Source organism: Mustela nigripes, chromosome 16 (assembly GCF_022355385.1).
Source record: "Mustela nigripes isolate SB6536 chromosome 16, MUSNIG.SB6536, whole genome shotgun sequence".
Lineage (NCBI taxonomy): Eukaryota > Metazoa > Chordata > Mammalia > Carnivora > Mustelidae > Mustela > Mustela nigripes.
This window is the reverse complement of record NC_081572.1, coordinates 24,663,516-24,945,269: the sequence shown is the minus strand read 5'-3', so window position 1 is coordinate 24,945,269 and position 281,754 is coordinate 24,663,516. Positions and strand designations below refer to the sequence as shown.

The 281,754-nt window shown below is 51.9% G+C and overlaps 6 protein-coding genes and 2 long non-coding RNA genes across 11 annotated transcripts; 6 read left to right on the top strand and 2 right to left on the bottom strand.

The window, feature by feature from the left end:
* Window positions 1-20,003: 20,003 nt before the first annotated feature.
* On the top strand, window positions 20,004-25,256 carry DLX3 (distal-less homeobox 3). The gene is made up of 3 exons (XM_059378639.1): window positions 20,004-20,594; window positions 21,683-21,873; window positions 23,454-25,256. The coding sequence occupies exons 1-3, from the start codon at window positions 20,270-20,272 to the stop codon at window positions 23,799-23,801; spliced, it is 864 nt and encodes a 287-aa protein (XP_059234622.1). The 5' UTR covers window positions 20,004-20,269; the 3' UTR covers window positions 23,802-25,256.
* A 13,545-nt stretch (window positions 25,257-38,801) lies between these two features.
* On the bottom strand, window positions 38,802-44,635 carry DLX4 (distal-less homeobox 4). Its single transcript, XM_059378505.1, has 3 exons — window positions 44,097-44,635; window positions 40,445-40,641; window positions 38,802-40,027 (listed from the first exon to the last, which is right to left on the bottom strand). The coding sequence occupies exons 1-3, from the start codon at window positions 44,350-44,352 to the stop codon at window positions 39,785-39,787; spliced, it is 696 nt and encodes a 231-aa protein (XP_059234488.1). The 5' UTR covers window positions 44,353-44,635; the 3' UTR covers window positions 38,802-39,784.
* Window positions 44,636-147,824: 103,189 nt separating this feature from the next.
* TAC4 (tachykinin precursor 4) lies at window positions 147,825-155,551 on the top strand. 2 transcript variants are annotated; one of them, XM_059380063.1, is made up of 5 exons: window positions 147,825-148,135; window positions 150,957-151,041; window positions 152,907-152,939; window positions 153,865-153,936; window positions 155,177-155,551. In XM_059380063.1, the coding sequence occupies exons 1-5, from the start codon at window positions 148,019-148,021 to the stop codon at window positions 155,206-155,208; spliced, it is 339 nt and encodes a 112-aa protein (XP_059236046.1). In that variant the 5' UTR covers window positions 147,825-148,018; the 3' UTR covers window positions 155,209-155,551. The 2 variants fall into 2 exon arrangements, with proteins under 2 accessions (XP_059236046.1, XP_059236045.1); XM_059380062.1 differs by having other exon boundaries at window positions 155,165-155,551.
* Window positions 155,552-162,758: 7,207 nt separating this feature from the next.
* KAT7 (lysine acetyltransferase 7) lies at window positions 162,759-197,080 on the bottom strand. Of its 2 annotated transcripts, XM_059380060.1 has the most exons (15): window positions 196,879-197,080; window positions 194,279-194,426; window positions 191,580-191,756; window positions 188,488-188,727; window positions 183,832-183,914; window positions 180,688-180,774; window positions 179,144-179,242; window positions 176,198-176,308; window positions 174,352-174,543; window positions 171,563-171,652; window positions 171,203-171,343; window positions 170,020-170,113; window positions 166,955-167,101; window positions 166,219-166,325; window positions 162,759-165,183 (listed from the first exon to the last, which is right to left on the bottom strand). In XM_059380060.1, the coding sequence occupies exons 1-15, from the start codon at window positions 196,891-196,893 to the stop codon at window positions 165,082-165,084; spliced, it is 1,833 nt and encodes a 610-aa protein (XP_059236043.1). In that variant the 5' UTR covers window positions 196,894-197,080; the 3' UTR covers window positions 162,759-165,081. The 2 variants fall into 2 exon arrangements, with proteins under 2 accessions (XP_059236043.1, XP_059236044.1); XM_059380061.1 differs by lacking the exon at window positions 180,688-180,774.
* Window positions 197,081-197,147: 67 nt separating this feature from the next.
* Window positions 197,148-214,782, top strand: LOC132003982 (uncharacterized). Its single transcript, XR_009400384.1, has 3 exons — window positions 197,148-197,711; window positions 198,408-198,493; window positions 214,395-214,782. It is a non-coding gene; the product is annotated as an uncharacterized LOC132003982 (long non-coding RNA).
* A 3,107-nt stretch (window positions 214,783-217,889) lies between these two features.
* Window positions 217,890-262,614, top strand: FAM117A (family with sequence similarity 117 member A). 2 transcript variants are annotated; one of them, XM_059379983.1, is made up of 8 exons: window positions 217,890-218,109; window positions 244,668-244,837; window positions 252,570-252,665; window positions 254,723-254,833; window positions 255,290-255,424; window positions 256,574-256,775; window positions 258,141-258,291; window positions 261,374-262,614. In XM_059379983.1, exons 1-8 carry the CDS (start codon window positions 217,914-217,916, stop codon window positions 261,672-261,674), a joined length of 1,362 nt encoding a protein of 453 aa, XP_059235966.1. In that variant the 5' UTR covers window positions 217,890-217,913; the 3' UTR covers window positions 261,675-262,614. The 2 variants fall into 2 exon arrangements, with proteins under 2 accessions (XP_059235966.1, XP_059235967.1); XM_059379984.1 differs by lacking the exon at window positions 244,668-244,837 and having other exon boundaries at window positions 217,903-218,109.
* LOC132004281 (uncharacterized) lies at window positions 229,162-230,978 on the top strand. The gene is made up of 3 exons (XR_009400473.1): window positions 229,162-229,243; window positions 229,548-229,717; window positions 230,753-230,978. It is a non-coding gene; the product is annotated as an uncharacterized LOC132004281 (long non-coding RNA).
* A 2,541-nt stretch (window positions 262,615-265,155) lies between the features above and the next one.
* On the top strand, window positions 265,156-271,674 carry SLC35B1 (solute carrier family 35 member B1). The gene is made up of 9 exons (XM_059379985.1): window positions 265,156-265,407; window positions 266,045-266,148; window positions 266,709-266,839; window positions 267,114-267,144; window positions 267,721-267,878; window positions 269,018-269,144; window positions 269,897-270,003; window positions 270,156-270,309; window positions 271,418-271,674. The coding sequence occupies exons 1-9, from the start codon at window positions 265,193-265,195 to the stop codon at window positions 271,468-271,470; spliced, it is 1,080 nt and encodes a 359-aa protein (XP_059235968.1). The 5' UTR covers window positions 265,156-265,192; the 3' UTR covers window positions 271,471-271,674.
* Window positions 271,675-281,754: the final 10,080 nt, after the last annotated feature.

Sequence of the window (281,754 nt, the reverse complement as noted above, 5' to 3'; positions counted from 1 at the left end):
CCCCTGGACACAAGCCCAGAACCACCTGCAAGTGTGGGGCGGGCCCCAGGAAAGTGAAGACCCAGGTCGTGGGCAGTGGACAGGGGCTGGCCCTGTGCAGCTCCCCACCTCTGGGCCAGGATGAAGGGCTGCCCTGCCCCACTCCTAGGGCCCTTCTGGACCCTTGTCTCTACTCCCCCTTCACCTCCATCACCCTACTTTCACCCTCTTGTCCTGGCTCCCTCTGTGTCTCAGTCTCCCCAGTCCTCATCTGTCATCCTTCTGCAAACACAGGCTAGGACAGGAACCCAAATGCAGCCCACCCAAAAGGCTGGCGGGGAGGAGCGGGGCTGGGCCTGGAAAAGTGGTTGTGGATTCTCCCAAAGTGTGGAGAGCCTAGACCCCTGGCCTTCTCTGTGTCTGCCTGTCCCCGCCAGTGCCTGGGAGGTTTGGGGCAACAGCGCAGGAACAAACAGCATCTCTCCCCCTCACGGTCTGCTTTAAGTAGCTAAGTCTGAACTTCGGCCAAGTCTCTCCTGCCCAAGTAAACACCTGCTCCCCTTTCCCGCAAACACCCCAACCCCCGAAGACAATGGGAGGAGCTGCCACCTGCCCCAGGGGGAGCCCCCATCTGTTCATGGTTGGTGCTGGGAGGGACGCTTCGGTCCCATGGGGTCCAGCTCACCAATAAAGGACAAGCCCTCTGGCTCACCATGGCCTTTTCTTGCCCAGACCTGGGCTTCCCTGGCTGGAACTGGTCACGGGAATAGGCCAGTCCTTGTACACCTTTGGGGGTTCCCAGCCAGGGCAGCAAGAGCAGGTCTGCCCTAGACTTGGGGTGTTTGGTGGGAAATGTGGCTGTCCCAGCAGCCGTGAGCACTCCTTCCCAGCACGCAGGTTCCCTCTTCTCTCTTTCCTTTCCCCTCAACATCTGGAAGGTGCTCTGGCTTCTCCCAGGCTCCAGGGCACCCTCCCTCAAGAAGTCCTCCAGGTGGAGCCGACCCCTCCCCGGCTGACTCAGAAAGTGCTGGTGAGCCCCTGCTCTGTGCCAACCTGGAGGAGGCCCGGCCTGGCTGCACAGATGTCCACAAGTTATGTGGGGAGACAGACGGAGCAGGTGTCCCACTCAGGTGGGGGGGTGGTGTGCTCTACCTTTTGGGAGGTTGGGGGATGGGGACGAGACTAGGGAAAGCCTCTCTGATGAAGACATCTAGGAGGGCTTGCTGGAGAAGGTGGCGTTTGGAGATGGGCCTTGATGAGGAGGGTCTTATTCCTTTTGGGGGCTCCATCCACCCCTGCTGCCCCCTTACCCCCACACTGAACTAGATAGCGCCTCCTTGACCACAGGAGCAGAGCCTGCGCCCTGTCTTCCCGCCAACTCACCCAGGGTGCCGCCTCTTTCCTACAGCCCCCCCACCTCCCAAGGACACCCACCCCCATGGCTTCCCAGCTGGGCACTTTGGGCCTGGGATGGAGCCTCATTTGCACCACAGAGGTAGTGAGGCATCCCCTCTGCTGGTTTTCCTGCTGATCAGCTGGGGTCATGCTGAGGATGGTTCCCTGCAGGCTGGTTCCCTGCAGGCGAGATCTCCTCCAAGGTGCCTCCCCACAGACAAGACCCTGAATGGAAGCAGCATAAACAAGGGCTGCCGAGGACTGGGAGCTCAGAGTCCTTCCACTCAGACACTTGGAGGGCGGGTTCGGAGGGGCGGTCTCTCCTTCATGCTTCCCAGTGTCACTGTGGTGAATCTCAGTGGCCTCCTCCAGCCGTCTTGGCCTTTGGCTACTGACTTCCTCCACATGTCCTGTCCGCCTAAGAGGGGCTGGCCTTCTGCAGTCCTGCACCCAAGCAGGAAGCGGCTAGGGGGAAATTCGTGGAGCAGAGGGCCCTATGCCGCACGTTTCTCCCCTGTTTGCCTCACATGAAACCTCAGGGTCGATCGCCCGGGTTCATGAGCTCTCTAGGCTTCCAGACTCAGTCTGCCCCTCTCATGTAAAAATCCATGTTGGGATTTCAAGCTTCAGCCCTCACCCTGAGGGGCCTAGGGTGTCCCCTCTCCCTCCGATTTCCACCGATTGCCAGATTCTGTGTGTCCTCTCTGCCCCTCTCCCGTGGGCTGTTGGCTCTGCCCTTGGTCAGGCCTTCCCTCTTTAATTCCTCCCTAAATACTGCTCACCAGTGGAGAGGGAGGGTGTCATTTCTGAAAGGTGGAGGTGACAAAGGAGGGAGGTGGCCTACGTTTCCACCCACAACTGACTATCGGACACCACTGGTGTCCAAGCACGCAGCTGCCCCTCCTCCCACAGCCATGCTCCATCTCACCCTGGTTGCCTATTGTTTTGTGATCTTGTTGGTTCTCTGTCCTCTGCTGTGTCCGTCTCTGTCTCCTCCTACCCATGCTGCCCAAGATTCATCTGTATTGCTTCTTCCAGTTGAAGTTTGTTCCTTCATATTGTATCGTATGCTGTCATATGAAGAGACCACCCATTGTTGATCTAGTCTACTGCCAACGGACATCTGGGTGTGTTTTAGTTCAGGGCTCCTGGCATCCTTGTGTGTATCATTTGGAACATAATGTATGCTTTTCATGTTGGACACATGCCCAGAAGTGGAAATGCTAGACCATAGGAGCAGAATATGTTCAGCTTTAATTGATGCTGTCATAAGATTTTCCAAAGCAGTTCTGCCAACTTACTCTCCCTCAGTCGGGTATGAAAGTGCTATATGCTTCATAGTCCTGCCATATTCCGTTGGTCTTTTCATTTTAGCTCATTGTGACTTTTACATTTTCCTACTGACATGATGTCACACCTTCCCTTAGGTTCACAGGCCATTTGAAAAGCCTTATTTGTGAAGTGCCTGTTCAAGTCACTCGCCCATTTTCCATTGGGTTCTTCATCTTACTTTTATTGATCTGTAAGAGTTCTTTATATATTCTGGATACAATCCCTATGTGTTGCAAATATACTCTACAACTCTGTAGCTTTTTTGGTCACTTTCTTAATAGTGACTTTTGATAAACAGAAGTCCTTCATTTTAATGGAGAATACTTTATCAAGTTTTTTTCCATTATGGTTAGTGAATTTTGTGTCCTATTTAAGAAAACTTGGCCTACCCCTAAAATGTCTGAAGACATTTTAATGTTTTCTTCTAGTTGTTTTACTTTTCTGTATTTAAGTGTTTTTTTTTTTTTAAAGACTTTATTCATTTATTTGACAGAGATAGAGATCACAAGTAGGCAGAGAGGCAGAGAGAGGGGGAAGCAGGCTCTCCACCGAGCAGAGAGCCCAATGCAGGGCTTGATCCCAGGACCCTGAGATCACAACCTGAGTCAAAGGCAGAGGCTTAACCCACTGAGCCACCCAGGTGCCCCAGGATCAAAATATCTTTTATAGATTTTTTCCATATGAATATCTAGTCAACCCAGCACCATTTATTGAGAACACCATGCTTTTCTCTGTATAGTGAAGCAGCAATATCTGTATCAAAAATCAAGTGGCCATTTTTATGTGGATCTGTTTCAGGGCTCTCTATCTTTGTTCTACTGGTCTATTCTTTCACTAATACCACATTGTCTTAATATCTGGTGCCAGAAGTCATCCAACTTTTCTCTTCTTCAAGAGTGTCTTGGGGCACCTGGATGGCTCAGTTGGTTAAGCATCCAACATATATATACATATATATATATACATATATATATGTATATATATGTGTGTGTACATATGTATATTCATTATATATATATATATATATATATATATATATATATATATATAATGAGATCATGACCTGAGCCAAAGGCAGAGGCCTAACCCACTGACCAACCCAGGCGCCCCAAGCATCCAACTCTTGATTTCAGCTCGGGTCATAATCTCAGGGTTGTGAGATCAATCCCTTTGTCTGGCTCCAGACTGGTGTGGAGCCTGCTGCAGATTCTCCCTCTCCCTCTGACCCTTCCCCTCCCTTCTCTTAAAAAAAAAAAAAAAAAAAGACTCTTAGCTATTCTTGGTCTTTTGTATTTCCATATAAATTTTAGAATCAACTTGTTGATAGAAACTCACACACATTTCTGCTAAGATTTTGATTGGGATTGCATTGAATCTATAGATTGACTTGTGAAGAATTAATACTTTTATAATATTGAATCTTCCAATCCACGAACACTGTATACCCTTCTGTTAATGTAGATATTTTACAGTATTTTTCAATGATGTTTTATGATTTTCTGTATATTGAGTGATATTTTACTCTTCTGGTTAGGTTTATTTCTCAGGGTCTCTGCTCAGCAGGGAGCCTGCTTCCCCCTCTCTCTCTGCCTACCTCTCTGCCTACTTGAGATATCTGACAAATAAATAAATAAAATCTTTAAAAAAAAGAAATTTCATATCTTTATGATGTGTAAATGATTTTCTTTTGAATTCCTTTATCTAATTGTGCACTGATAGTACCTTGAAAGATATTTGATTTCTTATACTGAACTTATAGCCAGTGACCTTGCTAAATTCACATATTTATTCCAATAGTTTGTATATTTTTTTTATTTTTCTGTGTGTGCCATTATGTTATCTAAATATTGGTAGTTTTATTTTTTCCTTTACAATTCTCATAACTCCTTTCTCTTGACATGTTGCCCTGTCTGGGTCTTTTAAGTATCATGCTGTACAGAAGTGGGGATAGGAAGATCCTTGTCTGGTTTCTGATCTCAGCAGAGATCAGAATATTCCAATATTCCAATATTTCGCCATTAAGCTTGATGCTGGCTGTGTGTGTTTGGAGATACTCTACATAGTAATACACTTTTGGACATTCTTCTGATAAGAGAATGGTCTACGGGCTTGGGTAGGGAACACTTCATGGGAGGGGAGCCCCTGGGAGTAGCCTGCTCAGCACTCAAAAAAGAAAAAAGGGTTGTCTCCAAAGGGAAGCACCTCCATCATGACTCCCCTTCAGGTCCTCCATTTAACCTTCAGCCTAGGTCGCCGGGTGTTCCCCTTTGGTTCTGGAACATGAGATGACCAGTCCACTCCCATCATTTCTCAGGTAATTAAAGCTCAGAGTATGGTGGTGACTAGTCTCAGATCACGCAATAAGTTACCGGCAGACCCAGCATTAGAACTCAGGTTTGCTGGATTCCAGCCCCACTTCAACTACCACTCTGGTCAGAAGTTGGGAGGTGGCCAGAAGTCAGGGGAATGTGCATATGTTCTAGGAATAGAAAAACTTTGTCCAAGTACTGGACCCATACGGACAGATGCTGTGTAAAGAAGGTGGGCAGGCAGCAAGAGAGGGAGGGAGCCTGGGCTGGAGGTGGGAGGCCATGGAGGAATTGGCTCTCACTTCTGGTCCTGTGCAGTTTGGAAAGAGGCTTCGTGGAAAGAGGCTGGTGTAGAATACCTGCACTCATGCAGTAGGATGAGCCCATGACCAGAGAGGGCAAGTCCCAGACTCAGGATGCACAGGGAAGTGGGGCCGAGCTGGGGCTGGACCAAACCCTGAGGCCGGATTGCCTAGAACAGGGACAAAGGCCCTGCAGAGAACCCTAGCTTGGTCCCCCCACATTCTACTGCAAATTCCTGAGATGACAGGGCTGAGAGAGGGAAGAGAAAATGGAGGGAGAGGAAGAACAGAACAGATCAGAAGAGGATGAGGAGATAGACACAGAGACCAAGACACAAGGGGCTGGGAGGCACCTGAGCCCTGGGTGGGGGGAGAAACTGGCGTACCCCAAGACCTGGGATATTGGAGTCCAGCAGCATTCTCCTCTTCTGGCCACCCGTCCTCCACCCCCCCCCCCCCCCCACGAGGAATGTTCAGAATGTGATGAGCTGATAAGACTGGGACTCCCACTCCACCTGGCACAGGATACAGCGGCGGGGGGGGGGGGGGGGGCCCCCCCCCCCCCCCCCCCTTATCAGAGGGGATTTTCTTCTTGGGGATGAGGTGGGGAAGTTTTCAATGGACATGATCCTCATGGAGGCACTTGGTGGAAGGTCTGAGGAAGGGGCGTCTCTCAGGCAGGGCCAACGGGCTGGATGCCAGAGCCATGGGCATGGCCAGATGCTTTTCAGCTGAGCTGCACAGTGAGTCAGAAGGCACGGGGACTGGGCTGAAGGAGGGGGTTCCCAGTTGTCAGGGAAGTTGGGGCAGGACAAGAGGGGAGAAGGAAATAAGGCACAACAGTGGCTGGCGCTCTTCCAGAGGACTGGGCTCCCTGGCTAATGGCCATCTGGGGACCCTGTCCGAAAAGTGATCCTGGTAGGTGCTACCCCATCCCTGCTGGGTCTGGAGTCCCAGTGTATAAGGAGCAGCCTGGGGCTCCTGAGGTCCTCAAGGAAGCAGGTGCACGGTGGGGGGGGGGGGGGGCTCTGATTCAATTTAGGGCAGTTACTCTCAGGTGTGTTCTTAGCCTCCAAGCTCACCCCTGACAACCCTAGCTTTCTGTGGACTGTGGGGCCTCCCTCTGGCAGAAGGGGTACAGTGACCTCAAGACACCCAGGCCGTGGGCCTGCTCCAGTGCCCACTTCCTGCTCTCTGCATGGACACTTAGGAGAAAAGCTGCCTGAACGGAGCAAAGGGAAGGGAGGGACAGGGGAGGGGAGCAACTGGTGGTTTGAGGTTGGGCTTGAGATGGAGAAAACCTCAGCCCCAGGGACCAGTGTGTGGCTGCACCTGAGACCCGTTGTGGGAGACCTGAGATCGGGGTGGGAGGCAATCCAAACCTCGCTCAGGGCCTGTTGCCCGTTGGCTCTTGCTGAATGAGAACAGAGGGCAACGGGCACGATTCCACGAGGCTTCAGTGGGAACAGACCTCAGCAGCAGGCCTCCCCCACAGACATCTAACCCCAGCTACGGACCCTCATCTGGGCATTTGACCTGCCGCTGGGTAGGGAGGCCTTAGGCAGATGCCTTGAACACAGTCTTAGTCTTGGCCACTTGCTTCCTCCCCACACTTAGCACAATGCCTGCTGGCACATAGAAGGAGTCCAAAGTGCTTGGGGAATACAAATCATGAATGAATAAATGATGGATAAATAAACTTATCAACCAACTTGAGTGCCCAGCAGCCAGAGTCCTCAGCATTTAGAAATGGACAAGCCTGCCACCTGGTGGCGACTGTGCTAACTGCAGGCCGAGGTCAGGCCCAGCGCCCTCGTTCAATGGCAGAAGCCTGGATTGTAACACTTTCCTTGCACTTCCCCAGGTTTGGTTTTCAGCTATAATCGGGCAGTTTTCTCTTGTTTTTAAAACCTCCAGGCTGCCTGGGTGGCTCAGTCGGCTCAGGTCATGATCTTGGGGTCCTGGAATGGAACCCCACATCAGGCTCCCAGCTCAGCAAGGAGCTTACTTCTCCCTCTCCCTCTGCACCAACCCCCCACTCTCTCTCTCAAATAAATAAATAAAATCTTCCCAAAAAATAACTAACTAAATAAAACTTCCAAGGAAAGAAATTCCTCCCTGACCTTTGTTCCTTAGAAAATTCTACTTATGGCTGACCTTCATGTTTTCCTCTTTTCCCTTTTGTCCTCAAGGCAGAGAAAGAATCAGAGGGCTCCTCTCCCCCCACCCAGACTGGAAGGCCAGCCTGAGGCAGGGTGGCCCATCTCATTTTGTAAATACAGTGTTATATTTGCGTATCCTCTGTGGCTTTCTTGTTTGTAATGGAGAACACAGTGCTGAAACACAGAAGCTGAAATACTTTCTACCTGGTCCTTTCCAAGTCTGCCAACCTCTGTGGGAGCCGCCCTGCTGATTCACTCATGGAGCAATTGCTAAGCACCTACTACGTGCCAGTCCCGGGATAAATTCTGGCTGGAGTCACTGAGGTAAGGAACATGGCGGCTGCTCCCTGGACACTCACAGTCTACAAGGAGAAACCGGCCAGCAAAGAGACCACCTGCCTAAGCAGAGGCTTTACCACAGGCTGTCGAACGGCTGTCAAGTCCCACAGTGGCCACACAGTCAAATGCACCCCTGAAAGGAAGACTAAATGAATAAGGGGTTGGAAAGCACGGAAGAGCAACGTATAGGGCTCTCGGCTGAGGGCTGAGGCCACATAGAGGGCTTCTCTTTGGACTGATCTCCCAGGACAAGAAGGAGTGAGCCACCTGGAGAAGTGAGCCACCTGGTGAAGGTGACAGGTGCTGAGCACCGAGGGACAGGCTGGGGGAGGTCTGGAGCAGAAGGCCTACTGTACCATCAGGGAGGCGTCCTGAGGTTGGGCAGTGGGATGAAGAGAGACGGGACATTGAGAGATATCTGGGAAGCAGGATCAAAAACATGTAAGGGAGGGAGTCCTGGGTGGCTCAGTCAATTAAGCTGCGTTTGGCTCAGGTCATGATCCTGGGCTCTGGGGATGGAGTCCCGAATCCGTCTCCTTGCTCAGCAGGGAGCCTGCTTCTCCCTCTGCCTGCTGCTTCCCCCGCTTGTGCTCTCTCTCTCTCTCTCTGACAAATAAACAAATAAAATCTTTAAACAAAAACAACAAACAGACACGTGGGGGTAGACTGATGGTGACAGGTGAGAGCAGAGTAAATTGAGTGACCGACCGATGGTCCCTGAGAAAGGGAGCAGTGGAGGAGGAGAATGCTTAGTGTTTAGGGATAAAGATGGGAGGTTCCATTTCCAAAAGAGTTTGAGCTGTCTGTGAGATGTCCAACTCAGACCATCCGGAAGGCAGCAGGAGACCCAGCCCTGCACCCAGGGGGACCTGTGCTGGAACTGTCGTCAAAAGCCATAGGATCGGAAGAGATCATGCCAGGCACAAGTGAGCCAAGGGCTGAGAATAGAGCCAAGAACAGGATCCCGGGGCATCCGTGACGTGCCCGGCTGGGTGCAAGGTGTAGGGGACAGAGCGGGAATCAGGGGTGGCTCCTGTCCTTGAGAACTCACTGTCCAATCAGTAAGAGAGACACAGTGACAGATCATCTCAACATAATATAGTAAGTGATAAAAAGGATGCATGTTTGTTTGGCTTCGGGGAGCTGGCCCAAAGCGATTTAGGAGAAAGCACTTTGGCTGGCCACCAACAGGGTAATGGATAGCTAAAGATGCTTTTGCCTGCACGGCATCTCTCCCCTCTTCTGGGAAGAGTCCCAGGTTTCCCTTTGCCACTTCTCTATCCCCTAGCTGTCTTTGAGGGAGCTGGCTTCCTACAGGCTCCCTCCCGCTCTGGGAAAAGCTGATAACCCAGGCTCCTTTGGACACAGTAAGGGGGTCAGGGACAGGCGTGTGAACTCAGGGCACCCACTGAGACCCAATCCCAAGACTGTGTCTGGAGAAGCTCTTTCCTGGCTAGGATTTTTAGCTGAAGAAGCCTGGGCAGGGGGAACCCCATAGAAAGCAGATGGAGAGAGAGATGAGTAGACCTCATTTGAGCTCTGTGAAGCTCCGGGCTTCCAGAAGGCAGTGAGGGCCCTCAACCACAGTGATTAGCTTTTTAGAGGGCCAATCTTTCTAGAAAAATGCAGCCATACCAGAAAAAAAAAAAGAAAACTTGATAATATTTTATCTAAGCATGTTTTATGTCTTTAACATAAAAGTATGGAGTTATTTGAAATTATGTTTTTTTATTATTTTCTTTCCTGGTCCATAGATGCTGTTATTTATTTATTTATTTATTTAAATTTATTTATTTGACACAGAGAGAGAGATCACAAGTAGACAGAAAGGCAGGCAGAGAGAGAGGGAAGCAGGTTCCCCGCTGAGCAGAGAGCCTGATGCGGGTGGGTCTCTATTCCAGGACCCTGGGATCATGACCTGAGCCGAAGGCAGAGGCTTTAACCCACTAAGCCACCCAGGCACCCCAATGCTGTTATTTAAATGAAATAATACGACTAGTTAAAAGAGGCAATTAGCGCCAAATGATAATAGGACCAATTAAATAATATGTGTGAGAAAAATATAACAATATTTTTAGGACATCTCTTTTTATCTGATATAGGAAAATTTATTTGAACTCTTTAAGAACCCTTTGCTAGACATTTAAATTCTGTGAGCTATATGATTGTGTATTCTTTTTAAAAAAAATTTAGGTTTATTCATTTATTTAAGTTAATCTCTGTGCCAAATGTGGGGCTCGAACTTACAACCCTGAGATCAAGAGACTTTTAACTGAGCCAGCCAGGCATCCCTGATGGCCTATTCTCAAGATTCAGAAGTTTAAGACTTTAAAAAGGAGAACATACATGTGATAGGACAAATGGAGCAGATACTGTTCATATTTGGTAATAATAATAACAACAATAATAATACAACAATGGCATGTTTCTGTCTGACCCGTGACATGGTAGGATAATGTGATTCTTGGTTTTCTATTCCAATAATACTTCTTTGAACTTCCGGCACCTTTTTTCATGACAGTCTCCTTTCCTTTTATATATAGTGTTGAAACTTCACAGAGTCAAATGTCAAAGTCACTTGGACCCACAGCTCTGTGCTTAACAAGCCCACAATATAGGATTCCTTGTGTCCCTCCAGTGTGATAACTTCCAACTAAATCTGTCCTCAACAAAAACATATGGGCATGGAACACTTAGGATTCTACTTACTCGCAACAGTGGGATTTTAGACTTGTGGGAATATATTACAGCTCCTCAAAAATGCCCAGCTACTTTGCATCTACAATCCTGCATCTACAATCTTGTAGATCCACTGTTTATCAACTGGTCCTTTGTGTCTATGAGTTAATCATATAGACTAGCCATGACTAAAATGTCCATCATTTTTTAAAAGATTTTATTTATTTATTTGACAGACAGAAACAGCGAGAGCAGGAGCACAAGCAGGGGGAGTGGGAAAGGGAGAAGCAGGCTCCCTGCTGAGCAGGGAGCCTGATGAGGGCTCGATCCAGGATCCTCGGGTCATGACCTGAGCTGAAGGCAGATGCTTAACGACTGAGCCATCCAGATGCCCTGATTGACTTCTTTCTTAGGAAAAAAAATTTTTTTTGGTCTTTTTTTTTTTTCCAGCATAACAGTATTCATTATTTTTGCACCACACCTAGTGCTCCATGCAAGGAAAAATGGTTTTAAAACACAGAGGTGATCTGGGGACACTTGGGTAGGTCAGTCAGTTAAAGCGTCTGTCTTGATTTGGGCTCAGATCATGATCCCAGGATTGTGAGTTTGAGTCCTCTCTTGGGGCTCACAAACAGTGGGAAGTCTGCTTGAGGTTCTTTCCTTCTGTCCCTACCCCTCTCAAATTATAGGTAAATCTTTAATAAAACCCATGGAGGTGATCTGTAGTGTGAAATCCAAGTTGGATTCTGTGACGGTTAATTTTATGTGGGCTGAATTGGGTCAAGGGCGCCCAGGTGTTTGGAGAAACACTATTCTGGTGTGTCCAAGTGGGAGTTTATGAATGAGATTAACATTTGAATCAGTAGACTGAGTAAAGATTACTCTCCCCATCATCGTGGTTGGCAAACGGGGTGGCGGGGGTGTGGAGGGAGGTCCTCACATCCAATCTGTTTAAGTCCTGCATGGGATAAAAGGCTGATTGGAGAGAAGACACTCTCTCTTCTGGCTATCTTCATGTTGGGACACCGGTCTTTGCCTGCCTTTACACTGGAACTTACACCATCCATCGTCCCAGGTCTCGGGCCTTGGAACTCAGGCTGAAACCTCTCAGTCAGCTCTCAAGGGTCTGCAGCTTGCTAATTAGAGATCTTGAAATTCCATCTTCCATAACTACATGAGCCAATTCCTTAAACAGTTAGATGATAGATAGATAGATAGATAGATAGATGGATAGACAGATGGATAGATGGATGGTTATCATTTTGGGTCTTTTCTCTGGAGAACCCAGACTAACGTCGATTTCAAATAAGTTAGTTTCTATTAAAAAAAATTAAGAAAGTCTTGTGTTTTGTTTTTTTTTGTTTGTTTGTTTGTTTTTGTTTTTGAGTTCTGAAGCACTCCTATTTCCTAAATGTGAGTCTTTTTTTTTTTTTAAACTATATGAGTTTTAGCATAGCCTGTACATGATATGGAACAATTCCAAGGCAGTCAGTTGATCCTTCTGTAGGTTCTCCATGGCCTGTCCAAGGATCATCAAACAGTTTTGGAGAAATAGCATATAGATTTCCATTTTTCTCTGATTCATTTCATTTTTTAATAGATTTCATTTATTTATTTGAGAGAGAGCCACCAGAGCAAGAGAGAGCATGAGAGGGGAGAAGGTCAGAGGGAGAAGCAGACTTCCCATGGAGCTGGGAGCCCGATGTGGGACTCAATCCCAGGACTTCGGGATCATGACCTGAGCTGAAGGCAGTCACTTAACCAACTGAGTCACCAGGTAACCGTTTCATTTATTAAAAGATTTTATGGGGGTGCCTGGGTGGCTCAGTGGGTTAAGCCACTGCCTTTGGCTCAGGTCATGATCTCAGGGTCCTGGGATCGAGCCCCACATCGGGCTCTCTGCTCAGTGGGGAGCCTGCTTCCCCCTCTCTCTCTGCCTGCCTCTCTGCCTACTTGTGATCTCTCTCTGTGTCAAATAAAATAAATAAATAAATAAATAAATAAATTTAAAAAATAAAATAAAATGAAAGATTTTATGTATTTGAGAGACAGAGAGAGAGATGGGGGGAGGGGCAAAGGGAGAGGGAGAAGCCGACGCCCCGCTGAACGTGAAGCCCGCCCCAGACCCAATCCCAAGACCCTGAGGTCATGACCTGAGCCAAAATCAAACGCTTAACCAACTGAGCCACCTCCTTTCAACTTAACCAACTGGCGCCCCTCCTTTCTTCATTTTCGTCTTTCATATGCTTCCAAATTAGAGAAGGACATTTCTCTTCTCTCACTCTTTAAGAATGACTTCACAGGTCAACATTCTGACATCTGTGCCGTGGACAGCAACCCTGACAGTCATCTTGTAGGCAGGTGTCTAAGGAGAATCTCCTTCTACGTGTATAACATCAGTAATCTCATTGTGCTTCTGCACATTTCAAAGAAACTGAAACATGACTAAAAATATCTGTTATGGGGGTGCCTGGGTGGCTCAGTTGGTTAAACATCTGCCTTTGGATTGGGTCATGATCCCAGTGTCCTGGGATCGAGCCCCAGTTAGGCCTCCCTGCTCAGCAGAAGCCTGCTTCTCCCTTTCCCTTTGCCTGCTGCTCTGCCTGCTTGTGCTCCCCCCCCCGCACTTCTCTGTCAAAATAATTAATTAATTAATTAATTTAAAAGTCTTTAAAATAGCTAAAGTCTTTTCCATTTACTTCTGACTCCAAACTGCAAACGTACCTCCATCCCAGAGGGGTTAAAAGTCAGACTGCTGGGGCGCCTGGGTGGCTCAGTGGGTTAAAGCCTCTGCCTTTGACTCAGGTCATGATCTCAGGGTCCTGGGATGGAGCCCTGTGTCAGCCTCTCTGCTCAGCAAAGAGCCTGCTTCCTTAAAAAAAAAAAAAAAAAAAAAAAGGCAGACTTCCTGGGTCCAAATCTTGAACATGCCAATTACTTAGCCTCTCTGTGCCTCAGTTTCCCCCCTGTCAAAAGGTAGAAAGGAGAGTGGCCACCTTATAAAGTAGTGGGGCAGGAACTCGGGTGTAGAAGGCTTGAGCAGTGCCCGTCACGGTCAGTGCTGCATGAAAACCAGCTGTGAGTCTCCCCCCTTGGGTGGGGCTCCAGATCCTTCCCTCCCACGTACTCAAGGATGGATCTTTTGATGAACCCCTCTCTGCTGGCTGCTGTAATTGACATCTAAACAAGCTTGCTTCCATTTAAAACACACACACACACACGCACACACGCACACACGCACCCCTTTCCTAATGTGCCAAATACCCTCCAGCGACCGCGCTTTCCGCTCCCTCCTGCCTTTCCTCGGCAAGCGTTGCCTGCACTTGTTCTCTCCATCTCCGCCCCTCCTACTGCCCCTCAACCAGCTGTAAACAACCTTCCCACTTCCCCTCCACCGAACCCGCTCTTCCTGGTGTTACTGACTGCCCCCCTTGAAATGTCACCCAAAGGGCACATCTCCGTCCTCATCCTGCCTGAACCGCACGTCCCCAGCAGGATTTGACCTTGCTGACCACTCCCTCCTCCTTGAAACACTCAGCAGCGACAGCAGCACCCGCAGACACACCCGGGGCCACCCAGACACTGCCCTCTGCACTGCCTGACACCAACCTGGCCACTCTCTCCCAGGTGTCGCCCTAGAACTCTCTTTGGCTCTCTTCTGTCCCTCCCTTCCAGAACCATCTCATCCATCAAACCCCCAACTTGCATCTCCCATCCCAGACTCTGATTTTTGACCCATAGAGCCAACTACCTGCTGGACAGCTCCCGTAAAGCCGGTCACACTCAGCATGGTCAGAACTGAGCTGACTGAGCCTAACCCACTTGGGACAATGATTAGGCAGAATCTTCTTCTTCTTCGTTTTTAAGATTTTATTTCTTTGAGAGAGAGAGAGAGAAAGAGAGAAGGAGGGCCAGGGGAGAGACAGAAGGAGAGGGGTAGAAAAAAATCTCAAGCAGACTCCTCACTGAGTACAGAGCTTGATGTGGGGCTCAACCCCGAACCCGGAGATCATGACCTGAGCTGAAATCAAGAGCTGGACACCCAACCAACTGAGCCACCCAAGGGCCCCAGCAATATCTTCTTTTTTTAAAAAAAATGTTTTTTTTAAGATGTTACTTATTTGTTGGAGAGAGAGACAAGAGAGGAGCAGGAGATGCAGGACTCGATCCCAGGACTCTGGGATCATGACCTGAGCTGAAAGCAGACGCTTAACTGACTGAGCCACCCAGGCGCCCCCCGCCCCCTGGAGTATCTTTAAAAGCCAAACATACATCCTGTGGCCCCACAAGTCCACCGTTAGGTACCCAACAGCAGTGCCCAACAGCAGTGCACGCCAAAAGGCATGTACAAGAATGTCCGTAGCGCTGCTCATGATGGTCCCAAACAGGAAACTACTCAAATGCCCACAGACAGCAGCACAGATAAATAAATGGCGGTATATTCCCATGATAGAAACAGCGAAAATGAATGATCTACAATATATCCAATAATATCAAACTCACACAAACATAATCTTGAACAAAAGAAGTCAGACATAAAAGAGTATACGCTGTATACTTCCATTTATTTCGAAGTTCAAAATCTTGCAAAACTGACCTTTAATAGTAGGAGCTGAGACTTTAGCCTTGGGGTGTCATAACCAGAAGGAAACCTGAGGGGGCCTCTGAGGGCTGGTACCATCGCTTCCCACCCTGGCTGTCAGTTACATGGCTGTGTTTGGGCCACACAAATTCGTTATTTATGATTTATGCACTTTTCTGCAAAAAGGTTTAAAAGAGCAAAACTAAACTAAAAGGGCTGCTCGTCAAGCAGTCCCTCTTCTTTGTGTTCTCTCTTCCTCTCTCACTGAGAATGGTCTCAAACTTTCCACTTAGTTGCCACTAGTCCCGACTGTCCCCTCTCCTGGTCACTCACCTCCAGTCCATTTCCAAGCACTACTATTCCTCCTCCTCGAGGTCTCTCAAACCCATCTGCTTCTCTCCATCCTCACTGCCTCCTCCTTACCCTGGACCCAATAGCTCTCTTGCTAAGGCTCCTTCAGTAGCCTCCAGGCTGTCCCCCCAGGTTCTGTTCTTGTCAGCTCTGATTCATCCCCACACAGCAACCAGAGAGACCCTTCTAGAACCAACACCCAGTCATGTCTCTCCCCTGATTAAAATCTTCCAGTGGTTCCCTGTCGCCACTAGATAAAGCCCATTCTTTCGCTCTGGGGTTCTAAGATCTCTGTGCTCTGGGTCTCCAGCTTTCCCTTTAGCCAATCCTTCCCCTACACTGTGCCCCAGGCAGTCCCATGAGGCTTTGCAAAGACTTTTTCCAGAACTCCCTTCTTCCCCTTATCCTTGCTTTTTCTGGCTGAATCTCACACAACCTTCAGGTCTCAGTCCAGATATCTTCCTGCCTCCATGTCACCGTGTCACAGCAGAGCGTGCCACACCTGTCCCAGTACATGTCACATGATAGCAAAACTGGCTGCTTTTGTGTCCACTCCTCCTGTTGACCTTGGACTTCATGGAGAGGGTATTGTGTCTGTCTTGTTCATCACTCTGTCCCCAGCACCAAGAACAGTAGAGGGTCAGGAGGGATTTATTGGGTAGATGAAGGACTCCAGGAGACATCCAGACAGCCCAGGGCTGGAGGTCTGGGGTATATGTCCAAGGAGGTTGGTGAGATGGTGAAGGCGAGCTCCCCCTTGAATGACAAGAGTTCGAGAATTTAGAATCAGAGTTTGAAGGGAACTTAGAGACCATCTAATAGTCCACTTTTTAAAAATATTTATTTATTTATTGCAGAAAGAGAGAGTGCAGGGTCGGGGGGAAGGACAGAAGGACAGGAAGAGAGGAAGCGGACTCCCCTCTGAGTGAGGAGCTGGACATGGGGTTCAATCTCACGACCCCAGGATCATGACCTGAGCCGAAATCAAGAGTTGGGCCCTCAACCAACTGAACCACCTAGGTGCCCCGTAATAATCGACTTTCTGATTTACAAATGACAAACTTAAGAGAAAGACCCACTGGCTGGACAAGGATGGGTGCAGGGGAGGGAGATGGCAGCTGCAGAGTAAGGCAAGGTGGTGATGAGAAATGAATATCTAGGGGCACTTGGGTGGCTCAGTCGTTAAGCGTCTGCCTTTGGCTCAGTTTAGGATCCCAGGTTCCTGGGATCAGGTCCCACAGGGAGCTCGCTTCTCCCTCTGCCTCTCTGACTCTCGTGAATAAATAAAAAAAATATTTAAAAACAAAAAAGGAAAAGTGAATATTTAGTGCGGATAGGGCTCCTAAAATCAGTGAAGACCATATTCTTTCTGAGTATGATGGTGGGGCTTTTGCACGAAACTCCCTTCCTGGGTCTCCCTGGTGGAGCTGGACTCTGGCCTCCTAATATCGACCACTAGATGGCGTCCGCTCCCTAGGCAAAGGAGAGAGCAAGGGCTGGACCGCTTCTCCCTCTGCCTCCAGCCTTCCTCCTGTGTTCCTCCCCTGGGATCCAGTGCCTCCTGAGCCCAGCTGCTGTGGCCGTGCCCAGAGAGCAAGATACCTGGGTTCCAAGAAGCAGCTTGCTTCAACAGTCTACCGTTTCTCGTGCCCAGGGAGAGGGTGGGCGATGGACCACAGCTCCCCTGTCCCGCCAGCCTCGAAGAGGCTCCCAACAGACCACCCAGCAGCATCCCAGCACCAGCGGCGGAACTCTGGCCCGGCTGACACCTGCTCATCATGCTGGCCCAGAGCAGATGCACTGGGCAGCACTGATCCCACTACATCCTCCCACTGCCTTGCCAACTCCGAGCCTGCAGGGTCCTGGGCGAAGGCAGGTGGCCCCAGTCCCAGTGACCTGACAGGGCCCCTCTGAGGTCACACATGGTCCTATCTGGGAAGCTGCTGCTACTTCTACCCTGGAGGGAGGTAGCCTGACACCAGGGCCGGCTCCACGCCTTCCCTTTCTGTCATTCTGCAAGCACACTCAGACAAAATGATTCAGTCCCTCTCCAGGAGTAGAGAATCTCAGTTATTCATTCAACAAACATCTATTGAGGACTGAGGTTGTGTGTGTCAGGACCTGCTCTAGGTATCTGGGAGGTGATAGTGAACAGCAAGATACAGTCCCTAGAGTCTTGGAGCATAAAGTGCAACAGAGAACCAGATGCTAATCCCACCGTACCCAACCTTGTTGAATTGCTCACTGAAGTCTTCACTGTGCGGTCTTGTCCATTTCTTTCAGACTCTCCGAGCCGAATGTAGCACAGAAACTAGCCTAATGTAATCCACATTTGCAAGATTCCAGGATTCCGGACTCCCAGTCCAGTGCTCACTCACTGAACTTGGGAGCTGCAGGTTGGGGTGGGGGAGGAGAGAAAGGAGCGAAGCCTCTTCAAGGACCTCATAAAGAAGGCAGACTAACTCCCTGCCATCTGCCAATCACCTGGCCCTCCTTGTCTTGGTAGAATGAATGAAGGCATGAGAAGGGGGATTGCCATAGGCTGTCTCTTTTCTGGGGGGAGCTGGGTGCTCCAGAGCAGGCCCTGACCTCTTCCCCCGCTCCCATCCTGGGAGGGGAGCCGGCCGGGCCAGTGCCCTCGCTGCCCCCAACGCCTCGGGCTTTCTAGGCGCCCTCTTGGCAACAGAACAGAGGGCATCCTGAGCGGGTGGCAACTCGCCCCGCCACGGGCTCAGAGCGGCGGGCGATAGGCGCTAGGGGGACGCGGAGATAGACAGACAGATAGGGCTCCCCTCGCCCGGCCCCCGCCCCCACCTTTCCCACGCTGCGGCCTCCCCGGAGCAGCTCAGATCTGGCGGGCCCTCCGGGCCCTCCAGCCCCTCGGCCCGAGGACCGGGGCCCTCTGCCTCCGCCAGCTGCAGCTCCCAAAGCCCTGGGAGCTCCTGGCAGCCTGCCCACGGAGTCTAAGTTTGGACAGGGGCACAGAGCCCCCTGCACACTTATCTGCCAGGCGGGGGAGTCTGCGAGGGAAACCCGTACCCCCGGGCCCGGCGAGACGATGCGAGGCTGCCGAGTCCAGAAATAACCACAAGGTGGCGCACTGGCACTGCGTGTCCTTGGTGGCCTTAGCCCAGCCGTGCCCCTCAAGGGGACAGGGAAGAATTGACAGGGCTGCCCCGTGTGAAGGTCGTACGCGGCCGGGAACTGAGATTTGGGGGACCTTCCCCTCCCCCCAAAAGAAGGCGGAGAGCAGAATAGGGGGTGGAATAGAGAAATATTGTAGGCTTGGGAACAACTTGGATGACTTTGCAGGCCAGATAGGACTTAAGAGGCGCCCGCCGGCAGGAAGGGGAGCCTCTTCAAGGCCCTCTCCGAGGGACAGGACTCAGTGGCGCATCATGGGTTGGAGCTACTGGAGACTGGGAAGGCGCTAAGAGTTTTGTATACATCTGCATACAACTATGCATGCACACCCAGAAACCCCCTCCCACAGCCCTCCACTCACACGGCTTATACTCTCCCCTATGCCCACTCCTGCATGCACACACACACACACACACACACACACACTCCTACACTTTTGTGCATGTCTGTATACTGTGGACCACGTGAAACCCTTACACCACAGGCACCAAGTCCACCCGTCCCATATACCTGATCTCTAAAAATGCCTGAATTCCTTTAGTGTTGTCCCCAGTGCCCAGAACAGGCCCCCCAGACTTACCAAGACACACAGAAAGCCAGCCCGTGTCCCACCCAGCCTCATGGGGACTCAGGTCCCCTGCTCCCTCCAGCAAGCTCAGGCAGTCTCTGAAACAGCATCGCCCAACAGGTTACGCCCCTCCACCCTCTGGATAAACCCCTAAATCCACACCCACTTGCTCCCCCACTCCAGCCGCACCCCCCAACCTCTCCAACAGGACCCTCACGGTCCCATTATGACATTCACGGTCCTGTGGCACTTTGTCCTGATGGGCCCCTTTCTCTGGAAAGGCATTCAAGGTTACATTTTATGACTGCATCGCTGTAAATAAATCAATATCCTATAGTCAAACATTTTCTTCAACTGAAAGTGTCTGTTCCTTTTCTTCTGATTGTAAAAGAAATTTAAAGTATTTTCATGAGCCCTGGGTCTTTCTCATTCTGGGCACATCTGTCCGCCTGTTATTTGCATAGTGTCACACACACACCACCTTGGACCACCTCCCTCTACAAACGCCCAATGGGCAAATTCCCCTGCTTCTCCATCGCACCTAAGCCCACCTCCCAGCCGCAGCCAGGGAGACAGACAGACTGGCAAATCCCGGGGGCGCCCGGCAGAGACACCCGCCCCCTACGCCTTCCTGCAGAGACGCTGGAGGGGTTATCTGAACTGGGGGTGGGAGCCACGGGAGGAGTAACAAGGGGTGTGTGTGTGTGTGTGTGTGTGTGTGTGTGTTTTGGGTAACAACAAAGAATGGGGGAGAGAGAAGAGAAAGAGAGAGAGAGAACGAAAGAGCGCAAGAGCATGTTTTGCCTCGAAGGCAAGACTTGCAGCCAATCAGAGCGCAGGAGCCTCCCTCCGCGACTCCACTATTGAGTCTATAACCGGCTGGCCGGGCGGAGCTGGCAGCATTTGACTGTGGCTTGGGACGCGACGGGAGGCGCGCAGCGACCGCCGGAAGGCCGGCGATGGTCTAGGCGCCCCTCGGCCTCCCCTCCCCCGAGAACCCGCGGGGCCCCCCCCCCCCCCCCCCCCCGGACGCACACCCCCGCCTCGTCTCCTGTGCCTCCTCCGCGCTCCTGCCCGCTCCGGCTCGGCGGCCCAGGCCGGCCCCCGGACCCGCGGCGCCCGCCAGGATGAGTGGCTCCTTCGATCGCAAGCTCAGCAGCATCCTGACCGACATCTCCAGCTCGCTGAGCTGCCATGCGGGCTCCAAGGACTCGCCCACCCTGCCCGAGTCTTCTGTCACCGATTTGGGCTACTACAGCGCTCCCCAGCACGACTACTACTCGGGCCAGCCCTACGGCCAGACCGTGAACCCCTACACCTACCACCACCAGTTCAATCTCAACGGGCTTGCGGGCACGGGCGCTTACTCGCCAAAGTCGGAATATACCTATGGAGCCTCCTACCGGCAATACGGGGCGTACCGGGAGCAGCCGCTGCCCGCCCAGGATCCAGGTGAGAGCCTGGAGGGTTCCCCTAGGGAGAGAAAGACGGGGAATTGAACCCCAGATCTAGGGACGCGTTGAGGGGATTAAAAAAATAAAAGTGCTGTCTAAAGTTAGGCAGGGTGGGTTAAGTGACCCCAGAGGGGTCAGACAACCTTTCAGTCGCAAGGCTGTGCGCCGGGGTCTCGGTGAGGATGGGGCCAGCTAGAGGAGAGAGGAGAAGAGGGGTGTCAGGGGACTTCTGAATCGAGTTGCTTTCGCCGGCACATCAACTCTTCCAACGGGTGGCAAGGCTTGGGGTTAGGCAACCGGGACTGGAAACTCCAGGGACCCTCTGGAAATGGGCCGGGGATAGGGGGTGAATGGTAAGGGCAACTTGGAGAAAGGCACACACACACACACACACACACACACACACACACACGGAAGCAGAGACTGAGAAGTGGAAAAGTGAAAAAAAGAGAAGGGGTGGAGAAGGAGCGAAAGAGAAATGTGGAGAGACAAAGTGAGAGAAAGGAACCCAAGAAAGGCCAAGAAAGAAAGAGAAGGAAGGAGAAAGGAAGGAAGGAAGAGGGAGTTTGTATTATGCTTGCAACTTTTCTGAGAATCTAAAACGATTCCAAGATTTAATAAAAAAAAAAAAGTTTAGAAAAGAAAAAGGAAGGAAGGGAGAGAGGAGGGAAAGAGCGAGAGAGGTGACGGAGGGCAAGGTGGGGCGGGAAGGGGGCGGCCGGCAGGAGGGTGGCGAGCAGACGCGAGGCTGGGAGGCGAGCCGGGCAGGCGTCGGACCGAAGCCTCGGCTGTCCTCGCCCGGGTGGCCGGCGCCGGGGACGGCGCTCTGGGGCCCGGGCGCGGAGCTGCGGGCTGGGGGCGCGCGTCGTGGGCGGCCGCCGGGTCCGGGTCTCCGCCTTCAACCCCCGGTCCGGCTCGGTCGCCGCAACACCCTGCCCGGGCGCGGGCGGCGGAGCGCGCAGGCGGGCGGCCCGCAGCGAGTCGCTGGGCGGGAGCCTGGGACTGCCCGCGGGGGCGCGAAGGGCGCAGGGGGCGCAGGCCCAGGCTGAGCCGCCCCCCCCCCCCCGCCCCGTGCGTTGCCCGCAGTATCCGTGAAGGAGGAGCCGGAAGCCGAGGTGCGCATGGTGAACGGGAAGCCCAAGAAGGTCCGAAAGCCGCGCACGATCTACTCCAGCTACCAGCTGGCCGCCCTGCAGCGCCGCTTCCAGAAGGCCCAGTATCTGGCGCTGCCCGAGCGCGCCGAGCTGGCCGCGCAACTGGGCCTCACGCAGACACAGGTCAGTGAGGGGCCGGCGACGGCCGCTGGGGCTTGGTGGGGCCGCGCGGGACCCGGGGGCTCCCCAGGCGCCGACAAACTGGCTGGCCTTTGAGATCGCCGGCAGGCCCTTGAAACCCTCGCTCGTAGAGCGAAGGCCACCCCTCCCCCATGCCGAGCCACAACTGCTGTCGGAAGTTTCTGCATTAAAACGTGTACAGGCGTGCATTATTTGTGAACCTGTGCAACTGTGTCTGTCTGCCACAAGGAGAGGTATCCTCCCCTTGCTCCAGACGCCCTGGCTCCCACGCTTCTCCGCAGGGCTTGTCCCTCACTTAACAGGAGTTCACCTCCCGTCTGGGCCCCCCCTCCGGGCCAGCAGGCCAGGCGTGTGTGGGTAGCAGCGTACATACACGTGTGTATGCGTGTACATTTGCACACATGCCAATGGGCCAGTGTACATGTGGGAAGGGTCGCAACAGGAGTGTGACCTTTCAAGGGTCATTGTGTTTATAGATGGAGGGACACGTGTACATGGCTGTATCCACAGCTGTGCACACTGGCGAGCATGTGTACAGAAATGTTCGCTTCTACTCAAACACCACATTAGTGCTTGACCCAAATGCTTCACCCCTTCCTCTGCACCAAGCCAAGGAGGGAGATACCCCACCAAAGGGGGATGAGAACTCAAAGGTGAGCTCCACCCCTCCCCCCAGCCTGTTCCTAGAGCCCCCCAGCAGGCTGGCCCTGCTCAGGGGGGAGTGGCTGTTGGATGCCTGGATCCCTACAGGTGTTGACAGGCGGACCTGGGTGGCTGCGTGGGGCCCTGTCCGCTGGGAATCTGGGTCACCCCGTGAGGAGCTGATTCATTGTTTGTATCAGTCATGGGGTGGGGAACAGCAGGGGGAGGGGGAGATACCCCAAGGGAAATGTGGGGAATCATGGCTCACCTGCTCCTGAGTCCCCAGGTCACCCCCGTGAGCCAGTCCCAGAGTGCCCATGGGTGCTCATGTTCACAGGGCATTTACCTGGGTGCCTCTGAGCCTGTGTGTGTCTTTATAAGCTGGTGTGTGAGTGCGATGCTGTGAATGGGTGCATTCCTGCACATGGAGATGCTTACGTGGGTGTGTGTTTGTCTCTGTAGGTCTGTGCACCTCTGCCCATGGGTTTCTTATGTGAACAAATGCCACGAACTGCCCGTTCCCCACCCCACTGGCTGCCTTTTGTTGATTGCTTACCACACAGGCGGTCCTAAATTCTTTATCCATCCGAATTTATTTGAGCCTCGTGATGACCCTATGAAGTAGGGGCTTTCAGCATCCCCATTTTGCAGATGGGAGAAGTTAAGTAGCTTGCCCAAGGTCACGCACTAGAGCGGACTTTGGACCCAGGGAGTGGAATGTTCCTCTCCACGTTCTAGCCCAGATAGAATAAAGATGCTGGCCCTGGGTTGAAACCCTTGGGTTTTGCCTGGACCTTGTGTGTAAAATGGGGTGGGCTGAACTTGGGCTTGCTCTCTCTAGGCTGGGTCCTCTTGGGGTTTTTGCTGAGCATCCTGAAAGGCTAACTTGCTCCCCCTTTTCTGCATGCCCTCCCACGCAGGTGAAGATTTGGTTCCAGAACCGCCGCTCCAAATTTAAGAAGCTCTACAAGAACGGGGAGGTGCCCCTGGAGCACAGCCCCAACAACAGTGATTCCATGGCCTGCAACTCACCACCGTCCCCCGCCCTCTGGGACACCTCCTCCCACTCCACTCCGGCCCCTGCCCGAAGCCAGCTGCCCCCACCGCTCCCATACAGTGCCTCCCCAAGCTATCTGGACGACCCCACCAACTCCTGGTACCATGCACAAAACCTGAGTGGACCCCATTTACAGCAGCAGCCGCCTCAGCCGGCCGCCCTGCATCACGCCTCCCCTGGGCCCCCGCCCAACCCTGGGGCTGTGTACTGAGCACCCACCTGGCCTGAACCTCCCATGAAGGACCCCGGACCAGGCAGAAGGCACCTCTGTCCTAGCCGACACTCAGGAATCATCGAGGAGCACTGGGGAAAAGGCACCCCTTGCCCCCTTTCCTTGCCCCTTCCTCCAGGGACCCGAGAGCTTCCAGATGAAATTTGCATGGACCACGGATGTCCCCTGAACCTCCCTCCCCCTGCCTGGGCACTGGGGTTCCCCTCCAGATATTGGGGCACTCCACTCCAGCTGGGACAGCCGTTCCCCTTCTGCTCCAGGAGCCTGGATTGGCTTTCAATGGCCCATTGCCTTCCAGCTTCTAAAACTTAGTGCTCGTTCCACAGACTGGAGACCTTGGGGACCAGGGAGACCACGGAGCGTTTGCAGCTCAGGCCCGGGCCGGGGCACCAGGCACCAAGGATCCCAGGACCTGCTAGGCCTGGTCCCTCCTAAGCCACCTGTGGCTCCCCACTTCCTGAGCATCCCCTCTGTCAAAAAGACATTGGACATCGTGACCAGGACTCAGAGTGGGGATGTCAGGAAGCTCCCAGCCTGCTCTTCTAGCCCTCATTTCAGATTTGAGGGTTAAACCAAAGAAATCCCCCCAAGTGAGGGAATCGTTTAATATCTGTGGCTTTAGAGGGAAGAACTCAAGGAACCATCTCTGTCTTCTCTCCTCCTCTGGTCGGAGAGGAGCGGTGGGTCTCAGGGGTCTTTCCTAAGGACCCATTTCTTCCGTGTACAGGACTTTGCACAACTTTGGTTTTAAAAGCTGTTGAAAATTAGGAAAACAAAGGGCATTGTTACCAGATAGGACCAGTCTCCCCTGCATGGGCACCTCAGCTCTGCCCCACTCCCACCCACCTCTTCCTCTCTCTCCTGCAGTAAGTTGGCAGTTTGGGCGCCAAACCCCAAATCTCCAAGGAAGCATGCCAGGCAAGACAAACCCCAAACCATCCCCTTTCCAGTGACTTTGGAAACAGATTGCTCCCGCAGATGGAGAATGGCGGGTGAGGTGCACGGGGAAAGAGGGGAGGGCGACAGCTCCGTGCCTTTAGGGGTTAGGGGGTGGCCATCTGAAGGGCTGGTAGCGCCGCCCCTCCTTGGCCCGGACGTCCTGCCAGAGCCAACCTTCCTCCACCCTGATGTAGTCAAACATCGAAGAAAAGGGGAGGTGATAGACTAGCTATATATATAGTAATTTTTTTTTTTTTTAAGAGCAACAGAGAGAAACAGCCTCCTCCCTACTGTGGTTTCCTATTTATGTGGCCTTTTCCTCCTGGACATACCTGCCTATGCGTTGTGAGCAGAGAGAAACAGGGATGTGGGCTCCGGCAGGATCTGGGTTTGGTGGGAGGTGCGGGAGCGAGGTAGATCTCAGAGTCCCACCCGAGCCGGGCAGGAACGAAGCCAACTCCCACTCCCTCCCAGCCTTCTCATTTCTGCTTTCTTACTGGATCCATCTTTATATATAACGTTAATAAAAAAGAAGAAAATAACCGCTGAGCTCTTTGAACTGGAGGCTGGAGGCAGACAGCTCTCGGGGAGGGCCTGGGAGTTGGGGAAGGTGTTGGACACAGAGAGGCCTCTGAGCTTCCAGGGGCTCCTGGGGAACTCTGCGTCCTGAGGATCCACTGCTGGGACTCTGGTCTCAAGGGCTGGGCTGGGCCTGGCCCCTGGTTGCAGGTGCTCCTGACCCTGTGGCTGCCCCCGACTGGGGCAGGTCGGGGTGGGTGGGAGGCTCCCGGCTGTGGCCTCCCTGACTCCACTCTGCTTGGCCGCTTGGCGTTCCCTGCCAGCCAGCTGCCTTCCGCCACGGCCGCCGCCAGGTCACCTCAGGGCTGCTCTTTGATCTTGGGCTCACACGCAGACATGCTTGCACACGTGTGTAAACCCCCTGCCTCCACGCCCAGGCACTCCCCGGTCCCTCACTCTCTGGTCTGTCCCTTCCAGCTTGGGGTGAGGGTGAGGCCTCAGGCAGGGGGAGCACCACCATGCCCCCAGCCCATGCCGGGGATCCGAGCGGACTGAGGGAAGCAAACACATCGAGTGGGCTCTGTGTTTCCCTTCTCAGGCTTGCGCCCTGACTCTGAGCCTTCTTGCTACTGCCCCCCAGACCTCGGGGAGGGGGGACAGCACGGCTCCCTCCCCACCCCTTCTGGCTGCTCACCTCTGACACTGGAGACAGGGACCCGGACGAGCTGGAATGAGGGGAAGGGTGTGAGGGACACGTGCTGGTGCAGCTGGGAGACTGCGTGAAGGCGCACACACACCTGTGAGCTGCCTTTCCCCCTGAGACATGTGGACCGAGACGCGCGGTGACATCTCTCTCTTCCCTCACACCTACATGAACTCCCACTTGAGACACACACACACACACACACACACACACACACACACACACGCCTCTGAGACCCCCTTAGCGTCACACAAACGTACAAAGCCATAACGCTACCAGAGACAGAGGTGCCCAACACACAGGTGCACACACATGTATCCCTCCCGTGGCCTCGGGGTTATACACGGGGACGTGCCCACGCACACAGCAAGACGGAGGCAGCTCCCCGTGCTGGCAGAAGTCTTGGGTTGAGAATCAGCAACACCACCCAGCAGCCGGGGTGACCCAGCTCGGCCTGAAACCTCCCTGTGAGGCCCTCAGTTTCCTCATCTGTCTAATGGGGACAACAAGCCCCGCCCTGCTGGCCTGGGGAGGGGGTGCTGTAGGGAGGCACCAAGCCCAAGTCTGAAGGAAGGGTCCCAGGACCAGGGTAGACCAGCAATCCTGGGCACCTGTGCCTGGGTGGGTTCTCAGGGGCTGGGCTCTAGAACGGTGGGGAGCCCCCGCCCAGCACCCCTCTCCCTCTCAGAAGGCCGGCCTTCCCTCCCCCCAGGCCTGAGGGAGGCGGAAGGGAGGAGGGCCTTCCGCCCACGGACGCCAGCCGGGCTGGCAAGGGTTAAGTGGCAGCTGCCAGGCGGGGCTGCGCTGAGCAGTTTGGTTTGAGGGCTGCGTGCAGGCGGGAGCGGTGAGGCGGCAGCCGGGCAGACTTGCTGGAGACACTGCATTTTATTAGGGCTGGGCTGCCAGCAAAGGGAGGGAGAGGGAAAAAAAGGGCAGAAAGAGAGAGGAAGGAAGGAGGCGGCTGGGCAGGCAGGCTGGCGGGGGGGCTGCTGCGGGAGGGAAGGATGTTGTAAGCTCCCTAATTCCTCCCTGCTCATCCCCGCTCTGTCAGGCTGGATTAACCGCCCCGGTGACCTCCCGCGGGGGGTCAGCCCCACCCCGACCTCCCCTTCCTCCTCTCCTCACCTCCAGGCCACGCAGCTCGCCCTTCTCCCTGGCCCTGGGCAGGGGGCGCACAAAAAGGACTTGGGGGGGGGGGCTGGCAGGGTGCCAGGGGGGGCCCACTTGAGCCCATCTTTTGCCAGGTGCTTCTTGATAAACTTTGGGAAGCGGGCGGGGAGGGGTGTGCTAGGGAACCCCAGTCTGCCCTGGGGGTCGCTGTTCTCCAAACTTCAGTAACAGCTGACAATCGCCACGGTCCTACTCTGTGCCAGGTATGGCATGGGACCCTCACGACAGGTGGGGAGGTGGGTGACGTAGTATCCATTCTTCAGATGGGGAGATTGAGGCTCAGAGAGGTTCAGTCTCTGTCCAGGTCCCATAACTAACATGTGGCGATGCTGGGATTTGCACCCAGGTCTGTCCGGAGATTGGGTGCTCTTAATGGGCTTTTCTGCGGCTCAGTTTACTAAGGCACCCCAGGGCAGAGCATCGGAGCTTGCCGCTGCCACCGGGCTGCTCCACCCACCCCAGTCAGCCAGCCCTCCTCCCGGGGCTCATCCCTGGAGGAGAAGTGGAGCGGGGAGGGGCTGGTCGGATGAGAAGCTTAATGGTGTGGTCAGGAATGTGGTGCTGGAGTCAGCCGACCTGAACTGAATCTGGCCTCCACCACTTCAGGGGCTGTGTGATCTTGGACAAGTCACTTTAACCTTCTAAGCCTCAGTTTTCCCATCTGTAATGTGGGGATAATGCTACCTGCCTAGTACGGTTGTTGAGAGGATTAAATAGGATAATGTGAGTAAAATGCCTAACAAGGTACCCAGCACTCAGGGAGTCCGGCTCAGTTAATGACAGTTGCGGTTGACAATGGTGGATGGTGAGGGTGGTGATGATGGTGACAGGGCGGGGAGAAGGGGCTGACTCTCCACCTGGATTCATGCCCCCTTCCGCCTTTCCGTACCCTCAATTCATACCCAAGCCGCAGGCTGCCCTTAATGCAGCCATCTCGAAGAGCAGTCAGTGCTCTCCCAAAAGCAGTAAATCAGCCAGTATTTACTGAGTGTCCGCTCCATGCCAGGGGGTTCCTGGAGCCGGCACAGCAGGTGCCCGGAGTCTAGGGAAGGGAGGCACATACCTGTACCAGGTGCTCCAGACCAGAAGCGGGGCTGGCTGTGGAAAGGCCCCCAGCTGGGCAGACCGGACCCAGTCCGGGAGGACGGCCGGGGCTGTCCAGGAAAGGGCAGGGGCAGTGGGTGGGGAAGGAGTCCTGCGAAGGCTCCGTGGAAAAGGCGACATTTGACTTATGCCCTGAAAGAAGGATGACAGCATGGCAGGCAGAGCTGGGGTCTGGAAATCTACTCCCTCGAGCACCAGCTACAGAATAACTCCCCTTGCAAGACTCAGGATGGAGAGGAAGGAGGCTCATGGGAGAGCTCCTGACTGGCCAGAGGGCTGCTGAAGGAAGGGGCGGCTGGGATCCAGAAGGTCCCTAAGTCCTTCTAGAGACACTGGGCTCAAAGAAGGGCAGGGTCTGGTGGTTCCCAGCCCCCAGATGGACTGGCAGCGGCCCTGACACCGTGAACTTGCGGAAAGGAAGTTCCTTGCCCCCCTTCGGAGAAGAGACAGCCCCAGATTTTCTCTACTCCTGTTGCTGCGGAGGCCCCTCCCTGCATGGGGTCCTGGACAGGGGATCCTCGAGTTCTCACCCCCCACACACACTCAGCCTGCATACACCATTCGCCTTGGCAACACACCATCACTACCACTTGCTCCCCAGTCTAAGGGCGCCCCCAGACCTTGGTGCCCAGGGGGATTCTGGGCAGCTGAGATAGGACCCCTGGTGTGCAACCTCCCAGCCCCTAGATGAGGGCTCCGGTTGGCCAAGGCAGACTGCCTGAGTTGCATCAACCTCAACGGGAGCCCAGAGGGGATGGAAGAAGAGGGGAGGGGAGGGGAAGCAGAGGGGAGAACAGAGAGGTGAGGGGAATGGAGGGGGGAGGAGAAGGGGGAGCCTGCTGCCAGCACCCTGGCCTCTGTTTTTCTAGCTTTAATTGCAGCGTTAATCACCTTAATAAGCTGTTTACCAGCCACCCAGCAGCCTGAGACTGGGAGACGTAGCAGCCAGAAAGTGCTTGGAGATGAGTTTCCCGGCAGCCCTGGGGAAGGGGAGGCAGTGCTGACTGGTGGACCCTGGGGGTGTGTGGGGGGGGGGGGGTGGGGCAGGGGGGGCAGGTGGGGGCTGGTGGAGAAGGCTGGGGCCAGGGAGTCCAGAAGGCCAGCCTGCAGCTCTTTGAAGAGGCCCAGCCCCCTCCCACAGAAGCCCTGGAGTCAGCTCCTCCAGCCAAACTTCTCTTGTCACCCACCCTGGGTCCCCAGCATCCCCCCACTTTCTCCTTTGTCACTCGCTTCTGCTAGTCAAAACCGACAGGGTGACTTCCCGGGCTCCAGTTCCCAGTTCTGTGGCATCTTCTATGCATCTTGCCATCTTGACTGTCTTGTCCCCAGCTCACAGCATGGAGCATGGACCCCATGAATATCTTGTCCACTCTGGGCTGGAGGACAAGTGGACGTCTTTATACCAAGGTCTCTGGGGGCCCCAGGGGGTGAGGGCAGGGACTGGGGCATGGTGGGATGGCAACATGATGGGGATGGGACGTGCCACCCCCACTGGCGCCCAGCACAGGCTGCCCAGTGAGCACAGGCCCAGGGTGCCTGAATGAGTAAGGAAGTGGACAGAGCTCTCGGGCCCCTCACACAAACCCTCTCGGCCTCGGCTCCTGCTCCCAGCAGATGAGGGGGCGTCTGAGGGGGGATGATACCTGCTCCTGTCTTTCAGCTCTTGGGGGTTCAAGAGGAGGAAAGCCCAAAACCCAATCGCCGCTCTGAGCTAGCACGGAGGCTGACAGTGATGGTACCCTCCCTGTGCATCATCTTATCTAATTGTTGGGGAGCAGCCTCAGAGAGACCAAGTGACTTGCCCAAGGTCACATAGCAAATGCGGAACAGTGCTACAGTGGGCCGTTGGGGGCTCCCCTGCCCGTAAGCCGGCCACAGCTGGGCAGGCACCACTAAGTGGGCTCTGAAACCCTGGCCTGCAGACTGCAGAAGCAAGAATGTTCTCTGGATGACAAGTGGGTCAGACCTAATGATCTGAGCAACCACCTCCCAGGGGCTGTGATGGGTTCAGTCCACTGGCTGGTGAATTCTGGAGGCTCCTGCTGGGAGGGGGGGTGGGGGGAGTATGAGACTGGCCTGTTGGGCCCCTTGGAGTCCTGAAAAGCTCAGAGGCCCTGGAAGCACTTGGGAAGGCTCTGGTGGCTGCTTTGCCCAAGGTTGGTGGTCCGAGAGAGGAGGGGCTTAAGGGCACAAGGCAGCCAGGATAAGCACCTTTGGAGGAGGCTGACCTGAGGAGGGGACCCTCAGGGTGGGGGATGAAGGGGTGAAGCCCAGAGGCTCAAACTTCTTGGTTGTCTCCTGGGGCAAATTGGAGCAGGATTGGAGATGTCTGCTGAGTAAGCAGGGCATGGAGACTCCACACCCTAGAAGATTAGCTGGTATGGAGCAGGGGGTGTCCCCCGACCCCAGGCAGTTCACCTTGAACCTGGCAAAAGGCAGCAGAGTGCCCTTCCCTGTGCACTGAGAGTGCCTGGCCACGTCATGCAATGCGTGTGGCACTGTCCCACACCCACCCCTGGGGCCAGGCAGGCCTGCCCTGAGCTCAGGAATCTCCCATGGGGAGGTAGGGGGAGAGACATACCCTTGGCTAAGGGAGGGTAGGGAGGAAGAGGCCAGAGGGAGGAGGAGACTGGTGGGTTTAAGGAAGGAAAGCAAAGAGAAAATTGCTTCCAAGCACAGACTCAGATCCTCCCAAGATGTGGGCAGAGAAGATGCTGAGTACGTTCTGTATCCTCACCCTATGCCGGGAGCTTTCACGGGCATTGTCTCATTTGATCTTCTCAACTGTGTGGAAAAGTTAATGCACTTTTTATTCCATTTCACAGGTGAGATCACTGAGGCTCAGAGAAGTTCTGTTGCTTCCCCTAAAGTCCCCCGATGAATGTGAAACAGAGTTCAGCCTTCTGAATCCCTGGTCTGTGAGCCTCTTACCACCCCATGGACTCCAAGAGTGAAATGGAAAGAAGGAGTGTAGGGGGCCAGGCTGGACCTTTCCCCTTGTTCTCAGACTTGCCCTGTGCCCTTAGAGACACCAGGATTGTCATTCTGTAGGCTAGGACACACATGTCCAAACAGGCACATGTATGCACACTCCTGAGCTCACGCCCTGGTTTTGGACACTTACTAGCTGTGTAACCTCAGGGAAGTCACTTGCCCTCTCTGAGCCTCCCTTTCCCTCCTCTATAAAATGGAGCTAATCATACCTATCTTGCAGGGCTGCTGAGGAAATGAAAAAATACATATGAAGGGCTTAGCATGTAGCTCAACAAACTTTCTATTAGTTTTCAATGAAACCAGCCCTCCTCAGTTGGCCTAGGGAGTTCTAGGCACCCTCAGTAGGCCCAAAGCTGATCCCTCCTCCTCTGAGTGGGGCAGAGCTCTCATACTGGGAATTTCTCCTCCTACTGGAAAATCGCTTTCTTGATTCCAGTCTAAGTCTGCCATGCTTCAGATGTGATGGAAGGATGGCCACCAAGGGCAGACCCATATGCTGGGCCTTGGTGCCAACAGAAGCTAAGAGGGCAGAGGTTAATACTTTTTGGTTACTAATCAGCTAAAGAGCTGCTCTCCCCAACTATATGCTTAGAGTACTGTGTTATTTTGTATTTGCATTCTCATAGGAATATTTCCCCTTATTTATTGCTAGAAAACCGCTACTGATATCCTCTGTACATCTTGTATCTAGCCACTATACCAAAATGTTCTTAATTCTGTCTTTTTTCCCTCCTAGAGTCTCTTGAGTTTTCCAGGTATACAATCAAATATCAGTAAAAAGGAATGGTTTTACCTGAGCTTCTTAGCTTGGTAGAAGGAATGCTGGGGTTATAGGAGGGGTAAGCTCTCCTGAAAGCCGAAGCCAGGAGCCTCACATGCCTCTGCCTTAGCTCTGAGCCAGGCAGCTCCTGGATGGTCTTGCCTCCTCACTTGGGTTTCCTAGAGGGCTGGGGACTGGGATTCTAGCACAATCAGACATCATCACCCTGCCAGCCTCCTGTGGAACTTCCTGCCCTCTTCTCAAAGCAGCTTTGAAATGCAGCCCACCGCTCGCATTTCTGGGGTTTCTGGGTTTCTGGGGATGACAACTGGACTGGGGTTCCGCTCACAGGTGGAGATCAACAGAAGCATTAGAGTTCTGGGGCAAGATCTCTTCTGGGCAGAGAAGGTTTTTCTGGTCAGAGATAGTGATGATAATTAATCCTTGCTGAATCCTTACTTTATTATCATATAATACCTTTTGTGTTTTCACTCTTGTAGTCCGCACCAGGACTCTGTGAAGACCGTGCTGTCATTATCTTAATTCACCGGTTGAAGAAGGTGAGGCACAGAGAGGTTAGGAAACTGGCCCAAGGTCACAGAGTGGGATTGGAACTCAGCCCTTGGTTCTTTATTATTTTGTGTTCCTGGAGCCAGAAGTGTCCTCTTCACCATTGCGGGGTAAGCTGGTGAGTCAGAGGAGAATTTAGGTGAGTGGGGGAAGAGGGACACTTTTGCCACCAAATTGGTATGGCCAAGGTGAAAGACCTAAGTCCCCATATCCCCTGGCACGCTTGGTATATTTCACAACATACCAAGGAGACACTCTCCGGGTCTCCATGACCTTCTGAGATAGTTTGATCCTTATCCCCACTGCATCAGTGAGGAAAGGAAGACCCAGGAAGGTAAAGTGACTGGCCCAAAGCCTTGGAGCTATGGGTCTACATTCCAGAGACTCCATGAAGTCTCCCCAGAGGAGGCAAATTTTACTTTTCAAGGAGCCAGGAGGACTAAGTCTTTCTGTGCAGATGGGGCTGCCAAGGGGCTGGGAGTGGGAAGACCCCAAAGTCATCCCCCAAAGGATGAGTCCCAGGGCAGATTCAGTCTTTGGAAAGGGAGGTAGGAAGACTTGAGGAGATCACAAGGGTTGGGCGAAGCCTGCCTTGGTGGACCCAGCTGATCCCCCTGGGCTTGGGGAATGTGACAGGAGCCCAGCAGGGGCATGTCAGGAGGCTCCTGTGGTCTGGCTTCCCCCAGGATCTGTTGGAGCAAAGAATTCCCGGTGGCTCCGGGGCTGGGAGGAGGAGTCGGCAACAGGCCCCGGCTTGCAGAGACAGAGAAAGCAACTGCTGGGTCCAGCCCTAGAGGAGTGGCCTGGTGGCTGGTGGTGCAGCAGCGGGTAGGCTGGGCAGTGGGCGAGGAGGGACCTGGGCAAGAGTCATGTGCCCTCATCAGCAGGCAGCCCTCCACCCGAAAAACAATGCGTGCACCAGGGTTGAGAGAGGGGTGGTCAAGCAGAGCAAGGAACCACTGAGTGGGAGAGCCCCCAGTCTGAGAGCAGAGGCCAGTGCCCTGTTGTCTGGCAACCCAGTTTGAGGGCAGAGTACGAGTCCTGAAGGGTCAGGCAAAACAGGACAGAGCAAGTGATCATGGGGTGGGCTTCTAGGCTGAGGGGATTCCTGAGCAGAGGGGGGAAGAATGATCCCCCCCAGGGAGCCCCATGATTTCTGTTGGATAATTCGATGCCCTGCTCCCAGCCTCATGACTTGGGCTGGATGTTCTTCATCGGCTTGAAGCAGGGGGATGAGAAAGTGGGGGCCGCAGACCAGAGGGGAATTCCTCATGCAGGCCAAAGGATCTTTCTTCCATCTGACCCCAAGTTCAACTGGACTCTAAAAGGGATGGTTCAGATGAAGCTGAGAGGAATATGTTCCACATATATTCCATAAAGAGTGGCACCCTCCCCTGGAAATGAAGTCATCTCTCCATTTTTGGGCCAGAGAAGCAGAAGGTCTGGCACTATGAGGCATTGAATCAGAATCCTTGATGTTTGGAGGAAGCTGGGGCCAACTCCTCTCCCTTCCTGGGCTGGCCAGACATATCCCCCAGGATGCCAATGGGGCTGAGTACGTTAGAGTCATCAAGCTACAGGGTTGGAAAGAGCTGTTGAATGCACCTATTCTGACGAGGGAGGCAAAGCCCTGTACTCAGGAGCCTCCAGTCTGATGGGAGACAGGCTCTGCCTTACACAGCTCCAGACCGGAGTGGAAAGTGGTGGTGGAGACATTTCTACCACTACACACACACACATACATGCACACACACGCGCGCACGCACACACACACACACACACACACATGATTTGGCAGGAGAATTGATCTGAGCCTCAGAGAGGGTTTGTAACTTGCCCAAGGTCACAGCAAGTAGTGGCAGAGCAGCACAGGTCCCCTTCCTCCCTCCCGGCTGCTGGGGTTGCCCTCAGGGCTGGGAATAGGGGTGGGGGAATCTGTGGGGATCTCAGAGAGGACAATGTTTGGGTTCCTGGGCCTTGGCTGGAATCGATGCACACACGATGGCCTCATCTGGGAGTTATGGAATGTGGCAGGGAGGGCTAGCACAGGCTCTCTTGCTGCAGCTCAGGGAGAGAAGGAGGCAAGGCTTCAGGGAACAAAGAAAATAAAGTCATAATAAAATTACTGGGTTTCTGTGGCCATTCAGTCTCCCTCCCCAGCTGCTCACTAGGGAAATCCTCCCTGAAAATAGGAGACAGAGAGCTAGGACAAAGGACCAGAGTGAGAGGTGGGTGGGGGAAGAGAGAGAGAGAGAGAGCTGGAGAGAGAGCCGTCTGCACTCCACACACACACACACACATACACACAGGGAAGCTAGTCTATGCGTTTCTGGGTATGTTTCTATTTCTCACTATCTGCCTGTGTTTAAGTCCCCGTGCCTCCTCCCAGCTCAGCCCTGTGTGTTGTCCTTCTCTCTATGAGTGTATAAACTTGCGAGTGCATGTGTCCGCCTACAATCGTGGTGAGGCCTCGTGTGCACACACTCACGTGTCTGTGTGCGGCTCTGCCAACCACGTGTGCACCGCCGCGTGGCTGCCTGCCTGTGTGCGCACCTTCTTTGGTGGAAATGTGGGTGCACTTGTGGAGTCCCTGTGCCAAAGTCTGTCTGGCTCTGTGCCTTGCCCAAGGCTCTGGTATCTTGAGGATGGGAGCGGAAAGGTCTTTGATTCCCCCTTCTGAACCCATCTGAGCTGGCCAGGAAAGGGGGAGAGGCAGCCCTTTACCCTCTCTAGGCTTTTTCATCTTGGAAGGGGAGAGACAGTAGTCACCAGGGCGCTCAATGGCTCCAGGGAGAAGGGGTGTGGCAAGGGCTAGGGGAGAGAGAAATCAGAGCTGGAGGCCTTCCTCTTCACCCCTCCTCAGGATGGGAGAAATAAGGGAAGAAATGGCAGAGAAGGGAGGACATGAGAGAGAAATACTTTGGGTGTCAGAGAATTTTTCTTTTCCACCATTACTGCAAAAAACGTTACTCATCGCCTAGAACCGGAACTCCCGAGTAAAAGGGGACCCTAGTCCCTTGAAAACCAGCTGTCTGTGGGCAGGGTTCACAGGGGGCTTCCCAGAAGCCTGAAGCCACACTCACCCAATCTTCCTCAGCTTCTCACTCCTCCTGGCTACCTGGCTACCTCTAGTCCGCCCAGACCGTCCCCTCAGAGACCACAGGAGTCTCGGCATGGAAAGATTTACCCACGTGACTGGGGGTGGGAAACACCAGCGGGGATGCTTTTCTGAAGGTAGAGGCTTCTGTGATCCTGAGGACTGAGAGCTGAGAGATTTGCCTCCCACCCCCCACCCCACCCCACCCCTGCCACCACAACAATGGAAAGAATCGGAGGGGAGGCTCCAACAGAACTCCATCAGGGGAGGAGGGAGAATGGGTGCATCATCACCGCCTTGGAACGGGAGAAGTTGAAGAAGTCGGCGGCGGTGTAGCCTCCTCTGGCCTTTCCCCTCTCTACCCACATCCCTTACACTTTCTGCGGAAGTCCTGCATCTCCGAGACCCCGTCTACACAGGCCTCAGCTACCCCGGATAACATTCCATTGACTCTGGATCCAATCCCAGAGGCAAGTTCGGGCACCCAGACTCAGAGGAGGCTTGGAGCTGAGTAATCAGCTACAAGGGCTATGCAGACAATTTGTCGGGGAACCACCCGCTCCCCACCCCCACCTCGCACAGCAGATTTGGGGATGGGGGAGGGGGGGTCTGTCACTCCGTGTCTTCCCCCCAGCCCCCTCCCACCACCGCCTTCTCCCACTTCCCACCTGCAAGTAATTTGGCCAATGGGAGGGCGGTTAAGATTGCAATGTGGAGTCCCTCTAGATCTGCGACCGTTTGGTGGAAAGGGGCTGCCTCCTTCGCCCCCAGACCCTGTGCACTCTCTTCCTCTTCACGGCAGCAAATTACTTGTAATTATCTCACATTGGAAACCTTCAGGAGCTGCTCCCAAAATTGCTTTAATTAAATTAATTGAATCTCATTTTGTCGGGGGAGAGAATGGGGGGCCTGTCTTAAAATAGCATATGGGGAGAGGGGAGGGAAGCCCCAAGTCGGCTTCTCCTGTGGCTGAGACCTTGTAGGTGAGAGAGTGGGCCCTGACCTCCGGGTTCCCATTCTCCAGTCTTAGCTGATTTTAGATGCCCTTCCACATTTAGGACCTTGCCTGTGCCCTGCTTTCCAACGGTGGTGACAGGGAATGCGAGTGGGTCTCCAGGTTCCAGCCCCATTCTTCCTCCCAACCGTGGGGAGGCAGAGAGGGAGGTGAGAGGCGAATGAATGGTGGTGGCGGTAAGAACTCACCCTGGCCATGACCCCTCCTCCCTGATAATCACCCAGCAGCCATAAATGCCATTTGTGAAGCGCGTACCATGTTCCAGGCACAGTGTCAAGCGTGTTACAAGTACTATCTCACTTCACCATCACAGCTACACAGCGGAGCTGATCCTATTAGCATTCCCATCCTGGGGGGGGGGGGGAACACCAGGCTCAGAGAGAGGTTAAGTAACTTGATGAAAGTCACACAGCAGAGCTGGACACTTTGGAGGCTCAAACTGCCATTCTTAACCACTCGAGTTTGTCCTGGCTCCTTTATGGACCCGATTTTCCGAGAGAGGAGTCTTCACGGGGAACCCTAGGTTCCCCTTCTACAGCTCCGATGGCCTGAGGTTGGTGAATGGGGCACATTCCCCCCACCTGGGGTTTCAAGCCCATCTTCACCCAGGAGCCCAGGGAGTTGGACCAGCTCCCAAGTGGAAAGGACTCCCGCCGTTTCCCCTGGAAAGGTCAGGTGGATGGGGTATGGAAGGGGGGCAGCTGGCCTCTGGCTGGGAGGGTAATTACACTCCTTCTGCTACTTAACTTTACAACCTGGGCTGTTGTTTTAACGATGCGACTCGTGTTGGGCTGTCCAATTAATCTCGCCTTTGGAGGCTTTCCGAGATGGGGCGGTAGATCTTATCTTGGGTCTGTGGAAAGAGGAGTGTAACCTGCAGTGGGAGGAACAGCCTCCCTGAGGGCCTGTGGCCTCTGAGAAGACCCAGGGGAGGGACCTGGGGCTGGGCCCTGAGAGCCTGTGGAGCTGCAGGCTAGGGGCAGGGGAAGACCCAGAGGAAGAGGGGGTGTTTCAGCTCTTGGCACCCCCATTCCTCAGGGCTCTGATCTTGGCTTTGGCCTACTCCATGCCTTTTGCCAACTGCAGGATAACCCTCCGGGTGTGTTGCGGCAAGTGGGGGTGGCCACTGACCCAGAAGGGGCCTAGGAGGGGCTGACAGCAGGCTACCTGGGGTGGGGGTTCCACTGACTTTGTACCTCTTCTACTCTACAGAGACCCCAGCCTGGGCCTCTCTTGGGCCAGGGGGTTTGGCTCAAAGTGCCTGGGTGGGATTTTCCAACTAAGGCAGCCCCTCCAGTTCTCAGTGCTTGGGAACAGGTTTAGGCAGTAAAAGGGAAGATGACTCGGGAACTTTTTGCCTGGAATTGGAGGCCCCTCCCCCAATCCCTTGGGCCAAAGCTGGGCTGGATTCCCTGAATTGTTCGAAGCCCTGTTCCTGGGCCTCTCTGTCACTGGGTGCTGTGTGTGATGGGGTGTGGAGGCCATGAATGCATGGCTGGGTCCAGGCTGAATTGAAGCCCCTGACTATACTGCACTACTTCCTCTAACCCGGCCCTTACCGCACGAGGGGCTGGCCATCCGTCTGGCTCCCCAGTATGCCTCAGTCACCCGGGGATCTCCAGGATCTAACACAGAGCAGCAGCTTCACTTTGTTGGATGGAGGAGAAGTCCAGGTCCTTCTGGGATTTTCTCCTCCTCCCCCTTCCCCTAGGTGGGCTGGGACCTCTCTAGCCCAAGGAGCACACTGGGAGGACGGGACTGGCTCAGTGGGCATGTCACCTTGCCAGGTGAGCAGGGACAGGAAGATGGGGCATGGGGACTCCTGGCCCTGGCTCCCTCCAGATCTGGACAAGGCCAGAATTTACAGGTGAGGACCATTCAGACCTGGGTCATTTGCAGTACTGACATCTTCCAGTTTCACACGGGAGTGTATGAAAATGGTCATTAGAACATTCCAGAGCTACAGCAGCAGAGCTAGTTAGTGGCAGAGGTAAAACTTGCATCCAGTCCTCTAGTTCAGTGCTGGAAGAATCCGGCAGGAGATGAAGATGAACAACCAACACTCACCGCTAGAAGTTGGGAAACAGACTCACAACCAGGGCCCAGGCTTTTGCACAGATTTAATCTCCAAAAGCTCCCGGTATGGAGGACGCTAGATGGGTCATAAACAGAAGCAGTTCCTTTGGACAGAGAGCTGTGAGATGAACTGCCAGCCCACCCTCCCTATTTGGAGGTGTCTCTTCTTATACGCATCCAGAGAGTCTGTTCGCCCCACCCATGTTCTCCAAAGTGTTACCCTGTGGGTTTCCAAGAAGGTATGCTTGTGGGGTTGTTAGATATTAAAGATGGGAAAGGAGGGGCTAGACTTATAATAAATAAGGATAATTGGATGTGTTATCCACTGCAACTGAACAGACATGGGAAGAAGAAGTCTTTTTTAGAAGTGGATGAGTTACCCATAGGTCCACAAATTCCACATTTTTGGCATCTCTTCTACCTCACCTTGGTGAGGTACCACTTGGGTGGTACTACCTTGGTAAGGTAGTGTATCAGTCATGGGGCTAATGGGCCAACCATCGGGAAAAATCGATGGGGTGGGGCACCCGATGGTGCTCATTGTGAAGAATTGGGATGCCCACTTCATTTCCGCTTTTGCTCATAACAGGGTTGGGTGAGACCCAAGGCACACAGAGAGGAAAAAATACTCAAGTGTTTCTTGGTTTCGTCTCCAGGCTGTGGCAGACTGCAGTCCAGGGAAGGGGTGGGAAGACTAGGGGTCCTGGAAGGAGTCTGAGCTTCAGCCAGCGACTTTCCCTCCAGAGCCTCTGATCAGCAGGAGGGCATGTGTCCAGTTCATAGTCGTGGTTGGGGGGCGGTGGGTTAAGACCAAAGTCCTGATTAGGCTGTTTAGGTTACAGGGCAAGGGAGACTGGACTCCGCCCCATGCTTGTTCTCCTCTAATTCCTTGTCCACTTGAGAAAACCCATCTGGAGCTGGTTTCCTCTGAGACCAGAAGGGGCACAGGTGGGCTGGGTCCTGGGCTTTGTGGAGGATGGGGTGGGGGTGGGGCCAGACCCACCCTTCCCTGGACTCACATCATCTGAGATGGAGCCAGGACATCTGGGGAGTGATGCTGATACCAGGCTCCAAAGTTGTTGCCATAGCCACCGGTGGGCAGGGCCCCGGCCTTGGGCAGATCCCAGAGGGATGGGAGGGGTGGGGAGCAGGGAGACAAGGAGGGGGGTCTCCCAGGGAAGTCCGCTTCCTGTCCTCCAGAGTTCTGCTTCAGGAGCTTTTTGTATTTGGAGCGTTTGTTCTGAAACCAGATCTTTACCTTTGGAGAGAAGAAGGGAAAGAGGGAAGATGAAGAGGGGTGTGCGTGTGGGAGGCGGTGAGCCAGGGAAAGGGACTCACCCGCACCGCAGTCCTGGGAGCAGGGCAGAGGCTGGGGACGTGATGCAGTCCTCCAGAGTCCCCAAGTCGCCCAAGGTCCCGCCCCTGAGCTAGTATCCAGTTCTCCCCGTCTGGGCGCCTTCCTCTACCTGCATCCACCCCTCCTCCCCAAACACACCTTTAACCCCCCCCCCCCCACACACACACACACGAAACTGAGGGCCAGCTCTTAACGCATGCTGGAGACCCACAACCACAGGTCTGGGGGACTCCTGGGGCATCCCCCTGGGGAGGGTGGTGGGTTCCCAGAGAACACATCTGGGGAAGGCTAGCTGCAGAAAGGACGGGACGGCCTCACCTGGGTCTGGGTGAGGCCGAGCTGCGCGGCCAGCTGGGCCCTCTCGGGCAGCGCCAGGTACTGCGTGTGCTGGAAACGCTGGTTCAGGTGCTGCAGCTGCAGACTCGAGTAGATGGTCCTCGGCTTGCGGAGCTTCTTGGTCGGGGCTTGCGGGCGCTGCTCCGAGGGCTCCGGGGACAGCGGCGGCTTCTCCGAGTCTGTGGGGGAAGCACAAGGCGGTGCGTGCCGGGAGGTGAGAGGGTCGGACGCGCAGCTCCAGGAGCTCATTTGCATCTCGTTTGCATGTAGGCCTCGGACGGGCCAGAAACGCAGGTGCCGGACTCCGCCCACCTCTTCCTTCCGCTCCACGCCCCCTTCCGACCCACGCCCCCTGTGCGCCAGGTGGAACAAGAAACGGTCCTTGCCCTCAGGGAGCTCCCACTCTTACGGGTTCTGTGACCCCAGGAAGAGAGCTCCAAGGGTCGGAGCGAGGGTACAGGTGGCGCTAGGGGCCAGAGGTCAGAGTTCAAGAGGGTGCGGTGGCGCCAGCTTGGGGCGGGGCGGGGCCCGAAAGGCTCGGTTGGGGGCTGGGCTGAGGCCTATCGCTGACGCGGGCAGGTCATTCCAGGCGGAGGGAAAGCCAGGGAAATGCTCAGAGGCCCGAGACCTGTTTGTGTGGCAACCTCCCTGCTGCCAGAGGAGAGATGGGTCAGAGGGCCCGACCAAGCGGGCTTGAAAGCCAGGATGCGCACGCGCCCCCCTCCTCAGCATGGGAGTATGGAGAGGTCTCCCAGGGTTTACCATCCCCTGTTGCAAGGCACGGGCCCTCTCCCGAGGTGCAACCTGCAGGCGTGACCCGCTCTCTCCTCCCCCATGGGCGGCAGGCTGGGACAGACGGCTTTCTGGGACCCTAGAAGCCCGGTGGGACTGAGGCGACCCCTCCTGCGCCCCATCACACTCACAGAGGGGTTCACGGCTCTCGAGGATGGGGACCGGGATTCGGAGAGCGCGCAGCGCCTGTCGGCGCCGGCCCTTGCGGGCGCTCCAGTATCGTGCTGCCGCGCTGCCGGGATGCCCCGCGAGGTCTGGTCACCTCCTGCCCCTAGGCCCAGTCACTCCAGGAACCTCCGCGGAGTAACAGTGGCCCTAGAATACAGGGGTTGCGGGGCGAGGGGTCCTCCTCTTCCCGTTCGAGCGGCCCCAACCTGCGCCAATCTGTGGGGACAATCCGGGACCATTCCATTAGGGTGATAGGACTGGGAGGACAAAGTGGCCGAAATGCCCCCGGGCTTAGGGCCACGTTTGCAGTTTTCCACGCAGGTCTAATGGGCCACCCCAGCCGAGAGAGCTCGTGACTCCGGTGCCCAGAGGCAGCTGGTGTCCGCCCGCGACCCGCACTCTCACCGCGCCCCTCCCTCCAGTCGTGCTCCCCCAGACGTGTAGTTCCTCGCCTCGGACCGGCCTCGGTGACCGGTTGCCTTCACCTCCCCCGCATCCCTACCCCGTGGCCCTAGGCGCTGCAGGCTTCTCAGATCCACCCCCCTCGACCTCCGCCTCGGCCAATTCCCAGAAAAACCGTTGGGTTTCCGCTCCCGCCTGCGCCTGTCCGGCCTCCCCTGCTTCGACCCATAGGCTCGCAGCCCCAGGCTGGCTGCCCAGCGACCGATCCCCCCACGCCTCTCTGGCTGCGGGGAGCGCGCGGCTCGGGCGGGGACGCAGCGCCTGGGAGGCAGCCCGGCTACTGAACTCCTCCAGCCCTCGGCTCCCTCGCTCTCCCGGCGGGCGCCCGTTCAATTTCCTTCCCCGACAGCTGCCCTTCTCCACACCAGCGGCGGCAAGTCGCGACTGGGATCTGCCCTGGTGGCGATCTTGGAGCCCAAAGGCCTCCCTGGAGGCCCCGGCGCCGCCGGGGAATGCTCCCCCGGGGTGGTGGCAGGGCTCTCTTGGAGCCAAATCTCTCCGTGAAGCAGGGGTGGGCATGGAGTGGGGGGCAAAAGGGGGACTCAAGCCCTCTCTCACACTCCAATCATTCACACTAGATCGGGCAAATCCACCAGCTTTGGGAGGAAAAAATGCAACCATCTAGACTAAGCACATGTATGGTTTTCGTTGGATCCGGGGAAATTCTGTAAAGGAACTCTCCACTCTCTCATCCTTAGAGGTGGCAGAGGGAAGGCTAGGCATGCAGAGGACAGGAAGGAAAATACTAACCCTATAAACAATTATCTGAAGGACAAGGCTATCTAATTCTCAGCCCCACTACACACACATACACACAAATGTGCCATGTACTAAAGGGAAGACTCTGAGGGATTCGTTTGTAGAAACTAGATAATTTGTATTAAAAAAAAAAACAAACAAACCCAAAACCAAACAAACACACAAACCTCCTCTCCCAACTGCTTCTCCTCTAACAGAGGACAAGACCCAGCGGCCTGGGAGAGGCAGCCCAGTTGGCACAGAAGGCAATTAACTTTGGGGGCTCTGAGGAAATTCCCTAAAATCCTCTTTTCTGGCCTCATGCATCGAAAGTCAATTTGCAAGGGCCAAGTGCAAATTGGCTTTCTTTGGGCCTCAGTTTGGCCATGGAGGAGGCTGAGCTCCCAAATCTTTAGGGTCGCTTCTGGCTCTGATGTTTTCTGAGCTCCTGTGTTGGAGTAACGGAGAGAGATATCTTGGCCAAGGACGACTCCCATCCAGTGGGTGTGCGTCCTTGGAGGAGACTGTGCTAAAGACAATCGTGGGGGCAATTAGGTGGGAGCAGGAGGACAGGGGACCTGAGCTCTAATTCGGAGCTAGTACAAGTGGCTACGTATAGGGTTACAAGCATTCCGGCCATACCAGGCCCAGGACCAGGAAGACAGGCTAACTCCTTGGCCTTTTTGAGGCCTCCCAGTAAGCAGTTTCTCAGGGGTTCCATGTTGCTCCAGACAACAGGAACTGGGGCCTAATCCGTCCCCCACAACGACAAGGACATCCGTGGAGATGTCCCAGAGGGCCCGCTCCTTCAGCAAGAAGGCTGAGGGGACCAGGGTCTACAGCTAGAGACTGCCCCACACACCTGTAGTTACATTCTTAAAACAATGAGTGGTGGGGTCCCGTCCCCCATTCCACCAGGCCAGCTTCCAGTCTCTGTCCGGCACATTCAGGCACCCGCCAAGGGAGGGGGGAGGGGCCCGAATCAGCCCCCAGTTCCACTGCCCTCCCGCTGCGGCCTGACTTCCATTTGTCTGGTTCTGGCTTGAGGGCTGCTTTCTGAGACCAGACAAACGCGGAGAGACTACTGGGGTAGGGAAGGAGTGCACGACGGAAAGAATCCTGGGGCAGGGGCTAGGCACCCACACCCACATCTGGATTGTTTCAGTTTTCCGTTACACGTAGGTACACACAACCCCGCTGCTCCAGGGGGTGGGGTAGGGAGCCCAGCCGCCCGGCTTCACACGACTGCAAATCGAAACCAGGTCGGTCTGGAAAAGGAGACCTAGATCAGCTCGCCCCCGCCCCTCCCCCCGTCTCCCGCCCCATCCCTTCGCCCTCCCCCCAACCCCCAGATCCCCTGGAATCTGAGTAAGGTCTGAATCCCGCTAGTTGCGCCCAACCAGGCGAGGGCGAAGTTTAGGGACGCACGGGATCAGGACCCCAGAGTGGGAAGAGCCGCGGCGGCCAGACTTACCTGCTTTCGGCTCCTGCTCAGAGGGCACCACCGGTAGCTGGCAGGGCAGGTAGGTGTCTCCCGGGGTCGCCTGCGCAGTGTAGGAGTAGGACAGGAGGTGGCCATAAGGCCCAGAGTAGGGCAAATCGGAGGCGACTGCTGTTGCGGGGGACAGGCCAAGCGGGTAGGTAGCCACTACCGATGGGACAGGGGCAATGTCCGGGAAGATGGCTTTGGAGGCGTCCCGGCCAGGGAGGGGGCAGGGCAAAGAGGTCATTGCGGCCGGGGCCGGGGCCGAAGGGCCTAGGCCATGGCCCGGCACGTAGTCCGCTCCCTCTGCCAACTCTTTTTTTTCTGAGCCTCGGGCGTTGGGACCGGCTGAGCCCCCAGCCAGTCTCCCGCACACTTAGGATTCCCGGGAAAGTGTCTCTCTGCGCCTCTTCCAGCGGAGAGCGCGAGCCTGGGAAAGGGGTTCCGAAGGGGTGCCCCCCATGGCTTTTCCCCTCCCCCCTAAATCCATGGGGCCCCCCTAGTCTAGTTCTTGGGTTCGGTTCCCGGGACCCGACGGGGGCACCGCCCACTTAGACGCCGCGGATTGGCCGCCGCACGCGGTGACCTCACGGAGGCTGGCGCCGGGGCCCGCCCCCGGGGCAGCCCGCGGTAGAGAAATTCAGAACCGAGAGATCACAGGGGCGGTGCGCACGCTCCAGGCCCAGCTACCTCGGGGTCTTCTCGGTGAGGTGTGCCGGGGTGTCACGGCGACTGGGGCAGTCTGGGAACCTCGGTTTCAATGGCAGAAACGCTAGGGAGCTGGCGGAGCTGGGACGGCCCAGGGCGAACGGAGCAGGGTCGTGGCGGAGGCCCGGCGGCTGCGGGGACTCCGGGCACCGGCAGCCGCGCTCTCCAGCTCTCCGGGATCTGCATCGCCGCTGATCCCGCTGCCGCCCACCCGCAAGGGACTCGAGACCAGACCGCCAGCGCAGGCAGCTTATTCAGCTCGTCGGAATGCGTCGCTGCCGAGCGGCAGCAGTTTGTTGGTAAACAGACGCCGGGTCGGGGAAGGTACCGCCCCGCGGCCAGCCTGCCCCGCACGCGCGCGGCGCACACGCCCCCGCGGGGCGCCCTGGGCCTGACACGCGGCGACCGCCGCGACTGCGCCTCGCCGCACCCCCACCCCCGTCCCGGTTTCCGCTTCCGGCAAGGGCCCCCGTGCGCTTGCGACACCGAGGCTCCCGCCGGCCCCCAAGGCCGCTGGAGGGACCCGCCGTCCCCGCTTTGCCCGCGCGGCACCCCGCCTTTCCTGGCGCCGTGTAAGGCTGAAGTCTTGCAGAAACCGGGGCAAAATCCGCCGAGTAGGAGGCGAGTCCGGTTTGATGACTCTTCCGAGGGTGCAGGAAACACGGCGGGCCTGTCTTGGTGGCCGCGTTTTCCAGTTTGTGCAGGACCTGCCTCTAAACTTTAATACCCGAGACCTTAATGGGCAGGTGTCCACGTACTCAAGTTACCTGCAGCCACAGGTACACAACTACACACAGGCTCCATTCAGATACAACATACATACAAACACAGTCCTCTACACTGATGTTCACATTAGCATCCCTCCACAACTGAGAGGTTCATTCACGGATCTGCAAGTACGGAGTGTAGGCTCAGATTGCAAAGCACATCTGTTTTGGGGATATATATATATATATATATATATATATATATATATCCAAAGATAAATAGCACTATCCCTGAAAAAAACACCATACTTGTCTCTTAAGCAGACCCAACTCTATAACAAGTCTAATCGCCCATGTACACACTCAAAAATGCAGGAAATCCAAGCAAATAAGCATTTAGGCATATGTATCCACCCTTCGCGAGTAATAGCCATGCACACACCTCTAAGTAGATTCATGGGAGTAAGAGAGACAGTTACACCCCCAAACTCACCAGTCCCCACAGATTCTCCATCATACCCACCAACATGCCTTTTCTCCTTTGAGTAAGCAGCTCTGTGGGGGTGTAGTCACGTTTGTATACACACATTTGCTCCCATTATCAGGGCTCTGAGGGAAGGCAGCCGTCTTAGAATTGGAGGGTAGGAGAAGACCAAGATCAGACAAAGGGGGAGGATGAGAAGAGAAGCCATTGGAAGGTGGCTTCCAAGGTCAAGATCAGAGAGAGAGATCAAGGGGTGGGGGTGCCAGGGAGGTTGAGCCCCCCAGTTAGTGTCCCAAGGGGGAAGATGAGTGAGTTGGCTTCAAACTGGACTGTCCTCTGGAATGGAGATGAGTTTTTGCAAGAAAGCACTTGACTCTGAGCTCTTGCCCTTGAAGCCTTGACGCTTCAGGAGAAGGGAAGACTCCTCCTTTGGGTGTCTGGAGAACCTAGTGCCCCTAGTCCCTCTCATCCAACAGGGTGTTGTTGGGAGGGGGGAGGGTTTGCTCAGTTGGAAACTGCTACTTTCATGTAGGTCCACTTTCCCCCTTTCTTACCCAACTCCAGCCCTGCCACGATCATGTCAGCTTAGAGCTATGAACGTACAAGGGTATATCCTTCCAAACCTTTCTATCTACCACCATCACTTTCTTTTGAAAGGAGGCAGCCACACAACAGTTTCAAGGACAGCCTCTCAGGGCACAAAGAAGGAAGAGGATGGTTTCTTGGGTGGAGTTGGCTGTCAGAGAAGGTTACACAAAGGAGATATTTTTTATTATTTTTTAAAGATTTTATTTATTTATTTGAGAGAGAAACCAAAGAGAGAGAGTGTGCATGTGTGCGCATGCCCCTGCGTTCAAGTGGGGGGAGGGGCAGAGGGAAAGGGAGAAGCAGACTCCCTGCTGAGTGGGGAGCCTGATGCAGGCCATCCCAGGACCTGGGGATCCTGACCCCAACCAAAGTCAGCTGCTTAACCAACTGAGCTCCCCAGGCACCCCACAAAGGACATACTTTTGAGGTGGAACCGAAAGAATGGGAGGAAGGACACTTTGTCTCTCTGTCATGTACCCAGAGTCCCTTCTGTGCTGGACCTAGCTAAAAAAAAAAAAAAAAAAAAAAAAGGCAAGGATGGGTTTTCTGGCAGGCCTCTTTAGGAGTTGACTTTGGGCATCCTCCAAAGCCGGGAGACCCACAATGACAGCCTCTCCTAAACTCCCAGGGGCTTCACTGAACTAAGGCAGGATCCTCATTCCTGTGCAGGGGTAGGAAACACCCTACACCCCTTTGGAACTTACAAAACACAGCATTCAAGTCCTGGGCATCTTCACAAAGAACCCACAGGGTACGTACCACTATGATCCTCAGTTTACAAATGAGGAACTATGTCCTTCCGTCTGCACCTCCCTCTTCAGGGCTCCTTTCTTCCACAGGCCAGAGGGGATGGGTCTGGGGCACTTGGCTGAGAAATGCTTTTGTCTCCTCAAAAGCAGACTCTTCAAGGACAGGTCCCATCCAAGCTGTATCACAGCCCACCAGCCCCCAGCTGAGGGTCTAGGGCGAGACAGGAAAGGCAGAAGGGGCCGCGTTGGGACTAGGAAGGGCTGTATTTGAGAAGGCTGTGTTTGAGAAGAGGGAAGAGGAGGGGAGGACCGGCATGGGAAGTCTGAGGCCTGGGTTGCCATCCCAGCTCACAAAATGGAGGGCAGTGATAGCCTGGGTTGGTCATTGCCCGTCTCTGAGCCACATTGTATCCAGAAAGGATGACAGGAGGGTGCTGCATTGAACACATCCAAGCCTTTGTTGTCTGCTTAAGAATGAACTGCAAAAACAGAAACCCCCAAACACAATAAAATCAAGAAGAAGGGGGAGGAGGAAGGCAGGCTGGCAAAACAAAACAGACTCTCCTGCCACTACCAATACCTCTCAGCCTCTGGCTTGTCACAATAGCCAGAAGCGGCCCTCCCAGTTCTTTCTAACGCAGATCCTCTCCGTTAGCAAAAGGGGCCAGCCTGGAGATCAGGGGCGCGGGAGTGAGGCTACAGGAAAGGACAGCAGGGCCCAGAATGAGGGACACTGTGCCACTGGGGTCTCTAGAGGCAGCCAAGTGTCGGAGACGACCTGATGGGATCTGGGCCGTTTGCGGTGGTTTGCAGGCTCTTTGTGGGTCTCCAGGAAAGCGCAATCCCAACGGATCCGTAAATACCCTTGGCGGTGGGATGTATGCCTTACTTGAGGGACTCTCCCCTGAAGCGGGAAACTCCATCCTAACCAGTGCCTCTCTGGGGCAGTTCATATTGGACGACTGAAACACATGGTGGGGGCTGGGGGCTCTTGATACAGTCCCTGCAGTTGTACCCAGCGTGCTTCTGCCACGCTAGCCGGGCACTGGGGTTTAACCCGGTGCAGATTCCACAGGGCACCTGTATGGACCCTACTCAGGGGAGCAGAGATTCCATTGGACCCCAGTCCTCGGCCCTGGGCGACCAGTGCGGGATTATCCGCGCCCTCCGCTATGCACCCCACCCACTATCTCAAAAACGAAATCTTCGTTAGGTCTCCTCTACTCTCAGCCGAATTTAGGTGCGATTTGGCGGGGCTTTCATAGTAACCTGGTTTGTGAAAACTTTGTGAACAATTTGGTTTGGTGGGGTGTGTGGGGTGGGTGGGTGAGGATTTCGTCCCCCTGCTGGGCGCGGTGGTAAAGCCCCCCACCTTTGGCAAGTCCCGGGGGAAGGCACCGTTGGTAGAAGCCTTCGTGCCTCGCCACACACTCCGATTTTACTTGTCTCACATTTCTTTAAAGGTGATTACTTAAAAATTATTTTAATTATTTTTAATTTTTATTGATTTTATTTTTTAAATAATCTCTACACCCACGGCAGGGTTCGAACTCACAATCTCTGAGATAGACCGTCGCAGGCTCCGTGGACTAAGCCAGCTAGGTGTCTCTTGTCTGGAAATTTTGAATGATTGTTTCTCTTCTTTCGGATTGATCAACTAATGAGCGCTGGCGCAAGCGGGACTGCCGACTGCCGGCTGAGGTCACCGCCCACCGGCCACACACTTGGGTTTGCGCTTCTCATCCGCACGCTCCCCGAAGAACTTTCTTTCTATGATTGACCTTCCCCCCACTATCATTTTCCAGATAACTTTGGAGAAGCTCTCAGCGGGAGGGGAAGGATGAGATCTCAGCGTCTGCCTTTTGAGATGAGATCAGAACAGTGCTCGGCAGGCGGGACCCACGAGTCATTCCGCTCGGTCTCTAGCCAGACTCTCCCCGAGTCGTCTTTGCTTTTCTTTCCAATGCCAGCCTCCGCCCCCAAAAAAGTCTTGTATTTGGGATTGACCCGGACGTTTAAATGACCAGCACGTATATATGAAGTCACCAAACATAATAAAAACAAAACTATGACCACTCTTGGACATACCACAATCCCCAACACCTCCCCCAAAAGAAAAGAAAAGAGATTAGCAAAAGATGGGGCGGTCTGGAAGGTGCGTTGGAGGCGCCGCCCTGCGCGTCCCCTCCAACCGCCCCAAGGCTGGAGCTGGGCGCTTGCAAGGGAGCAGGACGTGGCGCGGTGGGGGACGCGGGGGTGGCGGCCGGAGCGCGGGGTTCCGGCCCGCTGTCCCAGCGCCAGACGCGACGGGCCTGGGCGAGGACCCCGCGCCCTGAGCCGGGCAGACGGACGGCGGTACTAAGCGCCAGATGTCGAGGATCGCGAAAAGCCCGCGGGAGGCCCCGAGGCCAACCCGGCTGCTACGAATTCCCCGCGCTCGGAACGAAGGCAGCTCGGCCGAGTGCTGCAGAGTTTCCCAGACCTGGGCCCGGAAACTAGGGCGCTCCGCCGAGGTCGCCTTCGCTCCATCCCGGCGGAAGGTGGCGGTAGGACGGGGCGGGAGTGGGGAAGTGGCAAACCAGCCCACAGAAACCCAGCGGCGGTGTGCACCGGAACCCACAACGTAGCTCGGAACTCAGGCGCGCGCCGCAAGCACACGCAACGCCAGCAGCCGCAGCCCCACTCCCTAGGCAACCACACCACACCTGCCGCATATACACAACCGTAGCACACCGACACAAAACACCCAGCACACACCCGCCGCACAGGTACACACACACCCTACACTCTCCGGCGACTCCCTCTGTTCTATGGAAGGTCTGTAGGGATGGGTTGCTGGTTTCACTTTCTCACTCCCTGCCAGGCTTTGGAGGTCCAGACTGTTTCTCGTTCATAAGAAAAGGGTAGGTCGGGTCCCTGAATCGTCAGGGACTCTGAAGTCAAGGAGAAGGGGACAGCCTTCTCTCTGCTGGGCTGGGCCTGAGAAAGTGAGGGCGCGATGGCCGCGTGGGGACTGCAGGGCCACCTGCACCCCCATACCTACCCCCAAATGAGAAAAATAATCACAAGTACCAAAAAAAAAAAAAAATCCCCCACTTTCCCTCCGTGAACCACTGCTCCCAGCTGCAGGTGTCAGACCTGGTGTCCTGGCAGGGTAGGCAGGGGGAGGGTAATGGGGGAGGGTGAGAGGGACCTGGGTCCCACCCCCACTCTTCTCCTGTCTTCCAAACCCTCCCCCACCGGACTCAGCTGTGAAAGGTGGAGGCACCAAGCCAGCAGGGGGGGAAGGGGGAGAGGGGAGGAGACTCTCAAGCTCTAGAGGAGAGAAGCCCTCCTCAGCCCAAATTCTGGGGGCATGTGCCCCAGAACTAGTAGGGAGGGGGAAGCTCAGCTCTACACCCCAACTACCAGCCAACCTGATGGGGCGCTGGGGGCCTCAGTTTCTGTCCACCGGAAACCTGCACGGAGGAGGGCCAGATCGTGATTCTCCGGCTCTCATAAACACAGGAGGATCCCGATGGAGGCACTCTTCCTGGAAACAACTCTGAAGAAGCTTCTGGAGCCTTTGGAGGATAAGGGGAGCAACAGCGATTTGAGGGCCTGTGTCTTGGGTCAACACAACAATAATGGGAACATAGATAACACTTGCTAAGTGTGTTCTGTGTTCCCGGCACTGTGCGAAGCTCTCACATGCATCATTCCACTCATCAATCACACTTACGACATAAGTATCCACATTATCTCCACTTTACAGAAAAGGAAACTGAGGCACAGAAAGATTGAGTAACTTGCCTAAAAGTGAGAATTGGAATGCTGGCCAGCTTGTCCTCTTACCTGCTGTGTAGTTGTCTTACCCGGCTAGTGCCACTCAGCAAGGGCAGGGGAAAGGGCTGAGGGGGCAGGAAGGACCCCAGGGAGAGGAATGCCCTCCCCGGAAGGGTGGTAGGAGGAGTAATAATATTTACGATGGTTAATATTTATTGTGGGCTCGTATGCAGTGCCTCCCATGTGCATTTCCTCATTGAAATCTTCAGAAAACCCTGTGAGGGGGTCCTGTTATTTTCCCCCATCTTCCAGATGGGGAGACTGAGGCACAGAAAAGGTGTGTGCCGGGTCTAAACCCATCTGGTTGGAAGGGAAAAATGGGAGGAAGGAGCTAAGACAGAGTCAGGAGATTCTGCACTGTGGAGAGCCTCAGACACCAATCAGGAGCTTAGAATGGGGCTGTGGGCAGTGGGGAGGACCAGGGTGGGGCTTCCTGGGAAGGGGAGAGTCAGGAAGCAGAGAGCTCAGTTAGGAGGTTGTTGGTGGAAAGGAGGGCAAGTGTCAGAGCATGGCTCAAGGAGAAACTCTCCTGGTGATTGTAGCACAAGAGAACAGAGGCAAAAATGACTCTGAAGTTCCCAGGCTGGGTGTTTGGTCCAGAGATTGAGGCATTTGATGGGCGGATGGACCATGCACCAAAATTCCAGGTTTGGATGCTCCAGCAGGCAACCAGCCACTTTGGTTTCCCTTCTTGCCCCTGCACAGGTGTCTTTCCCCAGGGCCCTGGCCGAGTGCACAGGTGAAACTTGCATATATGCAGATGTATGCAAATGAAAACAACACAGGCTGGGCCAGGCGCCAAAAGCCAGGGGAGGGGGAGAGCCGCCCTCTCCCTGACTCACCTGCTGACATGCCGCCTGGAATGCCACCTCCCCAGCTGGGCTTCCTCCAACTCGGGGAACTTGCTCCTGGAATCACCCCGCAGCTCAGACCCAGATCACAAGCCCGAAGGACCTGGGGGAACTGAGGCTGGGGACTTTCTAAATCAGAGTAAGGCTTTATTCTGAGCTCTGCTCAAAAAACTGTGTGCAAATGGGGCAGGAAGCATACCCCGGTAATATGGCATGTATAAGTATACGGGGCACGTGACATGCCTAAAAACATTTTCACAGATATGATTTCATTGGGGGCTCATAGTAACTTGCGACGTGGGCGGTTTATTAGCCCCATTTTGCAGATAAAGACACGCATGAAGTGCTTCGCCAGGAAAAGCCTGCCTAGTACAGAGCTGGATTTCCAGTCCAGGCCCTCTAACTTAGTCAGCACTCTTTGCTCTATCCTATGGTTTGGTGCTGGGCTGAGGGGAAGGGAAGCTAATTCTCAAGTCTGGGACTCCATTTAGGGAACTGCTGCCCCCTGAACTGTCTAGATATTCATGGTCCAGCTGCCTCTAAGTCTTTTGGCCTTTAAGAACTTCAGCGAATAGGGAGCGCATGTCTCCAGACCTGCGGCCATACCCCTCTTATCTGGCAGGACCATGCAGCCCTACTTCCAGCATGTTAAGCCTCCCTGTGGGTCAGTACTCTCTTTCTAAGTACCTATTAGGCACAGGATCCATGCAGGGCCCTTTGGAGAATCAGCCTAGGTCCCACCCAACAGTGAATTTAGCAACTTAAGTGTACAAAATTGTGGAAAAATTGTATAGGGGCACCTGGGTGGCTCAGTCAGTTAAGCGTCTGCCTTCAGCTCAGGTCTTGGTGCCGGGGTCCTGGAATCGAGTCCTGCATTGGACTCCCTGCTCAGCGGGGAGTCTGCTTCTCCCTCTTCCTCCGTCCCTCCCCTCCGGTGTCCAGCACAAGACCAGGTGTAGAACACATGCTCAGGGCACAGGCAGTGAATGAATGAATGAGGGAATGAATGAAAATGAGTGGAATGGCATACCTGTGTTTGCCCTTATGAGAAATCCCAGGGGTGGGTGGGGGGCTTATAGGAGGCCATAGGGTGACATTCAGGAGGTTAAGTGTTACCAAAGGGCCTCTTCCCCCTCCCTGCCCTCCCACTGCCCCTCAGTGGGTTGTACCATCTCTTACATCCTGGCCCTCGCCACCGCCCAGCCAGATGCTATGGGAAGCACAGGAGCTGGGCAGCCAAGCAGGTCTAAATTCTAACCCCACCTCCACACCTTCCTGACTCGGGCAGATAAAACTTCCCTGTGCCTCAGTTTCCTCATCCCTGAAAATGGACATCCAGAGAAGCCCATTTTCACAGGACTGTGAAGATTTAGTGAATTACTGTAAGTGGTTGACACGTAGTACGTGTTTTAATTTGTTTGCTTCCCAGCGCCCGGCTAGGTCAGTCGGTACAGCAGGAGACTCTTAATTTGTTTGCTCTCCTTCTTGCTTTGGGATCCTTTGACTCAGCCACAAGGAATATGCTTGTCCCCATCACTTCATCTCCCTGGAGGGTACCACAGCCAATCTGATGAAAAAGCTGTGATTCCCAGAGGAATTGGGGGCGGCTGGAGGTGTCACTCCCAGGACAGAAATCTGCAGGGCAGACAACTCGCCTGCCTCACGCCCTGAATACGGAGGAGTTCGGGGAAGCCTTCATTCTCCAGCTAATCCTGAAGCCACCCTCGGCTCTTCTTAAATCCAGGGATGCTGGTGAGGGTCTGCCCCCATCGGCAGCACGTGGAACACTTTCACGCTGGGGATCTCAGCTAATCCTCACCACCCGGTCAGGTGGGGCAAGTATTACTGTCCCCATTTCACAGATGAAGAAACCAATGCTTGGAGCAGCTCAGCGCCTTGCCCAACATTGCACAACCTGTAAGGGGCTGAGCTGGGATGGGAGCCCCAGCTTCCTGACTCTGAGGTTCTCTGGGTTTTTCCAGAGCAGCCCAGCTGTCTCTGAATGGGCGAAGGAGGAGACAGAGACAGAGCTGTTAGCAACTCACTGTTGCATGGCCTGGCGGGGCTTCTGGCCAGGTGTGGGAAGTAGGTCCGAGTGAAACCCCGATCTCTGCAGGGGAGTGCTACAATGACAGGAGTTGAGACCAGGAGAAAATGAGGGCAGCGGAGAATTGCAAGAGCGTGAAGGGATTCAGACTCGAACGAGTCTGATTGATTGGTTGAATATTGAGGCCAGAATCAGGAGAACCAAATGTAAGTTAGAGCAAGGTAGACTTAGGGGCAATATAAGGAAGACATTTTTAATAATTAGAGCTTTCCAAAAGGGGCACACCCTCCGCCTCTGTCTTAGGCACCATTCCTTTTACCCTGTACAGAGTGCGTATTTCATATCCCGCCTCCTCGGTTGGAATAAGGTGATCTACGGGGGCAGGTCCGCTTTTTCTGGAGCTCTGCTAACTCCACTGGGCATGGACGGCTGGCCCTCACTAAGTGTTTGAGAGTCTCAATCGCTGGAGGTATTCATGCAGAAGTGCAGGGACGCTCAGAGATGGGGCCGAGACACTGGGCTCAGTCGGGGACAGATGGCAATCTGCCACCAGGACAGGTGGCTTCGAGTTTCAGAGCCTCATTCTTCTCATCTGTAAAATGGAGTTAATAATACCTACCACATAAAATTGTTGTGAGAATCCAGTGGCGTGCTACGTGTGACTAGCAGAGTGTCCAGCACATGGAAAGCTCATAATGTGGCTTTTTTATGATGTATGTGGTTGAGGGGCCCTGTCATGGCCTAGAGATGGGGGTAGGTGCCCACTAATGTCCCTTCAATTCTGACAGCCAGTGATCCTATTCCATAAGCATCAGGAAAGGAGCTAAGCAGAAACCAGGAAGCAGACTGACTCAGTGGAGGAAACTGGTCAAAATAAGCAGAATTCCTATTCAGAGTCCCCAGGGACTTGAGATCATCCCTCGGACTCTTGCTACCTTGCCCTCCCTGCCCCTGTCTTAGGCGAGTCCCAAGATCTAGACTTGGGGCCCAATGAGTAGAGAGCCTGGACATCATTAGCCCTGAAAAGAATACCAAGAGTCCCCAGCAGTATGTCCCACCCTAGAAGTCTACTCTCAGCCAAGGACAGGGCCAAAATTTCTGATTTGGCCATTACCTGCCCTAACCACAACCCCTTCACCGGCCCAAGCCTCTAAACCAGCCAGATGACGTGGCACCTCCTGGAGGGTCGTGGTGGCTCTTGAGTGCCAGGCACCCAGGCTTGGAGGAGCCCTCGGGAGCCTCTGGGGCAGCCCTGGGCTCCCTTTCAAAGTTGTCATCCTTCTTGCAGCTGGATGGCCCCTCAGAGGTCCCCGGAGCCATGGGGTCTCCAATTCTGGGCTGAAGAAGATCTGGAGTGGGCCTGGAAATCTGCATATATAAGCACCCCCTGTGAGAAACTGATTTAACCCAGCTGGGGGAAGCTGAGCCTGAGACAGGAGGGGACTGGCCCAAGATGACATGTCATAACTGGATGGGAGCCCGGCTCTCTGGACCCTGGTACAGGATGTTTTCCAACCCAGCTCTGTGTCAGGACTCACTCCCCCAGAGACTTAGAGGGGAAGCCCACATGGTCGTCTTTCTGAGTATCCCCCAGGGGCCCCCTACAGAAGGTGTGTCAATTATGAGAGACCTAGTCATCCTCCTAGAAATGGCCGCTGCCCAAATGAAATGGAAGCATCTTGAACTTGCTGGGGCCCCCCGTGATGTCAAGGTGTGAGAGCAAGTCAGTGTTTGGGGCTAGATCCATGGCGGGGGGGGGGGCGTCACAATCACACTGGCAGAAAATTGTGGTCTGATATGAGAAGACCCTCCCTATCCACCAGCACCTAGCGCAGCCGCTGGCATGTGGGGCCGAAGGACGGCATGTTCACTAAATGGACAGTGATCCATGTTGAATGAATTCTGTCAGCTCTGAGGCTGCGTCTCAGGGGCAGGAGGTGTAGGGACTCAGCAAAGCCTGGAAAACGCCAAACGGGGGGTTGCTCCGAACAGATGGTGGCCAGGGAAAGGGCAGCCAGGAATGTGGAGAGGGTTAAGCTGGCGGCCCTGAACTAGATTCGTCCCCATGGCAGCCCCGGGCTGGTTCCCAGCAGGTCTCAGCCCCAGAGGCTCTGGGAATGGACCAGGTCTCCATGATGGTGTGTGTCCCGTGGGCTGTGGCCGCTGTGACTGCTAGCACGTGACTAGTGGGTAACCGAGATTGCGTGTGGCTGGGGTGTGGCCCCGGGCCGTGGGTGGGCACTGTGCGGTGGGGGGCCGTGCGTGCCCATCAGTGCGGCGGTGTGTGAGTGTGACCTTGTGAAGAGAACTGGGCGCTGGCTGTGTGATGCCCTGTGGGGCTCTTGGGGATGGGTTTGGAGAGCAGCCGTGCGTTGGGTGTGTGCCTGTGGCTGTCTGCGTGGCTGCAAGTTGCTCCGCGGGACCCGTGTGCACCTCTGGGTGGAGATGGTCGTGGTGGGCGTGTGTGCTTGTGTGGGACCCCGTGGTGTTGTCTCCGGGCGTGTGGTTGTGCGCAGGGATGAGCGCCACTGCCTCTGGCCCTTGTGGTGGTGTGTGTTGTATGTGCAGCTAGGAGAGGCGCCCTCAGCGGCGTGTGTCGCTGTGTGTCCCTCAGGGACTCGGCTGTGTCACCGTGTGTGACTGTGACTGTGTGTGAGCCAGCATGCCGTTCAAACCACCTTTCTTGGGTGGCTTTGATGTGGTCGAGCTTCCAGGGGCCATAAGGACGCCTGCCTCACTTGCAAGGACTTCAAAAGATGGCTGTCCTCTCTGCCCAGCAGGGGAAAAACCCATTTCCCCCTCACTCTTCCCCTCTCCTCCCTCTGCCTGGAGGACAGGCCTGTTTGTTTTCCTATTTTTACTGCTTCGGATGAGTTCATGGCCGCAACTGACTCACCACTCTTTCCGAGAGACTTGGGGAAGGAAACAGGGGTTGCTTGGTTGGGGCCTCTGCCCACGAGCCCTGGGGGCTTTCAGAGCAGGGCCAAGGAAGACATCTGGGTCCACTGCAGGCTGTGTGAGCACCTCAAGCCATTCACCCTCCTTGAGCTTGGAAGGTCAAAGAGCCTTCTATAGAGGTCATTGTCCGGTCCCTGCCGCCTATCCCAAAAGAGAAGGCTTCTCTCCTTCCCTAAGAGCTCTCCCCTCCCTTGAAGTGAATAGGTCAGTTGGAAAGCAGGCCGGGGCTTTGGGGGTACGTGTGACATCTCCCCCAGACCGTGTCCCCGCAGGTAATTCACAGGGCAGCAAGGATGCCCTGAGTCAGCAACACTGTTTGGGCGCCCCCTATAGGCGGAGGCCGCAGCGGCTGAAGGAGAAGGCTAGCTCCAGGACAGAGACCTGTGTGGTTTGGTTAGGAGAGACACAGTGGCGTTGGGGGGAGGGGGGGATATGCCCCAGTCTTCTGGGGGAGACTCCCATGCACAGGCTCTGAGACAAAGAACAAGGAGAGAATCCAAGCGATCATTCCCTGGGCTAGGAGAAGAGTCATGTTCTCAGTCTGAAGAGGGATCGGAGAAGGCTTCTGGAAAGGGCTGCAGGGACTCGGGGCAAGCCGGGAGGGAGTGCATCCTGGAGGGTGGACAATTGGGAGGGTCTGGGGATGGAGCAAATATGGGAGGCAAGGGGAGGTGGGAAGCTCGAGATGGCGGCGTCCTCACATGGGTTGATAGGAAGAGCTTGGGCTAGACTCTGTCCACATGGCAGAGGGACTCTAACTAAACAGTCTGGGGACAGGCAATCCCGTCTGGTGTGGACCCCGCATCCTTCCAATGGCAGCCAGCATACAGCTACCCGCATCTGGTCGTCCAGGAGGGAGCTCTGAGGCTGGGGATCATCCCTTTCCGCTGCCCTTAGCCTGGCAAGCCAACACCCCAACCGCTCTCCCAGCCTACTTGCCCGAACCGTAGGCCCCCACCTCCACTCTGCAGATGCCCCTGCCAGACTCTTACCATAACTGAGGCCATGAAAACTTTCTTCACTGCTGCCCTCCTCACCCACTGCCTTGGAGGCTCCTTCCCACTCCTGGAACTGGCTAACTCACCAGAGCCCACTCCTCTACCCCCAGGGGCCCTGGGGCAAAACTCCTCCACTTCAAATTTAGGGGTGTTTGGGCCACCCTCCTGGAGGAATTGAGAAGAGCCTCAGACAAAGGAGTCAGGACGCCAGGCTCTGGAGAAAACACTGGGTAAGGCATTTAGCCTCAGTTTCTCCATCTGCAAAATGGGCCTGGTGATGCCTGCCCTGCTGGGTTCCCAGGGCGGGTGGGGAAGGCTCCAGTGAGCTCATGGGTGTGAGGCCCTGGTGAGCCATAAATAGTCCCGTGTCTGTGGGAGGGAGGGAGGGAAGCTGTTATTCCAGCTGGGCCTGGCTGCCTGCACCGAGGGCTTGGTCAGCGGGGGGCTGGGGATGTGTGAGGGTCTCTGTGCCAAGTGCTGACAACCAGAGGATTCAAGACTGGCACCCTAATGAGAGCTGGGGGCAGGGGGGCCTCTGCGGAGGCCACACCAAGGACAAGTGCTGGGGCGACAGCTACAGGGTCTGTGATATGAGGACTTTGGGCCGGTCACTTGGACAAGTGACCCTGAAGAAAATGCTTCTGGGAAGATGGGTGAGAAACCTGAGGTCACCGGTGACATCACTCTCAGCCTCTCTTGACATCCCTGCCTCTGTAAGGAGGGGCCATCTTCTCTGCCCCTCTGTCCCTGAGCCCCGGGGAACAGGAGGCTAAGCATGTTAGCTGCTGTGGACTCAGGGGATTAGCTGTGGCACTTTCTGGTAAGAAACATTCTGGAGCTGTAACCACTTCCCCAGAAGGGTCATGTTGAATCTTTCCCTAGCCCACCAGAGAGATGGTTCCAGACCCTTCTCCCTCCTCTTTAAATTGGAGGAGGCCCTCTGCCTCCTCCAATCCATCTGCCCACTCTCTCCCTCAGCATCCTTGCTCAGCCTTCTCTGAGCGTTTGAGCAGGGTACTACCCTTCTGGAAAGCAGCTCTTCCAGGACATTCCCCCTCATCTTCAGATCAACTCCTGTCCCTGCCAGTTTCTAGCCAAGTGACCTTGGTCAAATCATTAAACCTCTTTGAGCCCCAGTCTTACTATCTATGAAATGGGGCTAATACTATCTCCCAGGGTAGCAAGAATGAAGTTATAACACATAAAGCATCAAGCTTAGCTCCTGCCCCCTGACGAGAGTCTCAACAAATTCACCCTTCCCAGAATCCACCCCTCAATGCCTCAGTTGACCATATACTGACTTCCTCTACTTATGGCTTTGTAACAAATCAAAAGACAGATATTTACGGAGTCCTCCTTTCCTCTGTGTTTAGCAGTGGAATGTCTGACCACTCTGACAGTGTGGCTTTCATGCCAGCCTAAGTCAAAAGCAGGGTTTGGTGAGACAGAGAATGGTCAGGGCAGGAGCGGTTCAGGGGGCCTTCCTGGAGAAGGAGGCCTTGCAAGGCAAGTATGATAGGCAGAGGAGACAAGAAAGGCAATGTGGACCAAGGGCACAGCAGAGGGTTGACCATGATGTGCTCACTGGGGACACAGTAGAGAGAGAATGTATGGGAAATCTCAGGAGTAAAGACTGGATCGAGATGCTCAGACCAGCCATGGAGATCCTTGAGTGCCAAGTAGAGGCATTTCCACCAGACACTGCAGGAAATAGGGAGCTACAGCAGGTTCTTGAGCAAGAGAATGGAGTTTGAAAGGGAAGGGATGGGCCACCCATTGATTAAGCACTAACTGTGGTCCAGATTTTTGCCAGGTGCTTATTACGTGTTCCCACTCAACCTCCAAGAAACCCAGTAAGATATGCACTGTCTCCATTTTATGGGTGGGGGAACAGACACTTGGAGAAGGGAAGTGACTTCCCCAAGATCATGGAACTGAGGAGAGAATGAGACAACCGAAGTCCGCTGAAGTCCAGAGCCCCTGAACTTGCCAGCACAACCCAGTTTCTGCCAGGGCATGGGGGTCAGAATCTGGCAGATCCCCCATCTTCTCCCCACCCTCCCCAACCCCTTGGTGGAGTTTGCTTCTGGGGCCCGGAGTGTCTGGGGCCAGTGGCGGTGAAGCTGCCTCAGTGGGTTGATGGAGAAAACAACACTTGTGGTGATCAGTCTACAGTCACTACCTGAGGAGAGGTCTGAAGGGCAGGGGTGAGTGAAGAGGGCACAGCAGCGACACTAGGTCTGTGAGCCTTGCTTGTCCAGGAAGGAGGAAGGATGAGGCATCAGGTTTGGGACGTGCTAAGGCCTGACACCATGGGTCAAGCAGAAAGGGCCATGGCTACAAGCTCAGCGAACAGGACTGAACTCTAAGCACTCTGCCTGTCCCTTCCAGACTGAAGACACCCAGAGAACGTGGCCTATGGGACCTCCTTCCTTAGCCTCTCCACTGGCCCTTAGAGTGGAGCCTGGGGGAAAGATGCTGACTGGAAGCCTCCCTTACCATCTCCCACGGTCATCCTACCTCAGCCCACAGCATGCCCGCTGAGGCCTGGGAGCCAAAGGACCAGCTCCCTTGTCTTTGTTTGTACCGACCCCACCAGCCCTTGGGCTCTCTGCGGTCTCTCTCCTTCCTCAGACCGCTCACCGCGATTCAAAAGGTATCTCTTAAGCACCCACCATGCCAGGCCTGTGCTGGGCCCCAGGGATATAGCTGTGTTCTCGGAGAGCTTACATTCTTGTAGGGGAGACAGACAATAACCAAGGAATGAAAAAGAAACTCATTTTGGGTAGTGACAGTGCCGTGAGGAAGAATAAGGCAGCGTTGTAGGGATGGAGAGGAACAATTTTAGATCAGGTCATTTCGAGCACCTCTAAGAAGAGACATCTTGAGCTCTGAATGACTAAAACAAGGAAAAGTATAGGAAAGAGCATTCTAGTCGGAAGAAAGTGTAAGTGCAATGGCCCTGGGGTAGGAGCTGACCTGGCATATGTGAGAAATAGCAAGAAGGTTGGTTAGCCTCGGATGCAATGAGCGAGGGGGAAAGTAGGAGATGATGAGGCATGAGGGGTAGGCAGAGTCCAGATGGTGTAGGGCCTGTAGAGTTTCTAGATTATTTTGAGTGAGGTGTGAGGCCCTTGGGGCCAGGGTGGTTGAGGCAGGGGATAGACATGTTCTGATTTATATTTATCAAGATCCCTCTAGCTGAGAGGCTGAGGGCTAATTAGTCCATCATCTCTCATCCTTCCCCTCCAGGATTTTGAGGCCCTGCAGCCCCACAGCCTCTCCTGCACAAAGGACGTGAGCTTCAGGAAACTTCTACAGAAGTTGCCTTCATTTATTGTCTCATAATAAGAAGGTCCTAGGGATAACTTGAGAGCCCCCTAAGGAAGTGATTATCATAGAACAGCCTTGTTTGCCTCGTGGGGTTCCTTTCCTTCTCAGCCTAGTGCGGAGTACCTGTGGGTCAGGGGCTCCTGACCAGGGCCCACAACACCTAGACAGAAATTTCAGATCCGGAGACACTGACTGAGGACAGAAGGGATGAGGAGGCAAAGGCAACGGCTCACCAGGTGACCTTTGCCCTCTACTGATCCTTCAAGTCCTTTCAGAGCTCCTGGGTGCCCAAGTGAGGTGGAGGGGGCGGCCTCTGTCTGGGTGGGGCCTGAGGAACGTGGTGGACCTCCTGGGGGCTGACCCTGGGGATGGACGCCCAGCAGCACTGGGAAGGGCCTGAGTCAGATCCGGAGAGCAGCACGGGGCGGCCTGGCTGAGGTCACAGTCTGGTGGCTGGAGGTGGCCTCCCGACCCGAGTCCTCCACCCCCAGCTGGTGTGGGTCCAGAGGGCCCTCTGACATGCGCCAGGCGCCTTCCTGGCCTCGCTGGGGCACTCCTGGGACGCGAGGCACTCAGAGCCAACACCAGGCTGCGGCCAGGCTCCAGTCTCCACCCTCCCTGTGGGCCCAGATGGACAGAGGCGTGACCCCGTTCCCGCTGAACCCCCAGACTCAGGAAGGGACACGCCCCTGCCCTTGAGGGGCCCCCAGTCTCCAAGAAGACCAAGACACACTGAAAGACCACAAAGATGGAGATCAAAAGGAAGTCAGAGTCGGTCAGTCTCCAACTGAATCAAAGCGGGTGTGGAAAATGGTGGTGACGGGAGGGAGCAGGAGAGGAATGGCCCCCAAGGAGGGCAGTGGGAATGAGGCCGGCCCAGGGTCCAAGACCCTTTGTCCACACCGGGTTCCTCTGCCCGGATTGTCCCCCTCCCGTGGGCCACTGTGGGTCAGGGGATTGGGGGCGCCATAGGCTTTGGCAACCCCTCCTGCGCCCTTGGAGAGAAGCACTGTGCCCTAGCAGTCTGGGGCAGGCACTGTCCCGCAGATCAGCTCGCCCCTGGCTCCTGCCTCTGGAAGTTCCGTCTCTGACCCCCTTGTACCCACAGTGCACCGAGGCAGGGAGTTGTGCAAGGGTCAGGAGGCAGGGCGGCAGGCTGGCTGGGGAGGGGAGATTCCTGTCTCCAGCCCCGACCCCCTGAGGCCTTCCCTCCCCAGCCCTGGCTTGTGTGTGCAGCAAGCGCCCTCCTCCGAGGTTGTTGTCAGCGGTCAGAGCTTGTTTGGTCTGTGGCTTCTCACCCCAGAGCCTCCTCCCCCTTACCTTCCGCCCAAGAAGAGCAGCCAGAGGCCTAAGACAGGAGGCAAGCCAGGGGCTGGAGCCAAGCTAGGCCAAGGCTGAGGCTCCAAGCCTGACAAGAGCATCAAGTGCCTCGGGGACAGAGTCTCACACTGGGGGTTTCCTGCCTGAGGTGTGGCATCAGTGAGCCACCAGCAGGAAGGACAGGACAGAGCCCTGGACTCAGAAACACAGCAAGGTGGTCTCTGGAGCGAAGGCCGTGAAAATCTAAGGGCCCTGGGGAGAGATGTAGGCAAGTGGTTTTCTGAAAGTCCCGGCCATCTCCAGGTGGCACTGGCTGCCTGGGTAAGGAGTGAGCTGCCCACTGGGGAGGCATTCAAGTCGAGGCTACAGAAGTTAATCACACTCTCACTGAATACTCACTGAGTGCCTTCTGTAGGTGGCCCAATCCAGGCAGTAAGTGGGGAGGCAGGTGCCGAACCACATGATAGTTTAAAGTCCCTTCCAGCCCAGAGATCCAAGAGGGCATCAATCTGGGCGGGGTTCTGGGAGGAGGCGACAAAAAGAAAGGGCTTTTCTAAGGGGCCGGATTGGCCAGGAGTCTGCCTAAGCCTGGGGCCAGCTGCAGCTAGACACCAGTCCCCGCCCCAGGAGGTGAAGGGGCTTAGGCCTTGGGGGTGCAGGGTGGGGAAGGGGAGCCAGACAGCTCCTTAGAAAGTGGCAGGCAGGTGAGCGGGTCTCCCCAGTGATAATTAAGGAACAAAGGTGCCGAGCAGCAGGGAGCCTGCGCAGGCCTCTGGGGCAGGCTGGCTAATGGGAGCCTGGAGGAGAGGTAATAACAAGCAGAGAAGGAGCAGACAGCCCGGCGTCGCTACGCCCACAAGCCGCCCCCTCGCCCTCCTGCGCCAGAACAATAACCCAGCGCCCAGCTGGGGGTGAAAACATATGGATAATGCGCTGGCCGGTGAGCTGTTCTGGCACTGCTGGGAGGTTGCAGGGATGTGGATCTGGGGGGCAAGGGGGCCTGATGAGCCTGGGAATGGCAGGAGGGGGTCAGGGCGAGGGCAGGGATGGGGGCAGAGAACTTAGGCAGGTGCACTTACCTGGGATCCCGAAGATGTATGGGTACCTGGGAGGAGATGCTTGAAGGGAACACTGTCACCCACAACTGTCTTCTGGTGACTCACCTCTCCAGATTGTGGAGGTGGCCACTGAGGCAGGAGAGCTGGTCCCAGAGTCAGAAAGCCTGGGTTCTGCTTCAGCTTTGGATCGTACTGTGACCCTGGGCCAGGTTCCTGGGTCCTGGGCTTTCCCATCTGTTGAAACTGGAACAGTAGCCTTTTTTTTTTTTTTTTAAGGAAAAAATTTTTTATTAAGCTTTTATTTATTTGTTTGACAGAGAGAGAGAGATTGTACGAGAGCACATCTGGGGGAGCAGCAGGCAGAGGAAGAAGGAGAAATTGGCCCGCTGAGCGGGGATCCTGACGCGGGGCTTGATACCAGGACTCTGGGATCATGACCTGAGCTGAAAGCAGACACTTAACGACTGAGCCACCCAGGTGCCCCAGGAACTGTAGTCTGTACAGTGCAGGGCTGTAGGACAGATCTATGGGTGGCCGTGCAGGAAATCCCCCAGCCCGTAGCAATCCTCAAGAGGGGTATCCCCAGCCCGAATGGAAATCAGATTTTCATCTGGAGCCACACGCCAGATACGTCCTCTAGCAGAGCCTGTGTGAGACAAATTTACTCATAAGACTAGACATCCCGACCCCTTCCCTTTACCCGTATATACCCACACACATGCCTCTGTGTCACACCTGTGACAGCAGAATTCCTGAACTTCCCTTCCCACAGATTCCCATAAGGGCATGCACATCTTTAACTCCCCAGTTATACCCCAAACAGAGGTGCGTGAAGCCACCCCAACGCTGACACCAGTACAGCGTGCATTCTTGGCACAATACATAAAAAGAAGGTGCCGAACGACATATTAATTGACCCTTGAACAGCACCGGGGATTAAGGGCACCCATCCACCCACCCCGCCCCCCGACTTCGTAAAAAAATCTGTGTATAACTTTTGACTCCCCCAGGACTTAACTACTGATACCCTACTGTTGACCAGAGGTTTTACTGATAACATAAACAGTTAATACACATTTTGTATGCCGTATGTGTTATACACTCTAGTCATATAATAAAGTAAGCTACAGAAAAGAAAATGTTATTAAAAGAAAAAAAATGTTATTAAGAAAATAATAGGTGGGGGGGGGGGGCGCCTGAGTGGCTCAGTGGGTTAAAGCCTCTGCCTTCTGCTCAGGTCATGATCCCAGGGTCCTGGGATCGAGCCCTGCATCGGGCTCTCTGCTCAGCAGTGAGCCTGCTTCCACCTCTCTCTCTGCCTGCCTCTCTGCCTACTTGTGATCTCTGTCTGTTAAATAAATAAATAAAATCTTTTGAAAAAAAAAAAAAAAGAAAGAATGAAAAGAAAATAATAGAGGGTCGCCTGGGTGGCTCAGTCAGTTAAGGGTCTGCCTTCAGCTCAGGTAATGATCCCAGGGTCCTGGGATTGAGTCCCACATTGGACTCTGCTCAGTGGGGAGTCTGCATCTCTCTCCCCCTCTGTGTTTTCTCTCTCTCTTTCAAATAAATAAATAAAATCTTCAAAAAAAAAAAAGAAGAGAAAAATCTATGGTACTGTACTATATTTAAAAATCTGTGTATAAGCGGACTGATGCAGTTCAAACCTGTGTCATTAGGGGCCAACTGTATACTCGTGTGTACCGTGTGTGCACATACATCCACATATACCTGTGCTTGTGACTAAACATAGGAAACAGGACTGAAGGATCGTTGAGGCTTGTCCTTGCTCTGATACTGGAGGCCAATCAGCACCCTCACAACTGATGGTTGTCCAGTCATTGGAGATTTCTGCTCACACACACTTCGTACATGTGTTCACATGCACAGACACCCACCGGGGCGTTTGGCTGGTGTAGTCATTGGTCTCCTGCGCTCCACATCCCTCCTTATTCCAATCCAGTCCAGCACAGAGCTGCTGTCTGATTCATCTTCCTGAGCCCCAGCTTTCCATGTATCTCTCTGCTGCTCCAACACCCTCCATGGCTCCCCATTGCCCTCTAAGGAAGTCCAAAGCACTTTCGGCTCTGCCATTCCTCCTTCCAGTTCTTCAGGGGCTTCCCCAACTTCACGGGACCCCAGTAACCCTACATGGCATCAGTCAGCAAAGCCTCTTCACAAGTGGCCATCAAGCTTCCTTTGAGGTCCCCGTGAGGAGCTCCCTGCCTTCTGAGCTAGCCCATTTCACTTCATGACGGAGAGGCTGTAGTTATTTGGGCTTACTCGGGTGGAGACAAGCCAGGCTGGTTCCACTTCTGCTGCCTGCTGGAAGTTTTCTGTAACTTGTGGCTCCGTGGCTTAATCTTTGTGTCCTTTCAGTGGCACGCACCCGCGGGCGCCTCCGCATCTGGGTGGGCGCGGGCCGGTCCCTGTGCATTCTGGGGACTCACAGAGACAGCGGGTTCTGACACAGGGGGCTGTCAGAGATGCTTTTGGGAGGCCCCACTGTTCCCACTCTTTGCCACGAAGCATAGGGACTCAAGTGATCCCACCTCCCTAGTTCTGCTCCCCTCTCCCTCCAAGGTCTGCGGTCCCCTCTTTACTCTCCTGGAGCCCCCAGGCTGTCACAGCCCCAGTTCATTTTCTCTACTCCCCCCCCCCCCCCCCCCCCCGCGCCATTATTTTTCTTACAGCCCATGCCCTTCCACAGGGCATATCACTTGCTTACTTCTTTTAATTATTTTCTGTTTCCCTTTTCTGGGAGGGATCTGTTCATGTGCAGATCCTCAGTGCCCAACATAGTACCAGGCACACAGGGCTCATCACCTGTAGAATGGCTGGCAGGCACTGGTTTCCCCTCTGTCACCTCCACTGGACAGGGAGCCCCATGACGGTGGAGTTCGTGCCTGGCCCTGTCTGCCTGGGTCCCAGTCTGGTGTGGGGCATACAAGGGGAGCTCAAGTCCATGTCTGCTGGTTGAATGAACAGAGGCCACTGCAGAGTTTTTGCCGTCCACAGCATGTGGGCACGGCTAAGGGCAGGATGAGCCACAGGGCAGAAGCAAAGAGGAGGAAACCCAGCTCCCTCTCTGGCGGGTCCATGCGTACACCTGGCTCCCAACAGGTGCTCTGGTTCACAAGTTGCAGCCTTAGGACCTGGGCAGGACATGGGCAAGGGGCATGGCAGGATTCTCAAGTGTTCCAAGAGAAGCAGGAAGAGCCAGGGGCCGTGGCTCAGGGCTACTAGAGATAGGGTGGAAATGCTTGGCTTTATGCCCTTCCCACAGCCTGCGGCGTCAGCCCCTTCCTGACACTTTCTGACCTCAGTTTTCCCAGCTGAAAAGTGGAACAGATAACAGGGCTGGCTTATAAGCAGACTGACACACACAGAGCAAGCACCCAAGTGTTCTCTTCATCGCTGTGAGGCATGACCATGATGATGATGAAAAAAATTAATAGGGAGAAACCCTTTCCAGTCCTGGGGGTTGTCTCAGACTCCCGTTCTGGCCTTTGGGTGGAGGAAGCAGGAGACCCAGAGAGGAGATAGCCAGGTCAGCGGGGGGCAAGGCCCAGGGAGGCCATGCTCTCCAACCGGTGGGAGAAAGGGGAAACTGAGGCAGAATCAGCTCCTAGTTCCTTTGCCGCACTGCGTTGTGGTAGGGTACAGAAGGTGGCAGCGTCAGAAGCCCTCCCACCAGGCCTGTTACCTTGCTGGGGCCTGGGAATGTGTCCTCATTGGTGTGGCCTCCATTGGCTCAGGGCAGAGAATGTCCTTGTCCTGAAGGTGTCAGGGTTAGTGGAAGAGCAGCCCTGACATGGAGTCCAGAGACTCCGACCCCAGTCTGGGCTCTGCCTGTCACTCACCTTGTGGCAAGTCACCCCCACCCATATCTGAGCCTCAGTTTTCCTCTTCTGCCCAACGGGAGGATGGGATGAGCCATTGTCTAATGCCTCCCCAACAGACAGGCTGTGGTTCTCTAGGGAAATGAGGTAATGCACATCAGCACGTGTCTGGCACGTAGTAAGTTCTCAATTAACACTGGGGCTCCCACACGCTTGAAGCTGTTCTCTGAAAGGACAGAAGGCAGGGATCCCCTCATACACCACCTGCCCCCCCCCATTTCTGCAATCAAGGGAGCCAGAGATGATGATGAAAATACCTGTGGGGTTCTTTGGTTGACCTCTGCCTCCTTCCAGCCATCCTGGCTACCACCACCACCACCTACTCTGGCTACCTCCAGGCATCTCGCCTCCCCTGTCCCTCTGGCTCCCCATGGCAGTGGGGTGACCGGCAGGGAGGCCGGTGGGGTTTCCCACCAACTTCTTCATAGACAGTATTTGGCTCTCTAGCATCTCTTCAGGTGGTTTAGACCTGGGCAGAGACCAAGGCTGCAGCTAGTTTGTTCTAGAATTTTTCATTTCTTTAGGGCCCAGGTTCTACAGACTTTGGAGATATCAAAACCTCAGTGGTCCTGGTGCTGAGGGTCAGAACTGAGCTCTGGTCACCGCAGATGGCATCTGTCACCTTCCACTGAAACCCCTACCTCCTCTCTCAGCTCTTATCCCTCCCTGCCCACAGGTGGGTCCGGGTCCATGAGGAGGCAGCCTGCGAGCCCCACCCCAGAAAGAACTGCTTCACCAGGCACCTTCCAAACAGTGGGGAACCCAGAAGGACACCTGTGTGCCAGCTGGGGCCAGGGGAGAGTACATGTGGGCTCAGACTGGAAGTATGAGTTGGTATTTTCCCACTGAAACAATGGCAAGGTAAGGAGAGGTCACCCCAGACACCAGGCAGGCACGGAACGTTCTCCCAGGAACTCCCACATCCGGGCCGCCTGAAGACATCGGGAGACAAGACTAGAGAAGTCGGCAGCGGCTGGGCCATGGAGGCCTTTGTGGGTCAAGCTGCTGAGTCCAACAGGAAGAGGGGAGCAATGAAGCCTGCCACCCCTAAAATGTGTGGGGATGAGGGGACAGTGCAGGCCCACAAACCAAGACGCCAAACTGCTAAGTACGATATGTTCTTTTTGCCTTCCTCGACCTTTGTAACAGCAAATTTAAACGTGGGTGTAAAGCCGTGGTTTTTATACGGCTGGATATTTATGGGACTAACATATTCTAGTGTAACTATCACAACTGAAAGGCAAAATACAAATTATACTTAATGAACATCAAAATAATACATTAAAATTATTGAAGTAAACCCACACTTTAATGAAAAATTTTGTAACTATGATGAAACATGATGAGATACGTTTATAAAATAAGATGCTTCCATAATTCCAACATTCAGTGCCTATCATACTGCCAATATAAAGAGTCGCTATTGGGGAGCCTTGGTGGCTCAGTGGGTTAAGCCTCTGCCTTTGGCTCAGGTCATGATCTCAGGGTCCTGGGATTGAGCCCCACATCGGGCTCTCTGCTCAGTTGGGAGCCTGCTTCCCCCTCTCCCTCTGCCTGCCTCTCTGCCTGCTTGTGATCTCTCTCTGTCAAATAAAGAAATAAAATCTTTAAAAATATATTTAAAAAGAAAGATTCAAATTTCTACCAAATTTCTCATATATTACATCTAGATCTACGTGTATACGAATTAAGAGTTGCATGGACTGTTTAGTAGGATAAAATGTTCCTCACCTACAGTGTGCGCGTCTATGTCAAATATTACGCTCCTTTGTGGGCATTTCTGGAATTCAAAGAGAATTAAGAACATGGACTCTAGACACTACTAGGATATTTTATCCTATAAGAATCCATTGCAATTTTCTTGAATGTTTTACAGAAATAACCCTCTGCGGGCACGCCATCCAGAAGGAAGGATTCAGCAAGTATATCTATTTTTTATTTCGCCCAAGCACTGGTGCAGTGTCCATCTCTGTTGCAGGTAGAGGCACCCTCTGAGGACATAACAGACAGAGTTGCTTTTTGTTTCAAGAGCTTAGAGCAGGAAGCGTTTCCCCATTTGGGCCTGATCAGTGTTCATTGCGGGATCCTGGGTTGTGCCATGCAGCGTGTGCGGCCAGATACTGCCCGACCTAGGCCTATAAGGGGTTCCTTCCCACATGCAACATCAGTGCCGTGTTTCTGCTTGGGGGCTCCTGGAGCAGGGGCCCTCTTGCTGGCTCTCAGGGCAGTAGTAGCATGCAGAGCCCCTAGTTGGAATCTCATGTTAGCAAGACGGCTGTGGAAGCTTCAGGGGACAGAATTAGAGGGCAGTGAGGAGTCTGGGGGGCTTTGAGGTGGGCACTGTTGGGGTGATTTCTGGATGAGAAAAGATGGAAGTGTGGACAGAAGAGAACCTTCTGGAACCTTCTAGAACCTTCTCTCCAAGGCTGGGTGGGAGGGGGGGCATAGACAAATAATCAGACAGCAGAAGGAAGGATAGTTCAGAATCAAGGACAAAAGGGGATCAGGATCCGCCCAGGCCTGAGCTACCTGACATACCCAAGCAGTTAGCGAGTGGCTGACTGGCCAGGGGCCAAGACTGGTGACCCTCCCGAGGGAGGACAGTACTAGAGGGGTCAAGACTTTGGGTGGGGGTACCGCTGAGGCTGAATGTAAGGTGGAGGACAGGCTGGGGCTGGGGAGGAGCAGCCGGCCCCAGAAGAAGCCATCCACAGGCAGGGCCTGCTTGGTTTGGGGCCCAGGGCCTAGAGGCATCAGGCTGGACAAGATGACCTCATAGGGAACCCTTCCAACCCCAGGCTCCTTGCCCTGATCCCAAGGGCTAAAACTCCGTCCGCGTCCTCCACACTCCATGTCTACACCTGGCAGCCCTCGCAGATGGTTATCTCCCCTTCCCCCACCCCACGCCTCCACCCGCCCGCCTGTCCGGCTGCCAACAGCCCCACTCCCGGCCTTTCATCTCGTGCCACAGCAGCCGGCCGCGACGCTGGAGTCCCCCGCCCCCCGAGCTGTCCAGCTCCAAGGCTTCTCCTGGGCTTGGGCCCCATGGGGCTATAAGCTGGGTCCCCCGGGGCCTGTGCTTCCTGCAGCAGCCCCTACACAGGGGGGCCTGGGGACACACTTCCCCTGGCACTGAAGCCAGAGCACACCTCTCCCACCCCACCCCTGTCTTTCCACCTTCCCTCCACCATTCCTCACCCCCAAGAGTCCTCCTGGCTCTGGATCCCTCTTCTCGCCCTGTTCTCTCTGGCTGGAGGGCCCCAGACAGCCAGGAAGAGGCCAGGAGACCACACGAGAAGGCTCCACGATCGGAGGGACAGACATTGGGAATGACAGGCACCCTTTTCCCCATAAGAATTTTCTTCTCTGCCTGGGATTGGCGGAGGCAGGGGGATGGCTGAACTGACCAGCTTCTTAGGCGGAGGGGTGGCCGCTATAGGCATCAGCCCCTTCCAGCCCCTTCTAGCCCCAGCCCTCTGCCCAAGGCCCCAGGACATGAGGGCAGGAGTGTGGGGGTGAGGCCAACTGGCAGAGGTAGGGAGGAGGGACGAGATAAGTTCTCTGTGATACTGGTGGGTGGCAGCAGCCCTCTGGGAGGCCGGGAGGGAAGCCGAAGATCCTTTGATGGGGGCAGGTAGGCTGGAGCAAGAACCCCAATTTGCCCTCTAGGGCTTGCTGTGGACGGAGATACAGAGGAGACAGAAAAGGTTGGAAGAGAGCCTCCTCCTCTGGCCTGGGGTGAGTTGAGGCTAAGTCATATCCTGGCCGTCCTCCTGCCTCCCGCAGAAAAGAACAGAAATCACACCTGACAGAGGGGGACAGAGGCTTTGTCCAGAAACCACATCCCACCCCCAGGCTTGGGCACCCTGTGTGTATAGACCGGTGTATAGAACTCGTGCCAGGCCCACCGGTCTATGGTCATCCGGCCATGGTCATCCAGGAGCCAAGCCAGGATATGGGGGTGCCTCCTGCCGGGCTGGAGGGCTCCTGAAGGCAGAGACAACTGCGTCTGCCAAGCCACGGGACTGGGGGCTGCTGCCCACTGCCCATGACATTGGGGTGACTTTCCTGAAGCCCCCGTTCACAGCCTCATTACAGAACATCCCCCACCCCGGGCATCCCAGGAGCTGCTCAGGGGGGAGCAGGATGTGGGGAGCACTGTCATCATCCCCCCAACTCTTTGCAGGAACCGGGGAGAGCAGCGAGGGCAGCCGGGGAGAGGGGAGGCCAGAACCAAGACAAGGGCAGCGGACGTGCTCACTGCCCGAGCTCAAGACCCACTGTTTGGGGAAAAGGGGGCCAGGAAGAACATGTTTGTGCATAGAGGGAGGCAGAAGAATTACCCCCGGGGAGGGAAGCGTCTGGTGGGCGGGGGAAAGAGGGCGGTCCATATTATGCTGTTTACTTGCCTACACTATTGAGACCCATTCATGCAAGAACATCTTCCTTCACCTACGACTTGTGGAATTAAAAGACACAATAAATAGTGAGATTCAAATAAAAGGTTGGGTTTAGTTTATGAAAATGTACCAATGTTTGTTTCTTAGCTAGTACAGAGCTACCCCAGTGATACAGGCTGTTAACAACGGGTGAAACTGGGTGGAGAGGTTCCATCTTTGCAACTTTTCTGCCCATCTAAAGTTATTGCAAAATAAAAAATGATGTTTAAAAATATAGTAAAAGCACCCCCCCCCCCAAGAAAGGACTGCCACTGGGAAGGTTCATTTGCTACCCTGCCACACTGGGTGCCGACACTGACCTGATCGGGAGGCTGGGGGAGCAGGCCGACAGCAGGAGAGGGTGCTGGGCTCCTTTTACTGAGCACAGCTGGTTGGGGGCCTCAGTGCTGGACCAGAGGGCATCAGGGAGGTCTGTCTTGGTGGGTCAAGGGACTTCCAACAAGTGGTTAATGGAAAGCCAGCCAGCCAGGCAATCCAACATGGCGTGATGAGGTCTGGCGGGCAAAACGCCGGATCCGAACCCAGACTCAGGGGGAGGTAACACCTCATCATTTTCATCTTACTGAAAAGTAAGTAGGAGACGGATGGCAGGGGAGAAGGGATGAAAGTTTTCTAGAGGGAAGACCTGCCCGTAGCTGGTCCTTCGGCTGGAGTGTGGGGTGGAGGGTATGGCAGCTTGGGGCCACGACCAGAGCCTGGAGCTTGGAGTCCAGACTCCATGCTCATGGTGTTTTGGGGCACGTCGCTTACACTCTTCGGGCCTCAGTTTCCTCATCCATAAAATGGAAATTATCGTCTCATCTGCCCTGCCTGCCTCCCAGAGCTGTTGTTAGCGTCATCTGAGAACCGTACCGTGGATGGGCCTGCTGTGGAACATGATGGCCCTGGGAAAGTGGGCCCCGAGTCTGCAGGGAATGGGGGGGGGCACACCATAGGCAGCGATGGCCGTGCACTGCCCCGGATGCAGACCTTGGAGGATCTCCCCGTGGCAGGGCCCTCCCTGGTAGCCAGTGTCTTCCCAGAACTGCCCACCCCCCAACGGAGCCAAGTCCCCAGGAGATAGGCCCGAGTCCCCCACGGTGGGTGGGGGCAGGCAGGGGGGCCTGGGAGAGCAGGCTGCCAGGGCTGGGAAGATGCTGGGGTGGGGATGGAGGTATCTGTGAGGGCCCAAGCCCAGGGGGGAAAAAATTCTTGCTGGAGCTGTATAATTAAAATCCTATTAAGCGGCGCCTGGCAGTCTCCTATCAACCCCAGCAAGGCTCCACGCAGAACCCTCTCACAGCTGCGGCACCCTGCTCTCCGGGGAAACCAGCTCGGGGCTGGCTCTGTGCGGGGAGAGCCAGGGGCCAGGACATGGCCGGCCTTGGGCAGAGCCGGGGGGGGCCAGGATGGGCATCGGGGAGGGGGAGTGCGGTCAGGGCTTCGGGCCAGGCCTGCCTCTGGGCCCCACCCTGGCATCCCTTCCACCACCACCCCTTGTCCTGGAGGGCTCAGCGTCCTCTCCACCCCTTCAGCCCCTCTGTCCAGGGCCACAGCACCCGTCTTCTGACCTCCCGTCCTCTTCCCTCTCTCCCAGGCTCCCAGCTCTGCTCTGGGCAGCTCCTCCCCAATCTCCCAACCTTCTCAATTCAGGGTCGTCATCCTCTGGTGCTCCCCCTTCTCTCAAGCCTTCCCCCTGCCTTAGGCAGCATCCCTTTCCCCTCTCCTGCTCAGGTCCAAGCCCCTCTTCCGTGCAGCCTCCCATGACTCTGGACCCAAATTCTACTTGGCCTCCCCAGTGTGCCCGGCTCTCTCATACTTACTCGGCTACACACTGCCGTCCTTCCCTGGATCTATACCCTGAGTCCATCAGTGTCTTGCCTCCCCCATCAGACTGATTACTGCCACCCCTCCCTCGGGAGGGCTCCCTGACAGCCTCGAGCCAACTGGAGTTTGTTTGACAAGCTCAGGGGTGGATTGGTGTCCCCTCAGGAAGGCCTTCATCATGAGAGCCCTGGGATCCGGTCAAAGCAACAGAATCCTGGGCAGAAAGGGGAGCATCTGGTGGGACCCAGGGGCTCCCCACCATCCCCTCTGACCAAATGGCCCAGAGAGGAGCTCCGGAAGCAGGACTGATGAAGATGGAGAGGCCAGCTGGGCCCTGGCATTGGCCCCTGAAGAGTGCATCCTGATACCTTCCCAGACCCACACCCCCAGTTTGGGAGCCTGGCCCTCAGCTTTCCCCCTTGGGCCTCTAATAGGAGGGACTGCTCTAATCCCTTCTGAGGGGGTGAGGGCCCGTGATAATCTGGCCCCTCTGTCCTCTGCCCAGGGCCAGCCCTGGATGACCAAGAGGGCAGGCTTGGCGGGAAAGGCGTGAGGGAAGCAGGCCACCTGGATGCCAGCCTCTGGAGGTGGGCCCCTCTCTGTCACTCCTGGACTCCCGCCTGGGTAACCAGGCAGGGACGTGCTGAGTGTCTCGAGGGCCCTGTCCCCTGCCACCACACCAGCCTGAGCTCACCAGGCTTCCCCTGATTCTCTGAGACTTCTAGAGAAGAGGATCTCACTCCCTCGTTCAGAACCCCTCTGGGATCCCAAAGGAAGGCAGGACCGTGGCACGCTGCCCTTTGACTTTTCCAACCAGTCTGAGTCTTTTACAGCCCACCGCACAGCCTGGGACCCTCCTCCCGTCCAGAGGGACCACACCTTCCGGCAGGTGTCTGGCTCCTTGTGACTGAGAACTAAGGGCAGCCACTCTTTTGGTCTGAGGGGAGGTGACATAGGACAAGGGAGCTCCCCCACCAGCCCCCTCCCTCAGGGCAAACCAGGAGTCAGAAGTCAAGGGCTCGAGTCTAACTCTTGCCTCCCAGCTGGCCGTGGGAACTTGAGCAGCCATCATGCCCCTCTGGGACCCCATTTGACCACCTTTAGAATCTTTGAATGCAGACATTGACTCTCCTCTCTCCCTGACGCTGTTCTTCCCATTCCCCCCATCAGGCCCTACCCCCCAGACACTCCCCTCCTGCCTCCCCCTTTCCAACAGGTGCCCACCAACTCCTCTCCTCACCCATCTCGCTGGTCTCCTAATCTAGCGCCGGCCCGGTGCTGAGTGATGGGGTCACAGAGACAAGACACGGTCTCTGTCCATTGTGCCCGTTCCCCGGGATTCATGTCATTTAGGGGAGATGTGAAACTGGAAATTGAAGCAAAGACAGCTCAACCGAGAAACAGAGAGAGGGCTGAATACTCCATAGAGGTTTGTGCAAGTGAACAAAAACCACTCAGGGTTTTCGTTCTATGGGACCGCGTGAGTTTCTGAGCATAGATTTGATGTAACATTGGAGGTGGAAGGGACTTTGGAGATGACCCAGTGACACTGAGGCTCAGGGAGGGACATGCCTTACCCAAGGCCTATAGCTTGTAGCATTGGGCCCATTTGTCTACCAGACCAAATGGAAGAAGCTGGTGCTTCTGGGGGATGGGGTCCTTTTCCAAAGTCCCCCAGGGTGAGGATGGCTAAGAGAGGTTAGCAGCCGGGCTGCATGACTTTCTGTCCCCTGCGCATTTAAACCCAGCTAGCCGATCTGTCCCTGAGAAGCAGGTGGTTGCCAGAGGGGGCGCTGGGCAGGAGCCCCTGACCTTGATATCAGCCTCAGGAGCCTCGTCCTGGGAAAATCTGGAGCTTCTGTGGTAGGGCGTGGAGGAAGGAGAGATTCATTCTGGCAGTGGGGGCGCCGAAGGGCTTTCTCTGGGGTGGGGACAGGGAGAGGAGGCCCACTCTGGACCCTACCCATGATTTCCCCACCCCAAGTCTGCCTAGAACCGTCTTCTGAGCTGCCCTTCTATGCAGGTCTCACCACTGCTGAGTCCTTACTGGTGGGAAAGCTGCAGCTCAGGTCAAGGTCCCTCATGTGAAAACAAGAGACGGAGGATCCTAGAAGGGCGCTGACACCCCCACTGAGCCACACAGATCCAGGTTCCCCGCCTTCTCTTTGCTCTAAATCACTTTATCGGGCTCTGGCCACTAACAGAGAGTCTCCAGGCCCGAAGGACCCTGAAAAGACACATCCTGTTCCGGAAAGAGGCCCATGAGGGAGACAGGGTGGGGACAGAAGGGAGGAGCAGGAGCCAGACTCTTTGATTCTGGTTCCCTCTGCTTCCTGACACGGCCTCTCCCCACAGCTCCCGCGTAAGATCTCAAGTGAGACCCTCACAGCTGCAAGGGCGAAGGCTCAGCCAGGGGCAGCCACACACCTGGTCCAAAGCTGCAATGACGTCACCTCCTGTCTTCCCGGATGTGGGATCTTCCCATGATGACAGAGTCCATGAGCCTTTCCTTCCGAGTCGAAGACAGTGTTGTGGGGGCAGGCGTTGGGTGGGTGGGTTGGGGGGGAAGCCTGGGTGCCACTGCACCCCAGAAAAGGATCTAGGGTACCAGACAAGGCAGAATGCCTGCTCTTTTGTAAGTCAGGCACTTTTCTTAGAGGCCCCGATCCACAAAAGGGCACGGTTTTTCTGGAAGTCTACCCTCTCTCTCTTGCCGCAGCTCAAACCCCTGTGCATCCCGGAGTCATTAGCACCAAACAACTCAGTTAGTGAATGCAGAAGGATTTCTCTTTTGCCACAGTCCCAGCGCAGCCGTGGAAGAAGTTAACCACAAGATCCCAGCTCTCGGGAAGCTTACGGCTTTGTGAGCAATACAGTCTCCCTGGAAATCCCCCACACCTCTTAGCCATTCCCCTGCTCCCAGCCTTTGCTTTTTCCTCAGGGGCCCGAATTTCACTGACCGAATTCTGTGTTCTCCAAATTCTGTGCTTTTCCCTCTGCACCGTGCCTTCCCAGTTGGACAAGTCATTCCCCTCTCTAAACCTCCGGCTCCTTGTCAATAAAAAGGAAGGCCCTATCCCCCTTTGTCGGGGGGTGTCTTGAAGATCTCACAGGTCACTAAGCACCGGTTGGCAGAGTCAAACAAGGTCAAAAGTCTGGCCTTGCTCTCAGACCTCAGAGGGCAGCCTCTGCCTTCCCCAGAAGAGGCAGAGTCGCGGGGTTTCTCCTGTCCCCGAAGGCAGAGCCATCCTCAACACCAGCATGCTGGTGCCTTCCTACTTCCTGCCAGTGTCAGCATCCTTCCCCGCCACCCCCACTTCATCCCACCCAGCCCCACCCAGCCCAGCCCCACGCAGGGTGACAGCATCACCAGCCTCACAGCGGGGGCCTCTGGCAAGCTGACAAGAGGCAGGGTGGGGGTCCCTCCACTCCCCAAGTCCTATTACCTAAAGTGCCACCGCCCCGACTCTGTAGTAATTGGGGGGCTCATTTGCATTTTGCCTGCGTGTGGTTTCAGAGAGGCTCCCTGCCCACCGCATGCCAGGGCTCCTCAGCTGTCTGCCCAAGCCCACAGTAAGCTTCCAGAGACAGAGAAGCACTGGGGAAAGACAGGAAGTTGGAGTTGGAAGGGGCACTGTGCCCCAGCTTCTCCCAGGAAGGGGAGACTTGGCAGGGTCCCCAGACCTCACGCCAGTCCTGGCTCTGGGGCCAGGGTGGGGATGGTGGGGGTGACGTCCTCCACCGCCCTCCCTGGTCTCAGTTTCCTCATCTGTAAACTGGGGCTAATAACACTTAACGAGCGAGGGGGGTAGGGGGCGTGTAATTAGCACCTACTGGCGCTGGGCTTTGAAGTCAGGTAGGGGAGGGGGCTGGGCGGGTGAGAGGGAGTTGGATCAAGCTGAAAGCCTGAGTGCACGGGCCTGCTGTGGGCTGCAGGGAGAGACCCAGGATCTTCTCTCATCGGGGAGACATCGCACACCTATGGGAGGTCTTGGAGAGCAGAGGTAGGCAAGCAGATCCAAGGCCTGGGGCCACAAAGTGTTCCAGGTGTGAAACAAAATGCCCCAAGCCATCCTAGCAAGGAGCTGGTGCCCCACCGCCCCCTCATGGATGGGGCGCTGCCAGGATGAGGAGGGGGGCAGCGGGATCCAGACCACAGGCTCCATCCCATCGTGCTGCCTCGAGCCCCAAGACCCCAGTTCTTGGCACATGCCTAGGCACACCCAGGGCGGGTCTCCAGGGATAGAGCTCTGGGCCCATGGGCTCATGGACAACTCATGAAGAGGTTAGAGAGGCTGGGGATGGTGGGAGGGAAGGAGGCTTTGGGGACTGAGCCCAAGGAGGTGAGGACAGGAGGGAGGGAGCACCACCTCCCACGCCCTTGGCCTTTTCGCTCGCCCCACGACGTCAGGGCTGAGTCACAGGGAGAGGCTGCTGTCCAGCAGAGGTGGGAGGACCCTGGGGACCAAGTCTGGACACTATCCCAGCCCAAGCAGTGTGTGGGGCACCTTTGGCCGGGTTGGCACCATCCAAGGATGCAGGCTTGAGCTAAACATCCATAGTCCAGCCACCCACGCCTGGGAGGCAGAGCCTCCAATGGGTCTGGGAGGCTCTAGAGGTCCATCTGGGAGAGTCAAGAAGTCATCTTTGGTATCCCCCTATCCCTGGACAGGCTGACAATGAAACCATCCAAAACAGACCAACATATACTGGAAAGTCCTTCTTGATGTCAAATCAAGAATCTTCTTGCTGCAAGATCTGTCCATCAGGCCTCCAGCAGATGTAAAGTCCACATGATCACTGCTCCTCCTGGGACCCCTCTCTACCCCACCATCCTTTCTATCTCAAGCTCTTTTTGTGCTCTCCAACAGGTGGGACATGGAGGTCTTTGCATTTAGCCAACAGTTGGAGTAAATCTATTCTACTCACTGATGCACAAATTCCAAGGCCCCCAGAACTGGCAACCTAGCAACTTGTTTGGGGGATCCTTAGAACATAAAATACAAGTACTGGGGCGCCTGGGTGGCTCAGTGGGTTAAAGCCTCTGCCTTTGGCCCAGGTCATGATCCCAGGGTCCTGGGATCGAGCCCCACATCAGACTCTCTGCTTGGCAGGGAGCCTACTTCCTCCTCTCTCTGACTGTCTCTCTGCCTACTTGTAATCTCTGTCTGTCAAATAAATAAATAAAATCTTAAAAAAAAAAAATACAAGTACTGATTTGTTCTCCCAAACAGGAAAAGAGCTGTTCACTCATTCACTCATTTTATAAATATTGATGGATACCTACTGGGTACCAGGCACTGTTCTCGGCACGGGGAGACACTAGAAAAGGAGTCAGGCAGGGGCCCTGACCTGGAAAGCTCTGCTCCAGCCAGATCAAGAATGTGTTTAAGGGGCCAGAGCTCCGCAGAAGAATGGGGGCTTTTTTGTTTCCAGAAAAGGCCTTGGAGGGAGAGAAGGAGTTCAGCTGTCCATGGAAGCCCTGGGGAGAGATCCCACCCACCAACCATCCCAGAGGCTCCAGGGACTGGGACATCTCTTTCCCACTTGCTACCCCTACCTGCCTGGGCCTGGGGCTCACAGGCTGGAACATCTGGAAGGGCTGCTGTGGGGTCCCACCCGCTCACCTCCACCCCGAGTGAGTGCAGGGGAGGCTGGAGGGGGAGCTGAATGGGATGCTGGCTGGGCAACTTTGTAAACTTTTTTGAAATTCGGGATTTTCTGTCTTCTGTGTTGACAGCTCTCAGGTGTCCGGGGCCAGAGGCAGCTTCCACAGGTACTCGGGATCCTATTCAGAAGTTCCTGAGACTTGGGGATCTGCCTTCGAAGCACTTGCAAAATGGGGCCCCTGGGCCTATGGAAGGGGTGGCATTTCGTCTCTGGTGGACCAAGGGTCGGGGCCTGGGCTGTCCCCCCATGCTTCCAAGGTCTGCTGAACAAGAAGCTGGACACCCCAACCTGCGGGGGACTCCTGTGACATGCTACCCTCCATCCCACTCAGCATCTCACTCCTCTGGCCTGGTGTCTCCAGAGAGCTCGTCACGGCTTGTCTCCCTCCCCATACCTCGGGGGCCTCCTCAGTCCCTGTGAGCTGTGGGGCAGGAGATGGTGGGGGCGGGGAAGAACCACGAAAGGATGTTATTAGGTCCAGTCAAATGTGGAATATGGATGTATGGATGGTCGATTAGATAAAATACTGTACTGAAGCAAATTTATGAGACTGTAACTGTACTGTGGTTAGGAAGAGAACGTCCCTGTTGTTAGGAAATACATGCAGGACTACTCAGGGATAGAGGGCCATGATACACGAAACCTACCCTCAGATAGTTCAGGGGAGGAAAGATACACACGCACAAATGCATAAAGAGAGAGAGAGAACGAGAGAAAGAAAGCAAATGGGCTAAAATATTAAGAACAGGACGCCTGGGTGGCTCAGTGGGTTAAGCCTCTACCTTCGGCTCAGGTCATAATCTCAGGGTCCTGGGATCGAGCCCCACATCAGGCTCTCTGCTCAGCAGGGAGCCTACTTCCTCCTCTCTCTCTGCCTGCCTCTCTGCCTACTTGTGATCTCTCTTTGTCAAATAAATAAATAAATTCTTTAAAATATTAACAACAGATGAATCTGTGTGAAAGCTTGGCTAATCTCTCTGGGCTTTAGCTCCCCCTCCGCCCCACACTCCTCCCGCTCAGTCCAAGGATGGGGGGGGGGCGTCCCTGTGTCTCACTCCTTCTGTTATCCCTAAAATAGTGCCTCGCCCACAGAAGACACTCAGAAGTAAAAGCAGGGGGGCTCCTGGGTGGCTCAGTCAGTTAAGCGTCTGCCTTCGGTTCAGGTCGTGGTCTCAGAGTCCTGAGATCGAGTCCCGAGTCAGGGTCCCTGCTCCATGGGGAGCCTGCTTCTCCCTCTCCCTCTGCCTACTGCTCCCTCTGCTTGTGCACTCTCTCTCTCTCTCTGTCAAATAAATAAATAAAATCTTTTTTAAAAAAAAGAAGTAAAATCAATGAATACTGGAGCCTCTTGTGTTTCCATCTTTATGTCAATATTTTCCTCCCTCTCTCCCTTCCTTCTGTCACTCACTTACAGAAAAGCGTCCCCTCGTCACTCACCAGACACACACCCCCCCGCCAGTAACCCTGGACATAGGGGGATGACAGGAGGACGCCCTAGCTTGGTGCTTCTTGATGGTTCGGAGGGGGTCTCTGGCCCATATTTGGATGCCCCTGACCCCTGTCCCCTTCGTCTGGGCCTCTCTGTGGGGTGGGAAGCAGGAGGGACTACGTGGAGTGGTTGAGGGCCTAGGCCCTGCCACAGGGTCTTGGTGGCTCCTTCCTCCCTGCCTTCCTCAGCCTGTTTCTCTCCTCTCCTTCTTCCTCGGAGGATGTACAGGCCAAAGGTCCAACCCGAGAAAAGCCTCCCTCCTTTCTTCCACCGTCCGACCCCTTCTCCTCACTCCTGGGCCTGCCATCACGCCTGCCATCCGCGGCCTCCTGAGGTGACATCACCAGGTCTCCCCCCACGCACACACTCCCCACGGTGGCAGAGACTCCCAGCACCATCTCCCCATCTCGCCATCTCTTCTCTGGCACATCAAAGGCCCAGGCAGGAGCGTCCCCTCCTCCCGGCCCCGGAGGGGTAATCAGAGCCCGGTACATGTGTAAATGCTGGGTCCTCAAATAAATAAATAAATACTGGAACACGTCGGGCCTCCCGCCCCTCACTGCTGCCCGTCACCCCAGGCTGGGACCCAGGCACCAGGCCAGCCCCTGACGAGGTCTTGGGGACCGCCTGGAGCTAGAGGTGTATGTGAAGAGTTTCGCGTGGGCTGAGCCAGAGTTATCCTCAGCAGCATCAAAAAGACTGTGTGTTGGGGGGGTGGTGCGGGGAATCTATGGGGAAAAGGAGGGTCCCTCAGCAGGTGACCCCCATCTCTCACAACCACACCCTTGCTACTCATACGCAAGCCGCCACCCCCTCCCACCTCTTTGAACTCCAAAGTCTGCCTGCCTCTTCCAGCAAGTCCAGCTTGCCTCCCTCAACAGCAGGAAGAAGAAAATGCGGCAGGGATTACAAATTCATGGGATGGGCTCCCCTGGCCACGCCAGGGCACCCCCTCCCCCACAACCTCCATTCCCATGGTGGAAGGCAATGGGTGGGCTGTATCAAGCACCTGAAGTCAGGAGGAGGAAGAGGAGGGGTAGGAGCACCTACTCAGCCCACATGGAGCTAAAGGCTGGAAGGAGAGGGAGCCCCCCACAGTCCCACACCAGGAGCGCTACTTTCCACTCCTGGTGGGCCGGTGCATGGCACAGGAGGAAGTCACAGCCCTCCATCCTGGCTAACCAGCTCATGTGACCCTGGGCCAGTCACTTAACGTCTCTGAGCCTCAACGTTATTATCTGTAAAACAGTCACACACACACCCCTGACCCACATACACACCCTGCACTGCCTCTCCCACGGGGGAGCGGACAGGCTCATTAGAGATGACCCAGATGAATTGCCCCCAAACTGTAAAGTGTGGTGCCCCTGCAGGGCTTGCCTCCACGGCTGAAGGCAGGACACCTCCATCGGAAGGATGTTCCCTTTTAGTTGCCGACTCCCCTTCAGGGCCCTAGCAACAGAGCAGGCACTCCAAACACGTTGTCTGAAGAAATGATTTTTAAAAAATGAACAAATCCTAGATTTAACTTCAGCTATTTTTACGTTTTTGGCCATGTCATCCTGCTGTCCTCATTTTTCTGGCTGAGGACACCTTTGGAGAATCTGATGAAAGCTATGGACCCTTACCCTATACTCACATTCAAATATGATTTCTGGATCACACACACACACCCCAGTTGCCTGGGCCTGGAAACCCCATGGTATCGAGGGACCCTGCCTCCTGATGCCTCCGCTGCTAACGACAGTATGTGAAGTCCTTTCTTCCTGGGATTTTTATGGTTGTGATCTCCCCTCTTACCAGCAACCCTGCACCTGTTCCCCTTTGGCAAATAAGGAAACTGAGGCCCAGAGACGTGAAATGACTTGCAGGGGCCAACAGCGAGGCCGTGTTAGAGTCTGGGTTCCCTGAATGGGTCTGACTCCCAAAGGCTTCAAAGCCTGGGCTGTTTCCAGGTTTTGCTCCCCAGAAGTTAAGTTTCTGTCTTGGGCTTCAGAGCCCCCAGGTGGGGCCCCTACACGAGACAGTGCAACACCTTACTAGGAAGAGTGGCAAGTGGGGGGCCCACGTGTGGGGGCAGACAGAGGCAGGCTGATGAGCAAAGGGGGCACACACTAGAACAGAAGCCCCAAGAGAATATTCTGTTGGGCTTTGACCCCCCGTGTGGGGCAGGAGGCAGAGGGCAGGGGCAGAGTGCGGGGAGCAGGGTGTGGAGCAGGGCTGGGGCAGTTTGGGGAGGAAGAGGAACACAGAGAAAGGCAGCCCTCTCTGGGAGAGCACCCAGAGTAGGGTGGGCACAGGTCAGACTCCCTTGGGTGGGTTAGTGCAGGGAAATGGGTGAATACTATCAGCTTACTCGTATACTGACCACATGGAAGGACCTATGTGCCAGTGCTGTGCTAAGTGATGTAAACACTTTTCTGGCTTGGTCCTCATGAGTCTCTGAAGTAAGAAAGAATTATCACTGGCCCCACTTTACAGATAAAAGCAATTTATCTAGCAGTAAGTAGCAACTCCATGCACAGAGTAGGAGTGCAATTAATGTTAAATAAATGGATGGCTGAGTGGATGGATGGATGGATGGGTGGATGGGTGGATGGATGGACGGATGGATGGATGGATGGATGGATAGATGGATGGATAGATGGATGGATGGGTGGATGGATGGATGGATGGATCAATGGATAGATGGATGGATGGAAGGATTGGTGGATGGATAAATGGATGGATGGATGGACAGATGGATGGATGGATGGCTAGATGGATGGATGGATGGGTGGATGGATGGATGGATGGATGGATGGATAGATCGATGGATGGATAGATCGATGGGTGGGTGGATAGATGGATGGATGGATGGATCGATGGATAGATGGATAGGTGGACGGGTAAACCTAGATCTTTCTGATCCCCAAATTTAGCTCTTAACTTCTCCCTAATTCTTAAAGGCAGTAAGGAAGGGGGATTGCTAGAACCTTCCAGGGGCCCCAAAGGAAAGGCACCCTGGCTATTTTCATTACTTCATTTCATTCTGAACAAAATCCAAAGTCACTGCCACACTCTCTAAGCCCCTCCCCATCTGATTCCAGAAGAATCTCCTCCCACCCCCACCCCCATTCATGCCCCTCCAGCCACAGTGGAATCCTGGAGATTGTATCCAGCAATCTCTCCCCGCCTCCTGGTCTTTGCAGTACTGTTTTCTCTGCCTGAGCTGTCTCCCAGGAGCTGTCCACCTGGCTCTCTGCTCAGGTGTCACCTTCTCAGAGGCCTGCTGAGTAATTTATCTACACTATCACCCGGTCACTCCCTCTCCCGAACCTGCTTTAGCTTTTCTCTGAAGCAGTTGTAACCAACTAACATCTTATCTATCTGTGTAAAGCAGGAGCTCTGTTTTCTTTTTTTTCCCCCCTTCCTTTTTAAAATTTATTTAAATTCAATTAATTAACATACAGTGCATTATTAGTTTTGGAGGTTGAGTCAGTGATTCATCAGTCACACAGCATCTTCTTTACGGTTGTATTCCCAACACCCATAACAAAACTCAACGTCAATATATATGTGCTGAATAAATAAATGAAGGGCTCTGACCAGTCCCAAGAGAAAGGCAGAGAAGGCTCCAAGGCACTGCTGGGTGTACACATGTGCTAAATCCATGCGAAAAACTGCCCCTCCTCCAAGAAGTCCTCTTGGATTTATACTTTTTTCAGCCAAAAAAAGAAAAAAAAAAACAACCTAGTATTGAGAAGTCCTTGCTGCACCCAGTAGGACACCTTGACTCCCTCCTGCTCTCTCGCTCCCCACCCCGATTTCCCTTTCCTGTGATCTTTCCAGGTGCGGGGGGGGGGAGTATAGGGAGGGAAGCTGGGCTCTGGGATGCCCGCCTGGCCAGCCTACAGCAGCCTGCCCCAGCCAGGAGGTGGGAGGCGGTGCCCCAGGCTTAAGGCGTGAATGGGGCAGGAGGTGGATGAAAGACAGCCAGTGCTGCTGGCCTAACGTACAAAGGGGACCCGAGCAGGTGTGAGGGAGGCCTGGGGGCCGGCTGGGAGGAGAAACTGAATCTGGAGTAAGAGATCAGTTTCACTTGCCGCGTGTGAATTTCCATTAGCTTTCTTTGGCTGTCAGTCATGTGCAGGGACAAAACTCCTGCTGAAGAGGCAGGGCCTGGGGGTGGGGGCTCTTGTTTCTCCTAGCCAGTCTCCAGCAGCGTCTCTACTTCCCAGGAGGCAGTACATGGCCAACGGGAGCTTAGGGAGGATGGTCCAAAGCTGTCATTTTGTAATGGGACCAGAGAAGCCTGAGTAGTCACTCGCCTAGGTCACATAGCGACCAGCAAAGCTGGGACCTGAATCCAGAAGTCCTGGGTCTGGTGTCAGCTCTTGGCAACTGATTTTTATATTCAGTCCATCCTATCTGCTGGGGGCCCACTGCTGAAGTCTCCATGGGAGCAGCAATCCCTGCTTCCTTACTGCCTTTCAGAATTAGGGAGAAGTTAAGAGTTAAATTTGGGGATCAGACAGACCTAGATTTACCTATTCATCTGTCCACCCATCAGTCCATCCACTCAGCCACCCATTTATCTAAATTGGGCTGTGTCTGGATGGCACACGGAGAGGAGGGGACAGGCCCAGGGCAGGGACCAGACAGGGTGCTCCCTGGACAAGGGTGCCACGGCCAGACAAGTTGGGCAGGCAGAACTGGGCCTACCCAAACAGAGACCCAGCTCCAAAGAGCACTGTCATTTTGAGAGGACACCTTGCTCCGCAAAACTGCCCAGGGCCATCCTGAGCCCCACCTCCCACAACAGCTGCATTGCCCCAGGCAATGGAGGAACCTAAGGAGGGGGACGGGGAGGGTCTGTGGTCTGGGTGGGAGTGAGAGGGAAGGGGCCACAGAGGAGGGGAGGGAGGGAGGGAGGGAGGGGGAGGAGAAGGAGGAGGAGGAGGAGGAGGAGGACAAAGCCGGCCTGTGTGGCACCTGAGACATTCCCAGTCTCTGCCCTGTCCCTCCCTGATCCTCCTCTGGATCTGGTGGGAACAATGCCCCCATTGAGGCCCATACCCCCAGGGATAACATCTCTCTGTCCCCCAGGACAGGAGCCAAGCAGGTGAGCCTGGTGGGGGGCTGGGAGGCCATTCTGCAGAGCAAAAGAGGCAGGACCTCCCAGGGATGGAGCAAAGGTCTGGAGGGCAGAGACTTCCCCACTGGAGAAGTCTCCCTCTGCTTCCTCTGTGGCCAGAACAGGGGGCAGGGAGATGGTGGTGGCCCCAGCAGGTGGCATTAGGGTCAGATTCCTGGGTAGGACAGCAACTTCCCAGTCTGGGTGGAGCCCTTCGCTGCTCTGAAAGGCAGTGCAGGAGTACCAAGGCTCCAGCCCCTAATCACAGCAGTTGCTGGTGGCAGTTTGGGAAGTTGGCAGTGTGGGAAGAAGGCCCAGAGAGAGGAGACCTAATCAGGAGAGATGCAACAGAAGAATCGGGTCAAAGACCAAGAGTGTCCCAACCTTGTTTTTATAGGGGAAGTAACAAGATACGCTCGAAATGGCTTTTCATGTCAGAAATAGAAATGGCTATCACCTACTTAGGCCACTTTCTGTATTTCCAAATAAGAAGCTGCAAATGGGGGGCCTGGGTGGGTCACTTGGTTAAGCGTCTGATTCTTCATCTTGACTCAAGGTCATGATCTCAGGGTTGTGAGGACCGTCGAGCCCCACGTTGGGCTCTGTGTTGGGAGCGGGAGCCTGCTTAAGATTCTCTCTCTCCCTCTGCCCCTTCCGACTTCTAAAAAAAAAGAAAGAAGAAGAAGCTGCATTTGCTCTCATTTTATTTAAAACATATACATATGTTTTTAAAGATTTTATCTATTTGAGAGAAAGACAGACAGACAGAGCACTAGCAGGGGGAGGCAGATGAAGGGGGCAGAGGGAGAAGCAGACTCCCTGCTGAGCAATGCAAGGCGGGGTGGGAGGGCTCAATCTTAGGACCCTGGAGATCATGACTGAGCCCAAGGCAGATGCTTAACCCATTGAGCCACCCAGGTGCCCTTCATTTGCTAAAAGAAATTCAGTACTGCAGATTTCTCCCTTTATTGGGCACCCACCTGTGTTGGGCAGTCCTGGCCTGGTGGGGGGGTTGAGGGGGTGGGTTGGTGCTGGGTAAAAGGACCACTCTTGGCCACAAGGGAATAGGGGCCATCTGAGGACTCACCAGGACCCCACTCCCTGGCCGGGAGACCCAGCAGGAGATTCAACCTCTCTGGGCTCAATAATTCAGCTCTACTTTGGGGATGGAGGCCCCAGTGGCCCACCCTCAGCAGGCGTGGTCATGTCCGCCTCTGCCATGGGACTCTGGGGGCCCGCAGCTGTGAGTCTTGGCCGAGAACAGGGCCCGGCACATGCTGGCCACAGAGGTTCAGTAACTGTCCACTGAACTCACTTCCGACAGGGTGTGGGTGAAAGTTTTTAAAGCATGAGAGCTTCTATCAACATGAATAACAACCAGCGACATGAAGGAAGGCCGTTCCTTCCCTCACTAGCTCCCGAAACTGTTGACTGAACAGGGGTTGAGCACTCAACAGGGGTTGAGCCCCTTCTGAGTGCTGGGGATACGAACATGAAAGGATGTGGCCCTGCCCTCAGGAAAACCACCCCAACCACTCCTTCAGGGCCTTGGTGGGGCACCAGCCCCCTCAGTGAGGAGACAGTTTCAGAGCTGAGCCTCGAAGTGGTGGCTGCTTTGCAAGTGAGTTGGTTGGCCAGGGGTGAGGAGGGCACAGCAGGTGGAGGGCACGACATGTGTGAAAGTGAGTGAGAGCCTGGGCCTTGCTCAGAGAGGCAGAGGGAGGAATTTGGTTGTTTTTCTGCAGGCGATGGGGAGCCATGGAAGACTCTTAAGCAAGGGAAGTTCTCCCCTCCAACCAGGTCCTTTGGAGAAAGCCCGGCTGCCGCAAAGAGGCCAGGCTGGGAAGGAGGGATATAAAAGTCCACACGGGCTGTGGTGGGGCCTGGCCCAGCAGGGAGAGGGGGTGAGCTGGAGACTGGCAGGGAAGGAGACACGAGAAATGGGGGAGGAAGCTGGCTTGAGGGAGAAAGCCACACACTCCAGGCTCTCAGCGGATAGAACTGGAGGCAGAGGAAGCACTTCACAGCAGGAAGGACATCTTGGAGGACACTTAAAGGGAGCCTTCAGCCCGCGCGAGGCTCCTCCCTGCAATGGCTGCTCACAAAACTTCAGTGACGGGAAGCTCACTACCTGTCATTGAACCCATCGCATGGTGAGACAGTTCCAGCTGATGGGGAAAGGGCTTCTTCCAGTCCTGTGCAGACCTGTAAAAGCAAAATTGGTCAAGGGACGGAGGGATGGATGGACAGGCATGAAGAACATGGAGACATTGAGACGGAGGGTTAGTTAAAAGAGCCAGTCTCCATATCCCTTACACCCAGCCTGCAAGCTCCAGCCCGGATCCTCCCTTTCCAGGCCCTGATCCCTCCTACCCTCTCCTCCAGGAAGCCCGCCCTTACTTCCCACCTCTGCAGCTTCTCCTCTGTCTCCTCTGGTTCACCAGCCCTGACCAGTTGTGTTGGATGTCTCTCTAGGTCCTGCCCACCCCCTAGCTGCCTGAGAAAAAAAGGAAGAGCCGAAGGAGCTCATTTCCCTGGGGCAACGCTCCTTGTCCCTTGGGGTCTATATGAAGCCCTATCAGCTGAGGAAATGATCAGACCGGATCTTTCCCAGTGCCAGACCAGTCCCCATCACATCGGCACACCTTGCAGGTGCTGGGGGAAGGGGGAAGACAGCCCAAACAGCCACCCAGATGGGCTTCGTCCCCTCGGCCTCAGAGCCCCTCTGCTGGGGGTGGGGTGGGGCAGGCCACCTGCTTCAAGGTGCTCCCTCCTGGGACCTCAGCTCCAGGCGCCTACCCTCGCTCTTCACTTCGCACAGCTAGAGAAGGGGCTAATGACCCCCCCCCTCCACCAGCCCCCAACCAACAGGAGGGGCAGAGGAATGCTGGCCAGGGCTTGGCAGGCCCCACATGAAAGCTCACAAACCTGTGAGGAATTTTTATCCTCCTGGGGATGGGGGTGGGAAGGGAGGAATGTCACCTGGAAACCATCCACCCTTTCCTTCCCTCTCAGGAGCCCTGGGCGTTGAAAAATTAGGAAATCTAGACCCCCCAAAACCAGCCATGTCCTTTTTATAGACTTGCCTGGATTTCCAGGCCTCACTTTTTAAAAAGCTCTCTCTCTAGTAATAACAATAAGTAATAATAATAGCATTTACCGTGGTCCGGGCACAACTCCAAACTGTGCAAACTCTTTGCAATTCAATCCTCTCATTATCCCGAGGAGGCTGGTGCTCTTACTTCCTCGTTTTATAGATGTCAGCGCTGAGGCAACAGAGAGGTTAGGTCATTTGCCCAAGGTCCCACAGCAACCAAGTAGCAGGATGAGAGCCTGAACCTTTATCCCACTTTCCAAAGTCCAGCTCTACGCCGCAACTCATTTCCTCCAGACCCAAGCAAGAAAGGGCTGAATTTCCAAGGCATGACGGTCAAGAGCGGACGGGAAGCTGGATTCTAACTTGTCCGATTTCCTCCTGCCGCCCCAGCACCCCCCAGCTGCAGATCTCAGGTCGGCCCTTCCCCGGGAGGAAAGGCTCTTCCAATCTAGCTGGAAGAGGGCAGGCTCTTCCAATCTAGCTGGACCCCAGTTCAGGGAGATGAATGGGCAACTATATCGCCAAAGGGAGAGGTATAGAGCTCACGAAAGCGGATTCTGGGAAAAATCTGACCTCTACCGCTTACAGCTGTGTGCTCTTGAGCATGACTTCATATTTCTGAGCCTCAGTTTCCTCATCAGGGAAGTGGGGAGAGCGATAGGACTTATCTCTATAGGGCCATTAAGAGGATGAAACATGTCATCTGCTGAAATATTTCCCCCGTGCCTGATATGCTGGGGGCCCGCAGGGGAGCTTGGCCGTGCCCACTGCCCAGCAATCGGGAAAGTGCAGGATCAACAAGAGGGGAGTGGGTCAGCTTTGCCACTGGCCCTGCCTCCCTGGAGGGACCCAGTCAATACCACAGCCCCTTTGTGACACTTTGGGCTTTTCATGGGTAAACCAGTGGGCCAGGGGCAAGGGCTCGGGCAGACCCCTGGCACCTCGAAGCCAGAGAAGAGCCAGATTGGGGCCAGACCCATGGGCATTGAGTCTTGAGGTCTGTGAGACTTCGGGAACTGCCTGCCCCTGCCAGCACTGGTCTCCCCTCCACGTTCCCCAAGGCTAACACTCCATAAGTGTTTATCTTCTCTCTTCTCTCTGTCCAGCCTCCTGTCTCCTTAGTGGGGAGGGATGATGTCTGCAGGCTCCATGCCTTTGGGGGAACAAGGACAGGCCTCCCCAGGAGAAGAGCAGATGTTCCCCTCCAGCTGTTTGGTGTTAATCAGCCCTGGGGGCTGTGGGGGATCTGCTGGGGCCCTTCCCCTGGGGGTTCAGCCTGAGAGTGGCTGCAAGTGGCCTCCAGCCTGGAGCAGAGGGCTGAGCAGCTGGGGGAGGGGATGAGAAACAGGAGAGTCATGGGACACGACCCTATCTGCCCCTTGGGGTCTGAGTCCTCAGACACTGAGCCCGTGGGCTGCTGGCGGAGGGAATGCAGCCAGACCAGACTCCCTTCTTCCTCCCTGCCCTCGTGCGTCCCTCCAATCCTCTGTTCTCAAGCAAGGTCATTTCCTTCTGAGTACCCATCCTGCCATCCAAAATGGCCATGTCTGGAGGCACCTGGCTGGCTCAGCGGGAGGAGTGCGTGACTCTTGATCTCAGGGTCGTGAGTTTGAGTCCCACAATTAGGTGTAGAGATTACTGAAGAAAATAAATAAAATTTTAAGCAAAACAAAACAAAACCACACAATGGCCATGTCTCCTAACCATCCCCCGCCTTCTCTGGCCTGTCCTCCTACTCCGGGAAGTTCTCTGGGACCCAGAGGAGAACAGATAACTGACTGTTGTCTTCATAGTTCATTCCCTTGCTAGGATGAACCCCTCCCACCTGCTGCTTTTCCACAAGAGACATTGAGTCAGGACTCAGTCTCTGGACTTGGTGATTTGCCGAACCAGGGACCCCACAGAGAGTAGGCTTCAAGGTCACAAGAGCTACAGGGAAACAACTAGGCAGGCAGGCTCTGAAGTCAGACAGACATGGTTTGGGTTCCCTGTACCACCACTTTCAGGGAGCATGCTAACTTACCCTCTCTGTGCCTCAGTTCCCTATTGTGGAGTGGGAAATGAGACCATATATGCAAGGTGCCTGGCCCTACTCTTATGATGATGTTTATTACAAGGGCCATACCTCAGAACCCTGACATCCTAGGCTCCCATATTCTTGGGACCACAGGGCTATGGGCTTCAGGGCAGCTCACCTTCACCCCTTCTGTTTTTCTCCTCCAGCCTGCCCTTTCTGGAACTCTCAGACCTGAGTTCCCAAAAGCAAGGACCCTTCCGTGATAGTCACTGTCCGTGGCACTCCCTTGGGGCATTTTGATGACAAGGTGGCCCAGGTGGGTTAGGAAGCCTCTTCCTGACTCCCTCTCTGAAGAGTTCCATTCCTGGTCCCAAGGAGGTGTTTGAATCAGGGGAGTCACACCCAAGTCCATGCTGAGCCTGTCAGCCGGGACCCAGGGCCTGGAGAGGCCTCAGCCTCAGAATCCTCTCAAAGCCTTGACCCCTAGGACCCTGGGACCATGCAAGGTGGGCAAGGATAAAATAGGACACGGCCTCTTTCAGGTCTGGCTCACAGTGGGAGCTGGAAGCCAAGGCCTCATGGGTATGTGGCTCCCCACTTCCTCATCACTGCCCCACTTGCTGGGCTTCCTGTAAGAGGTGGGCTCAGGAATGGCTCGTTCAGGGTCTGAACGGTCAGTGGCTGTGTCCAGAGGACAGTCTAGGCTCTGAGGTGTGAAGACATGGAGCTGGGAGGGGTGGGGGTGAGGGTAGGAGGAAAGTAGCAGGAGAGACACTCCCAGAGGGCTTTTGGAGGCCCCCAGCTTGGATGGGGAATGGAGTCCTGTTAGTATTCGGCCGCTAATGCCGAGTCTGTTGTCTGGGAAGCTTCTGGGCTCCTGTTCCCAGGAGAGGTTGTGTCCAGTAGATCCCAGCCCTGGCAGTCGGGGAGGCTCCTTGAAATCGGCCAGCTGTCCCATCAGGGATGGCCCAGCCCTAACCAGTCAGGTTACTTTGGATGGTCACCACCCTCTGCGCAGCTCCCCCGTTCTTTTCCATGGCATTCCTGCCCTGGGCCCAGCTGGTATGCGCACAGGACACACCGGGGGTGGGTAAAGGAGCTAGCCTGGGCATTTGGGTTCCACAGCTGCTCAGGCCAGGGGAGGAGGGAAGAGAGGACAGACAGACCTTTCCAGTCTGTGCCCCAAAGCCCACTGGTAGATTGCATTCCACTTGCCAAATCGAAGTCCTCTCTCTTGTGGGCCTTTGAGACACTTTGGGCTCTGAAGAAAGGGCGGGGCCCAGAGGGGTGTCAGACACAGGGAGAGGACAGGAAAGGAACTCCAGTTCCATCTGACACTCCCCTGGCGGAAACACATGGCCTGGCCTCTCTAACCTCCCTCTGCCCTTGGTCCCCCCTCTTCTTTCCCGCCCTTCCTGGGGCGCCCCTCGATGTCAGGAAAGCCTTACAGATTCTTCTTCCCTCTGGCCAGGCTCAGCTCTCCATCTTGCCACCAAGTGTGTAAGTCAAGTGCCGCAAAAAGGGAGCTGCTCCCGTGGGCTTGGTTCCCATGCCTGGCTGCCCACTAGGAACTTCCAGGAAGCAGAGCAGAAACATGCGGTCTTGCTGGGTGTGGAACAAGTGTGCACGTCCCTGGACACCAAGCCTAGCAAATAACCTTCCACTGCTGCTGTCGGAAGCAAAGGAAACAACGAGCCAAGTGTCCTGCACCTGCTGCTCTGAGCCCAAGGACCAGCCTCTGGGGGCCCAACGCCCTCAGGAAAAGAACCAGCAAGGGGCCAAGGGCAGCTCCCCGCATTCCAGGGACAACAGGCATGGCCCCCACCCACCAGCCAGGGCTGCACCAGGTTCTACCACCAATCTGCCCTCCCACAAAACGTGTCACCCACCAAGTGGGCAAATAGCAGCTCTTCCCCAAGCCACTTCTCTGGCTGCAGTCCCCAGGCAGGACCTGTTCATTTTACAAAGCCCCTCCTGCTTCCTGGCTTCTGCCTCTCCTCCTGACATTCCTTCAGAGGCACAGACATGTCTCTCCTTCTTCCAGGATTGCTCCCTTCACACCCTCCTAGCCCTGCTCCACATTCCCCTCCTCCAAGAAGTCTACCGTGATTTCCCCCTTCCATGCTGTTGGGTACTTAACCCCTGCCCCACCCCATCCCGGGCTCGCTAGATTCCCAGCACTAACACACCCGTATTCAAGCGAACCCGCGCAATGAAGAATAGGAGCGGTATTCTTGGTATTTATTATTCCTCAGGTGGTTGCAGAACTTTACAGTTTTCGTAACACTTCTCCATACGTTGGCTCAAATCATTAAAATAACGAAGGGAGGTAGACAGAGGGGGTTAAGCATCTACTTTTTTACAGAGGATACTGCAGTTCAAAGAAAGGAGGAGATTTGCCCAAGGTCGCCGAGACATCAGAGGACGCATCTCAACACCTCCTGACCTTCTGACTCAGGGACGCCCAGGCTGTCGGGGCTTATTAGTCTGGGAGGGCCTCCAGGAGGAAGTGTGCGAGTCCACGCACGCATGCGCCGCCAGAGGAGGGCGGGAGAGCCTCAGGTGGAGAAGAGGCTCGAGGGGCGAGGGTTGGGCGGCGTGGGATCACGCCCGGCGGCGCGGGGCCGAAGCGCGGGGAGGGGGCGCCACGCTCACCACAAGGTTCCGCCCCTCGGCGGGCGCAGACAATGGGGTCGCTGTGCCCGGCCGCCCCCTCCCCTTGCTCGGCGGCCCGCGCCCGCCCCCTCTCCCCAAAGCTGCTTTCAATTTAAACGCCTCCAACCAGCGGGCGCTGCCCCGGGGGGCGCGACCGCAGCGCCGAGCGCCCCTGTAATTTCCGCGGGGAGCTGACCGGCTCAAACACGGCCCCGCGGTGCCCCGACCGCAGGCCCCGAGACCGGAGACGGCGCCCAGACAGCCTTGCCCGGGTCGTGGGAGCGCCACTGGGGCGGCCTCCACGGCGGCGCGCGCAGCCGGCCCGCCGCCTCCTCCAGGCAGCCCACCGCCACCAGGGAGACGCTCCTCCAGGAAGCCTGCCGGCCTTTGCCAGAGCGATGATGCCTTGTGGTCCCTCACTGCTCTGCAAGCTCAACTCCCTTTTAGGGAACGGGGAGGAGACAGGGTCGGGACTGTCCATTCTGTTTATCTGTTGTGGTTCCCCTCCTCAGACTAGAGGCTCCTTGAGGGCAGGGGTTCCTTCTTTTCAGACTGGGGGAATATGAGTGACCTGAACTGTAGTTCCTTACTTGCTTGCTGGGCAAGTGGGAGGGAGAGTCCTGCCCCCAGGTGAGAGAGGAGTACTCCCCCACCTCCACAGAAGGCCCTAGTATGAATTGCCCTAAGAGGAGTGAGTGGGTGAGGGGAGTGGACAGACAGAATCTGTCTGCAGAGCCCTCGGCCCAACACAGGCCAGGCAGAAAGGGCAGCTGCACACCTGGAAGAATTTTCTGAGTTCTGGCAAGGGCCTCCAGGGATTTCTCCAGGTTGGACCCTCAGATGTGAGGGTGAGGGTGTGGATCTGCCTGCGGTGGCAGATCTGGCCCGAAGTGCTTCTTCTGTTCCCTGCCGCCCTCTGCCTAGAATCAGTGCCTACCTCCCCTCACCCTGGAACTTGGGAGGGGACATGTTTAGCTAGTATGTAAGGGCGAGTTGTCTAAAGGGCCTGATTTCCTTGGATCTGGATCAGTGCTGCTTTCAGGCCTGTGTCGATGGGGCTCTATTGGAATTTTCCAGATTGTGTGCCTGTGTGCGTGCGCGCGCACACTCTCCACTGGGGGCCCTGGCTTGTCCTGAGTGCTCTGCTCCACCTTGTCCCCTCCCCCCATGTCCCAAACACCCCTCTCTTTCCAGCCTGGCTGTTGTGGTGAAGCTAATCAGAAGTAATTATGGGGGAAGGAGGGATCCCGCGAGGGACCCCACAAAGACCACCTCATCCGCCCTGGCCCAGCCCTGGTGGCCCTGGCCCCCGGGGCCTAGGCCTGGCTCAGCTCTGCCTGGTGAGGCTGAACCCACCAACACCACCCCCGCCCACCGCTCTCCCCTCTCCCTGCCAGCCCCAACCCCCGGAGCCACAAGGAGGCTCAGACATCTGCGTTTGTCTCCATCTCCCTGAAGCTGTTCCGTCCCCATTTGTCCAGCCCACGTTCCGTGGGCTTCGCAAGCCAGGGCCCGTGCCGGCATTTAGAACTCGACTGGTTCCTGCCCTCATGCAGCAGCTCCTGGGACTCCGGTCAGTGTGGACCCTGCAGAGGGTCCCTCTGGGGTCACAGGCCACTTCAGGGAGGCCCTCCCTTGCCACCGTCTTGCTGACAAGAAGTGGCGTGGGGAGGCAGTGGGCAGAGCACACCAGGTCCGGAGGACTGTGAGGGACTTCCGCACCTCTGCACTCCTTGCCTGGCATGGTGCCCAGTCCCCCCTCCCACCCACCGTTGACAGGTGTCCAGCCAACCCTGCTCCGTGTCTCCCTGTCCTGCCCTCCTGTCCTCCTCCAACCACCTCCTCCATCCACGTCCTTCTCCCCACTTCTTTGCTTGGGGGTCCCTCAGCAGTGCAAAGACCTGTGGTCAGCACCTCTCAGTCACCTTCATGGGGTTCAAGTTCCCAAGAGCCAGGAGAGCCCTCATATGTGGACATCAGCTCCTCCTCTCTTTCATGTGCTAGGAAACTGGGGCCCAAATGGGTAGGGATAGGCGAGCAGTAGGTCTCTGAACCAGACCCCAGTCTTTGACTTCCCGTCCAACGCTCTTTCTGGGCAGCCCTCCCTGACCTGCACCTGAGGGCAGCTAGGTCCGTCCCTTCCTCCATCCTTTTGCTGTGCCTAGAGGACAGAGGATCAAGCGGGCTCCATGCCATCTTGTCTTCCTGCCCTGCCCCAGTAGCCTGGGCTCAGAGACTGGGCGGTGGGGTGGGAGCGATGGGAGAGGGGCTCAACTGAGGGGCTCAGCTGAGGGTCTCTAATTTGCTCTTGCCCCTTGATGTCCAGAGGAAAACAAGCCTCCTGTGCCCAAGAGATTTCCAAGCATAAACGGAGGTCAATGCCCCCCTCGCCTGCCCCGGAGGTGCCAAGGTGGTAATTAGGCTTGGGGGTGGGTCCTGGAACGGTGGGGGTGGCGTGGCCATTATCCCTGGGAGCTGAGCTGGGCAGGAGCTGTGTGGTCCGGGCAAATGGGTGGTTTGTAGGTGGTCTGGGGGAATGAATGAGTGAGTGTTTGGGAGGGAAGCTGGTGGGGAGGGAGTGGGGGGTGGGGCGGGGAGACAGAGCAGACAGATTGGAGAGCAAAGCTGGGTAGTCATGCCCTGGACTCACTGGTCTGGACCCCTGCCCATGTTCTGAGGCATCAGCTAGGAGAAGACCATGAAGCAAATTGGGGGGGGGGGGCCCTCCCGAAGATGCTTGCCCTCAGTCTGTGCACTGGAGCACCCGGGCCGCCATTGGCTCCCTCAGCTTCAGGAAGGGAAAGGGAAGGAGGCGGGTGGAGGTCGTTCAATGCAGGGTCCCTGGCATGGTGTGGGTGCTGGCCTGCTGCCCCTTTGTGCCCATTCCCAATCCATGCTTCATCCCTCTCCTTGTTGGGCTTCAAAGGACACTTTGAATGAGCCCCTGGCCCTATCTCAACCTTATGGAGGCTGTGGGTCCTCAAGACGATCTCTCCTGGGGACACCTGCGTGGCTCAGTCAGTTGAGCGTCTGCCTCGGGCTCAGGTCATAATCCCTGGGGTCCTGGGATCAAGTCCCAAAGCGCTCCTTGTTCAGCAGGGGGTCTGCTTCTCCTCTGCTTGCCCAAAGCTTTCTCTCTCTCTCTCTCTAACAAATAAATAAAATCTTTTAAAAAAGTGATCTCTCCCTTTGACCCCCAGGATCCACCACCCACTGCTTCTCCATGTCAGATTGCACAAGGCCAGCCCAGGTTTCCCTACCTGTGAAATGGGAGGAATCCCGGATTTAACTGTGGGAATTAAATAAGCCAGTGCGAGGCCAGGGTTCCTAAAATGGCAGTTGCAGCAATGACTCATGCCCCACAAGATGTCCCTTGTGTCTGGAGGCCGGGTCTCCTCCCAGGAATGGGGGAGCTGTAAGCCAGGACTTGGCCATGACCCCTGGCATAGGGACCAGGACCAAGGCGGGCAAGCAGTGGTGTGAGCAGGTCACGGGGAGGAGGTAGGATTGCTGGGACTGTCCGGTGGCATCCTGCCTGGCCCCGGGCACATTCCTCCTCCCCCGCTCTCCCCACCTGCCACCTGGCCTCTGGAGCAAGAAAGAGTGCCGGGAGACTTCCATACAGGGCTCCCCGGAGGAAAGGAATAAACAGAGGGAGTGGGTCAGGTTGGGACTGCCTGCTGGGCTCCCACATGGAGGGAGGAAGACTCTAAGTCCTGGTTTCATCCTGTTGCCCCTCAGCACCTCGGGAGTATCCTCACAACAGGGGCGTGGTTTATGCCCTCAGACTGGGGGGGGTGCTCCCTGAGGCAAGGGCTTGGGCTCTCGCCATCACCTTTCTGGGTCCCACAGCCTCACCCCACTGCTTGCTTAGATCCAAAATTCGCTATTAATGGGAAAGTCCCTGAGGAAGCTGGAGAGCCCCCGGAAAACCTGGGGAATTGCCTGGTGTCCTCTGATCTGGAAATGGGTGAGGTAGGGGGAGGGTGGTGTGTGCGGAGAGGCAGCCTCTAGATTAGGGTCATTCCCAAATCACCCGCCCTCCGCCCTTCCCTCTTCAAATCCAGGCAGGCTAACCCCTTCCCTCCCTCTGTGCTCTGCCCAAAGAGCCGCCTGCAGGGGGCAATCTGGGGTGGTGGGGACCATGGAGTGGGGGGATGATGAAGGAAGCCCAAATTCACAGCTGATGATACCCACGCTCAGTCTCCCTTCAGGAAAGAGAACCCCCCCACCTACTCTATCCAAGTATGGATCGTGGGGCAAGGAGGTGGTGAGGGATTAGGGAGGAGAGGAGGTGGGCTAAACGGAATGCTTTTCCTAGGCTGGAACTGGAAGGATTCGGAGGTACTTGGGAAGTAGAGTTGGGAGTCATTCGGACAGAGTGTAGACTGCGCTGGGCGAGCTGGGGCGACCAAAAGACCATCTCAGCCACCCCTTGGCTTCTGGGCCAAACATCACTGACTGACTACCTCTCAGACGACGTCTCCTGATTTAAGGTCTACTGCCATGAGCTTATGCTAAGGTCTCCGCATCCTCTCCACGGAGAGAAAAACACTTTCATTAAAGGCCTACTGCATCCCAGATCTGCCGTGTGCCCAATGAGGATGTTCTTTTTTTAAATTTCTTGTATTCTTGTATTCGCCTCTTTTTCTTTTTTTAAGATCTTATTTATTTGAAAGAGAGAGACACAGCCAGAGAGGGAACACAAGCAAGGGGAGTGAGAGAGGGAGAAGCAGGCTCCCTCTGAGCAAGGAGCCCGATGCGGGGCTTGATTCCAGGACCCCGGGATCACGACCTGAGCTGAAGGAAGGCTCTTAACGACTGAGCCACTTGGGCACCCCCAGTGATAGTGTTCTAAGCATGACGGAGAAACACACCCCTCCCTCCTTTGCGCACCATCCAGGGACGGCAACACACAAGACAGATTCCAGTTCAAGACAGAATGAAACCCAAGCTGGGCAGAGATGCCAAGAAATTGGGGTGTGCAGACAGGGAAATTCATCCCTACCAAAGATCAAAGATAATCTCCCCAAGCATCGAGAAGCCAAAGGTAACTAGAATCCAACACCCAGCTGTGCCTCTTCTGCCCAGCAGCTTTCTCTGTGTCCCCAGTCTAAATCGGTCCCTCCCCCATTATAGCTTCTCCTTGGGTTCCAAAAGACACCCTGAACGTATTGCTGTTTGTAAGGATATATTTATTTATGGGATTATGTGATTAATCCTTCTCCCCCACAACACCCTAAGTGCCAGGAACAAGCTTGTCCGTGAGCCAAGGTGCTCGGCCATGGAGGTACGCGGCAGGACTAGCGTAAAACAAGCCACTGGATGTAGACAGAATGGAAGAAGGTGAAGTACATAGCGGGGGCCCAGGCTAGAAAGGCAAATTGGCACCAGATCAGGGCGGGCCATAAATACCAGGCAACGTTGGGACTTTATCCTGCTGGCAATGGGGAGCCATCAAAGGTTTTTGAGCATGAGAGTGGCGTGTTCCAACCTGTGATCTGAGATCCCTCTTAGTGCAGTGTGAAGGAGGGATGGGGCCGGGGTTGGGGGTGGGTGCTCCCCTGGAGCCGGCGGAACCAGCCATGGTTGCAATGATCTCTGGTTTAAAAAGACCTTAACTGTGTCCAAAGTAATCAAAGCGGAAAGAAAAGCGGGCACCTTCGAATCCACTAATGCTGCAGGAAAGGTGAGGTTAGGTGAGCTGTTGGATGGGGGGGGGCGGTTTCTAAATTCTAGTGTACTGTCTTAGAGACGTGATGCCTTTAGGCTAAATCGGGCATATCGAAGGTGCCATTTTGGGGGAAAGATGAGTTCTGTTTGGACGTGGTAGGTCAGACTCACGATCCTTCCTTCCGGCTACTCTCCAGTTGTCCCACTGTAGCCAAAGCCTCTGTTCCCTTACCTTTCTAGAACCCCAGCTTCAGGGTGGTTTGGCTTCCCCCAGGGTGGTGAGGCTCACAGAGACCACTGGAGAGTGAGTGGGTGGGTGGGTGGGGGTTAGAGGGGAGCCCTGGGCCTCCTGGCTTCCTGCCCCCACTTGGCACTGCCTCCTGACTGGACCTCCCACTTCCTGCCCCTCTAGGAGTTCCTACCCTTCACAGGTGGGGAGGAGGCTCCCCGGGCAGGCTGGAGAAGATAGGGAAGGGACCTGGGAGCTCCCAGGCAGAGGGTCAGTTAGTGAGGGTTAACAAAGTGCTTCGGTCTCTGGTAGATGCTCTGGTAATTAGGGAGTGGGGAAGAGCGGAGAGAGTTGAAATCTGAGGCAGGTCTAGCTCCAAGAGCTTTGCCCTCTTCTCCCTGCCTACCAGATAACCCCATGCATACCTGGATTCCTGCAACTCTCAGAAGATCAGGAGAGGAGGGTGTGGGGGGACACCCAGGGGCGGTGAGGAGGCATTGGGTCCAGCAACATGCAGGTCTAGAGAGAGAATGCAAGCCCCTGGACTTGGGGACATTCAGGACATGGCCCCTGAATGATAATCACGGGTCGAGCGCAGGGCCCTCCCTGGAGAGCACAGGACACAGCCCCCGGACCCTAGAAGCAGAAGCCCAGACCTCAGAGCATCACAGAACGGACCCCACAGCCAGCCCCTGTGAAGGAGCAAATACTTAGCTGGCAAAGCCCCCACTAAACAAAGCTGCATCTGCATGACCCAGCAGAGACAGACAAAAGGAAGAGAGAGCAGTTGGAGTCAAGAGGCTTTCACAGGGCACCTAGATCTACATGCTTTCCAAACTGTGTTCCCTAGAGTCCTCCCTAGGAGGTCTCAGGAGTTGGGTGGGAGGGAGAGTGGACCTCTCTCTCTCCCTACTCCAGCCAGAAACCCCCTCTTTGTTTGATTTATATACTAGGCATCTGCCTGAGGTTCTGCTTGTGGGGGAAATGCAGGCTGCTACTAAGCCAGACACAGATAAATAAGGCTGACCCTGAAATGCTACACACTGGAGAAAGAGCGCCCTCCTTCCCTTGCTTCTGTCATCCCAGCTGAGCCTCTCGGCTGTTCAGATGTGGGTGTTGGAGGTGCACCTGAATTTCTGGACTCTCTGTCCAGTGCTCTTGAGCCGCAGGGACTTGCCAGGAGGGGGCACTGAGGGGAGGCCCGGTGGGAGAGGGGTTGATCCTCTGGGAGGCCAGGCTCAGAAATGGGGCGGCCCCGAACCAGAAGGGACCCGGGGCCAGTGCCCCAAGGCAAGGCCGCCCACTCACCCGGGCGCGCCCGGCCCCCATCGCAGCCTCGCGCCCCTCACGGTTGGCGACCACCCGGCAGGCGGCGGCGGCGGCAACGAGGGGGTGCGGCCAAGAAAGGGTTAATCTGCAGCGCCTTTCATCAGCAGCTTGGCGGGCTCCCAAGGCCCACAGGCTGGGTACCTGGGCGCCTACCTCCGTCGGTGGGGCGGAGACGTGACCACAGGGCAGCCCTGCCGTCTGCATTCCTCCCGCGTGAGTGCGTGAGTGACAGCCGCCGCCGCGCCTGAGCCCCTCACAGCGACCGGCCTCCCGCCCCGCCTGCCGCGCAGGAGTGGGGGCAGCCAACGCCAGGAGGGCAGTGCCGGCTCCCCCATCCCCTCCTCTCCTCCCGCTGCTGCAGGCCCCGCGCTGGTCAGGGAGCCCTTTGCCGGGAGAGGGACCGGGACAGCCCTGCTGGGGGACAGAGGAGGAGGGAGACGCAGCCTCACTGGGAGGTCAGGATTCAGGAATGGAGAGATGCCCTGGGCTTCCTGGAGGAGGGGGTCAGGACAGGGTGGGCACAGCCAGATCAAGGCCCAGGGCCCTGGGAATTTGGCCTCTGTCCCCCGTGTCCTCCCTCGGCTCCAGCCATCCACATAAATTTCAACCCTCCCATTACATGGTGGCAGAATGGCCATCCTCCATTCCTCTTCCCTGAACTCACCAGCCCTCGCCTTTGATCTCTCCTGGGGCCTGTTGGTGGAAACAGGAAGTCGCCTCTGGCTTGAAGCAAACTCAAACAGGGTGTAAACAGGCAAGCACCCCACCTCCAGGCTTCCCCAAGATGGACACCAAGTGTCAGGACAGGAGGGAGGGTCCTTCTCTCTGAGAAAATGGTGGAAATGCTCTCCCTCCACCCCTAGGCCCGGGGGTTCTCCGAGAAGGCCAGCAGGACTAGTGAGAGATAGTGGCTTCATGGGGTGGGGGCTCCCTATCCTAAAGAGCCTGTCCTCGAAGTGAAGCTCCCGCCAAGGCTCAGCACCCCTCCTCCACACTAGTGTGTGTGGCTGGATCCTTGCCTCTTCTGGGGGACAAACCCCCAGTATCAGTTTGTCCACCCAAGCCCTCTGGGAAAGGGGCGTTTGGGGCAGCCCAGAAAAAGGAGCTCGGCCACCTAGCCCTAAACCACACAGTTTCCACACAGCTTCCTGAACGCCTCAGTAGCCAGAGTCCTCAGACCTAGGCAGCCAGCAAAGAACCCTCCCGAGAATGTTCGAGAAAAAGGTACACCCTTCGAACTGGCACTTCAAGCTCCATTTGAAGTGCAAGCTCAGCTCTGACTTCCAGGCTCTCTCTGTTCGGGTTCCAAGGGCGCTGGGCATGTGTGCAGAGGAGAGAGAGGGGAGGCTGAGGGGAAAGGGGCATGTAGACATGTGGAGGAGAGGTGGGTGAGGGCAGGAGCAGGTGGGGACCTGCCCCAGAGCAGCCTGGTTCCAGGACAGTGGGAGCACAGCTCTGCCCGCTGGTGTCTGTCCCTCCGTGAGGCCTCCCGGGCACCTCCTTCCCATTGGGACTTCTTTGGGTTCCATCTCTTGGATGCCAGTCGCTGCTGTGAGAACAGGTAGAAGTGCGGTCTGGTATCTAGATTTAACGAAGCCCTTCTGTGCCTTTGGAATCCCGCCAGGAGCTCTCCTCCCCCTTCTCAGTCCTCACTTAACTATGTCATTAAATTAATGTCTGATGAGCGGGGTTGGGCCATCTTCAGGAGAGAAGCAGCGGACTCTCCCCCTATCTGGGGCCGACAGCTGATTCCTGACCTCAGGAAAATGCCCGAGCAGGAGATGGGGTGAGGAGCCGTGCAGGGCAGTCCATACCCAGGAGACCCTGCTTCCCTCTCCCCCCAGCTCAGCCCCAGGGCCAGTGACTCCATCTCAGTTCTCTCATCTCTGAAATGGGATAATAATGCAGAAACCACACACAGAGGGTGCGCTGAAGGTTCATCTGTTAGGCAGAAATGGGTGTTGAGCAGCCGGGGCCCTGGAGAGCAAGCCAGCTGGGCCAAGAACCCCAAAGCCCGTGGTCCCCAGCTTGAATGAGATGGATGGCCAAGCTACTCGCCCCCACCCCATCAGCGCCTCCCTCCAGGTCAGGACATCTTCCAACCTCCATGCATCGCCTTGAAAAGAAAGCTACAAGTAATAATAAGGCATTGGGCTAAAATCAGGTAAGGATGAAATAAAGTGAAATTAGGAATCAGGCAAGAGACCTCAGAAGAGCTGCTCTGTCCTCCGTCCCTCTGCCTCATCTCTGGGGCTTGTGCCTAAATAGGGGTGACCAGCTGTCCCAGTGTGCCCTATTGTGGCTTCAATAGAGAAGTCCCACATCCCAGAAGCCCCCCCAATCTGGGGTAAGAGGGAACAGTTGGTCCCCCTTTCTCAGGGTAGCTCTGGGGATTAGGGAGATTACAGATGTCTGATCCCCTCACTCTGCCTGGTTTTCTTTCGATATCTATGTGGCAGTGGAAAAATGCTGGAGGCCTTAGAAACTTCTGCCTACCCCCCAAACAACATAACCTCATGACGAAAAGCAGCCTCCCGCCCTTACCCACCCCACGCTAAAGTCCAAGACCCCTTCCTGCCCGCAGTGATCCCTCTTCCAAGGAGAATTCTCAGCTGAGGGCTGAGGTCCTGGACCCCTGTCCCCTTGCACACACTCCAGGCACCAGCAGAGCCTTGGTACTCCCAAGCAACCAGGGAGAACCTTCCAGGAGACCAGCCCCATGTTGCCATCTGGTGGTAATTCCCCAGCGAAGAGATTTGCCCAGGTGACCTCTAGGTCAGGCTTCTTTAAATAGCCCCAAATTGCCTTTGACACAGGCAACCTGGGGTCACTGCTGGGGGAGGAAGACCCAAGGCTTTGAAGGCCACACCCCCCAATGGCACTACCTCGAAGCCACCTCTGGGGGCCAGGCTTCCAGCTGTGCAACAGCCGTCCACAGGCATTCCTGATGGGTAGCTCCAGCGGGGTCTTTGGGAGGGGCAGGGAAGGGGTGAAGGAAGCGGGGGTGGGCCCTCCCCTCCCCTCCCTTATTCTTCCCCAGCTGTTTTCCTTTAGAGAACACCAGACCCCTGCCTCCCCGCCCCACCACTCTCACACACACACACACACACACACAGCAGAGATGGGACCTGCAGGTGCCGGGGCCCTGTGTGGAGCATGGCATCCTTCGTGGCATCAGGTCAAGGGGGTGGGCAAGCAGCCTGGCCTTGGGCCTCTGCCTCAGAGCCAGGCCCCCCAGGCTGGGCAGGGAGCTGTCAAATCCTCCACTACAGAGACAAATGGAGCCGTCAGAGAAAATAGCTTCTAATGGGGAGCAGGAGCCAGGCTGGGCTGGGGGTTGGGGGGGTGGACTCTGCTGGCCAGATGTGAATTCTTCACTAATCACACCAAATTGGCCCAATTTGTTCCCTGACACGTGGGGGACCAGCTCCATCTTTCTCCCACTGAGAAGGCTTCCCTCCCTCCCGCATGGAAGCACTTTTGCTCTAAGGGATGGGGCTGGCCAGCTGACAGCAGGGCTGGAGGAAAGGGGATGAGGCCAGATTTACATACCCTCTCTCCCTGGAGGACCCCAGGAGTTGGCTGGGGCTTGCCTGCCCTCCCTCTCGGACAACGCCCTGGGCCCTGGGTGCTGAGGGCCACACAGTTCAGGGGCTCTGGGGAGGGAAGGCAATGATGAAGGGGGGCTAGGCCATCTGCTTCCTTGGAGTGGGTGGCACTGGTGGGAACTAGGGGGTCGGAGATATTCTTGAGAAGAGCAGGGAGGGGAGACGAGACAAGGTGATGTCACCGGTTAGAGGCAGCAGAGTTTCCCGGGTCCCATGAGGGCCACAAACTCGGAGCATGCTCGTGAGGAGAGGCAAAAGAGAGTCCTCGCACCTCGCTCCAACTCTGAGCCAAACTGACCCCTTAAATGCTCATACTGAAAAACCATCCAGAAGGTGGGACTCTAGCGGGAGGGCTGCTGGTGAACTTCAACATCCACTCCATTTGGACCTCATTTTTCCAAAGCAAATTAGAAGGTGATAAAGAGATGGCATCTACTGGGGTTTGGGAGTTCCAGGAGGTAGGATAAGAGGGTTGGATGGGGGGTTGGGAAGTCAAGGTAGGAGCATAAATGGAGGCCCCAGTCTCTAGAACTCTCTTTTCTCTGTCCTGTACCGGGAAAGGGAGGTCATGCACCTAGATTTGGGTGCCCTAGCTCATCGTTCCAGGTCCATCCACCCCCTGCTCCACCAACCTCACCCACTTCCCAAACAGCTACCCTGGGGCGAAGAAAAAAATGAGGTAAAGGAGAAAGCCTGTGTAGACGCTGAGATTGGGCTCAGGGAATTCTGGGGTTCTGCAGTCTACAAAGGGAATTGTGTCAAGCTCCTCGTTGTTTTCATGGAGTCCTCACTCTTGGTTAGAAGGGATCTGGCTGGGAGAGGGCCAGGACAAGGCTACTGGTGCCCAAAGCCCAGTAGCCACTGTGCCCTAGGCCCTCACTTCAGGCTGGAGAGAAGGTGAGGGGGATCCAGCTTAGCCAGCTCTGGGGCAGAGAACACCTCCCATCACCCTGTCCCCTTCCCTACTCTTGATCTCCCCCACCCCAGAGCTAAGCCAGTCCTGCCCCTGGGCATGGCCCTTAAAAACTTTCCAGTGCCACCTTTCACCCTAAATCCCAAACCTTCCCAAGGCTCATCCCTGTTGCAATAGCAGCTACTCCCTTGGGGGGAATTCCATTTGAGGAAACCAGTGGGGGAAGGGCCAGCCCTGCGGGGGGCGGGGGGGGGGGGGGAGATGGGCCACCAGGTTCTGGGAAGACAAGGAAGTCACCTGGTGTGATAACCTGCGGGACCAGGTGTGGTGTGCTCCTGGCCAGCTGGAGGAGCTGGACGGAGCTGGAGGCAGTGGGGCTCAGGAGGCAGAGGATGGAGATGGCCAACCCTGCCGGCGACGTCAGGGGGCATGCTGGGGGAGAAAGGGCGAAGGGGAGAAGGAGCCAAGTGCTGCCCAGAGTCCATCTTGTCCCATCAGCCCTGGGATGCTGTTTTGTAATCATTCCTACCCCTCCCTCCCCCACCTGCCTCTCGGATCCTCCCTGGCTGGGCAGAGCTCCCCCTGCTGGCAGGGTTAGAGACCTGGCTTCCAGAGAGCTGAGCTCACATGCAGGAAAGTTCCTGGATTTCTTTTAGAAACACAGTCTACCTCCTATTTCCCTGCAGTTCCTAGCTGATTGGTGGGCTTATCTGCCCTAAGAAAGAGAGCTCTTTCTCAGGCCTAAAGAGTCACTCTGGCCCAGGTATGGATTCTAGTCCTGCTACTTACTTGCTCTGTGGCTGTGATCTGGTATTACATAACTTTGAGCTCTCGGGTCACCCATCAGAGCCTCAGTTTCCGCACCTGGAGAGTGGGAGAACTACCACAGAGATCAGGGTGAGGACTACAGCAGGTCACAGAAATCTAGCACACGGAGCCGGCGGACCCAGCACCCATCCAATGAATCAATGAATGAATGAAAAAACAGACAAAACAGGGGCGCGTGGGTGGCTCAGTGGGATAAAGCCTTTGCCTTCAGCTCTGATCGAGCCCTGCATCGGGCCCTCTGCTCAGCAGGGAGCCTGCTTCCCCCCCTCTCTCTGCCTGCCTCTCTGCCTATTTGTGATCTCTGTCAAATAAATAAATAAAATATTAAAAAAAAAAAACAGATAAAAGAATGAACTTAAAGGGCTCTCTATATCTTTGGCCTGATTTCTTCACAGATTCTTGGATGCCATCTAGTTTTCCAACAGACCAGGGACTTAACCCTAGTGTGTCTCAGTGTCCTCATCGATAAAATGGGCAATAATAAAATACCCACCTCGTGGGCTTGTTTCGAGGATTAAATGAGTCCATTCTAGAGCGGTGTCTGCTCTCAGTAAGAGTCCCAGGAATGTTGGTATTGTGAGACCAGCGGCCATCCCCCAACACACAGAGCAGGGCCCTTCCCGCCCCCATCCCGCCTGTTCTTCAATGGCCAAGGAAAAGATGCCCCAGGGCCCTTCCTCTTCCCCTAATCTTATTGTCCCACAGGCCCAGTCCTCCCCCTTGGAGATCCGAAAGCCCTTGGCTCAGTAAACTCCTTCGATCAGAATTACTCTTCTCCAAGACTGGAGAGAAACTCCAGGAAGTTCCCCGTTCTTCGGAGCCTCCGGGCCCCACCCAGGCCCCAGTTTGCGCGGCTTTACCCTCTCCTCCCACCCTGTCTCCCTTTCCACCCTGTCTCCAGGACTGATCCTTCCCGTGTCCCTGCCCTGCTCTCAGCCAGTGACCTGCCTCACTCTCAGCCCTCCTCCCCAGCCGCCCCTCTGACTGGCACCTGGGCCGGGCTCTCCCGGCTGGCGATGGTGTGCAGACTGAGGTCCACAGCAGGCCCTGGGAGGAGCACTGGGTGCCAGGACCAGCCCGGGCTGGTGGCTCAGGCCTCCTCTTGCTGAAACCCGCCACCTCCCAGCCCCTGTGGACACACACTCATCTCCTTCCGCCGCTGCCGCCAGGAAGCCGGCTCCAAACACCTTTACCTAGAAACCAACCCTGCCTACATACCCACTCCTGACCCATGAGGTCTCTGCCGGCTTGTTCAAGGGTGTGGCCCGTGGTGTCTGCCGGGGCTCCGGCCCTCTCCCGTTAGGGAAGTCTTTCTAGAACCTGTTCCCATTCTGAAGTGGGCTCCATGCCAAACGGTGGGTGAGGAAATGAGTGGTGATGGGCAAGCAGCATTTTTCGACGTTTATTCCTCCTGGGGCAGAGACTTGGGGGACAAACAAAATTCAACACAGCTCGCTCAAATGCTTTCATTTCAAGCTTTACCTTAACCCATATTCGTATTCTCACCAAGTTTGTTTTAGTATGAAAAGCAAGCTCAGGGGGCCTGCCTGGCTCAGTTGGTTAAGTGGCTGCCTTTGGCTCAGGTCATGATCCCAGGGAGCCGCTTCTCCCTCTCCCTCTGCCGCTCCCCCCTGCTTGTGCTCTCACTCTCTGCCAAATAAATAAATAAAACTTTTTTTAAGGAAAAAAAAACAGGCAATCTCTAAAACATATTCTTTTTTTAGAAAAAGATTTATTTATTTGAGAGAGGGAAGGAGAAAGCACAAGCAGGGGGAGGGGCAGAGGGAGAAGGAGAAGCAGACTCCCCGCTGAGCAGGGCGCCCACCTCCTGGCTCTGCCCCAGGACCCTGAGATGATCACCTGAGCCGAAGTCAGAGCTTTCCCAACAGAGCCACCCAGGCACCCCCTTAATACATATTCTAGTTGAGTTCTTTATTATCCACTCCCTCCCTCCCCCATCCAAAAACTTTTGGGTTAAATGCAGGTGTCAGAAAAACGCATAATGGCTTTGGGTATCCCCCTGTGGCCAAGGGCACATCAGGGCCTCTGCTGTAGACGACAGGGTGGGGTGGGGGGGAGAACAGATGGAGGCGATCTGGGATGGGGGGGGCTGGGAGCATGAAGAGGGGATCAAGGGAATGCAGAGGGGAAAGCTCTGTCAGACCATCAGCTCTTCCCTTCCCTTGCTAATCTCACTTTATCTAAGACCACGCTCTCCAGCCCCTGACTTCCAAGCATGCCACTTGTCTCAGACTTTTTTCTGCGCTGGGGTTTCCCTCACGGCTCACCCGTCCCAGTTCCAGCCAATCCAAACTCTTTGCTCCAACCCAGAGAAGAGGCTTTGGCAGGTCTAATTCTGAGGGGCACCAACACGGAGCCTGGCACAGCCCGACACGTTCCCACGCACCTGCGTTCTTTCCCTTCTGTCCCACTGCCTGTGTCCTCAGCTGCGGAGCCGTGGGGTTGAACTTTGATCTCTTGGGATGCCTCCCACAGGAAGAATCTTAACCTCGTTACAGAAACTGCAGGCCTTGCTAGAAAAAATCAGTCTCTGCTTCAAAATGAATATTCTTTCACTCATTCTGCCAATGCTTAACTGAACAACTATCCTATGCCCGGGTCTGTGCAGGGTTCTGGGGCTGCCGGTAAAGCATGCTTCCGCCCACACAAAACTCAAATGTGGGGGCGCCTGGGTGGCTCCGTGGGTTAAGCAGCTGCCTTTCAGTTCAGCTCATGATCTCAGGGTCCTGGGATCTAGCCCAGTGTTGGGCTCCCCTCTCAGCGGGGAGTTGGCTTCTGCTTCTCCCTCTCCTTCTGCCCCTCCCCCCATGCTCTCTTTCTCTCTCTCTTTCTCAAATAAACAAAACTTTAAAACAAGATTTTTTTAAAGACCCTCAAATGTGGGCATTAGTATTATGTTGGAAGTCTGCCTTTTTTTTTTTTTTTTTTCTTCACATATACTTAAATCCTAACGTACCAGAGCCTGTGGAGGCCTGGTGAGGTGACCCAGCCCTGCCCCTGCTCCTGGACCAAGTGAAGACCTACATGACGGGGCGGGGGTGGGTGGTGGCGATGCAGGAAGGTTCTGTGATTAAGCACTGAGGCCTAAGTGGGGGTGGCCTGGTGTAGCCCAGTTTCCGCACTTAGTATTTCGCTTCTCTATACCTCAGTTTCCCCGTGTAAAATGGCCTTAACAATACTGCCTTCCTCATAGACTCCTCTCCTACTGTTCTCCTCACCTCATCTGGCTTCCCGCTACCCATGCTCCCCTGAGCTCCCCCTACCCCCAACCTGCCACTGGGCTTCTTGTTGTGCCAACCCGCCAAAAGTCACGCAAGCACCCACCTCAGGGCTGTTACACAGGCTGTTCCTCTTGCCCTGATTGCTAGACCCCCCAATATTCAAATGGCTGGCTCCCTCGTTTCATACAGGTCTCTGCTCCGATATCACCACCTCCAGGAAGACCACCTCATTACTCACTGTCCGTTTATGCTGCTTCTGCTTAAGCTAGCCAGAGCCTGTCACACCTTCGCACAATTTCTGGCACGTGATAGGCAGCAATAAACGGAGACTGTGATTATTGAGCACACATCAATGAACCTGACTGAAAAAGATGGGAATTTCATGAGGAGAAGGACAAAATTCAGTCAAAATTAGGTATACTGCTTCATATAGTAAACATTTCTGTGGCTATTCCTGCCATCCATCTTGATTAGAAGATGGCGGACTCCACTGCGTTTGTTCCAAAATTTGAGCCTGTGCCACCATTGCCAGTTCCTCCTCTTCTTCAAGAGCTCTTCACCCAGCCTCCGAGGGAGAGATCTGGACCATCAGTGAGATGTCACTTCACTGGCCACTTGGATCTGTGCGGGGACCCGTCCCTCAAAGCTGCTTATCATTGATGACAAAGTCTCAGAAGCCGACCTCCTCTTCCTCTCTGCAGGGACCCTGAATGAAGAGGGTGGGGGATACAGGAAGCCCTCCTGAGGGGGTCTTCTGCTCCCCTTGGGGGTTGCTCCCCTCAATCTGAAGTCCTGTCCAGGACTGGGGAGAAGGATGCCATGTCCCCTCCCCACTCTCCATGCCAAGAGACGCTCAACCTCCAACACCAGGTCCGTCTTGCCTTTCCTTTTCTTGGCCAGTAAGGACAGGAAGGGAAACACCTTCTTCTGTTGTCTAAATGGACCTGTGAGGCAGAGAGGTCACTCCCTGTCCTCGCCTCTCTCCCAACGTGACCAGCATGGGCACAAGCTGGAAGGCGACAGTCTCTGACCAGTTTGGAGGGAGAGACAAGTCCAGGCCCTTCTCAGCGACTCCATAAGATCATGGAATACTTATGGGCAAAGCTCAGCTAATACCCTTATGCGGTAGGTGCGGTTAATAGCCCTATTTACAGTTGGGCAAACAGCTCCAAGGGGTCAAGTGGCTTGGCTTGCCCAACGCCAGAGCACAGGCCCCGTCCCCCGGTGGCACAGTGAGCACCGTGGCGGAAACGTGGGCTGCCTAAGAGAGGAGGTGCTGCGCTCGGGGGCAGAGGAAGAGGAGGAGGAAGAGGAAGAGGAGGAGGCCCTGGGCTGAGCAGCAGAGGCGGGGCGACTAGGGAGCTGAGGCAGGAGGCCGGGCTGGCATCCCTTCCTGCGTCCTGGGCATGGATGGCGATGGCGGGCGGGACGCGCCGGGCTGGCTGGGGAGTAGGCGCTGCCGCTGCCTGCGGGCGACCCCGGCCCCGCCCCGCACCCGGAACTGAAGGCCCCAGCGTGTCCCTGGCCACCCCCAAACCTGCGCCATGAGGAGAGCGTGGAGGGGACCTAACTCCGAGATTTAAGGGCTGAGCTCCTCCTCCCCTGGGGTGGGGGCGTGGGCCCCCAGCCTGGTGGGGGAGGTCTAAGAAGAGGTCTGCCTGCAGTAGAAATCAGGCGGTGGAGCCAACCAGAGGGGTCCCTCGGCCGGCGCCCAGGACCAGGACCGCAGGGTTGGGGCGGTGTCCAAAGGGAGCCTAGGGGAGGGGTGTGGGGAGGGCGGGTTGGAGGCCCGCAGGGCAGGGGCCAGGCTACCTAATGGTTTTCGGAGGTGGCTCCTGGCGGATTAGAGGTCTGCCCTGAGCCTGAGCCAGGTGGGGCCAGCTGGGAAAGGCCTGGGCCTCAGCGCTGGGCTGTGCTGGGCAAAGGGACCTGGGTCTTGCAGCGGACTGTGGACAGGGCTCTGCACGTGCCAAGTCCTGCAGTCCCCGGGGAGAGTGCACCTGGCCCCCCACCCCCAGCCGGCCCTGTGCCTTGCAGACAAATATAGGAGCTGAGGAGAGAGGAAGATCTGGAGTGAAGGTGCTGGTGGGGAGAGCATATCAAGGGGCTTGTCTTAATACTGGAACTAACCAGCACCTTCCATAAGACAGAAATGCCACCTGTAGAGCAATCCGTGGGATAGTGGGTAGGGGACAGGCTAATGAAGGCGGGGAGGGCAGCTAGGATACCCGGGACCGGTTGCTGGGCTGCTGGAGAGTACTTTTCCCGGGACTGAGCCCAGGTAGGCGGTGGGAGAGAGTGCCTCCCTGCCCCGCCTCATTACCCTAGCAGAACTCCCTGCCTGTCACCAAGCTTCCCCCTACTCTGAGCCCTCTGTCTTCATCAGCCCCCTCCCTTCGCTGGTCCCCTCACTCAGCCTCCTTGGCCCAGCCCCTGCCAGTCCCTGTAGAGACAGATCTAAGGAGACTGCCACCTCCTCCAGGCAGGCCTAGGCCTGCCTCCCTCTCCCCACACAGGAGCTGGCCTCAGGCAAGAGGAGCTTTCTCCAGAGAGGACCCCAGTTCTTTTTAGGGAGGTGACCCAGAAGAGGGGCTAGGCCTTGAGCACAGGCTGGATGACTTCAAAGGGAGGTGGGTGGGGTTGGCACCTGGTCACAGGTGCCACTCAGGGTGGGCCAACCTGCCCAACCGGGTCAGGGCCTGCGCCGCACCCCGCCCTCTGCCCAGAACATCACGACACAGGCCTGCAGCAGCCCCACCCACCAGGGACTCCCCCGGGCCTCACGAGAAAGACCTGAGACACAGGATGGAGGATTCGAGGCACAGAGGGTTTGGCAGGTCATCCAGGCTGTTCTCCCACCCCGGTGCCAAGAGGCTGCGTGTGCCCATTCCCCCTACAGGCTTGGCCCCAGAGCCCCATGGCCAGGCCCACCCAGAGCTGGGGTCCACAGCTTCTGTAGGCTCCACTAGCTTTGTCCCAAAGTTCTCCCTGCTAGCTTCTCCTCTTTGAATTCTTGGGAAACAAGCAGCGGGTAAGCCAGTCCTTGGTCTGGCTCTGTCTCCTCTGGATTCTGGAATCCCCAGACCTAAGAGTGGAGATCTAGGCTCACTTCTCTTCATGGAGCCCTCTGCCACCCTAGCCAGATTTCATGTCAAGTGAACACCTGCTTGTTCATGCTAAGCACAGGAGCTTCAAAAAAGAGTAAGTTTTATTTCCCCTTCCCATAGAAAGCTGATTGCCTCAGTTTGCTCCTCTATAAAATGGGAATCATGATAGTACTTACCACATAAGGTTGTTGCGAGGATTAAATGGAAAATCATGTAAAAATTTTTTTTAAAGATTTTATTTATTTATTTGTCAGAGAGAGAGCAGAAGCATGGAGAGCTGCAGGCAGAACAGGCAGAGCAGGCAGAGGGAGAAGCAAGCCCCCTGCTGAGCAAGGAGCTAGATGCAGGACTTGATCCCAGGACCCTGGGATCATGACCTCTTGAGCCGAAAGCAGATGCTTAACCAACTGAGCCACCTAGGCATCCCCCATGTAAAGTTCTTAGCACAGAGCCTGGCAGAGGGTAGGTGCTCAATAAACGGCAGATGTCATTGCGATGGATATTAAGCCTGGAGACCACATGTAGAGAAACACATCGGCCATGGACCAGGCTGGATCTTTGCAAACCGAGTGGCTCCTGACCTCGTTCCCACTGTAGCTGTTCCCACTGTAGCTCACCCAGAGTCATCCCCAAGGGAACAATAGGAGGTAGGGGATGGAGTGTTGAGAGGTGCAATGGGGCCATTGGGGGAGGGGTCCTCGCACTGGCTTTTTCCAGGCCCCACACTGGCAGGATCAGGTTGGGTACCGATGAGCCATGTCCACAGCGGTGGGCACTAACCCGTCCCCACCTGCTTCTGGCAAATGTATCTGTCCCCACGCATGGAGTCATGGAGTTCGCCAGGCCGGCAGGCAGATAGGCATATTTCCTGGGCACTGACTATGCCAGGCCCTGCCAAAGTCAGGGTCCCTGAGCCTGGAGCACCTCTAGTCTGGAGGGAGAAGTGCCTTCCTCAACCTCCAGAAGGGCCCCTAAAGGCAGATCTCAGGCTGGACAGAAAAGGAGAGGGAGGAGGGGACCCTTGGCTGGCGAGGGAAATGTGGGAGGGCAGACTAGGCTGACAGGAGGACCTCCCTAGACCAGGGGCAAGGAAAGGAGTGGTGGCCTGGCCAGGATGAGTGGGCTCTCTGGCTGCATAGGGGAGGGGACTGGAGATGGGAGGGATGCCACTGGCCCAGGTTCCTGGGCTGAGTGGGAGGGGATGTCTCTCGCTGGCCCTGGACTCTGGCTACCTCCGACCTCTCAGCGGCAAAAGCCGGATCTGCCACATTCCAGGGAGGCCCAGGTTGCCATCCTACTGGGCTTGGAAGAGCCCCCAGGGGCAGGCTGGTCTCAGGGCTGGAAAAACTGGTCTTCCTACCCACCCCCCCCTCCACCATCCTGGAGTTCGAGGAGAGGGTGTCAGCAGGAACTGGTGGTTCCCTACATTCCACACTGGATGAAACTGGGAGGGAAGTCCCAGAGGAGAGAAGGCAGGGGAAGCACAGGATGGGAGTGATAGGAACAAAGCAGGAGCCTCTCTGGCCAGTAAGTCTTGACTTGCTCGTGGACTTCAGAAGCAGAAGAGTGGGAGTCAGGTGTCTTTATTCCTCTTAGTCTGAAATGGAAGACAGCTTGCTTGTCAGCAGGAAAGCTTGCAGTCAGACATCAAGGAGAACTTCCCCAATGGATGAATTGGATGATTGTCAGGGAGGAGTGAGATATTCTCTAAGGAGAAAAGGAGAGAGTGGCTTTCCGCAGGGGATGAACCCAGGAAGTGTGCTGTAGGGTGTGACCGTCCCCTTCCTTACCAGGGAGCAGGGGTGGGCGGCTGCATAGGATTGGGGTGCTGTCCTACTATCCTCAAGGATCCCTCCTGCTTCCTGGACTCCTAGGCTGTGTTAGACCTGAGAAAAACTCCAACCCCTAGCACCACCTCTAGAACAATATACTTTGCAGCAAGAGAGATTTACTGTAGACCCAAAGAAGGACCCCTGGTGGCCAGAGGTAAGCTTCCCAAGTCCCAAAAGTCCCACAGCGTCCTGTCAAGCCCAGTCCTCTTCTCAGAAAGGCCTCACTCTGTATCCTTTCCCTCCCTCTTCTCTGGGCTGTCACCCCGCACCCATCTTTCCTGGACCCGCTGTGGTCCTGGTGCTGGCACACAGTAGGCCTTAGCAAGTGTGGGAGGGGCTCTGATGACCAAGCCCAGCTCCCTGAGGCTTTTTCATGGCTCCACAGGTCTTATCCCCTGGAAATAAAACCCACCCCCTCTTAGAGAGGAAAAGACCAGATTTCTGTTCAAGGTCATTCCCCAGCATTCAGGGAGACAGACACTGAGCTTTTGTTTTTCAAAATGTAGGGCATGGATCACATTCAGGGGAGCCCTTGTTCAAAATGCAGATTCCCACAGTGTCTGCACTGAAATTCACTGGACCCAGGAGCCTTCGCAGCATTTTCAAAGTCCCCACCTCCAAGCCCATCGGAGATTCTCAGAACTTTTAAGACAATCTGCAAAGACCAACCCGATGAGCAGTTCCTAAAGGATGCTGTTTGGGGGACTCAAACCAGGTGGAGAGAAGCTTTTAAGCCTTCTGTAGCCTCAGAGAGAGCAGCGGGACTGGGGGGGGGGGGGGCAGGGTCTTCCCTGTGACAGGTGGCCTAAATAACAAGGACCCTTTTGCAGTGTCTCCATTCTCCTCCTATGACATCTGCTGAATGATGTTTACTGCAAACCCACTAAAGGCCAGGCCTTGTTCCAGAAGCTGGTCATTTCAAGAGAGGTCCTGCCCACCTGTCTGAGGGGCAAAGGAGGAGCACAATGACCCCTTGAGGTCCCCTGGGGACCCAGAGGCACCCCTGCCCAGCCTTCTCACCCCCAGCTATCAGGAAAAGCTAAGTTTCTCTCTGCCTCCCAATGGCACTGCTCGGGGCCAGGTAAGAATGCACATCACAGAAGGTGCTGGACCTCATGGAGGCAAGGGGACCTCCAGCCCTGTAGTTTGGCTTCCTGCAGAGATGTGCCTGCATGGACCACACATGAAATAAACACTTGTGACCCAGGCCGTTCAGGCGTTCATTTGCTCATTCAGTCATCCACGTACCAAGTGTCCTAGGCCTGACCTCCTCCAGCCAGCTCTGGTGTCTAGGATGGGCCAGTGCAGCCGGGTTAGGCAGTCCTGAGTTCGAACCCAGCCTTCCGGCTCCTGGTGAAAACCACCTAGGGCTTTGCCCCTTGTGCCTGGGACTTCCCCTGGCTGGTCAGAGTGCCAAGAGCAGGGTCAATTAGGGGTAATTGAGGTAACCACATCAGTGAGTGAGTCTCTCACCATCCATTTCTCCTGCTGCTGCTTCTCCAATCAAAGCACTTATCACATTGTGTGGGCTTTGGCTCTTGTCTGTTCCGGGACACACACACACACACACACAGCAGACAGGTCACTGTGGGTCTCAGTGCCTGGGTGTGCAGTAAGAGTCTTCTGTGTGAGTACAGGGAGAGTGAAATCAGCACCAGCCTCTGGAAGGAACTGAGGGTTGTTCTGAAGGTCCTGGCTGGTCTTTGGCTGAGAACCCACAGCTATGTGGTTCTGTCGACACACAAAGGGTTAATGCTGACTCCTCTGACCCTCTTCATCCCAAGGACCCAGTATTCTGAGCTGCTGGGTGAGCGTGGAGACAGAGACACACATACAGGAGGCTTCCACAGTCTTCCAGGCTGACCCACGGGTGGAACTTGGGGAGGGCAGGAGTCGGGGCAGGAGCTAATATCACAGGTAACAAAAAGAGAGGGATGGCTAGGCTTCTGCCAAGCTCTACCTCCACCTGGCTTCCCATGACGAAAGAGACAGCCCCCTGCTCCTGAGAGAAGCCTTCGTATATATCTGGGAAGTGCTTTAACGTGTCTAGCCTTGAGAGGACGTCCAAGTCCTTCCCAGACATGAAGAGCATAAGGCCGGAAGGTGCCCTCTGGGACTGTCAGTTCCAGCTCTGATCCACAACCACCACGGTAATCCAGAATTTCAGAGGCCCTCCCAGGAGAACTTGGTCCTCTTTTCTGCAAGCAGCTTCCAACAAGGAGAGGAGAGGAAGGTTCTACTCCCCAGCAGGCACACACCACTCTACGGGGAGTGAGCAGCCTTCCCCAGATCACCCAGCCAGCTCAACACCACCCTGCCCAAGGGTTTGAGTAAGGAACAGCCCTGCGGTTCCAAGCAAAGCTGCGGGGACTTGGGTCTGACTTGAGGAAGGACTTCCCAGGTGGGCAGACACACCCACCCCAAGACTGTATCACGGAGGGGGAAGGCAGGAAGCCCTCCTCTAGAGATGCTGGTGAACGCAGACGTCACTCAGAGGCCGGGATCCCCGCCCACCTTGTCCTGGGTGTGAGGTCAGTCCTGGAGAAGCGCGCTCCCATTCACAGCGAGGTACTTGGACACTCAGACACGCATCTTTGTTCAGCGTTCCTGTGATGATGAAAGATTGGATTCTGTCTAGATGCCCGTCGTGAGAGAGGTCAGCCAAGTCAGACTGCGGGCACACAGGGAGTCCTTCGCAACCCTCAAACCCGGGATGGCTCTGCGCATGCGCGTGGGCAGGCCGACGGACCAGTTGAAGGACCATTCGTTAGTGAAGTCCCATCTGTGTTGAAAAAGAAAAAAAAAGAGAGAGAGATTTAATGTTTAGAAAGGTCGGGGAGGAAGCAACCGAACATGAACCTCAGTTCCCCGTTGGGGGATGGGCTTGGGGAGCAGCTTTTCTAGTCTATAGATTCCTGCATTGCTTACATTTTAGAACAAGCATAGAGCATCCTAGTGGGGAGAGGGGAGGAGGCAGGGCAGGGAAGAGGGTCTTGCCCGCCCTTAGGCAGTGGAGTGGGGGGACAGTTTCTGGAGACACCCTTCTCACACCAGGGAGAGGCCTGCCCCTCCCACCTGAGCTCCAGGGAAAACCCACGGATCACCTGCTCCAGCCCAGAGGGCTTAGAGCAGAAGGAGGAGGATCTTTGCCCTAGTGGGTCCTGCACAGTGTGGGTAGGGGGAGGCCAGGCCTCAGCGGTCCCTGTAAGGGGCAACAGACCCCACCCTGTGGGGCCCCACAGGGTCTCTGGAGGGAGACAGGACACCTATGTCTCAGGGGAGTGTTGGAGGAGTGTTCTTTCTAGAGTAAAGAAGGCCTGGAAAGAACTCTAGCTGGGGTAGGGTGCCTGGACACACACACACACACACACACACACACACACACACACACAGCCACTCAAACCTACAGCCTCTCAACTCAGCAACTGGGGCCCACTCATGCTGACCCCATCCGGGAGAGTATACTCTCAGCCCCACCTTCAAAGTTGCTGTCCCCTCCTCAAGGCCTGCTCAGACAGGGCCCAGCCCGCTTGGAGGGGTAGGAGTGGGAGGTCAAAGAGGGATGGGGGAAGAAGAACCCCCTCCATGAAGCGATTCCCTGCAGATCAGGCCGTCTCTCAGGGCTCCCCTCCTTCCATTCCCTTCCACATCTGTCCCTTCCTCCCTCACATATCCCATCCCCTCCCCCGCACAGGCCCTGCACAGGACCTTCAGGGACAGAGAGAAAGCAGAGAGACTTGGCCACTGAGCTTGGGGAACAAAAGTCCCTCCCCCAAGACCATCCTTAACTGTCCAGATGGCCCCAAAAGGGCACTTCCCTGGCACACCTATGGAAGGAAAGCAACTGATACAAGGGAACCGGCCTCTCACCACAGGACCAGGAGTGCAGCGAAGGCGCCCCGCTCAGGCTCTGTCCCGGGGGGGTGGGCCTACCTCTTGCACTGTCCTCTTTTTTTTTTTTTTTTAATATTTTATTTATTTATTTGACAGAGAGCACAAGTAGGCAGAAAGATAGGCAGAGAAAGTGGGATGCAGGCTCCCCACCGAGCAGAGAGCCCGATGAGGGGCTCGATCCCAGGACCCTGAGATCATGACCCGAGCCAAAGGCAGAGGCTTAACCCACTGAGCCACCCAGGCACCCCTTGCAGTGTCCTCTTGTGGCACCGAGGGAGACAGAAACAAGCCCAAGTACCTGCTTCCCACACACGGACACCAAGGTTACCCCTGTTCCAAAGGCCCATTCCTGTCCTTCTGAGTCTTTGTCAGGATTCCTCCCCCTTCTTTGAGATCCGGGGCAAGCCTCGTGTCCTCGCTAGGCCTCCGCTTCCCCATGAGTAAAATGGGGGCTGGCGAGAGACTAGTAAGTGGGAGCAAACGAGGTGACGGGAGTGAAAATATTTAGTAGTGGCTGCTTCTCTTTTCTAAATGGAGGCGGCCCCTGTTTGGGGGGGGTGGTGCAGGAAGAAGGTCAGGGTGAAGGTAAGTACCTGCCAGGTGCCAGGGACCCCGCAGGGGAGGGACCAAGCACAGTTGTTGGGCAGCACCCAGAGGCCTGAGTGGGAACTGCACGCTTTCCCCTAATTGGCTCCGTCCCTGGAGAGAGGAGGCCAGGGGAGCTGGAGGAGAGACCAGCCCCAGCCGCCCCGGGCAGGCAGCTACCTGGCCCTCTGCAGGACTCTGGGGGTGGGGTGGGCAGAGGGCCTGCAGAGGGAAGACAGAGAGAGAGAGGCCTCCCACAGGGAGCTCCCCAGCTTGAGGGACAAAGGACATCGGGACCTGGGCTGCTGCTGTCGGGAGACCCCAGGGCAGGGGTGGGATGGGGAGATGGGGCTAGGAGGGAGATGGGTCCAGGCTAAGCAGTGGAGGGAGGAAGGGCTGGGCTCAAGGTCAAGGGTAGATGACAGTGTCCACCAAGGAGGCAGGCTGAGTTGGAGACAGGACAGAGATGTCTGGACTAGGAGTGGGGTGGGTGGGCCATTTTGGCCAGCCCCCTGCCTCGAAGCCCTCCTAAATGGGATAACTTATTGTTGACTGTAGCTTTTTTTTTTTTTTTTCTTCCCTGTGAAAATCCACCTGAAACCAAGTTCCTGGTCTCCTTCCTCTTTCCCTTTCTTTCCCCCACCCCAAGTTAGGCTTCCCCAGGTCTAGCCTTTCTTGGGAAGTTCCTCCTAGAGCATGACCTCAGATGTCTCCCTCCCTTCTGCCCGTGCCGGGGAGAGGGGAGGGAAACCACTGCTTTAGTCACGCCAGATAATCACCTCTGGTCACTCACTGTCTGGCCTCTTCCTCCAAGTAACTCCAAGGATCTCTTAGACATTATCTCACCATGGAGGCGAGCGGGGGGAGGGGAAGAAGTGGGGAGGTGGCATTTAAGAAGGGAGAAACTGAGGCCAGAAGGGGTCATCATACCCACCTACCTTGCTCCCCACGAAGGCTGGAAAGATGACACTTCGTTATGATCAGAGGAGAGATAGAGGCCAAATGTCAGGAAGAACTTCCAGGAGGAGAGCTGTGAAAATGAGAATTTGAAAGTGGCCTTTCGAGGACTCCCCAGAGCCCAGGGAGTGCCAGACTCCTTGGCAAGGGCTTTGCAGGAATCATCTCCTCCGTTCTCCCAATGAGAGAGACACTCTAATTCTTATTTTCCTGTCAAAGATGGGGAAACTAAGGCTTGCCCTGAGTGGAGTGAGCTCCCTTTTCCCAGACAGCTCAAAAAGCACATGGGAATGCTAGGAGTCAGGCCTCCTGTAGGTTTCCATTGTTTATTGGTACAACTCACCCAGAGCTGGACTGTGCCCTCCCCATTATCGTGGATGGATCCAGGCCTCAGCTGACCCCACTACAGGCTTTTCTCTCCCCAGTGTTTTCATATGACCTGAGAATTATGCATGGAAGAAGAAAATGAGCCAGAGAAGGACCAATTGTATGAGCCTCTAGTGTTTTCAGTGCTCACTCTCGAGCATCCTTCCTCCCTCTCCTGTCTGCTGCCCGTCCCCTATCCTGTACTCCCAGAGCCACACTGGCACACGAGCCCTTCCAAACCTGGAGCAGGGAATTCTTCCCCTAACTCTGCCCCACTGCAATCTGGTACGGGGAACGTCACGCACTCCCATGACCTGGGAAGTTCCTCCTGGCATCTGACCCAAATCCTTTCTCTACCAGCTTGGCGGAGGCTCTACTTGGGATGAGAGAGGCAACCACGGGTCCCTGCCATCAGCTGGAGGATGGAGGCACAGTCTGAAGCCTTTCTTGGACACAGGACTTCATGGGTCCCCAGAGGTCACAATTCCACATGGCCCATCTCTGGCAAGATGGGCAGGCAGGGGCCCCACACCCAGGGGACCCACCTGTCTCTCAGCTGCGTCCCTCATCAGAATAGCAAATAAAGAGGCAGCAAGAGACTGTCTTATCTGATGGGAGCCCCACTCAGGCCCACTCCCCCGGAAAAGCCTCATTACGAGGGCCCCAGCCCCTGGCTCTGCCCTGCCTGTTTACTCTGTCATAAGAACAACACGACTCAGCAAGACTTCAAAGGGAGTCTCCTGGTGGTGCGTGTGCACAGGAGGGAGGGAGAGAGGAGGGGAGAAGGGAGAGTAGGCAGAGAGAGAACACAGAAGGCCAAGGGGGTGCAGTAGGGTGGGGTGGGGGCTCAGGGCCCGGAGGCCTGCTCTGGGCAGAGTGAGTACCTGCCTACCCACCATAGGCAGGAAGGAGCCCTGAAGCAGCACTGCCTCTGTCCTCAGGGGGCCCCTAGCTTATGGGGGAGATACAACGCTACCTTGGGAACTCCTAGTCTGATGAGGGAAGCAGCTCTCTCTTCTTTCTCACACACACATACACACACACACACACATCCAGGCCATGGAGACCGCTGCTCCTACAGACACTGGGCGGCAGGTAGAGGATGGCCACCCAGCCATCTTGACCGGAAGCCGCCATCTTGACCTAAAGCCACAGCAGAGCCAGAAGACTCACTGCATGACTGACCAATGTCGCTATGCCCACACCCTCTGCGTCCCCAATCCGCCCCTCTGCCCACTCGAGGTCCCACTGAAAGTCTTCCCTTGAATCCTCCTGCAACAGTTCCAGCTCTCCAGCCAGCAAAGGGAAGCGCGTTGGGGCCTTCTCCTCTCCCTGTCACATGGCATTCGTGATGGCCTCCCCAGGATTCTGTCTTCTCCGCGGCCACCCCACACAGTCACCCTGGGGGGCCTCCAAGAGAGGCCATCCAAGCTCTTACACCTTCAGGGGCTTCTCCCACCCCCCACCCCCCGCCGCCCTCTCCATCCCCAGCCTCATTAAGGAAGGCGGTTAACCTCAAACACAGGCCAATGAGTCCTGCAGCCCATCACATGGGAGGCGCCCAGAGGGTAAACTGAAGGCAACATGCCCCGGCCTTGGAATTATCCCAGTTCCCATTGCTTGAGGCCCGGCCCTCATTCCTCCCAGGTTCAGGAAAGGCAGAAGGCGAAAATGAGGTGCTCGGCTGGGGCAAAGTATGGGATCCCTGGGATTCGGATGCAGACACTCCCGGGGAAGATTCCCAAAACGGATGTGTCCCCCCGCCCCCTGCACCGGGACCTCTTGGGAACAGTGAGTTCCACGGAGCAGTGTCCTTCCCAACGGCAGGCTCGGGACACAAGCAGTGTCTTTCTGCAGAGGAGCTTGGGCAAGGTCAAGGGGAAGAGGCTGGTGAGGACGCTGCAGGGGGACCCACCGGAAGAGGATATGAGCCAAGGCTAGCAGGGCACTGAAACCCAGAGGACAGACCTGGGCACACACGGCCATGGACACTCCATCTGGATGGTGTGGAAGGTGTGGTGTGGTGTGGAAGGATGTTAGCAACAGGTATAGCTAATAGTTCACTATTTTAATATGGGTGAGGACATAGAACTGGTGCGCCAAGCCACAATTTCCCAGATGTCATTGCTCAGATGTGCTATTTACTTATTCTGTTTAACAAACACATCGCCCTTTACACTCATCAGGCCCACTTTAGCCGCTTTACAGCTACAAACGCGACCCTACCAATAACCCGATGAGAGGAGCACTCTCATTACATACCCTCCACAGAGGAGGAAACAGAAGCACAGAGAAGTCAAGGGACTTGTCCCAGTCACATAGCCAGTAAGCAGTAGAGGAGCGAGGTTTAAAAAGTGGGTTGAGGGGCGCCTGAGTGGCTCAGTGGGTTAAAGCCTCTGCCTTGGGATCAGGTCATGATCCCAAGATCAAGCCCCGTATCGAGCCCCACATCGGGCTCTCTGCTCAGCAGGGAGCCTGCTTCCTCCCCTCTCTCTCTCTCTCTGCCTGCCTCTCTGCCTACTTGTGATCTCTGTCTGTCAAATGAATAAATAAAACTAAATTAAATTTTAAAAAATAAAAATAAAAAGTGGGTTGGTGTGGGGCACCTGGGTGGCTCATTCAGTTCAGCATCTGAAACTTTTTTTTTTCCTTACAATTTTATTTATTAGTTTGACAGAGAGAGAGCACAAGCAGAGGGAGTGGGAGAGGGAGAAGCAGGCTTCCCGTAGAGCAGGGACCCCGATGTGGGGCTTGATCTCAGGACCCTGGGATCATGACCTGAGCCAAAGGCAGACGCTTAACAACTGAGCAACCCGGGCACCCCTGAGGAGCTGAATCTTGATCTCAGCTCAGGTCTTGGATCTCAGGGTCTGAGTTCAAGCCCTGGGTCAGACTCCATGCTGGGTATGGAGCTTACTTTAAAAAAAAAAAAAAGTGGGTTGATAACAAATTTGTCAACTTTAAGTGTAAAGATCCCATACAGCAGAAACTGTGATGGAGATGTTCCCACAACTACAGCGTGGGAAGCTCTGAATTCAAGGGACATAATTGGAATTTTATGTCCAATTATTTATCTGCTTTGTTTGTGAAAATTAATTAATTAATTTCACAGTCCAGTCCTTCACCCATTTCTGTTGTTTTCCTCCGCCCAATCCCGGCTGCTGAGAAAAGACACAGACTACAGGCCCATCCCCTCTGGGTCTTATCCTAGAGTTCACCCCTACATCTTGTCTCAGTGCTCTCCCCTGCCCGCCACCAACCTCAGCCCCAATTCCTGCCCCGACTTTGTCCACACAGCCCAAGGCACAGGATCCTGGCATTAGGTCATTAGCAGAAACCGTAGACTCCGCATCTTCTAGCTCTGATTATTAATTCAAATAATCGTTGAATGCCTACTGTATGCCAGGCAAAGTGCTCGGCGGTAGAAAAAGAATAAAGGGAAGGAAAGAGTGGGGAGGGGAGGAAAAAAAACCAAGTTGTTCCTCTGTTAATTGCCACTGGGAGACAGCCAGTGGGATCCCAGCTGAGATCCCACCTGCCCCCTCAGCCTACTGCCCCCTGCCTCCATCAGAAAAGGCCATGTGCCCGGGCGCCTGGGTGGCTCAGTCATTGAGCATCTGCCTTCAGGTCCCAGGGTCCTGGGATCAAGCCCATGTCTGGCTCCCTGCTCAGTGGGAAGCCTGCTTCTCCCTCTCCCAGTCCCCCAGCTTGTGTTCCCTCTCTCACTGTCTCTCTCTCTCTCTGTGTGTCAAAAAAATAAATAAAATCTGAAAAAAAAAAGAAGAAAAAAAAAAGGCCATGTGCCTCTCAGGCCTTGGGACGCCCCTCCAGCTGGGTCACCCCGGGGACCACCCTGTGCTCTGGGGGCTCCGTCTGCTCCTTGTCCACAGCCCCCCTCCTGGCTCCAGCCGGGGGTAGGGGGGGGGTGGGCTCCTGAGAGATGAGAGGGAGCAGACCTGGAGCCACAGCCTCCGGAGGAGTGAGCCGGGATTAGGGGACATAGTGTGTGGGTGGCTTGGGATTCCTCCAGACACTTATCTCCCCACCTGGGCGGTGGCCGCTGTCTCCACCTTTCTGTCTTGGCGGGCCTCCTCTGCCAGCAGGCCTGCCCTCAACCTCCCGCCTAGGGGTGGGTTTCAGTCCCCTTCCAGCCTCCCCCATCATTCTCCAGCCCACTCCTCCCTCCCTCTCAGCCCTCCTGGCAGAAGCCCACCCCGTCTCCTCCTCACCCAGCACCCAGAGACCCTCTACCCTGACATCCCGGACCAGGAGGCATCCCCTTCATGCCTCTTCTGCGAACTGAGCCACATCTAGTCTTTAGAAAGGCTATTCCAGGTCACTCCAGACTTTTGTTTTGCCTCCCTGCCCCCACCTGACTCAAAGGCACAGGCCTTGGGCAGCCAGCAGGACACATGAGGGTCTCTGCCTACAGCAGCTCACAGGCTCAGTTCCTCACTCCAGACAGTGTCTCTCATTCCTCAAAGAGAGGATGATGGCAGGGGGGTGGGGAGAGGGTGGTCAGAAAGGGAAGGGACCACTCAGAAGCTACCAATGCCAAGGCAATACAAAGTGCTCAGGCTCAGTAACTCACCTAACCCTCACAGCAAGCCTGGGCACTATTACCGTTCACCTTGTGCAGATGAACAAAATGAGGCACAGAGAGGTTAAGTAACTTGCCCAAGGTCGTACAGCGAGGATATTCAAAGCAAGATTTGGACCCAGGCAGGCTGGCTCTCTGCTCTTGCTTTGTGATTTCTTATTTAAAAACAGGAAAATCTCCACCTACAAAATCAAGTGGAGGCTCCTCAGTGAGGCATTCAAAGCCCTTCCCAAGCTCTGAACTCCTTCTGTAACATTCCCTCTGCCTGAGAGCCTGACAGAGGGAAGCCGGGCTCTGCCAGTTGCTGTGTGACCTTGGGTGAGTCACTCTGCCTTCCTGGGCCTCAGCTCCTCATCCGCTAAAATGGGGCATAAGAACACACCTAGTCTCCAGCAGATTCCACGAGGTCCTTTGGGTAATGTGCATGCTGGGTGTAGCCTCCACTGGGAGCCCTCTACAGAGCAGGAAGGGGGAAGACCCAGGGTCCTGAGATGGTCAACTGAGGTGTCTAAGTTGTTGGGGGAGGGCACGGAGGGGACACCAGGGGCCAGCGTGAGGAGGAGCTGTCACCCAGAGAAAAATATGCCCTAGAAATATGCCCCCGCCAGCAGGGGGCTGCATTGGCTCTGGGCTCTGGGTAAGATGGCACCAGATCAAAGGGTTCCCACTGGCATCGCCTACGCACTCATGGAGGGGCAGCCCTGTCCGGGGCCAGCCTGGGCCCCTATGCCTCCTGCCTGTCCCCAGCAAGCCCCAGGGCTGCAAGATGCTGGCTGGGGCTCCTAGGCACAACCCCTGGAGAGAAGTCGCCTCTTCCCCAGAAGGGAGCCTGAGTGCCCAGGCTTGGTGGGGCGGGGGAGGACAGAACTTGAGAGACTATGGCCTTGTTAGGGTGGGGAGGGGTTTGGACTCAGCTGAGGTGAGCCCAACCACTCCCCCTGGTCTGAGGCAGACACAACGCGCCCACAAGGGACCTGAGGCTTTCCTGGCTCTACGGACCAAACCAAATGATTTCCTGAATGTGGTAAATAAGGCAGAGTGGAAAAGATGGGCCTCTGACCCCAGCACCTGGCACTCTTCCTGAACTGCCGGAGCGCCTTCCTCCTCAGCTTCCTCACCTGCAAAGTGAGGGAAAGAAGCCCACTCCCGCCTGCGTCTCAGGACCCCCTGGGCTCCAAATGAGATCAGGTGTGCTAATGTGTGAATTATAAAGTGCTCACAAACTCAAGTGTCCGGCGGAGGGCCAGCCCACTCTCAGCCCTCCAGAACCTTGACCTTCTAGAAAGGAAGGAATGGGCCCATCTACTGTCAGGATTTAATTCTGGATCCTTCTATACTTGGTCACACCCACCACTTCCCTCTTCCTTGAAGCTGGAAACAGTCAGATGGGGATGTGAATTCCCTACCCCCTGTGTCTCCAGGTGATGGGGGAAAACTAGTCTCAGGTCTTGGGACCCCCTCCCTACGCTGCTGTCCCTCCCCCATCAGATTCCCAAGACAAGGCCCCTGCGGCTGAGAGCAGGGCACAGGAAGGCAGAGCGGGTTCACAGTGCTGGAATCATCCAAGAGGGAGTGGCCTGGAGCCTGCTTCCACCCACTCACCCACTCATCTCTGGGGTTCTCTGAGCCTCGTTTTTGAGGCTGCAGCCAAGCAGGTTACCTGGGAATGGGTGGGCCCCAGATACCCCCAGGGGCTCCATTCTTCAGAGCTCCCCACAGCAGTCTCCCCATCCCACCTGCCCCCACAGAGATGACCTGGTGGCTCTTGCCACTATCGCCACCCTTTTGCACCGAGGCAGGCAAGGAGCCCTTCCACAGCCATCTGGGATGCCGAAAAGACAGTCTCCCCAGAATATTAGTGGGAGATTGAGGCAGAGGGAAGAAGAGATGATGAAGGAAGGACAATTGGAGGGCTCGGAGCCAGGGTCTTAGTAAGGCCCCCCTATGATCCAAATATGTCAGCTGCTGCAGCATGCAAAGTTCCAGGGTGAAACGGGGTCTCTGTGTCCTTCAGATGGCCTTCAGGAACCAGCCACCCAGAGCCTCACAGCTCAGTTCCATCTGTCCCCCTGTCCCTTCCAGCTCTGGTGTACTCCCTTCTTGCCTGCTTTCCTTTTTTCCTTTCGTTCATCCAAAGAACTGTGTGGCTACTCTGAGCCCAGGCCTGCTGTGGGTCTCCAGGCTCTGGCTGACGGCTCATCGTGGAGCCAGCTCTCCAGGCATCCGGTGTGTCTTGTCTCTCCCATCAAACCAAGGGGTCCCCAGCCAAGGCTGCTCCTCCTCCCTCACATGGGGGCTCCGCAGAACACCGGCTGCCTGTCTTGGGCCTGGTGCTCTTCTGCCCTCGTGCCCAAGTCTCCCCACCCCGGGGCATGGTGACAGAAAGACCTGTCCCTCCCTGCCGCAGAGGTGTGCTCAGACAAGTCTGTCTGGGGTGAGCACGCCAACCTTAGCCCAAATCCCCAATTTCTAAAGGCAAAAAGAAAAAAACAGAAAATCCTCCTTCACTCTTCCAGACTTCTTCCCAGCCGAGAACCTCAGACCAGAGGCCCTGCCAAGTCAGCAGAGGTGGGAGAAGGGGCCAGGGTTCTTAGGGTAGGGGAGAGGGTGAGGCGCAGGGAGCCAGGTGCTGGAACCAGGAGGAGAGGCCTTCACAAGGGAGGAGCAGAGACCCAGAGAGGCCAGGGCAGGTGAGGCCAGGGCCGCCTCCCTGACCCCGCATGGTCCCACGGTCATACACACTCGGGACTCAGACGCTGACACAGAACAATCTCTCTTGTTCCCGTTCCCACACTGGGCCTTGGGTTTGCGGGGAAGGGGGAGGCCAAGAGGCCACTTTCCTCCTCCTCTCCTCTGCTCCCTGGCCTCACCGAGATAGGGGCCTCCATGCCCGTCCTTCCTGAACCAGCCACCCCCACCTGGGCTCTGCTTCCCCCTCTTGCCAGCCAAGGGAGAAAAGAGTGTCCCCAGGGTGCTTCTGGAAGTGGGCAGTGGTCCCAGCGCTTGGTCCTCAAAGGATGGCTGAGTAGGGAGGGGAGAAAGAAAGAGGAAAGGGGAGGGAGGTGGGTGGCCCGGTGCGCTAATCCCAAAGATGGGGAGAGAACCGGCACATGCGCACACGGGCCCAGACTCTCACAGCTCTTTGCTCACATCTGTGGGTGTCCGTGTGTCTGTGTCGCTGCACACCATCTGAGACCCCGGGGCAGTACACGCGCGCGCGCACACACACACTGGGGACCTGTTGGCAGACACAGTCCCTCTTCCTCATTCCCATCTGGAGACAGGCTCCCTCAACTGCACAGGCTCACTCACACAAGCACACCCGCTCGCACGCCTGTTTATAGTGTCACAAGTACACCGAGCGTGCACACGCACCGCGTCACTCACACATGCACACACAATCACACACTCCCTCACCGTCATGCGCATGAACACACACACTCACACATCTTTGGGTTGCCAGACTGAGCCCCCTCTGCCCAAGGTCTGGCCAACTCTGAGGGGTACCTCCCCCCACAGCCCACTGAGTTCCTGATCCCACCCCTTCCCCCGTCATACTCCAGGCATGCTCTTTCCTGGGGTCTGTCCCGAAATGCCTAAAATTAGGGTTCCTGTATATCCCCACTACTCCTGAGCTCCCATCTACCCAGTGGGCACCCATCTTGGCCTAGAACATAGAACGGACCAGAACCATCCAGGTGTCCCGCCTGTTCCCCATGGTCTGGAGCCCGAGCTCCTATGGGGCTCTGAGTCCCCTGCCCTGCCAGCTTGCCCTCGCCTTCTAGGAGGGGCCCTGGAGGGATACCTGGGAAATCCCTGGGCCCCGGGAGTCCTCCTCTGTAAAAAGGATGTGGTCATCTCATTCCCCAGCCATAGTGGAGGTCAGGAGGCTCCCACATGACCAGGGAAGGGCACTGTTAGCTGGCAAACATCATGTCCAACCTAGAGGTTAGTCACACCCCTCTCATTATCACCGCCTCACGGTGTCCTTGGGACACAGGCCAGGGAGGACAGGGCCAGTCCAGAACTGCAGCATCGTGGGAGGGTTCAACCTGTCTGCCTCTGCCCTGGGGGTCTATCCACAGACCAGACCACTCACTGCACAAGGTTTACCCCTCAAGGCCAGTCTCTCCAAGGGGGTCTGAGTCGGGGACAGGACACCAGGTGCCCCAGGGGATTGGACACAGGGAGTGGGAGCCTTTTCCTTGGTCGGGGCACAGGGAAGCTCTATGCCTGATAGAGACAGGGATGCCTGGGCCCCAGCAGGGCTCCTGGTCCAATCCAAGCCCTAGTGCTGGGGGATCTGTAGGGTTCTTCATCCCCTACTTTCCAGGCCTTGTAAAGTCTCCCATTGAGACAGTGAATCTTCTCCCAGGAAAGAGAATGGACAAGGCATCACCTGTCGTAGGGTCACAAAGACGGCCCCTGAGAGGGAGGTCAGCCTGGCCAGAAAAACCAGAGCTGGGAAGGGCCTGAAGGAAGTCCAGGGAGGAGTGGGAGGCCCCAGGGCCATGCTGAGAGCCCAGAGGGCTCCCACGGGGACGAAGCTGACAGCCCACAGGCCTGTCCCAGGGCCAGTCTCAACCCCGGGAGGCACAGCCGAGGGCAGGCTTCATCGTGGGAAGGGGGTGCAGATCACTTCAAAAGGAAGGAAGGAGGGAAAGGAGAGGCACAGGCCGAGGCTGTAGAGATGGAAAAAAGCTACAGCAAAGGAGACAGAAAAGCCAAGTGGACAGTCAGACAAAGAGAAGAGACTGCGACAGATCAAAGGGGAGAGAGGGCAGAACAGCAGCCTGGGGAGGCTGGGGGACAAGTCTAGAACCTGAGCCCCAGAGAACCAGGAGCAGAGGGAAAGAGAAAGAGGGAGAAGGGGAGAGGGTGGAGAGACAAAGACTACAGGAGAGCCAGAGCCAGATCAGAGCAGGGAAGGAAGCGAAAGAGAAGCCCTAATTATGGATGGCTGTGGAAGCACAGGGCAGCCTGTTTGAAGTCTGTGGTGAGAAGCATCAAAGAGAGCGGAGGGAGGCCAACGGGACAAGGGGAGACACAGGAGGGGCCGCCCTCTGCTCAGGCCCACCTGGACCTCCCATCTCCACCCTCCCCTGCCCCAGCCCCTAGCCCCCAGCCCTCCACCCAGCTGCTCAACTGGCCGGGGGCCTGAGCCACCTGGTCCCCAGCCCTCCCAGCATCCCCTCCGGCTGGCCCCACTGCCCTCCCAGCATCCCCAGGGGCATGGCTGGCTTCTGGCCCCAGGGACTGTCTAGATTGGCTTCCCTCATGGTTCCTGCAGCTACCGTCTCCCTGTCCGTCTCCCAGGAAATAGGTCCCGGCATTCCCCCAGACCCACTTCTGGCATCCGGAGATGGGCTCCGAACCACCCAGCTTCTGTCCAACACCGGTCTGCATGATCTGCCTTTCCTCCGATTCAGAAAACTCCCTCAAGACTCCCAAGTCCGGCCCAGGCAGGGGATTCCAGCCCCTCTTGGCCCCACTGGATGGCGGTGGCGGTGGGGGGCGGGGGGTGGTTCTCCAGATAGCCTCTGACCATCTTCAGTCTCAGGCCAGCAAGTCAGCTGTGCTGGGAACACCAAGGTGGCCTCCTCTAAAGATCGTGTCTTTCTGCCCTTCCTCGTCTGCCCACTCCAGAGTTCTACATCCAGTGGGCAAGAAAGTCCTTCTACAGTCTTCTCCTGTGTCTCCTTGATGTGTCCTTCAAGCTGGGGCTCCTCGGACCCGTTCCCGCATCTGGACCTGAGACTCCAGGAGGGGGAGGGGGAGGGGAGGTCTCAGAAATGAGAGGCTGCATGAGGCCGAGAAGCCAGGCCAGCTTGAAGGGGAACCTTGATTTTATGACCTCCTAGACTGATAATCCTGGGCACATTCTTCCGCCTTTCTGAGCCCAGTTCCTCATCTGTAAAATGGAGGGAAATGCTCCCTATCTTGAAAGGAAATTGTGGGACCGTCTGCAAGGTGTCTGGTATCCAGCAGGCAGTCTGCATGAGGCTCCTTTAATGTCACAGAAAGCAGGGCAATCCAGACTCCCCCTTCTGCCAGGGATTCTCCCCTCGAAGAGAAGGGCCAAAGAGAATCCTTTCGAATGCCAGAAGAGGCCTGGTACCTGGGGTGGGACAGAGAAATGATTTCACAGCCCACCCCAGCCATCCCCCTACCAAGCACACCCCGGCCCTGGCATCTGAGTGCTGTGTCCTTTTTTTTTTTTTTTTTTTAAGATTTTATTCATTTATTTGAAAGCGACAGAGAGAGAGTACAAGCAGAGGGAGAGGGAGAAGCAGGTTCCCTGCTAAGCAGAGAGCCTGATGCAGGACTTGATCCCAGGACCCTGAGATCATGACAGGAGCTGAAGGCAGACACTTAACTGACTGAGCCACCCAGGCACCCTTGCGCTCTGGGTCTTGCTACAGCTCCTGGTAGCCTCCCCTCATTCCAGGGAACAGCTCAGGGAGCTTTCGCCACTGTCCCCCTTCTGTTGTCAGGGGAGCTTTGCTGCTATTAATTTCCTGACCCCATCACACCACTTGGCAGATGCCAGGCCAACCTCCATGACTCAGAGCCTCTCTGTGCTGACTACCCTCAAGGAAACTTGAAAGAAACACTGGACCCCCAGAGAGTCTGGTCACCTTTCCCTGACTCTGGGGGAGGAGGGAGCCCACCAGAGACAGATGCGGGAGAATCATGGCAGTGACATCGGCACTCTGTGTCCATCTGGGAGGAGAGTCCGTCCTTCCCAGCGCAGGAGCAAGGAAAGTATCGGCGAGCAAGAGAAGAGTCCAAGCTGGGCTCCCAAGACAAGCCACATCTGCCTGTGTGACTGACAGGTCACAAATGCACACACCCTCAGACTTCATAGGTGAGAGCCCGTTGCTCACTCCCACCCTCCCAAGTATGACATAAATCAGGTTGAGTCCAATCAGCATCTTCTAGATTCTTCCATGACATGGTTTCTCTCCATCAGTCCAAATGATTGAGAACTGACCAAAACCATGGAAAATTCATTCCCTGTGTATAGCCGGTCTTCTAAAAGCACCTCCAGGCTCCAAGATTCCTGCCACAAATCTACTCACACACCATCCACCCACTGTCCCATCCATCTCCATCCAACCATCCTCCAACCACCTTACAATCTATCATTCAACCGTTCACCCATGCACCCATTGACCTAACTACTCACCCACCCGTCCATTCAAACTCTGCCCACGTACCCATCCACACGTCCCACCTACTTCCTTACCCACCTACCTGCTCGCCCACAGCCCCCATGCATCCCCCGCCCCCTCACCTGTGCAATCATTCACCCTCTTCCATATATCACCCACCCACTCTGTATGCACTGTATGTCCATCTCCGTGTGTTGATCATGATTTATTTTCCAGGTGCTGCGCCAGCTCCCAGCCTCCACAGCATCTTTCAGCCATTGAGAAATCGAGCTTCCTTCTTGGTAGTCTACTCTCGCAGACTAAAGACTGAACGAAAGGAGACACCTGCAGCAGGAGGGGACTAAACCCCCAGAATCACATTTTCGTAGAAAACATTAATTGGGGGGGCGCCTGGGTGGCTCAGTGGGTTAAGCCGCTGCCTTCGGCTCGGGTCATGATCTCAGGGTCCTGGGATCAAGTCCCACATCGGGCTCTCTGCTCAGCAGGGGGCCTGCTTCCCTTCCTCTCTCTCTGCCTGCCTCTCTGCCTACTTGTGATCTCTCTCTGTCAAATAAATAAATAAAATCTTTAAAAAAATAAAATAAAATAAAAATAAATTTTAAAAAAAACATTAATTGGGAGAGGTCTTTGGGACAAAGTAGATCCCGACCCAGTCGGCAGGGAGAGGAAGGGAGTTTCCACAAATAGCCACAGCCGCCTGGGAGGGATGGTGAGAACTGTCCGTGGAATGGAGCCCTATTGCTTAAGGGTGGGGTGTGATTCAGGGAGGGCCCGGGTCGTCTCCCCCAGGTGCCGCTGGCCTGTTTCCATCCCCAGGTTTCTCAAGCAGACTCCTCGGCAGTGGTAGGGATAAGGTAGAGAGGAGGCAGAGGCCCAGCCACGCGAAGGCCAAAGGGGCTCTCCTGACACAGAGCAAGACCCCGGGGTCCATTCTGGCCCTGTTGCTCACCAGATATGGGACATCAGGGAAATCCTTTAGTGTCGCAGAGCCTCGGTCTAAACATCTGTGGAACGGGAAAAGAAGCAATCCCTCTCTTATCTGTTGAGAAAAATCCAGTGAGAGTTAACGTGAAAACTTGGAGGATCGCGTCTGGTTTTGCACAAAACACAGCAAAGGTTAGCCTCGAAGCCGTGGGCCGGTGACTCTAACCATGCCCTCACCCTCCCCGATGGAGAGCTCTCCAGATCCACAGTGAGCAGCGGAGACCTGAGGTCATTCCCCAAGTCTCCTCCATTTTGAGCCCATCCCTCCTGACCCAACACTGACGCTGACATGGCAGGGGTGCCCACTCCCTTCTCCCCCCTACTCTGAGGCTCAACCGACCCCATCAGGTTTTCCCCCCAAGGAACGCAAATGGAAAGGTCTGGAAGGTCTGAGGCGCAGCCAGCAGTGGGAGCGGGGTACAAGGGCCAGGAATGGTACTCAAAGACACGAAGGTTCCGCAAGGACCTGGTAGGACAGTGCTTGGCTGATGGGAAAGTAGAAACCAAGGAGAGACCCAGTCCCGACCCGCAGTGGGAGGTGTGAGCCCCAGAACCCGCTTCTCTAAGGGCTGTGCCTCTGCTTCCACCAGGTTCTGGGGGAGGACACACACACACACACACACACACACACACACACACGGAGCTGGAGAGGTTGCGGTGAGGGCACCGCCCCTGGGCTCCGAGGTGTTGGTGCCAGCCGGGTGGGCTGGCACGAGGTGGGGAGAGGGCGGCGCGGGCAGCTAATCCCCCCAGCGTCTCCCAGACGCCCACAGAGACCAGGGTGAGCTCTTTGTCTGAGCGCAGAGACACAGAGGGGCGGCGGGCAGGCGGGCAGGCTCCTCTTTCTCTCCCCTGCCTCCCGCCCTGGGGCAGGTATAAGCCTGCCGTCTGTGGGGACGGTCGGAGGGAGTGGGGTGAGAGGATTAGGGGAGAGACAGATGCTTACAACCCATAGGGTTCCCTCCCTCAGGCCCAGAGGGCCTGCGGCTTTGGGGTGGGGGTCCCCGGAAGGACAATAGGGCATGACCCTCAGCAGGAACGGGTCTTGTTTGCAATAGAAAGCCGGCTGGTGGCGGCTGGCCTGGCTGCCCTCACACACCCAGTCACACACACACACAGCCCGTGACAATCTACACACACATACACACACACACACACACACACACACACACACACACGCAGGCACGCACTCACAGCCAAAGGCCCACACTGCCCCCACACATGTGTCTCCACGTCACACACACAGAGACCAACACCCTCACACAATCACACAGCCCCTCAGTCACCACCGTACTGGTCCGCTGTCCCCCAGAAACAGGGTGACCAGCCATCCCGCTCCCCCATGGGGGAGCAAGGCCACGGTTACCCATGGGTCCTCCCAGCCCTGCATCGCCACCGAAACCCGGCCACAGGCTCCGCCACGGCCTGGCATCGCAGACTGGCAGCCCGGTCACACAGTGCTCAGTGACTGCCCGCTGTCCTGGGACATGTGGTACTGAGTCAAACAGGTGTGCGCCCTCAGCACACTTGAACACACCTCATGGCGGCCCCTCTGCATGCCTCTGTCTTCTTCTCTTGCACACGTGGACCTGCTCCCCAGCCCTCCCACTGTCTCCAGACATCTCTGCCCAAACATGTCAGTCTGCTGAGAGGGAACAGAGAGGCCACCCCCCACCCTTCCTATTCCTTGAACTCTGTCCCCTGCCTACCCCTCCTAAGAGTAGTCCCCCACCCCCGAAGAGGGCAAAGTCCTGGTAATGAGCCCCAGGCCGTGGACACGTGAGGCCTGAGCTGGGCCTGGGCCAGTCTACCCTGGGTCGGCCCTCCCCTCCCACACCTCCGCCAGAAGCCCTCCGGCCTACAGAAACACATCCTGAGCGCAGCAGCCAGACCTCGGCTGCCCTGGACAGCGTGGTCACTCTCCCCTCAGCCTCAGGGATGTGCCCCTTCTCCTCCCTGACCCCACTCCCTGCCCCGAAGCCTGCCTGCCCCACAGCCCATGAGCCCAGCATTGGCAGCCTGAGTCCCACTGTGGCCAGCGCCTCCAAGGATGAAAGACCTCTGGCTCCTCCAGAAACCAGGGCTAAATATACCCCTCGCCAGCTTTCTTGTGCCTAACTGGAACCAGCTGGGCCAGACCCACCCTTCCGCCTGCAGGACAGGCCACGGACTGTCGGACGGTGGACAGGCCGATCATCAACGGGAGCCATGCCTGACTGGGCTCCCCTCAGTGTGGAGCCTGCAAAGACAGGAAGAAGTGAACCATGTCTCTCAGGGTCCCTGTCTTTAAACCCCATTGAAGAGACAAGAATGCTCCCTGACAAGAATGTCTCCCTGACACAAGAATGTCTGCCTGCGAGACAATGCTCCCATGGTCTTGCAGGCCATGCGAGACCAAGCCGGGTACACGGAAAATGGGCTCCTTCTGGGCCTCAGTGTTCCTATCTGTAAAATAGGGATAAAATAGCACAGTCCTCCTAGTGTTGTTGGCCACAGTAAATGAGTTAATACAGGTTAAGTGCTGAGAAAGTACCCGCACACCGTGAGCCCACCATAAACACTGGTCGTCGCTATGGACAACCCAGGGAGAGAGGCCCCTCTCCGAGGGTGACAGTCCTCTGTCAGGGCGCTGGGTTTGCACAGTCTCTGACACGCGGAGATGCGGACCCAGGGCTCACTGCCTGGAACCAGCAGGGCTGGGGGCAACAGGACAGAGGGATGGGCCGGCGTGGGGCAGAGCAGTGAGGGGATCGGGGAGGGGTCAGAGGAGCCAAGCTCCACCCACACCCCCGCCCTGCCCCAGGCCTGGCCACGTCCTGGCTCCCCTCCCCCGCCAGGACTCCGCCCCCGCTGTGGTCTGCACTGTGGCTGCAGCTCCCACGCCACGGCCCAGTTTAGCGGCTCCAGCCCTCGGCCCCAGGACAGCCCACTCTCCGGCCCAGTCCAGAGGCCTGAAATAGGAAGGAAGAGGGGCCTAAAAATAGCCCTAATTACAGAGGGGCCCAAGGGGGTGGGGGGCGGTGGCTCCTTTCTGGCTCCTGGGCACTGCCACAGCCGGCTCAGGATCCTGCTCGGGCCCTGGGGAAGGGACCCCACCCTGGACCTCCTGTCCCCAGCCCACTGCTGGCCTCCCAGCGGGGCAGGGACTGAGGGGGTGGGGCAGGGCAATGGGCCAGTAAAGGAGCTTGGCCCAAATTAGGGTCAACGTGGTTCCCTCCCCTGCCTCCAGGACTGCAGCAGCCCACCCCAGCTGCTCCCCATACATGAGGTCCACTGAGCAGCTCCTGGCCTGAGAGCTGCCGTGGAAAACATTGCCCTTACTCAGCCTACCTTCCCCTGCTCTTGGTCCCTGCCTCCTCCAGGAAGCCTGGCCTGACTGCCTTCACCTAGCTCTGGCTCAAAACCAATAGGGGCCCCAGAAGATTACCACGTTGTCTCCCCCGTTCTGTGGTTCCTGGGACAAGGCTATCTTTTCCCATCAGCCTGGGGGCTCCCCGAGAGCAGACAGAGGCTGCCTCTTCAGAAGAGACAATGGGAAGGTACATAGAACAAAGGGAAAGGCAGAAACTGGTCCCAACTTGGACCAGTGACTTCATTTCTTCGGGTCTCATCTTCACGTGTAAAGCAGGGATGCTCTCCAGGCCCTCCCAGCTTCCAGGAGCAAAAGCCAGGTGCTACCCTGCGGGGGACGTTAGAGCAGCTCCGGGAGCTCCAGGCCCCCACCCCTAGCCCTGCCCGGAGTCTGCTGCTCTATTTTCCTCCATGTCTAAAGTCCCAGCGGAGTGTTGGGCAGGGTGTGGGTGTTGTGAAGGGTGAGGTTGGCGGCAGGGGCAGGTTGGGTGCCCCCCCGCCCCCGCCCGCCCACCCGCAAGGAGCCCTCAGCAAGTATGGGACCCGCGATGCACTGCTGCCATCTGGCGGCTCCCAAGAGTAATGCCAATTACTCGGCGGAGAGGGGAGGTGGAGGAAAGATGGAGAAAGAGGGTCTAAAAGAAAAGGAGGAAGACAGAGAAAGGCCGGAAGGAGGGAGGGAGCAGAGGAGGACAGAGGGAGAGAGAGTGAGGTGGAGGGACAGAAGGAGCCGGGGCCCACAGCAACTGCAACCTCTGAGAGGCTCCCAGAAGCCATAGGGAACCCACCCACCCAATCCCAGCACATGGGTCTGAGCCATGAGGCCCGAAGGCCAGGAAACGGAGATCCAGCGGGTCACCCCAGGTGTCACTCCGTGGGGAGTCCTAGCTTTCAGGCCCAACCTCATGAGCCAACGACTTGGCGGGCAGTTACCTGGCAGGGGGTGGAATGGTCCCCATGAGGCTTGGCTGACTTGACCCCTGGAAAAGGTGGGCCGTAGCACTACTGGGGACATGCGTGAAGGCAAACACACTTCCCCACACACCACCCACCTTCGAGAGCCCAACACAAGGCCCCATGGACACCCGTGACGTGTGTTATGCAGATGGTGGAATGTTTGGGGGGCCCCCACCTCACCCTTTCCTGCTTCCTCTCAGGGGCGGCAGGCCGAGGGTGAGCTTGTTTACCACTTATGCTCCGGGCAGTGGTGATGAGCTCAGGCTGGCCCATTGCCCTCCACGGGCAGGGCCAGGCCTGAGTCATGGGGGTTAGATGACTATGGAGGCTAAATGGGTCCCATCCTGCAGCCCCTGGCAGATGCTGGACACCCTATCCTTCCCCAGCAGCAGGCTGCACTTCCAAAGGCCTTTGCAGCCACATGGACCACAGGGGTGGGTCTTGAGGTGGAGGCGACCACTGGGCCCCTTTCCTGACCAGAGGACAACAGGGCTGATCCCCACCGCTCTGCTCAGGCAGGCCAGCTCCCCTGAGCACTCATTTGGGAGCATTCCCTCCCCTCTGAGGCATCCCCGCTTAGGCCAACGCCCTTCCAGAATGCCAAGTGCGCCTCCACTCACATGCAAGGTTTCGGACACATCTTGGAAATCAATGAAATATTGGGGGAAGAAATGGTTGTATGGACGATTATGTTACTTCTCCCTGGGCCTCGGTCTGCTCCACTGTAAAATGGGGAGGGGGATCCACATTCTCCAAGGGCCCTTCCCAAATGACCTTTGTCCTTGGCTGATGGTATGTGTTCCTGGGCCCACAGCTGAAGAAAATTAAAAGAAAGGCCTTAGCTCTGTCCCCTGACAGACTTACAGGCCTCGGGATTACCTGCAGACCAGGATTCCCACGGCCTGACCCCCTAGGACAGCTGAGGAACCTATGTCAGGTCCAGACACCCAGTAATAATCCTACCTTATAGGATGTGTTTTTGTCCTGCAAAGTGTTTGTTTGTTTGTTTTAACATTTTATTTATTTGACAGAGAGAGACACACAGTGAGAGACGGCAGGGGGAGTGGGAAAGGGAGAAGCAGGCTTCTTGCTTAGCAGGGAGCCCAATGTGGGGCTCGAACCCAGGACCCTGAGGATCATGACCTGAGCCAAAGGCAGAGGCTTAATGACTAAGCCACCCAGGTGCCCAGCAAAGTCTTTTCTAGTACATGTAGGTCATTTGATTTCCATTGAAAATGAATTCTTAATGAATTTAGTCCCGCCCCATTTTTTTGAACTCTCCTAAAGCTACAGCTTCCCTAGGACCCCCTCTTCCAAAGGTCCCAGCTCATTTCACTGTTGTCCCAGAATTCTGCCCCAGCAGTGCGTGTGGCCTTCTATGGCTGGCTGGGTTTCAATGTGTTTGGCCTGCCGCCCCAACAAGACCACTGGCTTCCTTGGCCAAAACTGGAAACCTTCCCTCAGGCAACCCCCATCCCAGCTCCCAACCCCCCACCCAGTACTCCACAGGTCTGATACAGACTTGAACACATAGGTCCCTCACTAGATGCACTTGGTGGCCCTGGAAAGGCCAGCCTCCCTTCCCACTGTGGGCATCACTATCCCCATCTGTGCAAAGAAGGGATGGGAAAAGATGACCCCAGAGGGCCCTGTGCACCCTGAAACTCACCAACAGAGGTTTTAGAACTCACCAACAAAGGCATTGGTTTTTGTTGCACAACTGAATGAGAACAAGGGAAAAGAGTAAGTTCTACAACTCCCTTCGGCTCAGCCCACCCCCGCCTCCAGCCCCCAGCCCCAAGCTGGCACCGGCTCTCTACCATTGCTCCCTTGGCATTACCCACTTCCTCCTGGCCACCCCTGGCTCCCCTGATCCCCCCTTCCCCCCCCCCCCCCCCCAACCCTGCCCCCGGCAGCCTCCTACTTCAAGCCCTGACAGTGCCTGGGCCCTCCCCCCTCCATTCCTCTGATCTCCAGCCCTGGCAGCCCCTCTCCCCACCTTGGCACTGCATCTTTCAGCCCGCTCTCTGCCAAGCCTGGGCAGCGCCCACTCTCCATGCCTGGGCACCGGGATTTGGCTTTTGCCTCCTCAAACCTTCAAGCCTCAACACTGTCCTCGCCCACCCGCCCCCTGGGCGCCAGAGACTCGCTGACTCCTGCCGAAGTCAGCCTGGTCATCCCCCTGCCTCAGGGCCAGTCTACGCCTCCAGCAGCATGGCTGGCAGGGCTACCGTCACCCCTCACCCTCCGGGGTCCTCCAGGAGTCTCTCCAGGGATCTTACCTGCATCTACTCTCTGGTGAGAGATGAGGATGGCTTCCCTGTAGCATCCGCAGCAACATCAAAGACACTGAGGGCTCCGTCCTGTGTCCCAGAGGCAGTGAGGGGCCCCGGGGTGACCACTGGCTGATAGTGGAGTTTCAGAACCATCATATCAGGGCTATTAGCAGGAACACTGAGGCAGAGCCTCTGCCTCCAGGCCAGCAATGCGGGTGGGTACCCTCTGACCCCAGTGCAACCCGGGGTCCGCCTGTAGTCCTCCTTCAGTACAGGGCTCACTGCCACATTTCATACTGTTGGCCCTTCCCCTCTGCTTTTTTTTTTTTTTTTTTAAGATTTTATTTAGGGGCGTCTGGGTGGTTCAGTTGGTTAAGCAACTGTTTTTGGCTCAGGTCATGATCCCAGGGTCTGGGGATCGAGTCCCGCTTTGGGCTACTTGTACCAGGGAAGCCTGCTTCTCCCTCTCCCTCTGCCTGCTTCTCCCCCTGCTTATCCTCTCTCTCTCTCTCTGTCAAATAAATAAATAAATTCTTTTAAAAAATAAGAGTTTATTTATCTATTTATTTATTTGAGAGAGAGAGAGAGCGGGCGCACATCAATAGGTTGAGGACCAGAGAGAGAGGGACAAGCAGATTGTGCTGAGCGTGGAGACTGACTCGGGGCTGGATCTCAGGACCGTGAAATCATGACCTGAGCCAAAACCAAGAGCTGGCTGCTTTAACTGCCACCCAAGTGCCCCCATCCTTCCCTTCTTTCCTGAAACCCTTCCTCCCCCTGCCCCTGGCTTTTCCCATTACTTTTCTGGCTTTTCAAAATGTATTAATTATATCAGGTACATAGAAATGTGCAGGTAATAGTACAACAAACCTGAATGTCCACTACCTAGCTTACTAAATGAGTCATTACAGAGAAAACTGAAACCACCTGTGTCCCCTCTCCAATCCCCTCCCCCTCCCAGAGGGAAGCTCTCCCCTGCATGTACCAGTTATTCCCATGAGTATTTTACATGATTATGTATTGTGTGTGTATATATATACATATACATTACATGTATATGAGTCCATTTATAATATGGATCTATATTTTCATGTTTTTAAATTCTGCACTGATGGAATCATACCGCAGAGATCCTCCTGCGGCTTGCTTTTTCCGGCTTAACACCTGATGAGTTTTATCCGATTCATTCCAATGCATTCATTTTCACTGCTGTGTAGTGTTCCATGCCACAACTGGCTTATCCATTCTCCTGCTAATGGACAGTTCGAGTATTTCCTATCTTGTTTTAAATTGTGAAAGTAAAACAAAAACAAAAACAAAACAAAAAAAATTGTGAAAGAGATGTATGCACAGATCTCGTAAAATAGGTAATGTTAGGATATCAAATAGGTTATGGGAACTCGCTTTTACCTGCTGCCCATCCCGGCGGTACTACGACCCGCCACCTGCGTGGACTCTGCATTACTTTTTCCAGGTGTTAATCATACACATTCTTTCATATCCATAGTATATTTCATAAGCATTTCTCATCTGTATGTCTGTACCTCTCCTCTCTCCCGGGCACCCATCTTTCTACTTTCTCCTTTGCAGTCTCTCTTGCCACCTCACCCCAACCCCATCCACCACCTGCCCCTTAAATAGTGAGGCTGCTCAGATGTCCAGCTTTGGCCTTTTTATTCCTGGTTTCCCTGTGTTACCCTGCTCTCCCCTGGCTTCACTCGCCTGTACACTGACCTCCTGAAAGTTCTCTGACCTTGTCTCCTGAGCTCCAAGCCCCTCCTGGTCTACCCTGTGGACAGAAATACTTTAAACTATCAGGTTGTCCAAATTGATACTCACCAGCAGCTCTCGCCCTTCCAGAACCTATTCTTCTTCCTCTTCATCATCCCAGTGCCTCCCCTTTCTGTCCCTCTGGAGCTCAGACCTGGGGACGCCCTCCCTTCACACACACACACACACCCCACGTCCCAGCCCGTGCCTCCTGAGACTATCACCATCACCTCCTAACAGGCTTCTCGGTCTCCAGCTTCTCCCCACTTCAGCCCCTCCTTCTTGTCCCCTCATTTGAGGGGAGAAGGCTTTGGGAACCCATGAAGGGAAAAAACCCAGAATCCCACATAAATCCTTTGTTCTGAAGCTTAGAGTGACACCCCAGTGTCTGCGGGGTAATATTTGCACTCCCCAGACTGGCCTCCTCTCTTCCCTCCCCAATTCCCTAGCAGCCCACTCGGGCTCCCCCTGAACTCAGCAGACTTCTGAGAACTCGGTCAGCTCGGACAGTGGTCAGGGAGAGCGGGACCGAGGTTCAGTCCTGAACCTCTCGCCGAGCCCCAGCCAGCCACATTACCCAACCCGTGGGTGCCGTCTCCGGATGGCTGGCTCCAGAGCCCTCCTGGACTAGAGAAGCAAACTGTTCCGCAGACAGTGGGGTCTGGAGGCTCCACTGGGTAGACAAAAGACAGTGCATTATAATTATATTTTCAATTAGCTGTTCACTTTTCTCCCACACTCGCTAACCAAGATCCAGGAAGAAAAGGCCGATTTACAACATGAGCTTCTCCTCTCCCACTAATGGGTTCAGACTTCTGGGTGCCTTTAGGCACATAAAGGGTTCTGGAAGAAGCAGGCACTTCTCTCCATTCGCCCTCCACAGCTGAGGCAGGGGCAGGACCTGAACCCCCATCCCTTAGCAAGGGGGACCTTCACACGCCTCCCTCAGCTCTCAGGCTTCTGAACCCTATCTTTAAGATCAAGCGACCTGGCCACAGGGAATGGACTGCTAGTCCAACAAGAGAAGCCCAGTCCCTGTTCTTACGAGATTCTCAACCTGATGGCAAAATATCAGGGAATGTGTGAAATCACTTTGCTTAATCTGGGCTGTCCCATAAAACATGGATGAGTGTTATTGCTTAATTATATTATTAATGGCAATAATAATTGCCACCGTTTATTAAGGTTTACAATGTGCCAGGAGCTGCATGAAGTTGTTTTATGCATTATCTCATTTAAACATCTCAGCAGGGGCGCCTGCATGGCTCAGTCATTAAGCTTCTGTCCTCCACTCAGGTCATGATCCCAGGGTCCTGGGATTGAGTCCTGCATCCGGCTCCCTGCTCAGCAGGGAGCCTACTTCTCCCTCTCCCACTCCCTCTGCTTGTGTTCCCTCTCTCACTTTGTCTCTCTCTGTCAAATAAATAAAATCTTTTTTAAAAAATCTCAGCACCTTTTGAAGTGAATATATTATGATCCCCACCTTGGGAATAAAGGAAATGAAGCCCAGAAAGCCAGAAAGGTTAAAGCCTGATGCCTGACATCACACAAAGGGTAAAATTCTGGAGTCAGAATTTGAACCCAGGATCTCATTCTTTTTTTTTTTTTTTTTTTTTAAGATTTTATTTATTTGAGAGAGGGAGAGAGGGAGCGCTGCACTAGCGGGGTGAGGACAGCAGGGTGAGGAGAAGGAGACGGAAACTCCCCACTGAGCAGGGACCCCAGGATCATGACCTTGAGCCGAAGGAAGATGCTTAACTGGCTGAGCCCCCCAGAGACCCCCCAGAGTCTCATTCTTAGCCAATTTGCTTTGCTTTTACTCTTGACTTGAATCTTTCTTGGGGACAAAATACCTCCCACCATGTATTTCTCTTTCCTTGCTGAGCCTAACTGAAAAAAAAAAAAAAAAAAGATGTGAGTGGGTGCCAGTTCCTACAGAGAGAGGGGCCCCAGGGCCAGGATGTGCCTTCCATGGTGGGGGAAGTGTCTGACCATAAGCGTGAGGTCAGAGAATGTTCTGAATCATTCTCCAGACTTTGAGAATTTCTTTCTGAAACTGAGCAATAACTTCAGGACCTTCCAGAAATATTCCGGGCCTAACTGAGGGTCTAAATGTCAAAAACAAGGCAGGCTGGGGCCCAAATGTCCTCGGTGACGCTGGACAGAGGTATCTGGCCCCCACAACCTCTGGGGGCAGAGGGCAACTGCTCTGTCAGCTTCCTGTGCGCTCTGGGTGCAGAGACCCACGTTCCCAAGCCCAGAGTGTCCTATCTAAGGACAAACGTCTGAAGGGTGCCTGCTCCATCCGTGGGAGTCAAGGGGGCCCAGGAATCTTGGTTTCTCCCCAAATGCCCCTTCCATGGCACTTTTCACACTGAGTTAAAATTGCTATAAATGCTTGTGTGGTTCTTTCCTCTCGGCTCTGGGGCAACTCCCGCGTTGAGAGGTGCTTAGTAAGCCCGGGATCCCTGACCCAATGCACCAGCCTAGCCTCAACGACTGCGGGAGTTTTTCTTCAGGGGTGGCGCCAGTCACACTCTCCGGGCTACTCCGCTCCACTGCCCTCCCCTAGAAGGACCAGGCTGCCGGCCCGAGGAGCCTCACCCCCTCCGTCACCTCCTGTCCCTCGAGCCAAAGGCCAGGCCATGGGGACCAGGACCCAGCGGTTGCCCTGCCTGGACCCGCCAATTCCGAGTCGTAGGAGGTGAGACCAGACTTCAGGAGAAGCTTCCACATGGGGGCGCTGGAGGGGCGCGGGAAAGACAGCTGCAGGGCCCCCTGCGGCGTCATCGGTGGGGGGGTGGGGGCGGTGGAAGAGATCGTCCGCCCCACGCCCGCCTCCTCTCCTCAAGCGTCCCCACGGGGCAGCCACGACCCCTCCCCAAAGCTCTCTCCCCGCGGCCTCCCCTCCCAGCTCCGCTTCTTCGGCGGTCGGGCCCCGCCACCCCCCGCCCACCGGCGTCCTCGGGCTCCGTGCAGATGAGAGAGCGCGCGGCAGCAGCGCACCGGGTTCGAATCCCGGCCCTACCCCTCCGCCGCTGGGGCGCCTGAGCCACGGCGCTCGGCGCCCGGGAGCCCGCCGCCCCCCGCGCCCATCCTCCCTCCTACTGCGGACGGAGTGGGCGCTCGGGAAACGTCCGCTTCCTGCCCGCCGCCCGCCCTCCTCTCGTGTTTCCCTCCTCGCTGTTCGCCCTCAGCTTTAAAAAACTCCCTCCCTCCTGCGCCCTTGCTCTTCTCGGCTCCGCGGTCTTCGCCAAACCGCAGCCTTTAGCAATCCTGCGCGCCCACCCGGCGCCCCAGCAGCCTCGCCGCGGCCGCGACCCGCCTCGCGGGCCACACGGCCCCCCGCGCCCGCCCCTGCCCTCGCGTCTGGCTCGCACCCGCCTCCATGCAGCCCTCCGAGGTCGCGCCCGGCTCGGCGCCGTCGGCCTCGTCCGGGCTCTGGCTGCCGCGCCCCAGTCCTCCCGCCGAGGCCGCGAGCACGGGGCCGTGCCCGGGTGGCCGAGGGCACCGGGCGGGGCGGCGGGCTGGGCGGCCGGGGCAGCGAGCGCCAGCCGGGAGACCGCAGCCCGAAGGCAGCGCTGCAAATAGCCGCGGTTTCCAGCCGGTGCCCTGCCTTCCTCCTGGCCTTCCGGACCTCTGGGATTTTCTCTCCCATCTTCCCGCCGCCCTCTCCTCTGCCCCGTGGCTCCTGCCTCCTCCCTGCTGTGCACCAGCCACATCCTGTCCCACGACGAGCGGCTTCTGCTGCGCGGGCGGGGCCGGGAGTCCACGCCGAGGTCCAGGGTTTCAGAGGTCGAATAATCACAGAAAACAAGTGAGGATTAATTGAGCGCCTACTATGTGCCAGTCACAGGGTTAATTGAGCGCCTACTATGTGCCAGTCCTTGTGCTTAGCTCTTTAAAACTGGGGAACTCATGAAATCTTTACCACCATCCAATGAGCAGCAGCTCCAATTTTCAGATGGAGAAATTGAGGCCCAGGGATATTTCTTAAGTCCTAAGGTCACTTTGTTTGGACCTGCAAAACAGGAAGCCATCTCCCACCCCCCCCACCCCCCCACACACACATCCAGAGGTCCATGCTGTCACTCTGCCTCCAGCCCTGTGTTGCTTGCCCTTAGAGGCTGAGGCTCTAGTGTGAGGTGGGAAGCAGCTGACTGGGGTCTGGGGCGCTAGTCTGCCACCAATTAGTACAGGCATCTAGAGCAAGCCCAACCCGCCTCAGTTTCCACATCTGTAAAATGAAGATGAAAAGCGAAACTGTTCCCTGAAAGGAAGAGCTTGTCAACAACACTGGAAAACCCAAAGTGGAATGCCCCGCCCTTGGGGAAGTTCAGTGGGAGGCACCTGGAGTGTTGAGACAGACCCAGAAACCAAGGCTGGTGGGGCCAGAAGAGGGCTGAGCCGGGGGAATCTGCATGTTAGCACGTGCAGGTTTGGGATCAGGCTTGGGATCCACCAAAGAGATTGCTGGGCGGGGTGGGAATGGAGGGGATGTGTGGGGGGTGTCTTCCCCCAAACTTCTGTGCTTGCCCGTATCCCTCTCTGCCTCCACTGGCCTGGACTCCGAGTGACTGCACATTTCTTAAGGACCCACTGTGTGCCAAGCACATATATCACAGCCCCACTCTCGCATAGCTGGGGCGTAACCCAGCAGAAAAGGAGGGGCTGTTTTCAGCCCAGCGGTCCCCTCTGGGAGAAATGGAGCAAAGCACCTTCCTCCGGGGGAGGCTCAGTGAACAGAGCAAGAGCTGGGTTTCCCATCTACTCTCCCTCTCCACTGCCACTCCTGCCCCTCCCCTGTGCTCAGCTACAAGGGATGTAAGTGGGATACTAGGAAAACCGAGGAAAAGGACGAATCAATTCTTGTTGGAGTGAGGAAATAGGCACAGAAAAACCTACTGTGGAGGTGACCATGAAGTGGGCCCTTTAAGGAGGGTGGGGTCGTACAGGTGGAAAAGGAGGTCTAGGCAGAGCCAACAAGCCAAGATCAAGGCACGGGGCAGGGAGTCTGAGCCTGTCCTGAGCGGTGCTGCATGTCTGGGACCAAGGAATGGCTTTGGGGCCAATGGGGAAGGGGGGTATGCCCTTCCCTTGTTCCCATCCCTGTGCACACCAAATGGAACAGAGCTTCCCCACCAGCCAGGGGTCTCCCCTGGACTGGGAGATGTTGGAGGACAGGGCTGGCATCTTATTCATCATCTGTGGCCCAGGGCCTCACCTGGGCAATAACAGTTACAGTAGTAACAGTTAATGGTGTCAAATATTTACTGCCTGGCTCTGTGCTAAGTGTGGCGCATGTGTGATATTTCACCCGCCAGCAACTTTGGAAATAAGTGCTATTGTTAACCTCATGTACAGATGAGGGTTCTAAGGTTTAGAGGGACTAAGTAATGTGTCAAGGTGACACAGCTATGTAATGGTGGAGCTAGGATTGGAATTCAGGTCTCTGACCACGGGGCCCTTGTTCTACACTGACAGATGGACCGATGGATGGATGGATGGATGGTTGGTTGGATGGATGGATGGATGGATGGGAGACAGGGAGGACCTAAGTGGAGAAGGGCCTTGAATGCCATGCTATGGAGCCCGAACATTATGCCAAGGGCCATGGGGAGACACTGGAAGGCTGTAAGCCAGGAGAGACTTGCCAGATTAGGGCTCTAGAAAGATCACTTTGACAGCAGTGGGAAGTAGTTTAGAGCTGATGACACTTGAGCAGAAGGCCGTTTTTCTGGCAAATCCCAATTCTTCCCTCTGAGGAGCTTTACTCCTTTAAGCACTATGTTATTTCTCTCAGGGGAAGATGTGCATTTCTACGTACACGTGGAGGTCCCTAGATGGAGGGGAACCTCGGGGTGGGGGGCGGCACAGTGATGGGGAGACAAGTGGTTAAACACTGAGTTCTGGAGGAGAGGCCTCTCTTACAGGGGAGCAGAGCACAGGGAGGGGAGGGGCCGCACATTCCCCTTCCCCATGTCCAGGATGACCAGGCCCCCTTGGGCTTCCAGCCAGGCCCCCACACAGTGCCCCATTGTGCACCTGCCACCAAGGGAACAGAGCCAAAAGGTGAGGCCAGTGTTGCATCAGAGTGCTAAGCCCTGGGATCAAGTGCTGGGCCAGCAGTGGAAGAGGTCTGGTCCCTCCTCTGGTATCATTGGTCTTTCCAGCCAGCAGGAGGGAGGGAAGGGAGTCACAGGAAGTGGCCCCAGGGACCAGATAAGCTGAAGAAAGGAAAGCAGGGTAACTGGAAGGACAGAGAGTAGGTGGAGCTTCACCCACCCCCCACTCCCCAAACACACACGAAAGGAGCCAGAGAGAGGCCCCAGGCGTGCTGGAGACAGCATCTTTAAGCTGCGAGGAGCTCTGGGAGGGTCCCAGGACAGAGCAGTACCCACTATGCTGTCCTGCCTCCCCCTGCTTCTCCTGATGGGGCTGTCTGCAGGCACTGTGACAGCTGACGAGGAACTGGCACTTGGAGCGGAAGCAGGGTCCTGGATAACCTTGACCCTGGAGGTACTGGGGGGTGAGACACGGGCTGGTCTGCGGTGGAGAGGGTGGGAGATCCCTTCCACAGCTGCCCAGAGAGCGGGTTGTACATTGTTAGCCATTTTGTCGGACTCCCCTCTGCAGGTGGGTTCAAGGCCACGGGCCCTGGCTGGGCAGACATCCAAAGGGGCAAGCATACATGGGAGCAACGGTGTGTGTGTGTGTGTGTGTGTGTGTGTGTACGTGTGTGTGTTTGTGTTTTATGTCACATATGTTATGCTCCTGGCACTGTCCTAAATGTTTCATAAATATTGACCAATTTAATCCTCCTATCAGCCTTGTGGGAAAGGTACCATTACTATCCCCTTGCACAACTAAGGAAACCAAGGCACAGAAAGGTCAAACAGTTTGTCCAGTGTTATGCAGCTTTAAAAGCACATTTGTCCGAGATCAGATTTGGTTTGTCTGTGCATCAGAGGACATTTTCCAGAATTTCCTTTCAAGGGGGTCAACTTAGGGCAAGATCACTGTTAACATCTCCCACGTTTCTCTTACTTCATAATAAGTACTTGGTCCGATGGCCACTGTCTTCTACTAAATGGACCTGAATGTGGTCACTGGGGAGAAATCCAAAAATGAGGCACACAGCATCTGGCCAGGACCCTGGGGCCACTGGAAGAGCCACTGAAGGAATGGCCATTGGTGGCGAGTTTCCTTCCTGCTTTGTCTGATGTGGAAGCGTGTGGAGTGGAGAAGACCACAGGGTGCACAGACCCAGGTTCAAGTCCCAGCTTCTCCATGGACTCTGCGCAACCTTGGGGAGGTCACTGCTGCTTTCTGGCCACCTGTGACATGGGAGGAGAAGAAAATCATCCCCAGCAGTCTTTGCAGAGTCTGTGCTTAACAGCATGGGACTTGGCCCAGGCCCAGCAAAGCCAAGTGGTGTGATGGGGAGCTCTCTTCACAGCCACAAGAGAAACATCCTCTTCCCCAGGTGCTGCTGGGCCTTCCACCTGTGAGCACCTCCCCCTGCAGCTGGGTCTCATGGCTGTTCTGTTCCCTGAGACACGGGGCTGGGAGTAGAGGAACCATTCACACAGGAGGAGTGAGGTGACAGAAGGAAGGAACAAGGAAACCTTCAGGATGAGCAGATCACTGCCTCAGCCCTGGGGGGGTCCCCCACCTGCCAGTCATCCCTGGAGCTAGGCATTTGGGTTAAAGGCATAAGGCAGGATTCAGGTGGAGGAGGGGTCTTTCCTGAGTCAAGGGAAGCCAGGGTCCAGAAACCCCAGGGAGGGCGGGAGAAAGGTAAGACTTCATTCATAAGTAGCCATTCTCCCCAGCTTGCATTTGAAGGCTTCCTTTACCCCGGCCAAGTGGTTTTCATGAGCTTTTCAGCAGTGGGTCCAAATCTCCAAAGAGACTTTTCCAGTTCCTAGCCAGACTAGGTGACTCCAGCCTGAGATAGCTGCCCCAGTCCATGACGTCCTGCACAGAAGACAGACTGAAAGTGACTGAATTGGCCCAGGGCTTAGAAAGGGCCCCTCTTCAGCTTTTAGTATCCTGCACACATTGTGTTCTAAGCTCTGTGCCAGGTGCTGGGCACACAGAGACGTGAGGATGGTCTAATGACTGTCACTCACTGTCACCCTCTCCACTAGCAAGCATCTCTCCCTCTCAACAGGGCTGAGAAGCCCTTTGGGGGCTCAGGTTAAGGCCAGAAAGTGAGGCCACACTTTTTGGCCAATATCACAAAGCTTGGTGAAAAAAACGAGAACTTCAGTTCAGCACCATTGGCCTAGACTTTTCGCCCCATCAGCTCAAGGACGACAATGTCTTTGCCCAGAGGAGTGGCCTCCACCCCAGGCCACATGCCATGTTCCACGTGGGAGGCGCAGGCTGTGGGGTAGGGTAGATCGGGGACCATGTGGGGAGTGTGGGAGGAAGAGAGGACAGCAGCAGTGAGAGTGGGGGTGCTGGGGAAGCCCTCCCGCTTTGCCTATAGGGTGCCCAATGTGAGTTCCCCAGCTGCCCGCTCCTGTCTATGTTGGAGACATTTTCTATGATTGGAGCAGAACCATGCTCTGGAGTCAGACTCCTTGTGTTCAAATTCTGCCTCCGCCACTTCCTGTGTGACTTGAACAAGTCACTTACCTTCCATGAGTCTTAGTTTCCCCATCCGTAGGTGGGGAATCAGTCACTTCAGGGGCGCCTGGGTGGCTCAGTGGGTTAAAGCCTCTGCCTTTGGCTCAGGTCATGATCTCAGGGTCCTGGGATCGAGCCCCACATCGGGCTCTCTGCTCGGCGGGGAGCCTGCTTCCCCCTCTCTCTCTACCTGCCTCTCTGCCTACTTATGATTTCTCTCTCTCTCTCTCTGTCAAATAAATAAATCTTAAAAAAAAAAAATCAGTCACTTCATAAAGCATGTGCAAAGAGTGAGATTGTGTCTGCAGTGTTGGAGCCTTTGAGCTAGGTGACCTGGGTTCAAGCCCTGGCTCCGTCTCTCACATCCTAGCTGGTAAGCTTGGGAGGACTAATGTCTCTCTGCCTTAGTGTCTTCATCTGTAAAATGGTGACCGTACAGGTTCTACGGTCTGGTGTGGCTTCAGCGAGGATTAAATGAGTTAATATAAGAAAGTGCTGGGCCCCAAGCCAGGAACGCAGGTGGTGGAACACTGTCTATGAATGATTGTGTCTAGGCGCCGTGTTGGCTAAAGAAGGCACCAGAGCCACCTGCTGGCACAGAGCCAGGGGGCATGATACTGCTGTTGCTCAGGCTGCCCACCCTGTCCAGTGTCCAGCCCCAGCCTCTCCCACAGCTCTAACAATGACCTCTCCGCTTCCCCAGGATGGTGGCATTCACCTCCAGCTCCAGCAGGTGAAGAGGGGCAAAGCCAGCCAGTTCTTTGGGCTGATGGGGAAGCGGGTGAGAGGTGAGTGACAAAGGTGGGTGCTGTCTGGTGGGTTCTGAGCGGGTTTGGTGACACCAAGCAGGGGCCCAGCTTCAAGCCCAGGCCTCCAGGGCCTGGTAGGGGTCGCCCGTGCCATAGGAATGATCGTCAAACCCGACACTTTGGAGAATTCATTATACCAGGCTACAGGTGTTAAACCCAGGGCTGGCTCGGGCATGCAAGGGTGCAGTCACCCTAAGGGTGAGGGAGCGCCTCCTGGCCTGCTGGTGCCCTTGCCATCCATCCGAGGGATGACTCCAGAGACAGCTGGTGAAGCTGGGAATCTTGCCAAGCCACTAGCCAAGCTTTCTAGTCGATTCTGTTTAGCTCATATAGAATCCTTAAAATGAACCTGTGTTCCCTGAAGATATTCTTAATGCAGAAGTCATGTCCGAGGGGATCTGGACAGAGGGTAGTTCCTCCTTTTTCACTGTCTATATTGTATCTATCTCTATCTCTATATCTATACACGCATTTAAGTGTTGTCAGTGAGGGTCTGAGGAAACTACCATTTTTATACCCTGCCAAGGACACGTCGGCAATCTCCATCAAAACTGGAAGTACACATACCTTTTACCAATAGTCTCACTTCAGAACATGTACAAAATAGAAATGCTATTGATGCATGAATCTTAAGATATTTACATCAGAGTGTTTATTGCCAACTTGTTTGTAATAGCAAGAATTTAGAAATAACATAAAAACCATCAATGGAGGGGCACCTGTGTGGCGCAGTCACTGAGTGTCTGACTCAGTTTTGGCTCAGGTCATGATCTCAGGGTCCTGAGGTGGAACCCCACATCAGGCTCCAGGCTCAGCGTGGGAGTGTGTGTGAGAGTCTCCCTCTCCCTCACCCCCCTCCAACCCACAGCTTACACTTTCTCCCTCTCTCTCTAAAACAAATAAATACTTCTTTAAAAAAAAATTTTTTTTAAACTGCTTACTTACACACTTGTATAAGCAAATACATAGGGAAATTTCTAGAAGAATAAATACGAAACTGTCAACAGTGGTTACGTCTAGGCTGGGAAGGGGAATTGAGGGAGAGAGAGTGAAAGGGACTTTAATTTTTACTGTACAAACCTCTCATGGCTTGCTTCTTTTTATAGTGGGCATGTACTCAAAGAGTGCTTTTTTTTTTTTTTTTTAAGATTTTATTTATTTGACAGACAGAGATCACAAGTAGGCAGAGAGGCAGAGAGAGGGGAAAGCAGGCTCCCTGCTGAGCAGAGAGCCCGATGTGGGGCTCAGTCCCAGGACTCTGGGACCATGACCTGAGCTGAAGGCAGAGGCTTTAACCCACTGAGCCACCCAGGTGCCCCAAGAGTGCTTTTGTAATAAAAAAATATATATGCACATAAAAACAGAGAAAGCTGACTTATGACCAGACACTTATGACCTTTGTTTTCTTCTCCACAAAATGTGTTCTTGACTGGGCCATTTCAGAGTTCTCTTCCAAATCCAACACCCCATGAGGAACAGGGGATGGGGAGAGCAGAGAAAGATTTATTGAGCACCTAGAATGCTCACATATGACATCTCACAACAACGTCCCCTTTATCACCAGCGGGAAAACTAAGGTTCAGACCTGTTACAAACTTTTCCAAGGATGTCCAAGCAGTGCCAGGCACCAGAGACTCCAAAGTCTGTGCCCTTCCCAGGGCTCCACACTGTCTCCCTCCATGAGCAGCCAAGCAGCCCAGCCATACAGGGATGATGGGAAGGGACTGGAATTCTGCCAACTACCCACCAAAGGCACCAAACCCCAAAGAACCATGAGCCTTCCCACCTCACCAAGCCCCTGGGGAAGCAGTGCGGCCCTCATTCCTTCTTTCTCTTTCCCCCAGGAATACCTCCCATCCGGCCGGACAGAAGAACAGGTAAGCATTCTCCAGATCTTCCCCTCAGCCTGCTCCCCGGGGAGGGCTGAGCTGGCCAGGCCGCTAACAAGTCAGCGAGATGGGGGAGACCCTCTGGCCAGGGGCACCCCATGCTGGCCTTGGAGGGGGTGGGGCCAGCACCGTTTGGCCACACGCTGGGCTTGCTGGCTGTCTCCTCAGAGAGAGGATTTGGACATGTGGGGGGGAGTAGCTGCAGGGATAAGGAGGAGACAGTATGAATCCAGTTCTGCCAAAGGTTCAAAATTGCTTTGGGCCTAAAGCCTGGGATTGGAAAAAGCTAACCAATCCATTCCGCCCCGTGCACCTAGAAGGATCTGGAAAGTGCAAATCTGAGCAGCTAGTACCCTGCCCAAAATCCTTGGTGAAAAGGGGGGGAAACAAATAAAAAAAAAACCAACCAACTCTTACCCACCACACCCTCAGTACTCTCTCAAGTTCAATGCTCTGACGACTCACCACATCCTTCTCACTGACTTGACTCCCGGCCCCACCTCCCCTCGCCTGAGTGCCTGCCCTACCCGGATGGAGCTGGTCTCCATGGCCTGGGCGCCAGGCTGTCCTTGGCGCCCTGCCCGGCCAGGTCATGTTGGTGCTGTCCCCAGAGTAGACCGCCTCCCACCACCGACAGTAAAGGGTGGGCTGCCGCCTCTGTACCCACAACACGAGCAGTTTCTATGAGTGGTGTTCATAGGTGTCAGTGGAGGGAAGGGCAAAGGGAGGGAGGATGCCAGAGAAAGGGGTGGGAACCAATGAATGACTCAGTGAATGAATGAACCAATCCACAGTTTTCCCCTCAACTCCCAAACGCTTGAGGAATGGCTGTGTTCCAGCTCTGGTCCTGGCCCTGCCCTGCCCTTCCTGGGTCCCAGCACAGACTTACTCTGCTGCACTCTTTCTCCTCTAGCTCCACCACCAGAGCATCGGCAAGGACAAATGGTGCAGGGCCTTGTGGACAGGGCGCAACTATCTATAGAAGGTAGGTGAGCTCTGGTGAATTGCAAGGGCATCAGGGGAAAGTGACCGATGCTTCTCTGCCCGTCTCCATGGTGGGGGCCAGGCAGATGGACAGACGGAGCAAGTTCCCCACAAGCCACTGGGCAGATGTCCCATAGAAGAGAGCGGTTGAAGCACAGGGAGGTGGTCCCTTCAATGATCTAGGCTTGAGATAGCCGGAGTCCAGAAGCTGCACCCTCTCCACCCACCCCAGCACCCAGGCACACTCTGCCCCCGCCTCTCTCAGGACCAGCTGGAGCCACAAGAATCATGTGTGTTTTTCAGGCCCAGGAACATCCCCCTTATTCCCACAGTGATCAATGATTTGTTAAAAGTCATGCCTTTAGCCTTGAAGTATTTCAAATCCTCAGCAATTGTAAGTGTGAATCACTCCAGGAGGGATCACACCCTAAGCAGTTACCAGCTAACACCTTCTGGCAGGGGTCACAACCCCAAAGGGGCCCAAGGGTACACTCAAATGAATGAGACGTCATGAAGGTAGGTAAGAGACACAGGCCGGGGTGGGGATATGGGGAAGATCAGAAGTTCAAGCCAGCCGGCACCCGAGGGGGTCAGAGACACTGAGCTCCAGTCCGCCTTCAGTAAAGCCTGACCTCTTCCCCCAGAGCGCATCCTTCAGCAGAATGCCCTTCCAGCTTCCCTGGTCCAACACCTGCTCCTTCCAACATAGGCTCTTGGGACTAAAGATGGCAAGTCCTCTCCTCCCCCCACCCAAGATTCTTTTCTAAATGTCTCAGCCATTCCATCCTAAGGGCCATGGAAGTCATCTCAGTACCTAAATGGAAGTGAACGTCCCTGCACGCGGAGTGTGGGCAGGAATCCCATTTTTCAGGGATGGAAAGCTTGCCTGGAGTCACACAGTGAGCCGAGGACAGCCAGGGCTAAAGCTGGGTCTCCCATGACCTAGTCCACGGCACCTTCCGCATCTCTCACAAGGCCTGCAGGCTTGCAAATACTGGATCACCACTTCCCTCCTCTTAGATAGAATAGCTAACGGGTGGCTCATCCCAGCTCCAGATGTGTTTCCAGCTGAGAACTGGAAGATGTGGCAGATGGACTTGTAATTTGATCATCCCAAATATCTATAGGCCGAGTTAGGGAAATGGAGGGCCCAAGGAGGAGTGAATAGGGAAGCGCCCCCCAAGGGTGGAGGAGACAGACAAGACTCCTGAAACCACTGTCACATACAGAACTCTTCCCAGGCAGAGAGGATGAGGACCACGGGTCTGAGTGAGCACCCCCACTGCACCCTTCCTGGAGGACGAAATGCCCATCTCCTTCCCCGGACAATACAGCGGACAGCTGGCCAGACCAACTCTCTTCTCGTGTGTCTCCTGTGCCTGACACTGGTGTGTCCCACCTGGCCTCCCTGAACTCACTGCGGTTCCTTCTAGAACTCTCGGTCCTAAGCCATGGTGATGCACACATGCACCGTTGTTCCAGTTGTGAGCTGCAGTGACCCTGCTCTCCCCCCACACTCAGCTCCCATCTCACTGCTGAGCAGGGCCGAGTGCCACGCACTTCCATGTCTCCTGTGCCTGGAACACAGGAGGGGCTCAATAAATGGACAAACAGTGTATAGTTTCTTCTCTGGTGCAGAGCAGAGGGCAGGGATGGTCTGGGTGCTACACCCTGCTGTGGACTGCAGAGCAGCAGCACGGGGCGGGGCATGGTGGTGCTTTTCCAGAACTGCAAAGGGAATAGTAAACAGTCCTGGTCCCCACCCTCAGGCGGGAACACAGGCTTGGGATACAGGTAAGGAAAGCCCTACCGGAAAGCAGACACCCTCTCCCTACTCAGAATCATCATTTCAACACCCCAAATCCCTGGCTTCTGACCTGGAGATTTGGGTCCTGGGTCCGTCATCAATTCTCATGCGTAAAGTGGCTCTTCAGCTGCTTTGCTTCTGGGACCACAGGCAGTGAGGCATGCTCTGAACTCCATGGGCACCACCAAACACTTTCTGCTCTCAGGGGAACACCCCCCCATCTGACGGGGACACCACTGTCACTGCCCCCATGGTTCGTGGGGCAGGATGCAGAGGACCCCGGGATGCTTGGAGAGAGGCACATGAGCTGGAATGAAATCATGGAGGGCAAAGCTGGTCATCAGCATGGAGGGCTACGTAAAGGAATGAGCTGGGAGTTGGGTGGGTTCAGCAGTAGAGGACAATTCGTGAATTCACTAAGCTGCATAACATTTAGCCTCTAGGTCCCTCTCCCCACAAAGAGGAAATGGGTTCGACGTTTTTTTACAGGGATGTCTGATCCTTTGGGAGTGGGGTGGCCAGGCTGTTTTAGGAGAAGGTGGCCCTGGAGGAGAGGGCAGGCCCTTCACCTGGGTGCCGGGTAAAGTTTTAGCGACGTCAGAGACCACTAAGGAATGGCCAGGTGTCAGCATAACCAGCAAGAGTCCTCTGTTTGCCTTGCAATGAAACAGCCTCTATATTAAAACCGACTGTTTGCATGAGTCCTGACTAAACGTCAGGACTCCCTGGTCTTCCTTCTCCTACCTTACCCAAGCCCAGCGAGCCATCTAGGGGTGGGAGCGGTGCTTGCCCTCTCCAGGGCAGAATACCCCAGCGGACGCACTTATTCCATCCACTCTCAACCCCCTCACTCCCGGGGCACCCCCGGTACCCTCCCCACCTCACCCCACTCAGTGTTGTGGGCCCAAGAGTTGGTTCAGTCATTACCAGACTTGAAGGATGCACAAAGACTGAAGATTTTCTTTTTGTGTTTGAAGACTAGGGCATTTAAAAGAAACTGGAGTCACTAAATATTTGGTGAGTTTCCTCTCTGTGCTGGCACTTGGCCAGGAACTCAGATGGTCCCGAGAGGATGGAAGAAGTCGGGGACAATATTGGTCCTTGTAGACCTAATGCCCTTAACAGGGAGTTGAGATGTGCAAAGCCCATGCCTTGCTCTCCACTGTTCTCCAACCTACCACATCCCTCAAGCTTCTGGTTCCTGCACATGCCATTCTGGGCAATTCGTACTCTGAAGTCAATGTCTCTGTAAAGCCCTCCCAAGCCGGGAACTACCTATTCTTTCCCTCCTATGAGTTCCCCAAGCCCCCTGAACATTCCTCCATGACACTTAACATACGATGTTCCAATTCCGTTTCTCTCAAGTACACAGACCACATCCTATTCATCTTTAGCCCAGTGCCACTGCTAGTGCTTGCCCGGTGAGAGGTCCTTGGAGAGTATTTTGACAAAGGACTCACACTTCCTGTCCTCCAGGAGTCTCTGTCTCTAGAGAGCCACACTTCACACAAGCACTTGAAATAAATAATAGCAGTTACCGCTTCTGGAACGCCTATCCTGTAGTTCTTGGACTGTGTGTGTCCCAATGCTGAACTCTTCACCTACTGCCCCAAGGCCATTCCTCACTGTGGTGGGCAATCCCGCAAATGGTGCTTCCCTGTACTCTGCTGCTCCAGCTAGAAACCTGGGAATTACCCTACGCTCCCCACATGGAATATAGAAGCCCTGGTTCTTGGTTTCTCCAAATTCATCTCCAATTCCTACCCCCTCCACTACCACCCTTAATACAAACCAGTCTGGCTTTGCCCGGAAGGAGGAAGCCCCGGGAGACTTCCTTGCTTCCCATCTTATTGCCAGACCTGGCCCATCCATTCTTCACTGGGAGCCCGAGCTTTTAAAATGAGAAATTGGGTCATGCCATCCCCTGCTGGCCACAGTTCAGCTTCTTGGGATAAACCTGACAGTCTCATGAAGGCCTCCAAGGCCCTGTGTTCTCAGGTCCTTCCCCCTCCAGCCAGGCTTTCTTGAAGGCCCTCACATACACACAAAGGACCCCCTTATACTGGGGTCTGTCCCTAGGCATCCCCACTGTCTGAACGCTGCCGCCATCCCTTCACTCCTCCTTGGACTAATTCCTCATTGTTTTTTGTTGTTGTTTTCAAGATTTTATTTTTTATTTATTTGACAGAGATCACAAGCAGGCAGAGGCAGGCAGAGAGAAAAGGAAACAGGCTCCCTGCTGAGCAGAGAGCCAGATGCGGGGCTCGATCCCATGACCCTGAGATCATGACCTGGGCTAAAGGCAGAGGCTTTAACCCACTGAGCCACCCAGGAGCCCCATTCATCATTGTTCAAGTCCTAAAATACAGGCCCTTCCTCAGGCAGGGTCCCCTCTAGTTCTGCTCACACAACTTGTCCTTTTCCCTTCGTGGCACTGATCACAATTAGAAATCACATGTATTGGTATCTGTCTCCTCCAGAATGCAAGGTCCACATCTTTTTTGTACAAATAAGCATTGGGTACACAAATCAGGCATTCTGCAAGGCAGATTTCCTTCCACAATTATTATCCACCCCCTGCGATGATAAGCCATGTGCTCAAAGTTATACAGGAAATGGCAGAGCCAGGATCTGAGCCCAGGTGCCTTCATGCCAACACCCAACCTCTCCGTGCTTTACTTGGTCTACACCATGATCACACAGACAAGTCTCAGGCAGAATTAAGACTTCACAAGGAATTCCAAGGGGCGTGTGGGTGGCTCAGTCAGTTAAGCCTCTGCCTTCCACTGAGGTCATGATCCCAGTGTCCTTTGATGAAGCCCTACGTTGGGCTCCCTACTCAATGGGAAGCCCAATTCTCCCTCTGCCTGCCGCTCAGCCTACTTGTGCTATCTCTGTTGAGTAAACAAAATCTTAAAAAATAAAAAGAAAAAACGTCACAAGGAATTCCTTTTTAGTGGGGCCAAATGAGTTGGTAGGAAGGAAATTTCCGAGAACCTGCCTCCATTGTACCAGTCGTCTGGGAGGCTCCTTCCAGAGATCATTTTAGGAAATGTTACTGTCTTCCTCTAGGAAAACTCCCACAGGGAGGATGTTTTGAGAAGCTCTGAGGTCAAGAAACATACTGATACTTTTTAACTTAGTGTCTTCCAAGTTCTAGGACTACAGTATCCTTTTTGCCCATACTATTGTGTTCAATGCAGCACACTTGGGGGTAGGGGTGCTATTGGAAGTGTTGGATTTCCCAGCAAAAACAGGAAAGGGGACAGATGAAGGCAGCTGCACTTTGAGACTAGGTATCGTGGAGTGATGAAAGCTAGGTAGGCGGAGTCCACTTATGGACAGACTTGAAAGCCAGGATCTGGGACCTTAATGCAAGAAGCACTAGGGGGGCAGGGTGCCTGGGTGTCTCAGTGCGTTAAGCCTCTGCCTTGGGCTCTGGTCGTGCTCTGAGTGTCCTGGGATCGAGCCCCTCATTGGGCTCTCTGCTTGGCCGGGAGCCTGCTTCTCCCTCTCTCTGCCTGCTGTTCTGCCTACTTGTGATCTCTGTCAAATAAAATCTTAAAAAAAAAAAAAAAAAAAAAAAAAAAGGCAGCACTGGGAAGCTGTGTGGTTGAGCAGGGGTGATGAGCCAGGTCTAGAGGGCAGTATATCCTTCTCTTTTCTGATCCACTTCTGTAAGAAGTAGCTAAGATTCCCAGGCCAGGCAGGGACTTTAGAAGCAATCTGAGTGACAGTGAGACAAGCTGAATGGCCAAACAGGGCTGGAATGGGTTCCCAGGCTCCCATTGTATGGAGTAGGAAGAGCGCCCCCTGGAGTTACACAGGGTAGTGGCCCTCGCCCACCCATTTGGTTCCCAGTCACACGCAATCAGCTGACAGAACCTCTGGGGCCAAACTGAATTCCAGCTCTTTCGTTTCAAAAGTTCTCCTCCTGCATTTCCCCATTGCTGTGCATGGAGCCATCCCCAAACAATGAACGGCTTACAACAGTCTTTCTCACAATTGCGAGGTTGGCAGGACTCAGCTGCATTTCTTTAGCTAACTGTGGGGTCAGCAGGGGTCACCGCTGAGGCCGCACTCAGTGGGGAGAGGTCTGGGATTCGGGTGCTATCGTCTGCAGCTTCTTGGTCCTCTCCCTCGTGGTCTTTCTTACACAGCCCTCACTGTTCACAATAGCTCAAACTTCTGCTTTCGAAAACATTTCTGGTTTCCAACAGCCAAAGTGGAAGCTTGCCTGAGTATCACATTCTATTAATCACTCGATTAATCAAAACAAGTGAAAAGTCCAGCCCATCCTCAAGAAGGAAAAAAGTCTTACTGGGAGGAGCAGAACACATACCCAGAAACGGGAGAAATTGCTGGTGGCCTGCTCTGGAGAGGACCTACCACACCAAGTTTGTGTGAGTGTGAGTGTGTAGCTTTCTAATAACTCTGGAATACACACACAGTGCTGTTCCCAGAAACCAGCACCTGGTTAAGAGTAGCTTCTTGAACTGAACCAGACTTGTAGAGGATAAAGGTGTTTACATCTCACGGAGAGGATATGGGAGGGGCCCCTAAGCTAATGTTGCACAAGAGGCATGTTATTTTCTCCACTTCTGGGCACAAATAAACAAACCCCCCAGCCCCCAAAGGGTAGCAGCAGGACCTACATGGACAGGGACTGCATAAGGCAGGAGAGACAACCAGCACCTGGGACATTTGTCACCACCGGGGAGTCCTTTGTCTCCTTCTCGGTGACATTCATTGGCATTTTGTTGGAAGATGCCACAAAGGAAGTGGGCAATTACACTGCCCCCAGCAGCAGGAAACAGTCTGGAAGAGGCGGTCAGAAAAGTCTGTAGCAGACAGTTCTGGGGTAAAACCTGTGGGTCTAGTACTACCATTCCAGGATCCCCGTAAAGAGCAAGATAGTTTCTAGGATTCCTAAAACACACCATACATTCAGCAAAGGAGGTTTCACTTTATTCTAATAACATGCAGAACCCTGGGCTGCATTTTGTATATACACACACTTGTCAGGCCGTGGGAGGAAGTGGAGAGCCAGGGAGTCAGGCCTGCTCCCCTGGTGGTCACTTGGCTTCACTAGAGGGGACCTGTCATTTCAGCCTGCACATATAAGCCCATTCAGGGCCTTGGGGTGAGCTAAGGCAGGGATCATACCTGCTCATGATCACTTTCTGTTTCAAACCAAAGTTTCTTTTTTTTTTAGAGAGTGCGACAGCAGACTCCTCACTGAGCAGGGAGCCTGTGACTAGGTCCCAGGACCCTGGGATCATGACCTGAGCCAAAGAAGTCACTTAACCGAGCCACCCAGGTACCCCAAACCAAGGTTTCTTATATGACCCCAGTGTAGGAATGGACTTCAAAGGCTCAATTTTCTGAACAAATCTGTGCCTATTTGCCTCATGTGTGTTCAAGAAGATCCAATGCTAGGGCTCTTCTCAGAAGTTCAGAAGAAAAAAAAGGTAGAAAGGATCACTGCCGAGAGCTACACCGCTTGATCTGGGCACCGCTCACACAAACCCTGCTTTTGGAATGCCTTTCGGCTTATCGATTGCTCTTCAAATACAGACAGGTTTAAAATTTCCCTTGAAGTTACTAATATACCTCTAAGATGCGCTCCACTCCACTCCGTCTTCCAGAAGGAACGTGTACTAGAAGCAAGCTGTGGTGTTTTCTACTAGCCTTTCACATGGAGCCCCAACCTTGACCTGAACCAACTGCCTTCACATCGATGCCATTCAAGGCCGTTCCTAACTGGAGGCAAGCAATCTGCCCAGAACTGCAGGGACAAAACAAAGCCAAGTCAAAAGCGTCCTCCTGCTCCATAAAGGGCAAACCATCTTGTTAAATAATTCCTTGCCTCCCTATTCTGCCTCGAGAGACATGGAAAACACAGCAGCGTCAGAGGCCTCATTACAGCATCATGAATGGGTTTGGAACCTGAGTCAGGGCCGGCTTTCCATAACCCAGAGGCAAGACCTCTGGGCCTCCAGCTTTTCCATGACTTAGACGCAGAGAATACCCACCTTACAGAGGTGTGGGGAGGAGAGGAACCGGTCAAGCGACAGTGCTTACTGAACTGCTTATTCCTGAATCAGCAGCAGTGTCAGAATGGGGAACAGTGGCTGCTTCCTGGGTCTCTGGTCCCCCCAGTGCTACTTACAGGATGGACTAAAATCTTTCATTTGAAAGCTTCCACCAGTTTCATCATTCCCCTGGTAATGGAAGCCTCTAAAAGCACAGGGGCCTGTGGCTGAAACCAGGAAATCTAACTAAAAAGGAAAGGATGATTCATCACTACAGAACTAAAGTAGAGAAAGCAAAGAACAGAGAGGACGGTGAAGTGCTCAGGGAGGACAGACCAAAGGGAGTTCTCGGCCCTCACTGCTGTCACCTTAGGCTCCCGGCCTCCCCGTGCCACTCCAGTGCGTTTCCACCGCGCCGGGGCTGACATGAGGGTCAGAGGCAGTGGGAAGGCACCCAGCATGCCAAGCATACAGGAAGTGACCAGCACATGCCAGGGTCCCCTTCTTCCTCCAAATACAGAGTAGGCATTTCTACTTCAAGGGTTTCAGAAGCTCCACCAGGAATAGCTCTGGACCTGCTCTAAGGAAGGAGGGCTGCTCTCCTGCAGGTAGTCAGAGGGGCCAGTCTTACACAACACTGCTACGGAAGTAAACACTCTGTTCCCATACCTGAGGGATTTAAACCAGAGAAACCTTCCTTTTATTTTTCGGTAAGTAAAGTCGGATGGCAACAGGGGGTCTTGGGGGCCCGATGCACAAAACTTCAGGTGCCCTGACCTCTCAGCACCCAGTCGCATGGTTAAGATCACCTAGCCCGATGTTTTTGAAACATGAGGCAGAATTTCCCTTTGATACAAGTATGCAGAAGAGGGAGATCTGGGCATACATCAACCTCACAGTGTAAAAAGGGTCTTTTTGTAACCTCATGCTTCTCTTCAACCTGGTCTCTGCCCCTAGTACATGGCATACAGGACTCTAAACTTACAAAAGAGAAACTTTATTCACTGGGATGGGTTCTCAACCCTTCCATGGTGAGCAAAAACCACCCCGGCAAATCCAACTTCCAGTGTCCAGATAAGTGCTGGCCCCAACTGCCTGCCCTGGGTAAGTGCCACAAGACAAGGGGTCTTTCAGAAATCCTCTCAAGCAAAGAATCCATGACTGGAGGGGACAATGCTCACCTAATGGCAAATGAACTCGGAGACAGGGATAAAACAGCCTGCACCCCATCCCAAGTATCCGCTGTACTCCGTCTATCCTAACTTCCTGCTGTGCCTATGCCCTTGAAATCACATGAAAATGAGCTCAAGATTGAGTAACAAACACAGAGGTGTGAGGCTGGCTCAGTCGGAGGCACATGCGACTCGATCTTGGGGTTGTGAGTTCAAGTCCCATGTTGGGCATAAAGATTAAAAAAAAAAAAAAAAGGAATATGGTCTTGTCAATGCTATGTGTACCTCTTAGCTGCAACCAAGCAAGGCAGAGAGAATTCATCCCACCAACTAGACAAGTTAAGAGTATTGCTCTCTATAGCCTGCATCAGAGCAAAATTCCACAGCCACAAACCACATCCGTCAACAGCCAGCTCACTGCTGGGGAAGACAAACGCCAAGCATGCTTGCCATCAGCAGCACGTTGGCTGCCCCATTTCCAGACTTAAGGAAGAGCTCCCGAGTGCAAAAGGCTTGAGCAGAGAACATGCTTTATTGAGGAGTAGATAGAGAACAGCACATTCTACCACATGTGGGGAAGGGTTAGCTTCGGTCAAAGACCTTTACCCCTTAAGAAAACCCGCAGTGAAGTTGCTTTTGGATAAACGTTAACAGTGACACTGAAACTGGCGGGGAGCTGCCACCGAACATGCTTAAAAGGAGCTCCCCGCAACCCACAGTGAGTATAAGTAGTGTACAGAGAGGACAAGAGAAAGGCACAAATGACCAGAGTCGGGACCGTGGGGAGGGCTCCACACTCGGACAGCAGTGTTGGAGGAGACCAAGTCGGGAAGGGGAGCACATGTCCTACATCCAGAGCTGCCCCAAGATAGCGGGTTATAATGAGCTGGAGAAATTAGAGGGAGCGGCTCTTCCTTTGCTTGAGACCAAAAATAGGAGAGCAGAGACCCGGGCGGGGAACGGTGTCAAATCCCAAAAAGGAAATGGAGTTCTTGGAAGGGCAGGAGCACTTCGGTTCAAGGGAGGGCGAGGCGCGGTGGGAGAAGCAAATGCTGGGTGGGGGTGGGGGGTGGCTGTGGCACTCTGCCTTGCGGAGTCAAGGGCTGAGAGGAGAGCCGGAAGTCAGGTGCAATCATTTCCTACTTCTCTGAGGAGGTTCGGGCAAAAATCAATGCAACTGAGGCAGAAATACAGGTGTGCCAGATCCAAGCGACAGGTATGGGGGGTGGTGCGGGGAGGGGCAGTTTCTGCAGTCTAATGAACCCGTTAGCATGCAGCATGAGAGGGAGAACCAGACACTGTTTGGCCCCTGCAAATGACAAAAGGGGCAGGGGATCTCAGAGGAAAACACTTAGGGCTGGGCACTTTCTGGTGAGGCAAAAAAGGACTCGTTCCCTTCCACCAACACGCAGCCCACCGGTAAACTCAAATCAAAGTACAGAATCACCACCTGTCAATTCTCCTCTCCATTTCATTCGGATAAATTATGTGCAGTTGCCAAGATGAGTCCCTGGGAGAGGCTAAAAAAATACTGGTCTCTTGTAAGCTTGACACTGATCAAAACCCGGCCTCTTTCAATAAAAATGGTGGAAAAAAAATTTAAAGTGAGCTAAACTCCGAAGGGAATGGACCCCTCCCAGTACACAGAGTCAGAAATGTTATCTCTTCCCTGCTCTCCCCCCACCCCCCAAAAAACCACATGTAAGGAGGAACTGGAAAGGTCCTGGTGGTGGCAAACCATGGTCTGGAAGTCTGGTGACCCGGCAGCAAGAAGCACTAGTACAAAGTTTAGAAGACACAACACAACCTCGTGGGGCTAGAGGACATGAGGAGAACCAGTGACTGGACAGGTACAGTACCAAACAGAACACCTTGGGTCAGTGCTACGAGGGATCTGCTCTCAAGTCTAACAGAGATCCCATCCAGGCAACCTCACTGAGGCCGAAACAGCAGTTCCTCAGAACCAGCGTCTGCAGTGAACACGAGGGTCGGAGCCAGGACAGTCCTGAGGGGGATGGCCTTCCCAAAGGATACTGTACTTGCCAATCACAAGAGCAACAGAAATGACAGACAGATCCCTAGGGTACGGATTCCTACTGCTGGGGTTCGCTGGCTCAGAGTAACAGGTCACTTTAAGTGCCCTTGGGAGGGGTCCATTTTAAGCAGCTTGGATCCATGGTTTTATTGGAGTTGGATCTTTTGGCCTCTTTGGCTATCCACTCGTCAATCAGGTCCTGCGGGAGAACAGGAAAAATGACTTTACACATTCAACGAAAATGTCTTTATATACGGATTCCAAAATGCCTGTTAGTGAAGGAGGAATCTCCAAAGGCTTAACGATACACTATGGAGGGAAACAGGTATAAAAAATTATCTTTTGATTTAGAAAATGCTTTCCTACAAATAAATACCCATTGCTGCCGACTCTGTCCTCAGAAAAAACTGAAATTATTCACCTTTCCTTATAGGTTTGTCAACTAAAACAAATTAAAAGCACTTACATGAGGGACACCGGGGAGGCTCAGGAGGCTGGGCAGCTGACTTTTAGTTTCGGCTCAGGTGGTGACCTCAGGGCTGTGAGATCAAGCCCAGCATCAGGCTTCATGCTCAGATTATATATATATATTTTATATATATATATATATTTCAAGTGCACTTCCACAAAGATATTTTAAAATATTTTAAAGTGCACAAGCCCTGGAGTTTGTGAGGATTCCCTTCAAACAGGTGGGGAATTTGCTCCAATCTAAGAAAATCTTTAGGACAAAAGTGCTGTGTGACACAAAGCTGCTTAACTGAGCTGCTTTGCTTGTGTCATCCAAATCGGAGACAGGAGCTTACTCAAAGCTTCAGATAAAGGGTAAGATAAGAAGTAAGCCCAACAGGCATCACTGCATGCTCAAAAAAAAAAAAAAAGAGAGAGACCCTATAAAAGGTACATGTAGGCAAATTCCATTAAGAGAAGGCTAGGGACACCTGGGTGGCTCAGCTGGTAAAGTGCCTTCAGCTCAGGTCACGGTCCCAGGGTCCTGGGATCGAGTCCTGCTTCTGGCTTCCTGCTCAGCGGGAAGCCTGCTTCTCCCTTTGCCTGCTGCTCCCCTTGCTTGTTCTCTCTGACAAATAACTAAATAAAACCTTAAAACAAACAAACAAACAAACAAAAGAGAGAGAGAGAGAAGGCTACTTTTAGGGTATTAAGGCCCCATTTTGCTCTGCTACGTCTCAAGAGACATTCAGCACTGAGCCAGCAGCTGACAAAAAAACTTTACCTGTCTCTTTAAAACTAGGTGTTTTCCTTTCCAGTACTTGAGCATCTGAAGGGCTTGCAGAGTGCTGACAATGTCCACAGGATTCACAGCTGTCTCCTGGCTAATTTCTGAAACAGAAGTGCTACTGAGAACCAGGCCAAAGTACAGACCCACACCTCCACTGACCCCCACCAACCCAAGCCCCTCACCCCGCTTAGAGGAAATCCAGATGATTGGAGTCATATACTTAACCCAACCTGCTCAGAAAAAGCTTACAAAGCACTTATTTGACGGATCCTAAGAACTATGAAAGAGAAACCCAACAGCAAGAAATCACTCTGACCCGTACAGAAATCAAGGTCAAAAACAGACCTACTTTCTTCCACCCTTACATAAATAATACAGGCATATCTTATCAGGTCCTACATTTCCCAAAGAATTGGGAAAAAAAAATTCACATTCTTCTTCCTTCTGGACTTTCATTTAAGAACTAGTGTTAACCACTCCAGGTTTGTGAAACCAAAATCATATGGCCATTCCCAAAGGGCCAAATGCTCTGGAATCCTTTGGCACTTTTGGGAGGGTCTCTGCAGTGGCCTGCATCCAGGGGTCATCTGTTCTCCTGTTCAGATGAAGCACTGAGGGGAAGCTTTCTCTTTGCAGGTGACCAAGCCGACCAGGGCCAAGGAAAAAAGCTGGAATGTCCAGTGCCATTAACATCTTGGGTACCAATGATCCTCAAGAGCCAAAAACCAACCTTTGATAGAAATCTCTTTGCCTTGGAAATTATGCAGGTAACGGAGAAGCACTTCTTTCCAGTAACTGCGATAACTTATGAGCCCCAGGTCGGAGAGGGGACGTTCCGGGGAGCCAACTTTTTCTTCCACTTTGGAAAGCAAGTAACCTACCGAGGAACAAAATGCAGACACTGTATTTCATCCTAATGGCAAACACTGCTACGCCAACACAGAAAGCTTAAGGACAAGCTGCTTCATGGTACCAACTAGGGGTCAGACATTCAAGCTGGGACAGTGACGTAACAGAGTGCTGCCTTGGGCTAAGCCAAAAGGGAAGAATGGTGTGTTCGCATTTAGCTGTAATAGACATTAAGAAAACTCTGGAAGGCTTCACAAGATAAAAATGTTAATAACAACAGTAATAGGTAGGTGTGCGCTGGAACAGAGATGGGGAGCCATTTCATTAAGTCACTTTTTATGTATTTTGAAATTTTTCAATTTTAAGAATAGATTATCTCAGTACTGAGTATCCTGCAGCCTCTGGCTCTAATATCTGAACGTCTAACATTACATATTATGGAGACGCAGTCCGCAAAATGCATGCTCTGCAAAATGCTCGTGGAAAACTAATGGGCTTTTGATAAATAAATAGGAAAGAAATACAAGAGATGGGAGTGGGAACTTTTCAGATTAAAAGGGATTTACAAGCTACATCTATCAATCCCAATGTATCACTCTACTTGGAGCTTAGTAAAAATAATTACATGTGCGTTTTCTTTAAAAGGAAAAATCACAAAATTGGGATAATTTGAACACTGTAACTTCGGCTATTAAGTAACTTGGGGAGGTTTGGATTTTTTTTTTTAACATGAAATAGAACTTATCTTTTAGAGATGTGAAAGTAACAGGTTGAGAATAGAAGTAAAACAAGACTGACCATGAAACGTTAATCATGCGTTACAAGGGCTTTTATTATCTAACTATTCCACATTTTTTTTTTAAAGATTTTTATTTATTTATTTGACAGACAGAGATCACAAGTAGGCAGAGAGGCGGGCAGAGGAAGCAGCAGGCTCCCTGTTGAGCAGAGAGCCCAATGCAGGGCTCGATCCCAGGACCCTGTGATCATGACCTGAGCCGAAGGCAGAGGCTTTAACCCACTGAGCCACCCAGGTGCCCCTATTCCACACTTTTATATATGTTTGAAAATCTACATAAAATCAGGTTTATAAAATAGGCGTCACCTGTTCCAAGATATAGGGCCCCCCTCCTCCGTAGGCTGTGTCACTTCCTGATTTCATCACTTCTCGCAGCTGGAAGGCAATGGACTGGAAGACTAACTCTAAGAATTATAATTCTGACTAGAGTGTTGTAGGACAGGGAACACTGAACAAAATACAGTTGACTCGCATCATTTATACAGGTGTTACGTTCTGCAAAGTCATGGCAAGCACTGAGTTAGCGAACACTGAACCACTGCTCCTAAGGGAACCCGTCATTATGGTTACCTTGTCTTAGGTGTTTCTGTTTAACAATACCTTTTAAAATATACACGGTTGACTCATTAGCATCGAACTCCCAACCAACAGCACAACAACCTGTCGTTCTGGCACTACACCTAGAGGCCATTTAAAATTAGCAACAAGGGACTCCTGGGTGGCTCAGTCAGTTAAGCATCTGCCTTCAGCTCAGGTCATGATCCCAGGGTCCTGGGATGGAGTCCCACTTCGAGTCCCTGCTCGGCACGCAGTCTGCTTCTCCCTCTCTGCCTGATGTTTCCCCCTGCTTTGTGCTCTCTCTCTGACAAATAAATAAAATCTTTAAAAATTATTTAAGTAAGTAAGTAAGTAAATAAATAAATAAATAAAATCAGGAACAAGGGCACCTGGGTGGCTCAGTCTGTTAAGTGTCTGCCCTCAGCTCAGATCATGGTCCCGGGGTTGTAGGATCAAGTCCCACACTGGGCTCAAGTCCCACACTTCCCTGCTCAGTGGGGAGTCTGCTTCTCCCCCTCCCTCCTCCCTCCCCCACCCTGCCTCATGCTGTTTCTGTCTCAAATAAATAAAATCCTTTAAAAATTAAAGGGGCACCTCCACAGCTCAGTGGGTTAAGCTTCCACCTTTGGCTCAGGTCATGATCTCAGGGTCCTGGGATCGAGCCCCGAATCAGATTCTTTGCTCAGCAGGGAGCCTGTTTCCCCCTCTCTCTGCCTGCCTCTCTGCCTACTTGTGATCTCTCTCTGTGACAAATAAATAAGATCTTTAAAAAAAAAAAAAATAAAATCAGCAAAAAAATGGACAAAAATATGAAAAGCATGGCACTAACACACTGAAAAAAAAACATGTGTGGGCGCCTGGGTGGCTCAGTGGATTGGGCCGCTGCCTTCGGCTCGGGTCATGATCTCGGGGTCCTGGGATCGAGCCCCGCATCGGGCTCTTTGCTCAGCGGGAGCCTGCTTCTCTCTCTCTCTCTCTGCCTGACTCTCCGCCTACTTGTGATCTCTCTCTCTGTCAAATAAATAAATAAATAAAATCTTAAAAAAAAAAAAACAAAAAAAAAAACATGTGTTTACATGGAGAGCCAAAACAAGGCACCTGCTTGTTTGACCAGAGCAGAGAAAATGTGGGGACTTCCTTTTTGCAGCTGTATGCACGTCCACAAGTGACTGTAGACGTGCCAAGAGTACAGATTTGGGGATTAAAAATAAATTCAAGTAGGCAAATTCCCAAATACAGAATACACTACTAAAGAGGCCCAAGGCCTTTATCAGATCCATGGATTGCCACTGGACTAGTCCTTACAAAACTGAAATCCCTAATCCAGGAACAGATTTGAAGCCTTCAGCATACATGTGCTGCTCCTGGTCTCAAATGGGGACAACCTTCTGTCCTATCCCCTACATGCCCCACCATCTGGTAGCGACTGAGGCCTGCATTCACTGAAGGTTCCAGGTATACCAGCTGACCCGGGACCTTCAGATTCTGTCCACACATTTGTCCTCTTGCTGCGTGCCAGGAACCAGAGACCCAATTGCTCTCATCACTCCCGCGGCTTGCGGAGCTCAGGCCGCAGCAGTCGAACTTACTGAAATCGATGAGCATCTTGCCATAGCCCTGTCTCATGTACTGAGGCATGGTGAGGATACACGACACGTTGTAGTTGAGGAATGAATTCTTTTCCTATAGTCAAGAGCAAAACAGATGAGAGAACGTTAGGAGAGCTTGGAACCCAAGTTGTCAGGAGTCCCACAAACAGAAAATAAGGCTGCTGGCAAACTCTCTGGTCAAGGAAACCAGGGAAGTGGCTGTCACACTCACAGCTGTTCCACCCACACTGGTTACAACAATGGCCAAAGCCAGCCATGCCAGGCTCCCCCTTGCTCAGAGACCAGTATCAATTTAAGGGGGGCTGACCGAGTTCTTTCTAGTCAGAGCAAGGCCAGGAGGGGCTGACTGTGGAGTCGGTCAGGGCATCCCTCCGTAAATGTAATTTTTCAAAAGGGGACTGGCTAGTGCTAAAGAGAGGGATCCCCACCAGGAAGCCTCCAGTTTGCAAGGGAGTGAACAAACACTCCCATCACATACTGTCCAGTTCCGTTTATGGAAAATGTTCATGACAGGCAAACTCCTAGAGCCAGGGGGCTGGCGGGGGCTGGCAGCGGCTGAGGGGCAATGGGCCGGCCTGCTTGATGGGGTAAAGAAAACAGAGCAGGGGGCTCTGCGTTGTTGCTGCGCTATTCTGGCAATACAAAAGCCACTGAGGTACAGGCTTTAAATGAGTGAAGTGTGTGGCATGTGAATCAGATTTCAACAAAGTTCCTACTAAAAAGTCAAAAGCAAAACCTGGCCTTCAGCTTTCAAAAGCAGAGTGGTGTTATCACAGAATAAGCCCAGCTAGAAAACCAGGCAAAAGGAATATATTCCTGGTTTTAGGCTAATAACAGAGAGCAAAGCCAGGAGCGTTGGCCTGACTACAAAATGTGGGCTTCGGGGTTAGTAGGCAGGGCCTTGGCTGGTAATTAATAGGCAGCTCTAAGCCACAAGTCCAGAAAGGAATAAACCAGAAGCTTTTAATAAAGAATTGCATACTTCCATTAAACAATCTTTGATACATAGATTTCTGTGACACCTTCCCACCCAGTCCTTAAGAGAGGGCTGTCATCATTGCCCAGGGTCCGGCCTCTTCCTGTCAGTGATCTGTGTCCCCAAATGCCAACATCAATCACCCTTCTGGGGCCAGTAGCTTCTTAATCTCCAGATCCTGCTGACCTTGGAAAAATATCCAATCAGGTGACAGCCGGTGTTGTCCGCTTCTGTCATAACATAAAACAGGAAGGGTTCCACATCATAATATAATGTCTTGTGGTCCAGAAAAAGCTTGGCCAACAGGCACAGGTTTTGGCAGTAGATCTGGAAGCAGAGAAAGAGAATTCATGCATGGGCCAGTGATTCCTCAACTTATCAGATAAAGGCCTAAACCTAAAGATCCTATCATTGTTGTTGATGAGGCAGAAAGTGTGCTTTGGTCAACAGCAGAGTCTTATCACCTCTACAAGGGGGAGATGCGAGGTGGAACAAACTGCTGCTGGGACCTGTGAATATACACCCTTCACCACCGCACCTGCTTACCTTGTTTTTCTTGCCGTCCACTTCAAACACGGAGATGGAGCCTTTCCGATAGATCTCATCGCCAGGTGGGTGTTTCCACACACATTTAGCCTGCAAGAGAATGGAATTCGTATCAGGGGAAAAAGCCTTCCCCAACAAGACTGCTGCTTAAATGGAAAAATGAATCAAAGGTCAAATTTAGTTAGCAGAGATGACAGACAACTGGACACACTTGAGAACGTACGCAAGGTTTTTTTTTTTTTTTTTTTGGTAAAACAATTAACAGCTTCTAAAGTCATAGGAATGTGTTTACAGTATTTTTATAGCAGTTTAGAACAAGTTTTCTAGATCATACTCTGGCCCTGTTTCAACCCAGGAGATTAAAATCATCTACTAAGTAAAAGCCAGATAAATAAAAAATACCCTCGATTCTAAAACGCTCTGTGCCAAGAGGAAATTCTTGAGCTGCTTATTTCCAGCAGCTTAAGAATTGCTAAGCAAAGGCAGGAACACTTCATGTTCGCCTTTACTAGTAAACTTTGCAACCGCCTCACCGTCAATCTTTTCTTCCGATTAGAAAAGACACCCACGACAATAAAGACTAACCCCCACACCTAAGTTATCCCTTTGTTATATAAGGAAGATGAGGACGCCCTTCCGTGGCTTAAAAAACAGGCAAGGTAGCCTGGTTCCAGAGCAAGAAAGTGTGGAGGTGGGTGGACAGCTGGCCACAAGGGGGCACAAATTCCCCCTTTCTTCACCCTCATTTGCGAAAGGATTTAATGCAGCCAGTCAGCCCTTGCTGTAAATATGTGAATTCTTTTAAGGTTTTATGCAAACACATTAAAAAACATCATTTAAGAAGCATATGTATATGGAACATTTTCTACTAAGTTTTATTCTGACTTCTGGTCAACACAAGAAAGGCCCCATTGCTACCTGTAAATCAAAACGCTAACTGGAATCGCTTCAAGAAAGCTCTGACCCCAGTTTGTGGCTGGATCCACCTGCTTACTCATGCTGGCTCTTTCCAACAACAACCCAACTAATGCAACAATTGTTTAGAAACAGAAGCCAAGGGGCGCTTGAGTGTCTCAGTGGGTTGAGCCGCTCAGGTCATGATCTCAGGGTCCTGGGATCGAGTCACGCATCGGGCTCTCTGCTGAGCAGGGAGCCCTCTTCCCTCTCTCTCTCTCTGCCTGCCTCTCCACCTACTTGTGATCCCGCTCTCTCTGTCAAATAAATATATAAATAAATCTTAAAAAGAAACAGAAGCCAAAAATGGCCCATTTCAGCGATTACTCATGAAGCAATGGGAATCAGAAGTGTAGACGAAAAAAACGGGTTACCATTACCTGAAAATCGATTTTTGTACCTCCCCCTAATACAGATCCTCCAATATTCAAAATGTTTACTTGACCCTCAGATTTATCCAAACCCTCCGTTTCCCCACCTACTACTATGACTTGCCCTTTTGGGCTATTACATTGGTTAGTGCCACTAAGTAACCCGAAACAAAAAGCAAAACCTAAATAAATGGTCAGCAGTTCACATCAGTCAAAATACCTTTCACATAGAAGAACTAGATTTTAGTTTATCTCCATGGTTTACCATCACGGAGACCAGTCCTCTGCTACCCTCACCCCTGTGGCCCCGCCAGTCCTCCATCCATTCATCCATTGGGGCGCCCTGCCCCCAGGCAATTGTGCAGGAGTCTGGAAGGCTGAACTCAGCGGCGAGTTCTAGGCTGCAACACTACATTGTGTGTGTTCCAGAGAACACAAAATGCAGTTATCCTCCAAACCAACTGGGGACAAGAGGAGAAGGACATGGGGCGCCCGGGTGGCTCAGTCATTAAGCATCTGCCTTCAGCTCAGGTCATGATCAAGCCCGCATTGGGCTCCTTGCTCGGTGGGAAGCCTACTTTTCCCTCTCCTACTCCCCCTGCTTGTGCTCCCTCTTCTCACTGTGTCTGTCAAATAAATAAAATCTTTAAGAAAAAAAAAAGGGGGGGGGGAAGGATGGGAACTCTGGGAAAGCCTGGGCCGCAGAAGCTCAGCACACAGAAAACCTGGGAAATAAAAGTGGAAGGGGATGGAAGGAGGTACACCCTAAAAAGGTCTTAGAGCCAATTACGCTGGGACGACAGAAATAGGAAAATGAAGGTGCCTGCTGAAACGCTCCTTCCTCTACCCCATCCCTGCTCCCAGAAATTCCCTTATTTAGGATGAGATTTTTCACTCTACAGCTAGGCAACAAAAAAATGGCTTAAAACTACAAAATACCTAGTGAGCATATATATATGGACAATAAAAGAAGTCTTTCTTCCTATCTGAACAAGAAGGACAACATTCAGGAACCAGAAAACACTAAACTTGGGAGAAGGCACCAAAGGAGCCATTTTGTTAATTCAGTATTTTGTCTCCTTTAAATACGCATTCATTCAGCAGTTACAGGGCACTTCCTGCCCCCACTGGTTGCTAGGGATATGAAGTGAGTCACGTCCTTGCCCGGTCTAATGAAGTCCACTTTTTTTTTTTTGAGTTGGGGACACATAAAAACTGTGGGCAGAGGTAATTCGTATCCCAGGGAGAAACGGTACCAGGCAGTAAGAAAAAAAGACAAGGCAGTGTGTGTGACAGGATGTGCCCCCCACCGCCAGGCCCCACCTTGAAATGGGCTTGCCCTTTCCTATGCCTCTGTGCCATTCCTATGGACCACTGAGAGAGGCTTAGAGGTGGAGGACATCCAGGTAGAGGTCAACATCCAGAGCTCCACCGTGACGATCGCAGAACCCCAAGATGGCATACCATGTGTCGACGGAGTATCGTTTGGCTCTTCATGTACTTCAAACAGAATTCGCACATGTAGAGCCGTCCCAGGCGCGCGTATTCTTCGGGATAGGGAGAGTGGTACCACGTATCGAGCTCATAACGACCAAAAGCAATTGTTTTAATCATGTTGCTCCCCTCTGTGATTTGGCCTTGCAGCCTTAGCTTCTCCTATTGTAGAGAAGAAATCAGAAAGTCAGAGGATTAAGACTGATCATCTTTATTTTCAAAAAGTCTCTAGTATGCTTGTTCGCATGTCACCATGCTAGGCTAGGAGAAAAAAACAGAACTGACTCTAGGGGCGCCTGGGTGGCTCACTGGATTAAGGCCTCTGCCTTTGGCTCAGGTTATGATCTCAAGGTCTGGGATTGAGCCCTGCATCCAGCTCTCTGCTCAGCAGGGAGCCTGCTTCTCTCTCTCTCTGCCTACTTGTGATCTCTGTCAAGTAAATAAATAAAATCTTAAAAAAAAAAGAAGAACTGACTTTTAATGCATGAAAAACTTGCACTGAAACGGGCTGCCCACCTGGACACAGATAGTCAGGATGGCTTCTAGAAAACTCACAATCTACACTGCCTGGAAGTGTAGGTCTCAACAGACCGCAGCTTTCCTCTGCTCCCTACCATGCTGTGGGTGGGCCTCACCTCCAGAACTTCAGTACCAAGTCCTTGGTAAAATTTTGTTTCTCATCAGCTGGCACCAAACCACTTGATAAAGGCAATCTACCACAAAGAAAAATGCCCCGCCCTTACCAGACATTTAAAACCAACCAGGAAAGATGATCTAGAATGTGCTTTACTATCTGCCTCTAAAGCTGTATGGATCTGTGTGACGTAAATCCACAGGTATACGGGGCCAGCCTGTCAAAGCAGTCCCTGAAAACATTTTTGAAACATGGACAGTGCTGTAGTACTGGACTCTACTCCAGATGAGGCAGAAAATATCTCTGGATATCACTCCCCAGTGGTTAGGACCTGACTATAGGACAATTTTTCAAGCCTAACCAGGTAGAGAGCTGTGACAGGAAATACTCGGCTACAGAACAGGAAGGAGAAAAGCAACTACCAAACCCTGCCCCCTCCAAGGTTCCAACAAGTCTCTCTGAGGATTTGTGAATCAAGTACTTGACATAATTTTAAAAAAAAGGTAAAGAGGATATTCACTCTACAAGCTAAGTTTCCTTCAACACATTTCGTCTGTTAAATCACAGGTACCACAATTTTTTTTAAAGCAATCTTGTTAAAAATTCTGCCTAGGGTATGAAAACCGAGTGAAACTAACTGTAAATAAAAATCAGAATAGTAAATCACCTTCATAGACAAAACATGGCTAAGTCAAAGATTAATTTCCTTTATAAAACGTCTGACCACAGCCTTTTCCATTACTCCTCTATGCTTTTCTCTTAATTCTTTTGAAGTTAGAATGGAGGGCCAAGCAAAGCCTGCAAAGGCTAGCTCCTGGGAGGGGGGCGTTAAGAGAATAAGAGAGGCTTAGCCACCAATAAGAGGCTCTCAGAATTGCAAATTGCCCGACTGAGACCGAGGGGCACCTATTGTCTAACCCAGGCCTCAACACTCCCACCAAACAAGTCCTTCTGGGAGAGGAGATGGAGGGAAAAGTGGTCAGGAAAAAGAAAGGGAGGAGGGGAAATTATGTTTAAATATGAATGGGAAGCAAGATCAAAGATCATTCTGATAAAGGGTAGCTGTGGGAAGGTAAAGAGATTTTCATTATTTCCCATCAACTGATCGATCACTATCACTTTTCTGGGAAGTTTACAAGACTTTCACAAGCAGTCCATAAGCTTGAAGATCTTAATACTCACCAAATCCTCTGAAGCCCGGGCTTGTGCTCTTCGGAAAAGATCCAAGTCATACTCGCTAGTCAGGTTTTCCAAGAGAGGTTCCCGAGTGTTCCCATAGGTCTGTCTGTGTTCCTAGGAAAATAATCAGAACGTGAGTCTTACTGCTTCTAAGAACTTAATCTATTTTATTTCAGTCAATGCCAACCAGAGGGCCAAACACAACTATAAGCTATTTATTTAGTGCCTACTATATGCCAGGCATTATACTAGGCACTGGGGACTGAGCATAAGACACACTATTACCAGGTTAATGCCAAAACAACCATTATCCACCCTAGTGAATCTGGAAAGAAAATGCTCCTACACCTTCAAAAGGGAGTTTCATTCTTCTCTCTCTAAATGAGCTCCTCGAGGGTCAGAATTCTATGACTCCATTTCTTCATCTGAAAATGTGCATGACAATACAAATAAATAAAATGTAACAAAGCCAAAGGCACTACAAATCCTAGAATCTTGAAATCTGGAAGGAACCTCGGTGGATACTCCCGTGTTTAAAAGCAAAACAAAGCAGAACAAAACAAAATACACAAAATCTCTTGAGACTTATAGAGTCTCACATTTTAGATGGAAAGGAAAAGTCTCAACGAGGAAGGGGTATCCACACTGAGTGGTCCTTGCTAAGTTCCTTCCCCGAAGTCGCTGCGCCCCTGACGCTCTTCAGCCCAAGGCCTGAAGCTACCACCTGGGATCTCCAGCCCTGGCGCATGGGAAACACAGGCTGGCCCCTTTAAAAAACACTGTGCTAAATATTAAGCAAGGAGGAGGAGACAATACTCAGAAAATCAGAAGCATAAAAGTAAGCCAGTTCTCAGTAAGTATCAAATCTTACCATGGCAGTCTTAACAAATATCCTGGCACCGGAAAGAAAGGCCACAAGGGAAACTTCCCTTTTAAAACCTCTGATTTTAGCCCTTCCCACTCCATCCCAGACTCCACCTCCCACCCAGAGAATAGAAGATAATGGTTGTGGATGGCTCATCCCCGGGAGAACATTACAGAATTCGCATGTATATTATCATATGAAAAAACTATTCACCAGTACCTCAACCCCTATTACAATCTCTTCCGGTTCCTCTGGGCCTATCTGACCTGTACCTTTTGCATCTAAGATTCAGGTTCTTAAATATGAAGTTTTTTCTTCTAGTTTCATAATCATTTTTTTAAGCTTATAAAAAATATCCTAGCCAGCATTTTTAACAGGAAGGTTGGGTCCAAATAACCTAGCTCCAATTTTGGAAAGCAGATGTTTGTAAACTCAATTTCAGGAGCTTTTACTTCAGACATTCTTTCTAACCCCCATATGATTTCTGGGCAAGTTACTTCTCGAAACCTCCGTCTTCTTATCTATGAAATAGTTAAGACACCGCCCATGACAAAGAGTTGTCAGAAAAATGATGGGAACAACATAACCATGCCTAGTGCCTACGCACATAAGCACTCAGTAAATGCCACTATCATGTTTACTCCTTCCACATCTACCTAATTTGTAGATAGAAACACTGAACAAGGCACAGGGAGGCATACAACTTTGCACCTGGCAATCCACTACTAGAACCCTCCCCTCTACAAACCCAACAGTCTGGTGTAGGCGGTTAGCTAGGTTAGCTACCGATCCACCCACCACCCGTTTCCTGCTGGGCCATATCCATCTCATTCATAATATTATCATTTTCAAGGCAGTGAGGATGACCAAAAAAGTAAATACATGGTTTGGTATATTCTTGCCTTAGTGCAGTTGTGCTAAATATCCACAAGCCATACATTAAATAACTTAACGCCTAAATAAACCAATATTCCAATTCCTTGAAAGGATAAAAATATGCATCAGGAAAAGCCTGAGAGATCTCAGCAAAACACGCAGCACGGGAAGGGGCTTCTTATCTCAGAGGGTGATTTTTATTGGAATTTTTCTTCTCTAATATTTTTGGTATTTTCATTAGGAAGCATTTAACACACATTTATAAATATGAGTCACACATATTTATAAATCATGTTTACAATAAATCTTTACTTAACAGTTAAATTTTATGCAAAAATTTCTTGAATTTTTATGAAATGAGGAAATTACAATTCAAGTTATTTAAGTGAAAACACAGAATCCAAAGCTGTGCTTACAGTAAAATCCAAATTACATAAATTAGGCATTTGTAAAAAGCTAAGAAGAAATATCCCCAAATGCTAACATGGCTACTTTTTAGGTAGTAGGACTGATGCTTATTTCTGTATACTTCTCTTTGTGTTCTGCATTTCCTACTACAAATGTGCATTACTTTGGGGATACCTGGGTGGCTCAGTCAGTTAAGCATCTGACTTTGGCTCAGGTCCTGGGATCAAGCCCAGCATCGCTGGGCTTCCTGCTTGGGGGTGGGAATGGGAGGATTCTGCTTCTCCCTCTCCCTTTCCCCTAGCTCATGAGCTCTCTCTCTCAAATAAATAAAATCTTAAAAAAAAAAATCATTATTTTTAAAACTAGAAAAAAAGTTAAAATACTACCCAAAAAATCTTCCTATAGAATATATCACCCAATACTTTATACTATGCAGAAATTTTGTTTTCCCATTAAAATATACAGACCATCACTTAGTTTGAATACTTTCCCTTACACAGACATCTCCGACATCCTGCTATTTGTTCGAGTGGCTAAATTTAACCCTTTACAACTAAAGTGAGGTTTACAAACAAGTACAGGACTGAATTTTTTTTCATCTAAATTCTAATGGCATTTTGTCTTTCGAAGCCTCCTGTTTCCACTCTTAACAACCCAATCTGGGGGTGAGGGGTGATTATGGCAAACTCTAAGGGCCAGAGGTGGGCCCTTCCAGGGTATTCTCAAAGGCAGGGCTTAGAAACCAAAAGCAATCAAATGCGAATGCAAGAATTCGTCTTAACTATTTAACTTTTTCTCACCATGTATTTCTCTTTCTGCTCTTTGCTCAGCCCAGAATTCCTTTTCTTCCTGAGTTCAGCCACCTTTTCCTTATATCGCAGCTGCCTCTCTGTTGGTGCCTGAAAGGCAAGAAGAGGACACTGAAAAGCTAGCTGGAAAATGCATTATGTCATTCAGTTTCAAGATGAAAAGTAACAACACAAGACAAACCACAACCTGGTCAGGGAAGGAAAACATGCCCAATGTGTGACAGCCACCCCGTGTACTATGGCGATTTTAAAATCCCAAACTGGGTTCCCGGGCCACCACGGTTACAGTCAGTTAATATGGCTTCAGGAATGTACTTATTTTAGTATTAAACCAAACAGAACATAAATTAAGGAGGGATGTCACCACCAAAGGGGCAGGAATAAAATAAAGGTGTGTCAATTCAATAAGCATTTCTTGAATGTTTACTGTTTTCCAAGCACTGATACAAGAATGAATAAGACTTTTAAACTGAGTCAGACTAGAAGCCCAGATAGACCATGAAAATAAGAGCAGCTACAACTTACGGCAAGCTTATTACCTGCCAAGTACCAGGGAAGGGGATTTTGTGGGTGACTACCATACTACGTAGTTATTATTCACTCCTTGTTATGAACAAGGAAATAAAGTTAAAGGAGGGTAGCTGACCTGTCCTAGACCACACAGCTAGTATCACAGAATCACAGTATTCAAATCCAGATCTGTTTCGCTCCAAATCCCAACCTCTCCCTCCTCACCAGGCTTCCTCTGCTAGCTACCTATAATCTAACCACAAAAACAGACACCGCATGATGAGCTACGTATATATAAGATGAAGACAAGGGCTAAACCAGCATCCTGAGAACATTACAACAGAACACCTATAGAAGAACTGCCTCAATGGTAGGAGGTCTGAGAAGAATTTCTACAACAGCTGAGAAGTACAGGGATTGAAGGCCTTGAAGGAGAAATACAATCCCTTCTTGGCACAGAGTTAGGCAGAAAAACGGCAAGAGCAAAGACCCAAGGCAGTCACGAAGGAACAAGAAATTAAGCGTCATCAATGAGCAGGAATATTCAGAGAAGCAGAAAGATTAGGGCCAAACAGCATCTTGGAATCCAAGGCAAGAGAGAAGTTGAAGAAAAACGACACCATCCCCGTGTCAAATGCTAATAGCACAAGTCACTGGCGACCTTGGAACCATGCCAGCACAGCGAGGGGGTTTGAAAGTAACAAAAGGTTAAAAAGGAGATGCGACATGGAGCAGCAAGTGCCATCTCAGAAATCATTAGGATTGCGTGCAATAGATAACCAGTATTTTCATAAACACCACGATTTCTTCATTTATGAGGCAGAAGTGCTCGTTTCATGAAATTTTACTATCTGGAAAGCAAATATGCTCCTGAGTATACAACTGAAGACGAGTTAAGACGAGTTACTCAGAAATACCACGGGGAACAAGAGACTTGGAGAGACCTAACGCCCGCTCCTGGGCCGAGGAGAGCCAAGACTTGGCCCCCAGGCTGCGAGCGGCCGGAGCTTGAGCGAGGCCCGTACCTGGTGCCTGGTTGCGTGCCTGTTGTCATCTTGCCTGTGGGACAGCGTTCTCTCTTCTATCTGCTTATCCCGGCTCTGTGCTCTCACCTGCAACCATCAACAACGTCAATAAATCCACCTGCTTCTAAGACTAGGTTTATGTAAAAGAATAAGAATATCATGGAAATCCCCTGAATTCACGCTGCGGTTTTACTTTCAAAGAGTCTTCACGTTTATTATCACCATCTCTCCAAGAATGAGGAAGGCAGGCTTCACCGTCTGCTTTCTCGGCCACTAACTGAGAATCAGAGAAGTGCACTCCTCGGGGCTACGTGGTGACAAGGCGAAGATTTTAATGAAGTCTGGGGACTCGGAGACTGGACCCTTCCCGCCGCACAATGGGTAAGAAACAAAAAACCGTGAGCAAGTGCAAGAACAGGGTGAAGATGTGCACAGGCAAAGGTGGATAGCTGGAGGGTCAAGTCTCCAGGGAAACTGGAGGCAGTTATGCGTTCTTAAGGCAAACCACATCAGCTCTCCCAACAGTTTCCGCTTCACCTTCTGGAAGTGAGGGCTCACATCTAACCGCCTGTTCCGCTTCACACCAAAACTCAGCACGGCCAAAACACGATGACTGGTATTCTCCCACAGATCTGCAACTCCCAAACATTCCCTCTGTCGACAGACAGTAACACTTTCTAAACAACTCATCAGGTCAAAAACTTGAAGGTCGTCCTTGCTGCTTCTCTTTCTCTCTCCTCATGACATCCATCAGCAAGTCGATCAGGCTGCTTCCGAGATACATCCTGAATCCGATCAACTCCTACTATCTCCGAGGATATGACGCTAGTCTGGGCCACCAGCCACTGCCTGAGCCTTGGAGCACCCTTCCAACCAGTTGGCCTGCATCAAACTCTTGCCTCCAACCAGTCCACTCTCCATACACAACAGTTGTGATTTTTAAAAAGCATTTAAGAAATTATATTACACCTCTGCTAAAAGCCCTCCAAGTGCTTCCCACCATCATCACATTAAAGACACACTCCCTGTGCCAAGGCCTACAGGTCTTTTGGGATCTGGATCCTCCTTCCTCATTTCCCATTATGCGCCAGTCACACTGGCCTACTTCTGGCCCCTCCAACCCAGCAGCTGATCTCTACCTCACAGCCTTTGTGCCTGCCCATCCTTCCACCTACAACTCTTCTCCTAGATCAGGACACAACAGTCTCTTTGCCCTCAGCCACGACTCAGGTCAAACACCAACTCCTCTGGAAGGTCTTCCTTAAGGACCTGCACAAAAGCAGTGCCGTACCCATCACCCCCCCCAAAACAGCCATCACCCCCAAAACAGCCACTCTGTATCTTTTTTTGTTGTTGTTTCTCACAGCATTTATTACTGCATGAAATTCTTCTCTACTTATTCATCTGTATGTGCTCTGCCTCCCCCCATGAGAAAGTCAGCTCATTGAATGCAGTCTTTTTATCTCATTCAGAGAATCCTCAGATACCTGTCACGGTATGTAGTCATGGCAATCTGTAACGGAATGAAAATGGCAATATCCTTGACTGCAAACATTTACCAGGAAACTCAAGGGTAATCACATATATGCAAGTAAATTAAAAATTACAGAGCTTTCAGTAAATGCAGGAATTAGTCTAATTTTTCCATTTGGGATTCTAAATGTTAATAAAAATATAGATCTTTCAGAAATTCCCCAGAGCCACCAGGTTCCAGCAGTAGAGATGGATTATGTGGAGCCTCACTGCTCCCGTGAAGAAGAAAGCATAACAAAGGAAAGACTCAAGAAATGCTTTCCTTTTTTTTCAGAATTTTCTTCCCCAAACTGAATTCTTTCTTCCTCTTTTTTAAAAATAAATTGCTTAACTTGTTCACATTGCCACAAGCCAACAATTTACAAGTTGTACTTCAGGAAGACTTCTCTGTGAGACTATCCACAGTATCCCATCATGATACTTAAAGACAAGAGGCAGAGGACAACTCTCAAAAAGAGATCATGGTTCATTTCAGAGAAAGAAAGACCTAGTGCCTTGTCGGCATCTGATGCAGATGTTGGCCAAGCTGTTCCTGTCTTGATCAGGTCTCAGGCAAATGGCAAGATAATGGGAAGACCTACCACTCGTTCTTACACGGAGCAAAAGAAATGACCTTCCTTACACAAGAGATTTGGAATGAAGAAAAATAAGAATGTTTTCATTAACCTTAAAATCCATATAAGCATTCAAAGTACACTACTTTGCTGAAAGAGTAAACACATCAAGAAATGTCCCATAGTGTGGTCTAGTTGTGAATAAGAAACCAAATTCCTGACTCAGAAAGAACTAATGTTGGCTAGGGATTCTAATTTTTCATAGGATGAAACTGGCTCAGGCAGGAATAAATCTGTGACCTTGGCATTGTCAGAAAATAACAGCCACAAGAACGACAGTTAATACTTTGATCCAATGAGCTTGGATAACCTATCCAAATACTACCCACGCAAACAATTTAATTAAGAACATTTCGACTCTTGCTTCCCTATTATTAGTTCCATCCTTGGTAGCAGCAACCCATACAGGAACATGTAAAAGAGGATCCTGGGCTCTCCCCCAAAGCCATTACCCCAAATTCCAAAGGTTATTTAGGACTATAGTCCTCAAGAATTTAAAACAAGAATTAGCCAAGAGTAGGCATGACTGAGAATAACAAAAAAGGGAAAATATTCCACGGAAACAGAGAAATAGGAAAATAATTCTGAAAAACTTTAAAGAGCAAAATGTCTTCACAGATTCATGAGAAGAGAACCTAAATCATAAATATTGAGATCACATATTTATGCAAATTAGTTCCTAATGGAAAAGGTGCCTGGTAGTCGCTGAAGTCAATTTTCAAAGCAAAGTATCAAGGCACTAGAAGATGATACTCCAAATATTCCATATATAATCTCCCTATTAATTCCCTTCAAAGCATTCATTACCTCATAGAATTCTTTTACATTTAACTATTTTTTTTAACTGTATTTTTATTATGTTTCCTCCACTAGAATATAAGAAAAAGGACTTTGCCTATTTTGTTCACACTGGATCCCCAGGGTTTAGCCAAGTGCCTGGCAAACCTTACGACAGCACTCACTGGGTAAGTACACGTCAAGTAATGACTACAATTACCTTGCATTCATCTGCTGAGAGGTTATGATAGAGCGGGCATCCTGAGATGGAGAAATGTCTCTCGTGTTTTCCTGTAAGATGTCCTGTTAAAAGAGGGAAAAACTCAATCGCAAGATAAAAGATTTAAGCTCATCAAATGATAGTTTTCTGTACATCAACCATGTTATTTTGCTGTATCTTTTTTATCCAATATGTATCTGATCACAGATTGAATCCACCAAAGAGGTAAATGACGGGCCATAACTTGCACCCATAATAAATTCTTTTCTTCCACAGGATGGATCTGGCAATCTTTGAACATACTTGTATATGTTCAGTATCAACTGTAGTTCCTTCTGTTCTTCTGATAATGTATTTCTCAAATTCCAAAAAAGTCATAAAGCCATACATTTATAATAAAGGAACAAAAAAAATGAACATTTCCTTTCAGTGAAATCTAACTTTCCTATGCTAAATTTTCAAGTTATATGTATACTAAGTGTTCCTTCTTTTCTATTATGCAATGCTATCCAATCTGAACTGAGTTCTCAATAATCAAAAGAAACTTATGGAAAATAAAGAAAATGGACTCCTCTAATCTACAAATAAGCATATTTTGATAATTCTGAACCAGATTAAATATATTTATTTTCTTGGCGGGGGACTGATTTTGTTTAAAGATTCAGGCTTCTTGGGCACCTGGGTGGCTCAGTGGGTTCAAGCCTCTGCCTTCGGCTCATGTCATGATACCAGGGTCCTGGGATCGAGGCTCACATCGGGCTCTCTGCTCAGCAGGGAGCCTGCTTCCTCCTCTCTCTCTGCCTGCCTCTCTGCCTACTTGTGATCTCTGTCTGTCAAATAAATAAATAAATAATCTTAAAAAAAATTTATAAAGATTCAGGCTTCTTCTGTAATCGGACTTTTAAATAGGCAGTTAGTATTTTCAATAGCCAAGATATAAAAGCAACTCGGGTGTCTATTCATAGACAAACGGATAAAGAAAAAGGTGTTCTCTACACACACACACACACACACACACAGTGGATTATTTGGCCACAAAAAAGAATGAGATCTTGCCATTTGTGATACGGATGGACCTAGAGGGTATTATGCTAAGTGAAATAAGTCAGTCAGAGAAAGACAAATATCATATGATGTCACTCACATGTGGAATGTAAGAAACAAAACAAAGGAAAAAGCAAAGAAAAAACAAAACCCGACTCTTAAATATAGGAAACTGGCAGCTGCCAAAGCAGGGAGGGGAGAAAGGGGTAAAATAGATAGAGGGGATCAAGAGTACACTTATGTTGATGAGCACTGGTTCATATATGAAATGCCGAATCACTACTATATACCTGAAACTAATCTAACACTGTAATAAATAAATGGGAAGTTAGCACAAGGCACTCTTATGAGTGGACAATGTTAGTAAATAACAATACAAAAAGCTCATTTTATCTAACGGGTCATCTCACTTTTCTATTTTTCATGTGGCTTTGGGAAACACACAGGGAACTGAATGTCACTTCCTTTTTACACATCTCTTTAACCAAAAGGTTTAAAAAGCCTTTGGGTAATAGAGACATTGGCATTTAAAAAATCATACATGATTTATGGAGTAAGCTTTACAGGATGAAATTAATCCAAGTACTGGGGGAGAGAGGAATTAACATATGATATGCAGGCTGCCATTTCTCCAGGACTGTATTATTAAAAAATATGATTTTAGAGATCCATTCAATTTATCTTGCACAGAAAAAACTACCCTCAGTGATCAAACACCATGTATAAAATGTAAAGCATCGATACTACAGAAAGCCTTCTTTCTATAGATATTTCTTAAAAAAAATACTTCTATAAGTATTTCTAAGATATTATGCATCTATAACTTCTGGGTAAATTATTCAAGTCATGTCTTATTCTGGAATATATAAACTGAAACCGATCTAATGTGTCTATATCAAAAGTGTTAAAAAGGATAACCAGTCTATTAGTCTAGCAGTTCTACTGCTACAAATTTATTCCTACAGGTTTTCTTAGGAAGATACAAAAATACACACATACAAGGCTATCCACTACAGTATTATTCAAAATAAATAAAATGAGAAATATCTCAAGATCAATCCATACGGGACAATGTAAAAAATTTATATAAACTATCAATATAATAAAATTCTCTGTATTCTTTAATATTTTTTAAAAAAGATTTTCTTTATTTATTTGACAGACAGAGATCACAAGTAAACAGAGAGGCAGGCAGAGAGAGAGGAGGAAGCAGGCTCCCCACGGAGCAGAGAGCCCATTGTGGGGCTCGATCCCAGCACCCTGGGATCATGACCTGAGCCAAAGGCAGAGGCTTTAACCCACTGAGCTACCCAGGCGCCCCTCTTTGTATACTTTAAACAGATGAAACTCTGAGAAAGGTAAAATATCCAAGATGCCAAACCATCGTACTTTCCCTTTTGTGGATAACAAAATAGAAATATATGTGTATATACATGTGTATGTGCTCGCATGTACACACAAACTTACTGAAAGCATTCATAAAAAGCTACAAGAGGGGCACCTGGGTGGCTCAATGGGTTAAGCCTCTGCCTTTGGCTCAGATCATGATCTCAGGGTCCTGGGATCAAGCCCTGAATTGGGTTCTCTGCTCAGCAGGGAGCCTTGCTTCCGCCGCTATCTCTCTGCCTGCCTCTCTGCCTACTTGAGATACCTCTCGCTCTGTCAAATAAATAAAATCTTTAAAAAAAAAAAACAAAAAAAACCTACCAAGAATAGTTTTATATCCAGGGATATGAGTGAAGGAAACCTTTATGCATTTCAAGGCTCTTGCAGGGTTTTAAGTTTTCACGAGCACAGACTACTTTTATACCAAAATTATTTTAAAAAATTAATGATGTTATTTTGCTGAACAGAAAAAGAGTAGGACAGGATCAAAAATAATTTCAGCAATTTTTTTTTAACTAATCTCTATGTCCAACATGAGACTTGAACTTACAATGCCACGATGAAGAGTCACGGGCTCCACTGAGCCAGCCAGGTACCCCCTTATCAAAAATAATTTTGGAAGCTCAGGTTCGTACCTTTCAAACTTTGCCAGTACATTAACACCAAAAGTCAAAGTAAACTTTCCTCTGATGCAACAGATTTACATTTATCCTCTCATCTACCCCACTAAGGGGGGTTAAGTACTGAGCATAAATAACATACAGTTAGGCCCGACTCTGACCTCGTCTCCTTGTGCCCATTCTGGTTGCTCTGCCCTAGGTATACTGGCCTGTAAGTGTGTCTCAAACTGCTTAAACATTCTCTTGCCCCACAGCCTTAGCACTTGGCTGTGTGAGAGTGAATGAGTGTGTGTGTGTGTGTGTGTGTGTGCGTGTGTGTGTCTGTGTGGTTGTATATATGCACAATACCTTACCCTCTCAGCACTCCCTAATCTTCCTTCAAGGAAATATCTCTAGTTGACGTATTACATATCCACCTGGTTTGCCTTCCCCAGTTAAGACTATAAGCTCCAGAGGGTAGAAACTTGGACATGTTCCCAGCTACACCCCCAGAACCTAAAACAGTGTCTGGCATGTGGCAAACAGAGCACATGAAAGTAACAATTTAGGGAAGCAGGGAGAGTGACAAGTAGGGCCTGAGTCTCTCTGCCATCTGGCGAGTAGATCCCCTCACCCTCTTGAAGCATTAGCTAGCACTCAAATACCAGTGTTTACATGATGATGTCTATGCTTAGTTTTTCCACCATTTACCCAAGAAAACTCATTTAGGCTAAAATGATTAGCTTCTTCAAGTGATGTTCAGGGGAACTTATGCTCTAGGCATTCTGAGGAGTTGAGATTATCAGAGATACTGGTCCTAAGACCAGGAAAAGATCCAAATACATTAAATGCTAGGGAAAACATACTGTGGGCCTGTAAAGCAACAGCTTACTCTGTTCTACCTTTTTTGGGAACCTGATAGCCCTGCTGAAAAGTTCACCAATTTGAGAGGTAGACCCAGTGGAGAAAAGTCTGTAATCTCCATGAGCACCTTCTAGCTCTAAACGAAAGCTTAATCCCAACGTCTGCACAGAAGCTTGCCTTAAGGACCACTGGTTTAAACAATTATAAGAATCTGCCAGTAGAGGTAAAGGTCGTAAGAAAACACTGAGATATTCTTCTATCTGAGAAGAGATACTTGTCCGGTTTATACTTATCAAGTATACAAAGCCTAAAACCACTGAAGTCACAAAAGTCCAGCATCTTATCTGCGCCCTTTTACGTTCACGACCACGCAATAAGAACTCTGTTTTTCTCATTTTCTTAGCAGCTCTGGCCACACAAGCAGTACTTTGCATTAGTTACACTCCTCATGAAGCACGAACTGTGCACCACACAATGAGCCATTTAGAGACAACGGTCTTCCGTTTTGTATCTGCAGGAAAAAGGAGGAATCTTATCGCAGGGAGAAACTCGCAGGAAACTGATTGGTGCATCACACTTCTTGTCCTTGCAACCAAGAAGCAAAAATACTCTCTACTCGAGTGGGCAACTCAGTGATGCTCTCAGCGCCACCGAAGAAGCCAAGAAGCTAAATCACAGGAGAACACAGAACATCTCCTCATGATCCTAATTCCAGAGGGCGAGAACCATGGAACACAGGTGTTATGAAGCCAGTCACACTCACCTAGAGAGTTACAGCCTGGAGTAGGACACTTCATATTGAAATTGTAGCTTTCGTGGAAGCGACGGCGCTTGGGGCGATGAGAGAGATCGCTGCCTGAGTCCTTCAGGGACATGTCCTTGGCAATGCTCTCATCATGAGACACGTTGGGGCTAGAGATGTCTATATCAGACTCAGAAGAAGGGGCATTTCCAGTTGGAGTTCGAGGTGGAGACTCATCATGATCAGCTGTATTTTTAGTTTCTAAAGCAAAAGCAATTGGTAGAAGCTCATAAGTGGGGTTCTTTTATTTAGAGGTTTACTATTTGGAAGAGTTTATGGGCTTCTCAGATCCTCTATCATTTAACCAGTGACTTTTAGTCACTTATCTGCTGTAAAGCTACAAGGAAAATGAAAAGAAACTAACAATTACTTTGTGTGACTTTACATTCTGAGTAAAATTCAGTTTGGGATTTATCCTAGTACATTTCACTTATCTGTGTTTCTCATAAGCCCCCCATCATGGGTAATCAAAACTGGACAGAAGAAATCTTTCTTTAAAATGACCATCCAGGGGGGCGCCTGGGTGGCTCAGTGGGTTAAGCCGCTGCCTTCGGCTCAGGTCATGATCTTAGGGTCCTGGGATCAAGTCCCGCGTCGGGCTCTCTGCTTGGCAGGGGGCCTGCTTCCCTCTCTCTCTCTGCCTGCCTCTCCATCTACTTGTGATTTCTCTCTGTCAAATAAATAAATAAAATCTTTAAAAAAAAATAAAATAAAATAAAATAAAATGACCATCCAGGGCGCCTGGGTGGCTTAGTGGGTTAAAGCCTCTGCCTTCGGCCTAGGTCATGATCCCAGGGTCCTAGGATCCAGCTCCGCATTGAGCTCTCTGCTCAGTAGGGAGCCTGCTTCCTCCTCTCTGCCTGCCTCTCTGTCTACTTGTGATCTGTATCTGTCAAATAATATATAAAATCTTAAAATATATATATATAAAAAATAAAATGACCATCCATGGGGCACCTGGGTGGCTCCGTGGGTTAAGCCTCTGCCTTTGGCTCAGGTCATGATCTTAGGGTCCTGGGATCGAGCCCTGAATGGGGCTCTTTGCTCAGCAGGGAGCCTGCTTCTTCCTCTCTCTCTGCCTGCTTCTCTGCCTACTTGTGATCTCTGTCAAATAAATAAAATATTTAAAAAATAATAATAATAAAATAAAATGAACATCCAGGGGTGCCTGGGTGGCTCAGTGGGTTAAATATAGCCTCTGCCTTTGGCTCAGGTCATGATCCCTTGATCCTGGGATCCTGAGCCTGCATCGGGCTGTCTGCTTGGCTGGGAGCCTGTTTCCCTTCCTCTCTCTCTGCCTGTCTCTCTGCTAACTTGTGATCTCTGTCTGTCAAATAAATAAATAAAATCTTTTAAAAAATAATAATAATAGAATAAAATAAAATAACCATCCATAGGGTGCCTGGGTGGCTCAGTTGGTTAAGTGTCTGCCTTTGGTTCAGGTCATGATCCCAGGGGTCTGGGGTTGAGCCCCACTTCGGGCTCCCTGCTCAGGAACGAGTCCACTTCCCCCTCTCCCTCTGCCCCTCACTAACACTTGTGTGGTCTCTCCCTCCCCCCCTCAAATAAATGAATAAAATCTTTAAAATAAAATGACCATCTAACTTTCCTTCCAGGAAACACACAGAATGGAAGATTAATAAAAATGGGTGTCCTTCTGGATGATATACTTGGTGTGAGTGTGTGAATGAACTTGACTCCCAAGCTAACCTGTTAGTAATCTAACAATTCAGATTATAAATCATGGGTTGTATGCCAAATTCGTACAAGGGCTGAGCAAGGCCAAATCGAGAGCTGACTGTCCACCTCAAGACAACTACTGGGGCACCTGGGTGGCTCAGTCATTAAGCGTCTGCCTTTGGCTCAGGTCATGATCCCAGGGTCCTGAGATCGAGCCCCACATCAGGCTCCCTGCTTAGTGGGAAGGCTGCTTCTCTCTCTCCCACTCCCCTTGCTTGTGTTCCCTCTCTCGCTGTGTCTCTCTCTGTCAAATAAATAAATAAAACCTTAAAAAAAAAAAAAGAAGAAGAAAACAACTACTCTTCCAATTCAGTCAATACAGTGAGTGAATGACCACCTCATGTTCTCAGAGCTTTCCAGGATTTATTTGTTTTGTTTTGTTTTTTAAGATTTTATTTATTTATTTGACAAAGATAACAAGTAGGTATAGAGAGAGGAGGAAGCAGGCTTCCCTGCTGAGCGGAGAGCCCGATGTGGGGCTCGATCCCAGGAACCTGGGATCATGACCTGAGCTGAAGGCAGAGGCTTTAACCTACTGAGCCACCCAGGCATCCCAGAGCTTTCCAGTTTTTAAAAGAAACTAGTAACCCAGGTTTTCTTCATTTTGTATGAAATTCTGTATTTCCAAATACTGGCAACAAACTTTTAAACATGTAAACACTGGGGCACCTGAGTGGCACAGTCAGTTAAAAGTGTCTCTTAGTTTCAACACAGGTTGTGACCTTGGGAATCCTGAGATCAAGCCTGGCGAGTCTGCTTGTCTCTCTGGCGAGCCTCCCCCTCTGCTTCCCCACTCTCTCTCTATAAAATAAATAAATGAATCTTTAAAAATAAAAATAAAAAAAGGTAAACACTATGCAAGCAAACCAACAGAGCATGTTGGCAGGCTGGGTGCCCTAGTCTATAACCCGTGCTCTAAGGCATCTGATTTGGGCTGGTGAATCACAATCTCAACAGCTCACAACCCCCATTTCCAAGGTCACTCCTCCTCAGAAATTTAGGGGTAAGTGGACTGACAAGCATGACTATAGGAAAATCTGGTGCAAGCTTTCTTCATCTATGGGTAAAAGGTCTCCAGTCCCTTTTGCCTATTATGGGTTCCATCTAATTTATGTGTTACTCTAGACTTTAAGAGTACTCTAGTACAGAACTGTCCTCAGCAACACATTCAAGAAAGGAATCAGGCAAACATCATTTACCTAGCTGAATATTGTCAGTCGTGGGCATCTATCTGCAGTGGCCTCAAGCCTTCCTTAAGAGGGAATTGATGAGATCCTCTCTGTAATTGACCAAATGATCCTATATTCACTCACCTCTATCTGAAAAGTCAACCACTTGCTCAGTTTCTGAGCCAGACGAACGAGTCTGCCGAAGAGGGTATTTTTTCGGAGTCACCGGGGTAGGCTGCTGCTGACTACGGGTCACTCTTCTGGTAGAATAAGCAGGCTCCTCAGTGCCAAAAGATTGCAAATTTCGAACAGGACTGGAATCTGATCCCCAATATTAAAGATAATATTAAAGAGAAAAGAAGAAAATTTGTTTTATTTCTTATCCATATGATTTATTAGCATGCATGCCCTCCTCTTCATACTTCACAAAAATCTAACAAATAGTTAACATATCTATTCTATTAAATAAAGTATAAGCTAAAGAACCTAGATCAGAAGTAGAGGTGCAATACAGTATAGAATTAACAGTTTAGATTCTGGAATCAAGACTGATTCCCATTCCATGCCACTCTACCATACCGCCTAGCTATAGCATCTTGGGCAAGTTCACCTCTTCAAGCCTTTTCCCTGATCTATAAAAAAGGTAAAACACTAGCTGCACGTTCCTCATGTTTACTGTAAGAAGTGAGATACTTCATATAAATTTCATTGAATATGATCCCTGGTACCTAGTCTAGTGCTTTCTAAATGTTAGCTGCATCCTCTCTTTCTTCCCTTAGTCCAACCCACCAAAAAACACATATTTTATTTACTACTAAAGGTATAACAATATACAAATATTTCCTTTCTTTAGGGATCTCTTGTGTTCTTCCTGATCATGCTGATACTCTGAAGCAAAGTTATAATAGGTTTACAAAAAGTGAGGCCAAGAACATGGTTTTGGAATTTTTTAAGATACCGAAACCTATTCTGAAGCATCTGGCAGCCTCGTTACATCTCTAATTTGATGATACTTTAAAAAGAACTAGAGAGGGGTGCCTGGGTGGCTCAGTTGTTAAACGTCTGCCTTCAGCTCAGGTCATGATCCCAGGGTCCTGGGATTGAGCACCGCGTCAGGCTCCCTGCTCAGTGGAGAGCCTGCTTCTCACTCTACCATTCCCACTGCTTGTGTTCCCTCTCTCGCTGTGTCTTTCTCTGTCAAGATAAATAAATAAAATCTTAAAAAAAAAAAAAAACTAGAGAAAGATTCAAAGCTGAGATTAAACCATATTTTAGATGACAAAAGATCTTTAAGGTAATATGTAAATCTCACAGGTTCTCTTAAGAACAAAACTAAAATTCTCAAGCTTTTCAGTAAAAGAATTCTACACAGAGCTAGGCTATCAGCTTGCATACCTTGAGAAGGCTCAATTTATAACAGAGCCTACATTTTGCTTTTGAGAAGGCCACCTTACATAGACTACATTGTGAACAATGCCCCTGGGAGTTGTGCAAGTCTCCAGTTATGATGTATAACAACTAGGAAGAGACCCAGGGCCCAGGTATTTCCTAGCTGTTTTGAATATTTACAACTTTTAGGTGTCTGGGGCAATGACCAATTAGAATATTATAAGAATATTATAACCCTTCCTTTGCATATAGTTTCCTCTGCCTAGAATAACATTTTCCCATCTTTCAACTTGTAAAGTCCTATTAGATCTTTTAGGATACACCTTGGAGACCTGTCTCAAATTGCCGGCCCCATCTCTGAGCTTCCAAAATATGCTATGCCAACCTCTCAGAGCCCTTACCACAATGCACGACCATGATCGACTGACATTTCTGTATCTTGCACTAAACTGTGAGCACCTTACGGGCAGGAACTCTGATTTTTCTATCACGGCATTCCAGTACACAGCATAGTATCTGAATTACAGCAGTCATTTATCGCTATTCCCACTGTGCTCAAAAAATAAACACAAACTGAGACTCAAGAGACAACAGCGTGACTTCAACTGAAACGTTAAATTCAAAAATAAAATAAAGAACACCTGTGGAGAATGTTCCCGTTTTCTTGCTTGAAAAACCGTTTTTTCCTCTATTTTGCAATGTGCTCATGAAGCAGTGACCAAATGGGTACTATTTAAGTGCTTGAAGCCTATTACAGTTTCCCCCCTTCCCCTTAATCTGTTATCACCTATTGATTACCAGCTTTGTGCATTAACTGCAACCTTCTTCCCTCCCCAGAGAATCCCAGAGCAGAACCAGGAGGGATTCAGGGGTACCCTCCAAATCTAAGCCGAGACAACTCAATTGCACAAGAGAGCCTTCAAACTACCTTCCAACACAGAGATTTTCCATTCTGTACAACCAAAGCGAAATTCTAGGTATTTAACAACTGACAGTTGGGTGTAACTAATTATATCTAATAATTGTGTCTGACTACATTACAGAATTAAATGTAAGTTTTGGAAGTATGGAGAAGTACTGAACCTCCTCAAAAAACAAGTTCAAGAGACTATTCTAAGGCCCTAAGTCTAAACCATTCCAACAGGAAGTGAAGAGACGGCATTCCCATTTTACTGATGGAAAAGCTGTAGTCCAAAAAAAAGTGAAGCGACTTAAGACATCCATGTGTCACATAGCCATTACATCAGACATAGTTCCTTTGGGTCTACAGATTAGACAATACCCCCAATAGAACCAATTTTTAAAGACATGATACTTCTGCAGTCATTCACTCTGCATTTTACCAGATTCTGTCACCTACACCACGCCAATGGACCAGTTTCCATATTAACACAATAATATGATGACCAGTGAGCAGGCTGTGAGGTATGGTCAGGAAGAATGAATTCTTATACCTTGGGAACTCTGGCTCAGCCGGGCTGAAGAGCGAGTAACTCGGGCAGATCGCCGGGATGTGCCATCACTCTCTGAACTGTCTGTGTGCTCGAGATCTGTAGAAAAATCGGAATCTTCGGTTCCATCTGAACTACTGCCTGCATTCCTCTGTAACACCATAGATCCAGACATTAGCACAGAAGCAATTATTCTGTGGGTTTGTGTTAACACTGGAAATAAAATGAACCATGATCCCGAAAACACGAAGGAAGGATTCCATCGCCAAATTCCCTTTACTTAAGGCATTTAAACGGAACAACCTACAAATAATGCACTTTTCTTAAATGAATGAAAGAGAGCATTCTTACTTCATTAACACTAATTCTGACACAAGGCCATTTATCGGTCAGCACTACAAACTGGAAATAAAAGTACCAATTCAAAATGGTCTGGCCGACAGTACTAGGCACTTAAAGTCCATGGTGGTAGGAAAAATATCAGTGCTAGTCTCCTTTTAACTTTAGAGTAGTTTTTGTTCAAAGTCTCCACGAAAGGCCATCATGTTTTTTTAAACCATATACTATTTCTAAATACCATGATCCACAACTCTGATCCCAAGAGAACTTAAAGAAGAAGACTAAAATTCTTCTTTCTTATGTTATCTACCCATGAAGTTTCTCCACATGTACCAAATGTGCTTTAAAAAAAAAAAAAAAAAAAGTAGCTTGCACATGAAGACTTGTAGATTTTTAAGAACAGAGATTTTTATCATCTCTTCAATTAATAATTATTTGTCAATTATTAGCTTCCTGAAGCATGACTAGTCATACAGACAATTTTTAACGATTGAACATTAACACTATACCCTTCCCTAAGCCAGAAAGGGGAAGAGTATTTGCTTAGAAAACCCTACAAAACTTCAAGCTAGAAACCCCCTCGTTTTTTTTTTAAATTCAAAACCCTTAGGGCCAGTTGTGTCTGAAATTCGTAACTTTTTGGAAAGGGAACATTTTGCATATATCCCGCAAGAAACACACATCATCAAACACATTAATATTTCTACAGCAGAATATATAAACAATCACCCAATGAGACACACAGAAACTGTAAGTAGGCTCAGGATAGTTTAAGACAGGTTTTGCCAACCAAATAAGTTACTAAAAACACTTAAATTTTCAAAAGCTCTTTGTATTTGGGAACTGCAGAAAAGGGACTATGGACCTATGGACCTATTCCAAGGCACCAGTACTATTCCAGCATTTGGTGAGCCTTAACATAAATACTACCTATGAGTGTAGGCCATTTTAGGAGAAAACAAAAGGTACAAATGTTTGAACACCTCTGTGAAAAGAAAGATTTCTGCAGAAATGAGCAAGAATACCACACAGCTTTCCAAATATTTCAAGCGTAATCTGCCCAGAAAAGAGCAGAGGCTCCAGTCATAGAAATTCCACAGGATGAAGAGGGAGTCTTAAAGGTCGTCTAGTCCATTACCCAGATACTCGAATCCCTGTCCATTCCCTCCTGGTCTGACTCTGGAATTCAGCTCTCCTCTCTAGCTTTCACCATCTACTCCCCATCTTACTCCACAGCAGACTTAATTGCTCCCTGACTTCCCTCCCACAATACTTAGCATATACCCCGGAGTAGAGAATTTACTAGCTCCTTCTAGTTATTTATATGTCTGTTTTCCCCATCAGACTGTGATCTTCTTAAGCCAGGGATCGTGTCTAATTAATTCGTGAATCTCCAGCAACTAGCACAGTAGCGAGTAGTTAATAAACATGTGTTGAATCGAATTAGATTTGCTTTGCAGTCCTGGCTCCATTATTGCCTAATGGGAATGGCTTGGGGCACTCCATTACATCTCTGTTCAGCTGCAAAGAAAAGGAATGGGGGTGTCCCTAGGTGACCTTACAAATCCTATCTAGCTCTGGAAAGTTTTAGCCTTTTGGAACGCATTTTCTGTCCGCTGTCCAATTGGGCAAATAAGGAAAAATTACAGCTTAGATGCAACAGGCCTGAGTGGGATCCCTAGGGAGTGGGCGCTGGTTCCCAACCACCCAGTCCTCTGCTTTGTTGTGCCCCCCGCCTGGAAAGGAAGGATGCTCCAAAACCCCGCCTATGCACCTATCAGCATCACCGGCCGGAAGGGCGGGGATTCGTGCCACCCAATGGCGCTACTGCTACACCGCGCCCCCACGGGACAGACTGCCAAGCCTAGCCAATCAAGAGAGGAGGGATCGTTCTCCACAGCCAGTCGCAGAGCCGTAGGGCCCGGCCCCGACACCGCCCCCGCACGCGGGGAGGTGACCGTTGGACCCAAATGGGCGGTGCCACCAGCCAATCAATACGCTTCTAGGTGTTCCAGCGACCAATTAACGAGAAGAACGCCTCCGAGCCAGGCAAGCAGAGGGCGGGAATAGTTGCAAGCATAGGCCGAGGCCAGGATTGGGCCCACATTTTTCTGTTGGGTATGGACAGAAGAGAAGGCTGCTGAGCTAGGTTCGGGGGAGCGGGAAGTTGGAACCCAACCACTGTGAGGCGTGGCCAACTGCGTCACGTTGCTCAATCGACTGCCCTTAGACACCCGCCATCCCTTCTGTCCCGTTCCTCTCACCTTCCTTCGCGGCATTGCCGGCGGCTGCGGCCCGACAGTTCCGACTCGGGCAGCGGCAGCAGCAGCAGTAGGAACGGTGGCTCCGGCGGGCTCCGTGGCGGCCTCTGTAGCAGTCCCAATCCTGCGGACGATCCCAAGTGCCTCCTGCTTCACAGCGTCTAGACCCTTCTGCGCAGGCGCCGCGGGCTGAGGCGCTTTTTCCTTCACTTCCGGCTGGGGCTCGCGTCACCTGACGTTGAGGGCCAGAGAGGATGCTGGGAGGTTAGCTCCTCCTGGTGAGGCTAGTGGGCGCCATTTTGGAACTGGGCAGGTAGTAGCACAGTTGTGGAAATCCGGGCCAGCCATTTTTAGTTAGGGGATTGGCACCTTTTGTGGACGTGGGCAGCCATTCTTGTTTGGGGCTGAAGCCTGACAATTGAAGTTAGCCGTTCTCATTTTTACCTTGGGCAAAATTTCCCTTCCCGGTCGTTTTAATTTCTGAAGTCGAGGAAGGAAACCCCCAGAATCCATCAGGTGGCTGAGGTTTAACCCCTTCGTTGCCTAATTGGCTAAAGGACATTTCTGTTTATCGTATAAATTCCAAGTTGGGAAGGGATATTTTGCACAAGAAATTGTATCTTGAAAGCCATTCTGTATCTCAAAGTGGTGGGAATGGGGCTTGTAAAAGGAACTAAAGGGTAGCGTCCATTATCAGGAAGTTCGTTTGTCTGGTAGAGGAGACATTGTCCTTGCCCTTAGCGAACAGCAAGTAAGTTAGCCGTTCACGTCGCGGAAAGAGGTAAAACCATTCTCCAGAAGCTGTAGCTCCAAAGAATCCCCAGTTTCACTCAACGGTGAGCGCCCACCTCCTTCCCCCGTTCTGTCTGGGTTTGAGAGCCCTGGGTGGCCCGCGGGAGTGGGGTGGGTGCCGGCGCGGTAGCAGAGTCGGAGAAGCAGTGAACTCCATTTAGCCCAAGTGATCTCTGGAAATCAAAATGCTTGAGCCCGGAGTTGGGGGAGGGAAGAAGAGGAAGGAATATTTTTAGTGAAGCTGGCTTTTAAAAAAGGCAATGGGTATTTAAATAATAACAACGACAATAATAATAATGGGGTCGGTTGTGAGAGGAAGGAAAAGCTGGTCAAGGATGTCAGGCTAAAAAAGCCATTTTTAAAAAGCTGAGAAGTGGAGAGCAGGCGTTGAGGATTTAACCTTGCTGGAGGAAATGCTTTCAGAGTCATTAAGTTAGAATCCTGGACCCCAGTTTCACCTGACTTTCCCCCCACCAGCCAAGCTAAAGAACAAAGCAGCAGAAAGTCAACATCTGATTGTTGAGAAAAACAGAGGACTCTGAAGAGTTCAAGTTCCAGACCCTTAGCACTGCCCTTGTCTGGGATATTCTGGGTTAGTGGTAAGACCCGCAGCTTTCAGTATTTAGTATTTAGCTTTAAGTGTTTCATATAAATACCTCTGAATAACCTACCTAAGCTTGAACTGTACATAAGAACTTGTTGGAAAAGGGCTCACGTTTCTTCCTCTTGTATCTCTTCAGCATTTAATTTTTCACTATTACTGTTATTTTGCACTACCTGGTGTGTTCCTGAGGTCAGTCGTGGATGCTCTGGCTCCCAGACTAGGGTAAGAAGATCTTGTGTTAAAACCTTGTCTCAGTTTTGTGTGTCATCCTTAATAGTGTGCCCAGACCATGCTACGCCCACACTAAATGCTTGCCAGTCAATCAGAACATGTTTACTGTTCCACAGTATCTGAATGGATAGCACTCAAAGATGATGAAATATCCCTCCCTGGAAATTAGTATTTTAGAATAAGATCTTATTGGGTCACCTGGGTGGCTCAGTGGATTGAGCCTCTGCCTCCGGCTCAGGTCATGATCTCAGGGTCTGGGGATCAGGCCCCGAATAGGGCTCTCTGCTCAGAGGGGAGCCTGCTTCCCCCCACCACCTATGCCGCCCACCGCTCTGCCTGCTTGTGATCTCTCTCCCTCTCTGTCAAATAAATAAATAAATAAATATATTTAAAAAAAAAAAAAAAGATCCTATCCTAACTTAACCATTCATCATACAAATACCAGCATTACAGATGTTCAGCATTAATCGCTTACACTGAATTCTCAAACACTACAGCTGATGCCGAAGAATTTACAGTTTCATTTAGACATGGTTCTTGTCCTTGGAAAGTGTGCACTCTGGTGAAAAAATACTAACATCAATAGGATAATAGAGAGATGATCAAAAGGAAAATGTATACTTAAGAGAAAGTAGAACAGCTAGTTATATTTAGAATGGGGAAGAGGGAACCCTAAAAGCTTTTTTTTTTTCCTTCCTTTCTTTATTTGAATCAAATATAATCTTTACTTTAAAGAACATTTTCATCATGGCGCAATTAGCTCCTGAAGCAGGAACCGATGTTGGTTTCAAAGTTTCTTGGCTAGTTGCCCGGGCCCAGCCTCACCACCAGATTTCACAGGCTGCTCAGCTCCACTGTTTCTCCTGCCTTTACACTTCACACAGGCTTTTTTTTCCTGCCTTGATACGTCTTTCTTGAACATTTACTTTCTTCAGAAAGCTTTTCCTGATTGGGGCACCTTGGCATCTTAGAAGGCTGTGTCTGACTCTTAGTTTCAGTTCAGGTCAGGATCTGGTGGATCCCAGGATAGAGCCTACCACGTCAAACTCTGAGCTCAGCAGGGAGTCTGCATGAAGATTTTCTCCTTCTGCCCCCCCCCCACCCCCGCCACTGGCCTCTCTCCAGCTCTGTCTCTGAAATGGATAGGTAAATCTTAATTAAAAAAAAAAAAAAAAATTTCCTGATGTATTCATTCTAAGGTAGTAGGGCATAGTGATACATTATTTTACATTTACTACTATATTTATACAGTTTATACAGTTTGGTTGATGTTCTGTTCCCCTTTCTCCTTTCCAAACAGATAATAGGAACTCCTATTTATTTTAGTCATAGCTCTACTAGTACCCAGTCCAGGGCTCTGGTGTCAGATCAGGAACTGGCTTTCAGCTCTGCCACTTTCTGTCTGCATTGCTCTCTGACAGGTTTTTTAATTCGTGCCTCAGTTTTCCTATCTGTGAAATGGACACACTGACAGCCGCTTCCTAGGTTATTGTAAGGATTCAAGGAGACAGCTGTCGTAAAGCATTTAGCACAGTTCCTGCTGCAGTAAATACTTTGTAAATGGCTGTCGTTAGTGATATTTATAGTTCAGTCACCATAGCCATGGCTAACATCCTACTGTTAGTGAATATATCTTTACCGGGTCTAGCGATTGTTTGCCTTTGTCTGTTCAACCTCACCTCAGCTCAAGAAACATGGAGTGATAAGCCCGGGAATTCTGTCTCAGGTTTTGGGCCACATCCAATAGGGGCAAAACACCATGTGTCCCCAAGCCAGTAATCTCATGGTCCCCAAATACTGTGGAAAAATAAAAGGACGAGTAAGGGTCAGACCTGGTACAGAGGAGGAAGTAGAGTGTTTTGTCTGGAGGGTAAAGGAAAGGGTTTCTAGAATAGGTGAAAGAATGGGGTTTCATGGGACAGACAACTTTGCCAGCAGGTAAGAAGAGGGGCTTTCAGTGCAAAGGGAGCCAGCAGTGTGCAGGAAAGTGCAGAGGAACAGAGCAGCACAGTATGCGGTGGTGACTGACTGACTTGAGGGCAGGGTGGAGTTGGGTTTGCCAGAGAAGAGGCAGGAATGGTTTTGGCAAAGCTCTGCTGAGGAGCCTGGACTGGAGGTGATGGGACATCTCTGAAGGCCTTTAAGCAGAGTAGTCCCACGATCACACTAGCACTTAAGAGATCTCTTTCTACAAGCTGTGAGGGGGACTCATTAGAGGGGCAGGGAGACCAGTGAGAATCCCTCTGTAACAAAAACTAACCATATCCAGAGTTGAGGAACTGAACTGGGCAGGGGGCGGAGGGCTGATCTTTTGTGCATTCTTGCTGTCTTGTCTTTCTTGTATCTATATCTTGTCTCTTCAGTCCCATTTGTAAGCTCCCTAAACGATCCCTCAGTTTCCTGTAAAATGCTCCCCTTGGGGTGCCCGGGTGGCTCAGTCATTAAGTGTCTGCCTTGGGCTCAGGTCATGATCCCAGGGTGTTGGGATCGAGCCCCGCATCAGGCTCCCTGCTTAGGTATTTCAAATGCAAAGTGGTGTTGTTTGTTGTTTGCTTCAGAGGTCTGGGAGCTTCTGGAGGTTGGGAGCCTTGCCTGGCCGAGTTACCCCCACCTCCCCTAACCCCCAACCCCGTCTCCAGCTTCGCCCTGGCCGCCTGACCTCTTCAAGGGCTTAGGAAATGCAGTGGCCACTGCCAGGTGTTGGCTGGTTAGGTAAGACTTGCCCAGAACCAGCCACCCTCTCTCCTTGAAGCCTGTTTTTGACCAGGGATATGCCCCGGAGGGGTTAGAGATGGTAGTTACTTTGTGTGCAGACCACTATCCTATCTAGCCATCCACCTATAAGGTGGAGAAGACTGCCTTGCCTTTGGGAGTGGCTAGCATAGCCAGGCCAATCTCGTGACTTCTCAGTAGAAGCGTTGGCCTAGTCTCTGGCCCTTTGGGAGACCCTCGGAGGTTGCTGATGGGACCATAATTCATATTCAAATTTTTCCATTCACAGCTGCCTTCAACATGGAGTCAGCACAGTCACTAAGGGTCACTTCTGTCTCGGAGGTGGCCTGGAACTTCTCTTACCTTCTTGGCGCCTTGTGAATTTGGTTTCTCCATCAGCCTTATCTACCACCCACCCCCAACCCCACCCCCGGGGGAAGACATGGGACAGATCCCAGCAGGCTCAGGCACAGCTCCCCGCCTCTGCAGCTGGGGTTATAAATAACCACCAAAACTAAACAGTCAAATAACTACATTTTGAGACTTGCTTAAAAAAAAAAAAAAAAAAAAACCACCCTAATCCTGATTCAATAGCAATTCTCCCTCTCCTGACCTTCACCTCCCCGCTTCCTCCACTTATCTACCTCCCTTCCCTGATCTAAGCTCCCTAGGGAAGTCAGTCTGCGCAGCACAAAGGCTGCGGGTGATAAAGACATCCTTTTCCATATTTGACAGGGCCAAAGCCCTCCAGGGCTGTAGTTATAGTTACATAGTGTTGTTATGGCAGCAAAGGCCTCAGGGCGACATATGTTCCTGGGTGGTAATTGGGTTTGCTTTAGCAGACTGTCTCTCCCTGGGTTCTCCAAGCCCAAATTCACTTATCAAAAAGACAGGGGAATTGTTCTTATGGGTGGGCCTTCATTTTTTTAAAATTTATTTTATTTTAAGTAAGCTCTAAGCCTGGTGTGGGGCTTGAATTCATGACTCCAAGATCAAGAGCTACTTGCTGTACTGACTGAGCCAGCCAGGTGCCCTGCATTCCTTTTTTCCTTTGAGCAAAACCAAATTCTTCTTCACTCCCCAAATGGAACATGCCCAGTGATCCCAGGTTAAGACTTTCTGGACGGCAGGCACTTTCATTTATTCATTCAACAAATATTTACTGAACCTCTGATAAGTGCTAGGATTGGGCTGGGAGCTGAGTGCAACCATGGATAAGCAGATGTGGTCCTTCCCCTCCTGGAGCAGAAGATGTAGGACAAGTGTGTATAGAGGGGGCTGGGAGAGTATGACTTTCACCTGCGCTAACCCCTCCACCTTTTCAAACATTAACACAACAGAAATACAGTAAATAAGGTGCTTGGGTATTTTTTTTTTTAAGATTTTATTTATTTCTGAGGGAGTGAGAGAGAGCATGAGCAAGGGGGAGGGGCAAAAGGAGGGGGAGGGGAAGAAGCAGACTAGCTGCTGAGCTGGGAGCCTGACATGGGGCTCAATCCCAGGACCCTGGGATCGTGAACTAAGCTGAAGACAGAGGCCCAACGGACTGAGCCACCCAGGCACCCCAACACTAAATAAGTTGTGAGAGAATAAGACCTTAATCTCGCCGCTGTCACACAGCTAGTTTTCTTTTTCACAGATGACCTTTCACAAATGTGTTCCATCACATGAACACATTTTATTATCGTGCATATTTTTGTATAGATGCACCCATTGTTTACATGAAATTTTATATTTACATATTCTCCACATGCGCCATGTTTCTCTATGGTCTTCATAATTGTAATTATGATCATTGTGTGACGTCACCTTATGGTACTGTGACATATGTGCTTAGTCCCCTGTGTGGGATTACTGAGGATCTTTTACATCAGGTAACGCTGCCTCGAGCGTCTGCATGCCTCTGTAGTTCTCTTTTGTGTTTATGTCTACCCCTTATGTATGTATCACTTTTTCTCTTTCCCCAAAGACTTGCCCAAATGTGAAGTGTCACCATCATCATGTGAGGTGCCAATTTTAAGACATTATTCCCAGAAGTGAGTGTTACCACTTCATAAAATCTTGCAGTTTGGGGTGCCTGGCTGGCTCAGTCTAGAGTGTGCAACTCTTGATCTTGTGGTTGTGAGTTCGAACCCCACCTTGGGTGTAGAGATTACTTAAAAATAAAAATCTTTAAAAAAAAAAAAAAAAGATCTTGGGCGCCTGGGTGGCTCAGTTGGTTAAGCCTCTGCCTTCAGCTCAGGTCATGATTCCAGGGTCCTAGGATCGAGCCTCGCATTGGGCTCCCTGCCTAGCAGAGAGCCTGCTTCTCCCTCTCCCTCTGCCTGCCGCTCTGCCTACTTGTGCTCTGTATCTCTGTCAAGTAAACAAATAAAATTTTAGAAAAGAAGAAGATCTTGCAATTTTAGTCAAAATGAAAACTGTGCCTCCCTCTGATGTACTTTGGATTTGATTCCTGGTAAGGATTTACTTCCGTCTCTCCCATGTGTTCCTTTACTAGTTCTGTTTCCTCTTCCATGGAATCCTACTCATTACCCCTTTCTCTGCTGGGGTCTTGAGGATTTTCTTTTTGCGTCTGAACAAGGGTCAGATGGATGGATGGATGGATAAATAGATAGGCAGATGCTTTGTGTGAGCCCCGGTTGGTTACGGAGTCAGTGTTATTAAGAACGCAGAACCTTTGCTTTGTAATTCTTGCCCTAGTGTTTTCTCCTGTTTCCCTCTGGCTTGCTTGTGACCTCTAGGGGTAAGTTCCTAGTCAAGTGTGCAGGCTACTGAGAGAGAAGGGCCCCTTGAATGGAGTGTGGAGGTGACAGGCATGAAAGCCGTGAGGAGGCAGTCTCCATTTTTACCTCAGCAAGCGGCAAGGGGCCACTTTAAAAGAACTCTTGCCTTGAAGCACCTGGGTGGCTCAGTGGGTTAAGCCTCTCTCTTTTCGGCTTGGATCATGATCTCAGGGTCCTGGGATCGAGTCCCACATCGGGCTCTCTGCTTGGCAGGGAGCCTGCTTCCTCCTCTCTCTCTGCCTGCCTCTCTGCCTACTTGTGATCCCTCTCTGTCAAATAAATAAATAAAATCTTTAAAATAACTAAATAAATAAAAGTTAGTCTTGCCCATTACAGGAACATTGAAGATGGTTATGTGAACAGCATTTTCCCAGTGACCTAGGAGAAATCGAGTCCCAGGAAGGGGAAAAAAAAATTCCCAAACCAATCAAGCTTCGGGAGGATGAAAAATGACCCCGAATTTTGCCATTTGTAAACTGTGGGTCTTTTTATTTTGTTGGGAGATGCTTTCCCAGGAATGGGGGCTAGGAATGGGTCCCTCTGAGTCATATACACACGCTTACCCAGTCTCCCTTGTGACTAACTGTAGCCAAACATGAACCAACTGGCCAAAGTTAGGGAGGCAAGCTGCAACTAGGAAAAACATTTCTCTGTTTAAGGCAAACCCACACATATACGGTCCAAACCCACAACTGTGGGCTTCTTAGCCTTGCTCTAACCAATATCAAGGGCTTCAGATAATTGGGTTTTTGTTTGTTTGTTTGTTTTTACTAGTCTAGAAATTACTTGAGGATAAGTGGGCATCTATCTGGTCATCAGCTTACCTGCCTTGCTTTGCCAGTAGATGTCACTACACCAAACCACATTCTCCCAAAAATAGTCCAAGAAAGAAGGAGAGGCCTTCCTAAAGGCTAACCATCCAACCATCATGACCCTTTACTCCCAGGACTTCCAGTAATACCAGTGCAAATCTATCAAGGGTATGTAAATATACATGGTTCTAGACAGTGCTGAGGTTGGAACTCAGCAGGTCAGAACCCCAGGTTCTGGGGAATCAAGAGTTCTTATCCAGGGGCCTTCCCCAGATTGGGTGGGAAGAACAGCTGTACAAGAAGGGTGGCAGGGTGAGCAGGCCTTTAAAAGGGGGGGCGTACATGATAGAGTTATCTAGGAACAAGAGTGAAAAGTCTTGGGGCTGTTCCAGATGTCACTGCAGAGCTGATACCTCAGGCAAAGCACTCCACCCACCCTCCACCCTGCTCCTCTGTCCACATGAGCAGGGGCCATCCCTTGCCTGGAGGGCTGCAGGGCTGTGGGGCCGGCTGGTGAGTCCTGGGCCTCCCCAGTACAGAGAGAGCCACACCATGCCAGGACACTGGGAAAATTCTTAGCACTTCAGGCCATTATTACTATTCTCCTTTAAGACAAGTACGAACAGCATCAGTAATCTGGGGAAAACAGCCATTCTTAGCTCTTTTTTTAAAAAAATTAAATAGTTCTGTTTTTTAAGATTTTATTTATTATTTGAGAGATCACAAGTAAGGCAGAGAGGCAGGCAGAGGGAGAGGGGGAAGCAGGCTCCTCACTGAGCAGAGAGCCTGATGTGGGGCTTGATCCCAGGACCCTGAGATCATGACCCGAGCTGAAGGCAGAGGCTTAACCCACTGAGCCACCCAGGTGCACCTCTTAGCTCTTTTGTAGATTTTTGTTTCATGTACTTCTGGAGAATAAAGACTAGAATCCTTACCTGGCAGCTGGAGTCCTCATCTCACACAACCTTATTCTCTGGTTTGTAGCCTCATTGGCCTCCCTGCAATTCTTCTGGAGGGCACTGGTTCCTTCTACCTCAGGACCTTTGCACTTTACTCTGCCTGGAATGTTCTTCCTCATACTCTTCTTCACCTATTTCCACTAATCATTCAGATCTCAGGCCAAATGTCACTTCCTGAGGGAACTGTTTCCTAAAGCTTCCAGACTAGATTCAGGTTCCATTTCTATACCCTTAGGCACCCTGTACGTTTCTTCATAACTCTCGTCTCCGTTTATAGGTACACATTGACTTGTGTGACTTCTGGATTCTTTATCTTCCATCCCCTAACATACACCCCAGACCACAGTATCCTCAGTACCAAGCACCGTGCTTGATAGGCACTCACCCTGTTTCATTCTTGGGTGTTTGAAAGCATGGCCAACAGTTAAATGAAGGAAGTTAGAAAACGTTGTGTTACCCGTGTATATACATGCATATCACATTCGTATACAAAATATAGTGCCTAATTCCTGTCACTTGCCTCCCAAGGAAGACCCATCAGAGTCCAGAGAAAGGTCATGTCAATTATTAGCCAAGGGAAAAGTGGGAAAGTCACCCTATGAGGCAAACTTTAAAAGACTGCGGAAGGAGGGAGGCTGAGGAGTTGAGCCCCACATGTGAAAATGGAAAGCAGTTACCTGCCTTCTGGATTACCAAATCCCAAAGCACAAAGGAAAATCCGTTGAAAACTAGATTGTGGACTCAACAAAGAAGTGAACTATGTGTGTAGTTCACCTCCATCCCCCTAGCACCGAGTGTGATGCCTGGCACATAGTAGGAATTCAAGAAACATGGGTGAACTCTCTTGTTGTTAAAGCTTAAAGGCGGTAGACTCGGGTCTCTGGACAAGGTAGCGTGGAGTTATTCACTTGGGAAACTCCAGAGGCAAGAAAAAGAGAAAAAGTACAGAATAGGGTCAAGAAGGGTTCCTTTACATGTAGAGACAATAGCCGTACAATAGACTGTTTCAGGGACATTAGGGCTATTCAAGGCCCATCCCTTGACCTTTTGAGATCACACTTATGAAGGACATTACCGGGCGCTTTCACGGAAGGCGTCTTCTTCCCACCAGCCAGAACCAAACTGTAAACTATATAAAGCACCTGTCTCATCGTACCCCACATTATCTCCTTCAATGCCCTCCAGACTGTTGGGCACATGCCCTGTGGGTCCCTGGGGCATATTGTGCTCTGGTTTTTCACCAGAGAAGGGAAAGTCCCAGAAGGTGGTGCCCTTCAGTCAGGAGTAAAAATGGCTGCATCTCTCAGGGCAACCAAAGCCTGGGCCTGGCATTCCCAAGCCCACAGCAGGGAGGCCATTAGCCCCGATTCCAAGAATCCCTGCAACCAGCATCTCTGGCTTTTAGCCTTCCATCCCTGGCACTTAACCCCCTGGCCCCTGAAGCAGGGACGTTTCAAATAGTTTTTCTTGGAACCATGGAGGGTTCAAAAGAATTCTTGTACATGAAAAAAGGGAATCCTCTAAAAACAGCTATTGAGCTGCTCGACCTCACAGATTTCTTCTAACCCCGGCAGTGCAAGTCTTACAGAAGAGCCTGCAGATTTAGATGTGGATCCATTAGTTTCATTCTAGCCAGTTCCATGAGTCTCAGCCTAGATGGTACCCAAGCCTTGGGCCCCAGGAGGGGTGTGGGCTCTCTCTGGAAACTGAAGGCACAGGAATCAAGAAAATACTTTGACTCTTGTCCGTGGTGTACTGATGCGTCATGGAAACTAGTCCCAGGGGCTTCCCCTCACAGCTCCCCCACCCCCCCCCTTCCAGCAGCCTATAAATCACAGAGTATTAAATACTGTCTGGAGGACCCTTTTTACCCCACCCCTTTCTGGAGCTCCCTGCCAGGCAGAAGTTTGCAGCAAACTAAGCAGAGAGAAGAGAGAATGGGCACCAGGCAGGGGTGCTCATTATTTATCTGCCAAACACCGCAAGTCGGGTACTGGTCCCCAACACGCTCAGACAGGCTGGACCAGCAGTGCGGCCAGTGTTTTCTGGCCTCGGAGAGCACCTTATTTGGCTGCCCCGCCCCAGAAGTGGGGGAGATAGAGTCAAGGGGTAAGGCCCTTCCTTTTGTGATCACGGTGGTTTCAGAATTAAAACACACTTTCGGTCCTGGATCAGCTCTTGCCTTCTTACCACCCTTCTCTGCCTAGTGTTCCCTAGGGCCTCCTCTTGTTGCCTCTCTTTTGACCCCCACAAAGAGCTTTCTCACTTTACCTGCCATACTGCAGAAATTTCTTGAGTCTTGGCTCCAGAACTCTGGTGGCCCTGCTTAGAGAGCAGCACTAACTAATGCTTCCACCTCCTTTTATTTTCTCTCCTTTCTCCTAATGGAAATCCCCCAGCTTCCCCATCTCTCTTTCTTCCCCCAAGCTAGGAAGCTTGGAGGAAGCAAATGGATTTGATACTAAGCTAGTCTACTGAAGGAAAGACATGCTTTTGCCAAGGAAAAGTTCCAAAAAGTGTTCAACTCCCACACCAGGAACAGCTGGAACCTGCTAGACTCACCTCCATAATTTCTGAGCACTGCTTCCTGCAATATAAACAAAGTCAGAATTCTAGTAAGTTTAGGGCTGGGGAAGTGGCAGAAAGGCAAGGGAGTGGGTGGTCTGATGGGTGGCATGACTGGTCTGGCCTGTATTCCCTACTCCAACCTTTGACCTCTGGGTAAGGGGTGGTGAACCCATGCCCCATAGTGGTTATACGCACAGTCTTTGAAAGCAGGTGGACCTGTCACTTTTAGCCATATAACCTTAAACCCATTTCCTAACCTCTCTGAGCCTCAATTTTCTCACCCGTGAAATGGGGTAATTATACCTTCTGTATAAGGTATAAACTATGAGTATTAAATGAGACTGTGTGTGCAAATTGCATAGCCTATAGTAAGCACCCAGTAAGTGGATGTTTTCTTCTAATGCTATGTAGCAGGGGTACATGGCCTTTGGCATCCTGATTATATTACTTCCTTCCTGGGGGGCTGATGTTAATGTCTGCACAGGTGGTACAGACTTCTGGGGCATTTTGAGGAATGCAGGCCCATCGCTGGTTCAGGGATCCCAGAATTTCCAATCTGCCTTGGGAAGAATTCAGAGTTGAGTGTATAGGGCCAAGAAGTTGACAGGGCAGTTTCTAAACCCTTGCTTGATATTCTGGGCAAACACCCAGGAGGTCAAAGAATTGGATAGAGCTTCTGGGTGGGACTTCCAAGGAAAGTGCCAACTTGCGTGATATTATCAGAGTGGCATGGAAGAAGCAAGGCCCAACTGCTCCCTACCCCAGCAGAATACAGGTTACTTTGTAGACTACCAGGCCTTTGCCCAAGTTGATTGGAAGCAGGGGTCACAAAGGCCACTGGTGGAATGTATTGGAACATTCCAGGCCCTTCCACTGTACAGGAACACAACTCCTCAAGTCTTTGAGCCATTGGGGGCTTCTAGGATTGAGCACAAGCTCATACCCTCCATGATGCAAGCAGGAGAAACCACCTGCTCTGAAAGGTGAACGGTTCTAAGTGTCATGAAATTACTAAATGGGAAGAGCGTCAACCCAGCCCTTTGGGACTTTCTCATGAGATAGACAGACTTGGCTGCCAAAGCCATTTTGTTGAGCCAGAGCCATCTTGTGGAATGCATGTGTTGGGTATAGGATATCCATAGGAAAACCAGGAATAGGCACCTCATTTAGTCAGGGCTCAAGAGTTGGAAGGGATATAACCAGACTTCATTCTTCCAATCAGAAACAAAGCTTACCATGAAGCTTAATGAACCTTTAAGAGTCTGATCCCCTCCCTTGCACAGAACTCTTCTAGGGCCTTGTACCTAATTCTATAACTTCTTTACTCCTTAACTTAAAGAGGAACCCCAGATGATAAACATGAGTCCTCAGAAAACCTGGAGACTTCCTTCCCTCCTTTCGGTCAGCAGGACTTTTAACCCCAACTTCCAAGAGTGATCAGGAATATTGAGGAGTTCTTGAACATTCAAGAACATTCAATAAGTTGGAGAAACAGTCTTAAATAACCAATACTGACTCACCACTGCCCAGAGCAGTGCTCACATTAGGGGCTGACACGAAATACAAGAGCGGGGGCACCTGGCTAGCTCAGTCATTTAAGCATCTGACTCTTGGTTTTGGCTCAAGTCATGATCTCCCAGTTGGTTGCGGATCAAGCCCTGTGTTGGGTTCTCTGCTCTGTGGAGTCCGCTTCAGGTTCTCTCCCTCTCCCCCTCCACAACCTCGAATAAATAAATTTACAAAAAATATGGCAGCAAATGGTCCCCCTTCCTCCGAACTGGGGAGAAGGGACAAATATATATGAAATGACTTAGCAGACGTAAGAAAGCTACCCGTAAGCTCAGACAAAATAATAGGCAGCAAGTTGAATGCCTAAGTCAATTACCTAAGTGCTGAGGGAATCATTAGCGCCTGACCAGGTTGGCTGAGGAATGTTTGGAGGAAGTGAGGTCTACCTGGAGGTTAAAGCAGATGGTGAAGAAGACAGTATTGCCAAGAGGCAGGCAGGGTCAAGGGCAAACCTCATATACCAGAGAATAAAAGTGAAAAACCTCATATACCAGAGAATAAAAGTGAAAAAAACTGTCTGGTGATAATTCATAGTTATCTATTACAAAAACCCTTTAGAGATAATATTTTGAGCTCTGAAAATAAGCTCTGGAGCCTGTGCCCCGGATCTAAAGGAAATCAGACTGCAAACCAACTTTCTAATCAACTCCTTCCTTCTGTTACATTTACAGTCTTTTTTAGTTGGATCTCGTGATACTTGATGCCTGATTCGGCGCATGGTGGGAGGCAAAGGGAGAGGGATTGGATGTGGAATCAGATAGAGAATGTTTATGGTGATGTAGTTTATTTGCTCCCAGATTTTTGAGGCCAATTTAAGGTAAATGGGAAGGGAAGAGAGAAGTCAAGGGGGCTGAGGAGTGCCTGGCTGGCTCGGTGGGTGGAGTGTGTAACTTTTGATTTCCGAGTTGTGAGTTTGAGCCTCACGGTGGGTATAGAGATGACTTAAAAAAACACAAATCTTTAAAGATATATTTATTTTAGAGAAAGGGAGGAGCAGAGGGAGAGGGAGAATCTTCAGCAGACTCCATGCTGAGCGTGGAGCCTGATGTGGGGCTCGATCTCACAACCTTGAGATCATGACCTGAGCCAAAACTGAAGGTCGGATGCTCAACTGACTGAGCCCCCCAGGTGCCCCCTCCCCAAAATACAAATCTTTAAGAAAATAAAGGGAGCTGAGACTCTGCAGTCTCCTGGAAGTATGCATAACCAAACCTTTTTTTTTAAAGATTTTATTTATTTATTTGACAGACAGAGATCACAGGTAGGCAGAGAGGCAGGCAGAGAGAGAGGAAGGGAAGCAGGCTCCCTGCTGATCCTACCCTGGGATCACAACCTGAGCCAAAGGCAGAGGCTTTTACCCACTGAGCCACCCAGGCACCCCCCCCAACCTGTCTTCTTCAAAGACTCTGATCTCTGAGAAGGCCTGGTGGTGGGGGTGGGGGCGGTGGCGCAAACTGTTCCTAGGAAGGCACGGCTCTAGATACCAAATGGTTTTCCAAGGCACCTGTGATCAGATGACCTGGCAGAAGCCAAGTTCATTTTTGTGAGACCCTGCGTGCATGTCAGGCCAGCGCTTGCTGAGTAATGAGAGTGATGACCAAGACACACCTGTTCTCCTTAGGAAACTTCTCTAGGTTAGAGAGGAGGACATGTGTAACAAATGAAAAATGCCAGCCTGAGTGTTCCATAGGCCAAAAAGCCAAATCTTATGTCTTTCACAGTGACCTTTTATTTATTTTTCATTTTTTTAAAAGATTTTATTTATTTATTTGACAGAGACATAGCAAGAGAGGGAACACAGTAAGGGGAGTGGGAGAGGGAGAAGCAGGCTTCCCCCCGAGCAGGGAGCCCAATGTGGGGCTCGATGTGGGGCTTGATCCCATGACCCTGGCCTGAGCCGAAGGCAGATGCTTAATGACTGAGCAACCCGGGTACCCCTCACAGTGATCTTTTAAAAGGGAAATAATGAGAGTAGCTCTGTTTGTTTCCCGAGACATTCCCTTAAAAGATGAGCAGGGGTTGCCGCACATCCGAGATCCCTCATTCATACACATATCTAGCTCCTCTTTTTTAGGAAACAGCTTGATTGAGGTATAAATTACATACCACAGAATTGACTTATTATATATTTATAGCCATGGGATTTCCTTTAGTAAGTTTCTAGGTTTGTGCAACCATCACCACATTCCAGTTGTGGGTCCTTTCTGTCCTCCCCAAAAGTTTCACTGTGCCGGTTCAGGTAATCCTGGTTCCTCATCCCAGCCCTAGGCAAGTCCTGATCTCCTTTCTGTCTCTATAAATTTGCCTTTTCTGGACATTTCATATAAGTGGAATCCTATAATACATGGTCTCTTGCATCTGGCTTCTTTCACTTACCATCATGTGTCTGAGGTCTATGTATACTACCGCATATTGCAATAATTGTTCCTTTTCTCTGCTGAATAGTATTCCACCTAAATCTTGTTTTGAGACAACACTGAACAGCATGCAGGAGCCCTGGTCTCTGACCCTGTGTCGGATATCCTGAGTGCCCTCTGACCAGCCCTTCTCTTGTTTGGGCATCCATTTCTCCATCTGTAAAATCAGAGGACTGATCAGGAAGAGTCTCTAACATCTCTCTCAATAATTCTTCTTCTTCTTCTTCCTTTTTTTTTTTTAGATTTTATTCATGCATTTGAGAGAAAGAGAAAGAGAGAGAGAGAGCATGAGTAGGTGGAGGGGCAGAGGGAGAGAGAGAAGCGGACTCTCCATGGAGCAGAGAGCCTAATGCAAAGTTCAATCCCAGGACCCCAAGATCATGACCCAAGCCAAAGGCAGATGCTTCAATGACTGAGCCACCCAGGCGCGCCCTCAATTCTTAAAAAAAAAAAAAAGAAAGAAAAAAATCTACTTTGTATTTTTCATGGAGTGTCACTAGGACCAGTATTCCAAAATTTTGACGTCTCTGACCCCGCATTTACCCTTTACCTGTTTTAGAACTTCCACCATATCCTATATGGTTAAGGATTAGGAAACTTCGTTTTAAATAGCTTGCCATTTAGCAGGAAAGTTTGATTCCCACTGAGAGGAAGAGTGAAGGAGTGAATGTCATTCAGTCTGAAAGACAGAAAATGAGCACTTGAGATAAGTATGCCAGAAGACAGGAAGTGGTGGGCCACAGCAGGGGATGATATGTGTCAGAGGCAGCCCCCAAGGTCGAAATCCAGGCCAACGAGTTACCTTGGGAGTAAGAAGGAAGGGAGAGAGGGAGAGAGAGGCCACCACAGTGGGAGAAGTGTTGAGGGCTGGGACCCCTCCCTACTCTGTTCCCATAACCTCATTCATTCCCTCAACCCTCCTTCCCCATCCCTCTCCGGCTGCTCTGCTCCTTCAGTTCTGACCCCATTTCCTCAGGATCTCATTCCCTGAGGAGCCGGGCCTGACATTTCAGACAGAGGCTGAGGAAAGGAGGTAGGTCGGAAAGAGACACAGTGTGTCTGCGTCATCTTATGTTCTGTTTTATTATTTGGGAACCTGAGGCCCAAAGACGTAAGCACTTGGACATTTACCTGAAAGTGCAGAGACAGTCCGCCAGGTACCCAGGAATATCAAGAGCTCTCTATTCTCTGAACAATTGCTATGAAGTGTCAGGTTTTGGAGGGTAAAAATGGTGGTCTGGAATTCCCATGCTTGTTTGTAATTGTGGCACAGAGGAATAGGGTGAGGGTCAGGGTGCCCTGGAAATAGGGCCAGACAGCACCATCAGAACTAGAAACCTTCTCTTGCTTATGAGGACCCCAGCCTTCTCTTAATTCAATAGACAGCAGGATAAGACCTCCTTGCTGATCCTCTGATCTGCTAGAATTCCCTCCAGTCTTTGGTCGTGGTACTCCCTGAGACTCCTGCAAGTTATGGCCATACTTCGTGTATGTAGTCCTCCACTTTTGCTGTTTTTGAGTGCCTGCCTCTGACCCAAACTCTCTGAAGGCAGGAACCAGGTCAGGTCTCAATCAGATAGCATCTAGCCAGGTACCATTTCTGCATACAGGCTTCAAGGCCTGCTGGGTTGTGACTTTCAGCATAGGGACCATGTTTCTGAACATTATTGTCATTCCTTAGTGCCCAGCTCTGTGTCCAGTACCTAGTGATCATTTGAATAAATTTGTACTGAGTGAATTAATAACTATCATGTTGATAAGGATGACAGGGGGAAGATAACAAAGGGTTGTTTTGTTTGTTTGTTTGTTTTGCAAGCTACAAGATGCTTTGTAAGGCAAGGCATCTCCGTTAGCAGCACACAGCCTCCTCAAAGCCATGGTTTTCCTTCAGTGGAGGAAAAAGACAAGGGTTTATCTTCAGATGAGGTCTTTATCCCCACCATCAAGCCCATGGCAGGAGAAGCTATCGGTGATAGAGAAGGGAATAAGAGACAGCTGCTTGGGCATGATACTTGTGTAAGGAGGAGACGGGGATCTCCTATGTAAGCTTGCCTTCTCACTCCGGCTAGGTCAACTTGAGTGTCTCCTGCCAACAACTTATCTGGAAGGACCATGACTCTCTGGACTCAGAAGATCCAATTCTTCAGCTGTGCCATCTCCACTGGTTCTTCTTCCACTGTCCTGGTCCTCAATTCCTGGTGTTTTGGCTTTAGAACAAAATTTAAACACCATGTCCTTGAGACTATCCACGTTAGCCTTCTCTCCAACAGAAGAATGCATCTGCCTACTACTGTGCCATATTATCTTTAGAACCACTCTGTGAGGTTAATGGAGGTGATTTTTGCAGAGAGAAAGGATGCCACCTGCCCAAAGCATTTCAAGATTCATCATTCAGGGCTTTGCCCTCTAACACACACTGTATGGCTTAACCAATAAAAATTACCCATCATCTCCTAAGAGTGCCTGAGAATTTACATGTTGAGGGGTCCTAAAATGGATCTCAGGAAAGAACAGATTTCAAGAGATCAACTAGCCATCCTTTGGCTCTTAGGTAGGCCAATGGTCTAGAAGTTGAGCATTGGTTGGGAAAGTACTTCAATTTGGAGTCAAAAGACCTCGGATATAAATCCTGGGTCTGCCATTTACTGAGTGGATGATTTGGAGGAAGTCACCTAACATCTGTGAGTTAGCCTTCTATAAAACAGGGATAATAATGTCTGCATTTTTTTTTTTTTTTACTTTACATATCCATTGTGAAAATTAGATGATGTATATGAAAGTTGTAAAGTACTAGGCAAATGTTCATTTTAACGTCTCAGGCAAATTTGCATCTTTGGAGACTATGTAAAATACAAATAGTAATCCATCTGTGTTCATAACAGAGTTTTACAAAAATAGGAGTTCTGGTCTGGTGCCTGACTGCCTGAATAACCTTGGGCATGTTATTTCTTTCTGAAACCTCATTGAAGAAGTCTCATTGAAGACCATACCATCTCATAGGTGTGGTCATGAGCATTAAATGAGAGAACATACCTGGTGTAAAGAAAGAAGCCAGTTGGGGTGCCTGGGTGGCTCAAAGGGTTAAGCCTCTGCCTTCGGCTCAGGTCATGATCCCAGGTTCCTGGGATTGAGTTCTGCATCTCTCTGCTCAGCAGGGAGCCTGCTTCCCTTCCTCTCTCTCTGCCTGCCTCTCTTCCTGCTTGTGATCTCTGTCTGTCAAATAAATAAAATCTTTGAAAAAAAAAAAAAAGAAACAAACAAACAAACCAGGGAATGTTATAGCTGCTACAATTGCTTATTTTATTCATGGAGAGATGGGGACAGGGTGGTCCAATAAAATCTGATAGAGATCTTTTGATCCTTTTGAGCTAGAAATCAAAAGGACTCACTTTTTTGGGCCTCGGTTTTCCTACTTGCTCTGTAATAAAAGGCTACAATTTTCTTCTTCCAGATTGTCATAAGAGTTTAAAAAAAAGAAAAAGGTATACGAAAGTATATGAAGTATCTGAAGACTTTGAACTGATTGGACTTGAAGTACATTATAAATTGCCAGATTTTTTTTTTAATGCTCTATTATTTATTTATTTTATTTTAAAAATTAACATATAATGTTTTATTAGCCCCAGGGGTAAAGGTCTGTGAATCGCCTGGTTTACACACTTCACAGCACTCCCCATAGCACATACCCTCCCCAATGTCCATAGCAAGATTTTTTTTTAAGAACTGAATTAAGTTTATAAAGGCTTTTACTCTTTATCATCCATCAGTTTTTGTTGATCCCTATCTGCCAGTATTAAAGTCATCCTCTTCATGGAAAAAGAATACAGCATTTCCCAGACAATAAAAAGATTTCAAATGCCAGATTTTTTTTTTAAGATTTTACTTATTTATTTGACAGAGAGAGATCACAAATAGGCAGAGAGGCAGTCAGAGAGAGAGGAGGAAGCAGACTCCCTGCTGAGCAGAGAACCCAATGCAGGGCTCTATGCCAGGACCCTGGGATCATGACCTGAGCCTAAGGCAGAGGCTTAACCCACTGAGCCACTCAGGTAAACCCTTTGAATCTGCTAGAGCACATACACTCTTTGTTCGCAAAGAAAACCATACTTTAGGATGTTCCATTGCCTCACATTTGTTGTGCGTATGTAGGGTGATTTTAATATTCAGCCAATGCTTGAATTTCTGCTTTGGGTATTAAGTGTTTTCAATAGGTAATCACAGAGTGACCTCTCCTTGCCTTGCAGGATGCTCCCAGATTACCTCCTTTTTCTGATTAGTTAGGATGGCTTCAGGGAATACCTTCATTTTAACATTAAAGTGGGCAAAAACAGAAATAGAAAGATAAATCTGTAGCAAGACCAAAAATAGAATTCATAGCTAAATATAAATCTGGAGGGAATTATCCAATTATTTGTATGGTCCCTTATGGCAGAGGATCCAGGGTTGATTGCCTTTTGCTTTTTCCTTATATAGAACAAAATGGTTAATAAATACCAAGAGTAATACTTTTTTTTCCTTTGAAGAGTAATAGTTTTTAATAGTAACTAAAATGTTGTTTTCCTTCCCAAATGTCCTCATATATATTAGAGCATGTGATCTTTTCAACTGCATGCATTCTCTTTGGGGACCATCTCATTGTAGGTCAGAGAGCACTGAACTGGGAAGACCAGGATTTGTTAATGGAGTCACTGTACAAATTTGGGCACGTTTCTCAGTCATTTTGTTCCTAACACTCCGCTGAGCTAGACTTGGAATGGACGGCTCTGAAGGGAAATTCCCTGCTCCTTTTCAGTCTCAATATAATTTACAGGCTAGCGCTGGGTGTTTTTTGGGGGCGGGGGGAGTTGGACCCACACCAGCCAAGGACTTGGAAACGTGGAGAAAGACAAATGTGGGTGTCACATGAGGCACGGTGGCCATTAAGTGCATGAATATAATGCAAATCGCATGCAAATATATGCAAACTTTGCATTAATTTGTAGAATCTTACTTTGGAGCTTGCGAGCAGCACTGAGAGCCTATGAGGACTCACGGCTAATATTTTTAGGTTAAATCAAAAGTAATGCTTTTTGAAGTTACCGCTTTCTCGGTGCTTGCCGGGCTCAACTGCTCAAAGTTTGACACTCTTCTCTACCCCCCATGATGATTTCACTAGTGCTTGATTCCATCTTCCAGCCGGCCCCACCCCCGCTTAGCCTGACGTCACGTGATAGTGTATTTGCATACTACCTGGGACTGGGTGTGACGCTCCCCTTTTCTGCTTCTTCTCATTGGCGGCACCGGAGAACCAGCCCTCTTCCGGACGGGCCAATCAGCGCCCCCTCGGACTGAGGAAAGCGGGAGGGGGCGGGATGAGGGTGGGGTCTTGGGTTGGATCGCTAGGTATATCGGCCAGTCATTCTCCGGAATGGGAAGAACAAGCTAGGGATTGGTTGGGGGGCGGGGTCTGGGACTCTGTAGGCCAATGAGAGTTCTGGGCTGAGGGGGCTGGTCTCCGCCCCGCAGAGCAGATAAGCGGCAGCAGCGGGGGTTGGGGGGCTGTGTGGGGCTCGCTGTGGGGCCGGGGCAGGCAGGCTGTCGGGCGGGCGATGGCGGGGGCCGCAGCGGGCGGCAGAGGCGGAGGTCCTTGGGGGCCGGGGCGCGGAGGGGCCGGGGGGCTCCGGCGGGGCTGCTCTCCCCCAGCCCCCGCCGGCTCCCCCCGGGCTGGGTTGCAGCCGCTCAGGGCCACGGTCCCGTTCCAGCTGCAGCAGCCGCACCAGCGCCGGGACGGGGGTGGCCGCGCAGGTGAGCCGGGCCTGGAGCGGGTACCGGGGGGAGGAGCCGTTGGGGGAGGGGGGGCGCGTGATGGGGGGAGGGGTCCGGGGAGAAGCGTGAGGGGAAAGTGGATGGGAGCGAAGGAAGAAAAAGGGGGTCGCGCAGAGTCTGCGAGGGCGGAGGGAGCGAGAGCAAGGAGCGGTGAACACAGGGTCTCCTGCTGGGACAGAGTGTGCAGGGAGTCGGGGGCCAGGAGCTGAGGGGAGGGACATGGCAGACGGAGGCTGGCTTTGGGGGCGTAACCGAAAAGTGGGCAGAGGTGTCGTGTGGGGGTGAGTGGAAGATGCAGGGGTGGCAGCGAGGTGTGAGGAAGGAGTGAGTGGCGCGTGATGGGGGCGCCCTGTGCCGGCTGGCTGCGGAGCGAGGAGCTGGTGGGCGCTGGAAGTCTGCATGGGGAGGGGGAGGGGCATGGAGGAGAGCCGGGTGGAGCCATGTGTTACTTCTCCAACTTGAGTTTGGCCCCGGCATCCCGCTCTACGGCTCTGGAGTTCATCCCCCTCACTACCCGCTTCACGTGCACTTCCCTATATTGCCACCTTCCGGAGCTGATTTCATCCGAGCCGTTGGAATAAGTTAGTTTAACGGCTTTTACTACGGTACAAACGCTCTGCTCCGATTCCCTACATTCCTCTTGGCTGGCCCAGAAGTTGTATGTTCCCAGATCATTGACCTGCTTAATATGGCTGTCTCATTCCAGCCATCGTGTGCGTGTGTGTGTGTGTGTGTAGGGCCTGGGCAGTTTGCCCCCGGCCTTTCTCTCCTACCCCAACCCGGGCTATTTAGTCCTCGGCATTGCCAGCCAACGTGGCAGTGGGGTGAGGGCTACAGTCAAGTACACTGTGGCAAATAACCCCACTTTCTGAACAGCCCTGAAACGGCTTCTTAATAGCAGCTTGCCGTGCTGGGTGTGGGGAAACGAGGGAGGAGCAAGATTAACCTTGCTTTCACACTCAAAGCTGCGATGGATCCCCCGCAAAGGCAGGCAGTGAGGAATGGGAAAAGGAACCTACTTGCATGAGGAGGTTGGCAGTAAGTTGAAAGTGAGGCGTGCATTTGATTCACACCAGATGTGAAAAAGATCATTGCACACTTCCAAAGCCTCAGAGCCTACCAAATGTACAAAAGTCATGGTCCCCACCTTCTAATGGTTAATGACATTTTCCACACCAGAATTTCTTGAGCTTTTTGTAATTACTAGGCTTCACTCCCTCCTGAAAGTATAGCTGCTACAGTGCTTTTCTAGGTAGGAATGGGGTTAAGAGGGTCTCTGAAGTAGAAAGGCCAACTCTATCTGGACCTCACTGTAAATGTTAACCTTGCATATTGGAATGCAGAAACTTGGTCAAATCTGGTAGCAAGGTGGTGACCAATTAGTCAAAGTATGCCTAGACTCTGGTGGTGGAGAGCAGAGCAATGCCCAGACTCATGCCTATCATGAGCTATAAAGCAAACCACAAGATTACAAACCTGTTGGTTTTGTTTGGATTTCCTTGGAGTCCAGGGAAGTTTGTAGTAACAGCAAGCACTAGAACCTTAGTCACTTTTAGTAGAAATCAACAGAAAGCCTGCCTATGCGATAGCTGGAAATCTATTTGCAGTCATATATATTTTTTTAACAATTTTATTTATTTATTTGACAGAGATCACAAGCAGGCAGAGAGGGAGGCAGAGAGAGAGGAGGAAGCAGGCTCCCCGCTGAGTATAGAGCCCGATGTGGGGCTCGATCCCAGGACCCTGGGATCATGACCTGAGCTAAAGGCAGAGGCTTGAACCCACTGAGCCACCCAGGTACCCTTAGCAGTCCTATTTTAAGGGCAGTTATTTTATATCTGCTATAGAACCGACATGAAAGGCACAAACAATGGTGGATGCTGTGGAATGGAGAAGAGTGTAGGTTTGGATAACTGAGTTCTTTACATGGCCTCTTCCTTTTTATAGGGACAGGGTCCTGAAGATCCTAGTAAAAACCATAGAAGCTAGAGTTCTACCTAACTTGTTGGATGATTCAGGGCAAGTTGAGTGGTCTCTTGTGTATGAATTGGGCCGAGGGGTGATCCCTCCACCTTTTAGTATCCAAGAGGACTTAATGAGGCACTTACCTGGTGTATATTATCTATTATCTGTAGATTATCTATAGATTTTCAGTGAGGCAGGAGAGGAAAGATAGAAGGAAAGAGTGGTCAGAGCCTGTGGACTTCCTCCTGAGCACGCATTAAGGGAAGGTACCTGGCCTTTGATTTGGGAGCACATCGGGTCTTCTACGCATTAACTTTACTCCTTGTGTGTTCAGATTGTTTCCATTCCTTGCACTTGAGAAGTGGCAGAAGTGGTTTCCTCTAGGTCAGGGGCATACTTGATAGGAGGAAACGCGTTACGTTCATAAACCCTTAAGAGAATCCTCCCGGTGTTGGGGACCAGGATTCCTGAATTTCAATTCCAGGCTCTGCCATTTACTAGGTGTGTGGCGTGGAAGAAGTTTCTTAACTTGTGTGTCTCTGTTTCCTTATCTGTTAGAATGTGAATCATAACTATATCCTGAGTTAACAGTTATAAAGCGCCGAGGCACCTAGAAGATGTCATCCGTGTTCACTGCTGCTTACATCTTCTCTCCACCCCGCCAACGTGAGAGAGCATTGTTGGCCAAAACCCATTGCCTTTCAGGCTTCAAAGAGCAAACCCATATTGGTCTGAAACCAGTACTGCAGGTTTTAGAATTTCAAGGCCTCCTCTTGCACTTGTATTCCCTCATCTTTTAAAATGAGCTTTTCTAATCAGGGCTCCAGACCCCAACTGTTTAAAGAGGCATGTGAGCTGGGACTGGGTTTCAGGGACAGTTAGGTGTTGTCACTGTTTCTTTCCCATCCTAAAGTGCCGAAGTGCCCTGGGCTGTGCACTTACCTGTACCACATGCCCTGTTACGTTCCTGACAAGATATGTTAGACCTTGTAAAAACAGAGTGATGATGGAAAGAACAGGATTTACCTTCTGTGGCCATTCATCCATGCAGGATGTCTTTATAAAGTGAGGAATGGCTTCATTTTTCTGAGCCTGGGCTAGGGGTGTGGAAGGCAAAAGAGAACAGCTAGAAGAATAAAGGTCAAGTCTAAGAAAGCTAAGATTCCCCCCGTGGGGAGTAGCAACCCAGGATACATTTATTACGGCAGTTCCCCCTTTAATTAAATTCTTGTTTATGTCTTATGTCTGTTGGAGGCTGCTACTAACTTTTATGTTCTAGGATTACTGATGGACAAAACGGGACTGGGAAAATTGTTCTGGGTTCTGGTTTTTGCTATCCTGTCTAGTGTCTCTGTCTCCATACTGCCATACTCCATACTCCATATCTCTAGAAAGAAGATAATGTTTAATTGAGCTTTACAAATTCCTCCCTAGTGGACCAGCCTCCCAGGGGTCAGCTTGGTCCTGGGGGAGCCCCATGTTGCCTCTGTACCTTCTCTACACACCAGAACCTTCTTAGACCCAGGGTTGGCAATTATGGCCTGCAGGCCAAATCTAGGCCTCTGCCTGCTTTTTTAATTAAGATTTTTTTTAATTTTGAAAAAGATTTTTGCTTATTTATTTGACAGAGCACACAAGCAGGGGGAGCTGCAGGCAGAGGGAGAGGAGGAAGCAGGCTCCCTGCTGAGCAGAGAGCCTGATGCTGGGCCCTATCCCAGTACCCTGGGATTATCACCTGAGCCAAAGGCAGACACTAAACCGACTGAGCCACCCAGGCACCCTGTAAATAAAGATCTGTTGAAACACAGCCATGTCCCTTCATTTAGTATGGTCTGTGGCTGCTTTTGCACGACAGTGACAGAGTTGAGTGGTTGTGAAAGAGACCAGAAGGCCGTTAAGCTTAAAATATTGACTACCATGGCACTTAACAGAAAAAGTTGGCCTTACCTTGTCTTAAACAGTGTTCCTTCCCATTATTCCTATATAGAGAATGAGTTTCAGTGCGTGTGGCGTACACCTTCTCAGAATATTCTAAGGGGATAAAGAAAAGTAACAAGCCTGTATCCCCACTTCTGTTTTAGGTGAAAAGAGAAGGGGGGGTCATCAGCTTCCAGTCAGTTCTCAGTCTTTGTGGAGGATCAGCACATGTGAATGGAGGCTGCCTCCCTGCCTGCTCCCCAACCCCCAATGTCAGGTGGCATGTGTTCAGTAGACATAAACTAATTTGGATTTACATAAAAGCTTGACTGTTAGGCAAATGTGCACCCTCTCCCCTCATAACCCTTCCCAAACCATCCACAACTGCAGCAAACACATTTCAGATCAGTTGGAAATGGCTTTAGGTTTATGTCCTCTCTGGGATTTTTCTCACTACCTTTTATTTTTCCAAACAGATCACTGACGCCGGCAGTAGTCTTAAAATACTGGCTTCCCCACAGGGATGTAGGATGGGTTTATTTCAAACACGCATTCGGTTCTCCAGGATGGCCAATTCAGTGAATATAAGGCAGCATTGCTATTAGCAGTGCTATTGGTAATTATTAAACTCCTTTCCTTGCAATGCTTTGAAAACTTAGTCCTTGGGGGGTGGGTGTTTAGATAGTTCTGGAACCACATAAAGGAGGGCCCTTATTAGGGACTTTGAGAAAAAGCCCTCCTCAAGTCATGGTCCTCTTGGACTCTGGAGCTAGAAGTAGTCCAACTTCTCAATGCCAAGGACCCATCTTGCTATGATGAAGTCTGGGAATGCATTTAAAAGCCTTTAAGAGCTACTACCGTCCTTGAATGCTCTGTGATTGAGGCAGCCTCTGGACTGGGAAGCACTGGACATTGCTTAGCCTGATGTTGCTAGCTTGTTTTTGACAGCTTCGCTTGCCCCAGACACACGTGGTCCCCAGGAGGTACTGCTGAAATCTGTCTTAAAGGTTATCACCAGGGACGGCATCCTTTTGAGTTCCAGAGTACCTAACTGCTTTATCCCGTCGATATCTAAAAGAGCATGGGTCTGTGTGTTCTTCGGTGTTTCGGATAGCAAAGGATTGTAGAGATGGGAAGCTCTCCACTCATGTAACATAGAGCTGGGATATTTTAAACCATCTGAGGTCAGTGGAGGAGGGGTGAGAACAAAAGTGGGTGTGGTGGTAAGAGGACATCATTCTCTCTGATTCCAAATATAGATGGATCTCCAGAAGATTTGGGGCAGGATTACAAAACTTCAGTTACGGTGGCCATGTGAGTGTTGCTAAAGTGGTTGGTGGGCTTATTGGCAGAGAACACTTTACTCATAGTTTTTGGCTAATTTATACTGAATGTGGCACCCACGCCACACTGTTCTTTGATCTTGTTTTTTTTTTAATTACAGTATTATGTTAGTTTCAGTTGTACAGCATAAGGACTTAACAGTTCTGTATTACTCAGTGTATCCCTCGATCTTCATGGAACTGTTAGAAATCAAGTGTCCTCAGGGGCGCCTGGCTGGCTCAGTCAGTAGAGCGTGCGACTGATTCTCTAGGTTGTGAGTTCGAGCCCCACGTTGGGAGTAGAGATTACTTTAAAAAAAAAAAAAAAGAAAGAAAAGAAATCAAGCATTCTCCTCTGGATTTTTATACCTCTCACATAGAGCCTTTGTGCCATAAGGATTCACATTTTAGGGTGTGACCCGTTCTGGAGGCAGGTCTGGTTTTGAAACCTCACTGACACTATCGCATTTATCAGTGCTATGTGACACCAAGCTCCAGTCTTGCCTGGGCTTACCCTCACTCTGTAGGCAGTTTGGAGCCCTTTGAAGGGGCTGGAAGGGGAAACCTTGTGTTTCCTTTCCAGTTCAGGATGGAGATGGGTGCCCACCAGCACGTTCGCTAAGTGGGAATGGACAGTCTCTTGCTGGGTTAGTAAGTTTTGGGTTAGTACGTTTTTTTTTGTTTTTTTTTTTAAGATTTTTTTTTTTTTTTAATTAGGGAGAGAGCGCGCACAAGTTTAGGGGAGAGGCAGGCAGAGGGAGAGGGAGAAGCAGCCTCCCCTGCTCAGCAGGGGAAGCCCCATATGGGACTCGATCCCAGGATTCCAGGATCACGACCTGAGCCGAAGGCAGTGGCTTAACCAACTGAGCCACCCCGGCGCCCCCTGGGTTAGTAAGTTTTAATCCCACTTCTAAGGGGATAGAAGAGGGGCTGGGAAGAGTGGAAACACGAAAGATGAGTGAGAAACCCGGTCCTCATCCCCGCCGCGCCCCGGCTGAGGGCCGAGTTGAGTCTTCATAGAGGGCTGCACTATTTGCTTTGCAGGGTTATGAATTAACCAAACACCAGCCGAATCTATTCACATTGTTAGGTCGAAAACAAATCCTGATCTCTCAGAGAGAAAAGAGTTTTGGATTCTATTTGAAGTTCTAAATTATCTGTGCACCAGTTCCTCTCCAGCGATGTGGAGCTTGTGAAGGGGCCGTTGTTCTTGGGAACAGCTGGATGGAGGGAGTTTCTCTACAGCTGGCTGCCCACACTCCAGTCTCCAGCTCAGGGTCCCCACCAAACCTCCTGGTTTGGAAGACTCTTCCCGGCACTTGGCTCTCCTCCTCCGCGCATTTTCCTCAGGGTCACTACAAAGTTGCATGCTCAGCTGAGAGCCATTTAAATGTTTATCCTCAGGCCCAAATAAGCCTCAGTGGACTTCTACTGTGTCAGAAAACCATAGCCAGCCAAGGGTGGCTTTAATGAACTTAAAAGAAGGCTATCGAAGTATTTCATAATAGGGAATCTATTAGCACCAGCCCTTGGGGAACCTGGAATTGAAGTTGGGGCTCTGGACATCTCCCATATGCCCTGCTTGTGCGCCCCAGCCAGCTGATGTTGGGGATGGATGGAGAGCCTTGGGCTCAGCAGTGCCTGTGCACAAGCAGTTTCTACTTCCAGCTCCTTAATGGGTGGAGGTTGGAGAAGGCCTGGGAAGATTCATCTTAGGGCTTTGGTTGCTCTGAAGCAGTAGGCCTGTGATCAAGGATGGTAGAGTTTTCTCAGAGGCCGCCTGGATGTGGCTTCTTAGAATATGATTTGGCGGGGCAGAGCTGTAAGTCTGGGATGCCTCTTCTCAGACCCTGAGCTCCCCATCTTAGGAATGAGTGTGGTTTTTCGAGGTGGAGAGAACTATGCCAATATGCATAGGTTTAGTCCCTCCCTAGCTCTGTTACCTGAATCCCCTGTCATCTGATCCTCAATGAAAACATGCAGGGGAGCACTGAGGTCTCACCTCCTTAAGAGAGAAAGGAGGATAAACATAGGACTCCAAAAGCAAGTGACTAACACATCCACAAGTGGATAAAATTTAATTCAAGCTGGAGGAGGCATAGAATAAAGGGATATTTATTATTCTTGTGTTAGGTAGGGTTAATTGGAGAATTAACTGGGATATTTCCAGTAAGCTTTTTTTTTTTTTCTTTAATTGGCCAGTGTGTTTTTCTCCCTAAGGTTAAATGAAATTTTGATGAATTCCCTTCCCTTCCCTTTCAAAAGTGGCATATTGGTGTGGCCCTGTCTAGTCAACCATGTTTCTTCACTTTTTCAGCACTCTTGAGTCTCTTCAGCCCGTGCTGCAAATTGTGTGCCTGCCTTTTTAAAAGGTAGGCACCTCATGTTTCAAGTTCAAGTGCAATGGAACTCACGCTGCAGCTTGAACAGATTTGAGTGTTTTTGCAGAGGGAGGGCCAGGGCAGATGGGGAGTGTCGTGCTCAATAAATACTTGTTGGATTGAGTTGCTGGAAAGGCAGCAGGGGTGGGGAGAGCGAGCCACACTTCCCCCAGTCTCCCTTGAGATGGTTTTTCCCACTTCTGGTCCCCACACACTGTGCCCCCTTTATAATCCCCCTCTCTGCAGCTACTTCCAAGGCAACCTTCCCCCACCCCCACTGAAGTGTTAGTGTTCTCTCTCTCTTTAAATCACTGGTCTCCTATTCATCCTGGTCATTGGGCCTGAAGCCCAGCTGGTGGCAAAGATGTGGCATTTCCATGGATGTCATTGCTAGGCCTGTAGGTTCCCTTCCCCTCGCACTTAAAGCCAGAGGGGTGAGCTTGGGCAGTTGGTTACCAGGTTGATCCATGGAAACAGCCAACACCTAGGATTTTGTTAGGATTTTATTTAAAAAAAAAAGCCAGACTCCCTGGCTTTAGGCTTAGAAGTGGATATGGGTGACAGGCCAAGGAAAGCAAGACGAATACTGGGTTTCCTTTCACTCCAGGTAGATTTACAACAAATTCCTAGTAGGGCTAATGTATAGGAAAGGGAAGCAGAAAAATGAAATCTGCATCAGTGATTTTTCTAGGCTAGGGAACAGAACTGTCTATGGGCCTTAGGGGAGGCTTCAGGCTTTCTCCAGAGGTGTGATCAGGCTGGAAGCCCCCTTTCCCAAGCCAGGCACTATCCTGTTTCACCTTCTTTCCCCATACCTGCCCCCCCAACCTCCCCTGCTCCCCCCCAGCAAGTTGGGAAATGCTGGAAAGAGATGCTTATTAGCATTCCCCACCCCCTGAACACATACACTGCCATCCATGGGGCTCACGTTGTCCTGTTGTTTGGGTTGCCAACCACGGACCTGGTAGCTTAGTCAGGTGGTTTTCTGAACCTGCCCAGCTGGAACAGAGTAAAACTGCAATTGAGAAGACGGAAAGAGCTCTTCTCTTACCTTGCCCTCCCTTCTCCTCTTCCCTGCCCCACACACTACCTTCCCTTTAACGAGTTTTCTGTGCTCGGTGTGTGTTTGATCTGTTTGATCGCCCACATCGCTTTGAGAGAACCACGGCTGATAACACGTGCGCTCCCTGCCCCACACCTGCAAGCTGGCGCGGCCTCCATTTAGGGATTGTCTTTGTAACTCATACCCATCAGATAGGACGTGCCAGGGCTGAGGGTGGGGGCTGGATGCCATTTGGCGAGCCCAGGGGGATGCAGCCAGAGAGCTGTCGCAGGATTACGTGGTCCGGGGCAGCGATTGGGAAGATGGCAGTGTGAGCCCCGTCCGAGTGGTGCGTGCGCTCCTGACCGCCCAGAGTAGCGCCTGGGCTCTCTGTTACTGGGACCACAGTCCTCGGTAGCTGTGCGTTCACGGGAGAAGGCAAAAACAGCTGCTTCAGTGGAAAGAAAAAGCTTGGGAATCACAACAAATTGTACTTTTCAAGGAAGTTGAGCATATAGATAGCTTTCGTTTTAACAGTGTGTTCCATTCATTTAGCTCTTTGTGGCTCCTGGTGGGAACTCTGGAATGTTTCTCATTTATCCTCCTGACATGCAGCTGCAGGTGGCATGGACTTGTTTTTGCAGAGAAGTTACATGAGGCCTAGGAAGGAAGTGACTTGCCCAAGACCATATGACTCTAGAGCCCTTTTGCTCCCAATCCCAGAGCTCTTCCCACACATGCGGGGCGAGTCTGTTGTGAATGGGCTCCTGAGCTGGCATCGTCTGTGTGCCGGCCCAGCACATGCCCAGCCCGTGTTTCCCTTCTGCTCACATGCCTGGATCCCAGGAGCAAAAAATCATCTGTTCAGTTGACCAGAAGAAAATTGGAAAGGCACATGGGCAGCAGCGAAGTCTGTCGTTCCTTCAGCGCCCTTTAAGTGACTGTTCTCTTGGTGTGGCTAATTGGAAGGTGACGGTTGTTACATTAAATGTGTGACACGGTGGCGGCCCTTGAGTACCTCCCACCAGATTTGAGATACGCAGTTTCCAGGTGGAACAAGAAGCTAACCCCAGGGACAGATAGACCCAAGGAGGGAGGCAGGGTTTTCCTGCTTTTAAGAGGGGAGTCATGGTCATGGTTACTGGGATCGGGGCCATGTCAGGAAGATAACGCCAAGATGGAGCTTATAGGAAGGGGTGTCTTTCTTCTATGTGGAACCCCAAGGAGCATCTGGGGATAAATGTGGGTGGTGCATTCCTCTGACGGGGGTAGGTTCAGGTGGCGTGTCATCTTGATGACAGCTTAGTCTTCCATGTAGGGAACCTGTAGTGCAAACCACCCCCACCCTCCCTGCCACGCTCTGTTTTGAGTATGTCCCCTTTCCTAGCTTTAGGTTAAGTGGAAGTAGAATCACTGTGGTACATGGTAATGCCTTTATGAGACAAGCGTGTGCCTAGTAGAGGGGACTAGCGGGAACTTGAACTCGAGAGAAGGCTCCATCTAGGGACTTGGTATCATGGGGAATTGCTTGGCCTGCTTCACAGAGATTACCTAGCCCTCCTGAGAGGATTCCAGGCAGCTCTTACCCACTTGCCTTTCTTAGAAAATCAGGCTCTGTATAGAATTCTTGAATGTCCTGGTAACCATAGGCTTAGGCACATCCTTTCTTTGCCTGTGACCACTCCACTTCATCAGGTAAAATCCCATTATAACGAACGTTATAAAAAAACAATTCTGTATAATAAAGCTATTTCCATGGTTCATATCAATGCTTTGTTGGTTTTGTTTTGTTTTGTGGCTTTTGTTGTTTAAAGAGAAGAGGAACTAACTTCTTCTGTATCAAGTACTTTCTCTGGTCCCTGTCCATGTGATGTCCATCCCTAAGTCAGGGCCCCCAGCACTAGCCATCTGCCTTGGTGGCAGGGAGGAGGGAGAGGAGCATTGGAGCCATCACCAAGTAGCAAGGTTCCCCCCTCTGTTTGCATTTCATCTCAAACCTCCCACCGTCTGGTACATCCTTGTTTTCCAATGGAACACCACACAAAACCCAACAAAGGATGTAAGAGCGTGTGTTTATCTGAATGTGAGTGTGTGTGAGTGTGAGTCTTGAGTGTGAGTGAGCATGTAGGTGCTGAGTGTGAGCATGTGTGTGAAAAAGTGCATGTAAGAGAAAGAAAGCCAGTGACAAAGCAGGTGGGACAAATGTTTGCCTGACGGTGAATCTGGGTAAAGGTTATTATGAGTGTCCCATGTACCGCTCTTGTTCTCGTATCTGGAAGTTGGAAGTTACTTCCAAATAAAAACTTTTAAGTACATGCTAGACTAATTCGATGGTGCTAGGAGTTCTTGAGAGTGTGAGTTCTCTTCTCTTCCTCTTATAACATCTCTTATTCTCCCCATGTAACAGACAACAAAACTGAAGCCCAGAGAAGTCAAGTGACCGAGTTCATGTAGCACCCCGGGGCCGAGGCGGGATGTGGGCCCAGGTACTGACCACTGTGGTAGGCCACCCCTCAGGAGACTAGACTGCTGCTTGCCCGGACTCCCTGAGCTGGACCTGGGGGTGGGGGGCGTCCAGTGCCAGGAACAATTGGGTACCTGCTGCGGTGTGTGCACGCCCTGTGCATGGCCCGTGCTCCCCCAGGAGGGGGTCAGCAGGCGTGCCCCAGTCTGCCAAAGTGTGCCAAGCGCACACAGGATGTCCTGGTACCTTCTGGGGACAGCTGCTTCATTATCCTAAGAAACACTCTTACTCTGCTGTTCACTTGACTCTCTTTGCTTCTGCAACAGCACGAGATGAGAACCCTCTTATGCCAGAACCACAGAGTGCTTCTAGTTTGAGCTTTTATGTCCGAGATGGATGGGTTAAAAGCAGTCGGGTTTGGCATGGAGAGCAAGGCCAGAGTGTGGACCCCGGGCCAGAGAGCTTTCTCGACCGCGCACCCATCCCGTCTGTGGAGGTACAGGAGCCTGAGGGAGGATGTTTATGTGGTTTCTTGTGGCAGATCTTACCAAGGGGTTGGGAGTTACAGCTTCATCCACAGAGGGAGGACTCGTTGTCAGGGAAAACTGCTAACCACAGGTCCCAGGGAGGGATCTGATGGTCCTGCTATGCTGGCGGCGGAAGGAGAGGTTCAAACACGGCTGCTTGTTTCCTGGCCCCTTTTCTCTAACACCAAACCACATGGCCTCCAACTTTCTGTGCTGGAAGGCACTTAAATCGTTCCTGACAGTTTCGCTTACTGATACTTCCCTCCAGCTTCCAGAATTAGGGTTGAGTGAGAGTCTGACTCCGCTTCTTAATAAAACAGTTTTGGGAATCTTAGTTTTAGCAAGTGTCCTTTATCTGCAGTGCCTTCCTAGAGCCATGAGGCTGTGGTTAAGTTGGCTTCAAAGGATTTTTTTCCCCATGGGCTCCAGCCAGTTACGTGAAAGAGACCCGTGAGCATTTACTGTATTATTACCCCTATACTGAGATCACTTGTCTTTAGGCAGTTATCCTGTTTCAGGCTGTCGCCTCTATTCTCTGATTCTTCCTGGTTCTGTTCTGCCCCAGCATAAGTTCTGGGTAGATGTATCTAGGGGCAGAATAGGGTGCAGCAGGATGAGGAAAGGCTGCCTGCCTGATTCCTGATGACTCGTATGCAGCATGGAGGTGTGCAGATGGCCAGAGCCATCTTTATTTTTTTTTTAAGATTTTATTTATTTGACACACACAGATCACAGGTAGGCAGAGGGGTAGGCAGAGAGAGAGGAAGGGAAGCAAGCTCCCCGCCAAGCAGAGAGCCCCATGTGGGGCTTGATCTCAGGACCCTGGGATCACGACCTGAGTTGAAAGGCAGAGGCTTTAACCCACTGAGCCACCCAGGTGCCCCACAGAGCCATCTTAAGATGGGACGGCTTTGCGTTCTGGTTCTTAGACGTATAGGTAGGATGGATGTCTTGGTGATGAACATCCCTCACTGTTTGCTGGATCGAATTCTCCTTTGTTTCAGGAGCCTCAGCCTTTTCTTTGCCTGACTTACAAAAGAAGAGACTGGTACTGTTAAGCCCTTGATTAAGAGCAGACACAAAGCCCTTCATGTACTTTGTGGAGGGAGTGTAACTTACCCTCTAGTGATGGGTGTTGTCCTGCCCGCCTCTGCCTCTGCAAGCACATGGAGAGAGGTGACCTGACCAGCGTCCTTCTGCTCTGAAGTCCTCCGTGGTCTTGGGTGTACACTGATGGTAGGAAAACCCTTCCCAATGTCATGTCTTTCTAGGCTGTTTCTGGAGGGGGACCATCTGATTGTACTTTTCAGAAGAGGTTTACCCTGGAGGCACTGCATAACCTTTGAGCCTCCCTTAAGAGATTGGAACAACTGGCAAGACCAAGGCTGCCACGAAGGGGCTGCCCCGGAATATTGCCTGGCATGCTTTGGGGTTTTTCCAGTGGTGGGGTGACGGCTCAGGAATTTGCCTGGGATTTGAGGTCAGGCTGGGTCAGGTACGGGATGTCGGAGGCCATGTGGGATGGAGCGGACTTGGATGTCTCTCCCCATTGCAGCCCGGGACACAGTAGAACCTGCGGAAGGAGATGGAGGTAACCAGAGAAGGCTTAATGCAAGTCGGGCAGCATGGTCCACACAGCTTTGTAAGGTGGCCAGGGCTGGGCAGAGTGACCCTAATAGGATTTTAGACCCTGAAGGCAAAGCAGATGCTGTGACTACAACTTCCTGGTCCTGAATAATTGAGCAACTGCTTCTTTTTTTTTTTTTTTTTTTTTTAAAGATTTTATTTATTTATTCGACAGAGAGAGATCAGAAGTAGGCAGAGAGGCAGGCAGAGAGAGAGAGAGAGAGGGAAGCAGGCTCCGTGCTGAGCAGAGAGCCCGATGCGGGACTCGATCCCAGGACCCTGAGATCATGACCTGAGCCGAAGGCAGTGGCCCAACCCACTGAGCCACCCAGGCGCCCCGAGCAACTGCTTCTTATGGAACTCCTCTCCCCAGCCCTCAGCCCCAAGCAAGATGAACCTGAGTCAGTGTTCAGAGCAGAGAGCCTGACAGGTTCCAACCTAGTGAGGTGTAGCCAGTGAGCCAACCCACCCTCTGAGCTCTGATGTCTGCTTGCCCAGTCATGTGATCAGCCTTCTGCCTGTGGCTAGCCACAGGTAAATTGAGTGCTGTTTATACCCTCCTGCTTGGTCTGGGAGCCCACGGCACAGCTGTCTGATCAGCCTAGGTAAGGCAGATATCCTTTTTTTTTTTTTTTTTAGATTTTATTTATTTATTTGACAGAGAGAAATCACAAGTAGATGGAGAGGCAGGCAGAGAGAGAGAGAGAGAGGGAAGCAGGCTCTCCGCTGAGCAGAGAGCCCGATGTGGGACTCGATCCCAGGACTCTGAGATCATGACCTGAGCCGAAGGCAGCGGCTTAACCCACTGAGCCACCCAGGCGCCCGGCAGATATCCTTTTGAATTTGTGCCTCCCCCACCTTCCGACTGAACTTATCTCACCCCAGATAATAGCCCTGAGCTTTCCATTAAGCAGAATTGGCCATCTCTTGTTTACCCTATAATGAGACTTGGGGAATTCTAAGAACTAGAGGAGACTCAGACTCCTCTGCTGTACTTCCCTGCCTTCCCGGGGGGACTACTGAGCCATCTGGGGGGGGGCTTGTCATTTTCGCTCCCCAGAGCTGTTCAGGGCAGACTCTACGTAGTCGCCTTCCTCATCTGACTGGGATCAGCAAGAAGGTCTTCCTTTTATCTAGCTGAATTCTCTCCTAACTGAAGTCTCTTATCTTCCCTTCATTTTTTCATCCATACAGAAGACTGATAAATTCTAAGACCTTCACCTCGTTCCCTGCGACTTACCTACCTACGTTCCTGTCAGCCATGTTTACCCATCTTCCATGAGATCTCACTGCTTTCTCTATTCCTGTGGCCAATGAATGCCCAGTGCTAACTTTGCCAGGCAGAGCCAAGCTCTTGTCCAGTTCAGCTGTGCTTTTGGACCTGCAAGAGCCCTTTCATTCTGCCCACAGTCTTGTGGTCTTGGTCTTGCTACCGGGATCTTGTCACCTTTCTTAATTTATCTTTCTTAATTTATCATCGCCTCCTTCCTTCGGTATCTTTATTCTACCTTGTCCTGATTTACATCTTTCAATTCCTGGCCTCAGATTAAGCTTCATTCAGGGTTTCGTTTCTTCCTGCCTACCTTCCCTTTCCCCAAATTAGAAGTCCAGAGCAGTGACTCAGTTGAATTTGACTACAAATTCTATGACTACAACCTGCCAAGATTGAAACGCTAAAAGGTTTAAATCCTTGCTGAGGAGTGAACTGAATTTCCATCCTTCCAAATTAAGCCGGTTCCTTTTTTTTTTTCCCTCCCTCACAACTTTATTTTGGAAGAAATTCAAACCTACAGAAAAGTTATAAGCACGGTGCATACCCATTTATCTTTCACCTAGACTCACTGATCACTTTTTGCTGCATTTGTCAAATCTCTTTTCTCTCCTTCTGGGGATTACATATGTGTGTGTCTAGACTTACATATGCATCTGTATGTGTGTTTTGTTTATTTGTTTTGAATTGTTTGAAAATAAATTGCACATGTCATGACACTTTTTGCCCTTAGCCACAATGGTATCCGCTGAGAGTAAGGGCATTCTTCTACATAATCATGATAACATTATTACCCTAACGGAATTATCTGTAATCCCGTATCATCTAGTATCCAGTCCATTTTCAAATTGCCCCTCAGATTGCTCTTTTGTTTGTTTGTTTGTTGTTTATTTTTTAAGGTTTTTTTTTTTTTTTTAAGCAATCTCAACATCTGACGTGGGGCTGGAGCATACAACCCCAAGATCAGGAGTCGCATGCTCTACTGATTGAGCTGGTCAGGTGCCCCTTGTTTTTGCCTTTGAGCCAGAATCCAGTAAAGACTCTCGTTTGGTTATATCTTTTTATTTTTATTTATTTATTTTTTAAAGATTTTACTTATTTGAGAGAGTGAGAGAGCACAAGCAGGGGGAGCTGCATGCAGAAGAAGAGGGGGAAACAGGTTCCCTGCCGAGCAGAGAGCCCCACATGGGGCTGGATCCCAGGACCCTTAGATCATGACCTGAGCTGAAGGTAACCGCTTCACCAATTGAGCTACCCAGATGCCCCGGTTATGTCTTTTTAAAAAGTTTATCAAGAATTCCCCTTCCAGGGACGCCTGGGTGGCTCAGTTGGTTAAGCAGCTGCCTTCGGCTCAGGTCATGATCCCAGCGTCCTGGGATCGAGTCCCACATTGGGCTCCTTGCTCCGCAGGGAGCCTGCTTCTCCCTCTGACTCTGCCTTCCACTCTGTCTGCCTGTGCTTGCTCTCGCTCGCTCTCTCTCTGACAAATAAATAAATAAAATCTTAAAAAAAAAAAAAAAAGAATTCCCCTTCCACTCGTGTTTTTGGTTTTTGGTTTTCAAGGACTTTGAAAAGCATGAACCAGTTCTGCCTTCTAACTCTCCCACATTCTGGATTTTTCTGGCTGTTTTTTTCATGGTGGCATTTAGCTTGTTCCTCTATCCCCTGTATTTCCTGTAACTAGAAAGTTAGGTGTGGGGCCTGATTTGGTTCTGGTAAAACACTCCTGGCAAGAACATTTCATGGGTGAAGTTGGGTACTTTATATCACTTGAGGAGGTATATTAGGTCAGAGTATCCCTTAAGAGTAATGGCTAACCTTGATCACATGAGGTGGTGACCACCAGCAGATTTCCCACTGTAAAAATACATTCTTCTTTTGATAAGTGGCTTTTGATACTTTGGCGTTTATTTAAACATTTTGTTCACTGTAGTGTTTCTCCCAGTGGCTTGGCACCCACTGGTGGCTCTTCCTGGCTAAGAGATTACTTTGAGAGTTGCAGTAAGGCTGGTTCTGAATTAGCACTAATGGACATGCGTATGGACATGAGAAGTTCAAAAGAGGAATAAAATTTTTTTTATTTTATGGAAATCATAGGTTGGCGGGGGAGGCAACAAAATGGGTTCCATCAAATTCTGTCAAAGACTAGGTGTTTTGTATGGCTTGGTATTGATACTAAATTAAGAAATAGTTGCTTACAACTATTTCTATCTGGCAGTCTCCTTCAGGTCAGGGGAAGGCAGGCTGGATGGAGCTAAAAATAAGTTGGTTCACAAAGCAGAAATTTTTTGACTATTTGGGAGTTAGCTGTAATTCTGTTCTCCTTTTCTTTCTTTTATGCAGTTTCCACTCTCCTCACTAGAAGAGGAATCTCTTGTTTTTTTAATTGTCTTCTCCCCCTAGACTCACCCAAGATGCCCAGTGGGTAAAACAGGATTCCTGAGAGGCAGGTATGATCACCCTGGTTCCTAGCAAGGGAAAGGACTAGAACCCTTCCAGCCCATGGACTAGTCCCTGAACCAAAGCAGCCAGCCAAGGGGTCATGACAGTTGAGTCTGACAGTGGAACACAGGGGTGGGGATCCGATTGTCACAAGTCTTCTGAGGAAGAAAGATCTGTATCACAGGCCCCCACCTGTGACCCCTTGGAAGCTCTCCTTTCTCTTCCATAGATGAGTTCATGAGTGTATAGGGTGTGTGCTGTTAGAGTAGGAATCTGCAAGTTTCAATCACAGCTGTCTTCTCACAGGGTTTATTTTTTTATTTTTATTTTTTTAAGATTTCATTTATGTATTTGACAGAGATCACAAGTGGGCAGAGAGGCAGGCAGAGAGACAGGGGGGGAAGCAGGCTCCCCGCTGAACAGAGAACCCAATGCAGGGCTCGATCCCAGGACCCTGAGATCATGACCTGAGCTTAAGGCAGAGGCTTAACCCACTGAGCCACCCAGGCGCCCCTCTCACGGGGTTTATTAATGAACCTCCTTGATCTCTGTTTCTGCCTCTCCCTCACTTATCTTACTTATCTTCCAAGACTACCTGAGGGCTAGTAGGATGTCTTGATTTCTTCTTGCCTTGATAGGAATCAGACTGTTTTGAGAAGTGGAGATCCTCAAGGGTTTATGCCTGCCCTCTGAGTTTAGAGATTGGTCACTCCCAAATAACCATCAGTGGGGACTTTTTTTTTTTTTTTTTTTTAAGATGGAGAGGGCCAGGCTATGTGCTATTTCTGTTCTTCTTGCAGAGGCCAAGGAACAGCTCCCAAAGGAAAGCCTGCTCCAATCACTAACTGCTAGTATTTTGTTTTGTTTTAAATATGTTGAAATCCTACAGAACTCTTCAGAGAATTCAGATAAAAGGTGAAGAGTTCACACCACTTCCTTCTCTTCTAACTGCAGCTTCTTGAGAATTGAACAACCGTCTACAGAAATGCTGTCTGTTCCTTATCCATGCACGTGCGCACACACTTGGGATCGCCCTTTTCCCTCCCTGTTGATACAGACTGTGTGTTCTTTCTTTCTTTCTGCACAGTGACCTCTCTAGATGGGTTTCTACTGGCCCTTCTCTTCGGCTTCCCATAGATGTGCCTGCGTGCTAGGAAGTCAGACACAGAGCCCAGAAAGGCTTTCGCATGAGCTGCACCCTTAACCGTGGAATTAGTCATTAATTCAGGGCCCAGCTGAGTTCGTTTTCCATGCGTATGCAACTATCATCACTCTTCTCTCTTTAGAGAAGCCTCCTTGGTCAGGGAAATGCGATGTCCCTCTTGTTTCCTTCTTTCTTTTTAACTCTCGTTTCTGTAGCTGCTTCTCCCTGCTGTGGCTTAAGTGAGCGCTCTGCTTGGTGTTGAGAGTGCTCGGAGCCCCAGGTGTAATTTTCCCAGCTGGGATGGATGGGGTCTCCTTGGGCTTTCCAAGGAGGGCTTCTTACTCTTGTACCGTCATAAGTGGGGATTTCAGTTTGACCACAACTTCCCTCCCGAACCCACATGTCCCTGAGTTAAGTGGTTCAGTGGCTCTGGATCACACATCGCTCAGAAGATTGCCCGCAGTGTTTAATCCCAACACACGACTGAAATGGAAAAAGAATCCCTGTCAAGCTGCTGGAAGGAACTTCCCCTACTTACTGCCAATCTGTTAACTGGGGGAATGTTTAGAAATTCTGATGCCCTGGTTTACTTTGTTCCTCTCCAGATTGACATATACCCCCTCCCTCCTGGGCCCCCAGCAGAAGTAGTACTGTATCATAGCTGGGGTTGGTGGGGGATGGACAGGGCAGGGCCTGCTCCCTTGTTGGCCAGCCTTGTGCCCGGCCTCCACTTCCTAGGCTGCCCTGCCCCTGCCTACTCCTCTTTTCCAAAGGAAGATCTGTGATGGAAATAAGCAGATGGCAGAAAAATACATATAATAGGATCTCATTTTATTAAAAAGACACATGTACATGTGTGCATGGGGAGAGACCAGGAAGGATGTGGACAGGCGGCGATCTCAGGCCAGGGGACAGGCCCTGTTTTTATTTTTCACTTCTTGCTCATCTGCATTTTCTTATTTCCTCCAGCATAGGTACAGCTTCTGGTACCGCGAGCTATCTCTGAGAGGTGGAAGGCTGGTGCTAATAGTGCTTCAGAGCCCCCACAGCGGGAGAAAGTGACTCGTACCTCCTTTGTTAGACCAGTTAACTGTTGTGTTTGGGCCACGCGTATGAGCTCATTGGCTGTCCTTCTTGGGTATTTTGGGTGGGGGAGAGTAGCCTTGTCTCATTTCCCAGGTTTCTGTTTTGCTTCAGAGGTGGTAACGGGAGTGACATCGCCCCCCAGCTGGGACCCTTTGGCCAGAAGCCGCTTTCTCCCTGTGAGCTGCCAAACCTTCACCCCACGCTCTGTCTCTGGCCAAGCTGAGAAAAGCAGCCCCAGAAGCCTCACTTCCTGCCTCGTCTGCTGCCTTCCCCTGACCCCCTCCTGCCCTTCTTCTGAGTGCTGTTATCCTCCTCCTCCAGTTCCTGGGCTTGCTGGCGTGGTCCCGGCCTGAGCCAGGGACAGGAGGGAGGTGCAGAGAGAGTTTGCTGGTCCTTCTGAAGTGTCATTTGCTGGGGGGGGGGGGGTCCCCAGGCTTTGTGTCTGGTAGCCTGGATCCTAGGGATTGCAGCGGCCTCAAGCACTTCACCTTCGCTGGCCGCTTCTGGTGTTCCTCCTCTGGTGTCAGCAGTGGTTGTAGACGGGCTCAGTGTGGGTACTCAGAGTCCCGCCGTTGGAATCGGTCGATCCCTGGTGGTGCGCTGGGCCCCTCTTGGCCGCTTTCGGTCCAGTGTCTGGTCTGCTCTTTGCTTTGTGCCCGTGGACTCCTCCCCCAAAGCACAGACACCTGACCGCTGGCTGTCTGCATTCAGAGCCCCTGTCCCCTCAGCCTTACGCATGCAGCAGTTGGGAAACAGAAGCGGGTGGCTCTGGAAGATAGCACCCAAGGCATCTTATCTCTGGTGTGTGCTGTTTTGTTTTGTTTTTTCCATTTGCTTTTGCCCAAGAACCCCAGCATCCGCCGCTGCTCCACTGCCTGGTGAAATGGCCTGGCCCAGTGCCAGGGTGCTTCGCCAGGTGGTTGGGCTGTGGAGGCGGCTGCATGCGATGGGCCGATAAAACCCCACCGCGCCGTAAACAGGACACTCCACCCTCCCGCAGGCACCCAGCCGGGGCCCCTGCAGCCTGCTGCTTTGTCATGGCCTGGCACGATCTGGGCGTCCCTGCTCAGACAGGGGATCCGATGGTCCTCTTCCCCCCCCACCCCCGTTTCCCAAATCTGAGAGAGGGGTACTTTCCAGAAATGAAACCAGTTCAGCTTCCAACCACAAACAGCCGTTGTGACTTCTCAACGCTTCTTCGTTGACCATAATCACAACAACGGCGGGGCAGAACCCAGTCCTCAGATCTTTCTGGTATATTCCATGAGGGAGAAGCCCACGAGCTCCTGTTTGAACTACGCTCACTTGTGAGTTTTCTTTGGGGACATTCCCCACAGAGTTAGGGCCCCCGTGGGCAGCACGGGCACACACAGACAGCCTCTCCACCAGTTCCTCAAGGCGGTGTCCATGCTGGGGTAGGCGCCACTCCGTCCATGTGTCCCAAGGGACAGTGTGGCTGGAATTCATTCTATGCATCTTTTCTGGGCTGAATCCTTTTCTAGGTTCCTTTACCTGACTTTGTATCCTAAAGAATTATGGAGGAGGGAGGGTTTAAGTGATGTTAACTGGTTCGACATAAGCTTTCTAGCGAAGTCTTCAAGCAGCTTTGCCTCTCACCCTTTGTTCTTGAGAGCATCGCTAGGAAGTGCCCTAGACTGGGCATGAGCTCCCACTTGCCAGATGGGAGAGCAGGCCCTGGGAGGTTGGGTGGTGGTGGCTGCAGTCCCATAAGGAGGAAGGTCAGAAGTGGGTCCTTTTGGAGCCTTGGTCAGAAGTGGGTCCCTCGAAGTGTCTGGGTGGCTCAGTGGGTTAAGGGCTCTGCCTTTGGCTCAGGTCATGATCCCAGGGTCCTGGGATCGAGCCCTACATCGGGCTCTCTGATCAGTAGGGAGCCTGCTTCCTCCTGTCTCTCTGCCTGCCTCTCTGCCTACTTGTGATCTCTGTCTGTCCAATAAATAAATAAAATCTGTAAGAAGTGGGTCCCTCACATCTGACCTCTTGGGGACCACACTGCTCACACTCCTCACACTCCACTGTCGCCCCTTGGAGGATGGCACAAGACCCGTCACTGTCAGATTCTAGCTTTGGTTTGTGTTGTACTTGGGGGGAACTTGACACATGGGTTTAGCCCTTCATCGGTCTCAGCGCCCACATCAGCAGGTGCTCGCCAAACCACTTAGGATGAGGTTTCTGAAGTAAGTGGTGAGTTTTCGTTTCCTATCAAAATTGAATTTTTCAAAAAGTGCCCCTCTCATTTTCTGGGCATGAAGGAAACATGGCATTTTAACTGTCTTCAGAGGTGTCAGGACTGCCAAGAATTGGGGGCTGGGGAGGGGAAGTGGGGACTTGCTGAGGTGTCTTCAGACAGAAGGTGATTCTGTCACCTTGTGACTGGTAGGAGCTATGCCAGTGGTAGGATGTGGTCACCCTAGAAATAAGGCTGAGGCCCAGCTGCCTCCTTGAAGGAAAACAAACTGGGGCAAGACCTCCAGGTTTGACTTGGATGCAGTGAAGTCCTTGCAGGTCTGGCAGAGAGAATGGCAGCAGGGGTCACTGGTCCTGGATTGGGGTCCTCAGTTTCTCTCCATTCCTATTTCCCACCCCCATGTTTTTTTTTCTTCCTTTTTTGTGTGTGTTTGTTTCTTCGTGTGTTTGTGTGTGGGTGGGGGTGTTGGTATATGGAAGAGCAAGTCAGGACCCATGACCCCCTCAGAGTCTTTGTGAATCACTTTGGTCAAAGGTAGCCAGAAAGCATGTAGAGTTGACCAGAGTGGGTGGTTGGATTCTCACCACATATTCTAGGATTCTGGGTCCTGCCTTACCCCAGGGGTACTGAGAGTATGGTCCCATCTCTGATTGCCACCCTTAAGCTTGGGTTCCTACTGTAGCTCATGAGTAGGGTGGATTATGAGGGGTAATGTGAACAGTTATCAAATGGGTGTGCTTTAAATTATCCCTGGGAGATCGTAGAATGCCAAGGTTTCAAAAACTTCAAAAAAAAGAAAAAGAAAAACCCAACCAACCTGAAAAACAGAAAGTCAGTACAGACACCTGGATAATGCCTGCCATCAAAAGACTCCCTTCCCCAAAAAGGTGCTCTAAAGACAGTCCTTCCGGCAGGTGTCTAGGCAGGTGTCCCCTGCAACCTCAGAGAGTGTTTCTGATGCTGAAGGGCCAGGAGCCCAAATGGGGTGATTGAGGAGGAAGGAGACTTGGTTTAGGTGTAGGACTGCCTCAGACCTCATGGGCAACCGAGTCCAGTATGAGACTGGCCCACTCTGGGCCTCAGTTCCCTTACACTCCCCCCGCCCCCCCGTTTGGGGCTGATGGGAGAGTAAAGACCCAGAAAGGACTTTGCAGATGGGGTGAAATTTAAAAGTTCTCTGTAGATACCAGAGAGCCCTCGTGGTCTCCGTGAAAGAAAAATCTCCAGGAGGCTTTTGCAGCAGTTTCTGGGGGAAGACTGGGTGAGGCTGTTCCCAGAGATTCCCTCCTCACTGTTTTCCCTGCCTAGGAGTCCTGGCCCTCATTTGCACAGCGATGAAGCAGCTGTCAGGATCACCACGTTCTGGCCTTTATGCCAGCCTCTTCCTCATCAGCTTGCCACCTGCCTCTCTACGGCTCTGTCATGTGATCCCATAAACTCACTTTCGGGGTCTGCCGCCCACTTCATTCCCTAGGCTCTCCTAAGACAGTTTTGGAGGCCCACGGGGCAGCGGTGTTGTGTTTGACCAGCATGCATCAAAACCTCCCCAAAACATCTGGATTACCACCTTTTATTCATTCATTTATTTATTTATTTATTTATTTATTTTTAAAGATTTTATTTATTTGACAGACAGAGATCACAAGTAGGCAGAGAGGCAGGAAGAGAGAGAGGAAGGGAAGCAGGCTCCCTGCCAAGCAGCAGAGAGCCCGATGTGGGGCTCGATCCCAGGACCCCTGGGACCATGACCTGAGCTAAAGGCAGAAACTTTAACCCACTGAGCCACCCAGGCGCCCCTGGATTGCCACCTTTTAATCTTAAACCTAGGATGGGAGAAAGAGTGGCTGACTGCAAATGGGGGACGTGAAGTTGGGACTTGAAGCCAGCATGCCTGTCACTGACTGACTGGGTGATAAGGCCCAGGGAGGAGAAGAGAGAGGCCAGACCTTCCTGAGCCAGAGAAAAAAAGAGACAAGCAGCCATGGGGGCTTTACTCATGGGGAGGGGGTTGAGCATGGATGCGCCAGGCAGACAGACTTCGAATCTCTGATCTGATTAGAGTAGATTCCCTTGTATTAATGGTTTTTAAATTTTATATGAAAACTTAGGCATCTGCCAATCACTAGCCCTGTGTTCTCAGCACTGTGTGGGGTACAAAGATAAATTAGAGACAGTCCTTGGCCACAGGTTGTTTATTATCTAGGAGTTAAAATATCCATAATCCAAGAGAGAGGATTCTAGGTACTAAAAGAGTACAAAGTGCTGAGGGAAATCAGAAAATTCTTCCAGGGAATCCAGCAGGCTTTGTGGAGGTGGAGACAATTAGGCTGGCCCGGGCACATGGGGCAGATACCGACTCTGGGCACCTGTGCAAAACGTCAGAGGAAGGAAGGCATAGGACATGGTGGGAAATGGTGCATTTTACAGCTTGTCCAGGACACAGAGACCCTGAGGAAGAGTGAAATGTGCAGGAAAGATAAATGGGACCAAGACATAAGGCCTTTGGCTACTGTCTTTGAAAACGAAAATGAACTTTTGAAGAGTTTTAACAGAAATGTTAAAGATCTTTTAAAAAGGTATCTTGCAGGCCAGTATATACTATTTGGAAAAGTGTTTATGTAGTATAAGGTGAAAACATATTGCAAAATCATATGTACGGCATGATCCCATTTTTTATTTTAAAGCACACACACAGCAGTCTGACGGACAAAGGTGTATCTCATAGCATTGTGGGGCTTATCTCTGGGTATTGAGAGTCGAGGCTTTTCTTTTTGTTTGTGTATTTCCTGACTTTTCTGTAGTTCACACTTAACTACTTTTGCAGTGTGTCATTTTCTTCTTCTTCTTTTTTTAAAGACTTTATTTATTTATTTGACAGAGAGAGATCACAAGTAGGCAGAGAGGCGGGCAGAGAGAGAGGAGGAAGCAGGCTCCCTGCCGAGCAGAGAGCCCGATGTGGGGCTTGATCCCAGGACCCTGGGATCATGACCTGAGCCGAAGGCAGAGGCTTTAACCCACTGAGCCACCCAGGTGCCCCATTTTCTTCTGTTTTAAATGAACACATATGATAGCTCAAGGAGAGGTCTCAGAAATATCCCAGGAATTAGATAAAAACAGTCTGAAAGTTATCCAGGTGGTAACATTTGTGATGTCCAGATTGTGGGCAGGAAGACCCTTCAAATATGGGATAATAATGTGGGAGTGGTTAAGCAGGCAACTGTATACCAACCTAGTGGGATGTTATGTAGTCATTGGAAATGGCAAATAAGTAGATTGTTGATACTTGGAAGTGGGTATATGAAATGGGTAGAACAAAGCAGAACGTAATGTATATTTCATGTTGATTTAAACTATGTCAAAATGTGTATAAGTAGGTAAACAGGTTTAGAGAATATACAGTGTGGTTAGCATCTACTTCTCTATCATGGTAAATGCTTAACATAAATTTTACCATTTAACCACTTCAAGTTCATTATTCAGTGGCATTAAGTACATTCACAATATTGTGCAAACCTCACTACCATCCATTTCCAGAACATTATCATCATGCCAAGCAGAAACTCTGTGCCCATGAATACTCCACATTCCCTTCACCCCCTAAGTCCCTGGTAACCACTATTCTACTTTCTGCCCCTATGAGTTTGCCTTCTAGAAGTGGAATCATACAGTATTTGTCCTTTTGTGTCTGTCTTATTTCACTTAGTATAATGTTTTGAAGCTTCGTCGTATTGTAGAATGAGTCCGAATTTCATCCCCCTTGGAGACTAATGGCCCATCGCATGTATACCCCACAGTTGGTTTAGCCATTCACCCATTGATGGACATCGGGTAGCTTCTACTTCTTGATTGTCGAGAATGGCGCTGCTATGAACATGAGTGACCAAGACCCTGCTTTCAGTTCTTTTGTATGTTTACCTAGAAGTGCAATCACTGGATCATATGGTAATTTGATGTTTAACTTTTTGAGGAACTGCCAACCTGTTGGTGTGTTTTTAATATAAAGCTCTTCAAGTTTATTTATACCTACGATCCCTAGTTCCTTTTGCTCTGCTTGATGCACACACGAACTATCAAGGGATTGCTACAGATGTGAAAACGTTTTGCTCTGTTGAAAGGAAAGAGCCTTTACAGATCTTAAGATAGTAGAATTTTTTTTAAGGTTTTTTAAAAAAATTTATTCATTTGAGAGAGATACAGAGACAGAGAGAGCTCAAGCAGGGGGAGAGGGAGAAGCAGACTTCCAGCTGAGCTGGGACCCCTCCCCCACCCCTTGATCTCAGGACCTGGAAATCATGACTGAGCCAAAGGCAGACAGACGCTTAACCATCTGAGCCCCCCAGGCACCCCAAGATAGAATGTTCTGAGTGTGGCTGTGGAAAGCAGGGTCAACCCAGCTGATTGAAACTTAATAGATGATTCTGGAACCCTTAGATTTTATCAGCAGCCTCAGTTTTTACCATCTCCCAAAAAGCTTTAACCAAGGTAAAATTTAAATGGATGGATTTATAATTGCTTTATTTTTGTCCAATTTAGCCAGAAGAGGGGAGACAGAGGAGGGAACCAAAAGAATGATTTTCCTAAGCTAGATTCCTCCATCCCTGATGGTTGATAGGAGTTCTATTGTTCTCTTTGTCTTAGTCACCTAGGTTCCCTGAGCTAACCAGTCATGAAGGAAATGTGAAGAGTCCTTCAGTTAATTGGGTTGAATTTGTGCAGTCCTCAGGAGCCCTGCAGTGGGTGCCAGAGAGAGGCAGGGCAGAGGATAAAAGCTTGTTTTGGGGGCCACTTAGAGTTCCCTCATTAATGATGGGAAACAGTCTTGCCCTCGGGTACTTCGAGACTTAGGAGTTCAGGGCTCCTGGTCCTTTAGGAACAGGAGAAAGAAGACATGTATAATAAAATCACCCCTTGTCTGAAGTAAAATGATGTAAATCGTTTCCAGTGATAAAGACCAGCCGTTAAGTCAGGATACCTCTGGTCAGACTGTATTTGCTTTTATAGGTCTCTTCAAATAATCTTTTAGGATGGAGGTGGATACAAGTGAAGACATGGCCGTCAGGTGAGGCTTTCCTAGGAGACAGGATTGGTTACTTGTCTCCTTCCTCCATGCTGACGTCAAGGTGTGCGGGCTGTGCTTTCTTCCAGCCAGCGTCCCATGCTCCGTGGCCCCAGAAAAGTCAGTGTGTAGGCCTCAGCTGCCCCAGGTCCGGCGTACATTCTCCCTGGACACCATCCTCAGCTCCTACCTTCTGGGCCAGTGGCCACGAGATGCCGATGGGGCCTTCACCTGCTGTACCAATGACAAGGCCACCCAGGTAATGACGCGTTCTCCTAAGGGGATAGGGATGGGGGTGGGGGCTGGCTCAGGAGGCCTTTGGTCTGCTTACCAACTCTCAGTCACTGACATGATCTGTCCTGGGTTTTGGCCGTATGTCTTCACCATGTGGCTTCTCAGCATCTGATACTTACCAGCTCAGTTCTGTCTGTAAACCTACCATGAAAACGAGCTTGCATCCCACCTGGCTGGTGCAAGAGAGAAGTCAGTCTGGGTTTCCCAGTCTGGCTTTGAGTATTTGTGTGTGGGTCAGCAAGAGTTGACTTTGGAATCTCTTCTAGGTTTTCAAAAATGAGATTTACCTTTCTAAAATTAAGCAGGCCAACATTCAACCGAGTTTACATTCCCCAGACAACTGGGAGAGGGGGCCAGAAAGTGTCTTGAGCTGGGATAGATCTCCCTGGAGCAGTAGGAGTGGAAAGCTCTCAGATTGTGAAGACTCCAGCCCTAGCCAGCAGCCCATTGGAGTCCAGTGGGACCGTTTGAGTCCTTTGGAGCCCAGGTCCTCTGTCAGTATTTTTTCCTGGTGGTCTTTTCACTAAGAATCCTGAACTTCAAAGGAAACTCCGCGGGTCACCTGGCCCCTTGGCCAGTTTTCAAATAAGATAGTGTTCACCTGAGCAAGGGGTCATTTCCTATGTAAAATTATACAAAGATATTTCTTTCTTTTCTTTTCTTTTTTTTTTAAGATTTATTTATTTATTTGGGGGGGGGAATGCACACGCAGGGTTGGGGAGGAGTAGAGGGAGAGAGAGAATTCCAAGCAGACTCCCGCTGAGCCCAGAGCCCAGCTCGGGGCTGGATCTCATGACCCTGAGATCACGACCTGAGCAGAATCAAGAGTTGGACTCTGAGCTAACTGACTGAGCTACCCAGGCACCCCATACAAAGATACTTCTTAATCTGATTCAGGACTTCACCATTCTTAGCAGTTGAGTCCAATCTTTTCCCTTTTGATACATAAACCCATTCCTCTTTGACTTCAGAACAAACGACTTGTTCTCAGGAAAGAGGAAACAGGGTGGGTAGCGTGGGGCCTCAGAAGCAGGCCTGCATCCTGGGGGGTCCTGGGCAAGTCAGCTCTTCCTTTGCAAGCCGGGAGTGTGTACCCGCTCGGCTTGCTCGCAGGTGGGGTGACAGACAAGTGTGAAAGTGTTTCGTTCCCTCACATCCCCCTGCCTCTTCTGTGCACATCCCGTTGGTCCCTTGCTTTTATTTATTATTATTTTTTTTAGTAAGCTCCACTTTCAAAGGTTGCTAGTGAACGTCTGAATGCCCAGTACTGTTCTCGGCATGTTGGAATGAAGGATAAGGAAATGAGAACAAGATTTGGCCTCTGTGAGTCTGGATGCCAGTTCCATGAAGGCCAGTGAACAGACAGCCAAGAGATGAGATGAGGCCAAATGTTTGGCATGGTTTAGAGGAGAGAAATTCTCATGGGAATGCCCCACCTTGAACCAGAAGGAATTGGCCACAGCTGAGATCAGTGGCCCTCTTTCGATCTACGGACAGAATGTGAAGGGAGGACATGCTCCAGTGGTGGACAGCAGGGGCCTGCCTCCTTGGAGCCCCAGGCATTGCTGTGCCCTGTATCCTTGGGAAAGGCTGAGTAAGACACCTTCTGCTTTGCCCTCACAGGCCTGGAGTACACACTCCCTTCTCTTCGGAGAGGAGGGTTTAATTCAAAGAAGGTATCTAATCAAGCAGGGCTTCTAGGAGGACAGGACCTGAGGCTCCTTCCAGTGTGCAAGCTCAAGTGTGACATGCCCCTTTGTCAGGTGCGGGCTTCCCACCTCTCCCTGCCCCTGTCACTTCCGGCTACCGACCTTCTAGGAAGCCTCTACCCCACTCCTTGGAGACCGTTCTCTTTGTCAACTCAAGGGAGGGTTGGCCTCAGATGTTCCCTGGCGGGATTTAGAGGCCTGGGCTCTAGGCTGTGTGTTTTTGCTCGGGCTCCAGCTGCAGGCCAGATCTTTTATATAACAAGTCTGGGCTTCTTGCCACGGCGAGACAGAGGTCAGCGATGCGCCTCCGTGGGTCTGGCAAGGCCAGGCTGTGCAGCTTTCCTCTTTTCCCGGGATGGGCTCCAGCCCTCGAGGAACTCTTAGCAACCTGTCAATATTGTGGCCGGAGTCAAGACGTGGGAGAATTCTGATCAACGTAGGCATCCAAACCAAAGTATGCAATCCTGCCCATCTTTCAGTCCTGGCCTTCTGGGAATTTTCGGTTTCTAGACTTGGGGCTCCAGTCACATTTTTGCTTGAGGCCCCCACTCTACCCCAGCCTGGCACGGGCTACCTCCTTCAACACTGACATTATACCGGGAAGCCCTGAGACTCTCCTGCCCTCTCCCTAAGTGATTGGTGTTCCTTCTCTCTGCAGAACGGGCATATCCCCAGAACAGACCAGAGATGAGGGAGAGGTTTTATTGGGGAGCTACAAGGGAGCATGGACAAAGGTAGAGGGAAAGTAAGGAGGCAGGATTTACCAAAGTCCTTGAAAGCTTTTATGTTGTTAAAAAAAATAATAAATTGAGGCCAGCACCCTTCCCTCCTTCCTCTGAGCCCTATCCCTGCCTTTTGCCCCTTCTCTTCCAGACACACCAGTGTTAGGACTCCTGACTCCTGTTGTGTCTGGCAGACACAGTTTGCCCCCTACCCCCCACCCCAGAGCCAGCAGCTAGAGTGTATGTGTTTGGAAACCACGTTAGCCCTGGTGTTCCTGGGGACATGCCTTGTAGTGAAGGCAGTAGCCGTTGTTAGGCTGAACATTCTAGAGGAAGCAAGAATGTTCCCCGTTCCAAGCAAGTTTCTGACCTAGGCAGGAGACAAAGAGCACCTGTCATTTGGATAGCCGAGCATGCTGCATTCTCAAATTTTTCTCACAAGATGGTTACTCAGATTATTTGGGTCAGGGGAGGAAGAGAGGGGGATGAGTCTTATTTGGTGGAATAGGGTGTTCTGTGAAGCTCTGCATGTTCTGAGCCCGGAAGAGCCATGGGAGAGAGCTGCCCAGGTCTCCCAGAGACAAGCTGGGTGAGCCCAAGGAAGGGCTTGGGTACGGTGGGAGTAGGGCACAGAGCGGCCAGTCAGGGAGGACTGGCAAGGCTCCTGGATGGAGTCACCATCATCAGGAGGAGGTTCTTCGTGTGTTAGAGGACTTTCTTCAGTTTTCTTCAGGCCAGTATGAAGATGTTTTCCCCTCTCTGGACCACCGTGTCCCCAGGTTAGCTGACAAACCCAAGCCAGCCACCAAGTGCTCTGAGCCGGCCCAGCTAGTGGCTGGGCCAGGGCTAGGTGCTGTCTCCACCTCCCTTCTTGCCGTGCAAAGCCCTCGTGTCTCCGTGTGCTCTTCTGCAGGGAGGAAGTGGTCTCACCACAGCTGGAATGACTGTTTGAGCACAGTTCCCCCGCTGGTCTCATCCTGCAGACACACGGGACCCTGGGTTCCCGCTCTGTTCGGCCCCCCATGCTGCTCATCCCAGCCCTGGGTGTGGGGCCTGGGCATGGTGCCTGGTTTCCAAACTGGCAAGCAAGACCAGTTGTTCAGCAGATGGCTTGACAGCAGCACAGAATATTTGAAAATGGGTACGTGCTGGAAAATCCAAGGGTTCCATGGTCACTGGAGGGCCGAGGCCAGTGTCTTTGGCCACCTCCAGCCGGAGTTCCTGGCCTGGTCCGGTGGACCACCCTCAGAGAGCCTTTTCCTGCCTGTGTTTCGCCAGAGTCCCCCGGGGGCTGAGTCCCTTCTGACTGTCATGTTCCACACGTAGTCACTGAGCATCTGTACCGGGCCAGGCACCACGCTGTTCTTGGTCCCTGCACAGGTATGCAGAGCTATGTTCCCAGGGCCTGCCAGGCTCTGCCAAGGTTCCTGGAAACTGCATGGCCAGGACTCTTGCCTGGAAGTCCAGGTGGAAAGTGAGTTGGGTTGGCGTCAGAGAACCGGGTTCCAATTCGGAGGGTTTCAGCTCCCTCCCGCCCCTGCCTACTTGTTCTGTCAGGCTGTTCTTTGGAAAGCTGCCCTCCATGCCCACCCCCAGTTAATCCTCTGGCAGCTGAGATGCCCAGGCAAGGCTTCCTGGCTTTGACCCCTATCCAGGCTGGCATAATCTGATCAGCGTCCTGTACAGTTTGGTGATGTTGCTTATGGCTAGTACGTGGTCCTGCTTTTCTCTCGGCTACTCCCCGTGGGCCAGGGTGTTAAAATAAATCTGTTCCAGTGCCTGAATCCCCTTGATGAACATGATGCTTTGGCCTGCTGAGCTGAAGCTCCACTTCCAGAGGGTCATCTGGAAGCCGTCCTGCTGCATGGCTTGACCCTTATTGTGCAATAAAAGGGGGACTCTTCGAAAGGTAGGCTTCCTTAGCTGTGTCTTTTCTGTGCTCCAGGAAGACCTTGGCTTAGACCTCTGCCGTGAGACCCAGAGGTGAAGCCGCCCGTCTGCCCAGATGCACTGGAACTAGGGAGCAGGGTGTGGGTCCCACTCTTGACACACCCCGTTCAGTCGGAGGGGCCAAAGCCCACACTCATGCATGGGCTTGCTTTACAGATGCTCAGATGTCCATGGCTTCAAGCACAGGATGACCTGCTGTCTTAGGTTCCCAGAGCTGGTGTGACAAATGATCTCAAACTCCGTGGCTTAAAACAACAAAACTTGATTCTCTCACACATCCACAGGCCAGAAGTTAGAATTCTGTTTCACTGGGCCAAGATCAAGGCGTTGGCAGGGCTGGCTGCTGGGAGAGCCATTCCTTGCATCTTCCGGCTTCTGTGGCTGCCAGCGGTCTTTGGCTTGTGGCCACATCACTCTGGAATCTGTCTTTGTGGTCACATCACCTTATCTTCCTCCGTGTGTGTCTGATTGCCCTCTGTCTCTCTTATAAGGACACTTGTAATGACCCAGGTTGTGTGGATAATCCAGGGTAATCTTAGCATCTCAAGATCCATAACTTAATCACATTTGTAAAAACTTTACCATATAAGGTAACACACATAGATTCCAGGAGTCAGGATCTGGTGTCTTTGTAGGGCCATTTTTCAGGCTGTCACACCAACTGACCTCACCTTCTCCTGCTTTGCCTCTTGCTCACACTGCTCCAGTGACACTGGCCTTGCCTCCTTATCATTCTCAAACAAACCATGCTCACTCCTGCCTTAGGGCCTTTGCACTGGCTGTTTCTGCCATCTGGATCTCTTGTACCTCAGATATCTGCCTGGCTCGCTCCCACATCCCCTTCACTTTTTCCTTCAGATGTTACTTTTTAATTGAGGATGTCCCTGACATTTAAAATCATGTTCCCCTGTCTAGCATTCCTATCTCCTTTCATTGCTGTGTTTTTCTCTTAGTATGTATCACGGTGTCCCCAGCTAGAACATAAACTCAAAGGGAACAAGGATTTTTGTTGTTTTGCACATGGCTGTGTTGCCAGCACCTGGAGCAGTACCTGACATGCGGTGTGTGTTCAGTAACTGTAGGTTCGGTGTGTGGGTGATGTGTACTCTGAGTTGTCTGTACAGAGGAGACGAGCAGAGGAGTAGTCAGTAAGAGATACACAAGTTAGATGGGCTCCCCAAGGGGCAGGCCGGGAAGACTTGGTAGGGCAGGCCCTCTTAGATGGAGAGGGCAGGCTTAGAAGTCCAGGGTAAGGGGAGAAAGGAGGCAGAACTAGGTTTGCCTGGGTACAGACAGCGAGGGTGAGGGCCCATGGGATGGAAGGTAAAACAGCGACATCTGTGACCAGGACGTAGCCAGGTGTTGCGGCAAAGCAGTGACCTTGTAGCATAGTTTACACAGGGGTGGCCCTGGTTGCTAGAAGATGTGGCTGAGCAGAGAGAGGTGAGGTAAGATGGTCCGAGAGACATGATCCCTGTTTGGCGTGAATTTTCACATCCTTTCTAGACTCCACAGTCAACCCACGTGTCTCCTTCCACCCCCCCACACCTCTCCGAGGGAAGAAGGCAGTTGAAGAGCCTGTAGGAGATGTTAATGGATGGGGCTGTTGTGAGTGTGGTACCTTCCCGATGGAAGGGAAATGGGCATCATCACCATTGCCATCCCACCTCTGTGACCTGTATGCGAGCTCAGCTTGGATGAGTAGAGCTAACGATCTGTAGGGCTGGCTTTGAAGCCCAGGGCGGGGAGGTGCGTTTGTGTGTCTGCCGGGCCGAGGAGACTGTGGGAGAGGGGGACCTCCTCGTTTGCAGTCTGCACAGCAGCTCTCCTGAGGCTCTGTGTACTGGCACCCCAGTTCGGGGAGAAGCAAGCATTGGGAAGTCGACCAGCTAGCCGCTTGGATGCCGAATGCTATCACAGCTAGCTCTGCCTCCAGGGTCTGGGCTGTGGCCTGAAGGATGTGCTGCCTGCCCTCTTCCTGAAGGAGGGGGCCGTGGACTCTGGAGCCCCGGCTGGTCCTCCTTGTGGCGCGGTCAGGGAAAGAGGGTGGGGTAGCCATCTTACCCTGGCTGTGTCGCACAGGAGAGGCCCTGGTCAGCAGCTGGGAGAAGGAAGAGCCAGGGAGACTCAGCTCCCTGTTGCCCCTCCGTCCAGCTGTCGCACAGGGCAGTCTGCCCCCCACCCCCTCGCCGGCTCTTCTTCACAGCTGTTGGGTGGTGAGTGGTTGGGTTTTTTTTTCCCCGGCTCTTATCCTCCCCTTTTTCTGTTTGCAACAACCTCTCGGGGGAGGTCAGCAGATCTGCTGGAAGAGATGGTTCCCAGGCCCTCATGGTTTGGCAGCTCGTGCAGAGAACTTAGAGCTGGTTCCCCTGGAACATTCCCCCTTGGGCCCCTCCCTTGGAATGGAAGCAGGGGGTGTTGGTGGTGGGAAGTGATCTAGTCCTCCTTTGCTTCCTTCTTGAGCCAACACTTCCTCCCTCAGGTTGGGGCCCAGGAAATGGGGCGACCCCGTCTGCCTCAATCTTGTGCCCTTGGCCTTCCTATGCAGCCAGGGAGGGGGATATGGCCGACTGAGAGGTCTTTTCCCACAAAGGGCAGCACAGGGCCCAGGAGAAGGAGCTGTGATAAAGCCAGGAAGGGTCAGGGTCAGGGCTGAGTTCAGAATTCTGGCTTCCTCCTTGCTGAGAATGTCCCCTCCCATGACTATTCAGGAGGACTTTGGGGCCCCCAGCATTCAGTCCGTGTGGAGGGAAAAATCATGAAGCCAGCTGGAGACACTGTGCTACACGGAAGCCTCCTGCTTTGGTCGAAGATGGAGGATTGGGGACCCCTACTGACATTTTTCCTCTTTTACCAAGTAATGGTTGCTTACTGGAGTCCCGTCTAATAACTTGTTTTGCATAATGCTCCCAGGATCCCAGACCTGTGCCAGACCCATAAAGGGTCCAAGAATGAGGATGCCGGTGGTTCCCTGAGCCTGTGTTCTTCTGGGGCTGGTTGGGATAGGGAGGGCAGGACTTGTCCCTTGGGGAGCACCTGGAATAGCTGCGGCCAAAATCCATGTGTAAAGGTCACAAGAGTAAAAGCAGTTTGGCCTTGTTGGCTTATCAGGGAGGGCTTCCTGGAGGACGTCGACTGGGAGAGGGACAGTGCAGCTGGAGAAGCCTCAAAGAATAAAAGAGGCCGGCAGTGTTCGGGAAGGCTGATGACCAGACAACAGAGAAGCCTTTAGAGAGCCACCACTTCTGACCAGGAAGTGGCTGCTTCCCTGGAGCCTGAGAAGCCGCTCTGTCTCATGGGGTTTCTCTCCCTGCAGACGCCCCTGTGCTGGCAAGAGCTGGAAGGAGAGCGGGCCAGCTCCTGTACACACAAGCGCTCAGCATCCTGGGGCAGCACAGACCACCGAAAAGAGGTAACTGACTCCTTTGACTCAGTGCCCATTGTAGCTGCCTCCTGCCTAGGCCCAGCGTTGTAGATGCGTCTGCTCCAAAGTGGCCTCAGATCTTCGGTCTCACTTGCCTTTTCCTAACCTGTCAGTGTCATGGCCCAGCTTAGGAGTCCATACCTTTCCACCGGCAGGAGCTTTGCCAGGGACTACAGGTGCCCTCCAGCAGCCAGGCGCAGGGTGGGAGCTGCCACTGTTCTCCGTGTGCTTGGGGGTTGTATCTGGAAAATCCCATTCCAAGGCTGGAGGAAGACAGGGAGTGAGTTTCCGGGAACTGGAAGCCTCCAACCTCACCACCTACTTAACTATGCATCCAGCCTTAATTTTTTATTTTTTTTTTTAGATTTTATTTATTTATTTGACAGCACAATCGTGGCGGGGCAGGCAGAGGGAGAAGCAGGCTCCCCACTGAGCAGGGAGCCCAACACGGGGCTTGCTCCCAAGACCTTGGGATTATGACCTCAGCTAAAGGCAGATACTTAACCAATCGAGCCACCCAGGCATCCCATCCAGCCTTTTTTTTTTTTTAAGATTTTATTTATTTATTTGACGGACAGAGATCACAAGTAGGCAGAGGAAGGCAGAGAGGGGGCAGGAAGCAGGCTCCCTGCTGAGCAGAGAGCCCAGTGCGGTGGGCTCAATCCCAGGACCCTGGGTTCATGACCTGAGCCAAAGGCGGAGGCTTTAACCCACTGAGCCACACAGGTGCCCCCAGCCTTATTTTTAGAAAAAGAGAAAAATAGTTGTGTGTTCCCACTTTTCGCTGGCCCTCCCCCTCTCTCAGGAGGATGCCTGTCACTGAGGCCGAGTAGAGAGCAGCACAGACGGGGATCCTGGGCTGCAAACCACTTCCACCTGCCATACCAGCTGGCAGCGCCTGAGGGCCGACCCTCTGGGAGTCCCCTCGAGCCACTCTTGGTTGCAAGACCAGAGAGAAAATGTGAAGGGAATGCTCTACAAGTTAAAGGCTAGTGGGAAATACAGACTATGTGAAGTTTGGAATGATCAGTAAGCAAGGTGTTTACACTAAGCGTGGTCACGGTGTGAATGGTGCCTGAGAGGAGATCTAAAACCACTTCTTCTTGGCAGTGGTCATAACTTGTATGGCAGATCTCTTCTCTGGATCCTATTTAATTTGGGCCCGTATTTATTTATTTATTATAAATTTTTTAAAAAGATTTTTATTTTATTTGACAGGTCTTTTAAAAGATTTTATTTATTTGACAGAGACACAGCAAGAGAGGGAACACAAGCAGGGGGAGTGGGAGAGGGAGAAGCAGGCTTCCCGCCGAACAGGAATCCCGATGTGGGGTTAGATCCCCCATGACCTGAGCCAAAGGCAGACAGACGCTTAATGTCTGAGCCACCCAGGCGCCCCAATTTAGGTCCATATTTAAAAAGATCTGCATTTCCTGAGCCTTCGCCAGCTGAGGGCGAGTGGAGAATTACACATGTGACAGGGATAATAATCCAAACCATTTCTAATAATGCGTAATTGTTACAAGATATGGAAGTTAGGACAAAATCTGAGATTCCCTGTTGAGCATGGGCTCCTTGCTCGGTGCAGTCTCCTTTAAAATGAGGGGAAATCCTTCCAACCTTCCTGGTCCCAGGGCCTCTGAGATAGCTGTAAATGGACTTTGAAGAGTGAATTCAAAATCATCATTTCCCATTTCTATTAATAGCGTGGTATTCCAGGCCTTGGAATCCGTCAAAGACAAAAATGGTTTCGGCATTGCGTATTTTGAATTTTTTGGAAACTGATCCATCTGATTCATTTTTCCAACTGATCCGTGGAATACATGAAATTCAGGAACCGCAAATACCTCGTTCATAAGGTCTCTGGCTTGCTCGATGAGCGTATCATCGGTTCTGAACTCACCGAGCTTTCCTGGGAAGTTTTCCATCTTCCTCTTAGGCATTTTGATGGGCCTTGGGCAGCAGCCGCACCAGGGAGGAGGGACCTCCGTGCCCTTTAGCTTTGCTTCACTTTCCTCTCCCCCCTCCTATCTCTGGGCTGACAGATTTCTAAGTTGAAGCACCAGCTGCAGAGGACAAAGCTAAGCCGAAGCGGGAAGGAAAAGGACCGGGGCTCCCCCCTGCCAGGGGACCATGCCGTGCGGGGAGCCCTGAGGGTATGTATATGTCTGCCCCCTTCCTGGGCCTGCGCCCCTTGTCATTGCCCCGTGTGGGCAGGTCCTCACAGGTCTTATGGTCGCTGATTGAGCCTGTCACACTGCCTGCCCTGTGGCCACCCGGTGCTTAGGTGGTTTACGCGCCAACTCGGGCTCGCTGAGTGAACCCGGGAGGGCCAATGGCTCTCCCCTCCACCCCCACGCCCCCTTACCATTGACCCAGTGGTGAGCCTGCACACTCTAGAAGCACACTCTAGACCTCTCAGCGCACTAACTTCTGAAGAAAAACCCCCTGAGTTTTCCTAATGCAGTGGGCCCTGTCCCCAGATCCTTCTTGACCCACTTGGTTCTGCTGTGTAGACATGACCTTACCCTCCCCAGTCAGAACTAGTAACTGAGTGGCTTTCGGGGCCGGGGGCGGGGGTGGTCTGTGATCACTGTCTGCCTCCTCCTCAGGCATCCCCTCCCAGCTTCCCCTCAGGATCACCTGTCCTGCGACTCAGCCCCTGCCTGCACCGGAGCCTGGAAGGGCTCAATCAAGAGCTGGAGGAGGTGTTTGTGAAGGAACAGGGCGAAGAGGAGCTGCTGCGGGTGAGTGGGGCGCACCCTCGATGCGGGACAGCCAGCGGCCTGCTGAGGGTGGGTGCAGGCCGGCAGGATTCCAGCTCTCTGGGGGCCTCCGGGCCGTGGCCGTGTTGGGAACGCGGTGCAAATACCAGCCTGCACAAGGAACACAAATCGAGTTCATTAGATTAGAATAGACTTGGCCAGCAGGACAGCAGAGCCAGGCAGTGGAGCGGAGGTAGGCTTGTGGTGCTGGGTGGGAAGAGAGGGAGCCGGCCTCAAGTGGAGGGGAGACTCCACAGCCAGGAGGAAGAGTCTTGGCAGTGCTCTTCAGCTTACCAACCCTGCTCCCCACCTTCTCATCCCTGTCACCATCACTGTCCCCCGCCCATGCCCCAGTTGCCTGTGTCTCTCACTTCTCCCTCCATGTCCAGCATTCATCCATGTCCAGGTACCCCTGGGCAGCCTCCCCCACCCCACCCCACTCCAGGCAAATCATGTGCTGCGTTTTCTGCCATCTCAGGCACGTTCTTATACTGACACAGTACAACTGGACAGTGCCAGTTGGGCAGTATTAATATAATTCCAAGGGGCACACTCCTCAGTTTATGAGTTACGTGCTGGTTGGTTTTTAATCGATGTCCGTGTAGGATTTGATACCCACCCAGACACCTGCACACAGTTCGGTGAGCTGTGGGCACTAGTACCAGGGATGGTTAGTACTAATACTAGTACCTAGTACTAGGTACTAGGGTTAGTTAGTACTAGTACTAGTACCAGGAAGCAAGGAGGGGGTATTTCCTACGTGATAATGACATTTGTGCCTGTCCTGCAGGGGCTCGCGTGGTCAGCGGCCTGGTGGTTCACCCCTTAGCATGCTTCTCACATGTTCTTCATCTTTGTGTTCTTGGAGAATGTCCCCACCCTCAAGGCTTACAGCCTGCTGGTGGCGTCACCTTGACGAGACTGTACAAATAAGCATGTGATTCTAGATTGGGTTGCAAGGGCCAGGGGAGAAATAAAGAGGAGCTTTCCTTGAGAAAGCCATGTCCCAGTGTCGCTGTGTGTTAGGGATAGTGGCCAGAACAGCGAGGGGAGGAGCTTAAGGGACATTGGTGCTCTGCTGGCCCCGAAGAGAGGGGCCTGAGAGTACTTCTCCACCCTTTTCCCTGGCAGATCCTTGATATCCCTGATGGGCACCGCGCTCCAGCTCCCCCCCAGAGTGGCAGCTGTGACTACCCCCTCCTCCTTCTGGAGCCTGGCAACCTTGCCAGCTCTCCCTCCATGCCCCTGGCATCCCCCCAGCCTTCGGGCCCGGCCAGCCGCGAGGAACACCGGGGTACAGTCGAGGAGCAGGCATCCATCCCTCATGACAAAGGTAAGCAGAGGGGGTGCTGGGCAGGGCCCGCCTGAGATCCAGGGGGCCCTCCCTCTGCTTTCCCCCTCTAATCAATTTCAAGCCTGGGAATCCTCCTTACTAACCAAATAGAATATCTTCATGGGTCGTCTTTATTCTGTGTGCCATACTTTCCACAGATTCTGATTTATAATTTATATAAAGTCTCTGCACCTGCACTTCTAGTCTCAGTGGGACCCAGGCAGCAGCACCTCTCATCCTCCTGTTTTGGCTAAGGTTGGCATGCGGAGTGGAAAGCCTATGGGTCTGTTTGGCTGGTCCACTGTGCCCATTACTAGCAACAGGTCTCAAGGCAGTTGGGAAAGATAGACAATGAGCAAATGTGGTCTCTCACCCCGGGGTCACACTACTTGACCCGGATTGAAACCCACCCTTTCCAACTCCAAATCTCTACTTTGTCCTGTGCCCTGGCTCCTTCCTGGGAGGAAAGACCCAAGCCCTTCCTCCCCACGATAATGACCCTCCTCTCCTATAGCAGTGTGGCCTGCCTCCTTGAACTGGATCCTCACAGCTTGTGAGGTAGGCAGGTCAAGGGCATGTCTCACACTACACAGAGGTAAACACAGCATAGAGTAATAAGGAATAAATGACAGATAAATACAGATAAAGTCAATATTGGCAGCCTAGACCAAGTATGTTCACTGAGTGGAAAGGGAGAGGGATTTTATCCCATGAGTGGGGTTGAGTAAAGACTGTACAAGAGCTCTTCCTGGAGGAAGGGATAGCTTCACAACACTGTGGAGAGGACGAAGCTGTGATATGTTGTAGCAGGGCGGTGTGGTCTTGAAAGAAAGCAGGGAGACAGAAGTTAGGATTCCTTTAATGATGACTTGGAGTCCCAATTGTAGTCTGCCTCGTGGGAATACAGAATTGCTGTTAGACCTGATTTTTCCATCAAAACAACTATATTTTTAAAAAAAAGATTTATTTATTTATATATTAGAGAGAGCACAGAGGCAGAGGGGCAGAGGGAGAGAATCCCAGGCAACTTCCCATTCAACATGGAGCCTGACGTGGGGCTTGATCTCACGACCCTGAGATCATGACCTGAGCTGAAATCAAGAGTCGGTTGCCCAACTGACAGTCACCCAGGCACCCCTCAACGATAATTTTTTATCCTGCATAACGAGGTATAGACTTTCATAAGCTGCCTCAAAGCTGTCTTCAGGTAAAGCATGGTCAGACAATGTGGATTATTAGCATAACTCTGCCAACCCCCCCACCACATGTCCTAGTCTCACCCCTTTACACTGAAGCCTGAGCCCAGGAAGGCAAAGAGCCTCCTTTCCTTCAGCTCCACTGACCTCAGCTTCACTCCTTTTGCAGCCTCCTCTCCGGGCCGCCCAGCCTGCCTTGAAGACAGCAGCCCGTCTCCGGTCCTTGCCTTTGCCGCTTCCCCTCGGCCCAATCATAGCTACGTCTTCAAACGGGAGCCTCCGGAAGGCTGCGAGAGAGTGCGTGTGTTCGAAGAGGCCGTGTGAGTACCTCCTGTGGACCTTGCACTGTGGACAGGACAGGTTGGGGTCGGGATGGGGGTGACACCCCTGCGTTGTCCTCTCTGACAGGCCCTTCTTCCGCCTTGGACTCTCTCTCGGCCTGGGGCCATGGTCAACTTCAGATGCTCGGGATCACACTTTTTCCGCGACCAAACTTGTTGACATTACCTACTCGGAGCCCTTCAATCTTTGCTTATCATGATCTCTATGGAAACCTGCTCCCTGCCCACATGCCAGCCACAAGTGCTAGGGGAGCTGGAAAGGAAAGAGATCTGAAACCCAAACCCTTTGTTTTTTTCTTTTCTTTTTTTTCCCCCCATCCCTGGGGAAGGTGGGAGTTTGCTAGATGGTAGTCGGAAAGAGAGAGAACATACTAGTAGTTCTTTTCAGGCAAAGAGGGGAAGTGTCTTGCTCCCAGTGGAGTGGTGGCGGGGGGCTCTGAACAGCTTCCTCCCTGCTTCCCAGTCTTCACCCTGGGGCTGTAGTAGTTCAAATGTCATGAACTCCCAGACAGAAATTTCCAGTCCTTACAAGGAAGGACTGTGGAATATTCCCAAGCCAGGTGGGGCAATTCAGAAGTCATTCTGATATTGACTGACTTTACCACAGTGCCTTCCCATCAGCAGAGAGGATCAAGGGCTGAACCTTTCGAGACGCCTACCCGGTCCCCCATAGCAGGCACCCCAAAGAGCTCATTTCCTTCCCCTCCCCAATCAGCTTCACAGTCAGCGGGACAGATTCTCAGTCAGGAAGACTTGGTCCTGGCCATGTGAGCTGAGATGTCGCTAGGACACAGTTGGAGCCTTGAGAGCTCCAGTCGTATCACAGGTGTGGGAGAGGACAGTGTGTGGTAGCGACAGAGGGTACAGCTCGAAGGCAGAGTGGGAGTTAGAAAGCATGGCCCCCCAGGCTATTTGCTCCCAGCTTTGCTGTCCAAGAACCCTGGGTCCTCAGGAGTGGTGTAGAGGAAAAGACCAGATCTTGCCCCTTAAGCAGACTGCGCTTGTGTGTCTCTCCCCAGTTCACGTTATGCTTGAGGAGCCACAGTCTGGGATTACTTGTGGAAATGAGGCTGGTGCCTTCCCTGACTCTTCTACACTCATGACTGCCAACACGGGTCTTCAGGCCATCTCCTCCGGCTTCCTGCCCCTGCGTTAATCCTTTGAGAGAGATGGTGACTCTTGGGGCCCTGGGTGGCTCAGTCGGTTAAGCATCTGACTCTTGATTTTGTCTCAGGTCATGATCTCAAAAACAAAAACAAAAACAAACAAAAAAAGAGGTGGTGACCTATAGATTGCTTTCCAAGAGACCCTGGGAGAGAGATTCTCAGCTCAGTGGGGCCTCTCTCAGCTTGCCCATTGGGAAAGTTCTTGTGTTTCACAGCTCTTCTGTCACATTTTCCTTTTCTTACCTGCTGATCCTGTAAGATGGTCTGGATTTCCCAGGAGGGGAGTCAAGCCATTCAGGGTCAAACCATTCGCCCTCTTGTCCTTCGAGTGGGGCTTGGCCTCCTGGGGCACCTTCCCCACGTGGGCGTGCACACACTGAGAGCATTAACCTCTCCTGCCCATTCCTCACTGTCCGTAAGGTGGGATTCTTGTAAACCCTTCTTGGTCAGCGGAGACCTGGCCGCTGTGGACTCTGCTGGGACCCCAGGCCTTCCCAGAGACCCCCAGCACAGGGGTCTTCACCTTTTTCTTCCAACTCTTGCCCTGGGCTCACCCCTGCCCTTCTGCTGTCTCCCTCTATTTCCTGGGTTTGGAATTACTAGAATTCTGCAGTTAGAACAGTCATCAGTTTACTATGCTATACGCTAAGTGCATTTTCCTGTCTGTACATAATACGTGAAGAGGAAGGCGATCGAGGGATCTCCTGGTAACAGAGCTTCACCATCGCACCACACCTTGGCCTTCCTAGGAGCCCTCACAACCAGCGGCTTCTCAGCTGCTTCCCCCTTAAAGTACGGCCAGATGCTCCTCGTCTTATCATAGGCATTCATTACTCCAGAACTCCCTGACTTCCCTCCTTTTATCCTTCCGTTTCTTCCACATGATCAGAGGAGTGGGGTTGGGAGGGTGGGTCAAGACCACCTGTTGAGTTAGAGCCCAGACCTCCTGCGAAGGTCCGCCCGCCTTCTCACCCGGGTTGTTATCCTTGTGTCTGAGCAAGGGTTTTGGAAAATCACACTTTTCAAATGTGTTCAAGAATGAGATTCCTTAGGTCAGTAGATTTCAATAGGACACATTCCCCACCCTCACCCCCCCCAGGAGACATTTGGCAATGTCAGGGAATATTTTGGGTTGTCACACCTTAAGAGAGGCACAGGTGCTCCCGGCTTCTAGTGGGGAGGTGCCGGGGTCACTGTTAAGCATCCTATAGTGTCCAGGGCAGCTCCCCACAACGACAGGCTCACAATGTCAATAGTGCTGATGCTGAGAGACCCTGCTTCGGGCTATGCAGTGTCTTAGGAAATCATTTTGCCTGGGTCTCTGCTTTTAGACAAGCAGTCTGCCCTCAGAACACTGTAGTGATGAAACCTCTCAAATTAAAAGATCCCATGGTCTCCTTTTCTAAAATCACCTCATCAGGAAGTTCTCCTTCCCATCTAGCTTCAGTCCCTCCTGTTTCTAGCTGAAGTAGATTTCCTGTTGTTTTGTTTTTGTTTTTTAAAGATTTATTTATTTGACAGAGATCACAGGTAGGCAAAGAGGCAGGCAGAGAGAGTGAGAGGGAAGCAGGCTCCCCGCTGAGCAGAGAGCCCAATGCGGGGCTCGATCCCAGGACCCTGAGATCATGACCTGAGCCGAAGGCAGTGGCCTAACCCACTGAGCCACCCAGGCACCCAGATTTTCTGTTGTTCAGCCATATTTCTCATAAATGGACTACTGAGCCTAAAGACTGGTTGTTGCTCCATGGCCTGGAGTTCTTTGAGTAACTTTGAGTAAGCACCCTGATTGAACAGAAACCCAGTTCCCCTGCTCCCCTGACGCCATGGCACCTCCCATCCCTTCTCACTGGCTGTTTCTCTCCCTGTGTGTGTGTGTTTCTCTCTCCAATCTCCAGGTCCCCAGGCCCTGACCTGGCCTTCCTGACTTCCTGTCCTGACAAGAACAAAGTCCATTTCAACCCGACCGGCTCGGCCTTCTGCCCCGTCAGCTTGATGAAGCCCCTCTTCCCCAGCATGGGCTTCATTTTCCGTAACTGCCCCTCAGGCCCGGGGTCCCCCCTGCCCCCTGCCAGCCCCAGGCCACCACCTCGGAAGGATCCAGAGGCCCCCAAAGCCGCCTCGCTGCCGTTCGAGCCGTGGCAGCGCACCCCGCCGTCAGAAGAGCCCGTGCTTTTCCAGAGTTCCCTGGTGGTCTGAGGGCCCCAACCCCACCACTTTGCCATGGAGACCAGTGCCTTGGTGGCAGGCCCCTCACTCGCTCCCCTGAGGTGGGGGATGAGGGAGCCCTTCCCTCGCGGCCTTCAAGCACTTTCATTGATTGTGTCAAAGCCCCGCGTCGTCCTCCTGAGGGACACTGGCCCCTCCGAATGTGAGGGGACCTGCCTTCTCCACTAGCAGCTGGGCAGCTCACAAGTCACACCTGTGTTCCTGCCGCCTCTCTCACTTGGTGGAAAATTCACCTGAAGGTCTTGTGTCACCCCACCCTGGGGTGTGAGTCCAAAGGACTGTCTGTGGGGCCCTTGACCTTGTCATGGAGCAAGCTGACCATGATGGAAGGAGAGGGAGCCCCACAGATTTCCTTCCCTCTCCTCCACAGACGTGGAAGAGGATATCTAAAGAGACAGCCCCATCCTCTCAGCCCCCAACCCTTTGCCTCCCTCTCACTGGAGGAGCTGACCAAAGTAGCCCTAAAGGGGCCAAAACACTTGACCAATCCAGCTGCTGGCAGAGGGGGGAACCAAGCGTTTTTCCCAAGTGGCATTTTCATCTCGCTTTCACTCTAAGATTGTCCTCAGCGGCAGCCCGGCTTGCCCAGCCCCAGGTGGGTGGTGGCAGAGAGGGAGAGCTGGCGTTCCTCCCGGTGGCAAGTGGCGACTCCACACATCCCCCCACCTGCCCCAGGACTGGGGTGGTTTAGAAAAATGCCTATTTTTCTTGTATCGATGTAGAAACTCTATTTTCTCCCAAAGACACTATTTTTGCAGCTGTTTGAAGTTTGTATATTTTCCGTACTGCAGAGCTTACACGAAACTGAAGAATGTTAATGTTCAAGTTTTCTTATCCTGTGTTTAGAAGTTGTTTTTTTTTTTTTGCAGATCTTTGTGTTAATAGACCAAATAAATAAGTATTCCCAGCAGCTTGAGGTTCTGATAAACATTTTTAGGGGAGGGGAATGGGATGGAGATTGAATGTGTTATATTGAGCATCCTTGTCTTCAAGGATCCTTGTCTTTACTTAGCACGGGATGATGTGGATGTGGGTGTTGTATGCATGTGGGCGTTACGTGGATGTAGGCCTTACGCGGGTGTGGGTATTACATGGATGCACAGAGTCCCTGTCCTCAGGTCACCAGGGCTGGGATTCTTTAGATGGACGTCTAAGCAATAGGTCCACGGAAAGGCTGTCCAAAATGAAGAGCATGGTGTTGGTGGGGTGAAGGAGTCAGTGGGGGATGTCACTAATTCTCGGATGAGTGTGTGAACGCTCCCTAGGGAGAGTGGGTTTCAGAGAGGAAGCGACGGTGACCAAGTTTGACATTGTGGGTGCTCCTTGCACCGGCAAGGGGATCAGGACCAGGGAATGGTCATCAGGTTGAATCTCTTGGCCCAGTTTTAGGGAAGCTTTAGCCCTTCTGGAGTAGTCATTCCATCTCATGAGGACCCAGAACACAGAGGGGTTTGCGGCCTCTCCGCTTTATAGTGCTGCACCTGTAAGAGCTCAGAGGCTCTGGGGAGAACTCAGAATAACCATCCCGACATTCTGATAGTGCGTTATGATTTACAGACATTTTCACGACATATTATCCCCACTGTATGGGTGAAAAGTTGGACTACCCCAAGGTCAGGCATAATAACTACAGTCAAATCTATGTTAGAAGACCATTCACCGGCTCAATAAGCATCAGATACCGCATTAGTGCTTGACATAAAATGTTACCAAAATATCACAGCAACCCAATGAGAGAAATTGATAGATCCCACTGGACTGATGAGAGGACAGAAAGACTGTATAACTTTACCCCCAAGAGGCAGATAAAAAGTGGGGGCGCTGAGATGGGGAAGCAGAACACTTGAGTCCAGTGCCTATGCTTCTAACCACAGTGCTCTCCCACTTGTTACTATTTTCCCATTAATTTCAGATGAGGAAAGACTCAGAGGCTAAGAGAATTGTTGGAAGTCCCAGCTGGGGAAGCAGCAGAGCTGAGTCTGGAACCCAGGTTTCTCCCCCCAGCTACTGTATGGTGCCTTGGCATCACAGGCTGATTCCGTGGAATAATCCACTGGGCGAGAGAACAAATGTGGGGGCCCTATCCCCACTGAGATGGGGGATTGAGGATAGACCCTGTTTTCTATTTCTTACCCATCCCCCTGAAAGACGTTTGGCCTACCCCCAAAGCCTTGGTGAGTCAGGCCCGGAGTGATGGGTGTGGTGCTGCCCGGAGTTTCCTTCCTTTGCCTGAGGCTGTGCCAAAGAAGTGGGCTGTCAGAAGGGGAGAAGGAGCCTCTACCCAGATAGCAGCCCAGAGTCCACTGACTAAGTGGGTCTTGGAGGATGTAGTGGAACGTCCTGGGGTCTTGCCCTAGCTCTTGGGGCCCTCAGGTGGAGGCCCAACCCTTGGATGAGGGAGAGGTTCCAAAAGGAGGTCACGAACGGGAAAATCTGGAGGGCAGCATGAGGGTTTGTTCTACTGTTGGTGAGGTGTAACCGGAGGGAATCCGCTTCGGTAAAGCATCCATGCCCATCTCTAGGATGTGAGGAAGTGGGATCAGAGTTGAGAACGTGCAATGACTAATAATGTCTTAAACTTGCATAGCACGCTTTACAGTTTTTTTTTTTTTAAGATTTTATTTATTTATTTGACAGAGATCACAAGTAGGCAGAGAGGCAGGCAGAGAGAGAGAGAGGAGGAAGCAGGCTCCCTGCTTCCGAGCAGAGAGCCCGATGTGGGGCTCGATCCCAGGACCCTGAGATCATGACCTGAGCCGAAGGCAGTGGCTTAACCCACTGAGCCACCCAGGCGCCCCACGCTTTACAGTTTTTGAACACTTTCACAAACCTCAGCTCATTTAATCCTCAGAACAGTCGAGAGGCGACAAGGGAGGGTGCTACTAATTGTCTATCCCAAGTTTCCGGGCTGGGAAAACTGTCTGCGACAGGCAAAGTGAACCCTTTGAAGCCTAGTGAGGGCCCTTAGAAGGAGGACGGCCCTCAAACAAACGCCGCCCTTGAACGCTCTTCTTGCAGAAGGTTAGGCGCCGACGCGGGGCAGCTGCTAGGGGGCGCTGAGGTTCCACTAGACTCCCTGGCGTTAGGACCCAGCGGAAGCCTTACTGCCGACAAGCGAAAAGACTCGGATTAGCCGAGCCGGCCTCCTTCCAGCTCACCTGTCTGTCTTCGCACAGCACAACCAATTGGTGACCTCCACATCCACATACGTTGTCACTCCTCGCCCGCATAGCTCCTAGGCCATCCCGCCTCGCTCCGATTCGCAGTTGTCCTCGGAGTTGCCTGATCGGAAGAGCCCAAGGGCTCGGCACTAATGTCGGGACAGTGGCTCTTTCGGCCATCAGGAACGAAGGCAAGGTCCCAGGGAGGGTGTCCTTTCCTTGGGAACGTTTTTTGGGTCTCGAAGCTTTTCCTTCTCGGAGGCTCTGAGCTGGCAGCTCTGGCGGTGGCTGCCGGGGCCTACTGAGCGGCGGTCGCATGCAGCTCCTATGAGGCCCCTGTCGCCGGTCGGCGATGTCCGGCTGGAGCTGTCGCCGCCGCCGCCGCCGCTGCCGCTGCCGGCTGTGAGCGGGTCTCCGGTCGGGTCGTCCGGGCGTCTCATGGCCGCCAGCAGCTCCCTGCTGCCCGACCGGCTGCGCCTGCCGCTCTGCTTCCTTGGTGTCTTTGTCTGCTATTTCTACTATGGGATCCTGCAGGAAAAGATGTGAGCAGATCCCCGGGGCGGGAGCGCAGACTTGCCTACCCCACCCCCCGCCCCCGTGGCCCGGTTTGCGGGCCTCTGGCCCCTGACCCGGGTGTTCCCTCTTCCCCCCCCCCCCCCCCCCCCCCCCCCCCCCGACGACTTTGCAGCTGCGGCTGAGCCTGCTCAGATTTTGTCTCCGGATTCTCGGGACCTGGTTATTTTTCTCCCTATTGGTTCTAAGGGCTTGGGTTTTACAGGCTGAGAAGTCTACCTCCTACACAGGTTTCCTTGCTTACTAGCTCCTCTTTGCTACTTCCAGATGTTTGCAGACAGCTGGTTCTTTTGCCCTCGGCCTTGCTTGTGTTGCCCACATCCCCTCATCTGCTGCTTGGGGTACCTCGTTTTACTGTCCAATTTTCCACGTTTCCTCTAGCTCCATCCTTTACGGATATTCTTTCCCTAGGCTACCGGATCAGCAGGCTGGGATGTCTGGCTTCTAGATCCAATAAAATCAGCCCCTTTTGTGAATGAGGCCAGTGAACCTTACATCCAGAGAAGCAAGATCATTTTAAAGCTTTCAGTAACTCTAGACATACTAGATGACACTGAATGAAATACACTAATTCTTTTTTTTTCCCCCTCATAATTTCATTCTTAGAACAAGAGGAAAGTATGGGGAGGGAGCCAAGCAGGAGACGTTCACTTTTGCCTTAACTTTGGTCTTCATTCAATGTGTGATCAATGCTGTGTTTGCCAAGATCTGTGAGTACCTCTCTAGTAATCTAGTGATCCCTATCCACCTTTAAGGTTTAACTTCCAACACTCCCACCTTCTTTAGTGCTTTCAAAGTCTCTCTGTTCAGTCTTCAGAACTAATGGCTTTGGAATGGGGTGAAATCCTATTTCCTTAAATTAGACCCAACTTCTGAGTCAGAAATGTGCAGAGAATGGGTATTCTGTGTGCCGGATCCCCGTTGAGAACAGTTAATTTTTTTTTTTTCTTTCTTTCTCTTTGATTTTCCTTTATGTGTCTGCTTCAAACATGGTTTGAGCTGCTCTTTGTTCCCTAGGGGCTTCAGCAGAGCTAACTCGTCCCTTGAACTGAATGAGCCCCCATTCCTGCTCTGCATGTGGTCTTGTGTTAGGTATAGGTGAGATTGGAGAGTTGAATAACCTTCAGAGATTTCCCAGTCTAAGAAGACAGAAATAATTTGTGCTTCTCGTCTTATTTGACGTATTTCCTTTCACTTGACTTCAGCTTTGGCTCAGTGGCCCATTCCGGGCCCACCAGGTTTCTCTTACACGTTTTTTGTCTCTTCCCAGTGATCCAGTTTTTTGACACTGCCAGGGTGGATCGCACTCGGAGCTGGCTCTATGCCGCCTGTTCTGTCTCCTATCTGGGTGCCATGGTCTCCAGCAACTCGGCACTGCAGTTTGTCAACTATCCGACTCAGGTGAAACCTCAGGGTGTGATGAGGGTTGGCTCAGAAGTTGTTTGAAAAGAACTAAGAATTCTTCGCTCAGGTCTGTGACTTAAATGAAAGAGATTGTGTTGGGAGAGTTTCAGAGGCCAAAGAACCACAGATCTGAGGTCTAGTGGTGGTGGGTTGGCCATGATAGGCTGTGGTTTCTGGTGCAGACCCCATGTGACTTTTCTTAACAGAGTGCCTAGCACAGTGCCTGGCACATCCCAGAGGCTCACGTACTATTTGCTGAATTTCATTTCAGGTCCTTGGTAAATCCTGCAAGCCAATCCCAGGTAAGCAGAAGCAGATGGTCACCCTCTATCTACCATCCTCATTCTTCCTCTAGTAGGCTCTCTGCTCGTCTGCTAGAGTTGTGTGTCCCTTCCGATTGTCATCCCATCACAGCTATCTCCAAAGCCAGCCCTCCATCCCTTCCCCCTGCCATCCTGTCCTCTGTATCACTTCTGGTGGTGTTGGGTATACATGGGCTGGAAGCTAGAGGCTGACCAAGTCTGCTTCACATGCCAGTCATTTTGGTGTCCTGTGTGTTTACATTGTCATTAGATTTAGGTCCCATTTTGATCATCAGTTTCTTTCTTTCAACCTCTCACTTATCCACTGTCCCCACCCTTTCCCTTGTTTCTTCTTGGACCGTTCACCTTTGTTCTCTGCCTTTTCCCTGCCTTCTGCCCTTTGTTCTCCCCATTGCTCAACCCTGTCTATCCAGGTGCTAGCCTTGCACCTTCCTTATAGCTTCTGTAGGCCTTCCTTCTCAGACATTCTTTTCTCACAGGCTTCTCCTAAGAGGACAGTGTTGGGCTCATCAGTGCATGTGGGTATTTGAATTTTCCACTGTTTCTTCCCTGTAGTCATGCTCCTTGGAGTTACCCTCTTGAAGAAGAAGTACCCAATGGCCAAGTACCTGTGTGTGTTGCTAATTGTGGCTGGAGTGGCCCTTTTCATGTACAAACCCAAGAAAGTAGTTGGGATGGAAGAACACACAGTTGGCTACGGAGAGCTGCTTCTGGTATGTGATCCTGGTGGGAAAGGCAGCCTTTTCCAGTAATCACAACCAAGGAGCATCCCACCTGGGCATCCAAAAGGCTGGTTATGTGTCAAGAGAGAGATTGCGATGCTCCTTGCCCCCCATTTCGGGTCTTTGTCTCTTGCTGCATGGCCCCCGGCTCTGCTAAGGCCACAGCGGGGAGACTGAAATCTTGAACAACATCTCAGCTCTCCTGAGGGGTAACTCTGAGGCCTGCATTTAAGTGCTGGTGTGAGGCCAGAGAGACCTGAGAGCAAATAGGGAAGGAATGGCATGTTTCTCACTGTGGCTTTCTGAGAAACCTGGAAGCCAGAGTTTAAAAATAACACTGGAGTGGCTCTTGCTTGCTGTGTATTGGGCATTGTTCCCAGTGGTTTACCTATTAGTTAATTTTTTTATTTTAAAAGATTTTATTTATTTATTTGGCAGAGAGAGACACAGTGGGAGAGGGAGCACAAGCAGGGGTAAGTGGGAGGGGGAGAAGCAGGCTTCCCGCAGAACAAGGAGCCCTATGCAGGGCTCGATCCCAGGACCCCAGGATCATGACCTGAGCCAAAGGCAGACGCTTAACGACTGAGCCACCCAAGGCACCCCTAGTTGGTTAATTTTTACAACAGTAACCTTATAGTATATGTAGTATTAGTTCCATTTTCCGTATGAAGACACAGACAGAAGTTAAGTCACTTGCCATAGTCACACAGCTGTGAAGTGGCAGAAGTACTGGCTCACTTTGCCCAGGCTTCTAATCCTGGGCAGTAGATGCAGAGAATCTAGTCCAGAGCACTCCTCCAGGCCAGGAGGCTACCAGGCCGGTACCAGGTGTCTGTTCTCTACTCTCCCGGGAAAAATACGTGGCTCAGCACATGTTCCAAGCTTCATGGCACTGCCTCCCATCCCACTCTGATATATTTACTCTGTGGCTCAGATAGTTCTAGTGCCTGGGTGGGGCAGTGGGCAGCCAGCACGGTCTCTCCTGACTGAATGGTAGCAGTTTGTTCTGAGGACTCTGTCTTAAGACAGCAGCTTTGTGAGGAGTCTCAGAATAGTGAGAGTCCTGTGTCCTGGGTTGGGGAGGGGCCCCGGTGGCCTTCTCACTGCAGGGTGCACCCTCTCTTTTCCAGTTATTATCTCTGACCCTGGATGGACTGACGGGCGTTTCCCAGGACCACATGCGAGCTCATTACCAAACAGGCTCCAACCACATGATGCTGAATATCAACCTTTGGTCGACATTGCTGCTGGGAGCCGGTAAGGAGCAGCTCTGCTGTTCTTTCCACACATCACCAGAGGGCAGACTGTCACCCTCCAGCAGATCCCTAGCTCAGATGCCGGTTGCAAACTTTGCCCAGGCTAAAGGACTGTCTTGGCCCTAAGATACCCTTCTATCCAAGCCCCTGGAAAAACCTTCCTGGAGAACAGTTCCCGGCAGGCTCTGCTTCCTACTCCTGACTGGCACGGTCATAGGCAGACCTGTGACATTTTCCCTGGGAGGACATGTGGTAGCAGGTCACAGGGGTGCTTCAGGAACTCGCCTTCCGTGAGAGTTGAGATACCGGTACTTGGCGTATACGGACTGTACTTTGAATACGAATGCATGTGCTTTAAAATCAGTGCTTCCTAACCTCTTTTCAAATCTGGGCACGTGTAGGAAGTATTTTTGTACAGCACAGTGGGGTTAATGGAGGAGGCTGCTGATGGCTAGAAGTGGCCAGCACTTGGGGCTGCCTTGAGCTGGGGTTGCGTGGGTCAGTGTCTTCCCAATGCCTGAGGATCTCTGCTTCCAGTGATTTTGGCAGAAGTAGCTAATCGACTCACAAGCGTTTCTGGGAAGAGTCTTCAGTTAGTTTCTCTCGTCGGGAAACTAGGAGCAGGATACCTAGTATGAACTCAGTCCCTGCATTTGTCCATACCTCATTCTGTGGGGTCCTTTCCCAGGCTGTACAGACACGGGTGTCAACACAGGCTCCATGCTCCGTTCATCCTTTACCATTTCTCCCCAGGAATCCTGTTCACTGGGGAGCTCTGGGAGTTCTTGAGCTTTGCCGAAAGATACCCTACCATCATCTATAACATCCTGCTCTTTGGCCTGACCAGTGCTCTAGGTCAGGTGAGTACCTCAAGACTGGGTAGCCTGGCTTCCCTGAGAAAGACCGACCCGGGAAGATGGCGGCAAGACTAGCTCTGATGTACTGCCACAGATTTTAACCTTGGGGCAGAGCCCCAAGAGCTGGCCTGACCCCATTTTCTCGGTCTTTCTAGAGCTTCATCTTCATGACAGTTGTGTATTTTGGCCCTCTGACCTGCTCCATCATCACCACAACTCGAAAGTTCTTCACTATCTTGGCCTCTGTGATCCTCTTTGCCAACCCTATCAGCCCCCTGCAGTGGGTGGGCACCATACTCGTGTTCTTGGGTAAGTTCCCTGCGGAGCTCACATCTCTGGGCACATGGAACAGCAGTCACAGAGCTTGCTTTTTCCTTTTTTGTTTTAATTAAGTTTTTTTGGGGTGGGGAGCGAGAGGGAGGAACAGAGGGAGAGAGAATCCCAAGGAGCCTCCTCGCTCAGTACGGAGCCCAACTTGGGGTTCAATCTCAGGTCCCTGAGATCATGACCTGAATCAAAATCAAGAGTCGGATGCTTAACTGACTGAGCCACCCAGGTGCCCTGCGACAGAACTTTAGATATTTTTTTTCCTGAATTATGTATTTATGAAATTGATTTCTTTCATTTTATTTTATTTATTATTATTATTTTAAAATATTTTATTTATTTATTTGATAGAGAGAGATCACAAGTAGGCAGAGAGGCAGGCAGAGAGAGAGAGGAGGAAGCAGGCTCCCTGCCAAGCAGAGAGCCCATTCGGGGCTTGATCCCAGGACTCTGGAATCATGACCTGAGTTGAAGGCAGAGGCTTTAACCCACTGAGCCACCCAGGCATCCCTGATTTAGTTATTTTAGAGAAGATGTTTTTAAAAAGGAGAGGAAGCAAAAAAAAAAAAAAAAAAAAAAAAGCAAGCATTGCTCCTAATCCACCCTTCCTTTTTTTTTTTTCCATAATCCACCCTTCCTAATGAGCATTTCATTTTAGTGATCTTCCTCCAGCAACTTGGGTGTCCTCAGACACTGAGCAGATAAAATTGTTGTACTTATTCCCTACCAATCTGTGTTGCTATGGATGAGAGGAGAGAACTAGCTAAGAAGTACTGACATTTTTTTCTTAAAGTTTTATTGTATTTTATTATATATATGTAAATATATATAACTTTATATATACATATACATACATATATATATATATAAATACATATGTAATTATCTATATTTTGGTGATTTTTTTCATTTGATGCCTTACTTTTTCTCTGAGGGAGTTCTATAAAACCAGTGTTTGGAGTTAGTTTTATTTAAGGCCCTAATTTTGGAGAACCAAGCTGACATTCCCCTCCCCCCATGCTACTCTCAAAATCATTGGTAGGTTTCATTTCTCGTCATAAAGCTAAGCCCATCTTCTCCCTTTTCATAGGTCTTGGTCTTGATGCCAAGTTTGGGAAAGGAGCCAAGAAGACATCCCACTAGGGAGAGAGAGACTACCTCCACTTCGAGAGTATTTAAGTTATTATCTCAAATACGGACATCTCTTGGGCAAATGGACACAATAAGGATAAAGGACTGGGTTCCAGTCTGCTTTTGGTTTTTGTGGGGTTTTTTGTTTTGTTTTGTTTTTTAAGAAAAGGAAGCAAAATCACATATTCTGTAAAAAGCACTTGGATTTTAATAAGACAGAGTTGGCAGTTTCTGTTCTGGACGACCTGGAGCACAGCCTAACTCGAGGGGAGGAGGGGGAGGAAGAGGCAGAGGCTGGTGCTCTGTGCCCAAACTCCCACTCAGGTGCAGGAAACCTGGCTGGGTGGCTCACTCCCCCGGGAGCCCAAGCGTTGCAGGGAAGACCTTGAATAGATTTGCAGTTGGCCTTGTGGCCTCTGTTCCCGCAGGTGAGGGTCTGAATCTGCCAGGACAGGTGGCTGGCTGTTAGAGCCAGAGAATGTCAAAATCACTTTATCTGTTCAAGCTCTGGTGGGCAAATATTTCCTTAAGAACTCCCGATACAGTTTTTCCTCAGGAAACCTCCCTTGAGGTTGGGGGTGGGGGTGGAAATGAGCCCAGAGCCTCAAGAGTCTGCTGTGCTTCACATTTCCCCACGGCCTCCTCTTCAGCCAGAGCTCAAGCCTGGAGTGCAGACCCGGTGTGGTCTGTGCTCCACCAGGAGTGGAGAGCCGATGTATATATCATGAACAGCTTGGGAAGGTCGATTCCCTCCATCCTGTCTCCCGAATCTGTTCTCAGTCCACCTGGTCTCCTCCTGGGGAGGCTGGATTAATCCTATTCCCCTGTTCCTTTCGGCTGCTAAAGCGTTGCAGTCCTCTGCTGTCGTGGCCCTGCCAGCATGTCCCCATGCCAACTTCTGCCTGTTGAAAGGGATGCTGGTGGAAAGCTTGGTGGCAGGGTGCTGGCACAGAGCCCCCATCAAGTTTCCTGGGTGGCAATGGGGGGAGAAGGCGGAGCATGGAGCGGAGCCACCTGCCCACGGCCGCCTTCAGAGCTGGAAATCACAATCCTCCACGGACCAAACTTTACACATGAAAGTGCATTTCCACCAGCTGCAACTTTCTCTCCATCTGTTCCGCAGCCCCAGCCCCGTGGCTCTCCAGCTGGGAGCCCAGCCTCCTTCCTGAGCGGCTGCCTTGCCACCCTTCCCCAGCCTTTCAAGCCAGCCTCACTTGAGCTCCTGTCGCTCTCTAGGGGCGCTGGTGTCTCTGCAGCTCTGCCCCCAAAGGCCCCCTCTCATTCTGAGCTCCTTGAGAGAAGAGGTTTAAAGTACATCTGGCTGAACTTCCTTCCTTCTCCACCCCCTTTCCCCTCTCTGTTTTTTTGGGATTTTTTTTCATCCCAAAGATTGTATCAATTAGCCCCTTCCCTTCTGGATCATTAGTTCTTCCAAGCTGTCTTCTGCGGCTTGGATGGGTGGTCAGAGCGTGCGGCCAGTGCCAGGGACCTAAGGGCCTGCTGTCCTGACCATCGGACCAATCCCTTCCACCTCCAGTCTCTGCCCTTCCCAACTAGCTGTCTCACAGATGCTTCATGCTAGGCACAAAGAGCAAGACAGAATCTTCCACAGCCCAGTGCGGCTTACACCTGCTACTAGAGCAAGTGCGTCCCACCTACCATGTGCCAAGAGCCTGCTGCTGGTCTATCTTCTCAGCACCCATCTTAACCCATCACTCCTGTGTGCTGCGCACCGTGAACTTGTTAGGAGTTCAAAGCTGAGTAGGACCAGGGCTTACCCTCTGGGGAGGTTCACAGTCTGGTAGAGAGACGGGTAAATAAACCATTGCATCTCAGACACTTGCAGAGCTAACAACCAAGTGTCTGGGCAAGGCGAGGCTTGAGCTGCAGCGTGTGGGAAGATGAAAGGTGGTGGAAGCAGAGCCAAGTGGGAAATGGGGTTTTCAACTGCCTGGCCTCTTCGCTTGCTCCTGCCTTCAGTCAGGTCAAGTGGGAGCAGTGGCTGTGCCCTAAGGCTGTCATTCAGCCCAAAGGGGAGCAGGTGAAGACATGGCGTGAGCTGTCGCTGCGCTTGGTGATGTGCTTACCTACAGGATCTCGGGAGCCCAGTGTGCCAGGTTTGCCCAGAGTCAGCAGCGCTCTGTTGGGGCATAAGGGCTGATAAATGTGAAATACCAGGCAAGTTCCAACAAAAGTGGTGTTGATCGCTAACCCTGGGCGGCCCGATGCCTCAGGTTTGTCAAGATCAAAAGACTTTTCATCTGTAGTTAATTCTCAGCTATGTGTAGAAGCCGGGGGGCGGTGGGGAGCCAGTGCACCAGTTCCCCAAACACTGTATTTTTAGTTTGGGGTGTACTATACCTGATGCCTATTTTGGTCAAACCTTAAGGTTAGTCTCCTCAGTTTTTGGTGCTCAGGCGTATGGAAAAGTGGTCTGTCCATCTCATGTGAGGGCAGTGACCCACCAATGTGATTTGGGGTGAAAACAGGGCGGGGGGGGGAAGCTCTTACAGAATTAAACATTAAAAGAAAGAAAGAGTATGTTGTTTTTAAAGGGACAGAAATTAAACATTCCCTGTGGACCATCTTTCAGACAAGGCATTTAAGAACAGATGATGTGTTTTTCCACAGCCCTGTGACACCCTTGTGAAGAGGACCAAGCAAGCCCCTCTGTTCTTTAGAGAAATGGAAAAACAGGTTAGGGAAGGCTGGCTGACCTGCGGTAGGTCCCTGGGTATGTGCTTACGAGATGAACTAGTACGCAAGGTTCCCTGAGTCCTAGTAGCATCTTGGACCTGTGCCCTCAGAGGGGGAGAGGCAGAGCTCCTCAGGAGGCCTATTGCCTGTGCTGTCTGATCCCGCTTGTCAGTGGAACAGTTTGCACATTTTATGAGTGGTGGTGCTGGTCACTTTCTCCAGATGCCGCGGCAGAGAAATTATCCTGGGTCTCTGCGGGATCATTCAACTCTTCCCACTGAAAACACACCAGCTGTCTTCAGGAGCCACAATCTCACATATTTATTGAACTCCTTTCCCAGAGCTCTTTAGTTCCCGAGAATTTGTCCTAGCAACCCTCCTGGGGAGAGCTTAGGCCAGGACAAGTCTCCCCACATTTGGGATAGGGAACCCAAAACCCGCTGGAGTACATCAGCCAGAAGTCCCATGGCTGTGGGAAGGCAGGGCCCGAAAGTGAGTCTGCACTTCCCACATGTCCGAGGTCAGAGAGCTAAGCCACTGGTTCCTAGTCGTTTGGATTTCCTGGTCCAGTAGAATTTCCAAATAATATGGGGGGGGGGGGGTTCGTTTTCTACTTTTTTTTTTTTTTAAGTAAGGACATTAAAACAAATCTATCACCAATATGGCTTAAAACAAGCCATTTAACTCCAAAAATTTTAGGAAGCGCTCTAAGATAAGGACCCTTCTTCCAAAGAAATTATAGTTGGAAATCATGATGGTGTAGATGAAATAATTTTTTAGTTACAGAAAATGTTCAACATAAAATACTCTTCTATGATAATACATTGTAGGATATATCTTTATGATTTTTCACACAATACAACGTGGTCATTTTGGGGGCTGTACTCCACAATGCAGTCCACTGACCCTGGAACGTCACACAAACATGCTGACAAAGATGGAAGCAGCCCACAACTATTTTACATCATTTAGAGCATTCGGAGAGTCTGAAAACAACATCCCCCTGACCTGGGCCTCTTCTGCCTTCCTCTATAGTGTTAGGAGGAGAGCAGGGTGTGGGGATCAGAGAACTTTCCAGTAACTGCTGTAGAAGGGAAACTTGGAGAGTTGGAACACCCTGCTCCAATATCTGCTCCCAAAATGTTCCGGCCATGGCTTTGATCACCCAGCTCAGAGCTCAGAATTAACTCTGGAAGGTTTTCACCTACTGATTAAAGGCAATTTCTGACGCACGTAGTCCTTAGAACCAGCAGCCTATGCCTGCCATGGCAAGAAGGGTGGGAAGGGGAACAAAGAGGGTCTTGGACTAGGGAGTGATTTCATCCAGTGCCTTTCGCTTGGCTGAGGCACGAGTCCACAAGGGCTGGTGGGTTTTCTGTCCAAATAGGCCTGATTCTCTGTTCTTTCTGGGAGAAGCGGAAGAGGAAAGAGGTTCATGGCATTTACGAAGGGGAGGGACTGAATGTTTCTTGCTGCCCACTTCTGTGTCTTGGTATGTGGGTGGCCAGAGCTAGCAGAACCACCACGTTTCCGTTTAGGTTCTGACTGGACACCATTTCCTCCTACTCAGGGTCTAGAACTGCCACATCGAGACCACAGCCCTAGAAGGAATGTGTCACTCTTGTGTGAAGGCTTGGAACTCCCTGAAATTTTAAGAAAAAGTGTCTGTGCATGAAAAAATAAAAGTGTCTGTGTGTGCATAATGGTATAAGTGCTAATACATATGTTAAGCTGGTTGGTTCATTTTTCTGTGAAGAGTCCACAGCTCTCCAGATTCTCAAAGGGGTTCATACACAGTATCCACCATCATCCTGGGGCTCATTTAATCCAAAGCCATTTCCCAAATACAGTGGTGTACCTGGGCACCACTACAAAATGTGAGAAAGCGCCATCCCCAGCTGTGCTTAGAGGAGGGGTGGGGGTGAGGTTGCAGAGCTAGAGTGATCCATTCAAGGTCATTTCTGTTTTTTTCCGGGCCCCTCCACACACTTTATCTGGGACTATCCCATTCAGCAAATAGAAACACAGGATGCCCAGCTAAGTGTGAATTGCAGATTAACAACACTTTTTTTTTTTTTTAAGTATAAGTATGTCTCATCTAATACTTGTGACATACTTATATTCTTTTTTAAAGAAAGATTATTTATTTATTTGACAGACGGAGATCACAAGTAGGCAGAGAGGCAGGCAGAGAGAGAGAGAGAGAGAGAGGAAGGGAAGCAGGCTCCCTGCTGAGCAGAGAGTCCGATGTGAGGCTCCATCCCAGGACCCTGGGATGATGACCTGAGCTGAAGGTAGAGGTTTTAACCCACTGAGCCACTCAGGTGCCCCTGACATACTTAAATTCTTAAATCACAAATTATGTGTGCAATATTTGAGGCATACCTACATGTGTTGTGTATCTGAAATTCAAGTTTAGCCAGTGTTGCGTATTTATCTGACAAGCCTGTGGCATTAGTCATTATTACACATGTTCTCGCTGGCCTTTCTTTTCCTCTCAGATACATCACCCCTTGCCATCCTGCGCGGAGAGCCTGCAGGTACTTTTTTGCTCAGGGCCAAACGTAGAATTCCCCTTTTGGCCCCGGGGAGGTGCAAGCCTAGACCTCGTCGGCAGGGGGCACCATTTTCTTAAAATAGATCCCCAGTGGCGCTTCCGGGGCCTCGGAAAGAGAAAGTGGGGCATTGAATGGAATTCTATTTGCTGCTCCTGCCTTCCCTCCCGAGCTCCCTTCTCCCCACCTCACACCTTGCCAGACTTATCTCTGAAACAAGATCTGCTCCTGTTACTTCACTCCTTAAATCTCTTCGAAGGGTCCATGGTTACCATCAGAGCGCGGCTTGAAAAGGGCTTCGGGATCCCACTAGACTCTGTTTTTCCCTGCTTCAACTCCTGCTGCTTCTACCCTCCGTGATCCCACCCACCTCACACTTCCAGCATCCCCATTCACCGCGAACTATTTGCAGTTTCCCTGTACACTATTTACTGCCATGCCTTTGTGCCCACAGTTCCCTCTGCTTGGAATTCCCTTTCCCACCTGGTGCTTCCAGCGTCTCCATTCATTCAACACGTCGCACCAGCATGTTCCGAGACAAGCCGGGTACCAGGCACTCAGCGTCGCGCGGAGATACTGTGCACGAGGCGGCCAACTACGGCCCCTCCCTTGTGCACCATAGATGGGGGTGGGGAGGGGAAGAACAATCAGCAAGTTATCAAATCAACATGACACTTAAAATTGGTTCTGGGGTGGGGCGCCTGGGTGGCTCAGTAGAAAATAAGTAAATAAAGTCTTTAAAAAATTAAATTGGTTCTGGGGTTAACCAATCTGACCCCTTCCAGCAGAGTTGATGGTTGCCTCCTCTGGTCCTCCGACAGCTTTGCTTTTTATTTTAAGGGTCCCGAATTCTAACACCTGTGCACAATTGTTTCAGGAAGCCTGAACGAATGAAGCCTGCCAGTTGGAGTTAATAGGGAAGGGCTGGGGTGCAGAGGTGGAGGGGTGTGGCTTTGACTAACTGAGACTCTGTTCTGTCCAAAGGGGACAGTGGCTTACCACTTCTTCCCGATTGTTGCCAAATCTGTCATTTCAAAAAAAGAAAAAAAAAATGGAAATACCGATTTTTAAGTGAACTCTCCCAGTTTTTAAAATTCTTTGCCCCCTAAACTAAACACGCCGATAGGGTCGATTTGGCCCAGGGCCACACTGGTTCACCCCCTACCCTATGGCAACACTATGTTACTGCCTTGCCCCTGATTAATATTTATGGATATTTTTCCTCCCCTGGGGACCAAGTCCTTGTGTCTTTCTCCCCTAACACAGTGACAGGCTCGCGGTAGGTGTTACACATCAATCAATGTTCGTGGAAGGACCTAAGGGAGGGAGGTAGGAGAGACACAAATGGGCGAACAACAGGTTGTTGATGGAAGTTCTCGTTACTTCTGCTCTGGGCATGGGACAGATGGACCAAGGAAGCCTGAGACAGTTTATTGCCGAGAGTGCCTGTGTGTGTGAGTGTGTTCCCATGCTAGCAGGTGTGACAGCTGGAAAATGTGTCTAAGAGCCATCAGCTCCTTTCTTGGTGGGCTCCCAAGCCCTCCCTCCCCATTCTTAGAGGATGGGAGGGAGAAGGCAGGGCTCGCGGTGGACTCCTGGCTTCCTTCCAGGACCTGTAGTCGCTGGCACAGAGATCAGAAAGAGCTTATATAGGCTTTTGGTACCAACTGATACATCCTCAGGGGAAGGTGTCTGGCAGCTGCTGCCACCCACCGCCTCCCCGCTAGAGCGCCCACTGCATAGCAAGCAGTTGCAGGGGGCTCGCTTGAGCAGAGCGAGATAATCAAAATGACCCTTTGCCGGGCATTGGGGAGTCAAAACATGCGAGTTAAAGAGAAGGACGGTGGGGGTGGGGGGAAACTTAGACTCCCCGTCACAGCCCCTCAGAAACAGAGCAGGCGTTTGACCCCTGGAGCAGTCTGCTGATTTCCACGAATGGCATGCTGTCCTTTTTTTTTTTTTTTTTTTCATCAAGAGAGGAGTCTGCCTTGTGCCCACACAGAGCATCTCATATGCATTCTTACTGCCCTGATGAATAAGAACGTACCTTTGGAAGATAGACATCTGAGGCTTAGAAAGTACATTTTGTCTAATTTTCAGGAGAAGTGACTAGATCATTCGGGAATCAGAGCCTCCATATTGGCCCTGAAAGCTCTTGTGAGTTCTGGAAAATGCTATTTTCTGAATCTGAGAGTGGCGAGTGTGTCGGGGCAGGCTGAAGTACATAGGATTCACTCTGGAAGCTGGACCAGGGAAATTTCTGCCCCATGACTTTCTGGTGAGAGGTCTCTTGAAAGTCAGAGCCACCTCTAGCTCCCAGGCAGGGCACTTCTTGTTCCCTACCAGCACTTGGTCAGCCAGAAGCTTTGAAGCAAGACTTCCAGGAAGCAATGTCTCCCACAGGCGGTGCTGACTCAGTCCAGACTCCAAGCTTTAAGTCTGGTCCCTGTCCCAGAGAAGCCAGAGGCACAGAGGGGGGCTGTGCTCCTGGGCTGTGTTTCAGCAGCCAGGAAAGGGAGGATGGGGGGCACGGACCCTGGATCGTTTAGGTTTTTGCTAAGGGAAAGGGGAAGGGGACTCAACAGTAGCCAGACTCCTCCGGGTTCCAGCACCCTTTAATGAAATCTAGCTTTTCCATGTTTCAGGAGGGAGGGATGGTGGTTAATTCAGTACTTTGCATTTGGGAATAAGAACAACCTTCGATATGTTCCCCTGGCTCTCATTTCTAATCTCCTGTGGGGGTCAAGGCAGTGTGACTGACCATCTTTCTGACTCTCCAACATCCTCTTCCCCAGACTACCTTACTTGGGTTAAAGGGAGATTCATGCACCCTCTCTCCTGACCTTTTTCATGAACTACCTGACCCCTTCTGCCTCTGCTTCCCTCTTCCCTGCCCTCCCTCTCTGGATCCTTTGCTGTCATTTTCCTCTGTTCATACTCTTACCTTCTCTCTCTCTTTCTCTCTTTCTGTCTCTCTCTCTCTCTCTCCCTGCGGTTCTGATGGCAAATCCTTTCCCTGGCACAGACCCTCTACTTGCTCGCCAGCCCTGCTGGGTTACTTTCCTCATTCTGTAGCCTCTATCCAATTATCTCTCTGGCCAGGCTCGTGGGGAGCCCTCTCCTCCAGCCGCCCTGCTGCTGGCAATGCTGTCACCCACGATTCATTTCCATTTGGGGATGGGGGTGGAAAACTGCTTGGAATGAACTGGGAGACGTTTGGCAATCCGTTCTGCCTTCTACTCCAAGGGCCCCAGAAGAGAATCTTCGGGAAGAGAACACCATTTCCCAGAGCATTAAGGGCTGCAGGATCTAGTTTTAACGAATGTGGGATCCACATTCTTTAGAGTCGGTTAGCCAGCCCTTAAAAGCAAGGGCCCATCGACAGGGAAGACAGGAGGCCTTTGCCACAGAAAACGAAGCCGTGACTCAAAGGCGTCACATAGATGCTTCCTTGCTCATCCACGTTCCTGAGTTTAATGTCTTTGGCTTGGGAATTAACTTTGAGACTTTTCCAACATAGATTAAAAATAGAGCTCATAAATGCCATCACAGGCACTTTCCGATATGGTGGCCTTTTAAGGGAAGGCTGGGCTCCCAAGCAGAGGGTGTGAGTCAAAGAGCCTCTGAGTGGGTGCTCAGAGTGCCTAAACCAGCCTGCTGACCGGCCTGTGGCCAAACAGTGGAGGCAGGAAGAGGAAGATGCTGGAGGCTTCTGTGCCTGAAACCTCAGGAACCAAGGTCCTTAGAGGAATGTTTATATCACTCATTCTTGTTTATACTTCCCACAAGCTTTTGCCTGAATACCTACTATGTGCTAGAAACACAGCTTGGTGCTAGAAATGAGATAGAGGAAAAGAAAAAGAAATCCCACCCCCATGGAGCTTTCCACCTAATGAGGGACACAGATGGGGCCTGGATGAGTTTGACTTAGGGGGAAAGTGCAGGGAGGGGAACAGCGGGGAGCCCCAGCTCTGGGTTGGGGGGGTCTTACTTGCACAGTTGCCTGGAGGAACAGATGGATAAAATCAAAGCCTGGAGAAGCAGCAGAGAATTGGCCAGGCGAAGGTGGCCAGGGAAAGGTGTGGGGAAGACTATTCTGGTAAGAAGTAATAGCCCGAGCAAAAAGAGAGAACTTGGTTTACTCTTGGGAATTGAAAGTAGCTTTGTGTGTGATGGTAATCGGTGTTGCTAAGCAGGGTGGGAGGGTAGGGGAGGCCCCTGGAGACAAAGGCGTGGTCCTTGGTAAAGAGCCTTTCGTCCTATTAAGGAGTTTGGACTTAATCCTGAGGGTCATGGATACCCATGGAAGTGTTGCCCACAAAGATTTAAGTTCTTTGGATTGGCATTTAAGGAAGCTGACTCTGGCTGCAGAGCAGAGAATGAACTGGAAGGGGAAGACCAGAAGCTGGGAGCCCAGTGAGGAGGTGGCCATCATTCAGGGAAGAATTGGGGAAGTGTCCATGAAGATGGAAGGAAGGAGGCGGAGCCGGGCCATAATTGAGGGACGGAATTGTTAGAACATGGAGGTGTGTCTGAAGTGGGCTGGAGGAATTGGGGGTCGTTCCCAGTTTCCAGACTCAGCTGCTTGGTGGGACGGAGAAGCCTGGAAGAGAAGCACGTTTTAGATCTGCTCTGAGGTGCCTGGGTGACATAGAGAAGCACGTTTTAGATCTGCTCTGAGGTGCCTGGGTGATAGCCTCCATCTGAGGCTATCATGAGTGTGAACCAGGCTGGTTGGGTGTGTCAAGTGGGAGGCTCAAGAAAGATCTGGCTCAAGATGGATTTGGAATATTCTTTAGCAGATGGGTGGTCATGGAGCCATGAAAGTGAATGGTCGATCTCGAGGCAAGTGAGGGCAGTGTGAGGAGGAGAGGAACCGAATAGAATCCAAGGAAAATGGATATAAAAAGGATGGCCAAAAGCAGAGCCCCAAACGAGACTGAGAAAGAGCAGCTGGAGAAGCAGAAGGAAAACCAGGACAAAGGGTCATCCTTCTCCTGCCAAGAGTGCCCTGACATCCCTTCAGGAATTCATTCCTCCATCT

Coding starts and splice junctions, on each gene's coding strand:
- DLX3 (XM_059378639.1), top strand. CDS start 20,270: ATGAGTGGCTCCTTCGATCGCAAGCTCAGCAGCATCCTGACCGACATC. Junction 20,595..21,682: donor GCTGCCCGCCCAGGATCCAG/GTGAGAGCCTGG, acceptor CGTTGCCCGCAG/TATCCGTGAAGGAGGAGCCG. Junction 21,874..23,453: donor TGGGCCTCACGCAGACACAG/GTCAGTGAGGGG, acceptor CCTCCCACGCAG/GTGAAGATTTGGTTCCAGAA.
- DLX4 (XM_059378505.1), bottom strand. CDS start 44,352: ATGACCTCTTTGCCCTGCCCCCTCCCTGGCCGGGACGCCTCCAAAGCC. Junction 40,642..44,096: donor TGAGCAGGAGCCGAAAGCAG/GTAAGTCTGGCC, acceptor CTTCCCCCACAG/ACTCGGAGAAGCCGCCGCTG. Junction 40,028..40,444: donor TCGGCCTCACCCAGACCCAG/GTGAGGCCGTCC, acceptor TTCTCTCCAAAG/GTAAAGATCTGGTTTCAGAA.
- TAC4 (XM_059380062.1), top strand. CDS start 148,019: ATGCTGTCCTGCCTCCCCCTGCTTCTCCTGATGGGGCTGTCTGCAGGC. Junction 148,136..150,956: donor GGATAACCTTGACCCTGGAG/GTACTGGGGGGT, acceptor CCGCTTCCCCAG/GATGGTGGCATTCACCTCCA. Junction 151,042..152,906: donor GATGGGGAAGCGGGTGAGAG/GTGAGTGACAAA, acceptor TCTTTCCCCCAG/GAATACCTCCCATCCGGCCG.
- KAT7 (XM_059380060.1), bottom strand. Junction 183,915..188,487: donor TCCAGGCTGTAACTCTCTAG/GTGAGTGTGACT, acceptor CTCTTTTAACAG/GACATCTTACAGGAAAACAC. Junction 171,653..174,351: donor CGATACTCCGTCGACACATG/GTATGCCATCTT, acceptor ATTCTCTTGCAG/GCTAAATGTGTGTGGAAACA.
- FAM117A (XM_059379983.1), top strand. CDS start 217,914: ATGGCGGGGGCCGCAGCGGGCGGCAGAGGCGGAGGTCCTTGGGGGCCG. Junction 252,666..254,722: donor GCACAGACCACCGAAAAGAG/GTAACTGACTCC, acceptor CTGGGCTGACAG/ATTTCTAAGTTGAAGCACCA. Junction 255,425..256,573: donor GCGAAGAGGAGCTGCTGCGG/GTGAGTGGGGCG, acceptor TTTCCCTGGCAG/ATCCTTGATATCCCTGATGG.
- SLC35B1 (XM_059379985.1), top strand. CDS start 265,193: ATGAGGCCCCTGTCGCCGGTCGGCGATGTCCGGCTGGAGCTGTCGCCG. Junction 267,145..267,720: donor ATCCTGCAAGCCAATCCCAG/GTAAGCAGAAGC, acceptor TCTTCCCTGTAG/TCATGCTCCTTGGAGTTACC. Junction 267,879..269,017: donor GCTACGGAGAGCTGCTTCTG/GTATGTGATCCT, acceptor TCTCTTTTCCAG/TTATTATCTCTGACCCTGGA.